Source organism: Lynx canadensis, chromosome D2, assembly GCF_007474595.2.
Source record: "Lynx canadensis isolate LIC74 chromosome D2, mLynCan4.pri.v2, whole genome shotgun sequence".
Classification (NCBI taxonomy): domain Eukaryota; kingdom Metazoa; phylum Chordata; class Mammalia; order Carnivora; family Felidae; genus Lynx; species Lynx canadensis.
The window spans coordinates 10,851,638-11,139,995 of NC_044313.2; the positions used below are offsets into that span (position 1 = coordinate 10,851,638).

General features: G+C 45.4%; 1 protein-coding gene across 1 annotated transcript; it reads right to left on the reverse strand.

Moving 5' to 3' along the window:
* Nucleotides 1–67,384: 67,384 nt before the first annotated feature.
* PLPP4 (phospholipid phosphatase 4) lies at nucleotides 67,385–194,760 on the reverse strand. Its single transcript, XM_030334804.1, has 7 exons — nucleotides 194,689–194,760; nucleotides 148,515–148,623; nucleotides 138,987–139,077; nucleotides 134,197–134,260; nucleotides 132,484–132,608; nucleotides 78,691–78,861; nucleotides 67,385–67,928 (listed from the first exon to the last, which is right to left on the reverse strand). Exons 1-7 carry the CDS (start codon nucleotides 194,742–194,744, stop codon nucleotides 67,729–67,731), a joined length of 816 nt encoding a protein of 271 aa, XP_030190664.1. The 5' UTR covers nucleotides 194,745–194,760; the 3' UTR covers nucleotides 67,385–67,728.
* Between the last annotated feature and the right edge of the window lie 93,598 nt (nucleotides 194,761–288,358).

The following is a 288,358-nucleotide window of genomic DNA, read 5'->3' on the forward strand; positions in this document are numbered from 1 at the left end:
CGATGGGAGCCAAATATATTCAGAAACCGGGACACCTGTGTGTGTCCAGATCTCTTCGCAGGATGCAGGGGGCAGATGTGCACACAGAATCCATAGAAGCTTCTTTCAGCCTTTGAGAGGCACTTGGGTCCAAGAGACAATGGAGTGGCTTACTCTACTGATCTTCAACCTCAAAGGCCCCAGCAAGAGCCGTTTCACCAAAGGGCATCTTCAAGGGCTCTCAACAAGCCTGCAGGAAGTCAGCTGCCCCCACCCCACCCGCATGCTGAGATTTGCCTGATTATAATTTTCGTCCTTTCATTTTTAAAGAAGTGTGTCCAATACATTAACCTGCCAGAGAGACAATGAGCACATTAAAGGCTATTAAAAAGCACAGCGATAAAGAAATCGTCTAGCTTTATTTAAATGCTTTCAAGCTTATTTGAACATAGAATCTTGTATGTGCTGTGTGTGTAAAACACCCTTTGATACCCCACCTCTAGAACACTATGATGTTCTGTCGAGGAGTGACAGCCAGAAGAGGGAGTCATCCATGTTCACACGAAAGCAGGGCTGGGCTCACTATTGGTCACTGCTTGCCTACTCCCCAGGTGTCATCCCGAGCATCACTGAGACACAGAATCCCATACAAGGTATAATCCTAGCCCTAAACTGGTGTCCAGAGTCTACCTGCTACAACCTGGGAATGTATAGATGAGAAAACCCCCAGAATGGGAAAGCAGGCTGATGGCTAAGGTTGACATCAAATTTGGTTCTCCTGAGTCTTATCCAAGTGTTACTCTGACTGTTCCATTTTATTCTTTCTCTCGCCTATCACCGACCTCTTATCCACCTTGTTCAGGAGACCAGAAGTCCTGGTAACACAGCCCCCATTTTCTGACCTCGCCAGACTCCATCTAACGCATTGCCTGAGGTGCACCTTGTCATTTCTCCTCCTGGACAGCTCCACTTCTCGTTCTGCTTCAGATTCTTCTTCCCAGTATAAGAGCACCACAGTGGCTCACATTTGGAACCAAGAGTCATCTGGGACCTGACCCACCCCTAGTTGCCACAAGATCATTTACTCATTGAGAAATATGTATTGAGCACCCCTACGTAGGGGACCTGTGCCAGGTGCTGAAAATGCAAAAGGTCGCTAGAGCAGATGTGGTCCCTGACCTTGTGGAGTCATCAGCCTGACACAGAGCATGGAATGTTCCACACGTCCCTCAGCTCCTCAAGGCCAGCCCATCACTAAGATGTGATCTCTCCTCCAAACCCCTAGTCCTCCTCCCAACATTTGTCAGGGCCCTCATTACATCAGATCAATGGTGGAAAGGACTTCTGTCCCTTTGCCTTAGCCTCACCCCTCCCCAAGCCATCCTTCACCTGCATGCACACTCTTACACTCTTATCTGAAGAGGTGTTTTGTTTTTTTTTTTAAGGACAGAGACAGAGTGTGTGAGTGGGGGAGACAGCAGAGAGAAAGAGAAAGAGAATCTTAAGCAGGCTCCATGCTCAGCATGGAGCTCAATGAGGGGCTCGTTCCCATGACCCTGGGATCATGACCTGAGCTGAAATCAGAGTCAGCTGCTCAAATGATCGAGCCACCCAGGCACACCCCCCCCAACTTTTTAAAAAATTTATATTTAGAGAGAGAGAGCAGTGCACACACAGGAGAGGCAGAGGCAGAGAGAGGGAATCCTAAGTAGGCTCTATGCTCAGTGTGGAGCCCAACGTGGGGCTTGATCTCATGACCTGAGCTGAAATCAAGAGTTGGATGCTCAACCACCTGAACCACCCAGACATCCCTATTGGAAGAAGCTTTTAAAGCAACATCCTCTCTCCCTGCTTCCTAAATGAAATCCATGCTGGTGCCCAGTGAATCTATTCTCCAGTCTCTGGCAAAGCCTCACATTTTCCATGTGTGGAGATAGCTCCACAAAGGAAGGACCTTTCCTTGATCAAGACAGAATGGCCCAGAATTAGAAGAAAATTTCCCATGGAGCTAGAGAGGCTGGATATACAATTTTAGTTTCCAAAATTTCTGCTACCAGCATTCAGTTTAAAGAAAAGTACTACATGGGCAGAGTTTCTATAAATACATTGTGTGTCCAGCAACCCCGGATATAGCCTCTCCCAACCTCTTGGTAAAAGACCATTGAAAGCACAAGTGAAAAATGAAAAAGTGTAACAAACATTTAAAGAAAATAGCAGTAAATCTACTATAAGTATATGAGAGAACATCCTGCTACTTACAAGACATAGAGATGGATGGATATCCACAATCTGAGCCAACATATGCTTTTGTGTTGCATTAAATGGAGAAAACTTATCAACCTTAAAAAGTATAGATATTTTATTTTCTGCTGCAAGTATCAAACTTTCTGCAATGATAGAAATGTTCTACAATCTGTGCTGTCCAGCACGCTAGGCACTGGCCACATGGAATTATGGAGTACTGGAGGTGTGCCTAGTGCAAGGGAGGGATGGAATTCTCAGTTTAATTTAAATAAAATTCAAATGTAACTTAATTCCATCACCACGTGCGGCCACTAATGAGGCTGCACAGATCTACACATATCAGAAAGTCGGGGTCCTCCCTCTCCTGTGCAGACATTCCTTTGGGGGTAGTCAAGCATGGGCCCCTTTCCTGCCCTCAGCCTCAACACTCCTTACTTATGAGCAAAGAATTAAATAAAACTTCCAATAATAATAATAACAACAACAACAGGGCACAAAGTGGTAGGACAGGAAGAGACAGGAAGTGTTTATATCCTCTCCACACCTGAAAAACAAATAACCCAGTGAAGAAATGGGCAGAAAACATGAATAGACACTTCTCTAAAGAAGACATCCGGATGGCCAACAGGCACATGAAAAGATGCTCAACGTCGCTCCTCATCAGGGAAATACAAATCAAAACCACACTCAGATATCACCTCACGCCAGTCAGAGTGGCCAAAATGAACAAATCAGGAGACTACAGATGCTGGAGAGGATGTGGAGAAACGGGAACCCTCTTGCACTGTTGGTGGGAATGCAAATTGGTGCAGCCACTCTGGAAAACAGTGTGGAGGTTCCTCAAAAAATTAAAAATAGACCTACCCTATGACCCAGCAATAGCACTGCTAGGAATTTACCCAAGGGATACAGGAGTACTGATGCACAGGGGCACTTGTACCCCAATGTTTACAGCAGCACTCTCAACAATAGCCAAATTATGGAAAGAGCCTAAATGTCCATCAACTGATGAATGGATAAAGAAATTGTGGTTTATATACACAATTGAGTACTACGTGGCAATGAGAAAGAATGAAATCTGGCCCTTTGTAGCAATGTGGACGGAACTGGAGAGTGTGATGCTAAGTGAAATAAGCCATACAGAGAAAGCCATACAGGATCTTATGTGGATCCTGAGAAACTTAACAGGAACCCATGGGGGAGGGGAAGGGAAAAAAAAAGAGAGAGAGGTTAGAGTGGGAGAGAGCCAAAGCATAAGAGACTCTTAAAAAATGAAAACAAGGGGCGCCTGGGTGGCGCAGTCGGTTAAGCGTCCGACTTCAGCCAGGTCACAATCTCGCGGTCCGTGAGTTCGAGCCCCGAGTCGGGCTCTGGGCTGATGGCTCAGAGCATGGAGCCTGTTTCCGATTCTGTGTCTCCCTCTCTCTCTGCCCCTCCCCCGTTCATGCTCTGTCTCTCTCTGTCCCAAAATAAATAAAAAACATTGAAAAAAAAATTAAAAAAAAAAATGAAAACAAACTGAGGGCTGATGGGGGGTGGGAGGGAGGGCAGGGTGGGTGATGGGTATTGAAGAGGGCATCTTTTGGGATGAGTACTGGGTGTTGTATGGAAACCAATTTGACAATAAATTTCATATATTTAAAAAATTAAAAAATAAAATAAATAAAAAAAAATTTTAAAAAGGAAGTGTTTATATCCTGAGAATTTTTTCTCTCTTGGGTAAAGCAGCAGTTGGTCAGAGACTGAGGCCCTGGTAGCAAGGTCTATGGAAAACTCTAGTTTTTCATGCCTTCTGTGTAAAGGGATAGAAAGTAAGTTATCAGAAAGGGAGGGATGAATAGGGGAAGCTTATTTTTTTAGGGAAGTGAAGCTATCCTGTATGATATCATCATGGCAGACAAAAGTCATCGTACATTTGTCCAACCCCACAGAATGCACAACACCAAGAGTGACCCCTAATGTAAACTGTGGTCTTTGGGTAATGATGTGTCAGTGTAGGTTCATCAGTTATAACAAACATACCATCCCACGAGGGAATGTTGATAATAAGGGAGGCAGTGCACCTGGGTAGTGGAAGGTCTACGGGGAATCTTTGTATGTTCCTCTCAATTTCGCTGTGAACCTAAAACCGCTCTCAAAATTAAGTCGGTTTTTTTTTTTTTTTAATTCTACAGGCATCTAAAACAGGAAAACAAACTAAACTAGATGCCTGCAGATTATCAACAAATGATTAAAAACTGGGGCTCCTGGGTGGCGCAGTCGGTTAAGCGTCCGACTTCAGCCAGGTCACAATCTCGCGGTCCGTGAGTTCGAGCCCCGAGTCGGGCTCTGGGCTGATGGCTCGGAGCATGGAGCCTGTTTCCGATTCTGTGTCTCCCTCTCTCTCTGCCCCTCCCCCGTTCATGCTCTGTCTCTCTCTGTCCCAAAAACAAATAAACGTTGAAAAAAAAAATTAAAAAAAAAAAAACTACGCTGGCATGTGTTTTGTCCTCTACAATGCTAAAGAATGAAGGAATAACAAAAAAGAAATACAAACAAAAGACTGTTTCCAAGGATTTTCTGCACAAGTTGCTGTTTATGTGGAAAACTAAGAGGAAGACATACCACAAAGTCAAGAACTAAGAAAATACAGCTCGGGGCATCTGGCTAATTCTGTCAGTAGAGCGTGTGACTCTCGATCTCAGCGTTGTAGGTTTGAGGCCTACATTAGGTGTAGAGGGAACTTAAAGATAAAATCTTTAAAAAAAAAGAGAAAGAGAAAGAAAATACATCTTAATTTTTTTTTGATAAAAAAAAAACTTGATGGACGGCAGTTTAAAGCAAGAATGAAAAGTACTTAGTATGGGGAAATCCTGGAATAAAAGTGCCTGCATGGAGTCCTAACATTAATTAAAGAGTTCAAAGCTTTATTACACATGAAATTTTCAAATATAATCATTGAAAAGAAATACAAAACAAAAATTGCATGTAACGTAGGTACCCAACCACAACATACGTTAATGGACAACAGGAAGTAGGAAGAAAGATATGGTTAAAAAAAAAAAAAAGAAAAGAAAAGAAAAAAGAAAAAACATGATAACTTCTCCTTCTAAAGCAAGAAGGAACAAAAAGGTCACTCATATCTTTGGTAATAAGAAAACCATAGCTTAAAAATGGCTTTTACAAACTTGATGGTTGCCACCAATACAATTAAAATCAGAGGGTATCCCTTCCTGATGACTGCAGTTGATCAAAGAAACTATGTCCATTTTTTTCCCCCATGCCACTGTTTTCTTCTGAAGTTTTCTTCTGTCTGTTTTCCTCCAATAGAATATAAGCTCCCTGACAAGACTGAACTTGTTTTATTCACTGCGTAGCCATGGCACTGATAGAACCAAACAAATACCTGTTTATGTTGTAAGTCATAAAAATTTATGTAGGCAAACATGTTGTTTTCTCTCTTGATTGCTTCCAATGCTTTAATTCTTACTCTTTCTAAACCCCCAGAACTGAAGTCATTAAGGTTTTATTCCAGGGTTTTTAGGATTTCAATTTTTAAAGATATTGTTCATTAATCTACAAAGAATGTATTCTGTAGTTACAGTAAGAGGTTAAGGTTGTCCAACACCACTTGCTAATCATTCCTTCCTCACTGCTTTGAGATGTGTTTTTCTCTCTCTCTCTTTTCTCTCTTTCTTTTTGGTCATACAACACATTTTATATATTAGGGCCTTTTCCTCGGCTGTCTGTTCTATTTCATTGCTCTGTTGGTTGATTTTTATAGCACAGCCAGTTTTAATGTTTATGTATTTAGGTATAGGTTACTTGCAGGAGGGACAAAGCCTAATCTGTTCCATTTTTATTTATGACGTTAAATAGAACATAGCAGTGTTTATTTGCAGTGAAAAATTGGAGGCAATATAAATAAGCAACAATAGAGGAATGGTTAACAAAGATACATTCATATAGGGAATGACTGTGCGTTCAACCAATCAGGCTAATGGCTACAGCTACACTAATATCCAGGCCTATGAACACACTTAATGTTAACATCATCGCTTCGCCTGATTTGGAAATAGCGCAGCCCATAGAACAGTGTTCTCCCTCCCCATGCCAGCTGCCGCCCTGAGAGGGCCCTGTGATACATTTACGAATCAAGTTTCTGAAGAATTCTTAGTGACTTTGAAGAATGATTAAGTAAAACATGATTAAGTAAAAATAAAATTAAGATAGAAAATGGGAATTCCAACAGGAGTTTTAAAATCTCTGTCCTCAAGTTTTAAAGGCCAAATGGAGAATAGAGCAAAATGGTAAAAGGTTCGCATGGTAATACAAATGACATTCCTTTGGACTTTTCTGTCCTTTCCAAATTTTCTTCCAGAAATTATATTTGCACATGAATAATTTTAAATCCACCTTGTTAAAACTGCATGGAGAAGAGATCGGAGCATACTTGGGGGTGGAGGCAAGCTAGGCTGGAGCCCAAGAGGTGCAATATAGTTCAGGGTGCTGATGTGGCCATGCTAGCCTGGCCCCAGGTCAGCCCTGGAGCAAAGTTCTCAGTCCCCGGGCTGCACGCCCCCTGGCTTGCCAGGCACTCACCTCATGGATCCTCTCCAGAGGGGCTCTCAGCCACACTCACCTCCCGGCCTCACGGTCTTCTGCCTCAGCCCATCGTGGGACAGATGTGCGCCATGCGCCATATAGAACTGCCCGTTGGTGTTCCCCTGAATAGACTCTGAGGGCAAGGTTGTGTTGATGCTCTCGTTTGACTGCTGTCCCTGCCACAGTTAGGGGTCACAGCTTGTCCAGGAGGACTTGATCACGTGTCCTCGCTTACTGAGCCTTTTAATCCATAAAACCCACCATAGATGGGAGAGAGACGGGAAGATGAAGGAACTATTGGTCTTAGGATCTTTTTGAACTGTTTTCTGTGATTTGAGAAAACAGCTGGGGGAATGAATAATCCCAAAGTCATACCTTTTTAGTCCCTAGTGTTTCCCTTCATGGGCAATTGTTTGGATTTTTTTTCTTTTTAATAGGCATTTGGCCTGCTGGTTTCCATCATCTTTGTGGAGACTGTTATGTACAGTCACATCTCCATAGTGTGTGGGCTCCGTGCTTCATGGACAGAGGAGGGTCACGCCTACACGGGAAACTTCCCATCTTCATGGAAGTGATAAAATACAGGATTGGTGATGTGTAAGACTCAGCCAATCTGTCCCAGGGATAGGACACCACCAAGCATGTCTAAGGGTGTGATTTCATCCAACCCTCACATGGGCCCTCTGAGGCATCATTTTGCAGATGGGGAAATCAAGAACCCAAGAGTTTTAAATATGTTGGTCATTAGAGGACTGGTAAATAGCACAGCTAGATTGTCTGATTCCTCTTTCCATGATTAAACTGTAATCTGGGCAGTGTGTAGCTATCTCTGGATTAAATTTGTTAGTGGTCACAAGTTCCCAGAATGAATGTACCCCCAAGGAAATTGGTCCATATTTTCAAGACCCTGGTATCTGAGTTGGCTGTAGAGAGGTTATAAGCACGGCCCATCAGAGCCTAGGTGCTAAGAAAGGAACTTCCAAACGGGCAGTTTGCAAACAAACAAACAAACAAATCTGAATCTAAGTTGAGTTCTTTGCAAGGGTCCTTGCTAAAATCAAACATAATTACAGGCCAATTTTATCTACAGAATTGTAAACGTCATGAAGCCAAGAGACTAAGGATGAAACCTAAACCAAATAAGAATACGAGATACGATGTGTTATGAAGAATTTTAAAAGAGGAAAATAAAATAGGTACCTAGCATATCTCACGGGCAGATGATGGGAAGACACTGGCAGTGGGATTTTTTTTCTTAAAAACAAATTACCTTGCCAGTAGACCTATAGAATACCTTAAGCAGTTTTAGTATTTTGCATTTCTACCAATCCTGACATATAAATACAAATAATGCATCTCAGTCCTTTTAAGTTAGTATCCATAGTTACTCATGAACAGTAAATACATTGAGGAGTCAAACGGGGCTGAATATTACACTGTTTCATGTTTATTCAGGCTTGTTTAATATCAAACCAATCAAAGCTAATGGCTGTAGCAAAATCAACATGCATGCGCACGAATGTATTTAAAATAAACACCACATCCCTCGACTGTAAACAGCACTGACCACAGACTAATGCGCTCATGCCCACCTGGCTGCCATCCCGTGATGCAGACAGAGCGCAGCTCCAAGGTCGGGTCGGCAAGTGGCCAGCCTTGGGCCTGCCCTTCAGCCCCTCTGTTCACATCAGTAGAAAGGAAAGGACCAGAGCTGTCCTACCGATCTCCCCTTTTGCACGGGGAAGGCCCCGTGGGGCCAGAGGCCATGCCTGTGTGCTCACCACTGTGTACCACACACCAGCCTTCATGCCTGCACATCAGAGAGCTCAGTAAACAGCTGGTAGTGATTCCATGCGATCAAGTCCAGGAATTACCTTGAGAAATGGTAAAGCATTTATTCAGACCCTCGGGACAACAATAGTCATTACTATGTATGTGAATGAGCCTAGAGGCCAGGAATTAGGGGATTTACAGCTATTATTTCATTTAATACAACAATCCTCCGAGCCGGGTGTTACATTATCATCCAGGTTTTACAGAGGAGGTGACTGACGTGGCTCAGAGCGCAAGGCTGGCAGGCGGCGCCCCCGAAACCTGAGCCCAGAGGTGGGCAGCGCTCGTGCCTGTATGCCTGTGCACCCAGCTCTCCTCCTCTCCGCGCCTAGCTTTCCAGGGATTTTTCCAAGGTCTGTACATCAGGTTTCCCAGAACTGGCTACTCAGTCATTCATTTATTTAAGTAACATTGATGGTCTCACAGAGAGAGAAAGGTGCTGGGCACTGTGGGAGAGCAAAGACTCCTAATACACAGTCTTTGCCCCCGAGACACTTACAGTGTAGGTAGAGAAAATAAGCCACTCGGAGATCAGGAATAAACAATACCTTGGTGGTTAATAACCGTGCGTGATGATGGATGCCATAGGCTCCATTATAACTTCCTCCTCAGGTACAGACACACGTCATGACATACAGAGAAGAGAATGGTCATGCAAGTCGGGTCATCTGGGAAGTTTCCAGAAGGAACATGGATCCAAGCTGGCCCTTGTTCTTTAATCAAGGTGTAAACTTGCATTTGAAGGTGGGAGTGGAGGACTTAGGAGGATAGGAAAGGGGTGTTGTGCTATGTGGGGAAGACTGATGTCCAGGAGCTAGGGGCAAGTGTGATCTTGGGCAAACTCTAACTCCTCTCTCTTCATCTAAGGAACTGAGAGAGGGATTACGTCTGTCTCTTGAGTTGTGAAAGGGATTAAATGAGATATCCAACATATGCAAACTAATGAGCTCTGTGCCCGCTACAGTAATAACTCCATCAATGGGAGTGACACCAATTAACAGTATCACTTTTCCACACTTGGAGAGACAGAGAAAAAAAGATTACATTTGTGCTGAGCCAAATTCTCCAACGGAAAAAGCTTTAAATCTGGGGAGGGGCGGAAATGAAGGGGAAAACTCCCTGCAGTTTCCATTTTCTTGCTAAAAAAAGAAATTATGTTTATTAAGTATGCAAAACAAATAGGAAAATTAGAATTTAAAATGCTGACTTCAGCTCTTTCCAAGGCCAAGAGTAAAACCTGCAGTGCTTTTTACATCATTTTAAACATCATTTGCTGTAGGGGCACCTCGGTGGCTGGGTTGTTGGGCATCCAACTTCAGTTCTAGTCATGATCTCACGTTTCGTGGGCTCAAGCCCCACGTCAGGCTCTGTGCTGACAGCTCAGAGCCTGAAGCCAGCTTCGGATTCTGTGTCTCCCTCTCTCTGCCCCTCCCTTTTTCGTGCTCTGTCTCTCTCTGTCTCTCAAAAATAAATAAACGTTAAAAAAAAAAGTTGATAGTTTAAATATCATTTGTCGTAGAAAACAAATGGGTAACTTTTCTTAAATCAAAGCTTTGTTCAAGCATCTTGTGTAAAAAGAGGTGGCTTTAGGGAACCATAATCATCATCTTCTGTTACTGAAAAGCTGTCACACAGAAGGGGAAGAAGGTTTGTTTCTCTTGTCCCAAGGAACAGAAATTAGACCAATTTTTTAAGTTTTAAGGAGACAGATTGGACTTAGTATTTTTTTAAATAAAAGGAACAAACTGAAGACAGACAGATGGGAAAGTACCCCTCCCAACTTTCTAGCAATTTCAGACAAATTGCCGGCTGCCACCATAGACAATAAAATGTCCTCAAAGGACCTGATTGACCAGCTGCCAAGAATGCTGCTCATCTGGCCTGCCTGGCCCATCCGTTCTCCAACGACAGCCAGACTGACCTCTCAAAATGGAAATCAGAGGATGTATACACACTTAAAACATTTTAATCCAGTGTTTCACAAGCTCATGTTCACATTAGAACTGACCACCTTTTAAAATCCTGATTCCCAGGCGGTACCCCAGACCAATTAGAATCCACCTCTGGGGACAGGGCCCAGGACTCAGCATTTTTAGAACTTGCCAGGTACACCGATGTGCACCAAGGTTGACACTCAATACCATCGTTGGGTCAAGACCTTCAAGGAAGAGCCCCTACGCGCCTTCCAGCTTCCTCTCCACTCCTACTCTCCCTCTCTCTACTCACCGTCCAGCAACATCAGCTTTCATTCTGTCTCTCAGTTACCATCTCCCCTCTCTTCACCAGACACTGCGGCTGCCTCTGTCGGGAACATCCTTCCCTCCCCATTCCACCACCTTTTAACTAGTGCTCAGTCCTCAGACCTTATGTTTGGAAGGTCTTTCTTTTCTTCTTCTTTTTTAAATTTTTTAAATGTTTATTTATTTTTGAGAGAGAGAGACAGAGCACGAGCAGAGGAGGGCAGAGAGAGAGAGAGAGAGAGAGAGAGAGGGAGACACAGAATCCAAAGCAGGCTCCAGGCTCCGAGCTGTCAGCACAGAGCCTGTTGTGGGGATTGAATCCATGAACCATGAGATCATGACCTGAGCCGAAGTCTGATGCTTAACCGACTGAGCCACCCAGGTGCCCCAAGAAGGTCTTTTTAGTTCTCCCACCATAGACTGGACACCACCACCACCACCACCCCCCCCCCCCCCCCCGCCCTGCCGCTTCCCACCTATTATCTGGTCTTAAAGCTCAGAAAGGTTTGATCTCAGAGTACAAGTCATGGTCATTGTTATGAACCTTATTTGTGTAAGGACGTGATTAGTGATTGAGTCCTCCATCACCATGGAGGCTTCTGAGAGGGGTGGGGGCAGCCAAACGTGGTTTGTTCCCCCTGAGTCTCCAGGACCTCGTACAGTGCCTGGCATACGGTAGGTTGGGTGAATGATTGCTGGGATATAATTTCTGCATAGCTCAGAAGGACATGATTTTTCTTGTCCAATTCTAGATTCAGGCATCTTTAGTTCTAGTGGTTCTACCCTGGCACCCTGATGCAGCAATTCTCCTGGCTCGCTAGTCTGGGCGCCTCCACTTACCCCGAGCTGCCAGAGGGTTTATAAGCGCAGCCTCTGGAGAGTCAGACCAAGCTGGGTCTTAGTCAGGACTTGGCTAGCACTTAGTAAATAGTGATTATACACCAGCCGCTTATTTTCTCTGAATTCCCTTCCTCACATGTAGAAGGAAATTAATACTCATTTCCTAAAGTCGTTGTGAGGTTCAACTGAATTGCTTCAGTGTAGTGCTGAGCACTGATAGGTGTAAATATTCACAATGCTGCTGGGAGGAACTATTATTTTCATGTTCTTCCCTGGCTCAAAGGCTCTCCTCTGGAATGCTGGACTAAAACTAACTCAGCTGCGGAAGCTTCTCATCCTTTTATCTTTGCCTCCCCTCATCTTGCAGGGTACATCCAAATATACTGAACCAGGGGTTTAGAGGCTGCTCTGCGTAAAGATTCCTTTCTCAACACTGATCCTTCCATCTGGAGCACCCTTCCACTACCTTTCTGCCCCTCAAACTCCTCAGCTCAGAGTCAGTGTCTTAGTGAAGCCTCCTGTTTTCCCCTAGGAGGGACCCTTCTCCTACATTCTTTCTGAACTGAGGCACCAGCCACCCTTAGCGATGGTCACACTGAATTCTTGTTTTAGCGATTCTGTTTAACCCACTGCATGGCAAGATCCCTGAGGCCAGGAATCATCTCTATCCCCAGACCTTTATGAAATCTTATACTCCAGGTACCTGATTAGTATGTGTTGATATAGTTAATGCTCCTGATCTCGGGAGCCAGGAAACAGAGATGCAGATGGTTCTAGAGAAAGCCATTTACCAACCTGATGTGTTATCATCCTTTCTGGAAAGGGCATCCCAGCACCTGTAGGTGCTATGAAGAAGGCACTGGCACCCGCTGGGGCTCAGGACCCCCCCTCCCCCCCACCAACCCGGCACAGGTGTGCTCCAGCTCAGACTAAGATTGGGGTAGGAAGGCTGTGGCTCGGAAGAGTTCTGGACTCCTGAAAGATCAGTGCAAAGCTCTCAGTCCCGGAGAAATCGCACAAAACCTGTGCCTTTCTAGTGCATGGTCAACAGAGCACATCCAATCCTTGCTGGTGAATCACCAAGGCAAACCCAGAGGGAGTAATTAGATTCCTTCCCTGACATCACTTTTAAAATATCTCCCGTTGCAAATAATCAAATGCTGCTTGGTTTTAGAGACAGGTCTAAAAGGCACTTTGAGAGAAGAACAGTAATTTTCAAACTTTGTCACTCGCACACCTGCTCAGGGGAAGGTTGCGTAAAACCCGCCCCAACATTTACGAACAAAAAAGAATTGGCGTTTGGCTAAGACCCTAAGTCTGTGGGGCCGGAGCTTCTCCTGTGCCCACCTCCTGATGGGGTCAGAGAAGGCCATGTTGGAAGAGCGCTAACGAGCACAGTTTGATGGTTTGTTATTGTTTAGTTGTTCTAAAAGGATAATTTCCATGTGTTAAATCTGCATACAGATTTCAGTGATGTTACCATTAAGATTCATTATGGTTCAGTAATGGAACCAGCTTAGGGATGAAAATATACCTGCTCTAAAGCAATAATCATCATCTCCATATATTATATTATCAGGGCAGAGAGGACCTGCCAGATTGCCATAATTTGAAAAAAGAGCCCAAACATGCATTTGTATTCCCTCTGGTACTTACTGTGCTGGGAAGGCAGGCCCGAGGGCCTCTCCGGGGGGGGGGGGGGGGGGTGAATTCCATCTAACGTCATAGCCGACCCAAGCACGTTCCAAAACCTTGGCCTTTTCATCCCTGCGCAGGCGCGGGTCTTGGCAAATCGGAGGAAGCCCGGTTTGGTGTAGCCCAGCGGTTTTCAAGCTAGAGGTTACCTCAGAATCACCAGGAAGCCTTGTTAGAACAAGATTGTTACAGCCACCACCAGAGTTTCTGAGTTGGTGGGGAGAGTAGCGCTAGGAATTTGCATTTCTAGCAAGTTCTCAGGTGAGGACAATGCCTCACAATCTTCCCAGGTGATCCTGAAGCTGCTATTCCAGGGCTCGAAGAACCACAGTGTGGCTGGTACCGCTCAGCTGTCTGTGCATGAGAATTACCTGGGGGTCTTTACTTTAAAGACCGGTAAGCCTGAGCTCCATCCCTGTGCCTGATTTAATTGGGGCTGAAGCACAGTGAGTTTAAATTTAAATAGATCAGGAGCTGGTGACCGCTGTATTTTACAGGGCAGTTCTAAGGAAAACTGAGTGCATTTACTCGTTGGTCTTTTTTCACTGGGCTGAGCTCTGTTTACGAGAGGGATATGCATCAAGTAAAATGCCCTGCTCTCTAGAAGCTTACACTTTTTAGTAGAAATCTGTTGAATGACAGTAAATCTCTACATTTCACAGACCAAAAAAAAAAAAAAAAAAAAAAAAAAAGCGTGTGCTGTGGCAGCACAGAGATAACAGCAAGTTCAAGTCAAACCTCAGTTTTTCATATTACTCAGAGTAACTTTAGAGAACTGCTTATGGTTAAGATTTCCAGAGATGTTGCTTGGGACATGATTAGCGTAATCTTATCATTTCCCCCATACTTGAAAATGTCCTCCTTTTCAATTTTTCCAAATAATTTTCTCTTCCATAAGTAATATAAGGCAGGTATGGCACCTGTTTTGCTCTCCATACATATCGGATGCTCAAAAAATACTTATTGACTCAATAAATGAGTCTATGAGTCATCAAACCTGGTTTGCTGCCTGTTTTTCATATGGTCCAATGGCAAAGAATGGTTGTTACATTTGTAAACGGTTGGGGAAAAGGAAATATCTTATGACATGTGAAAACTAAGTGAAATTTATTTTAAAAAATTTTTAAATGTTTATTCTGAGAAAGAGAGCATGAGTGGGGGAGGGGCAGAGAGCGAGACAGGGAGAGAGAGAATCCCAAGGAGGCTCTGTGCCATCAGCAGAGAGCCCAACACGGGACTCGAGCTCATGAACCGTGAGACCATGACCTGAGCCAAAACCAAGAGCCAGACACTCAACCGACTGAGCCACCCAGGTGCCCCCAAACTACGTGAAATTTAAATATCGATGTCCATAAGTAAAGTTTTATTGAAACACCGTCATCCTCAATTGGTTAGAATTGCCTGGGGCTGCCTCCACACTACGTGGGTAAAGTTGACACCCTAGAGCAAAACCTAAAATATTTATTATCTAGCCCTTGACAGAAAAAGTCTGCAGATCCCTGAACTAGCACCTATTTTTTTCCCAGGAGAAACTTGTTTGTGTTTCACATTTTCGAAGAAATTAAAAATTTTAAGAAGCTGCTTCTGAGTTGTGGCCAGAGAAAACTGCATTCCACACCCAAATATACACAGCTGGGATTTGGTGGGGGGAAAAAAGCAAAAGCTTTAATGGAGTTATTAAAGTTGCAGCATAGGAAATAAAATTCTCCACGGAAATTCTTTTTAAGCTCATGAAACTTGAGGAAAACAAAGAATTTAAGACCCTGTTTATTATTTGATTTCATAAAAATGCCTGGCGTGAAAGCAATTACCCATTCTAAATGCTTCAGCAGAGAAAACATTCACTTACTCCTCCCAGATTTGGGGAAAGGCAGAAATTAGCTCGTAGTGTCATAAATCTTTGAGAGATCTGAACAAGCATCTTCTGAACGTTTTCAGACTTAACGAGAGCTCGACTTCAGCCCTGAAGAAATGAATCGGGAAACAGTTTCATCTTTTGTAAATCTCGGTTTCCATCTGGACTCTTTCTTGCAGGGGGGGAAGTAAACATCGTCCTTTCAGAGAGCAGACAAGATCTTAATTGCCTGTTTGACCCTTCACAGCTTTTCCCCAGGAGCAGAATTTAGTGCATCCTGTTTGGATATTGATAGCATACTCATGAATATTCCTTGTAATATAAAATGAGGGGAGCTACTTTAACACAGCTGAGTAATTGCAGTCTCTCTTTGGAGACAGAGAGCAAGTTGTATTACCAATCTGCATCCCCAAAATGGCACTACAACCTTTAAAGCTATGTCAATAAAGATGGTGCCAAATAATTAAATAAAGCCACTTATCATACAAATCAAGATAGAAATGGAACCCTTGTCATTTCATATTTTTTTAAAAAGGCTGCAGCGTAGTGAGGGCAGCATGATCTAACATTCCAAGCTAGCTTGAGATGGGGTCCACTTGGACTCCTTGTGTCCTACCCCAGATTATCGACAGGGTGTTGGAGAACAGCTTCGGGTATGTTCTTTCGTTTCTATTTCCTTTGGGCAGGGCCTATCATACGATTTGCAAAATCTTCCTAGGAGCGGAAAGGTGGTCCAGAGACAAACAACGTTTAAGGCAAAGGAGCAAGAATTGGAGAAGTCAGCTGAAGTCACATGTGATAAATTTGCTGCAAACTGTTGTCAGAACCAGATGGAGAAAGACACTGGCTTATTCAGATGTGATAGAACCATATAGGGATCATCAGAAACTGATGCGAGGTGTCACAGCACGGTGCTTCAGAGCCTGTGCTCTGGAACTAGATGAATTTGGGGCAGAATTTTCGTTCCGCCTCTGACCCATTGTTTAATCTTGGGCAAGTAACTTGACCTCATCCATGATATTGGGCCAATGATACTATCTATCCCTGAGGGAAGATGGGAATTATAAAAGTTGATGCTTATAGCTGCTTGACGGTGAGCTCATTCCATATAATTTTTACATGGCACTCCACAAACATGTCTGACAACCAGGATAATTCTGGCAACGCAGTTGCCATCCGAGGCCAGTGCTGGATGCAATTTGGTGGATGAGCTGGTGTTATCTGGAAAGCAGAGACCACTTCAAAACCCTAAAACATCAGAAATGCAGAACTGGGGAATAAATTGGGGAAAGGGTTTCCAAATAAAATCACTGTAGATTTATAACTCTAAAAGTAAATACTTGTAGCAGCCTATTCCTAGGGAGGAGAAAGGCGTTGCAGCATTCGACCAGGGACAAAGCGTTCTAAATCTAGAAAGCCAATAAACGCAGTGCTGTCATAGGCATCTTGGAGGTACAAGAGATATAGGCGTGTGGCTGGGGAGAGCGGAGGAGGAATAAAGCCCTGTACTGTCAACAGCTAAACTGCTTGGGACAGAGAGGAGATGAGCAAAAGAAGCTCTCCAGAGAAGTGTTCTAACTGCCCTGTTGCTGAGGCCCTGGTTTAAATGGGTAGCTCAGAATGGCTCTTGGGACCATCTACTGCCTTCGTTCTTCCTGCAAATATCCCCAATGGACATTCACTTATTTTTGTTCTTGGTTCTCTTCTTTAAAAATTTCCATTTGGCCACACGTAGGACAATATTCTAAATATTTGAAGAAATGAGAAATGGAATTTTCATTTTGACCAAGGAATAACAACCTATAGAGATTACAGAGGAGACGATAAAAACCAGTGAAAAGTCAGCTTTCTGCTCTATTGCCATGTGTATTTTTCCTTTCTGCCTCTTAGGGAGCTACGGAAAATGTACTCCAGGAGCAAGGGAAGACCCTAGATGCTAAGCCGTCTGGCTCCTTGTCTTGCTGACTCACAGAATCAAATCAACCCTTTGCGTCCTGCTCCCTTTGATTAGGTCTTGCACCATGGGGGGTAGGGCAGGGGAGCAGGACCACTCTTCGATATAGCAATAGGGGCCTGAGTACGCATGACGGGATGAGCCATCTCTGTGTCGCCTTTCCTTTCCTCAGTTATGACTCAAGTTTTATGCTTCCTGTTTGTCTTCAGCTCTCTCTTTGGGCCAGTGATCTTGTCACGTTGTCAACATTATGACGCAACGGCAAGATTTCCCCCTGGTCCTTGTGCTAGCTTAAGAAAAAGGCTCTGAGCATCCTTTTCTTGGGAAAGTTTGACACCCGTGGAGTGTGAGGGGCAGGGTGGGGGCCAGGAAATCTCAGTCATTTACTAAACACCCACAAACTCACTGAGCTGGAAATGGCCCAGTTTAGAGAAATAGTCAGGCTTATCCACATCCAAATGGAGACCACCAGACTGTAGAAGAGAGACTGAGAGTAGCCAAAGGTCAAATTATTTCTGACTGTCAAGTTCATCCAAAGACTACATGCACCAGAAAGATGGGGGCAGGGGGTTGGCACTTTGGGACCTGTATGATAATGAGCGTTGCAGAGAGGCACCCACATAGCTGAGGTTTGTTCTCCACTTACACAACCTCAGCATACTTGCAGTTTGAAGATGATGGATGTGTTCAATACCTTGATGGTGGTGATGGTGTCCCAAGTGTTTCCATGTGTAAAATTTTACCGAATCGAAACCACTTTAAATATGTGCAATGTATTGCATATCAATTACATACCGATAATTTATCATTTTTTTCATCAAAAAATAATAATTGTGTAATTATGTTCAGTGTGTGTCTCTTCCAGAGACAAAAGCTTGTAGGTGGGGCCTGGGGGGATCTAGTTCATTGCTGTACCTGCAGCATCAAGTACAGTGCCCGGAACACAATAGGCATGCAATAAATATTTGTTGAATATACTAATGGGTGGACTAGTGAAGGCAAAGATTTGATCTTATTACATCTTTTTAAAAATTTTTTATTTACTTATTTATTTTGAGAGAGTGAGAGTGTGTGTATGAGTGGGGGAGGGGCAGAGAGAAAGGAAGACAGAGAATCCAAGCAGGCTCTAGGCTGTCAGCATGGAGCCCGGACATGGGGCTCGATCCCACAAACTGTGAGATCATGACCTGAGCCGGATTCAAGAGCCAGTTATTTAACCAAGTGAATCACCCAGGAGCCCCGATCTTATCACATCTTCTATTGTCAAGTCAAAGTGCTTAGTCCTAATGATTTGTAAAGAACCCAGTTGGCTATTCTCACCTTGGTACTAAAAGATAAGCATTTCCACAGCTCATGACATAATACCTTAGAGGTTTGCCACCAGGGATGCTGATTTAAAAATAATGCTTGTTTCGGGGGCGCCTGGGTGACTCAGTCGGTTGGGCGTCTGACTTTGGCTCAGGTCGTGATCTCACAGTTCATGAGTTCGAGCCCCATGTGGGGCTCTGTGCTGACAGCTCAGAGTCTGGAGCCTGCTTCAGATTCCGTGTCTCCCTCTCCCTCTGCCCCTCTCCCACCTGCGCCCTCTCTCTCTCTCTCTCTCAAAATAAATAAACATTAAAAAATTTTTTAATTAAAAAATAAAAAATAAATGCTTGTTTCTGATTCTGATGATAACCTACTTATCACAGACAGTTTGGGAATAGTAGAGGAACAGTTTTTGAACTAATGTGTCCTTGTTTATTTTCCTGAAAGTCTCCTCTCTATAACAAACATGGGAAACCCTGATGCACACAATCCACTTATTCACATATCTGCTGATTTCATCATTGCCTCCCGCTCCCCAGAGCCCTTGGACACCTCTTTCATACTGCATGAGAGTCCTCCTTAGGGAGAGTTGTATTTATCTGACACCCTCATCATATGAGACACTTACTCTGTCTTGTTTAGACTAGAAAGAGCCAAGTTACTGAAGAACTTGGTGAGGTGAAAAATCTGTCTTGTTTTTGTTGTACAGTTTCTAAACGTTTACAAAACACAAACTATACCCTTATACGAGGTTGCACATGTTAGTTGCACGACGATTGTGTCAGTGTGAACTCCTAAGTCCCCCACACCCCAAAGGCGTATTTTATCCTGGGAGGCCAGAGAAACCTGGCCAAGAGTGCAGTTGACTGACTAGTGTCTTACAGGGAGTCTAAAGGTCACCTACTTCTGATTCCTAGAGCTTAGAGGATGGTGGCCTTTGATTAGTCATTGGATAACGCCACCATGTGGGGAATATTTATACCTTACTTTTTCCTCAATTCAATAGCTATTCATTGAACACCTGTTTTGAAGGGCTTTACTAGATGTTGTAGGGTATGTATGGGGTGAGCAGCAGATGCATTTGCTCTCAGAGAGCTCACCGTTGAGCAAGACAGCAAGTAAGCGAAAGGCACCATTCGCTATCAAGTGAGAGAGTAGAAATTCTCAACCAGGAAGCTTCCGAATTACCTAAATCTCTTAAAAATACACAGATGCCTATCCTTGATCTGGATGCTTATCTTAGATCTACTAGACCCAAATCTTTGGTGAAGGTCACTGATGGCCTCAGTGAAAACCCTCAGGCACATAAATCTGACTCCAATTCGGTAAGTAATACGGCTGGGCATTTGACATCACAGGTTTTTAACTGGAATAAAGTACACATAACATAAGCTTCACCATCTGAACCGGTTTTAAGGGTGTAGTTGGAGGCATTAAGTACATTCACAGAGCTGCACACCCACCAACTACCAGCCATCCACAGGACTCTTCGTCTTGCGGAACTGAAACTCCGTGCCCCCTGAACAATAACTCCCCACTTCCCCCCCTCCAAAGCCCCCGGCAGCCACCATTCAGCTTTCTGTCACTATGAATTAGACTCCTCTAGGCGCCTCATACATCTTGGTCAATCCAGCCCACTATAACAAAAATACCACAGACGGAGTGGCTTCTCGACAACGGAAATTTAACGCTCAAATTTCTGGAGGCTGCAAGTCTGAGATTACAGTGCCAGTATGATCAGGTTCTGGTGCAGGCCTTCTTCCTGGTTGCTGACCGATTCTCACCGTCAGTCCGCATGGTGGAAAGAGAGCTAGGGCACCTGGGTGGCTCAGGTGGTTAAGGGTCTGACTTCGGCTCGGATCATGATCTCACGGTTCACGAGTTCCAGCCCCACGTTGGGCTCTGTGCTGATAGCTCGGAGCCTGGAACCTGCTTCGGATTCTGTGTTTCCTTCTCTCTCTCAAAAATAAACATTAAAAAGAAAAGAAAGAGAACGAGCTAGCTCTCTGACCTCTTTTTATAAAGATGCTGGTCCACCATCAGGATCTAATATTAACCCCCAAAGCCCCTGCTCAGATACCATCACATTGGGGTTAGGGTTTCAAGATATAAATTTTGGGTGTATACCAACATTCGGTCTATAACGTCCCGTAAGTCGGATCTCATGGTTTTAAGTGCCACATTTATTGTGATTTTGGTTTTAAAAAATTCCTTTAAAAAGCAGGACAGTACAAAAACATTTAAAAGGGGGGGGGGGCGGGGGCTCAGTTGGTTAAGCATCTGACTTCGGCTCAGGTCATGATCTCGCCTTTCCTGAGATCCGGAGCCATGTCAGGCTCTGTGTTGACAGCTCAGAGCCTGGAGCCTATTTCAGAATCTGTGTCTTCCTCTTTCTCTGCCCCTCCCCCACTCACAATTTTTCTCTCTCTCTAAATAAATAAATATTTTTTAAAAATTAAAAAAAAAAAGCGGTACAGTACATTTCTGCCTAGAGAAGATCACACCCAGCTACATGTTGAAGAAAACAACCACCCTGACATTATGTCACTGAGGTCCTGGGGCGGAGGAATATGTTTCTAGGGAAAGCATGACACCCAGATTACCACCAAAGTCCTATATCCCAAAGACGTTAAAGAGAGGAAAAGTAGCTCAAGTAATTACGAAGATGACCTTTCCCGGAGAATGAATTGTGAGGAATTTGAATACAAATATTGTTTTAAGTACCAGTTCTCATTTCTCAGTTGCATTACTAAAACTTGGACGGAGTAAGTTAAAGCATCCTTAAGTTTTCTTTTTATGTTAGATCATGTCAGATTCACTGTTGACTTTGATCATTATAGAAATTGTAGTTTAAATATTCTTTAAAAGACTAAAAACAAGATGTACAACTTTCATTCACACTAAAAACTAAAGGCAGGCCACAATGAATATGCTAAAAAATAAAACCAAGGACAAGCAAGAAGTAAAACCAGATAGAGCTCCCCATCCAAAAATATCCCCAAAAGTATAGAACAAGAGATAACAGAATGAAGACCAAACATGCAAAAATTACCTCAGTAACTGTAAATGATTTAAGTTCACCTTCACCTGTGAAAAAACAAGAACAAATGATAAAAAATCTGGCTGAGCCCATGTGCCAAACACCTTCCTCCCTCGCTCTTCCTTCCCAAGTAAAATAATGGAGGACAGTAAAGTTCAGGGTGCAGGGGAGGCTTGGAAATGGAGGGAATGAAGGGAAATGGAGAAGGTTGGGAGTCTCCAGAGACCCCCCATGCGGCTGGTGACCCTACCTGAGGAGCCTTGAGATTGCTGAGAAATCCTACACCACGCAGGGCAATCTCCCCTATGAAGACCAAAGGCCTCCTAGAGCCTCATAAATTCTGGAGATAGTACAGATTAAAAAACAATAATCTGATGCAGAGAGAGAGGGTCTCTTGTGCACTGCTGGTGGGAACGCAAACTGGTGCAGCCACTCTGGAAAACAGCATGGAGGTTCCTCAAAAAACTAAAAATAGAACCACCCTGTGACCCAGCAATGGCACTACTAGGCATTGATCCACGGGATACAGGTGTGCTCTTTCGAAGGGACATATGCACCCCCATGTTTATAGCAGCACTATCAACAACAGCCACAGTATGGAAAGAGCCCGAATGTCCATCGATGGATGAATGGATAAGGAAGATGTGGTATATATCTACATGTATGTGTATATATATATATATATATATATATATATATATATATACACACACACACACACATACAATGGAGTATTACTTGGCAATCAAAAAGAATGAAATCTTGCCATTTGCAACTACGTGGATGGAACTAGAGGGTATTATGCTAAGTGAAATTAGTCAGTCAGAGAAAGACAAAAATCATATGACTTCACTCATATGAGGACTTTAAGAGACAAAACAGATGAACATAAGGGAAGGGAAGCAATATAAAAACAGGGAGGGGGACAAAACAGAAGAGACTCATAAATATGGAGAACAAACTGAGCGTTACTGGAGGGGTTGCGGGAGGGGGGATGGGCTAAATGGGTCAGGGGCACTAAGGAATCTACTCCTGAAATCATTGTTGCACTATATGCTAACTAACTTGGATGTAAATTTTTTTAAAAGCAAAACAAAACAAAACAAAACAGTAATCCGATGATGTATGATTTGAGAATGCAGAAACAGAGTGTGCAGGCACCTCAGCCGGAGGTTTGTGAATTAGGGTTGGATGAAGAGGCCTGACCGTAAACTTAAAAGCAATCAGAGAAGGTGCAGGTGAATGTGAGCAAATGTGTTTTTTTGTGGGTGCATGTGAACAATTGTGACCAACCGTAGTGTAATAAGGTTCTGGCATCCAGAGTGTATATTCTGTGTTCAGATTCCCTAGATTCCAGGCACATACAAGTTTTGGGGGGGGGTCCCCAAACTCCCATAATGTTTGAGCATTGTTTAAGAAAAAGAGAAGAGGGGCGCCTGGGTGGCTCAGTCAGTTGAGCACCTGACTCTTGATTTCAGCTCAGGTCATGATTCCAGCGTTGTCGGATTGAGCCCCACATCAGGCTCTGTGCTGAGCGTGAAGCCTGTTTGGGATTCTCTCTCTCTCTCTCTCTCTCTCTCTCTCTCTCTCTCTCTCTGCCCCTCCCCTGCTTGTGCTCTGTCTCTCTCTCTCTCTCTTAAATAAAAAGGAAGAAAAGAAGGAAGGAAGGAAGGAAGGAAGGAAGGAAGGAAGGAAGGAAGGAAGGAAGGAAGGAAAATATGATTATAAAGTTTATTTGGAATGGGAAAAGGAATTACAGCAAATTTTAAATTTGATGAATACCACAGTCTCAATATCCAGAAAAATAGCATGGTAATTTTATTATCTACCTTACATTGCTACTTTTTTTCTTTTTTGCTACTTACTCTCTAATTTCCTTTTTATGTGACAATGGTTTTGTAACACTTTCTACACAGTAAATAGAGAAACAGACCTTTGGTCTCATACAATTTATTAACTTTTTTTAATTTGCTGATAGCAGAAACATTTCTGTTTTTCCAATGTTTATTTTTGGGAGAAAGAGAGAGAGAGACAGCATGTGAGGGGTGGTAGGGGCAGAGAGAGAGGGAGACACAGAATCGGAAGCAGGCTCCAGGCTCTGAGCTATCAGCACAGAGTCCAATGTGGGGCTTGAACCCAGGGACGACAAGATCATGACCTGAGCCAAAGTTAGCCACTTAACACACTGAGCCACCCAGATGCCCTGATAACAGAAACATTTTTTTTAGCTTTACAACCTAGTGGTAATATCATGCAATTTTTAGGATTGTTGGTAAATTTGGGCCAATTCCATCATATTCTTTATATATATATATATATATATATATATATATATATGTGTGTGTGTGTGTGTGTGTGTGTATATATATACATACATACATATATACACACACGTACATATATATATATACATATATATGTATATATATATATATATGAGACGTAACATTCGGCGACGAATTTTCCATAGACCAGCCTTATAGCTTCATGCGCTTCTTAGGTGATTCTGGTGTGAATTACCAGATACAATCTGTCATGATTTCAGGTGAGTTGACACAATCAATGGTAAGAGCATTCCTAGAAGCATTCTTACATCCGGAAGGCAAATAATAATTTAACTCTATGCAGCGGTGACTGCAAACCACACACACACACACACACACACACACACACACACAAATCCCACTAACTAAACCAAACATTACTCAATTCACCGTGCCCATAACCAGACCCCAACCATGCCCACAGCCACTCCAACATCAGACCAGTAAGGGTGAATGGTGTTGGGTGGGAAGCTGGAATGGAGAGAGACTGTGGTCTTAACTGATTGCAAATAGCACATGTTACTTTTGCAAGTTTTATTTTTTTAAAAAAAATGTATGAACACATGAATATATATTCCAGAGCTTTAGAAGTAGTATATGCAAGAGAGGTGCAAGAGAGGGGCCCTGAAGCTTAAGGTTCGTTAGCTTTATGGTAAATCCACTTCTGCCTACCTTCAAATCGTGTCTTTGCCATTTACTGGGGCCTTAGACAAACTGCTTACCCTCTTGGTCACCTCAACTGTAAAATGGGGAGAAAACACAGCTGCTTTCGCTACAAGACCGAGCTGAGTAGCTCGACTGCTCAGTAGCTTGACTGAGAGACGCTGTGGTCTGCAAAACCTAAAATGTTTACTGTCTGGCCCTTGACAGAAAATCTTTGCGGACCCCTGCCTGTTAGATTTCAGTAAGAGGGGCTCATTACCAAGTTTGGACTCTGTGCCTGAGAGACTATACTTTTCATCTCATTTCGTCCCCACAAGCCTGCAAAGCAGGTGTGTTGTTTCTACTCAGTAGAGAAGCAAACTAAGATTCAGGGAGAGGCAGGGACTTGCCCAAGGTTCCACAGACAGTGAGTAGATTCACCTCAAGTCTCCAAGAGTCCAGATTATAGCGACCTCTCCATCAGGCCAAGCTGCCACTGGAGTGGGTCGTGTAATGCCCGGGGCCATAGCTGGGAGGGGTGGGAAGAAGAAAACAGCTCCCTCCCTCTGTGTAGCCGGGTTCAAGTCTCCCTCGTGGCCAGTAATGGAAAGCTCCTGGCTGGGCTGGCTCGGCCTCCCCTGCAAGTGTTGCCTGCTTCCCCATTAGCAGCCTTGATCGTTATAAACACATTGTTTTATTTAAAGCAAGGTTTCAAACTGTGCGCTGGTAGGAATCGAAATTCAAGTATAAAGAGTTTGATTACGAGTGTTTCTCAGATGATTTCAGTATTGAAGCAGTCGTATGGTTCTAACAGTTATATTTTGAAAAAAGCAAAAGTAGTTGGTTTCTTCTGTCAGCCTGGGCTCCTTCGCAGCCCCTAAGAGGAAAAAGATCCCCCGTAAAAAAAGAGCCACATTTTGGCGACCAGAAGGCCATCACCATGAGCAGCTCGGGAAGGAAGCCTTTCAGGGCCTGCTCCCAGAGAGAAATGCTCTACTGCCCCTAAGCCAACAGGACAACCCCAGCTCCTCAGACCCCCAGTACCTTCTCGGGCTAAGGAATCCCTCCACCCAGGGAGGGATGGCCCTTCCTTCCCTCTTTCCTCCAACCTTCTGTGGCCAGTTTAGAATCCAAGATGACCCCAGTAAATTGCGGACTGTGCAGCCACGCTCTCGTCACCAGTCATCCTTTGCTGTAATTTTTAAGGGGAGTCCCTGTAGGGAAGGTCAACCATGGGCAGAGGACAGGTGGACAGACCCCAAATCGTTTAACCCACCCCCAACTGTCAGATGACCCAAGAACAGCAGCCCAGAAGGGTCTTCTCTGCGGCATGAGAGGTGTGGATGCCATTTCCTTTTTTTCTATTGGTGGGGGGATGTTTGGGGCACCGCCTGAGGGGTGTGGGGGTTGGCTACAGACAGATGACATCTGTGGTTCAGTCTGGTTGTCAGTGGTAGGTTCTTTATAGATTCAAAAGCTTTGTAGTTTCACATTGATTGGGTTGATTTTCTATGCTAACAACGTAGAGGTAACTGCTGCAAGAGAATGCATGATAACCAGTGGTGACAAGTTCGATTCCAGGTGACCAGGATCTCAAAATTATCCCCCTGGAGTCTGGTGGCTCGGGGAGGAATGGGACCCAGACCTCACCTGGATGGCGAAATTCCTCGTGCAAGGAAGCTACTAGAGTTCCACCAGGCCCCTTGCAAGATGCAAAGCCCCACAGTTCTTGAGCACAGAAGGGGGACTTGGCCATGTTCTCCCTCCAAAGGAGTTCCCACTGAGCTGGGGCCCTCAGACAGGACTGGGTGGGGACAGGCCAGCCCTCCATCCACTTCCTCCCTTCCTTAAAGGGCCAGAACAGAAAGTGGCTACGGCATCTGCCACCAGCCCAGGAGAGAAATAACACATCTCTATTAGGATGGTCAGGGTCACGGCAGGCCTGAAGCGACTCTCAGCCTACTGCCTCGCTGATTAGTTTCAAATATGGGTGTCTAGAAATGTGGTGCTGGGATCCAGAAGCAGATTTAAAAAATGCATTGCAGAAACTTAAGAAAGCTGTGGCTGAAATCATCTTCGTTGCACACTGCTGTTTTGGGTGAGGGTTTTACAAAGCCAACTTCCTAACAGTGTTCCTCCGTCCCTACGGTAATTTATAACCTGTGTCTGACTCTCTAATGCTGTGCTCCCTCCCACACCTTCCCTCCACTGCTCCCCTCTTTCCAACCTCTGCCTCTTTGTCACTATTTGTTCATGAAATGACACCAAGGTAATAAAAAAACATTCCTGCAATCTTCCTCCCGGGCAGACCCATGAAGTGTCAAGGGCTCTGGATGAGTACCAGAAAACCTGAATTCTGAGCCCTGTGACCTTGAGCAATTCACTTAACCTTTCGGGAATCCAATTCACTTGCATTAATATGGGAGTGGATTATCTCTAAGATCACTTGCAGCCCCCAAATCTATGGCCTTAAGTAGGAAATGTCGACAAACAATAATGGTAGGGGAAACTGAAATTTCTTCCTGTGGAAGCACTGAATGGAGCATTTGGGTATCAAGGATCGCTTAAGGAGGAAATACTAGCCCACCAAGGCATCCCTGAGCCGTGTGAATTATATCCCGATAGTCTCCAAGGACAAATTCACACTACCATTCACCACCAATACAATTGAACCCACTCAGGAATGTGCAAAGCTACAAGGGTAAACTAATTTTGATAGAAAACAGGAAGTTAGATGCTACATGCCCTCCGACCTGAAAAATGAAACAGATCCGGTTGCGAATTAACTCATTATTACTAATTATGGGTGTGGGGGGGGGGAGCTAAAGAGTCTTGCTTCTAAGATATTATAGTAATTATAATAAAATAGTATAATGGTGCCTCATTTCCTGATGAAGGCATGCATGGAAAGCCAATTAGTTCAGACTGATTTCTCCAGGGCTCTGTCGCACTCAGCTTCCTCCCGCCTGGGTCCACCATTCTACGTGTTGGAGATGAGGCTGTCATGTCTGCAGGTTTATGGAGAAGAATGGCCCTACCCCACATGCCCACGGACCACTGGAACAGCAAGGCACGGGCTTCTCATTGATAAATGGTGGTTGCGGAGGCTTATATAAAGTTTATGCAATGACTGTTACACTTGAAGAATCGAATGTCATGATAGACGGCAAAGAGCTTTCGGTCCTGAACTGTAGGGTAGAGTTGTTTGTCATTATCTGGGGCCGTCCAGTTCAAGCTCCTCATCAGCTCAGAGCCCTTCTCACAGATGAAGAAACTAAAGCCCACGGAGGGGACCGATGTGCCTGAAGTCACCAGGAGGAGAATGGCAGAGTCTCGCCTGGAAGCCGAGGCCTAGCGGGGCGGGGGGGGGGGGGGGGTGTGGAGTGGGATGGGGTGGGGCAGACTAAGCTCTTTCCCCATGTGAATCATGTAAGGACCATAGAGGGCGATTTATCTTTTCATCAGCTTGAACATTTTGGCTTCAAAGAATCTTAAAATGCTTTATTTGTGGTCTCGAGTGTGTTTTGGAAGCTACAATTAAATTCTAACAATTAAAACAAGTTTGAAAATTAAAGTAGCAATCTGCCAGGAATTCCATGGAATGGGGCGTTCAGGCTAATGGAAGCGTATGGCAATTTTTATCTTATTTTTTTTTAATTTTTTCAATGTGTATTTATTTTTGAGAGGCAGAGACAGAGTGTGAGTGGGGGAGGGGCAGAGAGAGAGGGAGACACAGAATCCGAAGCAGGTTCCAGGCTCCAAGCTGTCAGCACAGAGCCCGATGCGGGGCTTGAACCCACGAACCGTGAGATCATGATCTGAGCCAAGGTCAGACACTTAACCGACTGAGCCACCCAGGCGCCCCGGCAATTTTTATCTTATGATTAAAAGCTACCATTTTGGAGTAGCTCTTTCACGCCAGGAGCTGGAACAGACTTCTCACAAGCACTATCTTCCCATGATGCTCACACAGGCCCTCCGGAGAGTTAGCGTTCCCAGCCCAGCCCCTCAGACTACAGCCTTGCTCTCCCCCCGCTTTCCAGGATGGCCCCTGGTATGGGCTGGGGCGCTGCCCACCACAGTGGCTTCTTCCCTGGATGATGTCAGTGAACAGAGGAAGGACACTAATATGAGGCAAACCACTGGCTCTGTCCCTACTCTGAGGCAAAATGATACAAACAGGAAGCCCAGTGGGGCTGGGTCATTCTGAGGGCAGGACCCTTAAGACAGTCCCTGAGTTGCTTCCCCCAGATGCATCCCCATCTGGAGCTGGGCGATGGCCTTTGTTGCGTGGAGCCGTGGAGCCCGTTGGTCTCACTATTCTTCTTCCCAGGGAATATGCACCCCTACCCCATTCCTGCTTTTGTGTTACGTTGTTCTAATTGTTTTCTTTTTTTTTTCTTTAAAAAAAATTTTTTTAACGTTTATTTATCTTTGAGACAGAGAGAAACAGAGCATGAACAGGAGAGGGGCAGAGAGAGAGGGAAACACAGAATCTGAAACAGGCTCCAGGCTCTGAGCTGTCAGCACAGAGCCCGACGCGGGGCTCGAACCCACGGACCGTGAGATCATGACCTGAGCCGAAGTCGGACGCTTAACCGACCAAGCCACCCAGGCGCCCCTTGGTTTCTTTTCATTGTAAGCAAAGAATCCAAGCTGTGTATCACTGTACTGTTACAGAGGAATCCTTTGTTTTGTTTTTAAATATCAACTTTGATAATCACCTGCTAAAATCTACACCATCCACATCGCCGCCTTCTTATGCACAATAATGAATACATCAAGATACTGTATTAGTTAGTGAGAGAATGTGGGGTGCCTCCAAATGAATGTAGAAGGCATGGTAAGTTAAGACGACTCTTTGCTGAGCCCAAGACAGAGTGGAAGATAGTCTAAGGGAGGGGGCATTTGATTCTGTTTTTCTTTTCTGCTAAATCTCTAACATGAAACTGTACGCTTTGCCTCAGTCCCCTGGATCTCATGGAGAACCCTGGACTCCCTGCCTTAAAGTCCTAGGCAGACCTTCCCCTAGCACCCACACTCTCTCCCCTATCACCCTGTTAGCGTCGTTCTCCGGCTAGTGCCGAGAATGGTCTGCTTCCTCCCATCCATGTGGCCTCCATTACTATGTACTTCTCATCTGGGTCTCCAGCCTCATTTATCTGTAACCCAGGAGCCTGGCCTGGGCCCGGGAGGTGGGGGGAGGGCGGGTGGGGGGAGGGGCAGGGGGAGAAGCACATGGCTTATACGAGGCCATTGTAGTGTTGTGGGGTGTGGCAGGGAGTTTGAGTAACAGACAAGAGGAAAGTTAGGGAGGGTCCCTGAGTCTCCTGTACCACCCCTAGTGTCACTGGCCCCTGCATGGCGCTCAGTCCGTCCCGATTTACCCAGGAGTCTCTGTGGACAGCTAAGTCCATTCACTTCCTGGACTTTATACCGTTTCCCCCACCAGGACTCTAGAAGCTGAGCTGTCTGTCCCAGGGCTACACAGCATTTGATACTCTCCTGCACACTTGTGTCCCTTGTCTCTCGCATATTCCTCTGGCTGGGCTGAAATGTAACTTTTGAATCTGAAAAGAAGGACTGGTTCCTTGCTCTCCAGAATTCCTTTGGTGGCTTTGACTGCTTAATAGTACCTGCGACTGCCTCCACACATACTCCTTCCACATGAGAGGCGTCCACGGGGGCTCGCACCTGCTCCAGACCTTTGGCGAGCACCCGGGCCATGTGTCAGATACTGGACTAAGTAGTGAAGGCACAGCGTTTGGCAAAACACAGCCCCTGACCTCAAGAACTCCAAGGCCAGGACAGAAGCTTGGCAAGTGAAGAGATCCTTGCTTCACTGTGGACCAAGTGCCATAGGAGCGAGGCATGTCACACAGGCTTCAGAGAGGCAGAGGGGGCTCCCTCCTTTCCTACTGACCTGCTAAGAGGAGAGCTACAACCCACCACTGATTTCTAGCGCTGTTCTGGGTTCACACGAAATGCAGACAAGGCCTCAGCTCTCTGCCATTATGACTAATTGGTCGATACATATGTATCAGTCACATCAACATCAACATCACTGGCTCTCCCTCCGAGAAGAACCATGTGACGAGAGGCCTCATTTAGCTGATGGGAACATGAGCCTGGCTTTCATTACGAAGCATCCCCGGCCGCTCGGAAGGAATCGTGGGACCCGGTGAGGAATTGATGCGATGAACACTATTAATTGATTCATTTTCCAACCGCTTCATTGGTTCCCTTTCAATGCCCGAGGCTAATACTGAGTGCCTGCGAGTTGGTGGTATTCTCTGGTCCCTCCAGGCAGCTCACAGGGAGACGCCGGTCACACCAGCTTCGTCAGTGAATCCACAGTGTGAGTGTGGAAGTGATTGTGTGCTCTCTGCCTAAAATCACAAGCACATGGGACAGCGAGGCAGGGCCCCACGATGGTCCTGAGCAGATGATACCGAGTTTCAACCTTCTCTGACTTCTCTTCTCTGTACTAAAGTTCGTAAGAGTCCTGGCTTCCACAATACTTCTGCTTTAGTTTTTCGCCCCTAACAATGGACCTCTGTCTGCTTGCCATCTCTCTCTTCGAGCTCCCCTCCCCCAGATCTTTGTGAAACTCTGGGTGTAAGGTCAGCTTCCCCCAGTGAAATGCAAGCTGCACAAGGGAGGGGTCTGCTTTGCTCTTCTCTCCTCCCCACCCCCCACCTCCTGTGTCCCCAGCGCTGCAGAGGTGTGGTGCGTAAGAGGCACAGACCAGATGGTGGCATGAAAGAACCTTCTCCACTTTTCAACGTGAACTCTCAGTTCTGTGGGGACAACTCTAGCCTCAAGCTCTCTCCTACACAAAGTCCCGCATCTCAGGCACCGGCCTGCATTTCCTTCTGTTGTCTGCCCACACTCAACATGATTGCAATAAAGTCATTTGCTTTCTCTCTACACCAGCATCCCTGCCACATCTATGTTCCTGTTTCTGACAGCAATGCCACCATTCACCCGACCAAGTGGGGCCACCTCCTCTCCTTCCTTCCTTCCTTCCTTCCTTCCTTCCTTTCCTCCTTTCCTTCCTTCCTTTATTCCTTTCCTTCCTTCCTTTCCTTCCTTCATTTCCTTTCCTTTCCCTTCCTTCCTTTCCTTTCCTTCCTTCTTTTCCTTCCTTCTATCCTTTCCTTTCCTTCCTTCATTTCCTTTCCTTTCCCTTCCTTCCTTTCCTTTCCTTCCTTCCTTTCCTTCCTTCCTTTCTTTCTTCCTTCCTCCTTCCTTCTGTGGACCTTCTTCCTTCTTCTTGTCACTGAGCTGCTTCCTTCTTCACTGAACAAGGCCACCTTCCTTCTCTGGTTCACCCAGATCCCACGGTCTGACTCAGAATCCCATCCCCTCAGATGTACCCTATGATGACAGTCCCCTAAGTGGCTCATCACTTTCCTAATCCACGGACACTCTTCCTCCAGATGATGTTCCCCAAATACTGTGTTCATCTGCTGCCTCTCTAACCTGATCAAAGCTCATCAACTGCCCCGACTGCCTACTGTTTTGAACCTTGGCATTCAGGGACCTTCATGGTCACCCCTTAACCATGTTCAGTCTCACCTCCAGTGATTCCCAAGAAAGCACCTTCCTTCAATCTAGCATTGTCTCCTGAGCCTGTCTTACATCTTCCCCCTTCTGGACTCGTGCCCTCTCTCCCCATTGCCTTGGGAGTCTCTGCTCAACTCCCTTCAGTGAAATCTCACCCAGACTTCAAGGTCAGCTCAGATCACACCTCCTCTAAAAAGCTTTCCTTTCCCAGACCACAACTCCCTCCCCCTCATCTGCGTTCCTATAGCTGTGTCCTCTGCACCATTGACTTGATTTTAGCATACACCTGCTTCGGATCATTAGCAATTCTGTCATGCATTTATCTCCCCAGCTAGCTTGTAAACCACTTTTGAACAGAGCTCATGGCTCATGTTTTCTTATATTCCCTACAGCGGTTAAGCTCCTTGCTTCCCAAATCCAGGTCTTGCACAGAGTGGGAACTCAGTGGATACTGATTGATTTTCAAGGAAGATAAGACTGAAATAAATGAACATCCGGACAGGAACCAAACTATGCATATTTAGGGAATGGTGTTTCTTTAGATGTTTCCTTAGGGTATTTTTTTTTTTTCTTTTGTAAAGAGAGAGCAAGAGCAGGGGAGGGGCAGAGAGAGAGAGGGAGAGAGAGAGGATCCCAGTCAGTGCAGAGCCTGCTGCTGGGCTCGACCTCACGAACCACAAGATCATGACGTGGGCCAAAATCTAGAGTCGGGCACTTAACCGACTGAGCTGCCCAGGCGCCCCTCCCTTAGGGTATTTTTCAAGCATTTTTCCCTCAGTAAAATTAGATACTTTGAACAGCACCAACATCCCATATTAGATGTGAAATACACGAGCTTACCTTTGGACTTATTTCACTGTTACTAATTTCCATAAGAAGGAAAATTAAAGAACCCATTATATTCCAGCGATGAAAGTAGGTCATCTAGAAATCAATCTTAATTTTCCATATTCAAATCTCCTCATTTCAGAAATAACATGGTAGATTTAGTCATAATGAAGGGCTCACCACGTAGCTCTTTTGCAGTGTTTGTGTTTTAAATCAACACAAAGGTGTTATTCATTTTGTTCTGATTCAAATGGATCAAACTACATCAGCTTTGGCCTTTTGGGAACTGTCTCCAATGTGGTTCTTGACTCTTCCAGCCCTGATTTGGTCCTCCTCCACTTCCTCCCTCTTCTCGACTGAATGCGTGTGTCCCCCCCTCAAAATTCGTATGTAGAAGCTTAATCCCCGAGGTTATTGTTTTAGGAAGTCAGCTTTGGGGAGGGGATTGGGTCGATACGGGTGGAGCCACACAAATGGGATTAATGCTCTCACAGGAAGAAGCATGACAGTGTGTTTGCTCTCTCCACTCTCCGCCACCCAGGACACAGACAGACAGACAGCCAGACAGCCATCTGCAAACCAGAAAGCAGGCCTTCGTCAGACACCAGATCTCCCAGCACCTTGATACCCTGATCTTGCATCAGGCTGATACCCAGCCTCCAGAACTGTGAGCAATAAATACTTGTTTTTAAAGCCACCCAATCTATGGTCTATTTGCTACAGCAGCCTGAACTAAGACACTGCCCCTGCCCCAAGCCTGTCCCCAAGCCTGGCTCATCCTGTGCCATCCATCTTCTGACAAATGCAGTTTCCTAAGTCTGATCCCAGAGCTCTAATAATCTCTTGAGATGGGGCCCAGGAACACGTATGTCAAAAATGTTCCCGTGGTGACTCTGATGAGAAATCAGCTTTGGGAATCTCGATCTTCACACACAAGAAGCCTCAGTGGCCTGTAAGTGGCCTATAAGGGCTCCGTTGCCCTCTTCCCCCCAGTAAAGCCTGACGGGGACCACTCCACTCTGTCCCTAAAAGCGTAGCACCGGGGGCGCCTGGGGGGCGCCTCTGGCTTCAGCTCAGGTCATGGTCTCACGGTGCGTGAGTTCGAGCCCCGTGTTGGGTTCCGTGCTGACAGCTCGGAGCCTGGAGCCTGCTTCGGATTCTGTGCCTCCCTCTCTCTCTCTGCCCCTCCCCTGCTCGCGCTCCCTCTCATTCTCTCTCAAAAATAAACGTTAAAAAAACTAAAAAGTATAGCACCAAATGTATGCTGGACATGCAGAGCGAATGGGGGCACCATGTCTGGGACCAAAGAGCTTGGAGTCTGACCAGAGAGACCAACCAGAAGACCCAAGATGAGATTTACGACTTTTAATGTCTCTCCCACAGACAGATCACTAGAAAGCAGCTCTTAGTCAGACATCGGGTCAGAGTTACCTTTTTGAAAAGCTGACTCTTCAACTGAGGTTGTGTATTGTATTGTGTTGAATTTTTTGTTCGTTTTCCTCAAGGCAAACACAGTCACACAGTGTAGAGAGTCAAAGTGTTTTCAATTTGTGGAAAGCCGTGGATCCCTCTTTTTCCCCACCACCTCTTGTTCATCGGAAGGCAGCCACATCTACCTGCTTTAGCTCTGAGTATTTTTATTTTTCTTTCCATGTCTTTATTTGTTTATTTTTAATTTTTGTAATGTTTATTTATTTTTGAGAGAGAGAATGAGTGGGGGAGGAGCAGAGAGAGAGAGAGAGAGAGACAGAGAGAGAGAGGCAGACACACAGACACAGAATCCGAAGCAGGCTCCAGGCTCCGGGCTGTCAGCACAGAGTCAGGGCGTGGGGCTCAAACTCCCAAACCGTGAGATCATGACCTCAGCTGAAGTCAGACACTTAACCGACTGAGCCACCCAGGCACCCCTTTACCTCCATGTCTTTAAATACTGTGCTTGAGGGGCGCCTGGGTGGCTCAGTCGGTTGAACGGCAGACTCCTGATTTCGGCTCAGGTCACGATCCCACGGTTTGTGGATTTGAGCCCGGCGTCGGGCTCTGCACTAGCAGCACAGAGCCTGCTTGGGATTCTCCCTCCCTCCCTCCCTCCCTCCCTCTCTCTGTCCCTCCCCCTGCTCAAACTCTCTTTCTCTCTCTCTCAAAATAAATAAACAAACACGTTTTAAAAATAAAATAAACACCATGCTTGAGTTGCTATCTTTTGATTTTTCAGCTTCAGGCTTTTTAAAATTCATTTTGTCCTATAGCCCCCCCCCCAGCCCCACCACCCCCAAAAAAAGATTTTATAGTTTTATTTCCCAGGTGTGCTCCCCACGTCTCCCAGCCTCCCAGAGGAGTTTCATTGTGGTTTCTATTGGATCAGTCAACACTACCATTTTATAACATAGCTAACTCGTAACTTTGTGTTTTTCCTAGACTTGAGTTGTCCTTTTCTTTTTAAAAAGTCTACATGGTACACTATGTTCTTATCACTAATTTAAGACCAAACTGACAAACAATTGTCTAAACACCCTTCCCAAGGAGTCCAAATGCATTCAGAACTTTGTCAAGTTTCTCTGCCTAAGGACGCTCTCTCCCAGAGCATTCAGCTGTGCTCCAGGCTGAGCCGGTGGCCCTGTGTGCCCGGCACCCAGCTGTCACCCAGCTGTACACACCTGCACCCGCAGGGCTTTCTTCACCCCCCTTCCTTCACTGAGAGCTGCTTTCTGTATGGCATGTCTTCCTCTTGTCTGATGCGTGGCCCCATTTTGTGAGAGCACATTCTCTGACACCTTCCTTGAAAAGGTTCCTAAACACTGTGCACGTCTGGAAATGTCTTTCTTCTGGCATGATGCTTGACTGATTGTTTAGCAGGTGTTTTCATTTGGGCTTCCCCAGAAGCAAATCCTGAGATAAGTTAGTGAGTGCAAGTAATTTATTTGGGAGATGATCCCAGGAGGCGCCCCGAAGAGAACGGAGAATTGAGACAAGGAAAGGAAGGATGCCTGTACAGGCATTAAGAATCAGGTTACCGTTGTGGGCAACTGGGTTTCTGTCCTGCCGGGATCGCAGGAGACTACGCAGAGCACGCCTAAGAGGTGTCCCGCCTGAGGGGCAAGAAAGCCCATCCCCAGCTAGGGGCTGCTCCTGGGGCACAGTAAGCACTGGCCAAGGTCACGGAGACAGTCAACAAGGGAATTTTAAGAAGGCCAACGCTGCTGCCTGCCCCCAGACTCCCCCTCCTCTGCCTCAGTATCTGCATGTACCTCACGAAAACTACTTCTCGACCATCCCATCTGCAGGAGCCCCCCGTGAGCCTGCAAAGAGGTCGCCCCCTCCGGGATGACCCATTCAGAAATCGGCCTCTGCCAACGCAGCCACACAGCCTCTATGGTGCCAGTTACCTCAATGCCTGCGGACGTGTGTGTGTCTCAGACCAGCCAGTGGCCTCGACGTGCGGCCCCAGGACTAGAAGCACAGCAGCCCCTGGGGAACATTAGAAGAGCAAGAGATCAGACCCACTCCACGTCCACTGAATGGAAAGCTCCGGAAGTGGAGCCCAGCGGTGTGTGTTTTCACAGCCAGCCCTGCAGGCGATTCTGTTGCCCGCAGAAGCGAGAGCACCACCGGTGTGAAGTCCCGGGAAGACGGGGAGCGCACGTGTCCTTCCACACTCCAGGCGTCCGTACATTTGTACAATTGAATCTCATGAGTGAGTGGAAGGGATTAAGTATTAACCAGAACTCGGAGAGAATAAGCCGCAGACCCCATACGCCTGCAAGCCAAGTAGGGAGGTGGATGTTGAGGTGCGTCTGTGGGGACGAGGATGTCGAGAGGCACTGGAGGGGCAACGAGGAGAGAAGGCCAAGGCCAAGAACACACCTGGCCTGTTAACAACCTAGCCTGTGATGTCCCAGAACACCTGTCTGATTTCGGTTTGACCGTGTTAATAAAGCATGACACAGAATGGAAAGGAGAGTGAAAAAGAATTATGCAACATGCATTTTCTATTTCCTCCCTGCTATTTTAGGAAGAAAGAACATGTGCGTGTTTGGGCTAGAATAGGCATACGAAGACGAGGCCGCCACGCACACATCTGGGCTCCCCAGCAGCTGCTGTCGGTGGAGTTGCCCCCCGCTGCCCCCCAGTTGGAGGCTGGCCATGACGGCCTCCAGCCCCGGTCTCCCACGCAGTCTGCATGCAGAGGGCGACCAGCGCTCTGATCCATCACCATGTGCCCTTAATGTCTTTCAGCCGCCCACGGGGACATATATTATTGATGGCCCTGGGCAGGCAGCAGATTGAGCCAGACAAGGGAGGAGTGAGAACGGGGCAAAGTTCCCATAAAGCGACGCAGGCTTGCAAAAGATAGACTGAGATATCTGCTATAGTAACAGAAGGAGCAGTGATAACTCCGCCCCTTCCCGGTGCGTTTCAGTTCCCACCTGGCAGACGCCCCCTCCGAAGCGAGGAACACACAGCCCATCGTTCCTTCACGGCAATACTGCTAAGAGAGAGGAATAATAGTGGTAATTATAATAGCTACAATTCAGTGAGCGCATACGAAACACCAGGTGTGGTGCTGGGCCTTGTACAGACCCTGCCTCAGGTCACCTCTGCAAAGTCACAACTTTGTTTTTGGTTGAAGACTCTCGTCAAAGTCACAGGAACAGAAAGTGGAAAACTCTCCCCCCCCCCCCCCCCGATTTAATGATGAAACCACAGCGAGCTATTTCCCAAGCATTTGCTATTTGGGGAAGGACACGGGGTACAGTTAGAGACCTCGGGCTCTGGAGCTCGGCCTCAAATGCTGGCTCTGCCTCTCACCCCCTCTGCACCCTGCTTTTCTGATCGGTAAAGTTGGATACCCCATATAAAAATTGTGAGGATTAAGTGAGTAATCGTAGTAAACGTAGAAAGCCCTCAATGAAGAGCAACTCTCATTACGTGCGCTTGAAATCTCGCATTCACGTAATATCCTTTTAATCTTGAAACAATTCTATGAAGTAGGTAATTTATCATCTCCATTTTGCTGATAAAGAAACAGGTTTAGCTAGGGAGCAAGGCTAAATACCATGTTCAAGGACACAGAAATGGAAGGAGCCAGAGAGGGGATGTGAACTCAGGCCTTCGGACCTACAAGCCCACGTTCCTAATTAAGCTTTTCCCACCTCACCTCACTATCTGCCATATAAAGAACCTTATGCACAATCAAAAACAAAAAAACAAAAACGAAAGCAAATTTACCTACTTTCAGAAAGTATAGTTCTGCGTTAGTTCAGGTCCTTTGATAATCAGATACCAAAACAGGATTAGTTGTGTAGGAGATTCTTTGGGGGAAATGCCTAGAGAGAAAATAGGGATATAGCCAGAGGAAGCTGGGAGGGCCCTGAGGTAGCTATGCATGTCCCAGGTGTGGAGGAGAAAGGGCCGAAGGAGCAGGGGAGGGAGAGTCTTAGTCCGCAGAGCCATTCTAAGAAAGGTTTGCCAAGGCCCCTGGGGAGACCAAGTCCTCCCGCCAGAGGACGAAGTGCCTTCCAGGAACGGCCTTCCTTAGAATTCCCACCAAGCTCAGGCACCTGCCAAGAGCGCTGAGTGGAAAGCATGATGCAAACAGGGAGACGGTCTTCAGCTGGGACCACTGCCAATTACGCTCCTCCTTGCAGTTGGTGATCTAAGAGGTGCATTTGCATGGCCGGCATCATTATCAGTTGAAAGCGAGGAGATCTGGCAAAATATTCCGTGGGAAGGCCCTGAGCTCCATCTAAGCAATGTTTTGATGCCACACTTGATGAAGTAAGAAGTCAATTCCCTCATGAGAGGAATGCCTCTTCTTCCAGGCAGCCTTCCCAGGAGACAGGTCAAGGCAGGTGCTGAGGAGTCTCCCCCCACCCAAGGGCCGTCAGCTCTGCTCTGCAATTGTTCATCTCTTCCTGTGTCAGCCTCACCGTCTTCTCGGACTTCAAACACCTGAATACTCCCCCTTCTCTGAACTTTTGTCCTTTATGACGATACCAGATTTATTTTAGCTTTTAAGAAAAATATCCTGGTTTCTCAAGGTAGCCTAAATTATCTAGAGGGGTTTGTCAGATTCCTTGAGGGGGGTGAGGGAGCGGTTCACCAAAGAAGTTAAGTATCAGGTGCCTTGTGAAGTCACTGAATATTTTATTTTTCAGTGGATGGACCTATTATTTCTATCCATTCCCTCTCTCCGTTCTCAACCTTTCTCATACCTTCAGGCAGTACGGCTGCTCCAAAGTACAGTTGGGGAAGGAAGGAAGGACATCAAATGGATATATCTGAGTGGGAGATTGATTCTGCTTGCTGTAGCCTCTGCTGGTTACAGAAAACCCTAAGACAGAAGCATAAATTGATTTCCAATGCCGGTCTCTAATAACTCAAGCTCATTACCCTAAGTTTTACTTAGTGCCTAAATTGTTATTTTGCGTGGCCTTGAACCTGGATCAGGGTTGCAAAACAGTACAAACAGCACTTTATTACCTACCATTTGTCACTTATGTCATAAAAACTTCTTGATCCAGTTCTTGTGTGTGTGTGTGTGTGTTTTAAGTGTATTTATCTATCTATTTATTTATTTATTTATCTATTTGGGCAGGGATGGGGGGAGGGCAGAGAGAGGTGGACAGAGAGAATCAAATCCCAAGCAGGCTCCACACTGTCAGTACAGAGCCCGACCTGGGACTGGAACCCACAAACCCTTAGACCTGAGCTGAAATCAAGAGTCGGATACTTAACCAACCGAGCCACCCAGGCGCCCCTCTTGTGTGTTTTTTGAATACAAGTTTCATGATTTCACAGAATACGCCTCTGTTGTCAATTACTTGGTGGATATTTGACACAAACGGAGTTGCGGCTTGCGGCTTGCGAACTTGTAGTGATGGTAGGAGGTCTCCTCATTTAGACTGTGCCCACTTAGGGAAGGGACTACTACATTTGTGTGACTTCCAACAGTGAGCATAGTCACTGTTATGTTTATGTTATTATTATGCTAATAATTTTTTGTTGGAATGCAACATACCTCTTTCAGGCACTGAGGCCTGTGGTTTACAGAAAGTCACAAAACTCGTCTTCATGGAGGTCACCTGTGTAGATGACAAAGAGAGACCAATAATCCAATAGTTTCAATTAAGGGTGGTATGTGCCACCAGAGAAGTACCCATGGGTGCTAACGGCATGAAGGGTGATGGGGGGACTGCAGAGGGGTTCCCTGGAATGGGCCGCCCTTGAGCTGAACACAAAGGACAAGTGGAAGAAGTGATTGTCCTCTGTCTCTTTAGCCTTCCCTAGGCTTTTTAATACCATTTTGTGAGACATAAATAATGTCCCTCCTTCCTCATCCACTCTTTCTCATTAATCCATTTAATCAGCCTAGAGAGCAATGGTCTGAAATGCTCTAGCTCTTGGGGAAATGTGTGTAGGGAGTAATTCATAGTACCATTATAATCACAAAATCTTGGGACGACCCGAATGTCCTTTTGACAGGCAACAATTAAAAAATAATGACAGATTCATTAATCCATTTAGTCATTCCTCCAGCGAACATTGAATGAGTGTCCACATGTCAAGCCAGGTGCTAAGTGCTAGAGATACGACACGGAACAAAACGGAAGTTCCTGCTGGCAGATGACTTATACTATCTGGCTTTTTCTCATCGTTAGGCGTATCTTTCTACATCCTAAGTACAATCTGGTTCTTCAATCTCTTTCAAGTCAAGACCCATTGGAGCAAAACAAGTGAAGAGTCGACTTGATTTCCATTTTAGAATCGAAAGTTCTACTTCCTCCATCTTTTCATTTATGTAAACTGTGATTTCAATAATAAAACACCACACATGGCTATTCTTCAGTATCTCTTGAGGGTCAATAACCCTTCAATTACTATTTAAGCTAAAGAATTAATAAAGATTAAAAAGACATTCTTCCCTTGTGTTTTTGTATAGAATGAATACTCAAACTGTAGACTCCATTTTAGGTTAATTTATAGTTGAATTCACAGTGGAAAACCTAAGTATTCATTTTAATTTTTTTTAAGTTTATCCATTTTGAAAGAGAGAGAGAGTGAGCAGGGGAGGGGAAGAGAGAGGGAGAGAGAGAGAATCCTAAGCAGGCTCATCACTGTCGTGCTGAGCCCAAGGCGGGGCTCCAGCCCACGAATCGTGGTCCACCTAGACGGCCCTAAGTATTAATGTTAAAATGATCTTTGTAATTCTTTAAAAATTTTTTTTTCAACGTTTATTTATTTTTGGGACAGAGAGAGACAGAGCATGAACGGGGGAGCGGCAGAGAGAGAGGGAGACACAGAATCGGAAACAGGCTCCAGGCTCTGAGCCATCAGCCCAGAGCCTGACGCGGGGCTCGAACTCCCGGACCGCGAGATCGTGACCTGGCTGAAGTCGGACGCTTAACCGACTGCGCCACCCAGGCGCCCCTGATCTTTGTAATTCTAACCTGCAATTTGGCAAGGGGCTTCTAGAAGTTTAGAAAGATACAAGAAGGGCGGGGCCCCTGGGTGGCGCAGCCGGTTAAGTGTCCCATCTTGATTTCAGCTCAGGTCATGATCTCACAGGTGTGACATCAGGCCCTGTGATGAGCCCAGTGTCTGCTTGGTGCTGAGTGTGGAGCCTGCTTGGGATTCTGTCTCTCCCTCTCCCTCTGCACCTCCCACATTTGCGCTCGCTTTCTCTCTCTCTCAAAAAATAAATAATAAATACATAAATAAATAAATAAATAAATAAGTAAGTAAGTAAAACAAGAAGGAAAGAACTGAACGAGATATCCTTGGGGGCGATAAAACTCAGGTTTCTCTTTGGTTTCCCCAATGAAAATGTAGCCTTCTTTCCAGAAAGAGAGGTTCAAACACATTGTTCAGAAATAGCTGCTAAAGTTACTCCTGATTTAAACTTTTGCTACCGCCTCTTGAATAAGTACTTATTTTGTTTATGCAATGTCTGATGATTGATATGGCTAATATCTGAACAAGGGTTTCCCAACCTCGGCACTGCTGATCTCCGGGGCTGGGTAGTTCTTTGTTGTGGCGCTGTCCTGTCCATTGTAGGATGTTGAGAAGCCCTGGCCTCTACCCACTGGATGCCAGTGGCGCCCCCACTGCTCTCTCACCCCATCCTTCCACCGGGACAACAGAAAATAACTCCAGATATTGCCAAATGTCCCCTGGGGGAGGAGGACCAAACTGCTCTTGGTTGAGAACCGTTGTTCTGGCCAAAGACTATGACTATTGTCCCCTTGTTCTTTGCAACTGTATATCCTGCTGGTATTTGGAAAACGAGACTGCCATGTATGGATGGACGGGTCCTTCACTGCATGAGAGCACCCGGCCAAAGGTGTAGGAGAACTAAACTCCAGTTCTCGCTCTGCTTGCCAAGCCAAAAAACCTACAGGAGGCCTGTCCTGGAGAAAGACACCACTTTAGAACTCACTTGCGGGTGACTTGTGGGCTAGCTTCTGTTAGCAGAATGAAAAAATGATAAGCAGACATTATCATAAAAAATGGTAATGTCAGACGTTAAATTCATCTAGCCCAACTCCTTCAGGCTTACAGATTGGAAAACTGAGGTTTTCCATGGAATTCTGGAAGGATGACTGTGAGAAAATCCATCAGTTTCTAACTTCAACAGAAAACCTGAGATGTGAAGGGAGAAGTTAATGCTCTTCGGGGAACCTGACCATCAGATGGAAATATCTAACACGTATTTGGAGAAGAGTCCTTCCATGAGCAGAGGAAGGAAGCAAAAGCCAAATTGCAAGCAGGTGTAAGATAAAGAAGTGAGACCCTTCATACGAAAGACATGGACTGAGCAGGGAGAATGGCATGTACTTGACCGGGCAGGAAATGCCCCTGGAGAAGAAAGAGCTGAAGCTGACTGCTCGGCTCAGTTCAATCCAAAGCCAGTGTCTGACACACCCATGTGGCCATTGGGACTGATGCCCGGCCCATATTGGTACAGAGCACAAGCACAGCAAAGCCTAGTCCTGAGCAAAAATGTTGCTCACAGTGGAGACCCTCTGGGGCAGAAGCAGAAAGCCCTCCTAGGGGAAAGGGCAGGCTGTCCAGGAGGAGAGAGAGTATTCTGAAAAGCTACTGTTTCAGTCTTCCTTCTTTCTATAAGAAATGTATGGCTGGGGCACCTGGATGGCTCAGTTGGTTGGGCGTCAGACTCTTGATATTGGCTCCGTTCACGGTCTCAAGGTTTGTGAGTTTGGGCCCTGCATTGGGCTCTGTGCTGCTGGCATGGAGCCTGCTTGGGATTCTGTCTCTCCCTCGCTCTGCCCTCCCCCACCCTACCTCCTGCTGTCTCCCTGAGACTCTCTCCCTTAAAGTAAATAAAGTTAAAAAAAAAAAAAAAAACCATGGCTACATATGACACTCTTCTTCCCCTGGATGATCCACACACCCAGGGGAGTAAGATAAGTTGTATTTTGCCACTGTCTGCCCCAACCCGCCTGCCGGACTGGCCAGATGGAACACATCCCTTCCCAAGACAAGCAGGACTCTGGGTCTCCGAGCCCAGTGACATCCTGGAACCTAACCACGTGGGTAACTGTCCAAAGCACATGCTGTTCTCCTCGCCCTTGCAGGTCAGCTTTGCCTTGTTTAAGGGCTCAGCCCCTCTCACGTTCCCCAGCCAGAATCCTGACCAAATCTATGACAGGTTTAACAGAAGCTGCGGCAAAGCTCAGAAGCACAAGCTCCGAAACCACCACTGACACATCGCTCCTCCTCCCTGGGCTTCTGGCTGCAACCCCTTGGCAGTTTTCCTCCAATCCTCCCTCCCAGGGACCTCACAGTTTCAGTGGTTCCTGTCTTTCCTATGGGCAGTATTCAAACATTTAGGAAGCAGTTATAATGCACCAATTAATTAGAACAGGTGCCTGGAGGTCCCCTGCTGGGTCAGGTGTTAATTTGCTCCTGGCGGATTCACATGGAGGTGCTGGGTCCCGGGGACAGGGACCACTCCCACAGGTACAGGAGTATTTCAGTGTTACAGCCCTGGTGAGGTCTTACCAGGGGATAACAGTCCCGAATCTCCCCCCTCCTCCTTCCAGGGAGTACAATTTGACTCTGCCTGCCTCCTACAAACTCACAGAGGCATCTGTAGCTTTCCAAAGGACCCTGAAGGGCATTTCAAGCTCTAGACATCCACCCTCTTCGGGAAGTGATGGGGTCTAGAGATAACCCACAACACTATACCCTTGCAGATTTCCTTTCCACAGAACGCCAGCTGTGACACCTTTTTGGGAAGAGCCTCATAATATACCCCGAGCTGCTGACTCCCCTATTCTGCTGCCAAACTTCACAGACATTTCTGCGGGGTCTGACTCTATAACAATCCATAAGGCACTAACTACGGCTATAATTAAAGTGTAAAAATCAATCCAGCAGTAGCACGCAGCTCGGAGGGGATGCATCTCCTGCGATGTCCCCGGTGGGCCATAACCCTCCTCTGGCTGCCGTGGCATGTGGCAGAGGGCATTATGTCAGCAGCATGAAGCCCGGAGTGCACCTCTGGCTGTTACTTCCACGGCAGGGGCTTGGGAATTAGTCATTATGCTGCAGTGACAATGGCAGGGAAAAACAGCCCCCCGGGCAAGTGTTGTTAGGTGAGAGACTCAGGCTGGAACTCTGCAGTGAGGGTGTGAGATTTGGTGCCAGGAAGGGACCAGCCAGGCTGAGGGGGGCGACTGAGCAGAGAGGGTGGGAGATCTGGGACCAGGAGAATGAAGGAAGAAAGGGAGCCAGGCCAAAGGGGAGGCAGAACCCCCCAACACTTTACTGGGGTTTTCATTGGGTAGAGACTGCCAATTAGATGCATTAATTTAATGAAATCTGCTTGGCATTTAAACGTACTACATATCTACTTAACACACGCGTGTGTTTATGTAGATTATTCTACAATGTGAATTTCATTTTCAGTGACTCTTGTTATCCTCATAAAATTCTAGAATTAAAAGGCGTCTTGGCTATTGTTACCGTCAAGTGACAGACTGGATCTGCATTCGGCAGAAGTCTCTGCAGCCTGGCCTGGAAACCACACGCCCTACATCGATTTCGCTTTTGTGTGGGTTCAATGGTGTCTCACCCCCCTCAGCCCCCAAGGGTGTCCACCCGGAACCTATGATGTGACCTTATTTAGGAAAAAAAGTCTTTTTGAAGTGATTAATGGAAGGATCTCAAGATGCGACCATCTTGGATCAGGGTGAATCATAAATCCAATAACAAGTATCCCAATAAGAGAAGCGAAAAGGAGAAAACACACAGAGAGGATGATATGAAGACAGAAACAGAGAGGAGAGTGGTACATCTGGATTGCCAGTGGCCACCAGAAGCCAGGACAGGGCATGGAATGAATTCTCCTCCAGAACCAACGCTACCAACACCTTAATTTTAGACTTCTGATCTCCAGACTCTGAAAGAGAAAATTCCTGTGGTTTCAAGCACCCAGTTTATGGAAATTTGTTTTGGCAACCACAGGAACTACTATATGTTGTAACTGGTGACGTGGTTTGGGGGATGGCATCAACTGCTAGTTTGGGGGTCAGAATAACTTGGATTTGGATCTGAGTCATGCCTCTGCCAGTTTTCCTTGTACAACCTTAGACAAATAATTTCTTAATGTTCCCTTCTGTGCAACGGGGATGGTACGTAATATTTACTTCACAATGTTGTAAAAATGAAATGAGATACAGTGGCAGAGCACCTCGCACATAGTTAAGTACTGGGTAAATTTCAGGTTATTATCATGACCTATTATTAGAAGTTAGTTGAGCACCTAAGCTAATAACTAGTTAAGGGGAAGATGGGAACAGACACGAGTTACTTACAAGTAGGCATTCCAGAAAGAGACAATGGCTCCCCTTCTGAAAAGAAGTAGGGATACAGAATATTTGGAAGAAGTACTAAAGAGAGACCATTAGCAGTATCTGAAAAGAGGAGAGAGGAGAAGAGAGGAGTAGGCTGGGAAAGACATGAGGGGAGGACTGGTTTTAAAATAAAAGAAGTATTGCTATTTTGGAAGCTGAATGGGGGGTGTGGCTCTGTGTTTGGAAGGAGGATGGAAATGGAGACACTATTATTCTAAAGAGAGGGAAAGAGGCTGTAATTATAAAGGGGATGTACATGTCTCACATGCTGAGTAATTAAATGAACATGCTTTAGGGAAGCAATGGAAAGGAGCCCAGGGAAGGGTGAATTTCCTCATCACGATGCCTTCAAGTAACAGAATGGGCACCTGCCCATCCCCTGAGCTGGAAGAGATGACAGGTCACAGATTTCTAGGCCACAGCCCAGAATGAGGGAAACAGCACTGCCTGGGAGTCATGTTGGGCATGACTGTACCCAAATGGTACATGTACCCAAATGGGTACAGAACATGTCCATGGGGTCTCATCAAGACTGAGCTAGTCCTGGAAGTGTGGTTTTGACAGCAGAGAGGATGGAGTATGTTCTAATGTTTTAGAAGCTCATACTCTCTTTGCCATGGCCCCACTTCACTTCACATGACCTGTTTGAGCCCTGCAAGCCAGACAGAACAAATGTAGATGGTACCTAGCAAAGGGTGATGTAATATATTCTTGCCCTCTCTCCCTGCAAGTCCCAGTGCTAAAAATGCACCACTCATTGAGGGAGTTGATTGCTAGTGTCATTCGAACCTTCTTTATCCCTATTTCTTTGGTTTTGTCTACTGGTTCTATGAATTACTGAGACAGGAGTGCGAAAATCTCTATTGACAACTGTGGGCCAGTCTATTTCTCCATTCAGTTCTATGAGTTTTTGCCTAATGCATTTTTGAAATTTTGTTACCAGGTGTATACATATTTAAGATCTAAATATCTTCCTGAAAAATCAACCTTTTCATCGTTAGTCTGTTTAATATGAATACTCCAACTTCCTTACAATTATTGTTTGCTTTATATATATATGTGTATATATATACATATATATATAAAGATATATCCTTTAGTTTGAACTTATCTGCCTTTATATTTAAAGAGAATTTCTTATAGACAGCATATAATTGAGTCTTATTTTTTTCATCCACTCTGACAATCTCTACTGTTTAATTGGAGTATTTATAACATTTACATTTAATGTAAGTATAGATATGGTTGGGTTTAAATCTACATCTTGCTTTGTCTTCTATTTGTCCAATATGGTGTTTGGTCCTTGTTTCTGGTTTTCTATTAATTGAGTATTTTTAGCATTCATTTTTTTTTAATCTCCTCTATTAGCTTATCAGCTCTATCTCTTTAAGTCATTGCTCGAAGATTTAAAATATGTATTTTTAATTCACTGCAGGCTACCCACATAGCATCACAAAACTTCAAGAATAACCTAAGAGCTATGTACTCCCAATCCTCTAACCCCTGTTTGTTTTATGTGCTATTATTGTATCGTATTTTTCTCCCACACGTGTTATAAAGCCCATAGTAAATAATAGTTTTGCTTTAAACAAAAGTAACTCAAAATGAGTCACAGATTTAAATGTAAAATTTAAACCCAGAACTTTTAAAAGAAAACATGAGGGAAAATTTTTGCCACCTTAGAGAAGAGCAAAGATTTGTTAAAACACAAAATGTACCTATTAAAGGACAAAAATTAATAAATGCACTTTATTAAAATTAAAAACATCTATTCTTAGTAGACATTGTTAAGGAAATGAAAAGGAAAACCACAGACTGGGAGAGATAAAATGCAACACGTTGATATGAAAGAGGACACATAACTAAAATAGATAAAGAACTCCTACAACCCAAGACAAATAACACAATTTAAAATGGGCAAAATATTGAAAACATGAACACGTTTCACACACACAAATACATGCATGCACACACACATATACACACAAGAACGGCCAATAAGTACACAAGAAAGTGCTCAGCGTCAACTGTCATAGAAATGAGGTACAAATTAACATCACAACCATGTGAAAATACACAGCCACTAGAATGGCTAATATTTAAAAAGACCGACAATATTAAATGCTGCTGAGGGTCTGAATTCGTCCATAGAAACACAGAGTTAAGAAACTAAGTCTTTGAGTATTTTTGTCTTTCGTCTAATTTTTTCTTCTCATAATTAGCAACTGCTTTTATTCCTGTCAGATTCTTTGACTATGCAGCTACTCCTGTTTATCCACCATCTGATGTGCTCGACATCTAATTAACTAAATATTTACAAGAAATTTTCAGAGGCCAGCTGACAGCCACTGTCTGGGAAGAGCCAAAGGGTGAGCTTGCTTGAATGGGATACGGAAAAGCTGCTTAACCGTGACACAGGAGAATAACAGACACTAGATGAATTCCTTCCGGGGGGGGTGATGTGCCCATTTCCTTTCCAATTTCTCTGGGCTTTGTAAATTGTCTCCCATCACTACTCCTCCATCCCCACCCCTACAGTGACCTCAAAGCCAGTGGATGAGAATTCACCTCGTGAATACTCGCCACCCCCAGAAGGTGAAAGTTGGGAAATGTAGAAGTGAGACTCTGTTGCAATGGTACTTTGGTTTTCTCTCTTATTCCTTGGGAATTATGCCAGCTTTCTTTTCTTTAACAGGTGCATTAAAAAGTGACCCAACATTTAACTATGATTTACCAATAGCTACCTAGCACAGCCTGGGGAAGGTGGCAGCCATCGTGTCCTTAGAATATAGGGTGCCAAGAACAGGTGGGAGAAGGAAATTTTTTCCAGCTGGACTTCTAAGTAGTAGTTCAGGAACTTAGATTTTGCTTAGCTTCATAAAAAAACTGCAGGGCTATGAAGTAGCTCCAAATGTTATTACGCCTTATGTCCTGGAGTGTAAGTGGCTTCTGCCGTGCCTCTTACTCATGTCACTGTGTGGGTGGCAGTGTTCTGGCCAACAATGACCGTGCACAGTTTGGGACTGAGCGACGTTTATAACCATCTCACTAGGTTCTGGAGAGTTCTCCAGAGCTGACAGCACAGGGCTAATTAGAAAGGCAACTCAAGTTATTTACCAGATAACGAGGGGGTAATGCCTGTGATTTAACTTTTACCTACTAATGTTCCCTGTGGGGTTTTTGAAGAGAAGTAATCACCTCCTCATTACTGCAAAGTGTGACTTGGTGTGTTTTTTTCCTGCTGCCATAGTTGTCTCCTCCTCTGGGCTCTCCGGGAGCTCAGGAGTTATTGCTCCCGAATGGCTTGAGCTCCTTTGAGGTGTTCCATTAAGATCACCATTTAGATTTCCAACAGTCAAACGTGAAACAACAGACTCTCGGTAGTCAGTCTAACATTTTCCCTAATGCATGAATTTCCTTGTCAACACACAAGGAAATTATGTGTCTGGTCTCTGCTTTGCACATCTCCGGATAGGGCGCTCACTACCTCCCTGGAAGCCCATTTCTTCACGACGAGAGTTCTTAAAATTGAACTGAAGTCGCTCTCCTACTTTACTGGCTCTAATTCTTCCTTCCTCCGTTCAAGAAAACGAGTCTACTCTGATCTCCAAATGATGGCTTCTGTGTCACACTCGGCTCCTGCCCCTTCAACACTGCCCAAATGCTGTCAACCGCCAGTGTCCTCCCCTCCAGCCAGTGATACTGCAATAGAATTCTGACCGTCTCTGTTTCTTTTTCTTTTTCCTTCTTTTTCTGCTTTTCGATTTTACCTTCATTCTCCCTTCCTTCCTCTCCTCCTTTTCCCTTTCTTCCTTCCTCCCTTTGTTGCTTTTTATCAAAAAAACAAAAAAACAAAAAACAAACATGCAATCAAAGCACTGTCCAGAAACACAATCACATACGTGCCTCCCCTATTCCCCACAGTCCCTGTCGAAGTACTACACTCAGATCTGCTCCGAATAAGGGCAGCTCTCTTACTCCATAAAAACAGAATTTGGGGTCCTATTTACCCAAGGACTCATGGTGAAAAGTTTGCTTCAGCATCGTATTTTTTCCCAGAATGTCAGTATCTGCTGGACTCAGACCTCAGCTTTTCATTACACTACACATCATCTGACCACAAAGGGGCCTGAGAGTCAAGACACTTACTTGGTTCAATTCAGACGACAAACTTCCTAGTCTAATGTAGCAACTGACACAAGAAAACGTATTTCTTGAACATGAGGGCCTCCGATCAGCTTCCACATGATCACACAACATGAAGACACAACCTCTGAGCGCCCACCAAACTCAGTGACCCCCTTGCCCACTAAATTGTGGTGATTCTCTTTCCATAAGCATCAATTGAGATTCTAGAACCGCGCCCCCCCACCCACCACCTGCCTGAAGAGGGATATGTCATTCACGAAAGGAGGGGACCGTTACAACCCTTGTGAAGCAATATTATTGTTAATTGTAAAAATAATTTACATACGGTATTTGTGTTCCATTGTTGCTTGTGATATTGACGGTGTGCCATCTGGCTTTCTTCTCATTTCTATGGGAAAACAACCACAAAGACCGCATTTTCTCCTCAGATCCCGCCAAAGTAAGAATGGATTTTAAATGTGTATTTATCTGTTTATAATCATACATTTGGAGAGATTGGACAGCCCGGATCCCTGCATTTTCCAAAATGACATATTGGGTATCAGTGACAGGGTGAAATTGTGGCTCGGAGCCATCAGACGGATATGGCATTTGCCGCCCAGCTACATGTACACAGTCAGGCCGATGAAGGCAGGCGGGGGAATTCAAACCAGCAGGCTGCGGTGTTTTGCGTTCAGCCCGTCACCCGAGACAGAAAACCAGTGGGCTGACGCTGGAGAAAGTTGAATAATACAACGTTCCACTCCACGGGTTCCAAGCGTCAGCTGGACGACGGGGGGCCACGGTGGTTCCAGGGCTGGAGGACAGCAAGCGAAGGGATGGGGAGCAAAAGACACTCGTCAAAGAACACGCAGGGCCCGGGCAGACTCCCACTCGAGAGAAAGGAAACCAGCAGAGCATGGCTTGTCTTCTAGGGCCTGGACGCACTGTTACTTGGCACTTGCTGAAAGCAGTGTCCATTTTTGGTCGCGGGAAATGCAAAAGGAAACTCAACCTGGCGACAGAGGAAAAGGGAATCCACTGGTTCAAGTAACTGAAAAGACAGGGGTCTCTGGCACAAATGGGGGGGGGGGGCGCCGGTGACGTCATCTGTTTCATTCCCTCCATTTGGGGGCTGTGATTTCCTCTGTGTGGGCTCCACCTACAAGCAGATGCGTCTCCTCTGCTGGTAAGACAGCCGCAGCCGCCATTCGAGGTTCCCATGCCAGCCTCTCAGCTACGCCCAGCAAGAAACGGCTTCCTTTTCCATGGTTCCCACACGAGTCCTGCAATGGAGGCTCAGCGGCTCTGATTGGCCCACCCCTCAACCAATCACTAAGGGCAGAGGGATTTGATATGCTGATTGGACAGACTAGGTCACATGCTCCCCCTTGGCTTCTGAGCGTTTACAGCTTGGACGGAGGGAAGCGTGGCTAGTTCCCCCCCCCCCCCCCCCCCCCCCCCCCCCCGCCAGCGCCTCCCAAAGTTAAACGTTATCAGGCAGAAAGCGTGGAGGATGTAAACAAAAGTGGATAACCACATCGAAGTAACAAAATTGGTAGAACGCGTTGGGGCAGAGTTTATGGATGGCAAGGGACTGCTATGTATAACACTAAATGGTGGCCGTCATCCCCAAAGAACCTACACGTTGTGGGGATTCTGTAACCAGTCAGGGTTCTGCTCCTTCCAGCCATCATTTTGATCACTGCCATTGTCAAAGTACTGCAGCTCCCAACCTGGTCTTGTCTGAAGATAAAAGCATAAGATTTTCCAGGATGGAAATGAATTTGGCCCCATCAGCAGTCAGAGGTTTCGAGGACTGATCATGTTTAAAAATATATAGCGATTGCCTTTATTCTTGGCAGCTTGTTAAGTTTTCATGTTTTCTTTGCTGACTTACTAGTGAAACCACTGTTACAGCTTATTATTTAATGAAGTAATTTTCTAATGTGAACTTACAAACGTCGTGGATGCTTCTGTTATCTTTTTAGAAGTGCCAAGAATCATCATTTCTAATTTGTTGGTTATGTTGATGCCTCTCCCGAGTGTCCGATTGCCCTTAATACTAGAGAACTGAGAGAGATTGTTCTGAAAGTCACAGAGAGCAGACAAGAGCCTTCTGGCTGGTGGATTCATTTAAGAGGCCAAGAGGCAATGTCTTCTCTCTAGAATCGGTTAGTCATTCCTACTGACTCATAGTAATTCCCTCTCTGAGCAGAAGTTCCCTTGAGGCAAGTCCCCACCATATGGCTGTTTCAACTGATAGAAGAATTCAGTGATGTTCATACAGCAAAGAGGTCCTGTGACTCCCAGGCAGCAAATCAGAGACCAGTCTTGGCCATGGCATAACCCTAGCTGGCACCACCAAGGGTGTCATTTTAACTTCCATACTCTTCTTGCTGACTACCCACTCCACTCCTAATCTAGCCACTCATTCTGCAAATGCTGGACCAAAGATATCAGGACACGAGTGAGTAAGAAAGAACATGAAAAACAAGGCAGTGGGGGGAGGTCGCCTGGGTGGCTCAGTCAGTTGAATGTCCGACTCTTGATTTTGGCTCAGGTCATGATCCCAGGGTCATGGGATCAGGCCCCGAGTCAGGATCCGAGTACGGTGTAGAGCTTGCTTGGGATTCTCTTTCTCTCTCTCTCTTTCCCTCTGCCCTTCTCCTCTGCTCATGTATGTGTGCTCTCTTTCTCTAAACACACACACACACACACACACATACACACACACACACAAGAACATCCAGTCTTCTCTGATCATATTCCTATGCTTTCACTCATTGTCTCACATGAGCCTGAAGGAAATCAAAATGTCACCCTAAAATATGATACTTTGGCATAAAAACTATTTTGGGCTGAAGACTATTAAGAAACAAAATCTAACCAAGTAAATGTGAAGACCTAATTGGTTTCATTCATCGATTCATGAATCGGGCAGCATCCCATCTAGCAAGTAAGGGGAGCTCTGAGGAGTTGTACAAAATGGAAGGTTTTTATAGGAAGAAGAATAGGGAAAGGAGTTAGTAGCAAAAGACATGAAAGGATTGCTTCAGGCAAGGTCACCTTCCCTTAGGGGTAAGGGCAGGGGGTCTTAAGAAGTGGATCACCTCACCTTCCACTGGGAGGTGGACAGAACCCATGTGACAGATTACCTCATTGGTGCCGACCAGAAAATTCCAGATTGATTGGCTTAAAATTCTACTGGAGAGGTTGAAACTGCAATTAAGTCTTGGTTTGCTGTCCTGGGGGCGAGTGACAACACCTTGGGCCTGTAGCTTTCTTTTTAACAAAGCAGGTACAAAACCAAAACAAAACAACAACCAAAAAAACATCTCTGCCCTCCCTCATTTGCCTAAAAGCAGGACATACATTTACAAAGTGTCTATCCCCCTTTCTCTGTCAGGAAGGGAGAAAACTTTAGACCCTTATCCATGTGGAGACAGTACCAACCAGAGGAATCTACCTTAAAAACTTTATTAGCTAAGCTTTATCTAACATTAGTTTTCAATTTATTGACCTTCCCACAGTTTGCTTCCCTTGGAAACCTAAAATTGCTTTCCTTTGTCCTGTCATTTCTCTACAAATTTACTGTTTGTCGAAGGTGCTACGGATGCCTGAACTCAAAGTCATCTCTTTGAGCTACTCATCTCTGGATACTCCCAAGTGCGATGCGTGTAATACACATGTTAAGAAACGTGTTATTCCCTTCTTAGTCTGTATTTTGTTACAGACGCCAGCTGAGAACCTAGAAGGGCAGAAGGGAAAGATATTTCCCCTCCCCTACAAGCTTGATAATCCCTTTGAGAGTTAAACAGGGCAGGGGTGAAGTCGAGCCTTGTCAAGGCTCACACCGCCATCTTGGATCCACTACCTACTAATGCTTGAGGAATCCATCTCAGAGGGATTGTAGAGATTGAAAGTCTGCTCTGCAGGTTCCCATCAGTCAAAATCATTTGCAGATTCAGGGTAGCTACCACCCTGCCCTCACTGTTTTGTATAGCTCTGTCTCACATTCTAGGCCTATTTGAAGTCATTGTTCCTTATCCCTCCCAGGGAACCAAAATGTAAGGTAGCCAAAGGGCCCTCGAATATGCCCATGCCAACAGAGACCCAGAGTTTATGCAAGTGAAAGACTTTGTTAAGACACCAGCCACCCTTTAGCAAATTTTCTTCTGTGCAGTAATGAACCAACTTCTTTGCTTCAATGTCTCTCTTTTCTTTTATTCATCTTTTTCTTTTCTTCATCACTCAGTCTTTGGGATGATTTTCATTACCTGTTGGACAGCTCGGTGTTCCAAAGGAGGAAAGATGTGTTCGTGAACTGTGCACACAACCCAGCCCCGCCCTATCTGCTCCCTGACATGACTTGGATTGTCAGTGGGTCTTCTGTGAACCCCAGATTGTTCTCTTTAAGAGTTAAGCCACTGCATCATTAGTCCAGTTTGCAATTGTGGCTTTTACCCACTGTTAATTAAAGGTGGAAAAGAGACTAAGCCCTATGTCCTGGGATTCAGAGGACAGAACTTCAGAAATCATCTAGTTCAAAGCTTCATGGTTGAAGCTAGTAGTTCCTTTCTCCAAGATTAGTCAGTAAGAAATAGAAAAAATAAGAGCCAGTATGTCTCGGGTACTTGTCAGCGGCCAAGCACATTTTCTACATACTTTACACGCATTGTTTACTTAATTCTCAGAGTAACCCTCTCTGGTGAATATGGTCATGCCTGCCATTTTCTTTTTTTTTTTTTTTTATAGCAACCCATTACCTTTACTAAACTGTGATTAATCTTTTTTTTTCAATATATGAAATTTATTGTCAAATTGGTTTCCATACAACACCCAGTGCTCATCCCAAAAGGTGCCCTCCTCAATACCCATCACCCACCCCCCCTCCCTCCCACCCCCCATCAACCCTCAGTTTGTTCTCAGTTTTTAAGAGTCTCTTATGCTTTGGCTCTCTCCCCCTCTAACCTCTTTTTTTCCTTCCCCTCCCCCATGGGTTTCTGTTAAGTTTCTCAGGATCCACATAAGAGTGAAAACATATGGTATCTGTCTTTCTCTGTATGGCTTATTTCACTTAGCATCACACTCTCCAGTTCCATCGACGTTGCTACAAAGGGCCATATTTCATTCTTTCTCATTGCCATGTAGTACTCCATTGTGTATATAAACCACAATTTCTTTATCCATTCATCAGTTGATGGACATTTAGGCTCTTTCCATAATTTGGCTATTGTTGAGAGTGCCGCTATAAACATTGGGGTACAAGTGCCCCTATGCATCAGTACTCCTGTATCCCTTGGGTAAATTCCTAGCAGTGCTATTGCTGGGTCATAGGGTAGGTCTATTTTTAATTTTCTGAGGAACCTCCACACTGCTTTCCAGAGCGGCTGCACCAATGTGCATTCCCACCAACAGTGCAAGAGGGTTCCCGCTTCTCCACATCCTCTCCAGCATCTATAGTCTCCTGATTTGTTCATTTTGGCCACTTTGACTATGCCTGCCATTTTCAGACGAACAAACTGAGAGAAGGAGAATCCAGGGAACTTGCCCAGGGCCGTATGGGAGACCTGGGATATAAATGTGGGTCTCAGTCTGTGTTTGAGCTAAGATCTCAATCATTCTAGAGCTGTCACTCTTACCCACCTACTCAGCTATACTTTTCCAGGACTAACACACAGATGAGGAGTAAGGGACAGTACTCTGAGGAGCAAAACAATTACCGACCTGCCCAATGCCACTGAGCACACACCTTCCATCATAGTCTGGCTAAGACTTGGAAATTACAAACTTAAGTGGGCAAGGCATGTCAAGTTACTTTATTTTCTTTAAATCGAATTAATTGTGACTCTGAGTGCCCACCCCAATCCTGCTGGCCTGGCTCAGTGAACTGGGGGCCTGTCCCTACCCAGCACTGTGGAAGAGCTCTGGGGTCTTATGTGGAGAACATTCGAGGTGGGGGCCTCATGGTTGCCCCTGTAGCTGCCAACCCACTTACAGCCCAAACCCACGTTGTTATTCAGAAGCAGAAATTCTGCTGATTCTTGCCACTCTTGTACCCCTCAATCTTTATTGAAGTGAAGGGCTCCAAGCCATGGGGGTCCCTCCTCTGCAGGGCAGACCACCCAACTAAACCTCTGCTTCCCTCCCACATCTCCCAGAAGGTCCTTTTCCCCTCCTTGAGACCATCATGGTTCACAGCTGCCTCCCCAGTATGAGCACCATGAGCGCAGGAATGTTTGTTCTGTGTGCTGATGTCTCCTCAGTACCTAAGTCAGAGCTTGGCATGCAGATTTGTGCTCCTTGGGCCCCTCCAGAAGGCCCTTCCTGCCTCTCTGCACCCCCACACTATGCGGCACCATCCCCACAGTGACTTCAGGCTCTCAAGAAAAGCAGGTTCGCCCAGCAGGCCTTGAAGAGACAGGAAGCCAGAGAACGGGGCAGCCAAGCCGCTCATTCTTTCTAGTTCTTCGGCAGCAAAGACAGAAGCCACACTAATCTCAATAAATCACCCTACCCTTCGTGGGCCAGCCAACAAGCATCCAGCACTATTTACCCATCTTCTAGCTGTCGAAAAAAAAAGACACAAGTGTGAAGGTCATTGTACAGATTTCAAAGGCCTTTCTTACTGAAACGGCAAAGTTTGAGAGGCTCCTCTCTCCAGCCCCGGGATAATGAGCGCGTGCGCACACTTAAAGGGATTTTTCTTCCCCTCAGCGCTCTCTTGTTGCACACCACAGTGCAGCTTTCAGTGTGGGGAGGCTGGTGAAGTTCTCTGCAACCTGCCCAGCTCAGCACCTGCGGGCGGGTATCGCGACTAGAGAGAGACACGTCAGGAGGCAGAGACACGCTGGCAGAAGGGGAGAGATAGCAGACGGAGCAGAGACATCACAGACACACAGCGATGCACAGAGACCCCAAAAAAGACACTTCGGAAGGACACAGAGACAGAAAAGAAACCGCGAAAAAGGAAACAGCAAGAGTTAGAACACCCCAGTGCTGAACCGCAAATTAGATGTCCTGTCATTCCCCAAAGTGAACTAACTTTGCATGAAAGCAGTCGCTATGCCACTGAGGCAGCTTAGAAAAAATAATTTCACTTAATCGACTGTCTTACTGCAGCCCTGCTTCAAGGCTCAGCCACTTAAAGAAGGAATATCTTTGCTATCGGCTGCTTGTCCTCATTGCCCAGGTGCTGAGCGGAAAGCAGATCTGTGGTCGCCTGGCACGAGGGACAGGAGGAGGGCATGGGGCACAGAGGCACAGGAAGAAACTTCTAGAATGCGGAAACTTTTATGTCTTGATTGTGGTGGTTATATAACGGTTTACAGGGGTCAAAATTCACAACCCCTTGACATGTGGAATGGGTGAAGTTTATTCTACATAAATAATGCCTTAATAAAAAGGACTGCCTGTGCCCACACACTCACACACGCACCCCCACACACACAGGTGCGCGCTTGGCTCCTGAACGGAACATGGGCTGGGGACAGAGGGGAAGGATGACTAGGGATGTCACAGTGCTTTAGGAGAGAGAAGGTGGCAGCTTGCGGTAAGGTGACAATAGCACAGGGGGGAGGAGTGGATGTGGGGTGTATTTTGCAGGTGGGTCCAAGGGGAGCGGATCTGATGAAGGGAACCCGAGGAGACAGACCGGGAGGGGCGATGTCTGGGAGTCTGGCTTAGGCAGACGAGCCGATAGTGGTCACACAGTATAAGTACACAGCACTGCCTGCGAAATATCAACCCCAAACCAAACATCATTTCTTTTTCTTTTTCTTAATGTTTATTTATTTTTGAAGGAGAGAGGGAGGGAGACAGAGCACGAGCAGGGGAGGGAAAGAGAGAGAGAGGGAGGCACAACATCCGAAGCAGGCTCCAGGCTCTGAGCTGTCAGCACAGAGCCCGACGCGGGGCCCGAACTCACGAAACGCGAGATCATGACCTGAGCCGAAGTCGGACGCTTAACCGACTGAGCCACCCAGGCGGCACCCCAGACATCACCATTTCTGAGACCCTTCCCTCCCTGGGTGGAAGACACCCCAAGAAGAGCTCCACACACTATTGTCTTCTCCATTCTGTCCATGAGGGAGAAAGGAGACAGAAGCAGGGGTTTGGCCGGGGCGGGGGGGGGGGGCACCCGAGGACTGCTCCCAGGTGCGTGTCCACTGCACCGTGTACTTCGGGAGCTCCGGGCTAACCCCTAGCCATCGGCAATCAGAGGAAAAAGAAACCATCCACACTCACCCACAGCCCTGGGCCCAGATAACCTGAGGACCCGGAGAAAGGGAACAGTGGCCCCTGTCCCTGTATACCCCTGTCATGCCACAACCTACGGCTGAACCTGAGATCAGTCTCGGGCTCTGTCTTCACCTGAAGCCAGGGGGCTGGGAGGCCTCGAACCCCCAGTGCCTCTCCGGTCCGGATGCGCCGAACCATTTCCCCACACCAGGTGCTCAGCCTACCTGCTGAGAACACACAGGCTGCCCGTGGGGGTCACTGGTCCTTCGGGACATGCGCCTCTGCCCCAAGGGACCATCAGAGAGGAGCCCTGAGTGTGAGGCTGCAGCACAGCACCCCAGCCCGAGCGTATGGTTAGGACCCAGGAAATCTGGATTCAAGGCTGTAAGCTGAGGCTGGAAATGGTGGAGTGGAGCCCAGAACGGGGGGCCCCTCAGTCCCCCAGGACAGGATTTCAGCCCCTTCCCTGGGGGGATGACTGGGGTGGATGCCCAGATACCGTTTTTCCTTCCAGCAGGGTCTTGAGCCCTGGGCCACCAACTGGGGAGTCCCCGATACCCAGCTGTGCTCCAAGGGGAGAGAGGTAGCGCCTGGTGGGCTGGGAGCCCTTGGGCCAGGGCCAATCAGCCGTAGCCTGGAACGCTCTCTCCTGACTCCCGCATCCCAGCTGTTTTTCCTCCCAGCGCCCCCCCTTCTCCCCAAATCTCCATCCCTAGTGATTTCCCAACTTCCCTTTCCCCTACATATCACTGTCCTAGAAAGAATACGTCCTTCTGCTTCTGGAACACAAATCTACTGACGAGGCTCTGATGGACTGCAAAACGTGAAGAAGGAGAGGCGATGAAGGAAGGGAGCTGTCTGCTGTTGCTATTCGGTTTCATCCACTCAGTTAACACTACCTGAGCCTGTCCCCTGTGCCAGGTGCCTTCCAGAGCAGGGGACACAGAGGAGTCAAGCAGAGGCTGTGCACGGCCTGTACTAAGGCTGCTCCCGGGACGCACCGCAGCTGGGCAGCTGTGCTTACCCTGCTCCCTCCCGAACCTCCACGACCATGAGAGCGAAGTCCCAGACCAGCCACCGTGGGAGGAGGCGGGAGAGGGGGAGACAGCGCAGGAAGGTGGAGCTCAGCCGTCATTTGAAAGCTCACCACTCAGACAGAAGACAGCTTCGGCTTTCTGTGCTCCCTTGGGTGCCTGCATGGCAGCAGCTGACGAGGGCCCGGGAAAGGCTTGCGAATTCACCGGCCAGCCGGGGAGAAGGACAGGCAGATCTGCCGCAGGCCACAGTGGGTGTAGGGATGAAACGTGCAGGCTCTGGGGCAGGCTGCTGGGCTCCCGTCCTCACTGCTGTGTGACACATCCGAGTGTCTGAACTTCTCTATGCCTCCCGTTCCTCACCAGCCCCCGGAGAGTGGGGACAGTGCCTCTCCCACAAAGCTGTTGCACCTGTGACTGGGGGAACGCGGCGGCAGGGGACGGGGCAGCGCTGGACACAGGGGTGTGCGGCTGTCGCCGGCTGGACGGCCTTTCCTGAGTGCAGAGTTTAGGCTGGACAAGGCCCCCAACTTCTATGCTGAGGAATCCCGGCTCAGCTCTCTGGGCTGGTGAGACCCGGAACCTGCTTCCTCCCCTCCCTCTGGTCATCCGCCCGCGGCTGGCCCTCTCTGGAAGTACATTTGGCAAACTTGGAGGCTTCCGGGGAAAGAATGCACTTGCCAGCCCAGCCCTTGGGGCCTCCCGGGGCCTCCAGACCATCTCTGCTTTCTCTGCTCCTCCCGGAATCTGAGGGGTCTGGGCCCCAGGGGCCTGGCCCTTCCTCCTGACACTGAGGGGGGAGACAACAAACCCCCACCAGAGATACAAGCCTGCACTTGCTCCCACAGATCCGCAGGAAGCCGCCACACAGGCCTGGACGCCAGTGTCTTCCTTTTGCAAGCTGTGTGACCCTGGGCGGATGGCTTGCCTTCTCTGATCCCTAGTTTGTTCATCTATAAAATAGAAATTGTACGACTGACCCCATTATCCATTATACAGTCTTTAAAATCATGGCACTGGGTTCTTCAAACGAAGGTAATATTCTAGGAAGCAATTTCTGGGCAAGGAGAGTTTGGGGTATAGAACTCATCTATCAAAGCTCTTTTTTTTAAATTATTTTTTAATGTTCATTTACCTTTGAGAGAGAGAGAGAGAAAGAGGCATGAGTGGGGGAGGGGCAGAGAGAGAGGGAGACACAGAATCCAAAGCAGGCTCCAGGCCCTGAGCTGTCAGCACAGAGCCCGATGCGGGTCTCGAACTCACGGACTGTGAGATCATGACCTGAGTTGAAGTCGGATGCCCAACCGACTGAGCCACCCAGGCACCCCTGTGTGTTTAATTTTTAAAGCAGTGACAGTAACTGTCCCGTGTCCCTGTTGCCCAGCCACACGTCTTCTTCCCTTGCTGGAGGAACTCCTGTCGTCCTTTTGTTGTGTATCTTCCCAGAGATCTTCCCTTCATGTGCAAGTGTATACAGATATGTGTATATGTAGTTCAGGTTAAAAAAAAGTACATATTTTTGCATAGGTTATCCTATGTGTGGTTCAAGATTTAAAACAAATAGAGTGGCTTTCCTTGAAGAGTCTCCTCTCGCTTCTGTTCCCAGCTACCTGCTTTCCCTCCTCAAAGATCGCTGATGTTAAGTGTCTTTGGTATTCTTTTTTTTTTTTAATGTTTATTATTTTTGAGAGAGAGAGAGAGAGAGAGTGCAAGTGGGGGAGGGGCAGAGAGAGGGAGACACAGAATCTGAAACAGGCTCCAGGCTCTGAGCTGTCAGCACACAGCCCGACGCGGGGCTTGAACTCACAAACCTCAAGATCATGACCTGAGCCGAAGTCGGACGCTTCACCGACTGAGCCACCCAGGCGCCTCATCAAAGCTTTTTATTAAAGTTTGTTTTGAGAGAGAGAGAGAGAGAGAAAGCAAATGCGCACAAGTGAGGGAGGGGCAGACAGCGGAAGAGGGAGAATCCCAAGCGGGCTCTGCCTGGTCAGTGCAGACCCCAACTCGGGGCTCAATCCCACAAACCATGAGATCGTGACCTGAGATGAAATCAAGAGTCAGACGCTCAAGCAACTGAGCCACCCAGGGGCGTCTCATCTATCAAAGATTTTAAGTGAAAATGGTCAACATGTGAGAAAGGCTTCTGATGCAATTTTTCGGGAAAATCCACTCCCGTGGGACATCCTGTCCTCCACATCACAATGCCGGATGACATGAACAAAAGCAGCTGACATTACTGAGTACCTACTATGTACCAAGCCCTGGGCTCAGTAAGCACTCTCTGTACACGCTCTCCTCACAAAAACCCCATCTTACACAGGAGGACACGGAGTCTTCAAAGGGGTCTGTGACCTGTTCAAGGAGGTGCTCAAGCTAGATCTGAAGCCAAGCACAGCCCAGAGCCGACTCTTACCTGCCACGTGCGTGGAACTCAATACAGTGTTGAGACAGCACCTGTTCATCAAGTCGGCCTCATAAGGCACGCCTTGCTTTGGTTTCAGTTTCCCCTCTGAGCTGTCGGCCATGAGCCAGAAGTTCAAGTGTCCTGCTTGGGTCCAGGGGGCAGATGCAGGGTCACAAGGCAGGCCAGGGTGACCAACCAAAGATCAGAATGTTCTGTAAAGTCTGCCTCAGGCAGTGGCAGGCCCAGGTGAGGCATACGAAAATGTCACACCTGCAGACAATCTCCAGTGTGAGTGTGTGTGTGCGTGTGTGTGTGGTGGGGGCGCCCAAATGCACCGTAAAGGGGGTCTGACTCTTATTTTAAAATAAGCCTGGGCTGGCCATCTCACAAAACTCCCCTTTCACTGAGGCCAGCGCTGCCCTCTCTGCGGACACATCACCCTCTATAGCTCCAGGTTACCCTCTGCACCTGGTACCTGACACACAGGTACAAGCACCATTTGTCTCCATGCGCACTAGATTCTGGTTCACATTCCACAAGCCTTAAGAAGCTCCTGAGTCTCTGAGCCTTTTCATGGCTTTTTCTGATTCCACACTTTTTTTCCCCCAATAATTCCACCAGCTTTGCCAGTTCCACTGCTTCCTCTTCCTTGGGTAGTAGGAGGTCCTCCTGGCCCCTTCTGATTCCTCTCCCTTCTCGGGGGGCCCCACAAGCCTCTCACCCCCTACCACCCGGTGCTGCCTTGGCCACAGTCAGGCCCCCCTCTCCCACTGCAGCAACATCTGGCTTATTGCGAGCACCTCTCTGAGATATTAATTCTTATAAAAGTCAACAGTGAAATTTACTGTAATATTAATTCTAACTTCTTAGAGTGAGGATCTGGGCTCCCCTAAGAGGATAAACTATATCACTGCCTTCTGGTGGCAGCAATTAGTGGAGGGATCATAAGTCCGGGCTTTAATAGTAGATTATCATCACAGTGTTCCGGGAGAAACTCTCCTTATTTGCATTAGAATGATCCTATAGTCTTCAGGGAGTTCTGTAGTCCCAGAGTGCTTGCTCAGACACCCCAGGATTTCTGCAGTAACTACAACTGTCATGGCCCCACATCTTACCTTCTTGATTACCAAGCAGTCCTACAAGGTCCTACAAGGTCGCGGTTGTCCTCACTTTGCAGATACAGACAATGAGGCTCATGGGGAGGAACCCATTTGCTCAAGGGCTGCCTGGCCCCGTTCTGTGTGTTTCCCACTCTCCCTGCAGCACCCTGAGGAGTGAGCGTCTGTTGATGACTAAGCACAAGTATGTGGACAAAAGCAGGTGTCCAGCATCACAGCGTGCAAGGCACCCAAGACCACCTGAGACGGTGGTCTGTTATCAGCCTGGGGAATGTTCTAGGGCAGATCGAGAGAAGATGCTGCACCAGAGTAGCAGGGCCATCGCCAGGGCTCACCCACCACACAGCATTCATCGTCTGAAGGTGTCACTCGCATTGTCCCAGGGAGCACTACTATTCCTGATTATCGGCAGAAATCCATTGGCAGACAGTCATGGTAGCATGGCAGGAAGAACTGGAAATAAAAAATGTCTCCGAGAATGAAAATGGGTCAGTTCCTTTAGTGCAGGACTTCTCAGAGCCTTTAGTATGTTATTGTGTATTTTGGATCTCTAAGAGGGGAGTTTAGAATATGCTAACCACCTGCATTGTACTGGACTATAGTATACTGTATTATACTGTATTACATTATACTTTACCATATTGTATCATACCGTACTATATTATACTATGTACTACATTGCATTACACTATACTGCACACGGTATATTACATTGTACTATACCTAACTATATCATATTGTATCGTACTTTACTACATTGTATCATACTGTACTGCATTACACTGTATTATACTATACTATACATATCCAGTATGTATAGTATAATACATAGTACATGGTACTACACTATATAGCGTATATTACATTGTGCTGCGCTACACGGTCTTGTCCTGTATTGCACGACACTGTATTATACTGTACTCTATTGCATTATCGTATCATATTGTATTTTTGCAAAGCCAGACAAGTTCTGGGAAAGTCTCCTTGGGAAACACTGGTATAAGCTCATCTCTCCTCTTTTTCTCCCCTCACAAAAGAATTTCCCCTGAAATCCCAGTACTAAATCTCTACTCCCCAGATAGCAGCACTGGTGCAAACCACACTGACTTTTAACCTTAATTAAGATGGATTCCTTTGCACTAGGATGGTTATAGTCACAGGCGGCAAGGTCATTTTCAAGTATGTTAATAGTTCTGCTTGACAAAAGCAGGGTCACCATGTCCCCAAGCAAGAGGCATGCTGGGAAGAGCTAGCCCCTGCCCATCAAAGTTCTGAAGGCAAAAATACACACATTCAAGGGAAAGGAGACTCCCCAGAGAAGCACCATTATCTTTAAAAATTCATGGTAAATTTTACACTGAAATTAGCAATTCACTTTTTAAAACTGAGGAAGCTGGGGGCTTTTGTTTTGTTTTAAACTGGGGACTGAGAGCAAGATCAAAGCACCCCATCAGTCCTTCCTTGTCTTAGCTGCTGTGCTGGGTACTTTGTTCGATGTGGTCACCGGAGTTTAGAACCACTGGCCACTAGAGACTTGGGGGAACATTCCAGTTGAGATTACTACCTGCCAGGAAGTCTCTGAAATTTCCGGCTGGGGTTTGCATGATGGACGGGCTCACCTTTGAAGAATGCAGTTTTGAAAGTAGGGAGTGGAATTTGAAGCCTGGTGTCATCCATACAATGTCTGTAAAGTCCTTGTAAATTGTCCCTCCAATTCTGGAGAGTAGTGAGGTGATGAAAAGTTCTTCAGAAGCAGTTTTGGTCATAAGTACCAGAAAGCAACCCTAGTGGAAAAAAAAAGTGTGTTTCCCAGCACCCCAGAGGCTGAAAATGCTGCTTACTCTCCCTCCCAAGCCCCCCTTACTTCCAGGGGTTGCCATGTGACATAGTTCTAGCCAAGGTGGGCAAAGAGAATTCTTCAGGGGTACTGGGAAACACTTACTTCCTTATAAAGAGAGACTCCCGGAGTGCATTTACCTCGTCACACGATTGGATTCCTTTACTCCTGCATTCCAGCATGATTCAATGAAGATGTGATTCCTGGGGATACAGCAGCCACCTTGTGATCATGAGGGGGGTATCGCCGACATCCTGAAGATGGTGGAGCAGGAGGATGGAAAGGGCTGGAGGCCTTTGAGACCACCTGCCTCCCAATTTCTTATTATCTATAATATTAATAAACCCTCTTTGGTCAACTTGCTTTCAACTGGGTATTTTATTATTTGCATCTTAAAGGATCTCAGCAGACATAGCTATGTGATGTAAAATCAAGCATTTTTAGATAAGAAGGCAGATTCCGAACTTCTCTTGAAAAATCAGAAGATCCGGCACTGGGCTCGCCTTCCTACCTGGCAGCAACCTGGAACTAAAGAGACCCTGCCACCTTCTACCTGGGGTGGGTGCTCTTCAGCTGGGCTCGGCTTCCTCCCCTGCCTCCCTCCTGCCCTGCTCACTCCATTCCCTCCCCTGTTGCCTCCAGGTGTCTGACCTTGTGCCTGCTGATCTCTAATTGGACTCTGAGCAGGTTCACTAGGGAAGGAAGGAAGGTCTCACAGACCACGGCCGCCAGGAGGGGTTCTGACTGCTTGCACTGTGTGCGACCTGCTTTGCCAGAGCGCCTGCATTGGTAACCCCTCACATCCAGAAGGGGCCAGGGGCACGCAGAAGTGCCTTCATTCGCGGCCACTTCGTTAGTGCCTCATGGTGTTATTTCTCCTTCATGTTAATAGAGCATGAAATTAAAACGTGTGGATCCACAAAAACACCCGCCTTTTGTGAACGTACGCGGTTCCTTATGGCTTCTAAGAATCCCGCCACAGCTTCACATCACTACGTCCTTTGTAACTTTATAATTTCATGAAAGCTTTTACGTGGCCTGGGGTAGGACTTTCCCTTCAATTACCAGCATTAACAGTGCTCTGTTCTTTGTCACTTTTCAGAATCCTTCCATTTATCTGTAAATGTAAGTTATTTACATTAAATTTCCATTTCATGGCCCAGCATTTGAAGCCATCAGTAATAACGTGTAACTCTCACTTTTGTCCCGCCTGCTAAGCAGAGCTCTGGTAACTACAGAATCAAAGAAGTGTATGAACCGTAACTTTTTTTTTTTTTTAAATAACATCAAAGGATCCTTCCCTTGCATTGTTATTCGTGACTATATTTTTGAAAATTGTAAACACTTAGTTGAATCAGATTATTTGATTTCCTAATTTTACATGAATTTTAGCCCCAGATTTTAAATCATGTCATATAGATTGCTATGGTTTAGCTTCTAAAGTATATCGCATGTGTTTTCTGAGTTGCTTGTGAGTGTAGCTGCTGTGGTTTTTAGAAATCAAGAGTCTGGCTGTGGATGAAAGGCGACTCAAGCCTTCCCTCCCCCCACCCCACCTCACGACGGGAGGGTCACCCCACGGCTCTGTGCTGACCCCAATTTGGAAGGACCGCAGCTGGAGAGGGCTGCACAGGGGCTCATTTGTGAAAGGTCTTCACAAGGGGGGATGTGCACCCGGGGGCTGAGCTCACAGTATAGACAGCTAATCGAAAGCATCCTGATGGTTCTAACTGGCACACTCAGCCCAGAGCTGCTCGGGTGATAATTTGTACAGCCACTCGAGTCTCGGCAGAGGCAGTCTGTCACTGCAACTGCTGCAAAGTGTCAGTCTTTAGTCATCAAAGATGCACCCCTTTGCAGCAGGCCCAGGAACCGGGAGAACCGCGGGGTGCGTCTGAGCAGAACCGAATGGAGGGAAGGCTCACTGCTTTGAAAAGAACAAACTGGCCAAGGAGCAGCACGGTCGGCCCTCGGATGGCCAAGGTCCTCGGCTGGCTGAGCTAAAACAGGGCATTCTTGACTCTGTTCCGGTGCTTTCTACCGGAGCCCTGTCATGTGGAAATGCCACCTGCCAGACAGGAGGGGGGAACAGGCTGCTGTTTAAAGACCTTCTGGCAGAGTCCTGCCATGCTCGGGTCCTCAAGGGGAAAGGTCCTACCCTGAAGCTGCTTCTCACTGCCAGAGGTCACCCGGCCATCCCCTGGAAAGGATCTTGTGCTCGCCAGCCCTCAGACAACTGCAGCGACCCCCTCTCCATACTGGCGCTCAGGCATCTCTGTTTTCACTGTACGGGGCGAAGTCACTTGTGTGAAGCCGTTCACCTCATTTCCTTCTAAATCCAATGGTTTAAGAACCCTGGAGGGGCGCCCGGGTGGCTCAGTCCTTTAAGCATCCAACTCCGGCTCAGGTCATGATCTCATGATTCGTGAGTTCGAGCCCCACACCAGGCTCTGCACTGAGGGCGTGGAGCCTGCTTGGGATTCTCTCTCTCTCCCTCTCTCTGCTCCTTGCTTGCTTGCTCTCTCTCTCTCTCTCTCAAAAATACATAAATAAACTTAAAAAAAAATAAAAGAAGAAGAAGAACCCTGGAAAGACTAAGACAGGAGCCCTAAGCTTCAGCTCCATTTCAGAGACGTCTGCTATGATAGGCTGACCTTTCAGAAAGTTTCCAAGTTCAGCACCTGGAATGACCTATAGCCAGAGCTGGCCTTGGACCAGCTGCCCACGCTGGCCTCAGTTGTGAAACACACCACGTCTTTGAATGACTTTTGCCGCCCTGGACAGCTGACACCACGTCTTCCAGCTTGGAGGCTTTATTACGTTTCACGACCATGAAAACACAGGGCGGTGGCTATTACAGCAAACACTGAGGACAAAGGAATGGACCGAGTTGCACCCACCCTCCCCTGGCAGCCTCCTTCCCCACGTCTCTCAGACACTGTCCCTGCGTCCTTCCTTTGCAAACTCAAGAAAGTTGAAAGGAGACATCGAAAGTAGCAGGAATGCCATCGGCCAGATGGAAGCAGAGGGATAACTTTGAGGAACAGTTGATGAAAAACACACTACAGAAAACCTCTCCTACTGCGTTGTGATGCCGGCGTGGAAGAGTGTGCCCTGGGCTCAGCGTCCATCCTCCCGAGACCGCAGTCATACGGGGCCTTCGGTGATGCCCTCCAGAGGCATGCTGGGCGCGCTGTCCCCTGTGGGCCGCTCATCTTTCTTCAGCGACGTCGGGACTCGGAGGCTGACGTACGGTTTGTGACAAGCTGTGTTGGCCAGAGGGGGGTAGTGCTGTCTGTAGCAAATGTACGCAAAAATGAGGCCAATGACTCCACCCACAAACGAATCTAGGCAGAAAGAGCAAAACGGGAGACACGTGTTACGATTCATTCGTATGTGGCCAGTTACGTTTTCCAGAAAGCGCTTTTCCCACCTGCTGCGGTGACTGGTTTGCTTGCCGGACCCCCTGAAAGACCACAAGAAAGAGAAATCATGCTAGAGGTACAGACCTTGGTGGCCTCTCCAGATCTTTTCACGTCTAGAACTTAAAGATCCCTTTAAAATGTTCACTTGATTCCTCCCGATGTCTTTAATATGCGTTTGAGCACCGCACGAACTCAGATTTGCGTTCTCGAATTTCAAAACCAATTCTAGATTCTGGAAGGAGTCCAGCCACCTCTATAGGATCTAGATGCCTGTGATTTCTGGTTCTTCTGCAAGTTTCCACTAGAGACCTGCAGTATCGCTGGCGGGTTACAGAAACTCGTTGAGCAGGCAGTCTCTGCCTCGTGGTAAGTGATTTTCCAGGGAAGAAATGAACCTTCTGAGTCACAAAGTGAAGAAAATATTTTATGACACACCAGGATCACCGACTCAACAGATCTCTGATGTGAGAATCCCAATCCCCCTAACATCTCGTCAAGTTGAGGGGCTTAGGGGGACAGAGGAGGCAAAAAAAACCCACAAAAAACCATCTACAGGCAGAACAGGTACCTACACCATGGGGGCAGCCCCCTTGCTAAGAAGGCATTCAGCTGGGGGTGTCTGGGTGGCTCAGTCAGTGAAGCGTCCCACTTCGGCTCTGGTCATGATCTCCTGGTTCATGAGTTCGAGCCCCACGTCGGGCTCTGTGCTGACCAGCTCGGAACCTGGAGGCTGCTTGGGTGCCTCACTCTCTCTCTGCCCCTCCCCTGCTCGCATTGTCTCTCTCTCTCCGAAAATAAACGTTAGAATTTTTTTAAAAATGAAAAAAAAAGAAGGCATTCAGCCGATGCCCCACAGCGACCCCATGAATGCAGCCCACCCCAACAACCCTCATTTGGTGTGTGTATGCATGTGCGTTGGCACTTTAAACTGCGTCTATCGATTATTCTTGCCAAAAAGACCCCAGACCCTTCGGGAGGCTGCTGCCTGGGGGTTTCCACTTCCACGTTTATCATCTTGTTGGACTGCACACACCTCCTATAGGCAGACAGCATCGTGAATTCCTGAGTGGGGTCACAAGGCATAATTAACGGAATTAAATCAAGTTCCTCAAAAGGAGAAGCTCTTCACATTGCCTGTGACCGGCAGCCTCTAAAAATGTGCCAGGACTCAAGGGCTCAAGGTCGGAGAGTTGGCACTATTGTTTTGTGTTTCCTCTAACCCCAGGGAAGAGCCCCTCGGGGGCATTATTTTTATCAGGGTCTGAAATGACCCAGGACATCTGCATTTGAGCCTCTGACTACTGAACGGACCAAATAACAAAACCCACAGATAATGTCATTTGGCTTTCCATTTTCCGGGGCGCCGCATCCCCCTGGGTACACCACTGTCCACAGGACATCGAATCGTTCTGAGTATGGGTTCCCTAGGCTGACGGCAAGGCAAGTGGCAAGTCCCGGCCATGCTGTCTTCCCATTTCGTTGAAAGAGCGGACAGGGGTATCACAGGTCCGCCAGAGTCATTAGAAAAAATAAGGGCAACGCAAGGTCTAGGCAAGCCGCCTTCTCAGCCAAGCCATCTGGGGCTTTATTACAAAGGTGGAGGACAAGGGCCAAAAAAGGACTTACTTTATGAGGGAGACGGCCATCAAGTGCCTCGAGTGGGCTATTGGTATTTTGATGAAATCAACACTCACGTCCTGTAGGGCATGTGCTGACAGAAAAGCAGGCAGCGGACAAACAGGCCTTTATTAAGGGAAAAACCACTTGGGGTGGATTTTACCCTAGCTATGGTAGCATGGGACCAGAGGGTTCAAAAGGGGAATACATGGGTCTCCGTGTCCCTGAAGTACGAAATACTGGAGTCTCTTTACTCAGCATCAATGTCATGTGTATGTGCTGCACGGGTATCAGGGGTCGGGCATGACGTCCGGTCCAGGGCACGAGGTTGAGTAAAATGTACACATCCACAGTCCTAAGGGGCCGGATGGACACTAAACAGTGACAGCCTTATCAGTGAGCTGCCGCTGTGCCATATGACATGAAGGAGAAGTGAGGGTCTGTGAGATCGCCCAGTGGAGGAGCCTGGGCTGGTCTGGACCGGGGGAGTCTCACCAAGGACATGGCCCACGGGCCGGCCGTGCAGGATAAGCAGGCGTGACCCGGGGGGAAGTGGGCAGTGGAGACAGGGAGGGCACCTGCAGTCTTCCAGGCAGAGGAAAGAAGGAAGGGGCTTGGCAAATTTGGGTACCTGAGAGAAGGATTATCTTTTACCTGGTGGTGTCTTCGTAATCCTGCAGGACATACGACCATGAGGTATTCCAACTTCAGAAAAAAAAAAAAAAAAAAGGCAGGAAGGTGTCTGGGGGGTGGCTCAGTTGGTTAAGTGACTGACTCTTGATCTTGGCTCAGGTCATGATCTCACGGTTTGTGAGTTCGAGCCCTGTGTCCAGCTCCATGCTCACAGCATGGAGCCTGCTTGGGATTCTCTCTCTCCCTCTCTCTGCCCCTCTCAGCTCACACTTGCTCTCTCAAAATAAATAAATAAACGTAAAAAGAATAAGGGGCGCCTGGGTGGCTCAGTCGGTTAAGCGTCCGACTTCAGCTCAGGCCATGATCTCACGGTTCATGGGTTCGAGCCCCATGTCGGGCCCTGTGCTGACAGCTCGGAGCCTGGAGCCTGTTTCAGATTCTGTCTCCCTCTCTCTCTGCCCCTCCCCCACTGGTGCTCTGTCTCTCTCACAAAAATAAATATTAAAAAAAACTAAGCTGACCATGAGGTATTCATGTACCCTCAGGTAATACGGACACTCACCATGGAGCAGGGACCCCACGGGCTTTCTGGGCTGCCACGTGTGCATACTTCTTAACCCATACCCACCACCCAGTATTGACTTCCCCTTGACAACCTCCCTCATCTTCGTTTCCAAGGGCCCAGCAGTTCTTAGTAAATGTTTGGTGAATGGACATGTGCTGAACAGCACTGACAAGACGCACTAGAGAATCGACACGACCAGCCACAAAAAGCCACATATACTGTGATTCTACGAATGCGCAATGCCCAGAATAAGGAAGTCCATTGAAAAAAAAGGAAGATTAGTGGTTGCCAGGAGCTGGGGTAGGGGTTTCTTTTTGGGGTGAAGAAAATTTCCTGGAATTAGATAGTGGTGATGGCTGCACAACTCTGAACATACTAAAAATCACTTTAAAGGGAATGAACTACAAGTTATGAATTATACGTCAACAAAACTCTTTACAAAGTCGGGGGAGGGAAGCAACACCAGATGGGCTCCAACGGTGGTAGAAATCAGGCAACCTGGATTTGATTCCCACTCATAAAATGGGCCCCCACCCCCTTCTCATGAGGTCAAAGGACAGGACAGGCTCTCTCTGGGTCTGGCAAATGGAAGGGCCAGGACATCCTGGCCGTGCTCACTTGGTCTGGCACAAATAAGCAGAAAGGCTTCTGAAGATGCACTGTCAAGCCCCCTGGGGGAGCAAACACATCTCTCTGTTGCCATGGCAACATCCAAGCTCGCTAAGCTGGCCTCACTCGGGCCCTTGTATGCCTTGGGCTGTATGACCCAGGATACCAGGGTAAAAATTAGCTCTGACAAACTCAACAAGCCCACATGACGATTTCTGCCATTCCGCCACAATGGACTTGTAGAATGAAGTTTCCCGTTTTTGTGACTTTGAGTCTCTAAGAAAGAACTTTCAGAGCACAGAGGATGCGTGTTCCATCCGGTATGCTGGCAGCCGCGGTGTGGTCTCCCTCAGTACCACACCTCCCGTGGGGGACATGCCCAGCACACAGGCACAAGAGGCCGGATGAATGAATGAGTGAATGTTTAAGGTGTAATTGTTTGGTTCATTTTTAAAGGAAAAGAACTTGCAGAGGAAAGGTTAATTTTAATAAAACCAGTGTGAAGAAAAACATGATACTGGTAAGAAAGGAACATGATTTAGTTAAAATCATTCATTCATTCATTCATTCATTCATTCAACACATTTACTGGACACTGTTATGAGCTGAATTGGTGGCTCCCCACCCTGAAGAAAAAAAAAAAAGATATGTTGAAGTCCTCATTGCAGTTTTCAGAATGTGACTTTATTTGGATACAGAGTCTGTGTAGGGGTCATCAAGTTAAAAGGAGATCATGAGGGTGGGCTCTAACCTAATATGACTGGTGTTCTGGTAAAAGGGTAAATTTGGGCACAAAGACAGACACAGAAGGGAAGAGAGTGTGAAGAAACACAAGGAAAACACTGGGGGCACAGATTAGAATTATGCTGCCGTAAGCCAAGGTGCATCTGGGGCTATCAGAAGCTGGAAGAGGGGAAGGATCTTACCCTACTGGTCTCAACGGGAGTGTGGCCCTTCTCACACCTTGATTTTGGACTTCTAGCCTCCAGAGAGAACTGTGAGACACTTTCTACTGTTCTAAGCCACTCAGTTTATGGCACTTTGTTACAAGAGTCCTAGGAAACTAACACAAGTACCCACCATGTGCCATGCCAACGAAAGAGACAAAAATCTCTGCCCACATGGAGATTAGACTCCAGTGCAGAGTTCACAAACTAGGGCAACTATTTAGTTATATATTGTCTATAGCTGCTTCCACACTGCTACAGCCAAATCCAGGAGCTGGGACAGAGAGTGTATGGCCTACTTAAAGCCTAAGATATTTACTATCTGACCCTTTACAGAACAAGTCTGCAGACTTCTGTTCTAGTGGATAAGGACAGACAATAATCAATACATAATAAACTACTTAGTTCATCAGGCAGTGATAAATGAGCAAGATGAGAGCGCTAGGAAGCTCGGAGGAAGGGCTGCCAAATCACCAGAGTGACCATCACAAGACGTCCTCAGCCAGAATGTAATGCTTGAGTCAAGGTCAGGAGGGGGAAGGGAACAAGCCACATCTACAGAGGAAGTTAGATTCTAGAAATATTTTGAATACAGAGCCCACGAGAGAAACCAGAGACAATGAGAGAAAGCAGAGGGGGGAAGAATTCCTTGGAGTGAAGTAAAGCAAGGTTATCAGTGAGCCTTTCTGAGCAGCCACCATCCATCTTCCCTGGGACCTGAGCAACAGGGGAAGGCCAGGGCTAACCTGGAGGCCCTGACTCACGCTCCCTTTGGCCTGGCCCAAACACTGTCCAGTGGGTTCTGATGGGAGGGAGCAGGGTGACTTGGGGCTGCAGACTGCCCACCCCTCCTACGGGGCAGCTAGGGTAGGAAGACAGAGATGGGCAGACTCATAAGCCATTGAGGATTGGAGGCTCCCAGACCCCGACCAACGTTCGGCAGCTGATGAGGAGTGTAAACGCAGACCCCACTACAGAGGGCAGCCGACCGTGGAGGGAAAAGGAGCTGAGATCAGTTCACTACAGACCAAGGATATCCATGGGAGAGTATCAGTGCTTCTGTCCTATGGAAGGCTGGTGGGGTTCTGGTAGGAATAGTAATATAGTTCCAAGGGGTCCTTTTCAAGTCACTTTGCTCAGAGACTGCTTCTGACAGCCCAAGGAAACAAATGGTTAAGAGCATGTATCCCTCAACTATGTGTATGTGGGGGATAGGGGGCAGAGGTAGCAGCCTCTGCCTCACTTTTTAGTGTGACACCTGAATAGTCCAGCAAAGTGCCCCCCACCTCCCAACCACCTCATCTTCACATCTAATAATCCCAAGTCTGGTAACTACACAAAAATTCATTTCAAATCACAGACGCTTCACAGCGCAGTAAGGGAAATGTCGTGAAGGCAGTGGCAGCCATCTTGAAAACTTCAGCCCGCTCAAATATGGCATCTGTGACTGACAAGGATGCTTTCTAACTTGGGCTGGTTGGGAATGAAGGACCCTTTCTCCCCTGGAAACCCATTTTCCTGTATTTCATTCAGAGGGAGATGCTCTTTCTTAGAATGAAATTTAATTTCTAGAATAGTATAGTTAACACCATACAAGTAAGCAGGGCTGCTGAGAATGACATTACAACTAAAGAAACCAGTGTCAGTTGGAAGGTTACCCCCAAAGGTGGAGTCACGTAAGAAAAGCCTGGATCCAGATACAGGAATTTGAGGGCAGCATATTATGCCCATTCACATAACAAACTATAATTCCTGCCACTCCCAGCTGTAATATTTCACTGACTAGAAAACGTGAACACACAACACTATGAGTTGAGGCAGAAGGAAGTTCAGTAGGATGCTCTTCTCCTTCTTTATATTTCTTTCCACATATATTTTTCTTAGCATGGGAATTCCATACATTTTAACTCTTGAAAACACATGACTAATCACAAAGGTAAACCTCTTTACGAGGTGCTGGGTTTTATAGTTAGCATCACCCACAAAACTCTAGCTTCCAGTTGACCCGGAAGCCAGCATGTCACAAAACATGGAGAACTTCAGCCACACACAGAATTGCTACCCATCTAGCTGGTTTTATTTCTGAAAAAGTCCTGCTAAATGTTTCACGTGCCCCTTCCTGCCATGGCCTGTGTCCTCCATTTTCTTCACTTAATAAAACAATAGGCTGGTATATTTAGAGTGCAGCTGGGAAGACGGAAAAGACAAGAAGGGTGTTGACAACAGAAAACAACGATGATGAAAAGAGTAAGGCATTTGGGATTATGAGCTATATTGGATAAGAATATGTAATTGAGTAACTGGACGTACTTCTCCATTAGGCACGGTTGTATAAATCAAAATTGAAACGGACTCGTAAAAATCTCATAATACTAATGTTGTTAACTAAAGTCTATAATGAGAGAAATTCATGTTTTGCTGATGCCTATGGGGCTCCATGTGAATTCTCATCATAATGGACGGCCCCTGCCCATGGTCACTGGGCAGGCTCAGTCTGTGAAGAAAAACAACAACCTATTTATCTCCATCAGGAATCCTGCCTCAAACAGCCACCCCCACACTGTCTATCCCTTCTCCAAGCTGGAAACCTTGGAGGCCTCCTTGATTACTCCCTTAATAAGTGAGTGTTTACTGAATAAAATTTCCCACTCATTGAACACTGCTACTTTATTTTTTAGAGAGACAGAGCGGGGAGAGAGAGTGTGTGTGTGAGAGGAGGAGAAAGACAGAGGGAGGGAGGGAGGGAGGAAGGGAGGGAGAGAGAGAGAGAGAGAGAATGGATCTTAAGCAGGCTCCACTCTCAGCATGGAGCCTGAGTTGGATGCTCACCTGACTGAGTCATGCAGGCACCTTGAACACTACTGCTTCTTAACATATAATAAGGGGGAAAAAGGGCGGGCTGAGGTACACTGTAGATCAGGGGTTCTCGACCTCAGCAACAGCCATCTGGGGCTGGATAGGTCTTTGTTGTGAGGAAGACGTGATCTTGTACATTGTAAGATGTTTAGTAGCATCCCTGGCCTCTCCCCACTAGGTGCCAGGAGCAATCACCATTACCACCACCCCCAGCTGTACAAACCAAAAAGAAACTTCCACACATTGCTAAGTGTTCCCTGGGAGGTACAGTAGTCACCCCTCTGTTGAGACCACTGGTGTAGAGAGTGACAGATGGCCTCATAAAGGGGAATTCAGGTAAAATGAACCGGACTTGTTTCAGAGCCCATTAAAGAATCCAAGGAAGGGCACAGTCCTCTCCTGGCTAATTCTAGGGGTAGAAGTTGAACAGATGATGGCACAGGTGAACTGGTACTTGACCCACAGCAATGACCTGTACCAATGGACATCGATGTACCATGTACATTCAGTTTTGCCTGAATGTCATGGAGGTCTACCGTGACAGGTTGCTTTGCCCCTCAGGTGTGGCCCTAAACGTCGTGGAATGTAAATTCTATTGCTTCACTTGCCCATCAACCCACAGAGCATTAATATCCTCCTTCTACTGCTCCAAGTTCCTCTGTGTGCCAGGTGGATGAGATGGGTCTGAAGCCCTGATGCCAGCAGGCCTTTGATGCACCAGCTGCGTCATGAGTCCACCACTGTGACAAAGCCTAGGACTGTGAGTCTTCATCCTTCCATGACGCGCCAGCCATACCAAGGTCATGAGGACCAAAACTATTTCAGAGAGGCCAACCTCACGTCTTCGGGTTTCAGGACAAGATTGCTACATGAAGGCTCTTCCTGCCTTCCAAGAGGAAGCAGCGGTCTATTCCATTGTGAAACCCTTAATCGTTTCTCAAATCCAAAGTGACTGAATAAATGTGCAAGCCAAGGATTCATAGCTTACAAATAGACCACGTTCCCTTCCAAGCACAACCAGGCCTGACCCTGCTTAGCTTCCGAGATCAGACGAGATCGGGCACATTCCAAAGGATATAAAAATGCTGACTCAAAGGGGCACACGCACCCCAATGTTTATAGCAGCACTATCAACAATAGCCAAATTATGGAATGAGCCCAAATGGCCATTAACTGATGAATGGATAAAGAAAATGCAGTGTGTGTGTGTGTGTGTGTGTGTGTGTGTGTGTGTATACATACACATACACACAATGGAATACTACTCAGTGATGAAAAAGAATGAAATCTTGCCATTTACAACAACGTGGATGGAACTAGCATGTATTATGCTAATGAGTCAGTCCGAGAAAGATAAATATCATTTGTGGGATTTAAGAAACATGCCAGATGAACATAGGGGAAGAAAAGGAAAAATAAGAAAAACAGAGAGGGAGGCAAGCCATTAGAGACTCTTAAATACAGAGAACAAACAGCATTGCTGGAAGGGTGTTGGCTGGGGGGATGGGCTAAATGGGTGATGGCCATTAAGGAGGGCACTTGTTGGGGTGAGCACTGGGTGTTACATGGTAAGTGATGAATCACTAAATTCTACTCCTGAAACCATTATTATGCTATATGTTAACTAACTTGGATTTAAATTTTAAAAGAAATAGACCATGTTCCAAAAATACATCTGCCTCTAAATCACTTGTTTGGGCAACACAACATATCCTTCTTTAGAAACAATGCACTAAGAGACAACAATACCAATTTGCATTTGTGTAATATGTTTTCACTTACAAAGTACATTCAGATCCATTATTTCATTCAGTCTGTGAAACAGCCTGTGAAATATTTGGGGGTTATTGTTTCCAAGTTCAGAAGAAGAAACTTCAGTTTGCAAGGGATATAAATGAAAAGCAGTCCATAAGACACCATCCAGGCCATGATGTTCTTGACCCACAAGGACCCTGGGGAAATGCCCTCATCATCTGGACAGCAATGATTCTGTTGGAAAATATTCCCGGGCGCTGTGGGCATGCCCTTCTGCTGTTGACTCAGCGACTCTCTCTCTCTGTTTCCCTTCCATGATGTAGCTTTGTGCTATCCAGAACTTCATCCAAGTCATCGATAAAAGTAGACCACAAGGGAGGGCGCAGGACCCAGCATTATGGCTTCTAGTGGCTTCCCCATCAGGAGGGCCTCAAGACCCTGAACTGCACTTGATGCATCTACCTGTCCAGACCATGCATCAGCCTCTGTTTCCCCTACACTCTTCACTCCCAGCTCCAAGCTGCTGCTAGAGGCTCATGAAGCCCAGAGTGCGAGCTCTAGGAGGGTGGTGGGTGGAGCTGAGGTTGGGGAAGGAGCAAGAGAATCCAGAGAAGATGTCCATTTAGGAGCCCCCCTCACCTCTGGCCTCATCTGCCGCCTCAGGGCCACTGGAATGAATAGCTAGGATGAGGTGAGGAGGGCACAGAACCACAGGCAGCAGAGACAGAAAAGGAGGAGGAGGGGAACCGCCTGGTGGCAGCAGGAACCAGGCAAGAAGAGGAGGGACAAGCCCCAGGCGGATCGTGGAAAGCCATACGGATGGGGAATCTGGTTTGGGGCACATATAATTCAGTTTGCTTAAAGCTGACACACTGGCGCTCCTCCCCAAAGCTCCTCAGACTTCATCAGAAACAACAGACTTGCACGCTAACGCAGACTCCTGGCCACCACTCCAGACCTACCCCCCGGAGTCGGCCTCCCGACTCAGGGTGGCCTGCTCCAGGTGATGTGAGAATTGCCTGGCAGGAAACACGGCCCTAGATCCTGCGCTCCTGGCCACCCCACGTCCTCTGGACATCACCTCTGTGTCTGCTCCCTGTTTGCTGTGGCAGGTGCGGGCTGTGAGCTGCAGCTTATCTGTAGGAGGAGACGGCGTGGTTTAGTCTTATTCCAGTCCCTCACTTGTTTTGTGTTATTTTCACTCTTCTCGGGTATCTCAGGAGTCACACGTATAGGTAAGCTTCACCACAGCCTTGGAGCAGCTGCTCAGAACGTGGCTGGCACGGATGCCCGGGCTGGACACGTCTTTTGGAAGTGTCTCTGTGGTGAGAAATATGTCCTTGCGTGACAGATGTGAGATGTGACGGGGGCCCCAAATCACCTGGCACTTAAGTCTGCAGGCTGAGGCAAGTGATCCGGCAGGGAAATCACACTTGGGTCTGAGGCCACGGGTCTGCCGTCCCGGCAGGACCTGAGCACGGAGGAGATGGCGGGGCTCCGAGTCTACACCCAGCAAGGGCAGTGTGAAGGTCAGAGCTCCCTTGAACAGGCGTGTTTTCTTTAAAACTGCAGCTCCTGTTATTTCAGCCTCCTCTGGTCTGATGGTGGGAGCTTGGCTCTCCCTGAATAGGTGCCTTGCTACACCCATCCCTGCAGGACGGTGTCAGACAACCATGGGGACGGGCCCCGGGCAGGGACTCACCTTGCCAGTGATGCTTGTAGTCACACATGCGGGACAGGGCAATCATCATGGCGCAGTACAGGGGCAAGATGGCGGCACAGAGCCGCCAGCTCTTCCCCCGCCCGCTCTCAGTGAAGCAGTGCAGCTTGCCAGCCAAGTAGAACGTCGTGAAGCCAAGGCCAGAAAAGGCAACTGCCAAAGAGAAACAGCAGGTGTTACTCCAGCAGGCGGTAACGGTGGCAGGGACGCGGCACACACCGGGCATCCTATCTACCATCTTGCGCGCCCCAGGGCCAAGGCATGCTGGCACCAGGCACCATCTAGGCAATCTGTGCTCTTGCTAGAACCACGCTGGTATGAAACTTTTAACAATCACAGTGGCTTTCCAGGCTTGTGTGTGATCAAAATCTTTTCCTTTTCTTTTTTTCTTTTCTCTTTCTTTCTTTCTTTCTTTCTTTCTTTCTTTCTTTCTTTCTTTCTTTCTCTTCCTCTCACTCAACAATGATTTAATGGGCATCTACTGTGTGCTAGATGAGCACTACTCTAGGTGGGGGAACAACAAAGCGCATCAGATCCTTTCTCCGTGTCAAGGGGCTCACGGTCTGGTTGAAAGACATAGCCATGTTAAGAGAGAATTTTAATATAATGCGTTGAGTTCCATAAGGAAAACATGTGCATGGAACACAAGACCGTGATGGCTGCTTAGATCGGAAGGGTGAGGAAAAGGAAGGGATTTGGGGCTTGGTGGCGTTCACGGAGATGGAGCTGCGTGGGATGAGTCTGATGGAGAAGACGGCGATGAGAAATGCCTTGTTTTCGTCTAGAAATTAGGGTTATTGATACTTAGAATTGCAAAGACCACTCCTGACTATGCCAAGTCCATGGTCAAAAGCGTGGAGGTCGGGTGTAGCATATATAATCCCCAAACTTTTCATCCAGTCAGGTTTAAAACACAGTTGGAACTCAGTGAGGTTTAGAGGGGGTCTTCTGTGGGTTTACAAGAATGGCCCTCACCCCCTGGCTGTTCATGGAGTCACCTGAAAAACTTAGGAAGCTTTACAAAATACTGGTGGCCAGGTCTTGCTGCCAGATATCCTGTTGGTGATGGTCTACTGGTCTGGAGCATGTGTATGAGTGTGAGTGTGCAAGAGTGCATGTGTAGGTGGGAGTGTATGCATATATATGAGTGTGTACGTATAGGTGCTGTGTGTGAGGATGTATGTACGTATGTGTGTATGTATTAGTGTGTGCGTGTATGTGAATCGTGTGAATATGTGAGTGTGTATAAGTGTGTGAGTGTATACAAACGTGTATGTGTATATGTACGAGGGTGTATGTGTGCATGTGTGCAACTGTGTGTGTGTGTGTTGGGTAAGTGTGTGCATGTCAGTAGGGGTATATGTGTATATTATGAGTGTGTGTGTATGTATGTGTGTATATGTGAATGTGAGTGTGTATGTATGTATACGTATGAGTATGTGTGTGAGTAAACGTGAGTGTGGGAGTGTGTACGTGCATACTCCCCAAGTCATTCTAACGTCAGCCAGGATTGTGCTTAGGGCACTATCGTGGAAGCCGCAGCCCCTGCCTTCTCCAGACACCAGCCTAATCAAAACGTTCCTCTTGCTGGGACAATGTTCCTGGGGGGCAGAGCTCCTTGATAACTAGCCCACCCAGGGACTTGGTAAAACCGGGACTTGCGAACACTCCAGATGCCAGGATGCCGGTGACTTTGAGAGACTGCCTGAAGCCCGAGCAGAAGCCTCAGCATCCCTGAGTTTGTTACGGATGCAGAACGTCAGGCCTGCCCAGACCCGCTGACCCAGACTCTGCGTTTTGTAAGGTCCGTAAGTGACCTACGTGTACCCTCAAGTCTGAGAAGGCCTGGCCTGAAACACAGTCATCCTCTTTATATCACATCTCTAAGAGTCATACAAGAATATGGAGTGTTCTAGAAGATATTCTAGTCAAGTTATTCATAATTATAGAAAAGGAGAAGGTGATGAACACAGAAGCACAGATAAGCAAACCGAGATACCTCCACTCAGTGGACTACGATGCACCCAGGAAATCACGGCCCTAATACAGCACCACAGACGACACTTATGGTACATTAAATGACAAAAGCAGGACCTCAAATTGTAGGTTCAAGATAATCACGTAAAAATAAATGAACGGCAAATTATCTCTGATAATAATGCGTCTTCTTAAAAGGGATCCCCCAGGTACGAACGCAAGCCTATGCCAAAGCAAAATGTTTTCAACCAAATTAAAGAAGGGAAGAGGGTCCCCCCCCCCCGCTTTTAAACATAATATTAAATCAGGTTTATCTCAGGAATAAAAATGAAGCACTTAAACATTTCTGAATAATGATTAGCACTTAAATAAACAACAAAGCAGTGCCAACACATACTGAATATTCTGTTTGAAATAATACATAAGGGGCTTCATTGTCCAGGCCTGTTCTACATTTTTGCTAGGGTGGAAGGTTTTTAAGTAATCCATGGGCATTCCCAGGTGGCCCCATTTGGCTACCATCCTCGCAAGCACAATGGGTTCTTAATTTCCTGTCCTTGCCCACACTGCTGTTTCTTCTATTCATTTATACTCTCCCCTGAGGTCCCAGAGTAGGAGGGAGATGCTGGACAGTTGTCTCTGGTGGGTACTGGCCTCATCCTGAATTCTTACAGGCGAGTAATGGACTTCATTCAAACCAACAGTGTAGCAAGTCTATCTGGCTGATTACACTGAGCACGGGAGCCTAAAAGAACTGCCCTGGGGCTGTGTGAAGTTATGGACGAAAGTCTCCAAGATTTCAATCAGAGAGGCAGCTCTACGTGCTGCCAAACTGGCATCTCTTGGGAAAAGAAACAGAAAACAAAAAAGTCAACGAGTACGGGGGGAATGATAAGCAGGAGTTTGTATGTGTCGCCATAAAAAAAATTGGTTTGGAGACTTTACGACGGACATGTCCCAGCTCAGGCAGCCAATGCCTTGAGGCACAAGATGGGCAAGGGAAGGGGCTGCTGAAAACCCTCCAAGGTCAAGAACTGGGGTGGGTGGCTCTAGGCCAGACCCTCAGCCTACACTGGATCACCTCCCTGTCGCCCAGGAACTCAAATTTGGCCAACTTCAGCAGTGGTGGGCTGGGACCCAGTCTTCGGCAGGCAGGTAAAATGACCTCTGTCCCACGTCATGGGACTCGTGCTACAGCCCTCGGGAGTGCTGGAGTGTCTGCTTCTCTGAAAAGGAACAGCAATTCCAAGGCATATCTTTAAAGGCTGGCTCCACAGTCTAGATCCTTGGCCACCCAGCAGCCTCTGCTCTTCTTCCACACATCCTACTGGGCCTTTGGGCAGTATTTTTTTTTTTTAATTAAAAAAAATTTTTTTAACGTTTATTTATTTTTGAGAAACAGAGAGACAGAGTGCAAGTGAGGGAGGGGCACAGAGAGAGGGAGACACAGAATCCAAAGCAGGCTCCAGGCTCTGAGCTGCCAGCACAGAGCCTGACGCGGGGCTTGACCTCATGAACTGTGAGATCATGACCTGAGTCGATGTTGGACGCTTAACCGATTGAGCCACCCAGGCGCCCCCGGGCAGTATTTTTAAAGCAGCGCTGTGTGCCATTGCTTTGCTAGGTGACATGAGAGGCTCCAATTTCATGCTAAACCTTATGCTTGTCGCTTTCTCAGTGACATTTATACAGCGGTTGAGCCAGCAGAACATCCTCTGGCAGAGAGCTTCTGGGGCTCCGCCTTGCGGCCAGGGAAGCCCATCTGAACCACGGACACTATGGCCACTTTGCATTCCTGCTTTTCCAAAAGCTGTCTGAATAAGAACCAGGTTCTGCGAAATCACACTGAACTCATGTGATCCCACATTTTGTTCTGCTACTGTCTCCTGTGAGGCTGGGGGTTTGTGATGAGAATGTAATCTTCTGGGAGCCTTCCAGCCCTGAGATCCTGGGGCTCCCCAAGGCTCAGATTCAATTTGACTGGGAGAAAAACAAAACAGGGAAGTTTTTAAAGAAATGCTTTCCAAGGCTAGCCAAGCAACCAACACCCTATTCTCTCAAAGAAACGTGCACTTTTGAGACACTGCAGGGCTGGACAGCCTTTCGTGCTCATGTGGAACAGGTGACACCCTGTGCATTCTGTCTGCCCTTCCCCTTGGACATCGCCCCCATTTCTAGCATGATTAAGGAATGGAGCTAAGAACAGAGCTTTCAAGCCTGTGGACATTTCAGAAGATGACGATCATAGAATAGGGTAAATGCATTCATATTTTGCTAACATTATGGACAACAGAAATATGATCAGAACACTCCCAAGCCAGTGGGCAAGGGGATACTGAGACTCTACCTGTCCTTGGGGGCTCTGAATTGATTCACTTTGCAAAGTCTGAAACACACACACACACACACACACACACACACACACACACACACACACAGCAATCTATGGGATAGAGCATACACCCCTTGCTTTCAGAGCCCGTGGCGGGTTTTCTTAGCTGGAAATAGTCGATTGTAAATATTTGTATGTTGATCTGGCTGTGAAAAGCAAAGATGTTCTTGGAGCCTCTAAACTAGGAAGCAGATGAAAGAGGATGATTTCCCGACCCTGTTTCTGGCACTTACAATGCTCGCTTGGCTGTGGTCAATGAGAGGCGATAAGCAAAGCATCACAATACAAGCTGCCCGTCCAGGACGTGACGCGAGGCACATCCCCTGAACAGGGCTCTCTGCCTGCCTGGTGATTCTGAAAAGGAATCACTGATTCTTCTCCCAGGCTACACAGGTGAATTGCCATAGGTTTATGAGTCTCCCTTTGCAAAGAAAGTTCTATTTATTTAGCTAGCTTAGATGAAATAATGTGGCTTGCCTTTCCTCCCCACTTGACTTTTAAACCAAGTGGAAGACCTTTGAACCCCAATGATTGCAAGAAATAAAACTGGCACCCAAAAAAAAAAAGAAAAATCTTTCAAAATAAATGAGATAAGAAGCAAGGGGACAGATCCTGCTTTTCATGTTGTGCTTTCCATTTGTGCCCTTTTTAATAAATTTCTCCCAAACTGATCATTCCTGGCACCAAAAATGGAATTGCACCCTGATGAGGTCATCTGTACAAATTTTCCATTTTATGATGCTCAAAGTGTTAGTATTTTCTTCTTCTTCAAGAGAGAAGGGCAAGACCAGGTGGCTGAATAAATCTTAATACTGAAAGGTGCTCTGAGGGGAATGCATCCCTACAAGACCATCTCTACAAGACCATCCAAAAGCAGCACGTGGGAACAAACCTGCACACTCCTTACAAGCAGGACAGTGCAGCTGGCAGAGATCTGGGTTCTCACCGTGGCTCTGCCATTAACTGAATACACGAGCCTGGGCAAGTCACTTTCCCTCTCTGGGCCTCGGTTTGCTCTGTAAAATGAGAGACTGAACCACAGGGGCCACCAGGTCAGAGAGGAAACATGAGTAAAGTAGTTGGATATTAGAGGTGACTTTGTGCAGCAGAAAACCTTCCTGGTCTGTCTTTTATTATTCCACTGTTGCTAGATACTCAGATAAGAAACACTTCACTCTCTGAAAAAATCAACGGCTCATTGTGATGGTGAATGCCAACTAACACCTGGCCTCACTATTGAGCGACAATTGGGAGTGGGGAGGACTGGAGAAAACGGGAGAACACCTGCCTGTTTAGAGATGCAGCCTTCCCTGTACAGCAGCCGGTGTCTGCCACGTAGAGACGTGGGCTCTGTGTTCCTAGAAGTTTCGATCTTCTAGCACAGGAGGGAAATCCCGAAGTTGACGGTAAATGTCTCCATTTTAAAATATGAACAATTCATCAAAAATTACGACGGTGCAGACCAAGCGAGCCTGGTGGGTGGGCCAACAGAGCAGGGTCCACAGACTACAGGTCTGATGGCTCACCTGACCGCTGCCTTCCAGCACCAGCAGTCTACTGTTAAATGACCCTCTAAGCCTGAGCTGAAAATTACAAGTCAACTTGTCCCTGCTCCCCACACCACAGCAAAGAAGCACTTGAGTTTGTGATGATTTTTGTTTATTTTTTTTAACGTTTATTTATTTTTGAGACAGGGAGAGATAGAGCATGAATGGGGGAGGGTCAGAGAGAGAGGGAGACAAAGAATCTGAAACAGGCTCCAGGCTCTGAGCTGTCAGCACAGAGCCTGATGCGGGGCTTGAACTCACGGACCCTGAGATCATGACCTGAGCCAAAGTCGGACATTTAACTGACTGAGCCACCCAGGCGCCCCGCGATGATTTTCGTTTAAACCAACAGCAACACCATTTTAAGCTAGGCAGGGGATTTGGGGACTAGACAATCCATTCAACAGCAGGGACTACAGACAGTCCCCGACTTACAATGGTTCAACTTATATTTTTTTGATTTGATAATGGTGGGAAAGAGATATGCATTCAGTAGAAACCGTACTTTGATTTTTCAATGTTGTCCTTTCCCCATGTTTGTGACATGCGATACGATCTTCCCTTGTGATGCTCAGCCGCCCGGTCAGCCCCGCGCTCCCCAGAGCAAGCAACCGGCACACGGCCATCCTGTTCTTCACTTTCAGTGCAGTGTTCAACAAATCCCGGGAGATATTCAACACTTGATTACAAAATACGCTTTGTGTTAGATGATTTTGTCCAGCTGTAGACTAATATAAGTGTTCTGAGCACATTCAAGGGGAGTGGAGCGGGGGGGGTGGGGTCTAGGCTAAGCTATGAGGTTTTAGTAGGTCAGGTGCATTCAGTGCATTTTCAACCTAATGGTATTTTCAACTTACCACGGGTTTATCGCGACATAACCCCATCAGAAGTTAAGGAAAGGCTGTATTGTGTGCTGTTGAAGAGTGCGGGCTTTTGAGGCAAACCCATGTGGTGTTCAGCTCTGCCACTTAACTCCCATAGAAGCTCACCTCTTGGGGTCTCCGGTTCCTTATTTGTGCAATAGGATTTGCAGCACTTGACTTACAAAGTGATCTTGCAAGTCAGTTAACGAGGAACTGTAAAATGCTTAGTGTAGCACCTGCCACCAAGCGATCTCCTGCCTAAGCCTGCTGGCTACAGCAGCAGCTGCTGTGCATTGCCTTGCACAGGAATGGTCCATTCTGCAAGAGAAGCCTTCCCCAAGTCTACTTTGTCATCTGCAGCTCTTTAGTTATATAACTGCATGCTTGCTTGGAGAGAATTCTGGGGCTAGGTATTCAGGCTGTTACAATTCTGCAGCCTCCAAGGCTCTCAGCGGAGATAAAATGATCTTAGCTGGTAAAATGAACAAACCTGAAGACTCAGTGAGATGAGTCAGTGGATATATCTTTCTGATCCCACTTTGAGGAATGCCTGAAGCTCTCAGATGAGAGGATCGGAGAGCCAGGAGGCCATGCCCCCGTGCCAAGTGACCCATCATGTAGCTTTTCTCCTAGGATTCCACAGTAACAAGCTTCACTGTGTTCGAACCTACTCTAATGTCCCTGTGGCCCCAAATCCCTTAATGTGACTAGTTTCTCATTCATAGTTTCAATTTCATAGTTTCTCAATTTACAGTTCAGCCTAGCCAAGATGCCTGCTCTGTTTTCTATTTTAGGACAAGTGAGATTCATTAATATTCTAAGCTACTGGTTAAGAGATTTTACTTAAAAAAAAGAAGAAAGATCACTACAAATCTTTGTGAGAATGTGGATCCACAGGGCATCTGTAGCCTAAAACCATTCCGCAGAGTTTAAGGAATGACAGCTATTTATTTCGCCTGAAATTATTGGCAGATGATCATTCGCGTCTGATTTAACAACCCAACCAGAGTTACAATTTCAAGGGTCAATTTTGATGAAAACCACAGAAGAGACTCAGTACACACTGTGATTTTTAAAACAGCCTGCCTCTCCCCAGTTCAGGAGCAACTGAGATTACTCTGCTCTGATGCAGGAGGCAACAAAAAAGTCTATTTTTGCTGGAAGAAAGAGAACTCTCAAAATCCCTGAAATCTTTTGAATCTTACATCAATCAACGGTTCTTCTAAAATTTCTTTTAAGAACAAGAGTTCGTCATGACAAATATAATTCAACAGAGCCTCAAAAGTATCAATTAGCTCGGGGCGCCTGGGTGGCGCAGTCGGTTAAGCGTCCGACTTCAGCCAGGTCACGATCTCGCGGTCCGGGAGTTCAAGCCCCGCGTCAGGCTCTGGGCTGATGGCTCAGAGCCTGGAGCCTGTTTCCGATTCTGTGTCCCTCTCTCTCTGCCCCTCCCCCGTTCATGCTCTGTCTCTCTCTGTCCCAAAAATGAAATAAACGTTGAAAAAAAAAAATTAAAAAAAAAAAGTATCAATTAGCTCAACTAGATGACTTAAGTGAAAAGACTTAGGTCCTGATTTATCTTAGGAAGCATCTATACATAAGTGCTTTGCTTTGCTTTTATAACCCGGTAGACATAGATCCCACTAGACTATGACCTCCATGAGGGCAGGACTTACAATACCTTCTTCACCCTCATATCTGTATACTCTTACAAACTGACTGGCCCCAATAGACATATGCTGAATGAAGAAAGGACTGAGCCCAAAGGTATGTTATTGCCATCCACTCCTTCATTAACTCTCTCAACGCATATTTATTAATGGCCTCTCGGATCCAGGGACTTTGCTGGACCATAGCGATAGGAAGATGCATAAGACCCCGTTCTTGCCCTGGAGAAGTTTTATTTCTGAGAGGAAAACTGGGAAAAACAAGGGAAGCTCCAAGGAGGAAACAGAACTGGAGCCTGGAGGACAGACAGAAGGAAGGGGCTGTAAAAACCACTTCAGTTACCTGGAATCCAGGGCTTAAAGTCATTCAACCCTGTGGTAGAACTGTCTGTGACTAGGCATGATCACAGTGCCTGTCAGCCTCAGACAGAATTGCTTACTCTCGCACCATCAGCCTTAAGACTTAACAAGAATTAGTGCGCTGATGAGAAACTGAAAGCTGTCTGTTAGACCACAGGAGACTGGGTAGACCCTAACCACCTTGCGGAAGGTAGGCTGAGCCTGGGACTGTTGAAGCCAACACCACTGGACTGCTCCAGAGGGATGGAGAAAACCATCTGGACCCACTGTAGGGAGCCAGGTGGCCAAGCGGACCTGAGACTCCAGAAATATGAAATTAACTGAGAACCTATAGCAGATCAGAGATGGAGTTAGGATCTAATAAACGCAGGTGAGAAGTGCTCTGTAGCACAGCCGGGTGGACCCAGATGGGCATCCTGACCCCACCACCTCCTATGTGTGTGATCTAGGGCAAGGTGCCTAACTTCTAAAACTCAGGCTTGCCATCTAGAAAATGGACATGCCAGCAGCTGTCCAATAGAGTGATTGGGAGAACCAATGACAGAGTGTCCATGATACGTTGGGCAAAGTGCCCGGCGTGCATTAGGCTGTCGATGATGGTCTGATCCCTTTTACCCTCCCTCTCCTTTCCTACTTAACGCTCTTCTCAAAATGCTGCTGCCTCCCCCCAAAGTGAATCTGAAAGTGTGGAGGAGGAAACGAAACAGACACACGTGCAAAGATAAAAAGATGCAAACTCAGTGGTTCCACGAACACGATGGTGTCTGATCCATTGCCATTACATGCCCCACACCAAGAATAGCGCCAGACAAGTCACGGGTGCTCAATAAATACACGTGAATGAACAAATTAATGAAAGGAAGAAACGGTGGTGTTATGGAAGCTAGACCAGATGATGTATATTCTCGGGGGCGCTATGGGAACGCAATGATGAGCATCCCTTTTCTGCCTAGCTAACTCCTACTCGCTCATGTCTCAGTTTAAATGTCACTTCCTCAGAGGCCCTCCCTAGCCCCACCAGCAGGTGTAACAGGCTCTTACTGTACCTTGTACCTGTCCTTCATAACACTTAACCCAATACGCTTATTCTTGTGACTGTTTAGCATCTATCTCCCTTCTACTAGATCCTAAGCTTTATGGGGACAGAGGCTGTGTTCCCCACACCTGCACTCACCAGATGTTCAACAAATGTGCATAGTGAATGAATGGCTGAAGATCTGATAAGCAGGGAAGGTTTCACAAAGAAGGGAGGGATGCACCCACTGACAGAAGGGGTAGAGTCAGGCACTGGCTCAGAATAACATATGGGGTGGAGATGAGCTGGGGTGTTCATTCTTGCCACATCCCACCCTCCAGACATATCCACAGTTAGCACCCCCCCCCTCAAAACACACGTACGCCTGCACACACGCATGAGCGCACATGCACACTTCCTACAAGGTTCATCCTACAAGAGTGGCCCCAGAATCCTCCTGGGATCTTCGGAATAGAAGCCCCTCTCTTCCCCAGGGACTGACACCCAGCCCCCAGATATCCGGGCTGGATTCCAGGGAACACCGGGAGATGCTCGCAGAGTTCTCAGATGAGGTGAAGCTATAGAAAGGGAAGCAACATGAGATTCCAAGGGCCTGAAGGACGGACAGGCAGAGTGGTGTCTCCATAAACTAGAAAAGAAGGAAAGGGGAAATAGTGCGGACTTGAGCAGGCACTAGGAACGTTCTATCAGAAGGACAGCAAGACGCTCAGACGTGGGATGCCTCCATCTGCCAGGTACTGCACTAGAAGCGTTCAGTATCTGGCCTCACCTCATCCCCAGAACAACACAGAGGCATAGGTAATAGGCCCATTTCATGGATGAGAAATGGAGGCTCAGCTAGGTCGAAATATTTACTGAAGGTTAAGGCAGCCCCTAGAAACAGTGAATTATTTCTAAATAGAGCAAGAAACCACAGAGTTTCTTAGCATAATTGCGGTCATGGCACTGTTAACTGCCTATTTGTGTTTCACTCCCCTGTAGGCATGTACCTTTCAGGGTCACCACGGAAGCCCTAGGACCCAGCATGCCGCCTGGTGAGAAAAGTAACCAATACATAGTAACTGAACGAATATGTAAATGGTAGAGACCATTTATTCACTTCACAAATGTGACTGGACTCTATTAGGTACTCTGGCAACAGGCCAAGGTCCTTGGGGACGGAAAAACATCATGGCCATGAAAGGTCATGCCCGCCATCCCCTACTTCTAAGCAGGGTGATACTCAAGCTTCCTGAGCCAGACAAGATTTCCATCTCACGGTAGAAATGAGTGTGCAGCTTTGTTTGAGGCTGAGCGATGGGGAAAAGGAAAAGGAATCACAAAGCTCATAATTAGTCTGTAAAGCAAATGTCAGAGGCAGGAAAGGCAAACAGAAAAGACAGACTGTAAGCTCCTTGCAAAACCCCTGTCTGCATCTTCAAATAGGATTCTGTTCTGGAAAAAAAAAAAAAAGAAGGAAAGAAAGAAAAAGAAAGAGAAAGAAAGAAAGAAAGAAAGAAAGAAAGAAAGAAAGAAAGAAAGAAAGAAAGAAAGAAAGAAAAAGAATCAACAGCTAACTCAGGCACAATGTGCAAAAAAAATACAGAGGGAGCTCCTAAGAAACTGGCTTTGGGGGAGGAAGGTGATGGTTCTTCAGTCAGTCCCTGGAGACAAGATCCTGGGAACAGGGAAAGCATCCGCAGAGGAGGATTAAGGATTTTTTAAGTGACAGAAGCCACTCTGGCTCCCCCACCCCCCACCCCACGCTGCTTGATGACCAAGTCTTGTTAGGAATCATAAATGCTACTCCTCGCCCTAGAGAGAGCTATGAGGAGTTACCACGATGGAAGTGGTTTGCCTACCAGAGCATCCTAATCTCCAGAAGGTCTAAATCGCCAAGACAACTTTTGCTTTTTTCAGTCGTGATTATATACGCCACAATGATCTGAAACATGAATATGAAAATACTCCCTCAAAAGGGAGAAATCACTTCTTGCCATAATACCATTAGGGAAGCTGATAAAAACATGGGCCAGATGAAGATGAAGATAACATTTTAATGAGAAATCATTTTACTTTCCCTCCCAAGGCCTTGGCAGCACAGAGATTTGAGGGTGAAATTTCAGCAGTAACGTGCATGGTTTGACAAGCAACTAAGTAGGCAGTGGCCATGAATATGCCCAGTGCGTCCATCTGACCAGCCTCTCTGTGGGGTGCACGGGCTTCAGGGGAAGCCTCTGAAGTCTGAATGATGGCTACCGCCCAGCCTCGCTCTAAGGAAGTGACCTTCTACGAGTTGTTATACCACCTGCATATGATTTGTTAGGGAAAAACAACCCTCCTAACCTGCCCCCACCACTAGCTCTGACTGGGGAGCTCAGTCCACACAGGAGGACAACGTGTGAGACAAAAGAAAATGTACACATTGGTCTCTGCCTCTGGTTCCGAGCACATAGCCCCTAAAGCCCTTGTAAATTCCTAAGTGATAAGTACCAAGAGTGTCTTCTGTTCTATTGAGGCAACTCTGGGCGGGCTCCTGGATGGGGGCTGGTCACCAGAAAGACCAAGCCATGATTAGAACCTTGGGATTTTCAGCCCCATCTCACATTCTCCAGGGACGCTGGAAACAGAGTCAATGATCGATCATGCCTATGTAATGAAGCCTCCACAAAAATCCCCAAAGTCCAAGGTTCAGGGAGCTTCCAGGTTGGTGATCGTACCAGGAGGATGACCCCAACTCCATGGAGACAGAAGCTCCTGGGCACTGGGCGCTCCAGACCTTGCCTCATCTCTTCATCTGGCTGTTCGTCTGTAACCTCTATCATATCCTTTAATAAACTGGTAAATGTTCAGTGTTTCCTTGAGTTCTGTGAGCCACTCTAGCAAATCAATCAAAGCCGAGGAGCAGACCATGGGACCCTCAGATTCGTGGCCAATCGGCCAGGAGCATAGCGACAACCTGGATTAGTGACTGGCATCTGAAGTTGGGTGGGGACAGTTTTGTGAGACCGAGCCCTTAACCCACGGGATCAGAGGCAATCTGCAGGTAGAGTGTCAGAACTGACTTAAATTGGAGCCCCCTGGCAGAGAACTGCTTGGCTGGGGAAGACCCCCCCCACATCTGGTACCAGCAGTGCTGTAAGCATGACAGCAGAGCAAGAAGAGTGGGGACGCAAGGGGAAAGACCTGGGTTTTGTACACAGCACAGGCCCAAATGGGCTCCGCGTTAAGATCTGCAGGCCCCGAGGTGTTTGGCTCAAATGCTGCCCCGCAGAGTGGCCATGATGGGTGCTGACCACGACCAACTGAATCTTCTCAGCCCTGCAGGAGAGGGGCGAGGGGAAGGCACATGGACCTCATGTGACATCCTGTGCCCGGCGAGGGTGTTGTTCTGGTTACTAAAGAACACTGCAGCCCCTCCCAGACTCAGGGCTGAAGAAGTGACTGGGTACCGGAGGAGATGGCTTCCCAAGCTTCCCTCATGTCCTGGTTTCCCTGACAACAAGCCTCCATCACGACCCATGCTAATTTCTCACTTACACCCCTAAGGAAACTGACCATAAATATGGCAAGAGCTTCATTTATTTGATGTATGGAAAGGCTGTCCCCCTGTTGCTGGCCCCATCCAAATCAAAAAGATTTGTTTATGTTCATACAAGAATTGTGGGTTCTTTTTTTTATTATTATTAAGCTAAAAGGGCCATTTAAATTCGGGAAAGCAAAAATGCTGATTTTTCATCTCCTGTGACCTTAGCAGACACTGCTAACTGATCAAGGGACTCTATCAAGAAGCCAGCTTGGGGCTCAGGATCTTCCTGAAGACACCTGTCCAAGTACCAACTCGCCCCATGCAACAAATTGAAATCCAGTAGCTGGCTTCTTTTAAGTGATTTAATCCAAGACAGCACAAAATAGAACTAAAATAGAACTCTCCCAGGTGTTACCAGGGCAGAGTGGTGTCCCCCACAGTGGTCTTTCCCATTTGTCAAATGGGGACAACAAGATCTGCCTCACCTGAGTCTCAAAACCACGAGTTTTGCAAAAGTACCTCATAAACAGAAATTCCATGTACAAATGAAAAGGAGAATTAGAAATGCTGAGGAAACAGATGAGAAAACTCGCAGCTGGCCTCGGACCCAGATCTGTCTGCTTCTCAGCCCGACTTCGGTCTCCTTTACCGATACAGAAATAGCTAACACTTCCCAAGTCCAGGATTTTATTTCAGCAGTGTGGCAGACTATATATCCTGACTGAAAGAACTCCATGTTGAATGAAATACAAGGACAAGGCAACAATCTTTTAAACCTATCACCGAGTTGACTCAAAGAGAAGAATTAATGAAAGCAAGGTTCCCCCAAATGCCAGGAAAGCCCGGGTCTTAGATACAAGATACGTTAGATACAGTAAAGCCAGCCTGTGTCCTGAATGTGTTCACAGAAACCTGCAGACCTCGAGCCTCTGCTCTGATGTTGCCATGAGGCACAGGGGTGAAGGGACATGGTCTCAGGCTTATGTGAGGTAGAGAACATAACAGCAGCCTCCTGGATGAACCTTAGATCTCAAAGGCCTAAGAGTAAATAAGGAGGAAAACAGTAAGACTTCCCTGTCTTCATCTTTGTGCCGTGTGGAGAGATCTCACAACTCTAACACCTCTCTCACAGATCTCTGCTGCCTAATTCATGCTCCTCATATGGTCCCCACAAAACCTGAAGTGGAGAATTGATTCTGGATGGCCCCGGAGCAGGTAGGGCTCTTTGGCAAAATTCGTCCTCAACCCAGACATGAAAATATTCCCCAAAATAAAGTTCTAGGAAAAATTAAAAGCCCAGACTAAGGAAGCTCTAAACACAAAAGATTTCAGGGCCTCTGGAGGAAAAGGTGACTCATAACAACTTCAGATAATAATACGGCAGAGAATATAAAATAATTATTTGCGATGTGTTTAAGGAAATTATAGGGAGGCATGAAAATAAGGACAAAGAACACGCACCACAAAAAATAATGAAGCAGATTTCTTAAGACCAAATAGAATTCTATAAATAAAAAAATAGGGTAATTGAACTTAAAAGCTCAATAGATTAAATACACATGTGAGACAACACTGAATAGAGAATCCATAAATTGGAAGACAGATTCAAAACTTTTCCAAAGCGCCATTAGAAGAAGGCAGGTAAAATATGGAGAGGTCACATGATGTGGCTAATCGGTGAGAAAGTCTAACTGGAGTTCCAGAGTGGAGAAGAAGACAATAGAGCAAAAGGGAGGAGAGATATTCAACCAGATAATGGCTGGAGTATCTCAGAATGGTGACAGGCACAAGCCTGAGAATCTCACACAAGATACGTGAAAGGAAACCCATGCCAACACACAGAATAATAAAACTTTGTGACACAGAAGAAAAGCAAGAGGCTAGAAGCACCCAGAAAGGAAAAACAATACTAACACAGAAGCAGCAGTAAGCCTTATAACCGACTTCAAAAATGCCAGAGGCACCGCAGCGAGATAACAGCAAAATGGTGCCTTCAGAGTTCCGAGAGACAGGAACTGTCAACTTAGAATTCCACTGTTGGTAAAGCCATCTTCCGAGAACGAGATCAAACGAAGAAACTTTAGAAAAATAAAAAATAGGGCATTTACCAAAAAAGAATATCAGAGGACATTTAAAGGTTCTCATTGAGGCAGAAGGTGGGCAGGCTGAGACAGAAAATCGACGGTGAGCAGAGGTGCTGGTATGCACAGGGGTTACACGTGCACAGGTTGTACATGGGTGACACATGCATGGGTTGGTGGTTCTGTTGGGGGAGAGAGAAAAGGAATCAAGCTAGAGTGAAGAGCAAAGATCTACCAGATAAATGAGAATCCATTTATCAGAGGGAAAACATTCAGGGTCTTCACATTGAATGTTGAGAACAGAAACACACCTGGGTGGCTCAGTTGGTTGAGCATCCGACTCTTGATTTCAGCTCGGGTCATGATCTCATGGTTTGTGAGATCAAGCCCCACATCTGGCTCTGGTCTGACAGAGTGGAGCCTACTTGGGATTCTCTCTCCCTCTCTCTCTCTGCCCCCCTCCTGCTCATGCTCTCTCTCTCTCTCAAAATAAATAAATAAACATTAAAAAAAATAATAAAAATAAACGTTCAGATGGGAAAAACAAAGATATTAAATAACTTGAGACTGTGTTCACTGTGTGTGCTAAACTAGAGATCTGATAGACCTTCTAAACAAAAAAGAGGAAAATAATGAAAAATCATAACAAAAAATCATGCAGGAAGGGAGGAGAAAACAGTACATAATGAATGATAAAAATAAACCCTCACATATGAGTAATGGCAACAACTGTAATTAAAATTAGCTCCGGCTAAAAGTTCAAGAAATACATACATAAAACACAGAGCACAGAGAATAGAAAAAGATATAAGTAGCAAATATTAACCAATAGAAAGCTGGTTTTAGTAGTAAAATCAGATATTCTTTATTGTAAAAACAGCGTTAGAAATAAAAATGGTCATGACTTATTTATAAAGGTAGTAGAAGATACATTAGGAAGTATGATAATTCTAAACTGTGTTTACACATCACTTCAAAATTATATGAATCAAAAATGAACAAAGTTACAAAGGCCATGGAACTATGTCATCTACATAAGGGTGAAACACTTTAACACACATTTTCATAATTGATAAATTAAGCATAAACAGGAAATGGTTAAATATATTAAGATTTGGACAGCACAACAAGTTTGGTCTAATGGACATATGTACAGCTTTATGTCCTGCAATTTTAAAATTTACATCCTTTTGAAGCTATGTGAAATATTTAGGAAAACAGGCCATATGCTAAGCCATAAAGCTAGCCTCAAGATCAAAAGAGTGGTAATTTTCAGATCACATTATCTGACCACCATGCAATTACACTATAAATCATTTAAAAAGTATAACAAGAAAAATATCCTATGTTTAGGATTTCTTCTTTTTTTAAAGACTCTTCTAATCAATTTAGAGGAGTCACAGGAAAAAAAAAAGAAAATTAGAAAATTTTCAAAAGTAAATTTAACGAAAACATATGCATTTAAACTTACAGAATGCAGCTCAAAGCCACATTTGTGGGGAAAATTTACAGCTCAAATTGTTCCAGTTAGAAAAAGAAGAAAGAATAGCATTATTGAGCAATGCATTTAAATTCGCTCAATAAGTTTAAAAAAAGAGAACAGAATAAATTCAAGGTTGAAAGAGGGAAATAATAAAGATAGCAACAGAAATAAGGTAAAACAAATACACACCACAGAGGCTTCCAGCAAAAGAGGGCATATTGAAAAGAGTAACAGATTAAGCTCTGGCAAGATAAACAAAAAAATTCAGGACAGAGGGAGAGAGAAGGTGCCTATAAACAATAAAAAACTGAGTAATGCAGATATTAAATTGAGAACAAATGGATATTACAAAATACTTTATATCAATACATTTGAAAGTTTACCTAAAAGAACTAAGCTCTAAAAATAAATACAAATTACCAAAAATACCTCAAGAAAAAAAATTAAAACACAAGAGCTTTGTAACTTTAAATTCATTCAGTATTTTAAATTCTAAGACCAAATATTTTATAGGCATACCTGCCAGACATCCCAAAAGGAGATACACCATCTTACACAGACTCTTTACAAAGGATTAAAAATGAGGCAACACTCATCGTATGAAGCTTAACTTTGTTATTTCAATCTTCTATATTTTCCCACTTATGTTTGATCTGTCAGTCACTGAAATAAATAATGTTTCCAACCATTTTGGTGGATTATGTAGGTCTTGTGTTTCTTTTGTGTACTTCTGTCTGACTTTGATAAGTGATTACAAAACCAGTGACTACAAAAATGAGAATTATTGGCCAACATCACTCAAAAAATATTGATAAATATCTTAAACAGGATACTATTAATGAAATCTAGCATTAAGTAAAAAGGGGGAAAACAGCTTAACCAAAGTGAGTTAATTACAGGAATTAACACCCGTTTCATATTTTAATAATTAAGGACTATAAATCACTACATTAACACAGTAGAGGGGAAAAACTCCAACTCGTAGATGCACCAAATTCATTCTTAGAAACTAGAAATAAAAGGAACCTGATTTTAAAAATGTCTACCCAAAACATCATGTTTAATGGGAAAATGTTTAAAACATCCCCTTTATATCAGTAACAAGGCATGGATGCCTCTATCCCACTTCTAGAACATTGTATGGGAGGTCCTAGCTTGTGAAGTAAGGGAAGGAAATAAAAACTTTTAAGAATTGGAAAGGAAAAAACAAAACTGTCATCATTTGTATGTAATAGAATTTTCTTTGTAGAAAACCCAAAATAATTTACAGATAAGTAATCAGAATTACTAAGGAGTTTAGGAAAATTTCTGCATTAAAAAAATTAATATACCATAATATACCAAAGTCAATTATATTCCTGGATACCAGAAAACAATCTGACAGAAAATATAATTTAAAAATAGAATTTATAGTTATAACATGAATATAAAGTATCTAAAATTAATGTGCTGAATAACGTGGAAATTCTTTAAATATAGAAGTATAAAGCTACTAAAAGACATTAAGACCTAAACAGACAACTATACCGTGCACTTGGATAGGAAGATATTATGTCTCCCCAAACTGAACCATAGATTCAATAAAATGTCAATCAAAATGTCAATTAGGATTTTCATGCAACTTGACCAGCTGATTCTAAAATACATATGGAAGAGCAAAGGGCTGAGAATAGACAAAACATTACTGAAGAACAAGGTCAGAGATGTGGTAGGCGACCATCTAATTCTAGTGATAAAAGAATTATGTTCCCCAACACCCTTGAAACTAGGTGTGGTCATGTGACTAGTTCTGCCAATGAAATGTGAGAACTGACTTGTGTCACTTCTAAGCATTTAAAGATGATGTGTGATTCTTCATACTCTCTTCTCCCTCCAGGGAAGCACATGTTGAGATGACCCAACAGAGCCCCCAAGGGACTACAATTATACATGTAACATAAGCAAGACACAACTTTTTTAAAAAGGTTTTAAGCCACTGAAAGATAGCCCAGTCTAGCCTGGCTAACATGGGGATTTGCTCTACTTAATCTCAAGTTATTATTAAGCTATAATGATTAGAACACTCCAGCATTGCTATAGGAACAAACAAATAGATCCATTTGCTTATCAAATAGATCAGAATAGAGAGAGCCAAGGAGAAGACCCATCCTTGTGTGGACAGGAAATATGGCAGAGGTCATGTTACAGATCAGTATAAGTCAATAAATAGTGCTGGGAAAGATGGATATCCATTTGGAAAAAAAAAAAAATTGGGCATCTACTGTATAGCATATACCATACCCAGAAATCAAGTCCAGATACATTACAGACCTAAAAGAGACAATGACATTTTAGAGCAATTAGAAGGTAACACAGCCTTGAGGTTGGGAGACATATTTTTATAGACACCAAAAGTACTAACCATAAAGAAAGGACTGATGAAACTGACTGCATTTATTAATGAGAATTTGGTTCACCCAAATACACAATAAATCCTGCATTGGATACTGGCTTGACAACAGCTGTAAGAGGAACATTGGGAAAATCTGGAGATGGTTTGTATACATCATGTGATGAAAATTTACTCAAATGGAAAGGTGGAAATTATTGACTGAATTTTCAGTTTGATCACACACACAGAGTCACATACACAAACTCAGACTCTCACGCTCACACACACAAATCGTCCAACCCAGAAGAATATGCACTAAGGTGTTCATGCTGGTGACTTCTGGGCAGTAGGAAGTAACACTTCTATAAGGATAAAACAGTTATTAAAATAAATGAATGAATAAATAAGAGAATGAATACACAAATTCAATGTGGGAGGCAAAACCAAACAAACATAAAGATAATGAAAAAGACAAGCGCCAAGAGGAAAATGTCTGCTGCATAAATAGCCAACAAGGAACTAATATCCAGAATATTTTTTTTAAAAAATCTGTAAGTAAGCAAAATTAAAACAGGCAACCTAACCGAATACGCAAAAGACACAACGGTAATGTCCTATAAAGCGGAAACCTAAACTCCGTTAAACTCATGAGAACAAGGTCCAGCTCAGTAGTCATCAGGAAGACACAGACCATAGCTGAGGCTGCCATTGCACCCTCCAGACCAGCAAAAACTAAATCCCGATGACCCCAAGTGCCAGCAAGGCTGTAGGCAATAGGAACCCTCGTAACTTGCTGGTGAGACCGTGTAAGAACAGTTGGGCATTATTTCTTAAAGTTGAAAATAAGCAAATGCCCAGAACTCTTACTGCCAGGAAACACATCTGAGAATTATTTTTGCAATAATCACACCAGAAGTCCATAGCAACACTCTTCATAACTGGTACAAGTTGGAGATGACCCAAGTGTCCATTCACAGAATGATTGTTTTTAAAACTGGTATATTCATGCCTTGGAATATTATGCAGCAATAAAAATGAATGAATTTCTGCCATATACGTTAATAAACAGATCTCAAAAACAATGGTAAGCAAAAGTATCGAATGACAAAAATATACTCAGTATGACTGGATATGAGCCATTTATGTAAAGTACAAAAATAGGCAAAACCAGGGGCGCCTGGATGGCTCAGTTGGTTACGTGTCTGACTTCAGCTCAGATCATGATCTCACGGTTCATGAGTCGGAGCCCTGTGTCGGGCTCTGTGCTGACAGCTCGGAGTCTGGAGCCTGCTTTGGATTCTATGTCTCCCTCTCTCTATGCCCCTCCCCTGCTCTCTCTCTCTCTCTCTCTCAAAAATAAAAAATTTAAAAAATTTTAAAAATAGGCAAAACTTACCAATATTTTGTTTAGGTGTGTGTGTGTGTGTGTGTGTGTGTGTGTGTGTAAGACTACTCAGAAAAGCAAATAACTTATTTTTAAAAATTCAAGGGATGCCCGGGTGGCTCAGTAGGTTGAGCATCTGACTTTGGCTCAGGTCATGATCTCGCAGTCTGTGAGTTCAAGCCCCACATCGGGCTCTGTACTGACAGCTCAGAGCCTGGAGCCTGCTTCAGATTCTGTGTCTCCCTCTCTCTCTGCCCCTCCCCCGCTCATGCTCTGTCTCTCTCTGTCAAAAACAAATAAACATTTAAAAAAATTAAAAAGAAAATTCAAGATAATGCAGGCACCTGGGTAGCTCAGTCAGTTAAGTGTCTGACTTCAGCTCAGGTCAGGGTCTCGCAGTTCGTGAATCTGAGCCCATGTCAGGCTCCGTGATGATAGCTCGGAACCTGCAGCCTGCTTCAGATGCTGTGTCTCCCTCTCTCTCTGCTCTTCCCCTGCTCCTGCTCTGACTCTTTCTCAAAAATAAGGATTAAAAAAATAATTTAAAAAATTTAAAATAAAATAAAAACTCAAGAGAGAACAGTGGAAGAGAGAACAGTCACCATGGAAGGTTATTGAGGATTTCTAAGAGTATATTTACATTCTAATTTATCTTGATCCAAGTAGTGGGTACATGAGGGTCTGTTTTCTGTTATTATTTAATATTATTATTTAACTATTATTTAATACTATTATTAATACTATTATTTAACTATTCCTACTACTGTTATAACTATTACCATTCTTTACTTTAATAATATTATTATGTAAACCATACAGATATGTTTTATATGTGATTTTGTACATATATTTCACTGTTAACTAATTGTCCCTATTAAAAAAAAAAAGCAGTAAGAAAATGATATAGTCCAGGAGCAAGTGCAGATTAGATAGAGACAGTCACCAAGCTGTTTGCCCTGCCTATATCAGGGACTATTCAGCCATTCATTCGGTCATCGAGCAAGTCAGGCCCCTTAAATAAAAGAACACCAAGTTCAAGTCCCCCAGCCCTGGTCTTCTTTCATCGTAAAGGTTGACTGTAAAAGCTCCATGATCCCAGGGCAGGCAGTGTGCACATTGGGGCTACGCACGCCAGCTTCAGCAACACACTAATGAACACAAAGCACCGGCTTTGGTTTCAGGAGACGCTAAGAATCATAATTACGGAGACTTTAAAGTGCATTTTTATGACGACAGTAATCTGCTTAACCAGAGAACAGAAGCAATGCTCCTGAAGAAAAAACAACAAAGGAAGCCTACCCAAACATCACCTTATTATTCAAGTACAATGAACTCCAACTAATACTTAATTACAAGAGGCGTTTGGAAGCTGCTAGTAAATAAGACATGGCATTCTTCGGAGGCACTTGATTGATTTCTCAGATTATAAAATTCAAGCCACTGAGAATTCTGAAAACACTGATTTAACCAGGGCGCACTCAAAGCTTGTAATGAGAATAAATACAGAATAAATGAAACTGGCCAGGTTGACTGTTACAGATTTTACACTAGGATGTTTTTCAAGCTTCATTGCTACTTTATTTTTCTGATGTAACTATTTCTTAAGGGTGAAACACCTCATCCCTTTTCTTCCTGTTCATTGCACACAACTTGCAATCCTGTGTCATTTGTCATGTTTTGTGTGATTTGCACAGGCTAAGAAATATCAGGACTTGGATTGTTTCTTTTCTTTAAAAATTATTAGCAATGAAGCATGCCCCACAAACATGAACATAAAATACTTTTGTTACAAAGTTTTCAGAAGGAAATAGCTACTCTGTGCATACATGATCAAACTGGAGTTTTCTTCACTAGCATCTTAAACGAAATAGAAGACAGGCAGATATTGATGCAAAGTAACACCTAAGTGCCTGGGTTTAAATACTAGTTTCACTATTTACTAGTTGTGTGACCTTGGACAAGATACTTAAACCCTCTGGGTCTCACCTGCAAAATACGATTTATAAGAATATCTACCTCATAGACTGTTTCTGAGGATTAAACAAGACAATGCATTTACAAGACAATTTGGTGCATTCCCAGAATATAGTAAATACTCAATAAATGTTAGCTGTACATAGTCAGTAGAAAGCTTCTATGCTTTTGTTCAATATACTCCACAGGAGACCGAACTTGCCCTGTGTCCCTTCTGTTGTGAATCGCAAGCTTAAATGTTATGCCCATGTCCACACCACTTGACATCCTACCCATGAAATTTGAACACAACCTGTACCTACAAACAGATGCCTGGGCCAGAAATAATTTAACTGTTCTGTTCCCACTGTGATTTCCAACATGAGAAAGAGAACAATTACTCCCCAGGACACTGAGAGCCTTTCCTCATGAGATCAAAAATTACTTCCAGGAATCGATGCAAAAACATGGAAAACAAAAGAGGTGCCAGAAGCCTGAGGACAAGAAAATATCTTAATTAAAAAAAAAATTTAAGAGAAAATTGGAATTTTGGAAATTAAAGACCGAAACATCTGCTGTCAGTCTCTGAGAATATTCATGGAATGGAGGGTGATCTCCTAACAGCGCTCACCATTTTCCTAAGGCAGGGAAGAGAGGGAGTTAGTCACACAAGCCACTAGTCTGCAAAAATAATAGATCAAGGGGATACCCACGCCTACAGTTTTGGTCTCAGAGTACATACAGCCAGTTATCCTCCTGGAAGAATCCCTCCTTTACGGTCTTGACTTCCTTACCCGACTGAGTTCCTTGAGGACAGATGCTGTCTCATTCACCTCTGCAGCCTCAACACACAATTTAGTGCCTGGAACTTAAGAAGTAACCTGACATAAATGGTAGTTAGGTGAATGAATGATACGTCATCCTCCTCAAGGTCACCACCGAAAGTGATAGACATAAGACCCAAATTACATTCATTCATTCATTCATTCATTCCTTCATTCATTCATTCCTTCATTCAAACAGGCTTGAAGCCAGTCAGACCTCCCAGGTCCCATGCTTTCTGCCTCGCACAAGAACACTCTCGGGGAGTCTCAATTTTACTAAGGCATTTGCCAAAACCTCACCTGAGAATTTTAACAGACTGAGCAAGAGACTGGGGGGTGGGGGGGGGGAGGTGTGGGGTGCTATTTTCGTAAATGACAAAAAAGCCAGGTTTTCCTTTTTTTCTCTAGAGGCAAAAATAAGGGCTTTGCTATTTAGGGTCTGCTTGTTTTGGTGTTTTGCGTTTATTACTCCCTCGCTGGCACTATTCTCCATTCCCTTCCAACCCTACTTCCCAAATTTGGCACTCAGTTTAACCAACAGCCTCTGAGAAATTATCAGCACTCCTAAAATTTCCTAAAGCAAGTTTGGGGGCAGGCAAGGAGTCATATGCCGCCCAGAGTGGGAGGCCAGAACCTGCTGCCACACAGATCCACGGGTGAACAGGTGCTGGGAACACAGAGAGGAGTGGCCAAGTCTGGAGAGCAGTTCAAGCCATGGCACTGGGCCTCTCTGACCTGCCCCTCTACCTCTCTGTGATTCTCGAGGGGTTTCAGGCCCCCATGGGCATCAGGAGGCCCCAGGCCCATGGAACCCAGCTTACTCTCAGGACAGGCAATCTCACGGACAGCAAACAGTTACTTAAAGTGAATCTATTTAAAAGAGAAAGCAACTCTTTACATTAAATACTGCAAAAAATCTTTCATTGAGATGCCAGGTCAAAAAATTAAACTAAAACTTGTGAAACTTTATTTTATCTTGTATTTTACACAATATGGGTTACAATGGCAATGAAGCTAATTTCTAGAACAAAGAATAAATCAAGTTTTGATGTTTTTTTTAATTTAATTAATTTTTTTTTTGAGAGAGAGAAAGAGAGCATGAGTGAGGGAGGGGCAGAGAGAGAGAGGGAGACACAGGATCTGAAGCAGGATCCAGGCTCTGAGCTGTCAGCACAGAGCCTGACGCAGGGCTTGAACCCACAAACTGTAAGATGGTGACCTGAGCTGAAGTTGAACACTTAACTGACTGAGCCATCAGGCGCCCCAACTGTTTTTGACATAACGTAAACATAAGGGGGTGAGGCAACACTGGACATTTTGCCTTCAAAATCACTAGGATCCTTCTTTCTTTATATATAAATACAGAAATATCAGTGGTCTTCATCATTTTTCAATTACATTTCATAATCCTTTGATCCTCAAATCAGTCTCTTCTGAAGCAAGTCCACTGGCCTCATCCTAGTGGGTTTGCTTCTTTTTAATTGTAACACTGGCCTAAGTCTTTGGTCCAGCAGTTCTGCAACATCACTTTCACTGACTTCATGAAATCCTGAATCTTTGTCAAGATGTCAAAGATTTTCCGTTGGTCACCACGTGGGCGTTGTACCATCATGTCAAAAACCCCAATAACCAGTGAGACCTGGGCAAGGGTGGCAGGGAAGCCCCAGAAGCAGGCATAGATGTTGGAGAGCAGATCACCTGCAAAGGCGGTTGATTCTTACTGTATATTTCCTTTCATGGCTTGTTGACTCTACCTTCCCCATGAAATCTCAGCACTGCAGAGGATGAGATAACAATTATCTGGATGTTGAGAGCGCTGATGTCTGCGCCCTTCCCAAATGCAGCGCGCTCCGTCTATGCTGTACCAAATACCAGAAGAGGATTTGGGGGCAGGGGTCCCAGCTTTTTCCTGCACTGATTCCATCAGCTCTAGTCCTTGTCACTCAGCTCCTTGAAGAGATCTGGAAATCAGCATAGCTGATATTCCTTGCCAATCACTGACGCAAGCCAATGGCTTTGGGGAAATGAGGCCCAGAGGTGGAAGCTTGTTTTTGTTCTGAAGTGCCAAAGTAGGTCATGGATTCAGTCAGTTCAGTTAAGAAAGAAAAAGAAAGAAAGAAAAAAAAAAAAAAAAAGAGGCAGAGAAGCAGTAGCAGCTACTTGTCAATTCAGTCAAATGGTTCATCTGGTCTACCAGCCAGACCGCTTTCCTGGGGATGAGCGTAGGTATGTGCATGCAGAATACAGGAAATGATAAAGTTCCTGAGTCTTCCCAAGACACTCTTTGATGGTCATTGGTGACAGAATAAAAATGCAAAATGTCAAACCCTGCGATCAAATCAGATTCCAACTTTCTACTCAGAGGAGAGACAATGACGTATTGCCCTGATTTTAACTTCAATGTTTCATCTATTAAATACAGACGCCACAATTCAGTGAAAGGTCACCTAACCGTGGGCAGCTAAATGTCTGAATTTAAAGAAAAATGACTTTATTCCCTATGACAATACAAGTGTTTGTCAATGAACAACAATCTGGCCCCGATTTAGAAAAATGTGTGGACTTCCCAAGACACACACATGCACACACACACACAATTACTTTAAATAACGATCACCAACACCACCTGGGGTTATAAGGTTGAGAGTTTTATTATGAAGCTATTCAACAAATAGTTATTTAGTTCCTGCTACATGCTTGACTAGGTATTATGCTCAGCTTGGGGGAACAATGAGACCGACTTGGTTCTTGGTCTTATGGATCTAGAGATAAAAATAATTATAAACTGTGAACGTGTAAGAAAAGGAATAGGCTTTTGAAAGAGAGTGATTGATGGGGCCAGGTGGGCACCATTTTATATAAATCTGAAAGACAAGAAAGAACTACATACACAAAGAGCATTGGGAAGAGTGTCCACAGTAGGGAATAGCAGTGGAGCCCCAAAAGACAGAGAGCTGGATACAATCAGGAGTGTCAGGTCAGCATGGCTGGAGTAGATCATGGCTTGAGAGGAAGCTAGAGGATTAGGCAAGGGCCAGATTTTTATAGGGTTTTGTGGAACACGGTTATTCTAAGAGTTTGACTTTTATCCCAAGACTTTTAAAGAGAAGTACAATCAAAAATCAATTGGCTACTAAGTGAATGGCCGGGAGATAAGCCAAAGTAGAAGAAGGAAGACAGTAAGAGCCCACTGGTCTAAATCACTGTATCAGTGGACAACACTGAACTCAGGGTACCCTATTACTTCCCAAGGTCATTTCAAATGCCACTTAAATGCAATCACAATTTAGAGCCTGCTTGCTTTTCAAGTTACAACAAGTGCGATGTGATGTCTTCATCAATTACCAAGCTGTTCTGAAATATCCTTGAGATTCACTCATACGTGGACGGTACCTCTTACGTTTCTGAGAATTTTTGCTTTTGGTCTAGCTTTTCTTTTATTGAGATAAAACTTACACACGGTGAAATGCACAAATCTTAAATCCTGAAAAACACAGATACTCATGTAAGGAAAATCTCCCAAAAGATTTTACAACCATTTCTAGTCAGTTCTTCCCCAGTCTGTGATACCCCGCTCAGAACAAACCACTCTGATTTCTACTCCACAGACTAGTTGTAACTGTTCTGGAACTTCACATAAACAGGATACTGCGCACAGTACATACTCCTCTGTGTGTGGCTTCCTCATCTCAATATAGTGTTTCTGAAATCCATATATGGTGATCAGTGATTTATTCCTGTCCATTGCTGTCTCTCCTCCTACGGTAAACACTTGTATTGTTTCTAGTTTGGGCTGATTAGGAAATGAAACTGCTACAATACTTTGTGTCTGTCCTTTCTTGGACGTGTGTTATTTCTCTTGGGTAAACACATCAGAATGGACCTGCTGAGTCACAGGGTAAGTATATGATTAATTTTATAAAAAAAAACTGACCACCAGTTTACAAAGTGGTTATACCAATTTCCACCAGCAATATATGAGAGTTCTTCTTGCACCTTCAACATCGACATTTGGTGCTATCATTCTTTCTAAACTTAACTATTAGCTCATCGCTATGAAGTGGTATCTCGTGGTTTTAATTTACATTTCCCTAATAAGCAATAATTGAGCACCTCTTCATGTGTTTACTGACCATTCACACACCTTTCTTTATGCAGTCTCTGTTCAAGCCTTTTGCTTGTGTTTTTATTAGGTTATCTTTTTATTATTGATCTGTAGGAACTCTTCATATATTGTGGATATAGGCATACAAATCCTTTGTAAGATATATGAACTCCAAGCGTTTTCTATCAGTCTATGACTTGCCTTTTTCTTTTCATAATGACATATTCTGAAGAATGAAACTTCTAAATTTTGGTGAAGTTCAAGTTATTATTTTTATTATTGGTGCTTTTGTGTTCCTTCTAAGAAATTTTTGACAATCCCAAAGTACCAATATATATTCCTCTACATTACATTCTAGGTGATTTGCAGATTTAACTTTTAGTAGATGATTCACTTTAATTTTTACATACTGTATGAGGTAGGAGTCAAGGTTAATTTATTTTTCATACTTTATTCAGGCTTTCTAGTACCACTGATTTTAATCTTTTCTTACACCACTGAATTACCTTAGCACCTTGACCATATATGTGTGGGTCTATTTCTTGGCTCTATTCTGCTCTATTAATCTATTTATCTATCCTTAAGCCATACTAGCTTGATCACTGTAGTGTTATATGAAGTCTTGAAGTCAAGTTCTGTCAGTACTTCAAATTTTTATCTTCTTCAAAATGATTTTGTTATTTTAGGCCCTTTGAATTTTCCCATAAATTTTATAATCAACTTTCAATCCCTACCAAAAAAAAATTTATATAGGATTGTTTTGAATCTATGGTTCTATTTAAGAAAAACCAACATACACGTTTTTCTCCTTCTTCTTCTTCTTCTTGTTCTTGTTTTTTAGTTTATTTATTTGAGAGAGTGTGTGTGCACAAGTGGGGGAGGGGCACAGAGAGAGGGAGACAGAGACTCCCAAGAAGGCTCCACACTGTCAGCACAGAGCCCGATATGGGGCTCGAACTCATCAACTGTGAGATCGTGACCTGAGCCGAAACTAAGAGTTGGATGCTTAACCAGCTGACCCACCCAGGCACCCCTAGGTTTTTCAGTTTTTGTTGTTTATTCTTACGTATTCATAAGTTGATGCTACTGTAAATGGTATTTTTAAAATTTGTACTTTCTAATTGTTTCTTGCTATTATATAGAAATAACGTTGAATTTTATATTGGCCTTGTACCTAGGATTTTCAAAATTGCTTATTAATCTGACTATATTTTGTAGATTGTCTAAGATTTTCAAAATAATCGTGTCATCTACAAATAAAAATAACTTCACTTGTTGTCTTTTGTTTGTTTGTTTAATTGCACTGACTAAAACCACCATACAACTTTTAATAGATACAGTGAAAATGGACAACCTTGTATGATATTCACAATCTAAAGGGGAAAGTATTAAATCTTTCGCCATTAGGTATGAAGTTAGCAGTAGGTTTTTCATAGACGTCTTTTATCAAACTGAAGAAGTGCCATTTTATTCCCAGTTTAATAAGAGATTTTATCATGAATGAGTGTTGTTTTTCTACATCTACTGACATGATAATATGATTTTCCCCAACATTTTGTTAATTTGGGAAATTGTAATGATTGATTTTTAACTTTTCAATTAACTTTGCATTCCTGAGATAAATTCCAATTCCTCTGTATGTATTTCTGGACTCAACTTGCTAAATTATTAAAGGATTTTGTGTCTATATTTATGACAGATATTGGCCTGTAATTTTTCTTCTCTGTAATATCTTTCCAAATGTTGTTATCAGGATTATTCTATAACCTTATCTGTATAGTCTTACAGAATTTGTTGGGAAGTGTTCCCTTCTCTTTTATATTTAAAAAAAATTTTTTTAATGTTTATTTACTTTTGAGAGAGAGAGAGAAAGAGACAGAGCATGAGCAGGGGAAGGGCAGAGACAGAGGGGGACACAGAATCCAAAGCAGGCTCCAGGCTCTGAGCTGTCTGCACAGAGCCAGATATGGGTCTCAAACTCACAAACGGTGAGATCATGACCTGAGCCAAAGTCGGACGTTCAACTGACTGAGCCACCCAGGCAGGCACCCTTTTATATTTTTGAAAGTTTTATTTATTTAAGTTTTGTTTATTTATTTAAAATAAATTTAAGTAAGTTTATTTTATTGAAAGTTTTATTGAAATAATTTATTTAAAAATTACTTGAGTTTTATTTACTTATTTAAGATTATTTTACTTTACCAGTGAAACCATCTGAGCCTAGCAATTTCTTTCTACAAAAGTTTTTAATTACAAATTATATTTCTACTCCATCGATATCCGTTCTGGTGAGCAGTGGTTTGCAAGGAATTTGACCATTCCACATCCATTGTTGAATTGTTGGCATGAAACTTTTCACAAATGCCCTTATTATAGTCTTTTTGATGTACTTAGGATACTTAAGAGAAGCTCTGCTTTCCTCCCTGGTATTGGTAATCTATGTGTTCTCTCTATTTTCCCTTGATCAGTCTTGCTAGGAGTTTATCAATTCTATTAATCTTAAGAACTAACAACAAGGGCAAATCCAGTGGAATTGGAAGTCCTTTACCTTAAAGTTTTGGTATTCCAAACAACTGTTGCCATGAAAATCAATCCCCCAAATCTAATGCCAATCATTTTGGTCCATATGCAGTCATTATCCTTAAGAAATTCACCGGCATGTGACTAAACCGAATGAAAAAATATTAGTACAATTTGAAAGTTCAGTGATATAATCCTCACAATAATGTGAAATAGCATTATATCTATTTCAAAGATGAGAAAACCAAAGCTTAGAGAAATGAGCAACTACCAAAGTCACACAAGCTAAATTATGGATTCACACTCATGTCCTTCGGATTCCAACACCTGTGTAATTTCCACTCAACCAGTAAGTTTCCATGAGTAAATGATTCAGGATCATGTTACCAGGACCTGAACAGCCTGGCTTTGGAAAGGTATAGAACCTCCATGAAACTACGCTAAGTGCAGCTGGAAAAAGGAACATGAAAAGAAAAGATGTCCCTCAGTTTTTTCACATGGCCAAGAAGGGTCACACTGTACTGAGTAAAATGCCATTGTTGATGGAAATTACAGAAAGCAACACTTCGGCCAAGTCTGAATGATTGTGGCTCTTTTTTGACTTTTTGATAATCAATCATTCTTCTACTGGGTTTCTTCCTCCATTTTACCAATTATTTTCTTAAATACAATTTTCAACTTTCACTTCAAACCTTATGATTGATGAAAATGGGAAATGTCACTTGCAAGTATATGACATGCTATGTTTGATCAAAATAATGCCATCTCTGCTTATTTAATAACAGGCCCTCATAGAGTTATGCTTTGCCTTCTAATTTCTAGACATTTCTTCAAAAGGCATTTATTTCCTCTTAGTTAAAAAATACTAGGGAGTAACTATAAACACTCATTTCAGTACTTGTTCTTATTGAGCACTTTATTTTAGAAAAGAGAGAAAAATAATTTTCCTTTCCATTATCTTTGCTCAACACTCCTAAGGATTTTTTTTAAAAAGCAAATTATTTCAGGAACATCCATTTTAGGAAAAAAGAACAGACTTCCTAGCATCCCTGAACTCTAGTAAGAAACTGGACAGGGGCGCCTGGGTGGCTCAGTCGGTTAAGCATCTGACTTCAGCTCAGGTCAGGTCGTGATGTCACAGTTTGTGAGTTTGAGTCCCACGTCAGGCTCTGTGCTGATGGCTCAGAACCTGAAGCCTGCTTCGGATTTTGTGTTTCCTCCTCGCTCTGCTCTCCCCCATTCATGCTCTGTCTCTCAACAATAAATACACGTTAAAAAAAATTAAAAAATAAAAAAGAACTGAACATACATGGTAGACCTATTCCTTGTGAACTTCTGCTATTCATTTCACCTGTTATTCAATGCATAGAATCAACTATTCCAGGCTAAAAACAATCAGAGAACTGTGCTTTTGTATTCTCCTTTACGTCTCAATTTACTGTGGACAACAGTGTCCTTGTGCACTCTCTGGCCTTAGCCATCCAACCACACTGCCAGGAGGAACAAGGTAAATGATATGGAGAAGGGAATGAGGGTCTTTGTCGCCACAGGTGGCTTACAGGAAGAGTTGGGAAAATGAGTCCAGCCTCGAAAGATGGGTAGGTAGGGCGTATATTCACTTTCTCGATACTATTCTGTGCCAGGTAGGGGTGGGGGTGGGGGGAGGCAGCTATAGCAAAGAGCCAGGAAGGCATTTCGGGAAGAAGACAGTGAGCCATAGGCTAGGGCAGTGATTGTGGGGGCTTGAGGCTGCTTGCTTTGAAGGGTATGTGCTGGAGACGAGAGAAACGTGCTCTTCCCAAAGGGGGTAGGAGAGTGTGGTGGTGAATTCTATGTGTCAACTTGATCGGATCACAGGGTGCCCGGATATTTGGCTAAAAATTATTTCTGGGTGTGTCTGGTTTCTGATTTAGCATTTGCATTGGCGGGGTGCTCTCTGCAGTGTCAGTGGGCACCATCTAATCTGAGGGTCTGAACAGAATAAAAGAGAAAGCAAGAGGGGATTCGCCTTCTCTCCGCCTGACAGCTTGAGCGAAGACACCAGTTCGCTCCTTCACTTGGACAAGGACACACACCATCAGTCCTCCTAGTCTCTGGCCTCCCAACTCAGACTAGATTTTACATCGCCAGCTTTCGTGGACCTGCAGTTTGTAGACAGCAGAACGGGACCCCTCAGACACCATGATCACGTAAGCCAGTTCTCATTATATACACACACTGGTTCTGTTTCTCTGGAAAACCCTGACTAATACAGAGAGGAAGCTCAAATTGGTTCAAGCATGGTTTAGGAAAATCCCCAGATTAGAATTCTCCAAGGAATTATTACAGAAATTGGTGAGTGATTACGAGTGATATAGGTCCCCATGTTCCCAAGGCAGTGCCACCATGCCACCATGAGGAGCATTTAGGGCTTCTAGAGCCACCATGGGTGAGGGAACGGAAGAGGAAGCCCATACAGGGCTTCTGGAGGTTGGGGGAGGGGCAGCATCCAGGCTGATATTTGGAGGAAGGAGTTAAATGAAACGCTGGAGGACAAGCCAAGCCTTCATCCAGCCCACCTTTGTGCCACACTGCCATTTCCAGGGCAGAGGGAGGGAAAGAGACGACATCCGGGGACCCGCTCCTGGGTCTCATGGGCCTCGCAGGCTCTGGCCCTCCCACTGGAGCTTGGTAGGGGACCACAGGCTGACCACACAGGCAGGGCACCCTGTGACAGGCAGCTGTGAGGGTGCCAGGGTCAGCTGGGCTCTGCCCTCTTCCGCCTCACCATCTACAGGCAAGGACAGTGCTGCTTGAACAGGAGGGCTCTAAAATGGTGCTGAAGACGGGGACTCCAGTTTCCCGGGTGTCCCTGGAGCCTCGCGGCTTCTACGACTCTGTGACATTACTCACTCAGCTTGTGACAGGCAGTCCTTGGTGCTGGTGGGGCCCCCTCGGCCCCTCCTCACAGCTCCCCAGCAAGGGGGCCCAGCCCTCCCGCCCACAGCCACACTGGTCCAGTGTCCGGGGGACATTGCCTGTGGCAGCCTCTCTTAAGACACAGCACACGGGGGGCGCCTGGGTGGCGCAGTCGGTTAAGTGTCCGACTTCAGCCAGGTCACGATCTCGCGGTCCGGGAGTTCGAGCCCCGTGTCAGGCTCTGGGCTGATGGCTCAGAGCCTGGAGCCTGTTTCCGATTCTGTGTCTCCCTCTCTCTCTGCCCCTCCCCCGTTCATGCTCTGTCTCTCTCTGTCCCAAAAATAAATAAACGTTGAAAAAAAAAAAAAGACACAGCACACGGACTGCCTCTAGAGGAAGAAAAACTCCATCCCAGTGAGTGTTGCCAACGCGTGGGAGAATTTTTGACAACTTTGGAAAACAAGGTTGTCATTTACCAACAATCAGGCGTTTAATTGTTCCACGTGCCCAGGACAAGAAGGAAGCGTCCTTGAGAGTCACGCGACAGTGGGTTTTGTGGTTGTTGTCACGGGAAAGCTTCTACCGGTTAACTTCTCCCAGCAACTGAGGAATGAGTGCGTGTGCCAGATGGGGGAAAGGAACTGAGCATACTTTTAGAAAAATCACTTTTTGCAGAGGTTTACACGGCCCCCTACGTTGGCCACAGCCCTTCACCAGCACCTTCTTTGCTGGGGCAGGCAACCAGCTCCTCGGGGAAGGGCTCACGGCCACCATGTCCCACTGCTCCAAATCCTGCCTCACAAACACTGAGGGAGGCCCAGTAAACCGTGGTTCCCAAGTTGCCTCTAAGTTTTGAGGACAACCATCCTAGCTGTACGCGGAGGCTTCCTTTGCGTCTCCAGGAACTACCTTGATAAATGATGTTACTCACTTAGGGAACTGACTGTTAATTCTGTTCTTGGGCTTTAGCCATAGCCAGTGAGCAAACACGATGGAAGAACAGCAGATAATGACTTTGAACTCCACTGTCTAAGGTCAGGCTATGACTCTGGCAGTTTGTGTCTGGGCCCACGCCGGCCAACACACAGACAGACCTCACTCCGGGTATCCCCACCTCAGTGACCTTGCTAGGTGTGGGTACAACTGTCAACCGACGTTCTTGGCCATGAACCTCCAGCAGACCTCCCGACCTCTAAGCCTGAGGCTGGAGGCAAGGGCACCATGCTGTGCCATGTCCGGAAGCCCCGCCCAGGGGAGGCTCTCTGAAGCACACAATGGTGTTCGAGAATAATCTAAAAATGGCACGCTGTGACTCTTAAATGCAAAGCAGGACCGTGCTGAGAGAAGTATCTTTTCAATGTTTGAGTTTTGCTTTGAAAAATTATAAGACGCTGAGTTTCTGAAGCACAGGTATCTGTGCTTAGAATCAAATTAATACTGTGGGTGTAAATGTGAGAACCAACACAAAAGGAATATGTTGACTGAATTTATCCCACAACCCTCTCGGCAAAACGCATGGCATGAAGGAAATCATTCATAATGTAATCATCAAACACGTACCTTTAGATAGGGAAATAAACTTCAGTGACACATTTGCAGCCTGCTGTCATGCTGCCTTAGACACAAACGCGTTCAAATGGATACCTATTGTAGGCACAGGAGATTTTGTTTCTTCCTTGTTCTCTCATCTGTCAAAGGGGACAGAGACCAGACTTCGTCTGATCTTCCCCAGAGTCAGAGTTCAAGGCAGAATGGCAATAAATGATCTCATTTCCCCCTCCCCCACTGTCCTGACACCTTGAAAGGTAGGGATTGGGACTCTGTTTACAGATAAGTAAACTGAGGCACACCGTCATGAAGCGACCTGTCCAAGATTGCATCCCTGAAGTGATGGGGCCAGGCCAAAGTCAGGTCTGAGTCTGAAAATAATTCTTCTCTCTCTACATAGTCAACACATAAATGGCAGACACAAAATTATTTATTTATGTAGAGCAAGCTAATGATGACAAAGGCAAATGTATCATTTTTAGTCCCAGGCTAGGTCTTAAAATGACATTCTTTTGGCACCAACAATACATACTTCTGAACATATGAAGAAAAAAGAAATAAATGAATGCTCATGGGATTTTGAGCCGCAATCCAAAAGTCACAAAAAGATCTATGTGTCCCGGCCCTCTTCTCCATCACCCGCTGGCCGATGTCTCCCTCCTCCACGTGTGCTGTGATGAGGGACGGGTAGGCATAGCGTCCTTCGGGTCAGAAATGCTCCCGGCCCCTCTTCTCCAGTCTTGCCCCACCATTCCTTTAGAATGAACTGTCTCACATGCTTCTGATTATGTAAGAGACACCACTTTAATTACTAGGTATTATATATTTTTCCTGGTAGCATATGTCAGGGTTGTAATGGCTATTTGTTTCATGTCCATTGCCGTCCATCAGGGCTACCGAGAACGGCTGTTGAGGACACTCGTGGCCCCAGGGTGCCCAGCCGACAAGGGAGGGCGGCTCTCTGTTCACTATGCCCTGTACCATGTGCTGCACTTGCTGGAAGAGATACCTTCTCCTAACTGGCACAGATCCTCCGTGGCCTTGCAGCGGCCCTGCCCTGTGAACTCTGCTGGGACAGGCATTGTGTCTGTCTTATCCACCACCGCCTCTTCCCGCACCACGCACAAAAGCCTGGCACGCAGTAGGCACGCGATCAAAGTGTGTGGAATAAATGACTGAATTTCTAAAGAAATGAGCGAGTGAAAACTTTTTAAAGCATTTAGAGAATCCCGGAAGTTTTGCCTGCAATGTGATGACAAAGTCCCAATTGTGAGCTATATGGCGGCATCTCACTTGTCATAGCAGGTACGACAGCAGGAGGAGACAACGCCCAGGGTCACAGAACCAAGCCACATGGAGAAACAGGGAGAAACAGGGAGAAAAAGACAGCTGTTCGTAGGGCTTCCCTGCTCTAGCCAGAGTCAGCAAGTGCCAGTCACTTTTCTCGTCCAAAAGGAAGTAATTTTGAAAGGATTTAATAAATGGAATCTGGTTTTATTTGTAAGGTGTGGTAAATATCCAGGCCAAAATATTCTAACATTTGACCAAAAGGCCATATTAGTAAAGGACAAAAATATGATCCGTACTTTTTACAAGGTTACTAATCACCATGGGATCCGGAGGGGCTCAGGTGGAGGTTCTCAAGAACACTGCCTCTTTCTTTCCTTCCTTCTCCCCTTCCTTCTCTCCTTCCTTCCTCCTTCCCTTCCCTTCCCTTCCCTTCCCTTCCCTTCCCTTCCCTTCCCTTCTTCCTTCCTTCCTTCCTTCCTTCCTTCCTTCCTTCCTTCCTTCCTTCCTTCCTTCCTTCCTTCCTTCCTTCCTAACAAAATCTTACAGAGCTCCTCATAACCTAGAAAACCAAGGGAGATAATCCTATGGAAGAGAACAAGCTGTGGCCCGAAACTGAATCCATTTACTGGTAGAAATGAACATAAAGAGGCTTCCCAAAAACTTTTAACCTCTGAATGCCTGCTTATTAAAAAAGACTCATGAATGTCAAAGCTCCAGAAGCTAGCTTGTCTCCCGCACTCCCCGTGCAACAGACACTCAAGTCCCCAGGCCCCACTCAGGCCTCCAGGCACAAGGGATCCTAACTCAAGGTGTCGTCTTGGTCTTTCCAGGCATTGACAAAGCACCGACTAAGAGCCTGGCACCATGCAAGGTGCTTCCCCACCTGTATGCCTTTCAATTCTCACAAGAACTTCTCTGCTTGGGATTTTAAACCCTCTTACAAAACTGAAGACTTCACGGCAGAACCACAGAGCTTCCTAAGTCAGAGTAAGCGATGAGACCCTAGCCCAACCAGATCCCTTCATGTTCTAAGAGTCAAAGGGAAGACTGAGAAGTCAAGCGTTTGCTGCTAGACTTCCCTGAGAGGGAGCAGGACAGCTGAGCATGTTACCCTAACAGCTCGGGCCTCTCTTTCTTACTCTAAATAAAGGAAGGTGGGGGTTGTTTTCGGAACTGAGCATCAATGGTTAATTTGGGGTCCCGATCACACAGTTATAGCCTAAACATAGCTTCAGTTAAAGTCTTTTCTCAGTTAACAAATTTGTTCAAGAAACATTCGGGGCACCTCTAATAAGCCATTCACTATGATGGGCACCAGAAATACACCAGTGCTGGAGATAGTCAAGGTCCCTGCCCTAAGGAGGAGAAGCAGACAAAAACAAGTAAACAACCAGAACGATTATAGACGCAACTAAGTACTACAACCAAAAATAGTGGCAGGGGCATGTGGGGTGTTCAGGATGGCTGCTTTAATAAGGCCACATAGAGGCTGAAACTCAAGGAATTAGTAGGAGTTAGCCAGGGTAAGGTCTCAGTTCCAGTTCCCTCAGGATGAGACCCTGAGATAGATTCAACTGCAAATAGTTTATTAGGAAAATGATTCCAGAAAATCCAGTGGGGAGGTGAGACAGAGATAGGAAGGAAGCCAGTGAGGCCCAATATCCAGTTATCATTGTCAGAGGCAAGAGACCAACCCCACTAGGGCTTGTAAAATACACTTCTCAGACACGTTCTACATAAGCAGCAAGGGAGCTGGGATATTTATACACCAGCCCCATTAGTTTCTGGCTGAGAGCTGCTCCAGGGGACACACACGCGTCCATTCTCTGCACGCCCAGGTGCCAAGCGCACAAAGAGAAGTGGGGGCTGGTGGCTGGAACTGGATTGGTACACGTGACACAGTGGGTGCTGAAGGAGGACAGGCAGGCTCCTGACAGCCCCTGAGAAGAGAGAGCAGGGCACGTGCAAAGGCCAAGGAAGGAAATAACATCTCATGTTGAGGGAGCTGTCAAAAGTTAGGCTCTGAAGTCACATGATCTGGGTCTAAATGCCAGCTCCGTGACATGCTGGCTGTGTGGTGTTGGAGCCAATAATTATCCCCCTCAGCCTCAGTTTCCTCATCTGGACAAGAGGACTAATAACAGTACTGACCTCACAGGTATGTTGTGGGGATTCAATGGGATAAGTCCTTGGAAGCCGTTAACACAGTCCCTGCCCCATTTCCCATTTTGAATCAATGATAGTTGTCTGCAGTGTCATCACAAGGACAGAGTGGCTGGAACGCAGGAAGCACGGTTGGGTCAGGGAGCAGGACACGAGGCTGAAGAGGCAGCAGGGGCGAGAGCATATGCAAGCGTCTGAAGACTATCTCGAAGGGGCTGGATTAACCTTAAGGTACACTGGAAGCCACTGAAGGGTTTTAAGCTGTAGAGTGTCCTGACATCACCATTCTAGAATGCCATACTCTTCAAAGGCTTGAAATGTCTTTTCTACTTCCATATCCCCAGAGCTGAATCCACTGCTGGCATAGAAGGAAGGTGCTATTTAGCACTAATTAGCAGACTCCAGAGACTGATGGGAGCAAAGAAACGCTGGTCTGAATCATCCAAAGATTGCACAGATTTGGCTGTAGAATGATCTGCTTCATTTTCCTTCGGCAGACTTAACTTCCTAATTAAGTTGGCTCCCGCTAACATTCAAATGACTTTGCATTTCCCAAGTAGATGCCAAGAGAGGTGGGAGAGGCGGCCGCCCGACTCACCGGGAGACATCAGGAAGCAAGCCCGGAATGAAATGTTTGCTGTGGAGACCCCCGTGGGAATAACGTATGTACTTCTAGGAGTTCTACCCAAAAAGGAAAAGAAAATACACGGGTACTAAGGATATGCATGCTAGATATGAATCTGAGAAAATACAAAGAAAAAGGCCAGTGGCTCTGAACCCATAAAGGCAATGTTTCTATGGCAGGGCCCCATCTGAAGATGGGTCATCACTGAGGACTGGGACAGTTTTCAGAGAAGGGGACTGGGGAGCAGTGTTGGCTCATGACTGATGGGTTGATTCTTTCTTTCCTTTTTTCTTTCCCTTTCCCTTTGTGTCTTTCCATTCATACATACACATCCCAAAAGATGTTCATTACAGACCACATGCAATAATCTGAATTTGTAGTTTTGGAACACATCTACCATCTTGAATGATCTCTGGGCCCATATTTGGAAGACTGTGTCAAAAGCCCATCGTTGGATACAGAGGTAAAAGGAACCCACACAAAATAGGTGTCTAGCCAACAATTCCTTTGCAATTTAAATCCATTCCATCACAAACAGTGCAGAAGATCTCGGTTATAAACTTTTTTTCACGGTTGATGGACCCAAGAGCCTTGTATCCACAAGAAGTCATTGCATGATATAGGAAGAGGTAAAATGAGGAACAGAGGACATTTCCTAATGATAAAAAAAGTTGAAATATCAAGAATACACAGCAATCATAAATGTGTATGTGCCTATAAACAAACCTTCAAAATACGTGAAACAAAACTAAAAGGAGAAAGAGACAAAAGTCATAGTTGAATGCCATCAAGCCCTACTCATAGTCATGACAGAACATTAAGACAAAAATTAAAAAAGCAAAGATCAACAATTTCTGAATGACAGCATCTTAACTTCATGGACACATATGGAATGCCACGCCCAACAAATACATAATTACATTTTCAGGTGTACGTGGAAGGTCCACTAAGATAAAGTATTCACTAGGCAACAAACAAATCCCAACACATTTCAAAATACTGAACATGCTGTTCTCTGTTCACAATAAAACTAAGTTAAAAATTCAAAATATTAAGATAGCTAGAAAAGCCATTTGGAAAGTGAAACAATTCACTTCTAAATAGGAAAGTCAAAGACAGAATCAAAGATCAAAGAAGAAATAACAAGGGAAGTTGGAAAATATTTTGAACATAATAGGAATAAAAGTACAATATACCAAACAGCTAATACAGGGCTTAAGGGAAAGTTATTGCTATAAATGCTACATGAGCAAGCAAAAAGGTCTTTTAAAAAAACCTATGATATAAATTTCCAACTTAGAAAACTAGAAAATTATGAGCAAATTAAACAAAACTCAAAAATAAGAAAATAAGATATTTGTCTTTCTCTGACTCATCTATTGAATTAAAAAAACACAGCAGATGAACACAGGGGAAGGTAAGGAAAAGTAAGATAAAAACAGAGAGGGAGGCAAACCATACTCTTATGTACTCTTAAGTACAGAGAACAGACTGAGGGTTGCTGGAAGGGAGGGAGGAGGGGGGGATGGGATAAGTGGGTGATGGGCATTAAGGAGGGCACTTTTAGGAATAGGCACTGGGCGTCATATGTAAGAGATGAATCACTGGGTTCTACTCCTGAAACCAAGACTACAATGTATGTTAACTAACTTGAATTTAAATTTAAATAGATAGATAGATAGATAGATAGACAGACAGACAGACAGACAGATAGAGGCTCCTGGGTGGCTCTGTTGGTCAAGCATCTGACTTTGGCTCAGGTCATGTTCTCATGGTTCGTGGGTTCAAGCCCCGTATCAGGCTCTGTGCTGACAGCTCAGAGCCTGGAGCTTGCTTGGGATTCCGTGTCTCCCTCTCTCTCTGCTCCCCATCCCACCCCCCGCTCATGCTCTGTCTCTCAAAAATTAATAATAAATGTCAAAAAAAAATTTAGATAAATAAATAAATAAAAGGTATCCTAAAAAATAAGGAAACAATACAAAGAAGAGCCAAAATCAATGGTATAGAAAAAATATAGAGAGAAAAGAAATAAACATGAAAGTTGTTTTTCTTGAAAAGATTAGTAAAACTGATAAACCCCAAGTAAAAATAATTTAAAAAAAAGTACAGAAAATACAAATAACTATAACAGAAATGGAAGAGGCACTATTACCACTGATCTTACAGATATCACAAAGTCCATAGAATAGTACAAACAACTTTATACTAATACATCCAACAACCTAGAAGAAATGTACAAATTCCTTAAAAATACAATTCATCAAAACGGACATAAGGTAATTCTACTCCTAGGATGGCAATGTGACCCTAGGAGCTATGTGGACCCACTCCAAAGCAAAACTAGGAAAAATTATTTAAAAAAAAAAAAAACTTTTTTAAGTCTCTGGATGGTCCTTAGAGCATACAAAAAATGCACATTTCAATCCCTGTCAAAATAACATCATCATTCTTCACAGAGCTAGAACAAACAATCCTAAAAGATGTATGGAACCAGAAAATACCCAGAATAGCCAAAGCAATCCTGAAAAACAAAACCAAAGCTTTTGAGGTATTACAATCCTGGTCTTCAAGATGTATTACAAAGCTGTAATCAACAAGACAGCATGGTACTGGCACAAAAACAGACACTCAGATCAATGGAATAGGGTAGAGAACCCAGAAATGGACCCACAAACGTATGGCCAACTAATCTTCGACAAAGCAGGAAAGAATATCCAATGGAATAAAGACAGTCTCTTCACAAGTGGTGCTGGGAAAACTGGACTGTGACATGCTGAAGAATGAAACTGGACCACTTTCTTATATCATACACAAAAATAAATTCAAAATGGATGGAAGACCTAAATGTGAGACAGGAAACCATCACATCCTACAGGAGAACACAGGCAGCAACCTCTTCGACCCAGGCCGCAGCAGATTCTTACTTGACATGGCTCTAGACGTAAGGGAAATAAAAGCAGAAATGAACTATTGGGATCTCATCCAGATAAAAAGCTTCTGCACACTGAAGGAAACAATCAACAAAACTAAAAGGTAACCGATGGAATGGGAGAAGATATTTGCAAATGATATATTGGATAAAAGGTTAGTATCCAAAACCTATAAACATCTTACCAAACTCAACACCCAAAAAAACAAATGATCCAGTAAAGAAATGGGCAGAAGACATGAATAGACACTTTTCCAAAGAAAAAAGCCACATCCAGATGGCTAATAGACACATGAAAAGATGCTCAACATCACCCATCATCAGAGAAACGCAAATCAGAACCACAAGGAGGTATCACTTCACACCTGTCAGAATGGCTCACGTTAACAACTCAGGCAACAACAGATGTTGGCGAGGATGCAGAGAAAGGGGAACCCTTTTGCACGGTTGCTGGGAATGCAAACTGGTGCAGCCACTCTGGAAAACAGTATGGAGGTTCCTCAAAAAATTAAAAATAGAACTACTCTACAACCCAGCAATTGCACTACTAGGTATTTATCCAAAGGATACAGGACTGTTGATTCAAAGGGGCACATGCATCCCAATGTTTACAGCAGCACTATCAACAATAGCCAAAGTATGGAAAGAACCCAAATGCCCATTGACGGATGAATGGATAAAGAAGATGTGGCATATAGATAGATATAGATATAGATATAGATATAGATATAGATATAGATACAGATATATAGATATAGACAGATATAATGGAGTATTACTCAACAATCAAAAAGCATGAAATCTTGCCACCTGCAACTACATGGATGGAACTTGAGGGTATTATGCTAAGTGAAATTAGTCAGAGACAGACAGATATAGGACTTCACTCATATGTGGAATTTAAGATACAGAACAGATGAACATAAGGGAAGGGAAGCAAAAATAATATAAACATAGGGAGGGGACAATACGTAAGAGACTCTTAAATACAGAGAACAAGTTGAGGGTTGCTGGAAGGGTTGGGGGGTGGGCTAAATGGGTAAAGGGCATTAAGGAAGACACTTGTTGGGATGAACACTGGGTGTTATACATAGGGGATGAAACATTGGAATCTACTCTCGAAATCATTATTGCATTATATGCTAACTAACTTGGATATAAACTTAAAAATAAATAAATACATAAATAAATAAATAAAATTTTTTAACATGAAAAAAATGCACTAAAACTCAGTACGAACAGTAAGAATCTGTGGCATTTGAACCTGACCCATTCCTTCCTTCCTCAATCACAGCCTACTATGATGATGCTCCATCCCAGGTGGATATAGCCCCAACACAGGGCCCCCTCCTCCTCTTCCTCTTCCTCTTCCTCTTCCTCTTCCTAGTCAAGGGCATTGGGACCCTCTTGGGAGGGGCAGGCTGTCAGCATTTCTCAACCCCCCAAGAGGACCAGAGGCTACTATGGTCCCCTCCCTCTAGCACCCAAGTCCTGGGATACGGGTGTCATTTGAGAGAGAACCTACCACTGTCCCTGGCCCCAGCTGCAGAGACCTGTAATCACCAAAACAACCTCGGGAAAAATAAAACAAAGATGAAGAACTCAAACCGCCTGACTTCAATACCTACCAGAAAACTACAGCCATCAATACAGTGAGGTTCTGGCATCAGGATAGGCACAGAGATTAATGACCAGTATACAAAGCGCAGAAATAGACCCACACTTACACAGTGTATTAGTTTTCACAAAGGTACCAAGGCTATTGGATGATAAATGGAAAGTCTTCTCAATAAATGGTGCTGGAAAAAATGAATATCAATACAGAAGAACCTGACCTTCAAACTCTACCTTGCACAGTGAACAAAAGTCAATTTGAGAAAAGCCTAGATATAAAACAAAAACCACAGGGTTTTTGAAAAAAAACATACGAAGGTATCTTCGCAACTGGAGGGTGAGAAAAGATTTTTTTTTAATGTTTATTTATTTTCGTAGGAGAGAGACAGAGCATGAGTGGGGGAAGAGCAGAGAGAGAGGGAGACACAGAATCTGAAGCAGACTCCAGGCTCTGAGCTGTCAGACAGAGTCTGACAGAGTCTGATGTGGGGCTCGAACTCACAAACTGTGAGATCATGACCTGAGCTGCAGTGGGACGCTTAACCAACTGAGCCACCCAGGCGCACCCCCCCCCCCTTTTTGTTTTTGAGAAAAGATTTCTTAAACGGGACACAGAAAGCAATAATGATGAAAGAAAAAAAAATGGCAAATTAGACTTAATCAAAATTAAAAACTGTTGCTTACCAAAAGACACCGTTATGAATATAAAGTGGGAAGCCAGTGATGGAAGAAAATATTCACAAGACATTTCTTTCACAAAGGCTTGTGAAGAGAATAGGAGGAAGCTTCACCAACTAATCAAAAACAGACCAAAAAAACCCCAAAATTTTTAGTGGCCGAAGGACTTTGTTCAGACCCTGCACCAAGGAAGACATGTGAAGAGCCAATAGGTAAATGCAAGTATACACGGCATCATTAGTCATCAGGGAGATGTAAATTACAGGTACAATGAGATACTACCGCACATGTGCCAACACGCTTCAACTGCAAGAGCCTGATGACACCCAAATGTTGGTGAAGATCAAGGAGCACTTGTGATTTTCACACACCACCCGTGGGAATGCGAACTGACACAAGTGTTCGGCAAAAATATTTGGCGGTTTCTTCCAATGTTAAATACATACCACGCTTTTACCCCCCAACGTCACTCACAGCTATTTAACCAAGATAAACGGCATTCTGGCACATCAATGCTCCCAGTGGCTTTTATTAACAACTGAAAACACTGGCAACGATCTGTTTAGCAAAGAGAGAACGGATAAATGATTTGGGGAATATCCATGACAATGGAATACAGAGAGGGAGGCAAACCGTAAGACACTCTTAAATCTGAGGACAAACTGAGGGTTGACGGGGGATGGGGGTGGGAAGGGGTGATGGGCACTGAGGAGGGCAGTTGTTGGGATGAGCGCTGAGTGTCATCTGTAAGTGATGAGTCACTGGAATCTACTCCTGAAGCCAAGACTACACTATGTTAGCTGACGAGATAAAACTAAAGAATCTGAACAAAAACAAAAGCAAAAAACCTGAACAGCGGCTCTCCTGAGGCACTGAAGACTGACTCGGGGACATAATGCACCTTCTGGGGTTAAGGAGATACTCTATATTGTGACAGGAACATGGGTGACATAGTATGTGCATGTATCGGAACTGAATGACGACGATTTATGTGTTCTGATACAAATTTTACCTTAAAATACCAAAATAATTTTTTAAAAAGCACTGTCAGTACTGAATGGTGGTAGGAAATGGGCAGAGAAACATAAGAAGCAAGAAGGGCAAGGTGTTGTACCTGGGCCACGGGTATTCAGTAGGTTCCTGGTTTGGGTTATAGGTCTGAAACTTTTTATAATAAACAGTTGAAAAAGAAAGAAGGAAAAAGGCGTTAGTCTCATATATAACCTTTAACCTTACCCTGGTGTTTTCTTCACAGAAAGCAAATAGTGAGTTGAGTTTTTGAGGGAGAGTATTTTATATTAATTAAACAGTATCCATTTTATTTATTTTTTTAAGAAGTTTATTTATTTATCTTGAGGGAGAGAGAAAGAACAGGAAGGGGAAGGGCAGAGAAAGAGGAGAGAGCGAGAATCCCAAGCAGGCTCTGCACTGTCAGTACGGAGCCCGGTGTGGGGCTCGAACTCATGAGCCATGAGATCATGACCTGAGCCAAAGCTGGACACTGAACCGACTGAGTCATCCAGGTGCCCCGAACTGTATCAATTTTAAATATATCCTATTTGAGAGGGGCGCCTGGGTGGCTCAGCTGGTTAAGCATCTGACTCAGTTTCAGCTCAGGTCACGATCTCACGGTTTTGTGGGTTCGAGCTTCTCATCGGGCTCTGCGCTGACAGTGTGGAGCCTGCTTAGGATTCTCTCTCTCTCCCTCTCTCTTTGCACCTCCCCTGCTCATGCTCGCTTGCTCTCTCTCTCTCTCTCTCTCAAAATAAATAAATAAACTTTATCAATCAATCAATCAATCAATCAATCCTATTTGGTCAGACCGGGAACTTGGAGAGTGGATGAATTTAACACACGAGTGATCAACTTCTTCCACACATCTGCCTAATTACCCTAAACAGGGCTGCTCGGCCTGGACACAGTTGACATCTGGGGCAAGATAGCTCTGTGTTGCGGGGCTGTCCCGTGCCCTGCAGGCTGTTCACGGCAGCATCGGTGACCTCTATGTACTAGATGCTAGTAGTCCGCCCCCCGATTTGTGACAACCGAAACTTCCTTCGAGACATTGCTAACTGTCCCCCAGGAGGCAAAACTGTCCAGTTGAGAACTACCACCCCAAAACATGCATCCTCAAACAGGACAGCATCACCCGCCCCCCCACCAAGGGGAATGAAAACTGGTTCTTGGGGAGATGAAAAAGTCTTAGGTATTATAATTGCTTGTGGCCCTGCAAAGGGTCACAGTACACACACACACAGATACAGTATATTGTTGGCATTAAAATTTCACAGTAGAAAGGCGCAATTATGGGGGGGGATGTCTGAGACAAGGAGGGGTGATTGTGAAAGATGAAGAGGTGCCCTCCTATGAAGAGGTCTAGGATTCTGCTTAAAGCAAGCATTCCCTCCCCACATTTGGCAACCCCAGAGCAAGGCTCTCCAATGTGCAGGGGAGTCTTCGTTTGCTTGAGAAAGATGTGGCAAAATAACCACAGTTGCTTCCCAGAACCTCGCAAATTGTCTTTGAAGCTTGAGATGGAGGATGATACAGATTTAGGAGAAAAGCTGTAAGGGGCTCTTGCCAAATCTGATGCCGTCCCTCTAGACACTAGTGAGACTGGACGTTTTCCTCTAAGTTCTAGAAACCACACTAATTGAGCTGACCCCAGACAAATGACCACCAGTGTGCCCTGGCTGAACCAATGACCTCAGCAGCCGAAACTGCCATTTTATAGCATTTTTTTAAGTTCATTTATTCATCTTGAGAGAGAGCGCGAGAAAGAGAGAGCAAGCGGGGTAGGAGCAGAGAGAGGGAGACAGAGAATCCCAAGCAGACTCCACACTGTCAGCACAGAGCCCAATACGGGGCTTGAACCCACGAACCGTGAGATCGTGACCTGAGCCCAAATCAGGACTCAGACGCCTAACTGACTGAGCCACCCAATAGCATTTTTTACCAGAAGAAGGTAGTACGTTTCAAGTTGCTCATCTACCAAAACCCATTCAGCAAAACCCCCGGACAGCAATTTCAATTAACTCAATGATGCGAAAGGACCAAACCTTACAATTTCCTGTTTTCATTTTCCTGTTTCTTTACACAAAAGCTTGCCTAACATTTAACAACCAGCTGGTTTATAATACTGAATATTCATGCTGGACAGGGTCACACCTGGCCAGTTAGTATACATGGGATCTTGTGACCAGTTCTCAATCTGTAGTTAAAACTCATTTAGATTTGTTCAGTGAAAGCAAACTCCCAGACATTCAGCCTTACAAAGACCCTTCAACAGGTGCATGCCATGCTCAAGGACTTGTCAGCAGACGAACATTGAGGCTGAGCAAGAACCTTCGAACATGGGATACCTCTGCAGCTAAGGTATTAGAGCATTATAGTGGTTGTTTCTGATTTTAAAATGATAGCAGAAGGATAGAACAACAGTGCAATGGCTAATTTCATGTGTCATCATGGATAGGCCAGGGGGCCCAGCTGCTCTGTCAACCTCAGTCTAGATGTTACTGTCAAGATATTTGTAGATGTGATGACCATTTACCATCTTTAAGTCAAGGAGCTCACCCTCCCCAATGTGGCTGGGCCTCGCCCAATCAGTTGAAGGCTTTAAGAGCAAAGACTGAAGTTTCCCAAATAAAATCCTACCTCAAGACTGAAACATGGAAATCCTGCTTGACTTTCCAGGCTGCTGGCTTGCTCTGCCCTTTTTAAACTCAAGACTGCAACGTCACCCGATACCTGAGCTTCTAACCTGCGGGCTGGCCCTACAAATTTCAGGCTGGCCAGACCCACACCCATGCAAACCAGTTCGTTAAAATAACTGCTCTCTCTCTCTACACACACACACACACACACACACACACACACACTGCTGGTTCTGTTTCTCTGGAGAACCATGACTAATGAAAACAGGAACATAGATTCTACCTTAAATGGAGCTAGTCCATTTAAGTCCACACCGTATGCCAATGAAAAAGCAGGTGGCAGAAAGAATACCTCTCAGAGCCAGGAAAGACAAGTCTACGGCCTGCAGAGGGCGGTGCTGATGAGAAGCCGCTCACCCACCAACAAGAGCCTGCAAAGCTCTGAACTGGAGGCCCCAGGTACTACAAGAGGCAGGGGGAAGGCACAGGATGGACACAGGGAACAGGTGGAAAGACCTTATTAAGAGCAGTTAACGTCTCCACCCCAACCTACAAACCAGAAAGGAAACATCACGTCCCTGACTCTTGAAGAAGATAGAAAGTTCAATTATTTGAGGCTCTGCACTTAGGAAAAGCAGGCAAGTAGAGAACAGGGCCAAACAACCAGGCTGAGAACCAGGGGGTTAAGGGGATGTCTGCAAGGTCACCTGTAAGAACCCAAGCCCCTCAGCCTGGCACCCAGAACGCCAGGCTCAGGTACACCCGGCGAGAGCCAGAGGCGCCTCCCTGGGAAATGGAAGAGCTCAAAGTAAAGGCCAGAAGCCAGCACTCAGAATCAACCAGTGAAAACCCAGCTCGCTCCCCAGTCATCCTTCAGTGAAGACTAATTAAAGAGGTCTGCCCAGTTAGCTTAGTGTTTCCACCTTAAATAAGAATCCCAGTAAGGTACATCATGTGAGACTTCAGATGGCCAGACACGGAGAAAGGATTCTAAGAGGTTCCAGACAGGGAAAGAAAAACAAAACCAAGGAAGGGAAGACTACGAGGCTTGTCTCAAACGCACTGTAAACCAGAATCCTGCGCAGAAGTGATTTTCTACCTAGAATTCCGCACCCAGCTAAAGAGTTGGATAAAGGCACTTCTGGTATAAATATCTCAAAATGTGCAGCTCCGATGTCTTCTGCTGGGAAATGATAGGAACAGGTGCTTTTCCTCCCAGAGTTCTCCCTGTCCCCGGCTTGGAATTTCCAGCTCCCCAATTCCACAGCACCATGGCAATGCACCTGGTATGTGTTCTTGCCCTAAAGAAGACACCACCACATCTGACCATCCTGTACCCTCCCCAGGAGCTAACCCAGTACCTACAAAACAGTCAGTGCTCAAGAAGAATCTGTTAGATCACCATCAGCCAAATACACCTTTTGAGTCTTGTCTGTCATGTAAAGAACTGTATCCCATGAGCACCGATTATTCTATAAATGCCCCCTTTAAAAAATGTAATAGTTGGTTAAAAACTGAAACATCTGTGTGCACAATTACAGTGCCCTGGTCTTGCTTTAGTAATTTTTTTTTTTTAATTTAAGTTTCTTAGAGCAGTTTTAGGTTCACAGCAAAATGAAGAAGGTACACAGAGACTTCTCACAGGACCCCCACCCCCACACACGCACAGGCCCCCTCACTATCAACATCCCCCATCATCTGTTCCAACTGATGGACCTACATGGACAAATCACCCGAAGTCCACAGTTCACATTAGGGGTCACTCTTGCTGTTGTGCGTTCTATGAGTTTTGACAAATGCACAATGATACATATCCACTATTCAAGTATCATAGAGAGTAGTTTCACTGTCCCCAAACTCCTCTATTCTCTCCCTATTTATCCCCGTCCAACCCCAGCCCTCATGGTAATGCTTTTTCATACTATTTGTTTGGAGAATAAGCAACAGGTTTTCAGTTTTCTGGGCCATGTCTCCCTTGCAACTGTACGAGTCAGCCATTAGAATGTGAAGACCTCCATAGACAATATATAAACAAATGGGCATCCCTGCGTTCCAATAAAACTTTATTTACAAAAACAAGCAGGCACTGGATTTGGCCCACGGGCTGTTGTTTGCTGACAGCCTGACAACCATGTCACTTGATAGATTCTCACCATTTTTACAAGAACGAAGTTTCTTAATAGCTCCACGTGGCATTAATAATTTACTTCTATTTTCTGTCTGAAACCTAACCCTGAAACCATACCCGGTCAGAAGCAGAGACTGCAGTGAAAGACAATTCCCTTTTCAGAATATCCCTGCTTTGAAGCTCCCTTGCCTTTCTCTGCTTTAAATCCCAAATTTCTGGTAACTCTGGAGGGAACACTTGCTCTTTGAAACTGTGATCTCTGTTTTGCCCAGAAGGGTGGCCCGGGCTGCCTTACGGAACGAGTCCCATACGAAGGCTGCCATGGGGCATGCTGTTTGCCAGCCAAGCACTTCAGTGGAGCACTGACTTGTTTATGGTAACTTGGGAACAAGATCTTTTATTTCCAAAAGAAACCGTTTGCTCTTATGTTTGAAGAAAACCAACTCTCCTGCAGGATGATATGTGGACATCGACCACCTTCTAGTCACTGATTATCTATAAACAGAGCAGAAGCAAAGCCACGGTTACCTAGCCTGGAAAATTCATCTCAGGAGATCCCATGCTCCAGAACGCCTGTGTCTACTCACTCCAGTGCAACCTACAAAGTTGATTTTACTGAAGGGAGAAGGAGTGTGTGTGTCACAACTGGGGTCCACTAACGTCACCCCACTGAGGCCCAGCACCTCCTCTGAAAACCAAGAGTCATGCCAACCACGAGGCTTCCTGTTAGCCACAGTAAGAAATCCAAAGAACAGCACTGATGGTTTTTCTAAGTGGATGTGGCAGTACCCTGTAAGGCAATCACTGACCTGTCACAACAAAGAAAGAGAGCAGATAAAAATACTATCATCAACGCCTAGACACAGGGTAGGATTCTGTGTCTGCCAAGTAGTAAAAACCTGTAACTTTTCAAGTAGTGTCTTAAGCAAAAGATAGTAACAGCCTCTGTCAAAAAGCTGGTCTCCCACAGATGCGACATCAGCCATGCATTTGACAGGGCACCTGGCGGACAGCTCTGTCAGCAAATGCATCTGATAGGGAAGGTGTGCTTCTAAAACGAGCACTTTTGTGGGGCCTGGCCCTCACTCTCGAGGACCAGCGGTCTTCTGGGTTGATTTCTTCACACCCAGAGCTATTTCCTTCCCAAGGTCAAATGCAACACGGGATACTAAATTGTGCCGCTGTCCTTGGTCAACCATCGGAAAGAAAGCCAGGGTTCAGGTTTTCCCACAGGGGTTCACTTCTTTCTGCTTTTAGCATTGGAAGCCCCTTAAAGCTCAGCACCAAGTCTTTGGGAGGACAGAACATGCCCTAAAACAATAGAGAACTCGAGTGACACTACAGGGACAGAGATGGAGAGCAGACAGGGGTCAAGCCCAGGTGCATGCTGTTCCGGGGCCCTGTACACAGTGGCTGGCATCAGAATGCCAGATGATGAGCAGACGGTAACCGTGCGGTGGGGCATTCCTCCACTGGCACCACAAGTCCTCCAAAACAGACGCTCACTTAAAATGAGACTTCAGAGGGAGCGCCTGGGAGGCTCAGTCAGTGAAGCGCCTGACTTCGGCTCAGGTCATGATCTCACCGTTCGTGAGTTCGAGCCCCACGTTGGGCTCTGTGCTAACAGCTTGGAGCCTGGAGCCTGCTTCACATTCTGTGTCTCCCTCTCTCTCTGCCCCTCCCCAACTCATGCTCTGTCTCTCTGTCTCTCTCTCTGTGTCTCTCTCTCTCTCAAATAAACATAAAAAAAAAATGAGACTTCAGAAGGACAAATAAACTCAGAGCGGGAAGTGATTACAAATGGATGTTTTGCCTTAAGTAGCCTCAGAGAAGCTCGGGCCCTCCACCTTCATGCACCGCGGGGCCCTCGCTATGGGCATTCTAGGGAAGCACACTCGGTAAGCGTTTTCCCTCAATCTCCCCCGAGACTCTAGAGCCAAACCCCTTCCATTAACTGGTAAGTGTTCAGTCTCAGCCTCTGTATTCTTTTCCCAGGGCTGCCCTTACCGATGACCACCAGCCTGATGGCTAACGACAACAGCAATGTGTTCTCTCACGTTCTGGAGCCCAAAAGCCTGAAATCCAGGTGTGGCAGGGTCATGCTCCCCATGAAGCCTCCGGGAGAGGATCCTCCCTTGCCTTCTCCAGCATTTGGTGGCTCCAGGTGGCTCCCTGTGTCACTCTGATCTCTGCCCTCAACTTTACGTGGCCTTCTCACCTGTGTCTCTGTGTCTCAAATATTCCTCTGTCTTTCTCTAATGGGAACATTTGTCATTGGACTTAGGGCCACCCTAAATGCAGGATGAGCCCATCTCCAGATCCTTAATTACCTCTGCTAAGACTATTTTCCAAATAAGGTCATGTTCACAGGTTCTGTGGGCTAAGACTTGGACATATCTTCTGGGGGAACATTATTCAACCCACTATAGTCTCCAACAAACCAGACAAGAGTACGAGTTATTTGTTTAAATGAACATGGAGGGCATCTGAGTGGCTCAGTCGGTGAAGCATCTGACTTCGGCTCAGGTCATGATCTCGTGGTTCCTGAGTTCATGTTCCCCATTGGATGAGCTCAAGCCCCACTTTTGGTGAGCCCCTCTTCTCTCTATCTCTCTCTCTCTCTCTCTCTCTCCCTCTCCCTCTCTCTGACTCTCTGTCCCTCACTCATTTACGCCAAATACATAAATAAATACAAACATACATACATACATACATACATGCATACATCTTCATTGTGTTTAAACACTGAAAGCCCTGAGACACTATGGAGTCAGAGGCTGGCATGAAGGTCAATGAAGGGTTCTTGAACAAGTTACTGAGTCTGTCTGAGCTTCACTGTCCTCATGCGTAAAATGGGGATAACCCGACCTGGGGTGGGGGGGCCACTGTACAGGTTAACAGCAACTCACTTAGAGTGTCTGGAACCCCAATATCTTGTTGACAGGGCTCTCGCCTCTAAGGGCTCTGAGCAAAATGTCCACAAGCACCTCAGGATAGTTACTCCTTGATCCAGCCACTATCAGGGAGAAGTACTCAGTCTTAAGTACTTAGAGAAAACAGGAAAGATTAAGGTAACAGACCTGCCAAAGGCATGTAACGTCAGACCTGTAAGGAATCGAGGACTTCGGGTCACAAGAGTGGCCTCTCTCAAGTGGTCACCGGTGGCCACAGTGCTTCTCCAATGATCCCAGGATCACCAACCTAAATACACAGCATGCCACTGCCTCTGGACTCCCCGGGACACGAGCTGTGTCTTATTTACCTTTGTGTCCCCCATACCTGGCACAGTGCCTGGCATTTAGTCATTCCGTAAACACTGCCGGAATGAGCCCGGGTATTCTGGAACCTCAGCTCTGGCTACAAACAATAATACGGATGAGTACCGTTGATTTAACGCACGTACTGAGTACTTCACGTATACGTTGAGTGGATTCAATAAGATAACACACCTACACATTTTGTCATGGTGGCTGCTCCAGAAATGACAGCGATCATCATTACTTATTTTAACTCTCGCTCCAATCATGGAAGCATTATCATCCCCATTTTACACAGCGGGAACTGAGGCAGGGGAGGGTCAGTCACAGAGCTAATACCTGACTGAACCAGGGTTTGTCACACTTCAAAGACCTATGTGCTCTGCACTACACCGCCCTGCACCTGATTCGTATTACTTAGCGTTGGCTTTAAGGCTGGTCCCAGCTTGCATATCTATAACCAGACTATATATTGGGGTGTGTGTGTGTGTGTGTGTGTGTGTGTGTTTATGTATTTGTATATGTGTATATATGGGCTATAGATTGGTACACACACAATACTGTCACCGAAAGAATGAGCTAGATAAGAACACAGAGCTGAAAAGCTTAAGGTCCCAGAGAACGTGATAAATTCCCTTGCACTGTCAGGCTCCTGAATCGCACTGCCAAAGGGTAAAGTGTCACATGTCACACTCTGCTGAGCTCATAAAAGCAACACATACAATGTCTTGTAAACTCTAGAGCCTCATCCACAGGCTTATTACTTGCTGGCAAATTCTTGTTTCTAAGCCTACAGGGAAGAAGAATGAACTGTGCTCAACATTCATGTCCCAGCACTTTCCTCTCGACCGAAAATCTCAAGGCAAGTGGTCAGGAAACACGACCCGGAATTAAAGAGGGTCCCAGCCACCGTGAACTTACAGGAGGAATGGATGCTGGGGAAGCTTTTGCGGCCCTCGGACACCAGGTCGGGGTCACCCGTGCAGTGCATTTCCGAGTTCATCACTCCATCTGGAAAGCAGCGGTAAAAGAAATCGGGGCGAGGTCTACAAAAGACACCATGGACATTTTCAATATAAAATGCTGCCATCACAAATGAACCCCAAGCTGACCCCCACCACTCCCTGCTGCCCCCAGCTCCTCCTGTCACTGACACCAGAGCTCCCCATGGACCATGGGGGTCTTGGGAGAAGCTCAGGCTTCAGGGTCAGAAAGCTCTGAGTTGGAACTCCCGCTTGGCCACTTACTAGTTTTCTGACCTTGGGAAGGCTGTGTAGCCTCTCCCAGCCTCAGTTTCCACATCTGTAAAAGGGGGGGGATCGATACCCACCCAGAGGTGAGGTCGTGAGGTTTAGAGGAGATGACTAGATAGGAGGCCCTAAGCACAGTGCCAGAGAAATAGAAGGTGGTTCCTGCCTCCATCCACAGCTCCCATTCAGAGGCTGCTCTCAGGACCCCAGACTCCAGGTTTCTCACGTCCCTACATCTTGAACTTGGATGGCCAATTGCCCCTCGTTGAATAGCAGGCTTCACCTAACCTCACTGAGAGGGAGGACCCGACAACTCGGCTCCATGATGCACAGCTCATGGCCATCCAGGCTGGCCTCTCTGGCCCACATCAAGGGAGGCAGACCTCACAGGAAGTGGGCGGAAGCTGGCCCCCTGAGGTCAAGCCACCTGTCGCAGACACAGCCAGCATTGACTGAGCCCTTCCTGGGGACCAGGCACAGTGCTGGGCACTGCACGAGCATCATAACGTATGATTCTTATGCCATTCCCGGGACTTCCTTCATCTTACAGTTGCAAAAATGAAGGTTTAGAAAGGTAATACTCCTGCCCAAGGTCACATACAACCAGTAAGTGGCAAAAGCAAGCAATTGGATTCTTGCACCAACACACTTCACCCCATGTTTTTTTGTCTCCCTCAGGTGAGGATTTTTACACAGATGGGTGATAGCCAATCATTTCCCATTAATTCAACTAATATTTGCTGAAGGCCAGCCATGGGCAAGGCTCTGCTAGTTCTATAAACGCTAGGGCCCTTTTCTGCCCATATTGGGTCACGCTGACTTCCTGATCTTCCCAGCTCTCGGATCTAGGCCCAATAATAGTCTATCAATATCTATAACCTATCAATAATCAGAATCAATAATCTATCAGAGCTGCTGGCGTACTCTCTCTCCCCTTATCGGCTAATGTTCTCCAAATGTAGTTATTCACCTACTGAACCAGAACCTTAGAGCAGACAAGGCCTGGGAACCAGCATTTTATTGGGGCCTCACAGCAACTCTAAACAGAAAGTTGGAAGAATACCCCAGCCCCAGGTGATGCATGGCCCAATCTGTATCCACCTTCTGCCCTCTTGCTACCTGGCCAGCACCCTCCACCAGGTAGATAATCAGTAAATGCTGAGGTTCTGAGAGGGGAGCTAACCTGTCCACGGCCAACAGCTAGTCAAGGCTGAAGTCAGGCCTCAAATTCAGGTCTTTCGACCTTTCACCTCTATGGAGACCAGCTCACTGCTGGAGCAGTCAACAGAGAGGCAAGATAAATGGAGAAGAGGAATCGCTTCCCATGTGCCAATCCACAGATGACCTTGAGAGTCTAAGCCCTTTGTTTCTTTTTGCAACTTACCTTCCCACTATCAACTTAATAGTGTTTGTGCAGACTCCATTCAAAGCAAGAGCCAAGGATACTGCTACAAAACAAAACCAACAGACAGAAAAATAATGAGCTGGTTCCCAATCACAATCATCATCCTCATCATCGTCAACATCATCATCAACATCATCATCAACATCACTGTTCCGTGATAATACTATTCGATTTATGACCATAGAAATATGAACCAATACTTTAAAAAAACAGAGGTAAGTCTGCATGGCTAGAGTAAAATATAATTAAGACAAGACTCCGGAGAGTGACTCATAAAATGCCAAGCCCCTATGACATGAAATTTATCTCTCCTCCCTGACTTTTTAATATTTTTAATATTGGAAAGGAACACATCCATTATGTTCTGGCCTGATAGGAACAGATTTAATATTACAGCATATAGAATTCCTCTTAGTGGTAGCAAGAAACTAACATTTTTCTTTCTTTCTGGCAATCTTCTCAAACATAATTCTAATCACAGCATCTGCTGGTATCCGTCTTCGGAGCAGGACATTCCCACTTGGCGATTATCTCTTTGTTGACTCTTCACCTGCTGACAGCTGTCCATTCGTTATCAAACAAATCACTTTCTGAGAAGGTAAACAGTCCCAACACGTCACTGGGTTTTGAGAAGGTTGGCCAGGTGGTACTTTTTTGCCATCTAAGGCAGTAGGAACTTCTGGAGTACATTATTTAAAAATATACAGCATGGAAACTTTCTCTAAGTGGCTTGGAAGGATTTTGCTGGCTGAAGTACAGATCATCCAAAGGGAGAGAGCTTTCCCTGCAAGGACCTCCCAGGTCTCTCCCATATTTATCAAGACCTCACAAAAGGCAAGTCAACATAATGGAAGGTCAAATACCATGCATAAGCGATAAAAACCTATTGACGCCCCCATTCCATTGTTTTGTTGAATAATAAAACATATAAGCTACCGTTTCCCTTTGGCAAATATTAACTGTTCAATAGTAGCTGAGATTTATGGAAGAAAATAGCAGTGGCGGGACATTTCCAGGAAGGGACTGCCTGGACCAGTTCATGGTCATCAAGGGAGACAAATGTGTTCTACAAGCAGAAAGTACTATGGAATGGCTGACACAGTCACTGAGGGCACCGGCCACAGAGATTGATACAAAACCTGTCTGCTTTTAACAAGTCATGGGAAGCAGAGAGAATGGGAGGGACCGGTTCAAATGAATACTTTTGTCAAAGGGAAACAAATTACCTAAGAGCGAGACATGCAACAACTGGCCATATCTGAGTGTGGCAGCAAAGGATGGATGGGCCACCAGTGTGAAGAGCAGAGCAAGAGTCACAGCCCCGCACTGCCATTAACACACCAAGCAGGCAACTGGGATGTATAAATCGGAACCGAGCGTGGGGGAATTCAGAGAGATCCCGCTGATTACATCCTGTACACACAGACCCTTCCTTCTGAAATGCTGGCTTCCCTCCTCTCTGGCCACCTCAGAACACTGCTGAGAGGTCTCCTTTGCCGAGAGGAGGGAAAATGCCCTGAGCTATCTTCACTGATGTATTCTCCCCAGAGCTACAACAATTCACAGGCTGTGGGATCACCCTGCAGGACTGGGATCTTTTCCTGCTAGAGCTGGTTTGGCAGACTCACTGTTGGGTTTTCCCAGCTGGGTCAGACTCCTTCTTATTCGGGTCCTAGCATGGCCTCAGCACCGAGGAGGTCTCCGGAAACAAGCATTGCTAGCTGATCTCCCAACGCCCTTAGGGAATTTCATAGACCGCTACATGGATCCAGAACGCCATACATGTCCCCAGCCTCAGCACCGGCTGGGTTTATTGTAACACAGGGCGGTTCTTTGAAAAGTTTCAAGTAGCTGAACTAGAAAACGTGTAGATGCGATGTAACCACCAACAGCTGGCAACTTCACTCTCTGATCTAAAAGCCTGAAGGAGACAGAAGACAATCGGGCTCCTAACTGGTGCTATTTAGGGTGAAAGTCATCCCAGCATTCTGGATGTAAACTGAACTGATTATTTTTGTCTGAATAGTACAACCCCTGGGGGACCAATATGGGGGCCTCTCACTGATACCAGAGGGTAGGCTGGGCCCAGATCAGATGCACGAAAGGCTGGCTGAGCAGGAAATGAATGGCCCCGATCAGGGATGTTTGTTGACTAACAATAACCCAGTGGGTCTGTTTCATAAGGGCTGTGTTTACAACATCCCACAGCACAGTGGGTTTGAGAGATTACGCAAACTAAACCAAAGACAAACCAGACTATGTCCGATAAAGAAATTCAAAGTGAAGTGTCCAGTGAGTTAGCCTCCGAGAGGCCTGTATTGAGAACAATACTGCTTATGTGCATCCCAAAGGATTAGAGGGCTTTTGCTGTTACTTTGCTTGTTGGGAATTCAGCACTGTGGTATTTCCATAACAGGGGTCTCTGTTATACCAATCGGCCGTTCTGCAGCCAAACCCCTAAAAGCCGGATGCTGCATGGGGGCAACCCTCACCCATCTTGTTCCACGGCACACGCACAAAGGTGGCCACTGTGGACATGCGGCTAAAGGAAGGACTTGGGATTCAGGTCTGCTAAAGAAGGGACCTGAACACTAAACCACTCTCACTGAGAAAGTCCTGAACTCCAGATAACACTGGAAACACTACACGTGATTTTCTGTCCTTGGTTTTGAAAGATTACTCTTCCAGCCCCCTACTTCCAAGGCTTCCTAAAAGAAGTTATTAAAAAAAAAAAAAACAAAAACCACCTGTGTACAACTGGAGGCTCTTTATCATTTTTACAGGGCAAGCTCTCATTTATTTAGGCAAACAGAACATCCAATAACTCCACCTTGTGTGTTAACATATAGGGGGCAGGATATGGTGTGCAATTTCTAAATGTCACTCTAAGGGAGATTTAGCAGAAAATGAAAAGGTCTAGAGAAGTAACTTACTGCCATAACAACACACAACTCCAAAAGCTGGCAGTAAATTATAACCATAACCATGAGAGACAGGTCTTACCCACAGTCATATTACCTTGGGACTCGGTTCCAGGGGAGCAACTAGAATAAAAAGTAAGGCAAAGGATTGCCAGGTCAACTGAGACGACTCCCAGTAGGACGTTTCAGGGACCATGGGAATATTTATCCAAACACTGACTATGCCCTCCTTGGAAAAACTGACCTTTCTGCCACATCAGCTGAGGGGACTGAGATCATGTGACTGCCAAATTCCCAAACCACAGATAAGCAGCCGGGTAAACACTTGACCTGAGATAGGGCACCTATAGGCTGGCCAGGGACTCATGACTTTTGTGTCCGGGTATGAAAAATGGGCTGAGCCAGAGGGTCTGCCCAGGAAGTCTGGTCCATTAGATGCAGAGGTACTTGGAGGTGGGCATTGGAGGTGACAGTCCTATGGGTGTGGGGCGGGAGCGCCTACCGCTGCAAGCTCGAACCCCATAGAAATCAAAAGTATGGGGCAGCAGAAATGATGGGCCCACTGGAGGATTAGGCAGGACACCTGAGAAGTAGAGGGAAGGCACATTACAGAGAGAAGCATGTCTCTATCCCCGTCCCGATGGCCCGGCTCCCTATTCTAGTTCCCATACTGCTCCTCTGTCCCTTTTCCCCCTATTCGTGGCTATCTGTGAGATTGCTGATATAACCCTGTAACTAAACCCCTAATTTATGTGAGCTAATTGGAGAGAGATTCTGTTCTGTTCAATTAGAGCCTAACCCAAGCCCGGTTATGTAAGAAATGTTCCCTGTCCTGTGTCAGAGCACAAAGCCCCTTAACTGTTCTGCCTAGCCAAGATTTTGCCCTTACGCTCATTCTTGTACCAAAAATAGAGAAGACCATGTTTTGCTACCTTTTCATTTCCTCAAAGCCTAATAATTTACAAACATACCCTCAGAGGGGCAATATCTCATTTTTCCAGATATATTATCTAACTGAATAATAAAGTCCATACAACACATCAAAAACACAGTTTATGTAAGAGTTTGGATAGCTTTTATGAGGTGTCAAAAAAAAAAAAACATAATTCAGTTTTCCTAAGGATCAGAAAGCTGAAAACCTGGCTATTGGGTATTATTTGGGTTACTCAGCAAGCCAATTACCTTTGCTTTCTCTTAATATTGTCATTTACTCAGTCCTTTAACTAATATGCAGATCATAAAAATGGGTTTAATCTTAAAAATGTCAAACTTGCGTCACATGCAGATACAGCTTAGCTTGGGGAGAATTTGTTACAACGGTCTTATAATCGATGGCAAAGACTACAACACTCTCTATACAATAAAAATTGCTTAATTTTAGAAATGTCCCCAAAAAGATGAGTTATAGAGTTTATTTCCGAATTCTGTTATATTTTACATCTGCTTTTGCCCATTTGTGCCTCCAGCCAATGGTGACAGATCAAGAAATCTGTGCCTGATTTCTGAATTGCCTGTAATTTATTAGTCACAAATGTGGGATTTGGCAGTCAATAGTGACAGTTTCAGATCATCTTTGCCTTACCACTAAGAGCTACCCTGATCTGGGATGTACAGACGGACATTCACATTCAGCACAATGGACAGCAGCCAGGCTGCCACTGAAGGTAAGGTGTTTTTTACCATCTGCGAATTGGCTCTTCTTAGGGCTAAAAGTTTACCTTCTCTTGTTTCTCCCAAGTTTAATTTGACCAAGAGAAAAATCAGCTGAGTTCAACAGAGATTTTTTAAATCTACTTATCTAATTAAGTTCAGCCCCATCCCCTAGAGCAAGAACTGTGAATACTCTACCTAAGAAGGCTTCCTTAATTTCAGTCTTGTCTGTTCGCCGGATAATTTTCACCACACAAATAACAGCCAGGGGTGTGAGGAAAGAAATTGCCTGGAAAAAATAACAAATAATCCCTTATGAGGACAGCAGTTTGCTATCAGAGGGCTGATTGATAATTAGTTCAAGTTAGTTTCATTTAGACTCACTAGTTGAATGATGTTACTGAACTCCTGACCTCAAAGAAGGAGGATTTATATCTATACTTAGAGACTCTGACGACTTAAAAAAAATTGGAGGTCTGATTGTGGGTTATAATTGATTTGCAATTGCTGGGAGCCACCTTTAAAGTGGTGGCTTTTTAGTTTTTTTTTTTAAGTTTTTTAAAATGTTTATTTCTGAGAGAGAGAGAGGGAGGGAGACACAGAGTGTGAGCAGGGGAGGGGCAGAGAGGGAGACACAGAATCTGAAGCAGACTCCAGGCTCTGAGCTGTCAGCACGGAGCCCAATTTGGGGCTCGAACCCACGAGCTGAGAGACTGTGACCTGAGCCGAAGTTGGACACCCAACTGACTGAGCCACCCAGGCGCCCCAGAGTGGTGGCTTTTTAAACAGGAAAGAATAGCCTATAATGATGACTCATCTTTGCCAGAGGACCCCCTCACATCCTCCACTGCAGAAAGAACCTTTGGCCTCCCATCCCCATCTCTCTGGCAACACACTGGACTTGCTTAGAGTCAATCGATTCAGTTTCTTTGATGTTCTTTTACTAAATTTCATTTCCTCCACAAAGCAGAGTTTAATACTTTTGCTTACCGTCTCCCTTCCTTTCTTCCATCTCCTCCCCTCCCTTGGCCCAAAGCACACAGAAAAGTACAATAAGTGTTTAATGAAGCAAGCTGGTGGGATTCAGATGCAAGCAACATTGATTACAGAGCGCTCTATGAGGCAGGAACTATGTTTGGGTAGCATCAGGCACCGGTGTCTCTTAAATCCTCATGATGACTCTGTGACTATACTTTGCCAGGCTTGGGGACTAAATGATGTGCCCAAGGACATACAGCTGGTGAGTAGCAAGGCCAGGCTTTGGAGACCAGGTTTTCTGCCTGCCATATCTAGCCTTTATTCAGCATTCTACAATTAGTAAGTTGTTTTCAACATTCCAACAACCAGGAGAACAGTATTGAAGTTACTTCCTTACTGATTATAACATCTCAGGAAAACAATATCAGAAGGGACTAATTATCTCACAAATTCACAACTGACCTAATACACAGTGGTAGGAAGGGTGGGGTTTGGTGACTATTGACCGATAGTGCTCACACCTTTGGAAATCTCCACCTGTAATGCAATGCCACTTTTTGGAAAGGGACTTTCTAATGGGGATAGGCTTGGCTAGAAGACACTTTTCTTTTATAAAAAGAATTCACCCAAATGAACACAGTCTTTCAAAACGACTGGAGATGCTCTACACACTTGCTGCAACTAGACTGCAAGAGCTCAGCACATCCTGGGGCCTCCTCTCTGGGAACCGTCTTCAGAGGCAGCTCATGAGACGTGAGAAAACCCCTCCCCTTGCTGGCTGGTTTCTTTCCCAATTACAATGGCAGTAACCAGCTGGATGGGCCTCCTTATCAGCTGTGGTCCTGAATGACTTAGCTGTTTAAACACCACATCAGCAAGTCCTATCACCATGGAAGGTATTCAGAAGAATGTGGCACCAGTCTAAGGGCAGCTGTATAAGAGGAGATTCAGAACTAAAGCAGAGAAGCAGAAGATTTCCCCAAGGGCGACTGGAAAAGGCAATGCTCACTTGTGCATTAATACCTCCAGCGACATCTGTGAAAGTTCCCAGGGGTGCCTGGGTGGCTCTCACACTTGAATAGCAGTCGGGTTCATTACAAAGCTGAGTCCCTCAAGTAGCCTTACAAGACCCGTCTGGGAATCTACATTTTGTACCAGATGTCTCAAATGATACTGATGCTGGTGAGTCAGAGGTTTGACTCGCGCATTTAGTGTTTCAAGAGTGATGATGGAAGCCCCTGCTTACTTAAGTCCAAAGTTACAGTCAAGGTCCAAGAAGTCCTTAGCTCCCTGTTTCCTCTCACATCAGACACGCAGACGAGGCCACACACTCCCCAATAGGGAAAAGCAGCTCACTCAACAGTGAATGGCGCACAGTGACCCCACTGATACTCAAACCTTAAATACCAGAATAGCGCAGGACTGGAGACGACGTTACAAGGCAATCCCGGATGGAATACTCTAAGGTAAGACTGACATAAAACCCCAGAAAAGATACGAGTTGGCAAGACCTTGCCTACCTCAGAGGCTGCCTACAGGAGATCCTGAGCTGGAGTGTACCAACCAAGAGGAGACAGGGACACCACAGGGGAGACCGAAAGCTCCAGGCCCATGAGCAGGAGTCGGAGAAGGCATCAGGACCGCCCAGTGGCTCCAGGCTCGCAGCCTGATGGCAAGGGGATCTCCCTGAGCACCGCTTCCTGTCTCAGCTCCCCTACTTCCAACAGAGCCCGACCCCCAACTCTGATGGCCCAACCAGAGCCATCACTTAATTTCACCCCTTCTACAACTTTCCTACGTAGATGCACATTGGTCTGTTTTCTAGAACCACCAAGAAACTACTTCCTAGGCCTATGCTAGTCACCCAGGAGGGCGAGGGCTCCCCAGCTCATGAGCTTCACATGAGGGAATGCATCAGAGGAAGAACCACAGCACCCATCATCCAGGCGGCCACAGAAATGTCTGTGCCTGGGGGTGTAGCCATCTTTCCTTCCTCCCCTCATCCTAATGACACTTGGGCTCCGATCCCACTTCTTCTTCCTGGAAACGTATCTGCCATATCCTTGGACAGCACAGTCTTCAAGTCAGCATAGCCAGAGACATATTTACATGTGTCATCTCTCCCCCTTTTTACCAAGATTTTCCAACTAAAAGGTAGATTTAAGAGATTAGCCCCAGAAGCCAACCCATTAGGAAAACAACTTCCTTCTGGGCGGAAGCACCCCCGAACTGAGTACGAGGAGTGGACACAAGAATGGGTACCCCCTTTCACCCAACAAACCAGACTGAATGGAATCCAGGGCGCACCCCTTCCACCGCTCCTGCAAAAGCCTTTAAAGGCGGCTGCTCTGCTGCCTGAGCCCTTGGAGACAAAGACACACAGACAGGAAGTGGGGGTGACCACTTCTACTTCCAAACAGATGTGGACATGTAGGACAAAGAGGCAGGCAAAATTTCCCCTGCTATTGTTTTCCCTTAGGTTAACTTTTCCAAGCTTTGAATGTTTTTTAAATCCTGGGAATGAGCCCAGTGGAAAGACAGTGAATGCTGAGTGCTTATTAAGAGGGACCGGAGAGAGACCAGAACGATGAATTCCAGCCAACCACTACTGCAGGACGCGGAAAACAGACTGAACCCTTCTCCATGCTTGAGTTTCCCTCACTAGTTACGAGAACAGAGGGCTGCCCCGCGTACGGACGTAAGTGTGATAAACAGCACTAACGTGCTCTGAAAACTTAATTAGGACCATGGTAAGTTCTGGGCATTTCATGCAAATTAACATATTAACACACGTTTACTTTATGGATAGGAAACTAAGGCACAGAGAGGTTAAGCAACCTGCTGAAAGGCACACAGCTACTGAGTGGTGAAGTAGAGATTTATACCCAGACTGTTTTTATATCAAGCTCTGGGATTTTAGCCATGGTGTTATAGCAGTTCTCACCTTAGAAGTAAGAAGCATTAATAAAACATGGTAAATGCCTTTTCTCTGGAGTTGGAGGGGGAAGTAAGGGGGCTCACATCCAGGAACATGGGCAAGTCACAGAAATGTTAGGGACAGCTGTCATGGATTCAGCACCTACTATGTGTGATGGGCTTCCCTCACATTTGTCTAATCTTCTAACTACTCTCCTGGGGGAAACATCCTCCTCACACAGCTAACAAAACCGAGAAAGAAATGAATTCTCAAAGGCACACACCCGGTGGGCCTAGAAACCCCAACCTGCACTTCCGTGCTGCCTGGGCTGGAGTCTTGAATCGCAGCGATCACCTTGGTCCAAATGCCTCATCTTACAGGTGAGGAAACTGAGGCTGAGATCATTCTTGCATTAAAGAATGGCTTTGTAAGCTACTAATTAACTGTAGCGCACAGAACCCAAATATCAAGATAATATATCTCAGTCATCAGGCAGGGTCCAGTTTGTGGCTGGTTTTGCCTGGTGCTATTATACAGGCTGAGAAACACAATGTGCAGAACAGACTCCGATTAAGGAGAGCTGGGTTCAAGCTCCAGCTCTGACGCTTACCAGCTCTGTGGCCATGATCAAGTCACTCAACCCCTTCACCTTTGGATCTCAGTTTTCTCATCTCTAACATGGGTGCAACAACACCATCCATAATAAATACTGCTACTGGTATTTAAATTCACCAGCAGTTATTGGATGCTTCCTCTGTACCACACACTAAACAAAGCACTGGAAGTCTATCACCCCACTTGATGCTCTCAACACTGTAGGAGGCGGAGAAGAGTGTTATCAAAGGCCCTTTATACAAGTAAGGAAACTGAGGCACTGAGAGGGTAGGTGATTCTTCCAAGTCACATAGCTAGAAAGGGGATCTGAGGCAATCCAGTCTGGAATGTACAGAGAAGCCCGACCCAGAGAATCCAGCAGTTAGCATCCAGCATCTACTGGATGCTACGATGTCATTATTTCCCCAGGGAAAAGTGTTAACAAATGACCCAAACCAGTAAAGGAGTACCAGGATCCTGTGACCACACTACTGGGAACAAAGCGGTTTGAAGCTCCCGCCCCCTATGCCCTGAGTCTGAGCAGTGCCGGGAGGAAGTCGGGAACAGGGAAGAGCCTAATGCATCCAGGCAACCTGCCATTGCCTACACGACCAGCGACCAGAGTCTCCACCGGGGACCGGCCTTGTGCGTCCACCAATGAAACCAACACAGGAAGTACTGTCAGTTCCTGGCCACTGCTGCTCCAGAAGGTGGGTCACCTGCGCCACTGATACAAGACACGGTACTTCCAGGATGCTTCTGGAAAATGACAAAGCAGGGCCAGTGTGTCTGACGTGGGAGGGGCACAAGTATACCGAGAACTTTTAACAACGAAAGGGCTCAAACTCTGATGTCAGGATGTTAACCAGAGAAGAGCCTGTCACCGGAGTTCATTCATATCAGACAAACAACAGGCCCGGAGTGCCTTAATTTCTGGCACTTGACAGATGTGCTGAAAAGTGCTTATAGAGACAAGCCAGGACATGCAGTGCAGACACCTGGAAAGGGCCTTGCTGTGGGTAAGAAATTACAGCCCATCACGGAGAAAAGAGCTGTCTACGACTTTTGCAAAGAGTCTAAAAATTAAACTGTCTATCATGAGCCAGCTTTGTCTCTTTTCCTTCCCTCCTCCCCCCAAAATTAACTTTCTGTCTTCCCTAGAAGCATTCTATACTAGAATAGGAAACACTGTTATCGAATCAACACGGTATCAGTAATATTTTACAGAAGTAAATCTTCTGGACTCACTGTGGCCAGGGCAGAAAGAACAAGGGCAAAGGACAGGTGTTGGGTAGGGTTTGTTTGTTTGTTTGTTTAAGCCAAGTAAAGCAACTGGGGGACACCAATCATCCCATCAACTCACTACCTGAGCTTACCCATCAAGAGCTTTCCTGGGTCCATCCAAGTCATGTTCATGTCTGTGTCCCTGGGCCCTGTTCACTGGGCCCACATGGCCCCTGCTTTCTTGTGTCTGTGCCTTGACACACCAGCTCTTCTGCATGCGATCGGCTTCTCAACACCTTTCCACATCACCTGAGCCCCAAAGGAGACATCACAGTTGAATGGGTCCATGAGGGTCTAGCCTCTGGCAGCTGGCATTCAAATCGGGGTCTAGCAACTGGTGGTTGTATAACCTTGGACAAGTTGCTGAATCTCATTGCAGTTGCCATTTTCTCCATTGAAATGATGGGATTCCAAAAGTGATGACCTCAACAGATTGTGACAGGGATTATCTCAGATGCCACTGTAAAGTGGTGAGTACAACTCCTGTATTCCAGAGATGTTACTTGTTGTTGTTACTGCCATGATGATGATGACGATGATGATGGTGGTGGTGGTGATGGTGATGATGGCGATGAGAAAGCTCCCTGCAAGTTTACCCAAGCCTCTAGCCCTTTCTAGATTCTATTTTTTTTAGAGTACCATCTCCACCAGAAGCCTGTAGGACCCCTATATACAGGATATACCCCCCAGATCTGATTTGACTTCCCATCACCTGAAGCTCCTATGGCTTTTCTTACCCACAGCAGGCTGGAAATGTTCCTTGAATCTACAAAGACACAACTACTAAGACAGAAACAAAGAGTATACTAAAAAGCAAAAAACAACACAAACTAAGTCTTCCTACAGCAAAAAGCAGGTTTTCAAAGATGCTATGATAAACCCCACACACTCAGGAGGGAACCATGATGACTTTGGAATAAGGAAGCAGCTTTCCATAAAGACAGCTAAAAGTTTGGGAACTTCCCAGAAATGTTAATTCAAGACTCAGTATATGTGAAAAGAATTCTCAGCCTGTCTCTCTGGTCAACAGGAACCCAGAGTCATCAAGGGATACAAACTCTCAGAATCAAACAATCCAACCACACCCAACTTCCATGTAGAAGTTCCATCGTCACCTTAGCTGAAAGTGCCAAAGACAGAGAAAATGAGAGGGGCTTCCTGGTGATGTTATCACCATTGACTCTGTACTTAACTCAATCCCTTACCATTTTAATACTGTTTTTGTGACCTCTGACCAAGTGGCTCCTCTAAAACATACATGCATGTGCGCACACACACACACACACACACACACACACCGCTCCAGAGGCACTAATTTCCCAATCAAAAGACATGTGGTTTATTACAAGCTGTCTTTAAATAACACTTTGGTTAGGAAGTTAAAAAGTTTGCCTTTAGATTAAAACACTCCAACCAAGGGGCACCTGGGTGGCTCAGTTGGGTAAGTGTCTGACCGACTCTTGATTTCAGTTCAGGTCATGACCTCACAATTCATGAGATCGAGCCCCAACAGTCTCCATGCTGGGCATGAAGCCTGCTTTAGATATTCTCTCTCTCTCTCTCTCTCTCTCTCTCTCTCTCTCTCTCTCTCTCTCTCTCCTGCCCCTCCTCCACTCACACACATGCACATGCACTCTCTCTCAAAAACAAAACAAAACAAAAAACCCATTCCAACCATAAGTAAAACAGACCCCAAGATTTTTTTTTATGTATTAAACAATAAAACTTGAGCCTTCTAAAGAAACCAACTTTGTTTTAAAAAACATTGAAGGGGCGCCTGGGTGGCGCAGTCGGTTAAGCGTCCGACTTCAGCCAGGTCACGATCTCACGGTCCGGGAGTTCGAGCCCCGCGTCAGGCTCTGGGCTGATGGCTCAGAGCCTGGAGCCTGTTTCCGATTCTGTGTCTCCCTCTCTCTCTGCCCCTCCCCCATTCATGCTCTGTCTCTCTCTGTCCCAAAAATAAAATAAACGTTGAAAAAAAAAAAAAAAACATTGAAAATATATATTTTATTACGGTCTTCCATAAACACCTGAAGGTTTTAATGGATCAAAGCAAACAGATGATATTTTATATTAAACTCTTAATAAAATCCAGGAGAAAAAAAAATCTGATTTATGTGGTGACAAAATATTTTTCCTCTGTCTGTTACGTGTATTATAAATGTATCTGCTGCTTTCCTCGTGTTATTATGGAGCCTGCATTAAATCTTGTGACCAAATGAATGAAATACATCAACTACCACTAACAAAACAAAAGGTTGAACTTATCTCCTTAGGAGATTCGAGGGTAGGAATCGGGATCTGAGGCTGAATACACTTCTATTCTCTGAGACTCACAGCACTGAATAACTCCTTTACTGCCTCCTATCCACCTCTGCCAACATGCAAATGTACCCCCTCCTACGTGTGTCTGCAGCCAGGGTATTTGTGGCATTTGTATCTAGACTTCAAAACAATCCATTGTTCACAAATCTAGGACACAGCCACAAATTTCTCACAATATCCCATACGAGCATTCATCTCCAAATTGTGTCTTACAGCACGTAAAATGTGAAATCTTTGAAGAGTGGGGATAAGTGATAAGAGCTTCTCCCTTTCAAAACCATGGCATAAACTAGCCAGACACACACTAGTTCCTTTATTTCTAGGGTTTATGGAAGATTTGAGTTAGAGCAGAAATGGAAAAAGTCTGATTTTAATACTCAAGTGTTAGGTAAAGCCTGAACTCTTCAATTCCCCCCTGAAATTTACAATAATCCAGTTTAGTTTCCGGTGGAAAAGCAATTATTAAAAGGCAAATAAAATAAGATTTCAAAGCTCTTGTAATGTGCTGGGCATTTCGGGATGTTTGCAGACAAAGATCTTTCTAATCACGAATTAACAAGATTTCTTTCATAAAATCAGAGGGATTTCTTTCAAGATGCAAAAATATTCTTCATGTGCTCTATGAAATCTTTAGAACAACCATGTAAGTTTCCAGAGGCACAAGACACAATGGCTGGTCAACAGGAATAGCCTTCAAGCTAGAAGACTAGCTCAACTAAAAATTACATTACCGTTCCATAACAAGGAGGAGCTTAAATATTTCCTCTGCTACAGAAAGGCCTGATGGCAATTCCCCAGGAGGCCATTAGCATCAGCAAGGAGTCTTGGACACTCAGCTCCCAACCTACATGGCAGCCTCAGGGATGAGCCTGGGCTCAGAGCAGGCTGCTTGGATCTCAATCCTGGCTCTACCACTCACTTGCTGTGTGGATTTGGGCAAGTTCCCTCCTTTCTCTAGAATGTAATTCTGCATCTGCAAATGTGAACAAGACTGACATCTTTCTCACTGTAATGTTGGGTGGGATCAAATGAGATAATCCTTTCTTAAGCTCTCAGCACAGTGCCTGGCACATAGGAAGTGAAATGTAAAAGGCTTCAATAGCCACGGAGCAGGGTGAAGAGGTAAAAATAATCCTGCTATCTCCACCAGCTATTTGGATGCTGGCCCATTTGTTGTAGAAGTAGAAAGGCACAAAACACTATCTGGGGATTGAGTCATATGAGGTATCGCATCAGAAGTCAACTGACCTGCTAGAACCAGAAGAGTGGTTGACAGAGCTATCTATATAGGACCTGAGTTTGGCAAAACAGAGGTTTATTCCAGAAGGAGATGGAGCAGGAAAATCCATTTCTGGTCTTATTTTACCGTAAGTATTTGGAAACAACTCGGCACAGCTCACGTAAGCCAGTCCCTCCTCTTTCCACGGTGTCAGGCAATTACTGGTTCCATATGGCCAAGCAGCGCCCGTCATGATCTGGAATGGAGTTTTAATGCCATGGGCTGCTCACCTCCTCTTTCTCTGAGACTGCTCACTGTCTTCAGCAGGGGTTGGCAAAGCAGAAATGGAAACCCATTTGGTTCATACTTGGGAGACGGGTCAAATCAGCCATGAAATCGCGGTACTTACGAACATGAGGCGGGTAGGTATGTTGTCCGATTGCACCAAAGGATTTTTGTAGAGCCAGATCTCTTCTGGCTGGATGACTCTCTGGAATGGGTCCAAAAACTCTGTGAAACTGAAACAAAACAAAGAAAGATGTGTGAGCGCTCTCGTCTGTTGCCTGTATTTCCCGAGAAGGCCACTCCTTCACGCCCTCGGTGGAGAAACCAGCCTCTGGGGAAGGAGAAGGGATGACAGGGTAAAATGGATTGAAAGAATTACCAAGACATGGTAGACACTGTACAACTTTCTGCCGCCGAGGACCAATTCTGGGCATAAAAGAATGGTTGTAAAGACCCTAGGAAGTTGGGGCTCCAAAGTGAACTGAAAGCCGAAGGGCAGAATGGGGGCTCGGAGTGCGGCGAGGCCAGGCCGGCAGCCGGCTCTGGGGAGGAAGTAGGCTGGAGAAGGAACAAAGGTTGAAGAGCCACTGGGGCAGCACCAGGGGGAAAACGTCGGGTTCTTCCCTCCCCTCCCTTACCCCGGACGGCGTGCTGACACCTCGCCACCAGTAGGGGGCAGAGTGAGCAAGAAAAGCTTCCGAGAGAAGACAGAAGGTTGGGCAGGAGGAAAGCAGAGAGAAAGGCAGGCAGGGAGGGAAAGCGGGGGGCAGTGAGGTGCATCCTGGGGCTGCTGCCAGGAAACCAGACCGCTTCCCCTCCTCACCTTGTCAGCCTCCCAAACCCTCCCACACCCTGGGAACCCACAACACCCAGGCGGACGGAACCCAGTCACCACCGAGAGAAAGATGGGGAGCAAGGGGGCTGAGTCCGCGGGGATATGGTTTGCTTTGTCAGCTCGCGGCCATCAGGCCACCTCCGGACCCTCCGGACCTCGTTCTGTACCTGGTGAACTCAGTTCAGGATGGGGGTCCGACAGAGCCAGGCTGAGGCTGACTGTCTTTTCTGACCTAGTCTCAGAGTCTTGTGGTGTTATCTTGTTACACAAGAGTCTGAAAGTCAAGCCCGGGTTCCAGACAGGGGACTGGACTCCACCTCTTGGCAGGGATGTGACAAGGTCCCGTCAGAAAGAAGCCAGTAAGATGACACAGGTGGCTTTAAAATAACAACCTGCCACCCACGGGCCGTCAGCAGTGTTAATGTGCCCACAGCCCCGCTCTCAGAGGCCCCAGAACCTTGATCCCCATTTCTTCCCCATGCAGCCGGCACCGTCCCTTGTCACCTCGTTTGTCCCCCACGTGTTACAACCATCATGGCGATTTTTTAAAGCCTGCAATCAGCCTTTTGCACAATTCCACACCCCACCCTGAGGAGCTGCAGCCAGAACACATCTATCAAGCAAATTATATTCCCTGGGAGCAGCAGAGCCTAGAGAGATAGATGTCCCTTCTCCAGCCACGCTCCAGCCACCGGTGCCTGCCCCTGAGATTCCAGACTGCAAGGCAGCTACGCAGAGGACCGTGGGTCTCAGAGGGCAAACGGGGGCAGAGGTGGGCGTGAGGCAGAACGGGCAGGTCTGGAGACAAGACAGGGTGTTTCCAAGAAAGGGCGGCCCAGGCCCGGAAACCCCCTTCCATGAGCTCCCTGTAGGTGGTTTGGGAGCCAGGAAGTGGAAACCCGGTTTCTGCTGAGGAGGCCAAGCGCGACCTCCAATTACCCGCTCACCAGGGCTCACTAGGCACTGGGACCCCCCCCCCCCCCCCAGTGGCACTAGATCAGTGCTTCCCCAACATTAATGTGGCCAGGATCCACTTTGGGGTCTTGTGCTGACAGGAACAACCAGTCTTGGGTGGGGCCAGAGAGTTGGCATCCCCAGCAAGCTTCCCGGTGGTGCCACGCTGCCCGCCTGTCAATCAAACCGCGATTCGCAAGGGGCCGAGGCACCGGCATCAAAGGGAGGGAGCCGATTAACAACGCAGAGTCCCGGAGCCTCACCCAGATCTACTGAATCAGAATCTTCATTTTCAGCAAGAGCCCCAGGGGATTCATGTTAGCACTAAGGGTGGACACACAGGCTCCCGGGGACGGAAAGCCGGTGCTTCCCAGCTTCAGCCATTTGGGAACCAAGGGGCACCTGGGGGGCCCAGCTGGTTAAGCGTCTGACTCCGGGTGTCACCACAGGTCATGATCTCACGGTTCATGGGTTCGAGCCCTGCGTCCAGCCTCCATACTAACCATTAGGAGCCTGCTTGGGATTCTCTCCCTCCCTCTCTCTCTGCCCCTCCCCTGTCTCTCTCTCTCTCTCTCATTCAAAATATGTAACGATTAAAAAAAAAAAAAAGAACCAAGTTGGCCAAGTTTTGCCTTATCCCCCCTTCCTCCCCTACTGTGACTTTCCTTGAGACTTGGTAAACTAAAAGCCTAGAAGAAACTTCATGTCAATGCTTAATTACAAAGTCAACATTCCCTCTGTCAACAGCCGGTAAATGTCAACATAAACACAATGAAAACAAAAGACCGCTATTAAATTCTTTGGTGCCGCTGCCTGAGAGGAGCCCACCCTCCCTGTGAAGGCCCAGAGAGCCTCTGTCCATGGCCTTGGTCTGTCCGTCCCCTGCAAGGCGGGGAAAGACGGAAGGGGAAACGGGGAGGGGGGTGAGCGACCCTCTCCATGACTGCGGAGTTGGGGGCTCTCACCCGTGTGTAACCTAAGCGCACATCACACAGCCCCTAAAATCATCTCTAAGCACTGCTGCTGTCGTGGAAGCGGGTCAAAACGTTTTGATGCAGAAAGGATAGAGTTCCCACTAAAGGCAACCTCGCTTTTCTTTTGTGAAAACTGCACCTGCCCAGAGCCAGGTGACTTGGCTTGCTGTTGGATCTAGATCCGAGATAGGCTTCTTTAATTTCTCTGCTGCTCGAATCGCACAACTGTCTCAACCTAACCATATACCAATTTCTTCCTCGCAAAGGAGGAAGAGTGTTCTTGTTTTCTCCCTAAGTTTTCTGACGGTGCGGTTTGAAGAACTTGGAAAACATACACAATGAAAATTCAGAGACATTATTCTAACTCTATGCTGAGCAATTCTCTTTTTAATTCATGCATAAATCCTCCTGAGGCTGGGTTCCTATCCATACTCTCTTTCTCCGTCTCTGTCTCTCTGTCTCATGGCCAGTCCTGTTTTCACAGCCCAGCCTGACTCTTAAGCAGCATACAGTATCTGCTTATATAGGAAGGGTGCAGTAGGGGAGAGGCAGTGGACCACCATCATCTTTGCCTCCTGCTTATTCATTCAACAATCACGTACTGAGTGCATGCGATGTGCCAGGCACTGTCCTATGAACCCTGGGGAATAAAACACATGTGGTCCCCCTCTTGCGGAGATTACAGTCAAGGGACCGTGAAGTGCCAACTGACTGGAGAATGAGACGTCAAGGTCTTCAGTTACAGGTGTCAGAGCTGTCTACACAGATCGCCAGCCCACTCTGCTTTCAGGAGATGTCGGGTTAGGAGTGTTTCAGTAGGTGGACCCATGAGATGGCCTCTAATCTAGGGCTGCTTATGAGGATCCTAACCCCCTGGAAATGTCACAGGGTGTGGAACTATCACTGTCCACATGCTGAATGGGGCAACATTCAGAATTAGGAACCCAGAAGAATGGCCCATCTTGACATCACACTAGCAAGGAATAGTGAAGCCTCTGTCCCCCATGCTGCTTCTAACTCAAAGCCAAGTTCTCAAAGCTCCGCTATCTCCCCCCTTTAATCATATCACATACGTAGATGGCATAGCTTTTTCAAAACAGGTTAACACTTCAGTCACATACTAGACACAGATTTCTACCTCCTTTTCCCACAACCAAAAATAACACAAGATTGTACTGAAATATGAACCTAACCAGACCATTAAACTTGGTTCAAATCCCTGCTTTGGCATTTGCCAGCTGAAGGGCTTGAGAAAAGTCACTTAACCTCTCTGAGACTTTGTATCTTTCCCCCCACCCCACCCCCAGGATGGCTACACCTTCCAGGGCAGTAATAATACTGCTATCATCAGCAGTAAGAAAAGTTAGGGTCTGGCAAGTGTCTAGGGCACTGAAGGCCTCCACTGATGTTCCTCCAGTGTGAACATCAACACTGCTGAGGACACAATGTGGGTCTGAGAAGGACTCCCCACCCCCATTCTCCCCAACCTTGGGGCAGGGAGGTTGCATGATGGGGGAAGAGGGTCAGACAGACAACAATGACAACTGTCACTCATCATCTGACCATTCTGTGAGCGACAATGGCCCAGGAAGTCCCTTTTGAACCTTGCAGTGTGATAAAGAAGTTTTCCAGGCAACAGCAAAAAGTAAAGCCTGTTCCTTAACTGAACTATTGACTTGCCCCACGGGTGGGCGTCTCCCATGAGAGAGGGAAAACACTTACAAATGGGCACTGGATGTGGTCAGTAGACGGGCAAGTCGCTCCAGGCCCGGCAGGGAGGAGGTGTCTCAGACTTACTGTTAGTCCTAGGACAAAGGGTGGGATGAGGCCACGGACAGAATGTACTGATGAATTATCTCTGTGAGCCAGCAAGCCCGTGACCTGTCTCTGAACATACAGCCTTCTCCTGAGTTCGGTGGTTGGCCATCCCAAAGACAAGAGTAACAAATTTCATAATAACTGGTTACCACATTTGGAGCCATCTTGTGCAATGCCCTTGACCTGGTGCTTTCCAACATTATTTCATTTAATTTTCATAAGAGCCTATGAGATAGAAATTGCTGTTATTCCCATTTTATAGACGAGAACACTGAGGCTACAAGACAAAGGGTCTCTTGCCTAAGTCGTCACAGTTCTATGTGCCTTGGAATGTCCACTAATGCACGTCCTCCTCAGCACATAGTCTGGAACTTTAAGGAAAGAACATGCAAATACACACACACACACACACACACACACACACTGCCCACCAGTGTAGTGGCAACTGCAATTATTTGAATAAGAGACACAATTTTCCACAATTAGAAATATAGCCTTGCTCTTGGGAAATGCAACATGTTGATCTCAGTTCTCAGTGTGAAGGCTGAAATCAGATTCTTGCAGAGGGCAGTCGGATGTTTGTTGTGAAGGAGGGAAGGGAAGAAACAATGCACAGAGAAGGAGGTGGCAAGAGAAGTAAAGACCCCAAGAAGTTGCCCCCAGCATCCCCCTCCTCCCCGCCCCCCAGAGAAGCAGGTGCCGTGCAGCAAAGCTGTCGGCCGCTCACCTGCACTGTATCCAGGAGACCAGCCCTGGACCAGATGAGGAACGGCTCCCATGGCCCCCACCCCATCCTGGGGATGGCCCCTCTTCTCTGCAGCAAGCTTCACAAAGGATGGGAAGGCAGGCTTAGCGAGGGTGGCCGCCCCCCGGGGGCCGAGGCACAGGCACAGACGGGCTCCACTCCTCCTCCCCCGGTTCCAGCCCTCATGCCCTCCCAACTCTGTGGGCACTGACTCCGGAGGGACAGCCTGGGTTGGATTTGCACTCACCCTCACTGACTGCGTGACCTTGGGCAAGACGCTTCCCTTCCTGGGCCTTGATTTCCTCATCTGCAAACTGCCGATGATGACACCTACACACCTCCGTCAGAGGGCTGGTGTGAATATTAAGGTGATGGTGTGAAGTTCTTAGAAGGGCAACTGCGAATAGCACGCATTCTTACGTGTGTTACCGCGCTGCAGCCGAAAGCCTCAAATTACAGCCTAACGCTGGGTCCTGCCCTCACGTCTGAAACCACACGGGCTTCGACCAGCCTGACCACAAGCTCCCTTCCCTGCTCTGCCCCCTCAGGGGAGGTCCCCCGGCCAAACAACCCTCTTTATCAAGGGGCCAGGTGAAATTATTGCTTATTATCCCTGAGTATGGGGTTTCGGTCCCCTACCAGCCCACAAACAGGCCGATCACATCCTCCTGTAGGAACCAGGGCCACCCCTCCCTCTTGGAACTACACAGCCTGCCTCCCACAGGCCCTGCTGGCTGGCAGTCTCCTCCTCCCCTGCTGTGCGCATATGTGACTAATAAACTTCCATCCATCTCTCTGTCCCAACCTCCATGTATGGCCACCCCCGTGGCCCCTAGGGAAGGAATCCCTCCTCACCAAGGGTGTGAAGATAGGACGATCAGAGCATGTACTCCTTGGCCAGGCCCTCTGTACACGATGGGGCAGGACAGGGGTGGAAACGTCTGGACCGAGCCTGGAGAGGTCTTCGATCTATCCAGCTCCAGGAAGGAAGAGAAAGGACCAGGGGTGGGCAGTGTGGATAAAACAAAGCTGCCGACCCAAAGACTACCTGCTCACACTGGCTCTTCTTCAGCATTTAGAAAAACGGCCCTGGGGGTGCCTGGGTGGCTCAGTCGGTTAAGCGTCTGACTTCAGCTCAGGTCACGATCTCCCGGTTCTTGGGTTCAAGCCCCACATCGGGCTCCGGGCTGACAGCTCGGAGCCTGGAGCCTGCTTCGGATTCTGTGCCTCCCTCTCTTTCTGTCCCTCCCCTGCTCATGCTCTGTCTCTCTCTGTCTCTCAAAAATAAATAAAACGTTAACAAAAAATTTAAAAAAAGAAAAAGAACAGCCCCAATCTGCCTCCCCTATACCTGTGGTCACCAATACCGGGACCACAGACACACATGGACCTCTGACACACGCTCCATGAAGTACACGACACCTCCAACCACGGATGGATCCGTGGATGTTTGGTCTTCCCAAACATGTATACTCTGAACTTAATCAAGCCTTTGGATCCAACTTCTAGCTTATAGGAAACACAGGGGCAGAGGAACAAGTCAAATGCCCTCCAGCAATGAATTAGACAAGTCTAGGAATAAAGCTAGATGGAATGTTCCAGATTACAAGACTCTGAAGAGACAAGACAACCAAATGTAACATGCATTTGACTGGATCTTGGGTCAAAAAAATTAAAAAGCCATTAAAAAGAAACTTTGAGGATGACCGGGGCAGTACAGGGACTGGAACGGACTAGATATCAGGTGATAATAAGGTACTAATTTCCTTCAGTGTGGTAAGAACATGGATATGTAGAAGAATGCCTTATTTTTTGGAGAAGCATTTAGGGAGCTTAGGATAATCACCAGCGATTTACTCTCAAATAGTTCAGAAAATTATACATAAAGCATATAAATACAGAAATAAAGCAAATAAGATAAAATGTTAATTGCTAAATCTAGGCGGAGTATACGGGGGAATCATTTTGCTGTTTCTACTTTTCCGCACATTTGAAAATGTCCAGGATGAGATGCTGGTATAGAGAGGTCCAGGAGCAGGAGCCCCTAAAGTGGGGGAACTAGGACAGAAGGTAATGTTGGCCGTGAAAGTAAATGTTGGCAGCCACAGCTGTGGAGTTGAAAAGGCTATGTTCTACCCTTGCCACTTACAAGCTGTGTGACCCTGGGCAAGTTACGCCTCCTCTCTGAGCCCTGGTTGCCTTGTCCACGAGTGGAGATAACCACACAAACTACCTTCAGGGCCGTGGTGAGGAATGGATGGGGAGGAAACGCGGAATGGACTCAGCACAGAGCAGGCTGTGCGACGCTCAGTAGATGCCCCCTCCCCATCAGGCAGCTCCTGCAGCCAACGGCATATTCAAACCACCGCACAGAAAAAGCAGGACACACCCAAACATGCCTGCAGTGGGGCGGGGGCGTACCCGGAAGCATATTTCGCAGCAGCACCACGTTCAAAATCATGTGCATCAGCCCAAAAGTCCAAACATTTAATCCAACAATTTCTGAACATCTCTACAGAGGATGCCTTCCCTTGGAAGTCAACGGAAGCCTGAAAACATTTCACTGTCTGAATTCAAACAGAAAATCCTGGTCTACAGACACGCGGGCTGCAAAAGCCAATGCATCAGGTCCAGCTAGGACTACGTGACCGGGGGCAAGCTGGCGAAGTCCCCTTCCCATCTGTAAAACAGGCAGCACCCCTGCTGAAATGTAGTGAGAATCTGAGTTCAGTCAGGGTCCATCAGAAGCACCCAACAACTGCCATTAATACTACTACTCACTGAAAAACCACAAATTAAAAAAAAAAAATTCCTAAGAATATGCATCCCACAAAACAACGTGGGGACCTTATCTAGATCCTGATTCAAAGAAATTAGGTGTTCATTTGATTGGGGGTTACAAGTGGTGTTGTGCTCTTGGCGGGGGCTGGTTCAGTTTTTTGTTTCATTGTTTTTGTTTTTCTTAAGTTCTCATCGGTTCAAGTTTTTGAAGTATTGGCATATGAAATGATGTTATGACTGGGCTTTGCTTTAAAATACTCCATCAATAGGGGCGCCTGGGTGGCTCAGTTGGTTAAGCACCCAACTCTTGATTTTGTCTCAGATCACAATCTCATGGTTTGTGAGTTCGAGCCCTGCATTGGGCTCCACACTAATGGCGTGGAGCCTGCTTGGGATTCTCTCTCTCCCCCTCTCTCTGCCCCTCTCCACTTGTATGCTCGCTTGCTCTCTCTCTCTCTCTCAAAATAAGTAAATAGGGGCACCTGGGTGGCTGAGTCGGTTAAGCATCCAACTTGGCTCAGGTCATGATCTCACAGTTTGTGAGTTCAAGCCTCGCGTCGGTCTCTGTGCTGACAGCTCAGAGCGTGGAGCCTGTTTCGGATTCTGTGTCTCCCTCTCTCTCTGCCCCTCCTCCACTTGCACTCTGTGTCTCTCAAAAAGGAATAAATGTAAGTAAGTAAATGTAAGTAAATAAATAAATAAATAAATAAATTGTAAGGAAAAATACTCCACCAATAAAGGGGGAGAGGGGACCAGATGAAATCAAAGTCCTGATAACTGGTGGAGGGTTTGTGACAATTTCCACAACACGAAGTTCGTTTGTTTGTTTTTTTTAAAATGATTTTGCTCACTGGCCAGAAAGATACTCCAAAATTAAGTGTTTTCTCAACCAAAGCAACTGATGCTCTTGGAAAGTATTATTTCAGTCAAGTGTACAGACAGAAAGAGGAATGAATAAAAGTCAGCAAGAAGAAAGGAGACAAGGGAAGAGGTCAGCTGACTCACAGAAGGAGTTCCCTTCCAAAACCTGCACACCTAGACCTATCTGAAGACCCTCAGGTCAAGACCCCAAGGTCGCCTCAGAGCCTGAGGCGATGAGGAGTCCTCTCCCGGGCTCAGATGTTGCCCAGACCGGACGCCTCGGAAAGCAAGTGCTTCATAACTAAGGCGGTGACATGTGGGTGACAGTGAGCCGTGGGGGACGGGTGACTATGGGCAGAGCCAGGCAGCTGAGACTAAGGCTCTGAGAAACCTATGGAATCTGCCTCCCACTGGCTGTCGGGCCTCCCAGAGCTCAGAGCCTAGGCCCAGACTCAGAAAAGCTCTCCCAGCAGGGTCGGCAATGCAGAGCCCTCTGGGCCAGACACATCTCCCAGCAGAAAACGTTGCAGGGACCACCAGACTGTCTCTGAGCCACAAGCAAACAAAAACCACTCCAAAGGGAAAAAAAAAAAAATGTAGTGAAAGGGGACGAGGGAGGAAAGTTCGTATCTCTTTGCTAACAGACCTCAGTCTCCAATTAATCTTTGGCTCTAGAATGCCCAGGGAACCATTCATTCCTGGATTAAATAAGTCTTTAGGAATTTAGCCACAGCTGAAAGCACTCTGGAACATTCTACGTACCCGCACCTGGAATATGTGGTATGTGGCCACACCAGGCCACATAAAGACCCCAGAATACACCACCGAGCAGAGTCCTGGGGCAGCACAGAATGCCACTCAATGCTTAGGACAAAACACAATGAAGACAGAACTTAATTTGAAGGGGTTTCTGAGCTATAATTTTAATTAAAACGCATCAGCCAGAGAGAGCACTTGTTCCCAACTGGGGCCTTCAAGTGTCTTCGAGATCTTGCTCCCTTACAGCCTCATCTGAATTTCCCCGGTGGCAGTTAGCAGGGGACCAGCTAGCAACAGGCCCTTCTTCCCTGAGTCCTTGGCAGATATCAGCAAAGCCCTGACCTGAATGAACCCCCTGATCATTTTCTCCATGACTTATTTTTCCATGTTCTAGAATGATCTTCAGTTGGGCTGGGAGGCAGATTCCTGAGACTGCACAGCCACAGATCAGAAGGCCCAGGGCCAGGGACGGCCATGATCAGACAAGAGGCTGATGGGCAGGGGCCAGGTCAGGGTTGAGAGCACGGGGATGTGAGACAAGATGCTGGGGTACATCTCCCCTCGGCATGAAAACCTGCTCAGCAGCCAAGGTCTGGAGGAGGCAGAAGTTTCCCCCCTTCTACCCTAAGGAATGGCCAGGCCTGTGGTTTTCAAGCAGATCAAGAACCCTCATTTTTGCCCCCAAAGTTTTTTGCTGTCGGCATCACCTGCACTACAAGCCCTCAACCCCCTAATGCAAAGTCAAGTTGGGACACAGTCCCGTGGACCCGGGTTAGGCCGTGCGTAACTGCAGGCTCCCTGGGCCGGTTTCCGTGGCCCCAGTGACAGCCAGCTCCCGAGTGAAGGACCCAGCAATGGCTGCCTGTTGGTACGACTAGGCTCTGTGGCTGGGATCCATCTGCTGACTTGAAATCTTCCTAGGAAAAGAATCGGAAAAGAATCACGGCCGCAAAGACACAGTGATGATCTCGAGGCTGAATGTAAGGGCCACAACCAAACACCAGCTCCAAATGGGCACCAGCGACTTTTGTCTGCTTTCAATCGGAGCCGTAGCCCCAGGGCTTAGAGCAGTGCCTGGCATGAAGTAAGTGCTCAATAAATACCTACTGCACCAAGACTAAACAAATCCACAGCCGCTATTTCAACAAAGATAGGATCTTCTGCCACATGGAATCTTCAGTCGGCGGCTGGCAGCTGGCCGCCCTTGGACTGAAAGCAGCTTCTTGCTACTACATTTGCTTTGGGCTGCTCGGTGTTTTTTGTTTTTTGGCTGTTTTTTTTTCTTTTTTTTTTTTTTTTTTTTTTTTTTTAATGTATAATTCATGGCCAATGTTTAAAAACCAGGAGCTCTTACTGCACAATCTGCATCTCTGGCTTCCGTTGAAGAATTTGGTCTGGAAACCTCAGGCCCACATCCCGCCAGGGCAGCAAACTGATGAAGGAGCGAAGAAAGGGCCACCCGCCTGGGAGGGCCAAGTCCTGCCTCGGGTCCGGCCACACCCGTTGTGTTTGTGAATCCCCCCGCTAGACCGTGCAATATGACACATGCTCTTCTCTGTGGCTGCTGCAGCCTGGCTGCTGGCTGGCCCAGGAGTGGGGGGCACTTAACAGTCTCCAGGACCCCCCCAGTCTACGAGGCCAGCACCCCCAGTGGACAAGTGCACCTCTCTCTTCTCAGGGAGCATGGCTTTGCAGACGGCTCGTCTGCTGCCTGGTTTGTTAGGATGCATCGGCCCACAGCACTTGGGTGCTCCCCTCCAGCAGCACTGGCAGCACCTACCCACCCCTGCAAACCTTGCTCTCAACTCTGTCCCAAGTGACAAGAGACCCCCCCAGCCCTGAGACACTGCTGAGAACTGGGTTTGATGCGTCCCCGGTCATCTAAATGGCTCCTTAGTAACACAGTAAATGTGTTACTGTGTTACACATCTTCAGAGACATCCAGAAGGAAGAGAAGGGGAGAGGAAGAGAAGTGGGGAGAGAGGAAGCAGAGTGAGGGAAGATGGGTCAGCTGATTGCTTTCTGAGTGCTTCCTATAGGCCAGGAGCCTGCTAGGCACATGTTACAGCTTTCCTCAATCACTCCTCACAACGAAAAGGTAGGCATTGCCGTCCCCAATGTCCAGGGAGGGAAACTGAGGCTCAGAGGTCAGAAGGTGTTGTGTTTTTGTTTTTGTTTTTGTTTTTGTTTTTGACCTGCCCAAATTCATTCAGCAGGACAAACAGCAAAACTGAAGCTCAAACCCAGGTCTTCTAACCATAACCCTGGGCTATTTCCACAGCCCCCGTTTCTGGAAGGGTGGGCAAGGGTACACTGAAGTGACAGCAAAACCACGGGTGGGCTGCAGACAACTCCACTCGGTACAGGCAGCGGTGGGAGGATCCGGGGTCTGCCCAGGTAGTACAGGGATGCAGGCTGGTGCTGGACAGCAGCTCACTGGACCAGAGTCAGCTAGTGGCCACTGATTACCTTGTGACCACAGGAAAATCGCTCCTTCAGTGTTGTTGCTTCTTGATCAGTATAATGCAAATTCATTCACTGTCTCATTCATTCATCTGCCATAGAGCAAGGCAGTAAAATGACCTTGGCCCAATCACTTTACTTCGGCGTGCCTGTTTCTCATCTGTAATAGGATTACTATCCATGAGATAACTGGCACATAGTAAGCAAGCCTGATAAATGCTCAGTTTTACTCCTCATTCATTCATTCATGCAATCATGTGTTCAACAAGCACTGACATCCCCTATGAGTAGGTTTTGTCACCCTACTCAAAAGGGGCTAGTGTTGATCCTGGGCTCCTAGGGCACCGTCTTCCTGCTCTCTGATCCCTCTCCTTGCTCACTTTGTCTTTCTTAAGCTCCTCTCCCTCCCTCCAGACCCTTCATAAATAATGTGGGGGGGTGCCTGGGTGGCTCAGTCGGTTGAGCGTCCGACATCGGCTCAGGTCATGATCTCACGGTTCGTGAGTTCAAGCCCCACGTCGGGCTCTGTGCTGACAGCTCAGAGCCTGGAGCCTGTTTCAGATTCTGTGTCTCCCTCTCTCTCTCTGCCCCTTCCCCCTTCATGCTCTGTCTCTCTCTGTCTCTCAAAAATGAATAAACATTAAAAAAAACTTTTTTTTTTTTTTTTTAAATAATGTTGGCCCAAGAGCCCATCCTAGGACTGGGGCTGAAACGGTGGGGACCACATTGTGTTCTCAGGGCCCCATCAGCCCAACTTCTGGCCTTTCCAAATTGACATCTCCACCCCACCCTAATACCTACATGCCCGTGTTCATTTCAAGCATTATTCACCATACGCATGATACAGGAACAACCCTAAGTGTCCATCAGTGGATGAATGGATAACAAAGAGGTGCTGTATACATACAATGGAATATTATTCAGCCGTAAGAAAGAAGGACATCTGCCATTTGTGACAATATGGATAGACCTTGAGGACATTCTGCTAAATGAAGTCAGACAGAAAGAGACAGATACTGTATGATCTCACTTCTATGTGGAATCTAAACGAGCAAACTCATAGAAACAAAGACTAGAATGGTGGCCAGCATGGGCTGCAGGTGGAAAGTAGGAGAAATGGGGCGATAGTGGTCAAAGTGTAGCAACTTCCAGCTATAAGATGAGTAAGGTCTAGAGACCGAATGTATATATGGCACGGTGACTACAGTTAGTAACACTGTATCATACACTTGAAGTTTTCCAAAACAGACCTTCAATGTTCTTACCACAAAAAAAATATATTAACTCTGTGACACGCTGCAGGTGTTAGCTGATGCTACAGTGATAATCATTTCTCAGTATATAAGTGCATCAGATCAACATATTATATACCTTAAATTTACACAATGTTTTTTTTTAATTTTTTTTTCAACGTTTATTTATTTTTGGGACAGAGAGAGACAGAGCATGAACGGGAGAGGGGCAGAGAGAGAGGGAGACACAGAATCGGAAACAGGCTCCAGGCTCTGAGCCATCAGCCCAGAGCCCGACGCGGGGCTCGAACTCACGGACCGTGAGATCGTGACCCGGCTGAAGTCGGACGCTTAACCGACTGCGCCACCCAGGCGCCCCTTAATTTTTTTTAACGTTTATTTATTTTTGAAACAGAGAGACAGAGCATGAACGGGGGAGGGTCAGAGAGAGAGGAAGACACAGAATCCGAAACAGGCTCCAGGCTCTGAGCTGTCAGCACGGAGCCCGACGCAGGGCTCGAGCCCACAAACTGCGAGATCAACTGAGCCGAAGTCAGATGCCTAACTGACTGAGCCACCCAGGCGCCCCTAAATTTACACAATGTTATATGTCAGTTATGTCCCAATAGAGCTGGGGGAAAAAAAAAAATACAACTGGGTATAAAGATCAAGTAATACTGGTAAAAGGAGGCTAACAGGACGCTGCTAAAGAAGTCAATTGTTGCTTCTCTGCCTTAAATGATTCCCCAGTCCTTTAACTTGTGATTTTATAAGTGGCATCGCGTCTCCAAATGAATCCGTAGCCAGTGCGACTGGCAACATTACCAATCAGAATGACCCCCTTGCAGAATACTAAAGGTGCCTCTCAATCGCCATCTACACAATCAGCAGCAGGGATGGTACCTTCTCCCCTGTAGACACAATACCTTTGTTTAAAAACGTAACAGTGAACCCCCCTGGCTGTCTCTAAAATATAACAAAGCAGAAGCAGAAGGGTTATACTTGCCACCCTCAACCTGTCAGGCAGCCAGCTGGACTTATCAGAGAGGCTTCCCCCGATTCTGCAGTCATTACGGGAAGGTCTTAATTGGCTTTCGCGATTTTGCACAGCACTGCGAATTTGGATAATCGAGTTTGGAAAAAAAGTGTAATCAAGCTGATTTATCCACAATTATCTCCCCCTATTATCCTCCTTGTTACCCCATTCTGCAATTACTTGCATGGAAAATTTTTATGTAATAGAGACATGCAGGCAAAGGCAGCGGAATCCCTGAATCCCGCAGTGAGCGAGGGGCTCAGCTCTTCCCAAGGACCCTGGGTGCCTCCAGGAGGCGGCCCCAGGCAGGCTGACCTCAAGGCAGGTAGTGTAAATGAGGCGCTAATGCCCAAAGAGCCTCTGCTCCAAAGCTAGTGTTCCTTGAACCCTAACTTGGAAACTCACACTTACCACCCTCTGAGAGAGGACTGGCTCCCTGTCAGGTCAACCAGTGGACGGGGCTGACCACCACCAGGCGCATTCCAAAGCAAGTCCAAATACAACAGTGGAAAACGCAGCCATTGACGGTTGCTACCGGCTCTGACATTTGAATAGCGACCCCCCTCCCTATATCAATAGTAATTTGAAACAATATTGTACCATCTGGCATTCTCGAGCCACATGTTGTTCTGGACACTCTCCATGCACCACGTACCTCTTCTACTTCACAAACCCTACGGAGTATTACTGGCATTACGACCATTTTACAGATGGTCGAACTGAGGCCCTCAGAGGCCGCATAGTAACAGCGTAGCCAGATCCCAGAGCCTTCCGAGCCTGTGCTCTGTGCTCATACTCACTAAGGGGTCCCGGCTCAACAAGGGGCAGGTGGAGACAGGTTTATCTTCAAATCGAAGGATCAGCTGATCTTTTACAGGGGAATTTGGGAAGAAACAGGAAAACTTTAAAGAAACGGAAAGGAAGCCACCCACAGATGCAGGCTGGTGGGGCCGTCTTGATTTAAGGCCATTGGCAGTGTCTGTAGGAAAGTCCACGGGTGGGGGTCCTGGTCTCAACTGGGCCACCACGTGCCTCATGACTTTGCAGATGGCACCTGTGTCTCAGACCCTCAGTTTCTCCATTTGTAAAATGCGTGGGTGGCCCCTACGCAATACCGGTGACTTGTAGGGTTTGAAGGGCTTCTAATGTGAGAACAGAGCAGAGCCAAGAATGCCCTGGGACCGCGCTTCTCAATCCTAGCTGCACAGTACGCTCACTCGAGACACTTTTAAAAATATCACTGCCCTTGCCCTGCCCCGGACCAAACAAGTGTGGATCCCTGGGCGTCCCGGGTGCGGTACTCCTGCTGTGGGGCCAACAGGACACTTCTCTTTCCGCTTCTGTTCTTTTCTCTTTTATGTGGATTTTCCCTTTGATTTGTGTCTTTACCTCTCTTATTCCTTTCCCTGATGAATCAAAAGTGGTCCTTTTTAAAATGCGACAAGGAACCCATAGCGCCTGGCATCGAAAAACATGTGCTTGTTTTGTGTTCTGCCCACGAGTCCTACTTCACAGGGACTCCCCTCCGAAGGCCTCGCCAGTTGCGGGCAAGGCCGGTGGCCAGCACTCCGTGTCTGTGCCGCCTGGCCTCGGCCCGAGATTAGCCTGGGCTGGCCGCAGGTCCCTCAGCCTCGGACGCCACTCCCAATGGGCAGCATGAAGAACCATTTGGATTTGGAAAGAGGGAGACGATACCACTCCAGCCCCGAACTTGGAGGCACCAGTCCTGAGCAGGTGCAAAGAGTTTAATACATGTCCGTTGAGGCTGAAGCGGTGCCACATGCAGGGATCCAGCCAGAGTGAACAAGGCACAGCCCGTGTCCCAGGGAGCCCAGCGTGGCTGGTGGGAAGGAGGCGGGGAGAGGGGGAGGCACAAGCCTAAAAACCAGCTGTATTAGTTCCCTATTGCTGTCGTAACAAACGGCTAGTGGCTTTAGCAACACTAGTTCCAGAGGTCAAAGGTCTGATGCACATTTCACTGGGCTCAGATCAAAGTGCAGCAAAGCTACCTTCCCTTCTAGAAGCTCCGGGAGAGAATCCGTCCTTGCCTTTTCCAGCTTCTAGAGGTGTCCCTCATTCTTTGACTCGTGACCCCCTTCAACTTCACAGCCGGCAAGAGTAAGTCTGGATCCGTCCACCCTGCATCTCTCTGGCCCCCTCTCCTGCCTCCCCTTCCTCCACTTTCAGAGCGAGTCCAAAGACTCCCGTGATTCCACTGATCCCACCCAGATAATCCGGGATAACCTCCCCGGTGAGCAACCTTAGTTACCTCTGGGGCCTTAAACCCCCTCGCGACACAAGGCAACACGTCCACAGATCCCAGGGATCCGGATGCGGACGTCCCTGCGGGACATCGTTCTGCCGCACGCTGACCGCTTACGGTGACTGGCCGTGAGGACACGCCGTTAGGTGAAGGGACAATCCTGCGCTCTCCTGTGTTGTGGCTGTTGGTGGTGTTTACATGCAAACATACACTGGACAAAAAGGCGGGAAGAAAATCCCCAAAACGTTAACACTGGTTGTATCTGCTCAGTCACATTTGTACACCTTCCCACGGACGCTTAGCACCACACAGGGACCGCTGAGGAGCCCGCCAGGCCGGAAGCGGCATGAACAGAGTCTGTCCTTCTCCCTCCATCCCTGGCTCACAGTGGTGACCATGGTGGACACGGACAGAGGACTCCCAGGTGTGCTAGCACATTCTAAGTGCTTTACACACGTTAACTCGGTCCTCGCGAGGCTCCACGGAGGTCAGTGTTATTTTAAGCTCCACTGTTTGCACCGGAGCGAGCTCCTCCAGGCCACCTCACTCAAAGCCACCCCAGGGACCCTGGAAAGGTCACAGGCACTTTCATCCTCCTCGGCCGATGAAGACCCGCACCGACTCCGTATCCTGAACTCAAACAGCAATTTCTCATTTATCTCGCTTCTGACCTCAATGAAGATGAGGCAGAAGCCTGGCAGGGAGGACCCCCCCCTCCTGCCCCAGGAAAGAGGGGAGCAGGGCTCTGTTCCCGGTCAGCGCCAGTGGACCCCTCTGTAGGCTGGAGGCAGGGGTGCAGGGCACCAGGACAGTGAGGATGGAGACAGGGACAGGGACACGGACGGGGGTGATCACCAGCCCAGCCCAGTGGGAGCGTGAGGACTTCGGAGTCACGTGGATCTGCACTAGAATATAACCTGCGTCTTGGAGCTGTGATCCCTGGAGGTGCCACGCACCCAGCCTGGGTCTCCCTCGGGGACCAGGGTCTCTGAGCAGTGAGAACTGGAGGAGGTGAGCAGCTCGACCCAGGGCCTGGAATCCACCGCCCGGCCACTCGCATCGCTACCGTATGTGACTCTCTCACTCTACCCCAGCCACACTGGCTCCCCCGAGGGGCCCTGAGCTCACCAAGCGTGCCTCCACACCGGGCATTTTGTCCTTGCCATTCTCTCCACCCGGAATGTTCCTCCCAGACACCTGCAAGGTTCGCTCTTCTCTTGTTTCAGGCCTCTGCTCAAATAGCATCTTTTCAGGCAGGTGTTCTCGAATTATTTCCCCATAAAATAGCAAAACCTCATTCCAAACCAGCCCTTCCTCTCCTTCTCGGCCACATCTTTTCCTACTGGGCGTCACCACCAACAGACTATATTTTTATTTGTGTGCTTCTCTATAGCCTCTCTCACCAGACTGGTGGACCAGCTTGATGGGGGCAGGGACTTTATCCATTTTGTCACTGCTGTGTCTCCGGGGTCCTGAGCTGTGCCTGAAGCCTAAAAGGGGTTCAAAAGAACTTGTTGAGGAATGGATGCTCCCTTCACATAATTTGTGGGGAAAAAACCCACACAATCATTTAGTGATATCCCCTCCCTCCAACAAATGGTCTGTAATCCTATTTCTGGCTGCAGGAGAGAGTTGTAGAAAATGAGTTAGGGGTCGTCACTCACACACACGCACACACACACACACACACACACACACGCACACACCAGGCACACCAGACAACTGGGAAGGCCAACCACAGCCAGAATGACCAAGGGCAGAGAGGCCTGGATACAGACCCCACCCCAGGCCGCGTGAGGCTGGGAGAGTTTGACGATTTGATTCTGTCCCTTCCCCCCTCCCCGCCTCTGACATCCATGAGGCAGGAAAGATCCAGCACCTCCACGTGTGGAAATTTAAAGTCAGTTGGTTTTCACAGAAGTGCTCAGCTCACCTGGGCGACAGATTTCTAACAGCCTCAAGTGCAGGCAACACAGCTGAGACCCTGAAGGCAGATGGGGACATCAGCCATCTCCTGTCAAGGGGGCCCCTGGGTCAAGTGCTTTACAGAACTGGAGACTAATGCTACGTTCCACAGCTGAGGTTCAGAGAGGTTAAGTGATCAGATGGCGGCCTCACAGCCAATAAGTGGCAGCAGGGACTCGAACCCGGGGCTGTCTGACTTCCAGCCTGTGAAGGCCTCCCACCACCCCACACCACCTCCAGGCCTGAAGAGGACCCGTCTCTGCGTGTTCACACAGACGACCTTGGCCTCTTTGCTGTCCTGGGAGAAGAGGAGACTCCACCACCAGAGTCCCCAGGGCCATACACAGACGCACCGACGGGTCAGCTGCCGACCCGCAAACAGACACAGGAGGCAGAAAGAGCTTCTCCAAGGCAGGCACAAAGTCCCCGGCCACTGAATTCCTACCCTACAGACCCTGGAAGAGCTGTCACTAAACCCCAAGACAGCAGAATCGTAGCATCGGTGGCCTTTAGAGGAGGAACAGACTTTAGTGATCAGCTGCTCACTAGCTGACTTAGAAGAAGAGTTCAGTGTCCTGATGTGTCCAAGGGAGACAACAGGAGCACGGAACCCCACCGGATGGGGGAGGGAGGGAGAGGAGGGGCTGTTACATAAAGTGCCTGGCATCCAGGGAGAGCCCTAGGCAGGGTCAGCCCTGGCTGTTGTTTCACTAGCTTTCAACTCCTCCCCCTCCATTTAAAAATCCTCTCTGGGGGGACCTGGGTCGGTTAAGTGTCTCACTCTTGACTTCAGCTCACGTCATGATCTCACGGTTCCTGAGTCCAAGCTCTGCATCGGGCTCCGTGCTGACAGTACAGAGCCTGCTCGGGATTCTGTCTCCCTCTCTGTCTCTGCCCCTCCCCTGCTTGCTATCTCTCTCAAAAATAAATTTTAAAAAATATACTTAAAAAAAAAATCCTCTCCAGAATTCAGCTGTCACGGTTAAGCGGTGATTCCCGCCAAGCAAGCAGTCCGAATGTGGTCAGAAAGTTCCACTTGGTTTAAAGCTCTTTCGTTCAAGGAACTGCATTGTCTTCTTCCTGACATCCCCGGGGCTGCCCTGGAGCCCCCCTCCCGGGACGGTCCACACCCGGGACGGTCCACACCTGGGCATGGTCTGGCTGAGCATCCACAACTGAGTCACCTGCTCCCCACAGCCCAGGGTCTGCAAGCCTGTCACTGCCTGGCGGCAAGAAGGTATAAGACCCAATGGTATGGAGTCCTGAGCCCTGCCCCATCCTCTGAGAGTGCTCATACCACCAGGCAGGGCATCCACTGGGCATGTGTCGTGTGCCAGTCACCGTGTTACTGCTCAGGGTGGGGCACCTATTAAGGCAGACACAGGCCCTGTGAGTCTTGGGTCCAAAGCAGAAGACGGATGATCAGACAACAGCCACACAGTGTGGCGAGCACCGTGATGGGGGAGAAGGGCTGCTGGCCAGCTCGCAGGCTCAGGAGAAGCTTCCCAGAGAAAGCAAGAGCTCAGTTAGGGTCTGGAAATCAGTCCAGGTTGGGAGAGGGGCACTGGAAGACGTGCTCCAGGAAAGAAGGGCTATGAAGCAATTTACCATCCTCTAGATCTGGAGGTCCTACTGTGATCAATAGCATATAAGGCATAATTAATTTTAAAAAGCATATAAGGCGTAATTAATTTTAAAAAGCATATAAGGCGTAATTAATTTTAAAAAGCATATAAGGCGTAATTAATTTTAAAAAATAGCCTCGAGGAAGCCCACAGGCCTTACTTGGTTTCTTGCACACAAACTGCCTCCAAGGCAGGCCTCGGCCAGCGCTGGCAGCTGCTGGCTGGCTCTGCCTAAGTGAGCTGCAAGACTTCACATGTAATCCTGTTAGGGTTTACCTTGTTAGTCTCAGACCCATCATTCCTGCCAAGATTTTTATGAATCTTGATTCTATTATCCTACATATTAGACTTCCATCCCCGTTTTGTGTCATGCACAAATTTGATAAGCCTACTGTCTATGTCTTTATCCAAGTTGCTGATAAAACCTTGGACAGAGGAGGTCAGATTCAGAGTCCTGAGGCATGGCCCTTGGCATCATCCCCCAGCTGTGCCCCAGATGCACGGCCACTGCCAGTATTCTCTGCGTGAGCTACTCGTTCAGCCTCTGACTGCTACGGCAGCCTGATGACATAGTCTTCAGCTGTACTCAAGGGGACACTAACTCAGTAATAAGAATTGTAATACCTTGCTCATCCAGAACTCAACTATCAACATCACCCCTCTATAAGAACCAGTCAGCAATTTAAAAAGCCTCTAGGCATGTAGCACACTCAAGCACTAAAACACAGGACAGCTACTCAGACCCTCAAGTAAAACCTATTCACTCTGAATTTACACACCTTCTACTAAGGTGACTATCTCCTTTCAAGGCCAGCTGCAAACTGTAGTAGAAACACAACTTGCTTTAAGTAAACACACCGTCTATGGCCTCTTACATACAAAGAAAAGCATTTAAACTATGAGAAACAAACCACAATACTTAAAACCCCCAGTCAGTGCATGGGAAAGATGCCTTCCTTACACCTCAGTACACCAAAAGGAATCACAGGACCACCTGAGGGCCACTGATTGCCAGCAGTAAGTTAAATCATGTTTGTCATTCTTTGTTTTAGAATAAAAGTAACAATTTTTAGAGAGGTGCCTGGGTGGCTCAGTCGGTTAAGTGCCTGACTTTTCAAAAAATTTTTTTGATGTTTGTTTAGTTTTGAGAGAGAGAGAGAGCGCGCAGAAGAGGGACAGAGAGAGAGAGAGACACAGAATCCAAAGCAGGCTCCAGGCTCCAACCATCAGCACAGAGCCCGACGCAGGCTTTGAACTCATGGACCACAAGATCATGACCTGAGCCTAAGTCAAAGCGTCTGACTCTTGATCTCAGCTCAGGTCATGATCTCACAGTTCATGGGATAGAGCCCTGCATCGGGCTCTGCATTCACAGTGTGGAGCCTGCTTGGGATTCTCTCTCTCTCTCTCTCTCTCTCTCTCTCTCTGCCCTTCCCCTGTTTGCCCTTCTCTATCTCTCAAAACAAATACATTTAAAAAAATAGTTTAGAATAATGGTAACAAGTTTTTTTTAATGCATAATACAAGTTATTAGCAGTGTGGGTAAGCATTTATTCACTCAGTAAACTTGTCCTGCACACCAAGATGCACAAGCAGGGTTGAAATGGAATTCTGGAAAGGCTCTGCCCAACAGCAGTGACCCCAACAGGCAAGGTTCCTGCACTTACAGAGCTTACAACCTGCTGAGTGGGGACAGACAATAAAGACGCCAATAAATAATAGACAGCATCAGTTCAGATTAAAATAAATACTATTAAAGGGGTACCTGGGTGGCTCAATCAGTTAAATGTCTGACTTTGGCTCAGTTGTGATCTCATGGTTCATGAGTTCAAGCCCCACATCAGGCTCTGTGCTAACAGCACAGAGCCTGGAACCTATTTAGGATTCTGTGTGTCCCTCTCTCTCTGCCCCTTCTCCACTTGTTCGTTCTCTCTCTCTCCCTCTCTCTCTCTCTCTCTCTCGTCTCAAAAATAAACATTAAAAAATTATAAAATAAATATTATTCAAAAACTATTCAAATAAGGGGGATAAGTAATGCAGCATGGTGGGGCATGAAACATTGAACAAAATCCTCAGTAAAGGTTTCTTCACCAAGGGATATTTGAGCAGAAAGGATAATAAGAACCAGCCAAATCAGGCACTGTACAGAAAGTACAACCTTTCTGCTATTAGGAGGAAGTAGAAGGGGAAAAAATGCTTTGTCCCAGAAATCCCTCATCCAGGAATTAAGTCTAAGAATATAATCAGAGATATTCATGGCAACACATGAGCCAGAATGTTCAACACAATGTTGTTTACATCAGCTAAAACCCAGAGATGCCCTGCTAATGTCCAACACCAGCAAGCTGACTGCATCTAAGTATTTGCCTTCATTTAATGTACTGTAGCTGTAGAAAAGGAAAAATTATTTCCCATCTACCCTTCTGAGTTCTTAACTGTATCCCTATAATAAAAGACAGATTCAGAGAAACAAATAAGAGTTTATTAACAGGTGTACCACATGGTTACATGGGAACTACCCAAGGAAAAATGAGTAACTCAAAGCAGTGGCTTAGAACTCCAGCTTATACAGCATCCCCAGTAAAGGATAATAAATCTGTGAAGGAATGACAGGACAAAGGAAGAGTTTTAGCACTTCCAAGGGTAGCTAACTGTGGGAAGGTCAAATATGAGAGGAAACTAATGGCACATAAAGGCTAGTCAGTGAAGTTTGTTATTGCAAATTACTCCAGTGCCATCTCCAGGCTGATAGGGTCCAAAGTTGTCTCCATTGACCAATTTCTGTCCTTCCTGGTACAGAAGGGAGGAGGGACAACTTGAAAATTTGTGCTCCACTTTTAGGCAAAGCGGAGGAAGGCAGGGAGCCTTCCTCATCTGCCTCCTCTTGACTGCTGTCAGCTCAAATCATCCTTATGCCAAAGTGGCACATTTTGGGGTGGTGTATTCTGCCAACCTTCACAACTTTTACAAAAACATATTGGGGATGAATATTTATTGTCATAGGGAGAATATTGAGGGTGTTATGCCAAGTGGAAAAGGCATGCTACAAAACTGCCTTTCAGACAAGGCATAGCTTTTGTGTAGAAAAGTACTGAAGAAAAAAAATAAAAGAACACAGACCAAAACATTAACTGCGGTTTTCTCTGGCTAGTAGGACCATAAATAATTTCACTTTCTTTCCCATTTTTCTCTCTGTATTGTGCAAGTTTCCTACCCTGAGCCTACAATTGTTTTATAATTTGAAAACATTGATTTTTTAAAATGAAAAAAAAAACTTCTGGGGTGCCTGGGTGGCTCAGTCGGTTGAGCATCCGACTTCGACTCAGGTCACGATCTCACTGTTCGTGAGTTCAAGCCCCGCGTTGGGCTCTGTGCTGACAGCTCAGAGCCTGGAGCCTGCTTCGGGTTCTGTGCCTCCCCTTCTCTCTGCTCCTCCCCTGTTTGCACTCTGTCTCTCTCTCTCTCTCAAAAATAAATAAACATTAAATTTTTTTTTAAAGAAAGAACTTCTAACAAAGATAACTTTCTTAAAAAGCTGTGGTTCTCAAAGAGGTACGCTTCAGCTCAGAGGTAGTAATCAGAGGGTCTGTGCCTTGGGAAGTAGGCCTGACCCCACTGAGGACCCGTCACAAGAAGGTTGTGGACAGCCAGCTGTGGGCATGGGCCCTGAAGAAGATGGAGACCTGGCAGACCATGGTGTGTGTCTCAACATTTAATCAAACACACACGTGGCCACACTAATCACACTGTCACCTTTGCCACCTCCCTGCTCAGTGCTACCCTGCACAGCCTCTAAATGCCAGAGCCCAATGGGAGAAGGTCAGGAGTCACCCTTCCTGGGGAGCTGACAGAGCCACGAACCCACATGGTATCTCAATATCATGCCTGGACTTTTCCTCATTGCATTTCTTCCTGGGGAGGAGAAGTTGTCCAACTTGAGTGACCCATGGCTTCCCTGACTTCTCCTCTGAGCTTCTCTGTACATCTAAAGGGCAAGCCTTGACCTCATCTTCCTGTCTGTAGGCCCAGGATATGCCAACTGGAAGAGGTCCTTCCTCTAGTAGGCAGACTGTCATCCGAAGTCACCTCACTACAGCTACGTCTTTTGCTCACTATTTCCTGAGCACCTACTATGTGCTAGCCACATCAGCAGTGGGAGGGAGAGTGGTGAACACAAAAGTCAAAGCCCTCCTCTCACGATGCTTGTAGTGGAGCAAGGCAAATGCCAAAATTATACCTGCACTCATTTGTATCTCACATGGATTTGTTCTTAGGATTTGACTCCGTTCACTGTGAAACTGAACACAGTTCACTCCAGAGTGAGACCTGCTTTCCGATTTCCCGTGAGCAGGGGCTCATGATTTCCAACACAGCCAGCAGAAAAACCCAGAGTGGTTTTCAAAACACCTCAGAAACAAACAAACAAACAAAAAATCACAATGGAAACACTTCCTTCTGGAGCACAACCTTCACAAAGTTCTGTTCTTTTTTTCTTTTTTTTTTTTTTCCAAACTTAAACTAATTAAATTTAATCCAAAAAGTATTCAACCTGCCTTTAGATTCTCTGAGAAGGGAAAAAGAAAACCCTCAGGCAGTAATTCTAAGTGCTGACAAAGCAGTAGGGAAATTTTTTAAAACACTGCTCTCCTGGATTAATTCAAAGCAGGCAGCTCACGTTCTTGAGAGGAAAAGGAAAACCATGATTCGCATTTCAGGCATAAAGTACACAGATAATTAATCAAGCTTCATCCAAGGCTCTTGATGCTTTTTATGTTGGCTATTCCTAAAGCTGCACTGCTTTCCAATACTGCCTGCTAACATCCAGAGAAAGGTTCCACTTGTTCAAGAAAGAAACAAGGATTATGGTAAATGAAGACAGGTTTACCTTATAAACACATGGTTCTCACAGGCAAGATGGGGTAAAGATGGGGCCAAAAGAAGGGTAGGGAAAGTTCTAGATGAACACCAACCATTTTGATGACGATGGCTTTTATTTATGGAGAGCTCCCTGCATGCCAGGCATCACCCTGCTAGCATTTATTCTCTGACAGTTTCCAACAGGTACGATTTTTCTCCCTACTTTGCAGATTCATAAACTGAGGAAGGAGAGGTTGAAGTAATTCAAGCGGAGGTCGAGCAGCATCTGATGCCAGGGGGTCTGGGGCTCCAGATCCTGGGATCCTCTAGGCACTAGGCTCAACTGCCCCTGACCATGGGTTTGTTATGACCAAGATCCACTGCAGGCACGGTGCACAGGAGGCCAGAGGGTGGGCAGCTGGGGACAAAGAGATCACCCCCACCCAACCCCAGCAAGACAGCAATGGGAACAGAGAGCTATGGAGCCAGGCAGGCCTGGACCCCCGTTCTACCTCTGCCACCTATAGAAATGACCACAGACAGGTCACTGTCCCCTCCCTGCACTTCCTCTCCCAAAAAGTGAGAAAGTTAACAGCATTCACTTCATGCTGGTGTCATAAGGACCAGACGAGTTCATTGCACACAAAGCATAAGAAACTCACCTGCATGCACAGTGCGAATTTAGGATTGCTATTCCTGAATTTCCGTAAAGTAACAAAACTGCCTTTCTTTTAAATATCCTATATCGGACCATTCCACTGTTTTACAAAGAGAACCCTCCAGGTCATCTGAAATGGTGATGTGGAACAATAACAGGTAGACTATATTTTGCAAAACTCATTTGACAATGAAAAATGTGGTCAGTGAAATTATTAGACTATGCTGTTCTCAGGCTACCCCTGTTGAATTTCTTTTTTTTTTTTTTTTTTTGCAAAGGTAAATACACTCTCTGATGTTGAAGAATACAGTTCTTAATACATCCATTAATGAGGTCACACTCAGCATGAATATTCTGATTTCAGGCATCAATTTTTACTTTTTAGATTTTCTTAAGATGAATTAAATGGGCTTATAATAATCATAATTTTTTTTAAAAAAGAATCTCACCTGGCACAGAGGAAGCATTCAAAAGGAAAGAAGCTATTCCTGCAAAATCAATTCAAAAGGCAGGCCCCGGGGCTGGAGACCCAGAAGCAAGGTCTGCACAAAGGAGGGCACAGCTCGCCCCAGGCAAAGCTGCTCCCCGACGTCCTCCACTCAGTTTTGTGTCCCACCTCTGGGTGCTGTGGCTCTTACCACCGAAACCCCAACCCCACTGGGCCCCCGAACCCCTGGCAAGCCCTCCTGCTCTGCCAGTCCTCCATGCCAAGAAGACTGGCCCCATGGCATCCCGATCTCCAAGGACCCTGCTCTCTGCCGCTGACGCGACTCTGGCTAGTGAGGCGGGCTTGTGGCATTCAGTTCTTGTTCCCGGCCCAGCTCAGCATCTCACACAATGGGACATCGTCAATGCACTGCCAATGCTCCTGAAGGCGTAGAGGTGATTCCTGCACCATCTTCAGGGAGGGGAGTGGAGTCTCCACCCCCAAGTCATCTACTTCTGCTCCCAGGACAAGGGAATGGGACCAAGGAAAATGACGTGTCACCATCCGCAAATATTCTGTCCCAAATGCAGGTATTCTCAGTGTGACAAGGGCTGCCCTCCAGTTTTCAAAGCTGGGCTTTACAAAGAAAACCCCTCCAGAAACACCCACCCCTGAACTTCAGGTCCATCCCTCTTCCTGATACTTAAAACAAGGTCCACAGGCAACCGCAGGTCAAAGAGACCACGAGGAGAGGACAGCGCTCGAAGGCAGGACTCACCTGTCACCTCACATGCTCTGGGCCTGTGGACGCGTCTCTCCTACACGTGGTGCAGAAGTGTGGCAAATACATGTAGGAGAACTGTCAGGACTTCTTTTTGAAAAGCTTTACTGAGATCTAATTGACACTGTGTATGTTTAAGGTGTGTGATGTATTGGTGTGATGCACTTAAATACTACAAAGGGATTACTGCCACAGTGTTAGTTAGCACCTCCATCATGGCGCTCAACCACCATTGCTTTTTTGTGATGAGCAGATTTAAGATTTACTCTCTTTGTAAGGTGCCCGGGTGGCTCTATTGGTTAAGCGTCTGACTCTTGATTTTGGCTCAGCTCATGATCTTGCAGTTTGTTGAGTTCAAGCCCGGCATCAGGCTCTGAGCTGACAGCAAGGAGCCTGCCTGGGATTCTCTCTCCCTCTCTCTCTGCCCCTCCCCTGCTCATGTACTCGCTCTCTCTCTCTCTCTCAAAACAAATAAATAAAAACATATTTACTCTCTTCGCAACTTTCAGATACATAACACAGTACTGTTAATTACAGTCACTATGCCGTCCATTAGATTTCTAGAATTTATTCCTCTGATACCTGGACGTTGGTGAGGAAAAGGAGGAGACGTTGGGATTTCCTTTTGAGCAAGAGTTTGTTTTGATAAAAAGCAGCTCTCCTCACTAGCTGCCCTACAGAGGCTGTCTAGAAACAGAGCTGCATTCAAATGATCCCAACAGGATTTTGAAAGGACGAGCCCTAACGTGCAGAACTGACGCCTCAAGAGGAGCAAAGGAAGTCACCTGCTACAGCAGCCTGTGGGGCCCGGAGTTAAGAGACGGAGGTTCTAGACTCAGCTCTGCCCCTGAACAACAAGGAAGATCTCAGTAAGGACCTCTGGGAAACAAGGCAGAGGGTGATGGATGAGACAACGCCTAGAGCCAGGTCAGGCCAGACACTGGGTATAATATAATTCACTCGGCGGTGCCTTCCAATAAAATGTCAACATTCCATTTGCTCGTCGTGTGTCTATCCCCTTCATGTCCATGATTTCGCAGAGGTTGTCAGGGTCATTTCATTATCAGGAAGCCTCACTACCAGTCCCTCCTCTTCCCCACCCCCACCCAAATCTGCTCTGAATTGTTCCAACTCATAAAATACTCAATTTAAATGTTTCACGGAAAGCATTTCATCTTGCTTATTAACAGTGTGACACTGGGCACACTCTTTAACCTCTCTAAGCCTTGGTTTTCTCATCCAAAAACATGAAAAATTATAAAATTCTTATCTCACAGGAGCAAAGTGCCTGGCATATAGTAAGTGGTCAATAAATATGAATTATCATCACTAACATCATCATCATCTTCGTCATCGTCAAACCACCACAGTTTGCTACTTCCAGCAAACAGTAAAAGGATCTTTTGTGTTAGGAAAAAAATCAAAGCAAATATCAAAGCATCTGTGTTTCACACGATTTTCCGTGAGTAAGCTGTTCATATGTTTAAAGTCCAATTTAATATGTTCTCATTCCATGGCTGAAAATCTTTGCACTGGTCCACAAAACTGAATTAAAGCACAACACATTCAGGAACCAAGTATTTCCGTCATTAAATAAAAAGATAAGCAGGGACCTTCTATATAACACTGTCATCAATATCACGTACATTCATTCAGGGCTGATATGCTCAGACAAGGTAACAGAGAAAAGCAAATTCTGAGCCAAGTCTTAGAAAATAGGTAGGATTTTAGATACATAAAGGAGAGGTCACTTGAATGATGACTCCAAAAGCCATAAAAATATTCACAGGTAAAAGTAAGAATCAGTGGATTTTTAAAACATAATTTTATATACTAAAAAACATAAACATTGTGTCCAAGAAAAAATTGAAAAATCTATTTAAAGAGATGTCTAATTCAAGATGGCTGATGCAACCCATTCACTTTGTCTCTCTTCCCTCTCAAAAAACACAACTGAAAAGAAAGAAAACATTAAGAAATCCATAGCCAGGTTTTAGAGCCTCCAGGAGTGTCCATCAGTAAAGCAGAATAGCGGGGGAGAAAAACTATGGAAAAGAGAAAGCAAGTGGAAATAAAATACTGGATAATACAACACACATGAAACCTCCCTGAAAAAAGAGTTTAGCCAGAGCAGGGAAACCCAAAATTCTGTGTACAAATTCCCTTCAAATTACTGGGTAACTCAGACATTGCAATGTGCAGGACGGGACTCCAAGGATCCCATTGGAAAGTAACAGCCACAGTCTAAAAGTAAAACAGGAAATTCCAGCAGCTAGCCAGTGCCAGGAGATAGAGTTTGGAGTTGAAGTTCTTCCAAGTTAGCCTTTCTACTGAAACCTCAGAAGAGCCAAATTATAGTAATAAAAAGCACCTCCTAGAACTAAAGGATGTACCCTAGGATCAAAGGCAAAACCAAGATAGACTTATACAAACATAGCCTAGAACGAAGATTCTAAGGATGAAGGCGACCCAGCAATAAATTAACTTCATGCAAGAACAAACCTCAACACTCTCTGGCAGACAATAATGATCTATCGTCTCCATAATGTATGATTCATAAGCTCCAATATGCAATAAAAAATTACTACACATACAAAAGAAGCAGTAAAATGTGACCCATAATCATCAGGGAAAAAAAAAATCAGAACCATAGATCACCTTGATGTTACAATTAGCAGAAAAGGACTTTCTGTTATAAATACATTAAAAGATTATAGGGAAAGAAGAATAGAATGAACAAGTGGAAAACATCAGCAAAGAAACTAAAACTCTAAAAAAGAATCAAATGGAAATTCTAAAATGGAAAAAAATGAACTGAAATAAAGCATTTATTGCGTGGGCTTAGCAGCAGAATAGACATAGTAGAAAATAAAGAATTGGTGAATTTGAAGATAAACCAATAGAAACTACCTTAAATTGAGCCACAGGGAAGAAAGAAATAACAAAAATAAAATAGAACACAGCATTCCAAGACTTGTGGAATAATATAAAACTGTCTAATAAGGGTGCTTGAGTGGCTCAGTCAGTTAAGTATCAGAATTCAGTTCAGGTCATGATCTTGTGGTTTGTGGGTTCGAACCCTGCATCCGGCTCTGTGCTGACAGCTCAGAGCCTGAAGCCTGTTTCAGATTCTGTGTCTCCCTCTCTCTCTGCCCCTCCCCCGCTCACACTCTGTCTCTCTCTGTCAAAAATAAACATTACAAAAAGTTTTAATAAAAATAAATAAAATAAAACTAATATCTGTGTGAATGAAAAACCAAAAGAAACAGAGAGAGAAAATGGGGCAGAAAAAATATTAATGTCTTATTAATATTTAACTGATGAAAGACATCAAACCATAGCTCTGAGAATCTCCATGAACCCAAGCAGGAAATGTACAATGAGACCAACCTAGACACATCATACTCAAACTGCAAAAGACCAAAGGTGAAGAGAATTCTTAAAAGCAGCCAGAGGGGAAAACACATGACATTCAGGAAAGCAACAATAACAAAGACAGCTGACTTCTCATCAGAAAGAATGGAATCTGCAATTCAAAGCCATCTCTAAATAGCTGAAAGAAAACTGTTAACCTAGAATTCTACATCCAACAAAAGTATCTTTCAAAAATAAAGATAATCCCAATAGAACAAAGTCCAAGAGAACCTATTTCTAGCAAATCTGCCCTGCAAGAAAAGCTTAAAGGGGGGCACCTGGGTGGCTCCATCGGTTAGGCATCTGACTTCGGCTCAGGTTATGATCTCACAGTTTGTGAGTTCAAGCCCCGTGTCGGGCTCTGTGCTGACAGCTCACAGCCTGGAACCTGCATCAGATTCTGTGTCTCCCTCTCTCTGTATCCCTCCTCCATTCATTCGCTCACTCTCTCTCTCTCTCAAAAATAAGTAAATGTTAAAAAATCAAAAAAAAGAAAAAAGAAAAGCTAAAGGAAGTTATTCAGGATGAAGGCATATAATCCTAAAGGAAAACACTAAATCTGAAAGAAATAACAAAGAACATTGGAAATGCTAAGTATGTAGGTAAATACTTTCAATGTAATTTCTATAAAGGTATATGGACTGTTTAAGACAAAAACAAATGTTTTATGTGATTCATACATAGAAGTGAAATCTATGACAGTATTTTAAAGGCATAAGGGAAGAAATGAAAGTATGCTGTCATAATGTTTTTATGCTGTATTTTATGCTGTATTTGAAATCTGTTTGAAATATTGACTTAATGGTGACAAGTAAAAAAATGCATATTGTAATCTCTAGAGAAACTACTAAAATTTTTGAAGAGGTGTAGCTAAAACTACAATAAAGGAGATAAAATGGCATATTAACAAATGTTAATTTAAAAATTTTTTTTTTCAACGTTTATTTATTTTTGGGACAGAGAGAGACAGAGCATGAACGGGGGAGGGGCAGAGAGAGAGGGAGACACAGAATCAGAAACAGGCTCCAGGCTCTGAGCCATCAGCCCAGAGCCTGACGCGGGGCTCGAACTCACGGACCGTGAGATCGTGACCTGGCTGAAGTCGGACGCTTAACCGACTGCGCCACCCAGGCGCCCCAACAAATGTTAATTTAAAAGAAAAGAGAGGTGTCTGAGTGGTTCAGTCTGTTAAACGTCCAATTTCAGTTCAGGTGATGATCTTGCAGTTCCTGGGTTCGAGCCCTGCGTTGGGCTCTGTGCTGACAGCTCAGAGCCTGGAGTCTGCTTCTGATTCTGTGTCTCCCTCTCTCTCTGCCCCTCCCCAACTCACACACTGTCTCTCTCTCTCTCTCTCTCTCTCTCTCTCAACAATAAATAAACATTTAAAAAATTTTAAAGAAAAGAGAAAAAAGGAACAAATAACAGGACAAATAAAAAACAAATAAGATGGTAGACTTAAACTCAACCACATCAATAATTGCATTAAATGTAAATGGCTTAACCACTTGAAATAAATGGCAGAGATTGGCCATACTGGATAAAATTAAAAGGTACAACTAAATGATGTTTATAAGACACATACATTAAACATAAAATACAGGTAGGTTGAAAGTAGAAGGATGGAAAATATATTCTATGCAGGCATTACCCTCAAAAAAGATAATGTAGCTAGCTATATCTTGTATTAGATAAAGTGTACTTCAAGATAAGGAATATTAACACAAAGATGAAAACTTCTTAATGATAAAAGGTTTATCAGAGGGAGATAAAATTTAAGAACACTAATCTGAAATGCAGACATAGGAATTCTGACCTCCAAATCACTAAAGGAAAAAAAGAAGGGTGGCAAAGAAACCTTGAGCTATTCAGCTAAACGCAAGAAATTACGGGGTAAAAAAGCAAAATGAAGCACCACAAAAATAAAACAGAGAATAAGCTGGCAGTAGTATGACAAAATATTAGTTACTTCCTCCAAAAATGTAAGTGCTTTAATTACCATAGTTTGAGAGATAGCATATCTTCACATTAAAAAGACCAAGTTAGGGGCACATGGCTGGCTCAGTTGGTACAGCATACTACTCTTAATCTCAGGGTCATGAGTTTGAACCTCATGTTGTGGGTAGAGATTACTTTTTTTTAAAAAAGACCAAATTATAAAGAATGAATTTTTTTATAGTAAGAATATAGTAAGAATAAATGGCCAATCTCTGCCATTTATTTCAAATATAAGTAAAGATTTGAATAGTATAGTCAGCTTGCTTTAATATATTTAGAGCTTTATACCTATCAAACACAAACTATTCATTACGTTCAAGCTATATAAATTTACAAAAAATTGACCACATATGTGGCCACACAGAAAATCAGAACAAGTTATGAAACACAAAAACCGCACAAGCTGCTCTCTCTGATCTCAATACAATGAAATTACTGCATCATTATCCATTATTATTAGTAGTATCCACTATTATCCATATCATTATTAAGACCAGGGAACTAAAGCACAGAGAGATAAAGCAACTTCCAAGTTCACACAGATAGTAACAGAAGATTAGTGCTTTGAACTCAGGCATCCTGACTCTGGAGCTTGCAGTCTTAACCTCCATGCTATGTTTGTTCCCAGAGGTAAGGGGCCATATACCTTAGAATTGAAATTGCAACAAGATTCACTTGCAATTCCATGGACATATGGGAATTTGTAACTGGTAATGGTATCACGGAGAAGACAATGTCTACTCCACAACTGAAAACTATACAGAAACAGAAATTTAAATCCTCTACCTCACTCCATACATAAAAATAAATTTCTGATACGTTAAAGAATTAAAATTAAAGAACAAAGCATAAAATACTAGACAATACAGAACGTTTCTATTTTAGATGAAAGAGGACTTTCTAAATAGGACAGAAAGTGAATAGCTCTGAAACCATAAAGGGAAAGACTGATAGATTTAACTACACAAAAATTAAAATGTGCGCATAATAGAAACAGCAAAGAAATTTAACAGTCAACCACAGACACAGAGAAGATAGCTGCAACATATGAAAGAAAAGATTCATATCTTTAAGGCATAAAGCACTCCTACACTTCAGTAAGATGAAGCATGGATTAAGGGAAATGATATTTCACTAAAGAAATACAAATTGGCCAGCAGACATATGAAAAGATGCTCAACATCACTCACCGTCAGGGAAATGTAAATCAAAACCACAATGAGGTATCACCTCACACCTGTCAGAATAGCTAAACTCAAAAACACAAGAAATGAGTGTTGGCAAGGATGTGGAGGAAAAGGAACCCTTGTGCACTGTTGGTGGGAATGCAAACTGGTGCAGCCACTGTGAATAGACTGAAGGTTCCTTAAAAAGTTAAAAACAGATCCAGTAATTGCACTACTGGGTATCTACCCAAAAAAATATAAAAACACTAACTTAAAAGGGATACATGTACCCGTTTATAGCAACATTATTTACAAAAGCCACATTATGGAAGCAACCCAGGTGTCAATCAATAGATGAACTGGATAAAAAAGATGTGTGTGTGTGTGTATGTGTGTTTATATATGTGTGTGTATATATATACATACACAATGGAATATTATTCAACCATAAAAAGAATGAAGTCTCGCCATTTGCAACGATGTGGATGGAACTAGAGAGTATAATGCTAAGTGAAATAAGTCAGAGAATGACAAATACCATATGATTTCACATACATGTGGAATTTAAGAAACAAAACAAACAAGCAAAGGAAAAAGAGAGAGAGACAAACTGAGAAACAGATGTTTAACTATAGAGAGCAAACAGATGGTCACCAGAGGGAAGATGAGTGGGGGATGGGTGAAATGGGTGATGGGGATTAAGAAGTGCACTTGTCCTGATAAGTAACTGGGTGATATACGTAATTGTTGAATCGCTATACTGTATACCTGCAACTAATATAACACTACATATTAACCATAATGGAATTAAAATTAAAACTTAATTAAAATTTTTTTAACATTTCTTTAGTCTTGAGAGACAGAGAGAGAGAGAGAGAGACAGAGCATGAACAGGAGAGGGGCAGACAGAGAGGGAGACACAGAATCTGAAGCAGGCTCCAGGCTCTGAGCTGTCAGCACAGAGCCAATTGTGGGACTTGAACACATGAACTGTGAGACCATAACGTGAGCCAAAGTCGGATGCTTAACCAACTGAGCCACCCAGGCACCCCAAAATTAAAACCTAATTTTAAAAAGGAAATAAAAACTGCCAATACACAATGAAAAGATACAAATGTAATATTCTGTCCTACGGTACAAATATAAAACATTACCAACACCCAGCATTGGCAAGGATGTCGAAAAACAGAATGTAAACATGGACAGCCTTACTTTAACAGGTGCACTACAGTGTAAGCACAATTGCAATGTTGTCTGTTGTACTGAGACATGAAAACACCCTAAAATTCCCTGAGTAGGTTAATATGATGAAATACCCACAGCCAATAAAAAGAATCAAGTAGATCTAAGTTAAGTAAAAAAAAAAAAATTTTGTCAGAGTGTCTCAGTTTTTATTAAACTTTTATTTTATTTTATATTTACCTATATTTTTATTATGTGTAAATACATAATATATTCAAAATGTATATTTTATGTACACACACACACACACACAAACTACAACTGAGCACAACATAGATGAATCTCAGAAACGTGCCAGGCAACATAGTCCCACAAAAGAGTACACATTGTTTAAAAGTTTGACTTTAAAAAGTGAAGGGAATGAACGGGCAGAGAGGTGAAGCAGTCCTGAGAGAGGTAAGCCATCCTTACCCTTCTCTGTTGTTTCAATTTTTCCAACTATTTCATAATCTTAAAAAAATTTTTTTTAATGTTTACTTATTATTGAAAGACAGGGAGAGACAGAGCATGAGCATGGGCGGGGCAGAGAGAGGTGGGTACACAGAATTCGAACCAGGCTCCAGGTTCTGAGCTGTCAGCACAGAGCCCGACACGGGGCTCAAACTCACGAACCGAGAGATCATGACCTGAGCTGAAGTCGGACGCTCAACCGACTGAGCCACCCAGGTGCCCCTAACTATTTCATAATCTTAAAGAAAATGTTTAAGTGAAGAGAAACATTCATTCCCATTACATACATGCTCTTCTGTGTAAAATCCTTTCTAATATTTGCCCAAATCAAACATGCTGCCCACAGTTTAACTCTGACATCTATTTTTGGAGAGTCCTTTTTCCCTTTAACTACTACATCATAAAATGTTACCATGTTTCTTCCCAATTTTCAAAATTATCGTTTTAATAGACAATTTATCGTGTCCATAATTTATCAAACTATTCTTCCAGTGTTGACCATTTGACTTTTATTTTAGTTTTATTTGACAAATACATTTGCTTTTATGGAACACAGCAGTGAATATCTTATACATGAGGATATTTTTGCATCTCTACATCAGTGCCTCAACATATTTTTCTAACACTTCTAAGTCAAAGGACAGGAATAATTTCAGGTCTGTCTATGCACTGAAATACCACTCTTCAAAAGGCTTATGTCCAGGGTGCCTGGGGGGCTCAGTGGGTTAAGCGGCCAACTTCGGCTCAGGTCACCATCTCATGGGTGGGTTCAAGCCCTGTGTCGGGCTCTGTGCTGACAGCTCAGAGCCTGGAACCTGCTTCAGATTCTGTGTTTCCTTCTCTCCCTGCCCCTCCCTCACTCATGCTCTGTCTCTATCAAAAATGAATACACGTTAAAAAAAATTTTTTTAAAGGCTTATGTCCATTTACATTTCCACCTGCAGCCTCAGATCACATCTGTTTCACCACAACCTTGCACATCTGGGTGTTAATCTTTACCTTCTGGTTTTCCTTTCAATATTTTAGTTGATATTAAATATAGAAAGGTTGATTTTTGACACATTCCCGCTACAGATATGTCTAAAGCAATCACAAAAAGATCACACAGCCCCATCTAAGAATATTTCATTAGGTTCTTCCCCTCCCCATAACAGGAAACTTCTACATTGATTTTTCTGATTCTATATGAAGGTAATAAATGTTTACTGTAAAATAATGTAGGCAATAAATAGCATGAAGAAAAAAGCAAATATTATATAATTCCATCGGCTAAAATAACCACTGTTACAATTTTGTTGTATATCTTTATAGCGATTTTCCTTATAGATATCAACACAAACTGATTTCATTACATTACCCTATGAAAGTAGCATCGCGCACACTTACATAACCTACTTTTTACCACTTCACAATTTATGGGTATCTTCCGCAAGTCAACAAATAGTCGTCTATGTTACTAATTTCAATGGCTCCACATTCTTTGGTCCCAGCACAATAAAAAGTGTGTGCTGATCTATATGCAATGTCATTTTGCTGCTTTCAGATGGATATTTTGCCTTTCTATGGAAATCACAGATTTATAAAGGTGCGTTCGCTATTTGTATTACTAGTTCCCTGTTAGTTCTGCTGCCCACTCTTCTCTTTAAGAGCTCTGCTCTTTTCTCATTGATTGGCAAGAGCTTTCTGTATATGAGGAGTGTTAACTCCTTACTGTGTAAATCAGGACAATAATATCACCTCTTGCGGCGGGGGGGGGGGGGGGGGGGGGGGGGGGGTGGCAAGGGACTTGCAAAGATGGAATCATCTAAGGTGTGACAAGTGCCTAGAACAAAGTTGATCTACAGTACATGTTAAAGCTCGTCTCCTTTCCTCCCTCTGTAACCAAAGTGGAGATACAGGTCAATGAAAAGATACTGACACGTACACAGGTATTGGTCAATTCATTTTGTCAGTGATTTCTTGGATGATTATTCAGAATGCTTCCCCCAGACTTCTGAAATCCTAGTTCAAGGCGCAGCTCTCCTGTGGTGCTAAGAGCTGCATTCTTCTTCTTATTATTACGCTGTGATATTAGGGGGGTTTTTCACTCACCTTCATCTCCACCTGCCCACAGGAAGCATGATGGAGCCAGGGACACAGAGTGGCTTTACCACTATGTACCAGCTTTGTAGCTGGCACCTGTTACACATCATTTCATCCTTACAGCCAGCCCCCTGGCAGGTGTTATTTCTTATCCCCACTTCACAGATGAGCAAGCTAGGGCACACCCTTGCAATCAGCAGTCAGAAAATAATTCCAAAGCCCCTGCACTGACTACGGTGGCCAGGCTGCCTGCCTGCCTGCCTGCCTGTAGAGTGGGGACCCAGCTCGTGGCTTCTTCAGGGCATTCAGGGCCACCACGGGCTTTCACAAAGTAACTGCTCAACAGATGGAGATTAAAGCAGCACACATCCCTAATTCAGAAGCGGAGCTAGACGAAGAAAGGCCAAATCCTTCTTTAAAAACCTCAAGTGAATAACAACCTAGCATTTCCACTCCTAGGTATATACCCAACAGAAATTACAAATATGTTCACGAAAAAAAAGAAAGGAAGAAAGAAAGAAGACAGACAGACAATAACAGCATTAGCCCAAATCAACAAATAACCCCAATATCCATAAACAGCAAAATGAGTAAAGCAAGAGGTAAGTCATGCCATGAAAGCTCTATGGCAATAAGAATTAACAAACTACAACTAAGTACAACATGGATAAATCTCAAAAACACGCTGAGCAAAGCAGCCGTATGAAAAAGTACCTGCTGTATGATTCCATTTATATGGAGCTCAGAACTGAACCCTGGGGGCGGGGGAAATGGGGCTTGGTGGGCAGAGGGTATTCTGGGAAGCTGTGCAATTATAAATCATGCATTTGTTTCCTTGTGTATTTTATTTTTAGGTTGAATTCAATGAAATTCTTGCTTTTGTAGGTCAAAACAGTCAAATATCAGCCACTGCATATGGTTCGAACTAACACTTTCATAAAAATGTTTTTAAAACCCTTCGGAAAAGGAGAAAAGAAATGTCTCCCAGTGACTGGCAGACTGCCTACTTTTCTGAAAACCAACCTAAATGCTCCTCCTACGGATTCTGACCCTGTTTCTTGCTCCTTTGTCTGCAGTGGAGACCGAATCACAACTAGTCTCTCACCTTTGTAGGACAGTTTTTCAGTCACATATTGAAAGCTGGTGATGCGACCATCCCTGGGCTCAAGACTCCCAGATTCTCTGTGCCTCCTGCTCGTCCATCCCGGGACATCTCCAAGTCCCTCTACACCTTTGTGCCTTTGGTTAATGATGGCACCGGCGGGTATGGTTCTGTGTCAGTCCACCTCCGCACTGTAAACCGGTGCTTCTGATTCACCCACAGGTTATATTTACTAAAGAAACAAGTATTACTATGATGATTTTCATATTTAAGAACACTATCATAGGAAAATAGAGGGAGGTATGGTGCTTTTATGAGCCTTGTGTGGGTCATAAACGGCATCATCTTTATAACTGAGATAACTTTGTCTACAAGTTATGAAACTAATGATCTCCTTTTCGTCGTGTTATAAGCATTTATCTCCCTGTGGCAGAACATCATCAATTCTCAGAATTCTGGGTTCAGCAGACTCACTTTACAGTGGCAAATAATATTTCAAGCAGAAGGCTGCTCCATTTACCAGATGACAAGGCAGAAGCCTCCCCAGGGAGGGAAGAGATGCTCACCGCACTCCACCCACCCCGACTGGGGGTGGACAGGGCCCCGGGAGGGTGTCTGATAGAAAACTCCCTGCGCAGGGCTTCGGACACTGGGTGTCGGAAGAAAATGATAGGAATGCAGCATTTTCCTTTCACATGGTCCAATGCAGTTATGCTAATGCCCCTTCGGATTTGATGTCCTAAAATCACTGTTGTAAACGGCCAGCAATGTAAGTCACATATGAGAAACGACAGTACTGGGACCACCCGTCCATTAGACAGCGAGCCAGCCACGCTGCTCTATGGGGGTACGGCTCACTGAATGAGCTCATTCATGAGCTCAAGTTACATACTTGCCTCACGGGGACTAAAAGGAATCATGCGAAATGTATTTAAAGAAGTTTACTAGTTTATAGAAATCCCGTAGTAAATCATTTGTGATCAGAGTATTGTTAGCTACCTATAGCGTTTCTATTTAGCGTACATTATGGATTCATCTTAACAAAAGGACAATGGTAATAACATTTCCATTTACTGAGCACCCATGATGAGCTGAATACTCTCTCATTTAATACTCCCAAGCCTTACGTTCATGGGTACTGCTATTTTTTCTGTGGAACAGAGGGAGAAACAAGGATCTAAGCTGGATAAATACTTTCCCCAAAGGCTCATGCAACTAATAAGTGTCAAAATCTGGATTCAAGCCTCAGCAACCAATGCCAAAGGCCATGGTCCTGACCACTGTGCTACACTGCTATTCTCAGACACCAACTATACGTAATAGAGATTCATAAGAGTGGGGAGAAGGCATCTCATTTTTGTTCCATGTACTGTAGGTGCTTAAAGCACCTTATCTCCTAGGGCGCCTGGGTGGCTCAGTCGGTTAAGCGTCCAACTTCGACTCAGGTCATGATCTCATGATCTCACAGTTTGTGGATTCCAGCCCCGCATCAGCCTCTGTGCTGACAGCTCGGAACCTGGGGCCTGCTTCAGATTCTTTGTCTCTCTCCCTGTCCCTCCCCCGCTCACACACTCTCTCAAAAATAAATGAGTAAACATTAAAAAAAAAAATTTTTTAAAGACAGGGGTTATAAAAAAAAAAAAGCATCTTATCTACTAACATCCAATGAGGTAAGTATTGTTCTTCTTTCCCACAAGAAGAAATCGAGGTTCGGAGATTTTAGGCAACTTGCTGGTTAGTGGCAGAGCTAAAATCCAAACATAGACCTGTCTAGCTCCAAAGTCCATAGTCTTTCATCATACCACTTTGCCTCAAATGACTTTGTTTCTAGAGAGCAAGCAAAATTATTCCAAGTGTATTAGCCAGATGGAACAGACTTGTGCTTCAGTAGCTAATCAATCCCTAAAATCGCCATTAACGCAAAAAGTTTCCTTCTGGCCCACAAAGTCCACTGCCAATGCTATGACTCTCCAGGGAAGCTGTCTCTCTGCTTACGTGGAGAAGTTCTGCCGTCTCAACACACAGCTGCATGCTCGTCCCCAACAGAGGAGGACAATGACAGGCCACTAAAGGCCACTAAGTTTACGCTGCCCCAACCGGAGCTCACCACCTGTCAAACACCCACGTTCCATATGGCCCCACCTGATGGCAGGAGTTGGGGAAGGGTAGTCTGTGCAGCCGGAAAAGAACCAGAGGAGACCCTCCAGCACAAGAAGGCGTAGGCTGCACGTCAGTAGTCCCCAAATGTGGTGGACAGAAGGCGCACCTGTTGAAAATGCAGATTCCCAGGGCTCCCTTCCATATGTTGATTCAGTGAAGTCTGAGCTGGGCCCCAGGAAAGTCTGATGCACGTGGTCGGCAAACCTTTAAGGAAGCCTCATTCTGCACTGAGGCAGATCGCCCTGGGGTCTATGTGACCATCAGAAATGGCCATCAGAAATCGATCGCAATCTGGTGAGCACTCAAGAGGCACAGACCGCGCTGGTGGCAAGGCCTGGCTGGGAATATAGACAAAGCAAAGAAGACGATGACACAGTGCCGGCCCCCACAATCCAACAGCTGGCAGTATGGAGCCAGCCACGGAGACAGCTGACCGCAACCCAGGCCCCCAGAGCGCACACACCGTGGGGCACAGCAGCTGGGTACTGTCACTTACAAACGTAAACAGGGCCTACGTGCCCGAGGGAGCTGTCATTTTCCACCACCAGGCAAGTGTCTTACCATGATGCTTTTTTGTTTCAAATCTCCCGGGGCTCCCCAGTTACTGCTTATAAAGGAATGTCCATGCTTCCCAGCAGGGCACTGAGACCACCCACATTGCTGTCCCAGACTCACTTCCTGCCCCTCCTACCAGCCACCTCCAGACCCACACTCTATGCTGAGGCCACGCCCAGAGACCTGATCCCCATCCAAAATGTGCCTCCAGACCTCTAGGCCTTTGCTCCAGGCCACTCTGTCCACAGGAATGTCCTCGGGCCTGCTGCTGGATACTCAAGACTCAGGTGAGGTGCCAGTTCTGGGCAGCCTTCCCTGGCACCTGTCCCCACCTTCCCATCCCTCCCGGGGCTAATTAACCCCTCCTCAGTAAACTGAGCGCTTTGCTCCAACTACCACAACTGTCCTTGGCCTCGAGCCCCGGACAGGACTCTTCAGGGTAATACTGCAAGATACGTTAGTTTCCGTCACTACTCCAAAAATCCTACCTGACAGCTAGTGCCCTCAGGCAAATCACCTGGACCAGCAAAGGTGCCAAGTTTCCCTGTGTCTGTTTGGAATGATACCAACCAGAGTGCACCAACGAAGGGGAAGGAAAAGAACTCGTACAGTGCTGGCCCCTAGAAGGTGCCAAATAAGCATCTGTCACCTGGATGGATGATAAAAACGTTGGGAGGAAAAACTTCCAAAGCAAGCGATTACACTGGGGAAAATCACTAGTGGTCCACTGTGTGCTTGCTCGGCCAACCTGTGAGCTCCCAGGGGCCCCCCCCCCCCAGCCTTCTTCAAACACCCTCCCCACCCCCCCCTCCCCGCACCCAGTACAGGTCTCCTGCACAGGAAGTGCTCCAAGAAAGACACAGGATTGATCTGAATTGAGGCAAATGTCATCCACTCGCTGAGCAACCCACAGCTCCCAGAGGGACATCCCAGACAGGGGGCCACTCAGAGCGGGTAGTGGAGAGAGGGACTGAGGACCCCAGGGAACCTGGGCTCACAGGTGAAACAGGTAGATCGCCTTCCCCCTCCACCGGCATTTCTGATTGTTGTCTTATTTCCAGAGCCCTTTCTGCAGCGCTATAAAGAAAGGGTTTTCCGGATCAACTGATGTCCTGGAGGCAAGGGCCAAAAGGTGCAAGAGAGAGTATACACACCCTCCAGTTCTTTAATCTACCAATTAGGTTCTGACCTGCAAGTTTCTCTCCCCACACCTCACCCTCTGGGCTCCAGAGACTAAGGGAGACGCTGCAAAGTCTGTAACATATCCTAATCCCGTCTCTTAGGGCATGGGACCCATAACTACCACCCCATGCCCTTTGAAATGTCATCCTAAGAGTCTGCTCTGAGAACCAGAGTGACGCCTCTTCCCACACATCATTCTACGCCATTCATTTGCTTCTCCGGAGACAATAGGTCACGGTAAGGGGATCGCTTCTAGGATGCAGTCACTTTTGCTCTAGTTTCCAAAGTCTGGTGCCAGACACATTCTATCTCAGCGGCTGATGGCTGTGGGACGTGGGGTTCAGCTGCCTGTTCAGATCCAGATTATACCTCCTGCTACCTGAGTGTCCTCAGGCCAGCTACTTACCCTGTCTAAATCTTGGTTTCTTTGTTTGAATGTCTTATGCACAGTAAACCCTTGAGAGCCGCTCACCGGCTGTTATTCTTCCTGAAGCAGTATAGCGAGGTGACTGAGAGTCCAGATGACGCAGAAGGACCATCTAGATTTGGATCTCAGGGCTTCCCATATTCGCTCTGTGACTTGGGCGGTTCCTTAACCTGTCTTTGCTTCGGCCTCTTCATGCGTGAACACAAATGCCAACATACCCGCTTCGTGGAGTGTGTGTAAGGGTTAAATCTGTGTGATCATCTTCATTACTGCCTGGCACGTAATAAACCTTCAATAAATGGCACTTACTGTACTGGTGACAGCAGTAAAAGTGGAGGTAATATACTACCAACAGTGTAACACTGGCTGCGAGGCTGTTGACTGACCACCTTGTATCCACACTGCGTTTGCTCACCGAGGTCCGGTGCTGGCTTTGCAGGTACACACAAGCTCACAGAATCTGCGGAGCCTTGGGTGGCAGGAAAATGGAGGAAGCCCACTGAAGCTCCTCCTCTCTGCTCTGCCCACACTCCATAAGTAAGAGCAAAGGGGCCTCCGGGCAAGCTTCAGAGCACTAAATGCAGCCTCAAAGCCACACATTGTACTTTGATTTTTCCTAAACACTGGGCTCCTCTAACCATTTCATTCCCTGTTCGGTTAAGCTTTCTGTGGCAGCCCTGATTTGTGTTACTCGTTACTAATTTTCTTCCCGGTGGTTTGAACTTCTTGGTCAGGGCTGCCCAAAGGACATTGCACATCTCTTGGATGGTCTACGGGGGGTGCCTGGAGGGCATGCTCTTGGGATCCTGAATCGCCAAACCTCAGCACTAAACCTGGCCTAGAGACAGAGAAGTGGTTCCCTAAGTAGAAAGGAAAAGCATATAACCCTACAACCTCAAGGTCCAAAACTGCATTTCATTAGCACTCACTTCAAGTCTACAGGAGCATGTGGGCCTCAGGCAGTGGGGTCTTGCTCTCACTCAGAGAAAATATAATCACAGAACAGGTGCATCTACAGGTGACGTCCTCCCAGAGGCACAAGTTTGCAAAGAAGCAAGGTGTCTCCCCTCCCCCCAAAAAGATTATTCTCTTATCCTGAGAAATAGTGTACATACAACGAGCAGAAGCAGGTGATGACTTTTATCAGCTACACTGGACCCAGCTGCAGAGAAAGTGGATGCAGCTTGCCCAGAAGGATTTTCTCAACCCACTCTGCTACGGAGACCACCACCTTCATGAGCACAGGTGGGTACAAACCACTGAAATCTTGCCATCAGACCAGCGCTGGAGAAAGGAAGAACAAACCTTCCCCTAAAATCCAGCCTCTGTTATCCCACCAGAAGCTTATCTAAGAAAACAAAGGGTCATCTGTATCTATGTGCGCCTAGCCTGTCCTTCCGGAAGTCGTTATCTCTGCCTGATGATAAAGCATCTGAACATCCAAGATTCCCACCCAGGCAGTCTCACACCGATACCAAAGCTGGTCTTTGCAGGTAAAAGAGCCACAAGTTGGATCCACTGTACTGGTTCCAACTGACAGAAAATCAGGGAATCACCCCAAAACACCATCAGTGCCCAAATGTTTCCCTTTGAGTAACGGCATATCCCCCATTAATTAATACAAAGGGGAACTTTGGAGAAAAGAATATAAAACTGCCTGATTTTTACATAACGTTCCTTGAGGAAGCAAAAAAGCACATAAAGCAGTAATTATCACATTTTCAAAGCCACTGCACAGAGTGTCATATATCTGTAAACATCTCATAAATGTTTTGGGGGCTATTTGAAATCTGAAAACAATATAAATATTTGCATACCGTTGGACCCTTTCATTATCTGACAATTTCCAGCAACAATCAAACCAGGCAGCCTACCAGCCTACCTCACTTTATTTCAGCATTACGCACACTCACATTTACCAAACAAACGTCTGGTAAATCCTGTGCACTGAACACTATTTTATCATTTCTATCATATAATAATATAATGGAACTAGCCTATCTGCCAATCAGATCTGGCCCCATCTGATCACACAGCCATCTCTACTTTTAATATATGTTCCAAAGGTAGAAAGATGGAGTAAGAGAAGGGAAAAGTGTTTTTTTGTTTTTCCAAATGCATCAAAACCCAACTGAAGTTCTTCTAATTCCTTCTTCGCACTGAATAACAGCAGTGTTTAGTCAGAAGCTGGGAGAGGGGGCTTGCCTGCATCTGGGGGAACTCATCACCCTTTATGATGGTGTGAATCAATACTCTGGATGAATTTAATCCCTAGTAAAGAAAAACATGCAAGAAAGGGTCTTTCTTTCCATGTGTATACCCTGGGCTGCACGAAACAGAAGTCAACTCACAGCCTCCCACCTGCCATCAATGACTCCAGGCTGGGGCAGAAATCCAGAGAGGGGCCTCCTGTTTGGAATGTCTGCATGCATGGGCTTTTCAAAAGAACCTGGCAAGTCCAGAAAGTTCATGCAACTTTAATATTTCAAATGTGTCAGAAAACAGTCATGGGCGGAGGGGCAAAGAGAACCTGACAAGCTAACGTAGGGTCAAGTGCAGGTGCAGTCGCCTGCCTGGCAAGAGATCATAGGGGGCTGTGGAGTGGGTCTGAGCTGGTGTTAAAGGCTCGGATCTGAAAGGCAGAGACGGCGACAGCTCTCTGCTGCTTGGGCCTCGGGGGCCGGCGGGTAGCGGGTCCCTGAGGCGCCCTGGGGTTCAGACATCTCTAAAAGAGCCTGCGCCCGGAGCCCCCTCCTCTTTCCAAGATCGCTTTTTCCAGGTACCAGCCGCTCGGAGCCACCAGAGGCATTTCGCTGCTATCCCCATTAGCGCCCGCCCGCACCCTAAGCGGACAAGGGCTCCGCACTGAGCTCGGGGCGTACGGATCCCGTACCTCGGGCTGCGGTCCCCGACTTCCCCAGCCTCCGCAGCAACAGTTTTCTAGCCAGAGAAGTACCGCAAACGTCTCCTGGGGGAAACGCTCACCTGAACCCCGGTCGCCAAAGCCAGGGCCAGGGCCACGGAAGGAGATCCAGCCTGGCCCTGCGCACGGCGATGGGAGATGGGCCAGGAGGAAGGACTGCAAACGTCGGGCTCAGAAGATCGCACAGAAAGAGAAACTTCCCGAGTGCGCGAGCGAGGTTGCGCTCCCGCTTCCAGGGGTGCAACCTGAGTCCCCGGGCAGCTGGTGCGCAGCCGGCGACAAGCGCAGGCGAGGGGGCCCGAGCGGCGGCCGGTCCCGCTCCCTGGCGCGATGGGGGTGGCGGGAGCGAGTCTTCGTCCGGCGTACGTGGGTCCCTCCGCGCCCAGGGTCCCTGGAAGGGGACCAGGACGGTCCCGTAGGACACATCCCGGGCACTGGGCGGGGAGGAGACCTCGAATCCAGGCCCCGAAGGGACGCGGTGGCGCAAACAAAGTTGGGGCGCAGACACGCTCGGTCCGTGGGTCCCCGCGTCCGCGCGCCCCCGCCCGCGGCGCACCACTACTTACACGAACACTCCGAAGAGCAGGGCCCGGACCCCGATCTCGATGGCCAGCTCCCGCATGGTGCGGTCCGGAGAAGCTCCCGGGGCGGCGGCGGGCGGCGGTGGCGGCGGATGGTGCTCTCGGCGGCTCCCGCAGCTCGACCGGCGCCGGCTCGCCAGACCCGGGGCGGCGAGGGAGGCGCGCTACAGGCCGCGGGCGGGGGCGGGAGGCGGGCGCCGGGCGGGGCGGGCGGGCGCTGGGGAGTGGCTCGCCCGAACCTCCCCGCCGCGGGGCCCGGGGGCTCGCGGACGCCGCGCCCGCCGCTCCCCGCCCCGCGGCCCCGCGCCGAGCCGGGGGCGCCCTGGGGACTCCCCGCGCCCTGGCGCCGAGCGCCGCCTCCGCGCCTGCCCGGGCGAGGGGAGGGGAAGCCCGGGGAAGCCCCGCCGCCGCTGGCCCGCCGCCGCCTCCCCTCGCGCTCCCCGGCTCCCCCGCCAGTGGGCGGCCCCTGCGCTCGGCTCCCGGGGCAGCGCGCTCGCTGGGTCTCCGCCTGCGGCTGCTCTGCGGCTCCGGGCTCGGCCTCCGACTCCCGCTGGCCGGCCTCGGGCTCCCGGCGCACGCACGCACGTGGGCAGGTGGCGGAGACGCGCCGGGGGATTCTCAGGCCCAGGCAGCCCCGACAACCTCTGCTCCTGCGGAGCCCCGCACCCTCCCTCCCGCTTTTTTGCTCTCCCTACCCCTTGCCAACCTGAAATTCTTCCCTTTATTGTCTATAAAGTTGCCCCCGCCCCCTTCCCACCACCCACCCCGAGAGCCCTAGTAGGCTTCGTTTTGCGCTCAGGAACCGCCAGCCAGCCAGGCTCCGGAGTCCTGGCACACGGACTGAGGGCAAAGGTGAGCCTGGCTCTTCACCCACCCACCAGCGCCAGGCAGCCCCTGGGGTGGGCTTCCTCCGACCCCCACCCTCAGCAGCTTTGGGGCTGCAGCGCTGTGAAAAGCGAAAAGGACAGGCCCTTGGGGTCAGCCATGAGCCCCTGGGGCAGTAAGACCAGGAGTGTCATCCTTAGGGTTCACAGTCAAAGGCCAGACCTTCACCACTGGCTGCTGGCCTGGGGGTCATGACCTCAAGCCAGAGCCCAGAGGGGATTTGGCTTTGCTTTTCCCATCCCCTGTCAGGACTGCGAGTATTTCCTTTAGCTTTATTAACTTAAGCCAAATGGACATTCAAGATACAAAGCTCACACTAACCATTAGTTTGTCCCTGGGGAGACCAGATCTCGTGGGTTTTAGGAGAGATCCAGCCAGGATTTTATGAGTATGAGAAATGGATTAGAGGGTAGTCCCTGGGAATGAGGAACCATATCTCAATTTTGGACAAAGGGGGAGTAGGTGGAGAGAAGAGCTTTGGAGGAGGGCTTTGGCACCAGCAAAGGACAAACAGACCCTGCCTCCAAGGGGACACATGACAGACCCGAGATACCTAAGCCCAGACATCTCAGGGTCTAGGGACAGAGAGGCAGACAGAGGAAGAACAATCCTAGCTCTGTGTGGAAGAGGCTTCACATCAAAACCACAGGCAGTGGGGTGCCTGGGTGACTCAGTCAACGGTTAAGCATCTGACTCTTGATTTTGGCTCAGGTCACGATCTCACAGTTTTGAGATCGAGCCCCATGCCAGCACAGAGCCTGCCTGAGACACTCTCTCTCTCTCTCTCTCTCCATCTCTCTCTCTCTCTCTCTCTGTCTCAAAATAAATAAAAATAAATTTTTAAAAAACCCACAGAGGAATCAAATTCCTCTGATTTGCCCATCTCTGTACACCCAATGCCTGGCACACTGTGCTTGATGAGTTTTTGGCAAATTAATGAATGGACTATGTATCTCAGTTGGTATGTGGGGTGTCAGGTGTGGTGGAAAGGGAAGAACTTGGGGGAAAGAGGTATGGTTCTGTCTCCTCTGTGTCTTGGGCCTTGAACACAACTGGATTCACGCAGGTTGGCCAAGTGGTATAGGAGATCCTATAGTCAACCCAATGAATTCTAATGACCCAGATCTGAGACTGGCAGGTGGCCATATTCCAGGAAGGGACACTAACAAGAGCCCATGTTATTAAAATATCCCTTGTTGGGGCGCCTGGGTGGCTCAGTCGGTTAAGCGTCCGACTTCGGCTCAGGTCACGATCTCACGGTCCGTGAGTTCGAGCCCCGCGTCGGGCTCTGGGCTGATGGCTCAGAGCCTGGAGCCTGCTTCCGATTCTGTGTCTCCCTCTCTCTCTGCCCCTCCCCCGTTCATGCTTGGTCTCTCTCTGTCTCAAAAATAAATAAACGTTAAAAAATTTTAAAAAGAATAAATAAATAAAATAAAAAAATAAAACATCCCTTGTTATAAGCACCATCTGAGTGCAGCCTGTGCAAAGCCGTGCGCTAGGTGTTAGGATTCATAACCTGGATAATTATGGGAAGGATGGGGAGCCAAAGAGTCGTGAAGAAACATCAAGAAGCCATGCAAAGCAGTCTTAGTAAGTCCAAAGCAGTGCTTCGGAAAACTGGATCAGTCAGAGGTCAGAAGTTCGAGTCATTCCTTTGGTCTGGGATGGCCGGGGACTAGCCTTGTAGAGGACAGTTGGTTCTTGTAAGGCACAGTAGGAAGACACAAAGGGAGGAAATTCTGGGTGAAGGTAAGAGGGTAGATGCAGAAGGTTGGAAGAGGTTTGGAGGGCACAGTCGGTCCACCTTCCTGGAAGAGCAAAACCAAGCGTAGGTTCGTGGCAGAGAACTAGTTCTCACATCCCTGCCCACCAGAGTCGGTTACCAAGATTACAGAATTAGAACCTTTGTGCCACAATGTGTTTATCATTTTTGCTTGTATTAGAGATGCCTTGGGAGGGAGTTTGAAAGGGCATGTGATCTCATTGCTGTAGTCATTAAGAAGTGACTCTGAAACACATCTAAAGAGCTGCCCAGTTCAACTTCCTGTCTGATTGCCTGAATCTATTCTCTTGGTTCTTCTTCTCTCTGTTCTGTCTGCACTGTATTGGCTTCAGTCTCAGGTTCCTGGTAGTTGCAAGTTGGCTGCAAGAATCCCAGCTTTGCAGGCTCTCAGAGTCAAATCTGGCGGGAACGACCTTGATCTCGATCCCAGAGCTCCCAGCCAAAATGTCATTGAATGTCAGTGGCACTGCCGGACATGAATCCATCACTGTGGCCAGGGAATCCTGATGGACTGACTGTCTCAAGCCTGGGTCACATGCTTGATCCCTAAGCAGGGAATGAAACCTTCACCCAAAGCCCCACAAATAGGGGCTGATACTTTGGAGTAGGGAAATTGTTTGATGTGTAGCAAACAAACAAGGGCCAGGACACCCCCAGGCAGACTGAAGACAACTGGCATGTACCCCACCCCCCACCACCGAATTCTTGTCTACGCGCGCAAGGTCTTTCAACCAGTGAATGAGTTCTGCTGGGCGCTCCCTGGTAAGACAGCACCGCTTTGTCAACACAAATTTGCAAGACTTTAAACAAAGCTGTGATGTCACCCAAGGCTTGCCCTTTGCTATCCAGGCTCTTCCCCTCTTCCTTCTTTACTCCGGTCAGCAAGCCTGTCATCTGCCCTAATGATGTCCCTTTTCATTTACCAGATTTGGCTTCCAGGGAAAGCTCTAGCCTTCTTTACTGTATAAACCTGGATCAGGATATTTTGTGGGCTCTCTCTCATGGAAGAGTTTCTAATTTAAGGGAGGTCACTCTTGAAGGGCAGGCGGGTTCTCTTCCCAGTGAAAGGGGACTGAAGAGGACATTCTTGGTGTCCCAAATCCCACAGAGCAGACAGCCACTTCCACGGGTGTGGAGGTGGTTGGCTCCAGAGGCAGTGCAGCTGTAAACACGTGCCAAATAACAGAGCTCTCCAGAAGTGCCGTATTGCTACCCCAGCAGATAAATGAATTGACGAGGGAGTGAAGAAATAAAAGCAGGGTAGATAAAGCACTCCAGCCAGATCACCCAGGTGTCCAACTCCTGTGGAATGTGACGCGTTCCCCAGGGAAGGAATGAGGGGTCAGAGCTTCAGCAAGCTCAGAGACTTGGGCAGTCGCTAGAGTCTCACCCAGTCATCAGAAATGACATAAACGTGTCCATCCCTTGTGGAGACATATTGAGCACCATAGCTGTAATGCGCGAGACTGATCTTTGAAAACTCACATCAGAATGTAAACACTCAAATGACTGCAGCTTCCCCCAGTGCTTCTGTGGTTGCACACATTTTCCAAGTGCCACTCTGGGAAAATCTCTCATATTTTATGCCAAGCTTATGAGCATGCCAAGAAAGTCTCCGTCATCCCTCCATAATCATGCCTCTGCTGTTGGATATTTTTTTGATCCTCAGACAGCATTGTACAGTATGGTGATCCCATATTGACCAGACTTTCAGCTATTTCCGAAAACCAAAGCCACCTTTGGAGAACGGAACTTTGCAACGATTTCTTATAATCTCATTTCCAAAAGTTACACGTTGTATCTCAATGACACCCATCTAAGTGCTCTAAGAGCGTCACCTGGCAACAGGCGGCCAGCATGGTGACCCTTAACCTCCGAGACCCACACATTCAGGCTTTCCACCGTGATTGCCTGGTACAAACTTGCTGATGTGCCTAAAACACCAAAATCCAAGAGAAATTTCAAGAGAGGTCATCAAGTTCAGCCTTGTCCATGAATGTCTTCCTAAATAGTTAATAAGTATCTGTCTTCTTGAACACCTCCAGGGATGTGGAACTCACTGCTCATTCCATTTTTGGAGAGATTTGTTGTTGTTGTTGTTGTTGTTGTTGTTGTTTAAGGAGAAACAGGTTTGTCTGTAGCCTATATCCCTAGGTCCAAGTTGTGTTTTATGGGCCACAGAGTATATTTAATGCCTATTCTTCTACATTATAACAGTCCTTTAGTTATTCTGTGACTGGAAAGAAATGGAGACATGGAGACGGAGTGGGATGAGGGAGGGAAAGAGAGAGACAGAAAGAGAGAGAAGCTTCTCTTTTCCCAACTAAGCATTCTCGGTTCTTTCACCTTTTCAAGTTGTAGTATTTATAAGACCTTTGAGGATATATCACTATAGATAACACACTGAAGTACATTAAGCCAAATTCTACCCAATAAAAAACAACTTTCCTGATTCTGGGAAACGTATAAAGTACATTGAACATGATTTAACCCCTTCATGTCTTTAGACTAGCTGTTATTCCATCCAAGGAGGAAAACGTATGAATTTATGACATTTTCAGGAAAATAAAAATGTTCTTTTACTTCTTAGAAGAGGATTTAAGCTAGGAACTTTCTTTTCCCTGCGGGACTTTGTCTATTATGTTCAAATTCATCATGTGAAAAGTCAGAATATCGCTACCTTTACTTCATCCAAAGAGAAATCTTTGTGCGGGGGCCACCAGCAGGATTCTCACTGGCGTAGATGCTGTGGCACAAGTGAGAATCCCGGAATATTCGTGCAAGAAAACAAATTGAAGATGAAGAAACCTATGTACTCAGTGCATAGCTGCTGCTTCTCTCTTGCTCATCAGAAGTCCAGGGCCTTGCCAAGACCCCAGGAGTCAGGGGCAGGGCCAGGGGCAGGACCAGAACTCAAGTCCCTGACTCACAGTCCTGTGCCCTTCTGATGACACCTGCCTGCATCCTGGATGAAATCATATTGTGGTTTTGATTTCCGGTTTTTTGATGGCTTTTTTGTTTTGTTTTAAGTGGAAGACCAAAGAAAAACAACAGGCCACATACATCTCTTCATGTATGTCTGGGCCATTCTGCCACCTTCTTTTGTAAAGTACCTGTGCGTGTCTGTTGCCTATTTTTAAACTTGGGTTCTTCCTTTTGATTATTGATTTGAAGCAATTTTTAATATAGGCTGAATATTAGTCCCTCGTTAGTTATACCTGTTACAAGTATCTTCTCTCCATCTGTGCCTAAACTGTGCATTTTCTTAGCAGTACCTTTCGAAGAGTGCACATTATTAGTTTTGACAGAGACCCGCTTATCAATTTCCTCTTTTATGGTTATTCCTTTTGTACCCAAAGAAATCTTTGCCTATTCCACATCTGTGAAGATTTTCTCCTACGTTCTCCTCCAGAAGCTTTATAATACTGCCTTTTATATTTAGATCTATATTCTATCTCAAATTAATTTTTGCACGTGCCAAGGAGCAGGGGCTGAGGTTCTTTTTCCCCTTAGGCTATCTGGTTGCTCCAGCACTGTTTGTACAGAATCCTATCTTTGCGCATTGAATTGCCTTGGCAGCTTTGTCAAGAACTGATGGTTTGTGTGGGCCCCCCCTTTTCATTTTCATTTTCTCCATGTCTTCTATCTCCTTGGGGTCTTTGCTCTGTGCTAGCCAAGCCCAAGGGACGTGTGCAAATGCTCATAGCAGATTGATTCACAATAACCCAACACTGAGAACAACCCAAATGTTCATTAACAGGAGAATGGATAAATCGTGGCATGTTCACGTGAGGGAATATTCATGATTCAATAAAAAGGAAGGGGCTACTGATCTATGCAAACACACGAGTAAGTCTCAAAAGCATAATTTTGAGCAGAAGAAACCAGACACAAGAGAGAGAGCATACCATAGGATTCCGTTTATATGAGCTTCTAGAATAGGTGGTTCTATTCTCCACCTGGTGGTTACCTCTGGGTAGAGGCAAGAAAGAGGCACAAGGGAACTTTCTGAGGTATTACAAACATTCTATACTCAACCGAAATGCTGGACACGTGGGTGCACACAACGGCCAGTATCCATCCAACTGTATGCTTTAAGTCCGTGTACTTATTTAATCGTGGGTACGTTACAGCCCAGTTGTTTTGCTTTGTTTTGTTTTGTTTTGTTTTAAGTGGAAGACCAAAGAAAAACAACAGGCCACAGGATGTGGAGGAAATTCTCCGTGGGAACCCTCAAGCAAACCATGCCAACCCCTTCATTTGTCCAAGTGTGCTGCCTGCCATGGGGTCAGACGCACTCAGCAAACCCCGCAAAGGTTGTGTCTCGAAGATCCAAACGGAAATGTCACTTCTAGGAAATCTCTGGAAGCTGCTCAAATGCTCCTTGCAAGGAGGCACTCAGATAACAGTAAAAGTTGTTTCCTCCCCACCGCTGATCGGATTGGACCAGTGAGCTCACTACTCCCCCGGCATTCTTTGGGGAAAACTCCTCATTTATTTTCAAGCTCTTAGCCCCCAGAGCCGGAAATCCTCGTCCTGGTATCTTCCCGTGCTGGCCGCCTTTCTACCTTCAGAGGAGGGCACGGACAGCACAGCTCCACCACCGTCTTCTCCGGTCCGGGGAATCCACCTGTCCACCTCATTGGTCCTTTTCCCACAACGCCACCTCTGCTTTGTCACTGCTGCAGAAATATGCGCCAATGGAAAGAAAAATGTTCTCTAAACACCCAGGTGCTCCAGGTCATTTACTATCCTGGGAAGGGAGTCAGTCGCAGGGCTCACTCCGCAAGGGCCAGCGGAAGAGGTGCCTGCACGGGATGACGGGGAGGCAGGCAGGGCCTCTGACCCTTATCAGCCCTTGCTGAGGGCTGTCATTTCAGGTTCCAGCTTAATTCGTGCAGCAATGAAGTTTTTTCCTCTTCAAAGATCCCCTTTGGAAGAGCAAAGTCTCCCAGGTGAACTCACACATTAGGCTATTTGTGAACAAAGATGTCTTCTTTTTCATCTGTCAGTCTGCTATTTACAGCACACTGCCCCTGCCCCTTACACCGACTCCTTTGATCCTCAGCATGAGCTTATGGGGAACAGAATGTTTTGGGGTTGTTGTTGTTATTGTTGTTGTTATATCCACCCTTCTTTTTTGGGAAGATAAAGCTCAGACAGTTCCATGGCTCACCCAGACCATCTAGATGGTAAGGCACAGAGTAGAAGCAAAGGGCCTCTTCCAATTAAAGTCCAGTGCCCTTCCTGGCATGACACGCCCCTGGCCTGCCCTCTCCAGGGATTGATTGACCGCTAGGAGAGCAGACGTGGAACCCAGGACCCGTGCCTGGGGAAGGGAGGAAGGGTGCCCGGGGTGGAGTATTGGGGCATGAGTAGTAGGGGTTGATGATAGGAAGGAAGGGGCGATGAAGCCCACCTCACCTTCACCTTCCCCACAGGTTAGCATATCTGTTCTCAGAGAACTTTGCATACGCCAGGTACTCAGAACATGCTTGTAGCTGAAACTACATCAAGTCTTCAAGGTCAGCAGGTGCATCAATTATGATTCCTCTAACAGCAATTGGTAGAAAACCCCACTCAAGTTGACCTGGATGATGGTATCCAGAGGGGAATTCTGGAATCAGGCTCAGCTTGATCAAGAACTCAAACAACGTATGAAGCCTCGATGTCTTTGGCACTAGCACTCAATGCTACATTTCTATTGCTTTCATGCTCAGATTCTTCTTCGTGTGCAAATTGACTGATAGCTCCAACTTACAGCCTCTCAGTTTCACATTCAACAGAGATAAAAGAGAAAGTGTGTGTGTGTGTGTGTGTGTGTGTGTGCGCGCGCAATTCAATAGCTCCTGTAAAAATCCTGACATTTGCTCTGATCAGACCAGTATAGGTCATGTGACCATTGTGGCTGAGGATTCGGGGTATAATTATGCTGACTGGGATCACTCTGGGTCATAGACCCATCTCTCAAACCAAGAGGATTGAGAATGGAAAAGGATTAATGCCCTAAACTAAAGTCAGTTACTTTGGGTGCACAGATATTGGGAAGACAAATACCATATGCCCACCACACAAGATGCCAGCCACATGGATCTCACTAGAAGATAATCACTATTACTAAGGGACCGTTTTTTACATTTGCTGCTATGTCCCCTTGAAAAATACCTGGCCCAGAGTAGCTACTCAGTAAATATTAGTATTTGTCGTATGAACAAATGAGTGAATGAAACGTTAAGCATTGGGGGAATCTGCTAACAATGGTATTACGTGATTTTGTCTTGCTCGTCTCTTCCTTCATCCAAACAAGATTTTAGGAAAGAGTTGGGTCCACAACTACATCCAGCAGCTATACCTGTCTCACCTGTCTCAAAGCCCATTTGCCACTTGAGCTTAAAGGAGACAACACGTTATTGTCTAGCATGGTATAGGTGACATTGATGAGTTTTACAAGTTAGCATATGTATATATATACATATATATACATATACATACATATATATGTATGCATATTGCATTTTGGAACTTAGCTTCTAAAAACAGTCTTCCCGCTCTTCATTCTCCCTCAAAGAGATTAGAAGAGTCTACTGCAGGTGGATAATGTGTTTGGAACAGCGATGGATAAACATAGGCCATGACCCAGTGGCCCCAGACAACTCTCTGCCTGTGACCACAGCACAGGCATCAGGATTTCCAGAGCTATTGCCCTATATATGTACAGTCTTTTCAGACATGGAACATAAAACTATCTCCGTCCTGAGAACAAAGGTTGCCTTATCTGCCTTTCTACTAACTTCTCCAGATGTGACTCCCAAAGCTATAAAGTTCCCTAATAATGCTGGGATTTTAGTGGGTACGTGAAACTCCCACAAATTGTTTGCAAAGTGTGGGGTATATGTTTATTTTTCTATAAGGGTACATAATTTTTACCTGACTCTCAGAAAGCTGGCATCTCACCATTACACAGATCCTGAGGATTAAGTTGAAATGGAGGAAAGCAGAAGTAAGATTTGGGCAAATCAGGCACCACTGCCATTGTATGATGTCCCGAGGCAAGCTTTGGCTACTACCACTGACACTTGGACTCCCCAGTTACATGGGCCACTACCTTCCTGGTTTTACTTAAGGCAGCTTGATTGGGATTTTTTTCTGTCATTGAGACCTGACTGAATCCTTATATGTAATATGTCAATCACAGGGTGTTTACCAAATATCTGCCACGTGCCAAACACCATTGAGGGATATGTGGGGGACACAGAAGGTATAGAGGCTACGAGGGTTTAGTTAGGAAAGCAAGATCACCCCTCACAAAGCAAGAAGCTGATGACTAAAGTGCTGCATTAAATGGTACACACTGGGGAAAATAGTTGAAAGTGGCCATTCTGTCTGTCCACCCCCCAGCCATAGAATAAAATTCCATTCCAGAATGACTCCATCCCTCCTTGGCCTCTAGTGATCATGTGCACGACCAGGAGTTGTCAGCACACGACAGTAGGAGAGAGTGGTGTCGCCGGGACAAAGCTGGCCCCTTCCCATTTTACCTGAACCTCATCTCCTCATTCAATTCACAGGTCTGTTGTATAACTTTCCAGGACATGAGATGTTCTGACACTTGAGTAATAAGTGATATTCACAAGATGTTTTCCCCGTCTCTATGCAAAGGGTGCTAATGAAAATGGGTGCCATATCTCCCCTCTTCCCAACCTTTGTCCAAGTAGTAAGATGATAGTCCTCCCTCTCTTTTAAGTTAAATTACATCATTAGATATAAACACCAACAACTCTTTAATCTATGCAGGGAAAAGCAATATGGAGATGCCCACAACCCAGAAGGTTTTCTTTGATCTTGTCCTAGTAAGTTGAAGCAGGTCTATAAAGGTCCCAGCTGTCCCAGCAGGAAGGGTAGCCAAATATCACTGTAACCACCAAAGGTCATCTCTAAAGGAGGGCCCTTGGGGAATGGGTGGCCAGGTGAGCAGACCAGCCACTGGTCACTAACAGAAACACCTCACAGGGGGTGTACCTGCACCAGCAAAAACTGCCCTGTTGTTTTTATTGTAAACACTTACAGTTCCAAAGAACTATTGGTAATAGATAAAAAATAGAGGAAACTGGACCTCTGTGGGAGACAGACACTATACATCTGACACATGGAATGGTTTGTTTTTAAAAAATGGAAACATCATTGTACACAATTCTTTACCAGTATTTGCCAACGCCTACCAGCGTTATGTAGACAGAAAGACACTCTGTTCCCAGGAGAGAAAGTCCCTCACCTTAGCCTTTTGTCACCTGTGCCATTAGGAGCAGTTAATAAACTCATGGAGTGAAGGAGGAAGAGCATACCCTTTTGCAATTAGGCTCACTGGGGATGTAGTTTTGATGAAATCTTTGGAATGGGACAGACCTGGGTTTGAACCTCAGCTCTGCCCCTCCTTTGCTGTGTGACCTTGGGCAAGTGACCTAACCTGTCTGTGCTACGGCCTTTAGAAAATGGTGATGGTGGGGGCGCCTGGGTGGCTCGGTCGGTTAAGCGTCCGACTTCGGCTCGGGTCATGACCTCACAGTTTATGAGTTCAAGCCCCGCATTGGGCTCTGTGCTGACAGCTTAGAGCCTGAAGCCTACTTTGGATTCTGTGTCTCCCTCTCTCTCTCTGACCCTCTCCCACTCATACTCTGTCTCTGTCTCTGTCTGTCTCTCTCTCAAGAATAAACATTTTAAAAAATTCAAAAAAAAAAAAAAAAGAAAAAGAAAATGGTGATGGTAATTATAGCCGCCTCATGGAGCATTTGGGGGGCCCAGTGAGATGAACCATGTGGGTGCTGAGTGGCGTGGATGGCACGTGGCCTCTGGGAAAATCTGCAGGTATTGCAGACTGAAGGTCGGGGAGGGGCTGCGTGCCGGAATGTGGGGGGTTGAAACCTGGCTCTGCTTCAGGGGCTGTAGTCAAATGGGTATTGTTTCCAAATATGTTTTAACCACTTCAAAAGCCGTAATAAAGAAGAACATACACCTGCCTGGGTGACATACTAAATCTTAACACATCTAAGACTGCCAGTGCGCGAACGGGTACAGGCACATAAGCTCATTTTTGTGCAAACTTTAGGGGAAAAAAACCCTATCTCCCATCTCTGCATAGGCCTGACCCTCGCGTGAAGGTAGCCGCGATTAGGAGTACTGCCCTCCGTGCTGGTCGTTTTACAGATTCTGGGCTCTGTACATTCCTTTGCATCAAATGCACAAGCGAGGACACCACTGTTGGCCCAGTGCATGCCCTTGTCACTTTGAAGCAGTCTGCTGTGCAGCGACAGGTGAACGTATGGGCCTTCACACCACACAAACTGGGCAGCCGTCCCATCGAGAGAACACTGGGTGCTGGTGGTAGGTTTCTATTTTTCCAAAAGCTTCTATGGCTTCTTGCTTGACTAAGATTTCTGCGATGGAAGTGGTGCTGGTCCTAAAGCTTGGGAGCTTCCAGGGTGACACCTGAAACTGGCCCCTATACACAGAGGGCTGGGAGAGACAGAAGGAAGAGGCAGGCCACTCCAGGTTGATGGGTGGCAGGTGTAATGAACAAAGGAACTTACATACGGGCTTGTCTTGGCTGCAGGAAGATGAGCAGATCTCCAGACCTGCCCGTCAGGATCTTAAGAGTTTATATAGAGGCCTGAACTGGGTTCAGGCACATATGCTGTTTCTCTCAAGGCTGTGTTCTTGAGAATGGATCCCGCTGTGAGGATGGCAGTCAGATCGTGCATTCCAAGGACAGGCGAGGGGGTGAGGAGCCTTCTAGGTCCAGCTCTTGGGAGAGCCTGAGGTCACGTCCTCTCGACGACCTTCCCCAACAAGTGGTTGTTAGCTCTTGGTAATGACTCAGTTCTGAAAACAAGTACTGCCCATCTCATGCTTCTGGAAGTTTAACTGAAGAATATGTACTGCGATTGCACAGTGAGATCTTCAAATTAACTATGTACCTGTGTGAAAATAGAATTTTGTCTTTTCCATGCAATCCGAACAACACAGGGTGAAAATGGGAAGCTGAGAGGAACACGAGGCAGCACCTACTGGTCGTAATGCTTGGTCTGGGGTCCTCCAGAGGCCAACCCAAGACAAGGGTCTGAGGACTTGTAGTTTATTTAGGAAGTGATCCCAGGAGGCCCTGCAGGAGAAGTGAGGACATGGGACAGAACGGGAAGGACAGCCAATACAAGGGTGTCATCAAGCAGGTGACATTGTGGACAGTCCCACTGGGGAACAAGGAGAGCCCATCTCAGTCACCCCCACCCCAACCGCAGCTGGGAGCCGGGGTTCTACTGTCTGTCAGTTGTTGAGCATCACTCCTGGGACACCGAGGGGATGCTTCTGGGAACTTCTGGCCTTCTCTGAGCTCCAGCCAAGCAGGGGGCGATGACCAGAGAAAGCCCTCAGCACGAAGTTGCAGGTGTCTGCAGCTGGAAGGTGGGAGATGGTTATATAAGACGTGATGGGTATGCAGGGGTGTGGGCGGGACCGGGACGGTACCTGCTCCCCACCTCCTCCACTGATTTTAATAACAGTTCTGGGTGCCACACACTTTGCCCACGACACCTCGTGTGATCGTCACACCAGCCTCATCCCCATTTTACAGATGAAAAAACCGGCTCCAAGAGGTTGAATGACTAGCCCCATGAGGCCGTCCAATGGACCATAGATAGACCCCGCACCTGAACCCAGAGCTACCAGACTTCAAGTCTCTGCCCTTGTTGCTTCACCAAATGTCAGTCTTCTTCATTCTCATGTCCAAGGCTAACTAACCGGTTACTCTGTTTTTTTAATCCCGTGGCAGATTAGACAAAGAAAATGCCAGAGATACGCAGCAGCCACGTGTCCACGCTCAGGGACGGCAGGTGCAACCTCTCTGTGGCACCGCTCCGCCTACTGAGGAAGGCCCAACAAAGATAATGGCACAAAGCTTACACTGTGCTCAGCGCTTCCTCTTTTCAAAGGAACATAAGCATGTAATGTGGTTTCCGAAAGACTTCCAACAAGCTTCGTGAGCGATGTCCAGGTTTGCTCTCTGGAAGAGTCTATTTCAATGATCTGGATTATCCACGCCCTGGCAGAGCTGGGGAAACGAGGTCTTAGGTTGCTCTCGTTCCGGAAGCTCTAAGTCAGCTGGATGAGCGGAACCCATACAAAGCAATGTCTGGGGGGCTGAGGCGATCCTTTTGGGAGGAAGGCTCTTTTGGCCTCTTGGATTAGCCAAGCCCCACGCCAGGCAGAGGGCTGCATGGATAGGCCTTCAGCATCTCAGCTGCAGAGACAGGCTGCTTTTAGGGAGAGGCTGCAAGATGAGATTGAATCAAGGCAAGAGAAGGTACCTCCTTTTATCTTCAAAGCCCTTTTCAAAACCTGAATTCCAAAACAGCCCAGCCTCCTGGGAAGTGCTGTCTAGGGGGGGCTTTTGTCTGTGTGTTTAAAGGGAAGAATGAGGCCCAGGCACCCTAAGGGGCCAAAACCAGAAGGAAAATAATTTTTGAAAGCAGGTCCTCTGGGCTGACCACCCACCACTGCTCCAGAGAGTTCTACAACTTTGAAAACCTGCCCTTCAAAGGGGATAGGTTGACGACCATTCCCTTCCATCACAGCCTTGAAAACAGGAGGCACAGAATGCTATGGTTCCCATCCGATTTCTTGCTCCTTCAGATTAATTAGCATTTGGGAGGGGAAAATCCCTACCTGTTGCTCAGAAACAAGTCCCACCTCTGTGATGCAGGTCAAGCTACCTAGTGACTCTCATCTCTAAAACATTATAAATCTGTCAGACAGCAAGCAGCGTATGCCTCCCTCTTGCACTTCATATAAAATTTCCCAGAAGTTGTCTTCCACTCCGCCATGGTTTCGCTGTGAGTATATACCGTAAGCAAAGAAATGCAACACACAGACAAGGAGTGACATTTAATGCAAAAGAGTGATGCCCACCCTATTATGGTCTCCACCCCCATTATTATTATTTTCTGTGGTTTCAAGTCATGTGATGGATTCTTTTTCTCACGTGCTAGAATTTTTAGGTATCATTCAATTGAAAAAAACATCACCATTGACATGATTTGTTAACTGTCTCCTTGTGGGGGAGAAGGTGTGAGTTTCTAACATGATGGACTTCATGAGAAGATGTGGCCTCAAGAAAAATTATGAAGAGCTTGGCTCGGGATGCTGGAAGTTTAGCCATGTGCTCAGCCCATCTCCTGCCAAGTGTCTCTCAAACAACAGACAGTCCCTTGCCAGCTCTGGATATCAGACCACACTTAGTAGAGGGAGGTGGAAGAGGGTCATTGCTTTTTATTATTCAAATCCCCTGCTATCTGGGAATAGCCCTGTGCTTAACTCGTTGAAACTACACTGTATATAATCATTGTGTCAGGTAACATCTTCTTTCATTGAGATATAAGTGTCCGTAAACTTAAGTGTAGAAGCATATGGAAATTGTCGTGTGCTTACCTCATTGAAATGACACTATATATGATCCATCTTGCAAGTAAAATCTTCTTTCGTTAAGATATACGTATTTATAAACATATGTGTAGAAAGAATTGGGACAGCCCTGTGCTTAACTCATTAAAACTACATTAAGTATAAAAAACTAAAAACAAAAAAATAAAATCCACTGCCGGAAGACTTTACATCTTCCGGAGCAGCACTATTTGCAATAACCAAAAGGTGAAGGGAACCAAGTGTCCACACAGGGATGAATGGATAGAACACGCACCATGGGGTATTACGCAGCCTTCAAAAGAAGGAAATACACACACCACAGCATGGATGGACCTTGAGGGCACAAAGCTACCTGAAATAAGCCAACACAAAAGGATAAGTGTTATCTGATTCCACTCAGATGAGTGAATGAATGGTGGTTGCCAGAGGGGTGCCTGGGTGGCTCAGTCGTTAAGTGGCTGACTTCAGATCATGATCTCATAGCTTGTGAGTTCAAGCCCTGTGTGGGGCTCTGTGCTGGCAGCTCAGAGCCTGGAGCCTGCTTAGGATTCTGTGTCTCCCTCTGTCTCTGCCCCTCCCCTGCTTGTGCTCTGTCCCTCTATCAAAAATAAATAAGCATAAAAAATTTTTTTTAAATAATAAGGAATGGTGGTTTCCAGGGACTTAGGGGTGAGGGAAAGGAAGTCAGTGTTTAATGGGTGTGGAGTTTCAGTTTGGGGAGATGAAAAGGTTCTGGAGCGGATAATGTGATGGTTGTACAACAGTGTGAATATACTCAATGCCACAAAACAGTACACTTAAATAGAATCTAAGTAGTAAATTTTGTGTAATTTAAATTTTACCACAGTAAAAAAAAAAAAAAAAAAAATCCCCTGCGGGAACAACTTCCTGTCTTAATGCCTTTACATCAGCCAAAGAACCAAGCACAACAATGATTCACAGCATCTCCCAAAACTCATCTTGTTTATCTTTCAGATTCTTATTTGCACTCATTTGCATTCTAATTTGCATACTCACCTCCTCTTTTCTGTGGCCCACAGGTGTCCTTCTTGGCCACTGACTTTTTCTAAGTTGGAAACACCACAGAGCAGACTTTGCACTAGATGTAAGAAGTTAGAGGGGGAAATCAAAACGAAAACTGGGTCATGATATTCCAACACTGTAGGCTTCCTAATTGAAAAATTTGGCATAGAAACTCATTGGGTTGAACTTTTTAATACTGAATAGTAAAAGCTCTGATTTTTCTTAGTGAAAGATTTTAGGCACATGTAACTTTCTGCTAATAACCAAAGAGCAATTTAATTGAATTCAATTTAATTGAACAGGCCAATCAGACAAAGGTACAATGTTTTGGAGCTCTCTACACACGATACATTCATTCTTTGTTTTGATGTCATCACTCTTATCTGTTTGCAGCGTTTTTTCACTTTCTTCCTTTCAAAGGGGTCTTTTGTGCCAGCAAAGAATTACACAGAAGATTCTAAAACAATAAAAACAAAGGAATAGCTCCCTTTTAAAAAGAGACAGAAGCAAGATTTTCGAAAGTGTGTTCCATGAAGTACCTATATCAGAATCACTAATACGCTTATTAAAGATGCAAATGCCCTACACGATCAGAATTTCTAGGAAAGCTGGCCCTGGATCTGCTTTTTTTTTTTTTTTTTTTTTTTTTTTTTTTTTTTTTTAATTAAACAAGCCCCCTCAATAACTGGATAACTCAATAACTCAGTCAGGGAAGGCCTGACTGAGGCAAGATGGTGGACAAGACGAAGTTCATTTTTGGTCAGTAGGGTCACATGTCAAAAGGCTCTCTAAGTGACAAGTGAACATGCCCCTACTCCCCACTTCCAGTGCTCTTAGACACTCCCATTGGTTGGCTTTGAGGGGCACAGCAGATCACTGCTCCCTCAGGACCCTTCGTTAATGAGGACAAAACAGTAATGGCCAACCTCATGCTGGCATCTGCCCTCCTTCAGCTTCTCTGACCTCACCACCGTGGGGGCTGCCCTGACCAAAGTGTCTGCCAATTCACCCCTCATTCAACCAGAATCCCCATCCCAGGTCCACCAGAGTGGCCAGCCTAGGCTAGACAAATGGATCTTCATCTTGGGTGCTAAATATCAACCATTGTTTGTGGATATCTTGATGGCTGTGGCCAGGGAAAAGCTGAGTCAGGGACCTGCCTTCATGGATTTCTAGTGTCTGACATGGGCTGAGAGGGGCCGGACAGCCTTGAGTTTCCAGTATGTGGTCTCTGTCTTTAAATTGCTTTAAGATAATGCTTTTCATGCCTCAATGAATTATTTACCGATTTAGTTATTTACAAGTACTTATGTAGCACTTCTGTGTTCAAGACAATCTTCTAAGTGCTTTATGAATATTAACCCATTTCATCCTTATAGCAACACTGAAGCCAAGACTATTTTTATCCTCATTTAAAACTGAGACAGCTGAAGCACAGAGAGGTTCAGAACTTTGCCCACAGTTACACAGTTGGTAAATGGCAGTGCCCATTCAGGCCAACGCAGTCTATGCTCATAATTTCTCCTAAGCTATTTAAATAGGGTACGTATGAGTTAATGGCAAAATAAAGGACATCAGTAAAAACTGTGTATTAACTTCTGGTTACTACTGCCTGTCCTCAGGCTTAACTCTCTCTTTGCTGCAACAGGAGATTAAGGAAGATTTTTTGAAAGTGTTCAAGGGAAATAGCACAAAACTGAAGCTTTCTCACTGACATCACTAGAACTGAGAGATTGTAAAAGGAGTAACCTTCTTACTTTGTGGACCAATATCACTTAATGTCACAAAAGGAACAATCAGGGTTCCTCTTAGGAAACCAACCTGTTGGCACATTTTTGCTTTGTGCTTAGCACACCTAGGCTAGGCATACCAGAGGACAATTTGTTTTCTCACCGTTTTAAACCTCTTCTTGATAACCATGTGTGTTATGAATTCACTGAAAAGACCTTACTTTTTTTTGTACAAAAGGACATCTTGGCCCTAGTCACATGATTGGAAAATCTCTATGAGTCGGAGCTAAATTGACAAAGTCTTCATGGTTGAATTTTCCAGTCAACGCACAGTCATGGGTTGATATTGCTGTAGGATGTGGTTCTCAACCTGTGGTCTCTGGACCAGCAGGCACAGCTGAGGACTTGCAAGAAACGCAAATTTTCTGGCCCACTCCAGATCTACTGAATCTAAAACTGTGGACTAGGGCCCAGTATTCTGTGCTTTAACAAGCACTCCAAATTCTAGAAAATTACTTTCTAGAATAGCTGGGTACAGCATACACCACAGTAAAAACTGTATGTCCATTCCATGCCATCAGTTAGACTGACTTCCAAGATTCTTTCTGGGATCAAATCCTGGCTTTGCCATTTACTGCCTATGGGGCCTTGGGCAAGTCACTGAATCTCTTGAAATCTGTTTTCTCATCTGCAAAATGGGAATACAAAGACTAATTTATAGGGTGTTGCCTGGACTAAACAGTGAAAGCACATTTAGAACATTGACAGTCCCTAGACCATGATGAATGCTCGGGATATGTCTCTGCTGGTATTATTATTGCCACTGTTTTTATGGATACAATAGCATTTGGTCAGCAGTATTTAAAAGGGAAAGGATTGTGTCCTAGGTAGGAATTCTAAGACAGAAAGAGGTATTCCAAGTCTGCAGGCCAGGGGGTACTTAGGCAAAGGTTGTAGACCAAGCCCATCATGCTCACAATGTGTTCCTGCCTGCCCACTGCCCAAACTCGTCCTCGCACAGACCTACTGTTATCCTAGAACACCCCCATCCCTGGCTCTGAAGATCCCTAGAATGTAGAGATGACCCCCTCAGTAGATACTTCCAGCCAGATCCTTCTCCAACCAAGGAAATCTTTGAAGAGAGTCAGTGGGGAAGGCCATGGGGGAGCAAGGAGAATGGTTCGGACAGGACAGGGCTGAGGAAGGATTCCCAGGCAGATCCCAGCGCTCCCTCCAACCCCACCACTCCCCAAGCTCCTCACCTCTGCCCTTCCATAGCACCTTGACCTGACCTTTAAAATATGCTACTCTCCTGCTGCGAGACACACGCCTTTCTCTTATATCCTTCTACACAGGCTGGAATTTTCCAACCAAAATTGTACTAAAACCAAAGGAGAGAGAAGGTGGGAGAAACAGGAAAATAAGTTTGATGGAATCAGAGAAACAAATACAAACCCGCAAAACCCAGCTCAATAACAGTTCAAGAAGCACCTGCTAATTGATTTCTTTTTTCCATTAAAATGGAATCACAGGGCCATCTAAAGATAAATGTCAGGGTGCGTGGGTGACTCAGTCTGTCAAGCGACTGACTTCAGCTCGGGTCATGATCTCGTGGCTCGTGAGTTCAAGCCCTGCATCAGGCTCTGTTCTGACAGCTCAGAGCCTGGAGCCTACTTTGGATTCTGTACAAACATCATCAGCCAAAGGGAGCCCAAGTTCATGGGCAGGGTCTTTTCCTATGTCATCTGAATTTCTGATCCAAACCACCATTTCTTTATTTTTCTTCCCACTTGCTCCTTTGGGCTAAGTCAACCAGTGGCAAGTCAAGTCAGGACTCTTTGCACAGAGGTAACTTGAACCACATCAGAAGGATGAGAAAGATCCATCAAATAAAGGATGATCACAATTAAACCATGACTGAGGACTCTTCTGGGAACTGCTGAATGCCACATCCATCGCCTCCGTTAATCCTCACAACAAACTGACAGGCAATGTTAATAATAATAGCTATTGTTGTTGGGTGCTCCTGCGCCCCAAGTACTGTCCTACACACTATATATGTCTTCATGAATTTAATTCTTATTACAACTGTAGGGGCTACATATTACTTTGTCCATCATTCAGATGAGGGCTTTGAGATACAAAGAAATTAAGAATTGGGCCCAACACCACACAGAAGGAAATAGCAGAAGCTGGACATGACCCCTGGGACTCTGACTTAAAAATCCACCCTCCCAAGTACTGTGTTTCTGGGAAGAGGGAGCACAGAGGCCTGAAGATGAACAGCTATCCGGGGAGAGCCAGGGGGCAGGTGTTGGCTGGGAAAGTGTTGTGGTTTTAGGGTCAGGAAATGATTTCCATGAGACAAAAAGAGGCTAGAACCTGGAGACTGCAGCAGGTGCTGAAAAAGAAGTCTCAGTCTCAGCTGAGAAAAAAAGTGAGAAGTGAATAAAATGAGATGTTCTAAGGGGCTCCTGGGTGGCTCAGTCGGTTAAGCGTCGGACTTTGGCTCAGGTCATGATCTCACGGTTCGTGGGTTTGAGCCCTGAATCGGGCTCCGTGCTGACAGCTCAGAGCCTGGAGCCTGCTTCGGATTCTGTGTCTCCCTCTCTCTGCCCCTCCCCCACTCGTGCTCTCTCTCTCTCTCTCTCTCTCTCTCAAAAATAAATAAATGTTAAAAAAAAAGATCTTTTTTTAAATGCGGTATTCTATCCCCAGCTACATCAAGAGTTTTGGTTGCAAAGAACAGAAACCAAAGTTAGCTAACCTAATAAGCAATTCTTTAGATGGGTTTATAACACTGACAGGAAAGACAAAGGACCAGGCTCAAAAAAATAAAAAAAAAATTATAAGCAAGAACAAATGAGACCCAAGCATCGGAAAACATACTGTCACACCCAAAGGACAGTCTGGCTAATCACTGTCCTTGGACCCCTAACGGCTCCCTATCCCTGACTCAGCCGCCTCTGACTGTGAGTTACCTCAAAGTGTCCCTTCTTCAGTGTGTCAAAACTTCACATGGGGGTATCCGATTGGCTGAGTGCACGCCAGGGACAGAATCTTCTCTGCCAGCGTGATTCACACAAGGGTCTCCCTTCCCCTTCAAATCCACAACATCCGCAAGAGCTGCTGAGGCCAGCCTGAGCAAGTATACCCCACTGTGCCAGGTCGACAGAGGTCCTGAAGACTAGCTACCCTGGGTGCCCAAGAATAGAAACAACCAGCAAGGTGTCCAAAATAGAGGGGTACCAACAAGCCTCTTTCACGAGGTAGTTTAACTTCAGAAACATCGACTCTTGAATCACCAGGGAAATGGGAATGAAAACCACAGTGAGCCATCACCTTACATCTGTCAGAATGGCTCTTATCAAAACAACAAGAAATGACACACGTTGGCAAGGATGTGAAGGAAAGGGAACCCTCATGCACTGTTCATGGTAATGTCAATTGGTGCAACTACTGTGGAAAACAGAATGGAGGTTCCTCCAAATATTAACAATGGAAATGCTGGGATGCCTGGGTGGCTCAGCTGGTTAAGTGCCCGACTCTCGAATTCAGCTCAGGTCATGATCCTACAATCATGGGATCGAGTCCCAAATCAGACGCCACACTGACCATGGAGCCTGCTTGGGATTCTCTTTCTCCCCCCCCCTCTCTCTCTCTGTCGCTCTCTGTCTCTCTCTAAATAAAATAAAATAAAATAAGATAAAATAAAAATTTTAAATTGAAAATACGATACAACCCAGTAATTCTACCACTGGGTGTGTACCCAAAGAAAACAAAAATACGAATTCCAAAAGATATATTCACCCCTATATTTATTGCAGCATTATTTACAGTAGCCAAAATATGAAAGCAACCTAACTATCCATTTGCAAAAACATGGATGGACCTAAAGAGTATCATGCTATGTGAAATAAGTGATTGGTTTCACTTACATATGGAATGTAAAATACAAGCCAACAAGCAAACAAAAAAGTAGAAACAGACCCGTAAATATAGAGGACAAGCTGGTAGTTGCTGGAGCGGGGGGGGGGGGGGGGCAGGGAGAGAGGATGGGCCAAATGGGAGGTACAGGCTCCATTATGGAACACTTAGTCATGGAGATAAAAGGTAGAGTATAGAGAATATAGTCAGTGTGTTGCAGCATCCTATGGTAACAATTGGGAACTACACTTGGGGTATATAGAGTTGTTGAATCACTGTGTTGTACACCTGAAACTGATGGGACATCGTAAGTTAACGATACTTCAATTAAAAAAAAAAAGGCATCTCCTCTTGAAGCCTTTTTCCTTGGGGTCAGCGCCACCAGCCTTGTGTAAAAGCCCCCTCTATTCGGGAGGATTCTGAGACCTTGATGTCCCGGTCTCATCCAGATGACAAGGCCCTTTACTGTAAGTGATGGATGTCTTGGGGCTGATAGTGATGATTGGATGCTCTGGAGTCAGCGGGCTGGAACCCTCTCCACCTGGTGACTGCCTTGAGCCCAGCCCTCAGTGTGACCAACGCTCAGGGGAACCACGGCAGCAAAGTCTGCTCGAGAGAGAGGGAAGTTAATGAACTGTCTGCTGACCTGTCAACACAAGGAGTCCCCATGAACATAGGATGTTTTTTCCATCTGAGCAAAGGTTGGGTCTGCATCCAACTATCCCTGCCTATGCTTGTGCCGACCTGAAAATCTCACTGTGAACTCTAACGCGGTGAAGCACATTGTTAAGCTTTGAAAGTTCCTACTATATTGCAGATTCCCCTTCGTGCCTATTTCCAGCCTGACACTGGAGGATCGGACAGTGAATCATTAAGCAGGGCTCCAGCCACATGCCCCGGTTCCAAACAAATCCCGCAGCTGAAAGGAAGGCACTACCATGCACGTGGCCAAGATACAACAATTCCACCGTGAACGTGAACCCAACAGCTGATTGAGGGTACAACGAAAGGACACTTTTAGCGGGGAAATTTCATTTCAAAGGAAAAACTTCCAGAAAATTACAAATGCAATCATTTGACTTAATCATCTGCATTTGAATAGCTCTGCATGAGAAACACATTTAAACATTTATAAAATTAAGATGCTAAAATGAATGTTCAGCTATTACAGCAATGCTTATAATTGTCTGGCAACCGTGCATAATTGAATAGCAATTTTAAATGTTACTGGATGGGGCCCCACTCGGAGCCACTGTGTCAAAAAGGAAAACATGAAGGATTCATTGGAGGAAAAGTTTGTGGGCTGTGAGCCCTCTTGTGGCCACAAGGCACAGTACAGCCAAGGTCTTGACCACCCCTCCACTCCCACCCCCAAACCCCTCCCCATTCCCAGAGGAGGCGGAGTTGGGGGCCGGGCCCTGAGAACCAGGCCCGACTCCTTCACCAAGCTAGGACCCTCTGATTCTAAGGAAAATGCTGGGCAGTAAGTAAATGCTCTTCTCTCTTCTTAATCAAGGACATTAGGACAGAGCCCAAACCTTCCCACGCCCCCACTGTTACCTGGTAACAGCCCCTCACATTTGTGGAGCTTCAAGTTGCATTGATGGATGGTATCGTTTGGTCCGAAAGAAAGTGCCATCATTCCCATCTGCAAGATGCCGAAACTGAGGCTCCAGGAGACAATGTGACTCGCCCAGCGTCTTGCAATCTTCTGACCTGACGTTAAGCGTCTTCCCTGACGACCTTCCATAAAGCCACCCATCCACCCATACCAGCTACTGTCAAACACTCCAGCCTCTTGACCTCCGCTGCTCAAATGGAGGCACATCATCCTGGCCACATCCTGGTCACGTGGTTGCTGTGCATCCCCCGCACTGGAATGGAAACTGGCGGGTCTGTCTCTGTCCCCATCACCCGCGTGGGCCCCGGGCTTGGTGCTCAGTGAGTATGTCTGGAACCACGGGCGAGGAGGCCGTAAGGCACGTGACTGAGCCACAGCAGCACCGACCAGCTTCTCCACAGTCGCTGGAGAAGCACATTCTCTTCAGGGCTCATAGGCTTGGTGTGAGCTCCCGGGTCCCCCGCTCGGGCCAGCCTGCAGCCCCCTCGCGCTCCGTGCTCGTTTTGCCAACGAACTCATTTCTCCTCCATGATGCCGCGGTTGGGACTGGGAGCGCCCCCCTCCAGCCTGTCGCACAAGCAAAAACTCAGGATGCCGGCCTGAGGCCTCGGTGGTGAAACAGCCCCTTCGTCTGGGCCTCATCTAACAGACACCAGGCCCCGCTAATTCCACCCCCCGGGGCACCCCCCTGAACACACACCTGCTGCTCTCCGGCCCTGGCCACACCTCCCCGCTCAGGCCGGCCTCACGACTCCTCAGCAGCAGGGCAGAAGCCTGCCAGCTGTCCCTCCCAGGTCCAGGCTCCAGCCAGAGGTGCTTCCAAAATGGCAGAGACATGCCTGTCCCTGTCACTTAGAGCCCTCTGGGGGTTCCCTGTTGCTTTCAGGAGAAAGAGCAAAATGGCTAATATGACCCTTTGGGCAGCCTGTGTGATCTGGCCCCTGATATTTCTTTTTTTTTTTTTTTTAAGTCTATTTATTTATTTTGAGAGAGAGAAAAAGAGAGTGAGCAGGGGAGGGGCAGAGAGAGAGGGAGAGAGAACCCCAAGCAGGCTCTGTGCTGTCAGTGCAGAGCCAGATGCAGGGCTTGAACTCACAAGCCATGAGATCATGGCCTGAGCCAAAATCAAGAGTCAGACGCTTAACTCACTGAGCCACCCAGGTGCCTGTGGCCCCTGCTACTTCTCCATCCTCCTCTCCCACACCTGCTCTAGCCTTACAGACGTTCTTCCGGAGAACTCACCCATGCCAACCACCATACTAGACCCTTTCAGGGACACGATCTTATTAAACTCTCTCAACACCTCTCTGCAAGGGAGATATTACTATTCCCGTTTTTTCGCAATGAAGCAGGCTCAGAGAGGCAAAAGTGACTTGCCTGGGGTCCCAAGGCCTCCCGGTTTGAAATTCATTGTTGGGGCGCCTGGGTGGCGCAGTCGGTTGAGCTTCCGACTTCAGCCAGGTCAAGATCTCGCGGTCCGTGAGTTCGAGCCCCGCGTCGGGCTCTGGGCTGATGGCTCAGAGCCTGGAGCCTGTTTCCGATTCTGTGTCTCCCTCTCTCTGCCCCTCCCCCGTTCATGCTCTGTCTCTCTCTGTCCCAAAAATAAATAAACGTTGAAAAAAAAATTAAAAAAAAAAAAATTCATTGCTCCTTCTATCTCAGCCTCCTGCTCCCCACCCTTGACAACGTTTGCTAAGTACCTACTGTGTATAGGACACCATGCAAGATAGACTCCAGGGCACGCTCTCCCCTGAGCAAGTCATAAAGCATCCTTGTTGGCACATGGTTAGCAAGGTGCTTACTGGAGACTCCAGCACCTTGAATCCCCAGCATCTAGCATGCAGTAGGTGCTTAATAAACATTTGTTAAGTGATTGTTACTCAATCAAGACTACCTAACTGTTAAGTGAGTGATTGTTACTTAACCAAGAGAGTAGTGATGCTCTTGCCCCTACGCCATACCACTTCTCAGCAAGTAGAGTTGGTAGTGTTTCTGGAACCATCCATCTTGTAAAAGGTAAAGCCTAAGAAAATATGACCTCTGCTCTTCTTTTTCTCTGGTTCTTCAGACTCCTACAGGTCTAGAAAAGATTTTCTTTCCATCTCTCTATGTAAAACACTAATCCTGCTATCACGCAAGTCTCTGACCTTGTCGGCAAGTTCTATCACGATGCCGGTAAAAACTGTAATGAAGACGCTAGGCATAAGTCATTCACAGATTTTGTCCCAAGGTTGCCAATGACAGGGGCTTTGGGTGTGACCTTTGTTGGGGTTGGAATATAGACCTGAGCTCTTGCAAAACCCCAAGAAGGCAATGGCTGCAGAGCTGGGGATGCCGAGGCAGCCCCCAGTGGGAGGAACGTTCTAGGCAGCTAGAACATCCAGGTATAGGAGTTGTCGGTTTACGCTAGTTGCCATGGCAACCTTGCCCTTCAAATTTGGAAAGTTACATGCATAAGATCACCCTTTTCATGAAAACAAAAAACAAAACAAAAACAAAAACAAAACAAACAACAACAACAAAACCAGGCCAACTCAGCCCCCCAGGGGAGCATACTTTCCTTGGAGGACGTCTCTTGTAAAGCCAGCCACAAGATAAAAAGACTCTGAAGCCTGCTAAACATGAACAGGAAAATAGCAAAAACTACTTTCACCTGCACTAATTCAGGATTTATGACCCTCAGAAACCTTTGCCCTGGGACACAGCTGGTTCAAAAAACATATTTTGAATATATGAATAAAGAAAGGAATTTTTAAAAATAAAATCAACTTCTTTTATAGATATAATATAGATATAGATGTGTTTCATTGCACCATAAAAACGCCTAGAAAAATAAAACAGCTCTGAAGGTTGGATTTTCCAACGCACTGTAATTTATGATTAGAACATCAACACTGACTAGAGGGAAAGGCTTGGGATTTTGGCCTAGGCTCATATGCCACTAGTAAGCTTTTTTTTTTTTTTTCATTTGAGAATGGTCATGATGATAAATAAAACAGTCTATGCTTAAGAACAGGTTGTTTTTTTTTTTAACATTTATTTATTTTTGAGAGAGACAGAGCATGAGTGGGGGAGGGGCAGAAAGAAAGGGAGGCACAGAATCCAAAGCAGACTCCAGCCTCTGAGCTGTCAGCACAGGGCCTGATGCGGGGCTCGAACTCACAGACCGTGAGATCATGACCTGAGCGGAAGTCAGATGCTTAACTGGCTGACCCCCCCAGGTACCCCAAAAACTGTTTTGAGAAGCTGCAGTGGTAAACCAATGCTCGCGGTGTTTCTTTAACCCCATCCCACCAGACCCAGGTTTTTTACGTTTCTGCTCATTTGGACCCTATTTCTCTTTTACGTGGATATTAAATATGCCTATTCTGCTGCCTTAGGCAATCCCATCAAACCAGAGGGTCAGACCAGTGTGAAGTTTGTACAGTGGGTATGTTTATGGGCACTTGGCTGCACGTGGTTACGCGGGGGTGAACATGGCCTCAGGACACCTGTCACTGAGGGGAAAAGCCAGACCAGGCTAGCACAGTGAGCAAAAGCCTGGCCATTGACCTCTGGGTAAATGACTTCACTGTTGGAAATGGAAGGTTTCTTTGGAAACTCTTCCAGGCTTCCCTGGTTGAAATGTCCATTGTCACCTTTCCTGTATACCTGATCCGCAGAAATTCCTTCTTTCAGACAGCTCTTGGGTTTTTGGCAGGAATGACTGTACAGGGTGCCGTGTGTGATCTTCAAATCCCATCCAGACTAAGGTGCCCACTCACCTGTCTCACTCTCCAACAGGTAAGGATGTCAAAAATCATACTCACTTGCTTCATCTCCAGAAGGTGGAATGAACAAATGTGGGCAGATGGTACCTGAGAACAGAACAAAGCCTCTAACGCACTCATATCATCGCTTCCTTTCTTCACTCGTTCATTACTCATTTATTTATTCCATGAACGTGTTGAATACCTACACAATAGTATGCCATATACTAGGCACTGGAATACCATGGTCAACAGGCCCCAGACCTGACCTCTCACCTTTGCTCTCCATTATTCCATCATGCAGGTTCTGTTCTTACACCATCTTCCTGCCCCAGGACGTTTGCACTTACTGTTTCCTCTGCCTAAAAGGATCTTCCCCTGATTCTTTGTAGCGTTCATGCCTCCCCTTTCCTTCTGGCCTCAACTGACCAGTCACCTTTATAGAGAGGCTTCCCATGACCACACTATCTAAGAGGGATCTCCCCTCCCCAGTCCACCCTGCATTTATTTCCTTTATGGATAATGTGAAATTATTCTAATTTTTCGACAGTTCTTTGTCTCCTTCCCTGCTGGGTGCCCAGCACTTGCACACCGCCTGGCATATAATAAGACATAACAGAATGTATTTGTCACTCACTGTATACTGGTTGCCCTTTGGAGTGTTTTATGTGCACCTTCCCAATTAACCATCCCTATAGCCTATGAAGTGAGTACTAGTAGAGGCACAGAGAAAGCGTATAACTTGATCATACAGGTGGTAAGAGACAAGGTTGGTTTTCGAACCCAAGAAGTTTGATTCCAATGTCTGTTAATTCCAATGCTCTTAACCCCTACACTAGACCAGCACTCGATTTATCAATCAGCATTTTGAATGAATCAGTGAATAAAAATGTAAGAATGAATGAAGGAATCTAGGGTGGAATACAAACATTAAACGAATAATTATTTACCACCTCCATAAATACGAGGAAGCCTAGGCTATGGTGCAAGCATGTCATAGATCAAGACTCGTTTAGAGCATCGGCGAGACCCGCCTGAGAGAGAGACACTTATTTAAGAGACAGTGTGGAGGGAGGAGGGGAGTCAGTGGGAGAAGAAGGTTATGCATCAGATAATGTGTTGGCAACCCTGGAAACACAGAAGGCCGGCTGAACACAAGTGTCAGACCTCAGGTTCAGCATGATATCTCTTTATGAAGATGTGGAAAAACAGGCAGAGTAGATACCAAGGTAAGAGCGCAAATTAGTGTTTTCAAAGGCAATTTGCAGATTCCATGCTATCTGTAAACACCTTGCAGAACTTAAGATATACCCTCTTTTCAACCCAACGATTTCACTTTTAACTATCTTGCTTACCAATATACTTGCCCAGCTGTAAGAGGTATGTATATAAAACACGTAGCTCTGCAAATAGCCCAAAATTGGATAATAAAAAAACAAATATTAATCAATAGGAGAATGTGTTAAATACATTTGGTAGACCATGTTATGTGGAATATTCTGGAATAATTTTTTTAATGATTTTAATCAAGATGCAATGACCTATAAAGATCTACAAGACATAATGCCAAGTGAAAAAAAATTCCAGTAACACTTCACTGTGTCAAGAATGATCCTAGGGGCGCCTGGGTGGCTCTGTCAGTTAAGCCTCCAACTCTTGATTGCAGTTCAGGTCATGATCTCAAGGTTTGTGAGATCAAGCCCCACGTCGGGCTCTGCACTCACAGTGTAGACCCTGCTTGGGATTCTCTCTTTCCCTTTCTCTCTGCCCCTCACCCTCCTCAAGATAAATAAACAAATCCTTTAAAAATGATTCTATGTATATATTTAAAAAAAAAAGAGTGAAACAGAAGCTATGCATGTGTACACATAGTACACACACATATACACACACAAATATAAAATGCACGTTTTGAAAGGTTTGGGATGTTTTGAAAGAACATTCAGCTAATTCTTATTCATGATATCTTGGGACAAGGAATAGAAATACAATTCTGATATACCTTGCCGAAAACCCTACCAACCCCACAGCTCGATCTGGACCATCTTCCTAGAATTTCCAGCCTACCCTAATTTGCTTCCTCATTCACTCACGTCAGTGGTTCTCAGATTCTGACTCTCAGCTTACTCCTGACTCTGTATTTGGGCTTTATCCAAGGCTCAGGACGCCTGCCTGTGCATATCCATCATTCGACCTTGGACCTGCTTTCAACCAATCAATGTAGTTTGGCTTTCCTTCTCCACAGGCTTCTTCACTTCCTCATCGGGAAGTAAGGTAAAATGTCCTCCTCAACCCCTTGGTCTCAGAGCTGAAAAGAAACTCAGCATATCTATAGACCAGACAAGGGCATATTCATAGCATCACCTGGTGACAAGGTTACCGTCAAGCTTAATGCTGGAATTTCTCCTTATTCTGTTACGCACGCTGCATTGTCCATGTGGTTTTAGTTTTCTTTCCAAGATTCGAAAATAGATGAGCTCAACAGAGAAGAGGGCGAAATCACCTGTGGTTGGTTGAAATTTTAGTGGCATTAATAAAATAATTAACAAGGTACTTGGGCAAAGCCATGATTGCTTCTCAGGCTCACCCTTCCCTTGGTGCCCTGACCCCTGCCCTCCTCACCTGTCCCAGCAGCATCTGGGACTTACACCTGGAACTCTGAGCCCATCCCACATGGTCAGCGAGAAGAGAGGAAGAGAACAGGCTGGGAGTGAAGAGAGAAGCATTTCCCATTTCAGTTCAATAAGGTGATGAGAGCCATACCTGTGTTAAGCCCTGGAGGACGAAGCCAGTAAGACAGAGAATGTGCCTTCTTGGGGCTTCCAAGCCCATTTAGGAGATTGACCCAGGAACAAATAATCTCAGTACTGTTTGGTGAGTGATAAAAATTGTCATATGCACAGGGAAATAAATACAAAAATCAGGGGTCCTAGCTTAGCCAGAAGATTCTGGGAAGGCTTCCCGGAGGAGGCAGATGGATGAGTAAGGGTATCCGGGCAAAGCTATGGATGCCAAGGGTGAAGCATGAGTCAACGCATGGAGATGTGAAGCCAGCAGGTTGGCATCGCTTAAGCATTAGCGATAATCGATGTGGCCCTGGGAGCAGATGGCACAGGAGAGACAGGCAGGACCCAGCAACAGAGGCCCAGAGCACCACCTCACACTATTTCCACTGCATTCGAACTTGCCAACTGGCATTTCAGTGCCGACTCTCCAAAGCACTGAGTATTCTTTTAGCATCCTCCTGTTGCATTTAAATGGGTCAGGGGAGGGAGATGTCACGTTTGTTAAGTGTTGGTTAAAACTGTATTTGACCCTTGTGGACATTCTTCTCTAAAATAAAAGAGTCCGCTTTTAGAAAGTTCTAGGTAATGACTGCCAGGATGATTGCTTTTCAGGGGCAGCCTCCCGCATGCTGACACGGCTCTCAGTCCTAAGGAGGTACATGCAGAGCTTGGAGATGGTTCTACTGAATCTCGTGTTTGGAATGTGCTACTGCAGACGTGATTTGCCTCTCTCTTCAAATGAGAGAAAAACCAGATGTTCCTTGGTATTGGGATTTTGCAGGACAGCCTGGGTATCGGTGTGGCAGCGTTCTGACAGATACTGATATGATGGATGACTTTCCAACTTGCGTGGTAATTCTAAGTACAACACAGCCGGATTTGAAAAACCTGGTGATTCAGCACACTACTCGATACAAACAGGCATCCTCAAACACATTAGTGCGTTTTTCCATACAAAAAAAGAAGAAGAAGAAGAAAATAATCCATGGTTCTATTGCCCATAAGTTTACTCTTTTCTCTCAATTTACTTTGACTTTATTTTTTTTTAACTCAGTTTTATTATGTTATGGTCTACAACCAGTAAAGTTTATGCTGTGTTGGGTGTTATGGATCAGGGCATTTTGTAAGGCTGTGTAACCATCACCATGATTGAGATATAGAACATTTTCATCACCACGAAAAGTTCCCTCATGCCTTTTATGGGTCAATTTCCTCCATCTGGCAATCACCAACTCGATTCCTACCCCTACAGTTGTATTGCCTCAATTCTTAAGAAATAATGTAAGAATCAAGTCAGAAATTTCAAATATTACGGCAAAGTATGAGAGGAGAAATAAAGGATAACTTAAGAAATCTTTTCCTCTTTCTTTGTGAAGGTACTGGCCTTGGGAGGAAAAGTGAATGCCTATATATTTTTTCTGTCAGTTATTTTTATTTTACTGTGATTAGAAAATGTCATCTTATACTTTTGACCAAGAAGAATTTATTGAGATTTTCTCCATGAACTTTCATTCAGTCAATTTTTATAAACGTCAAAAAACTATTTGAAAATAAGGAGTAGTCTCCATCAGCTGATATGCCAATGTATATTAGGTTATAATTATTAATCTTATTCCTTATAATTTATTAATTCTGTTTTTATTAATAGTAACTAATTATAATTATATATTAATTATAACTTTTGGATCTTCTAATTTTTAACTTTTTTATTTTTTGAGAGGGGAGGATAAGCAGAGAGAGAGAGAGAGGGAAAGAGAGAATCCCAAGCAGGCTCTGCACTGTCAGAGTGGAGCCTGACATGGGGCTCGATCTCATGAACCATGAGACCATGACCTGAGCAGAAATCAAGAGTTGGAGGCTTAACCACCTGAGCCAGCCAGGTGCCCCTAGATCTTTTTTTAAATTAAATTTAATTAAATTTAATTTTTTTCATCATGGTAAGTATATTTTTAAATCCCCATCATCTATTTTCCCCATACCCCCACCCACCTCCTCTCCAGTAACCATCAGTTTGTTCTCTGTAGTTAAGAGTCTGTTTCTTGGTTTGCCTCTCTCTCTCTCTCTTTTTCCCTTTGTTTGTTTTGTTTCTTAAATTCCATACATGAGTGAAATCACATGGTATTTGTCTTTCTCTAACTGGTTTATTTCACTTAGCATTATACTTTCTAGCTCCATCCATGTTGTTGCTAATGGCAAAATTTCATTCTTTTTTATGGCCGAATAATATTCCATTCCATATATATGCCAACTCTTCCTTATCCATTCATCGGTTGATGGGTACTTGGGCTGCTTCCATAGTTTGGCTATTATAAATAGTGCTGCAATAAACATAGGGGTGCAGATATCCCCTTGAATTAGTGTTTTTGTATTTTGGGGGTAATTACCCAGTAGTGCAATTACTAAATCATAGGGTAGTTTTATTTTTAATTTTTTGAGGGAAGTTCACACTGTTTTCCACAGTGGCTGCACCAATTTGCATTCCCACTGACAGTGCAAGGGGGTTTCTTTTTCTCCACATCCCCGCCAACACTTGTTTCTTGAACTTTTTTATTTTTAGTCATTCTGACAGGTGTGAGGTGGTATCTCATTGTAGTTTTCATTTGCATTCCCTGATGATGAGTGATGTTTAGCATCTTTTCACGTCTGTTGGCCATCTGTATGTCGTCTTTGAAGAACTGTCTGTTCATGTCTTCTGCTCATTTTTTAATTGGATTATTTGGCTTTGGGATTTTGAGTTTGATAAGTTCATTATATATATTGGATACTAACCCTTTATCAGATATGTTAATTGCAAATATCTTCTCCCATTCGGTAGGTTGCCTTTTAGTTCTATTGATTGTTTCCTTTGCTTAATTATAATTTTCAAAACCTTTTTAATTCTTAGATTTTTTTTCCATATCTCCTGATCCTTCAACTAGGCTACTGTATCAAAAAGACCCCCAAATATACAATGACTCAAATGCAACGGAAGTTTTTTTCTCACTCTCATAAATTGTACTGGTCACAAGGTGATTCAAGGACCCAGCTCTTTCTACCTTAAGTCCTCTCCATCTCCCAAGGCCTCATCATTACCTTGGGGGAGGGAGGGGAGAGTGAGCTTCTTAAAAGTCTTGGCCCAGAAATGTGTTACATCACATTGGCTGAGACTGTCACATGGCCACATCTAGCTGCAACAGAAGCTGGGAAATGTAGTCCAGTTGTGTTCTTGGGAAGAAGAGAAGAACACAGATTCTGATGGACGTCGTGCAATCTCACACCCAATTCTGTGTGAATGAGTTAAAATCTCTCTCATGATTCTGTATATTTCTCACTGTAGTCCCTGCCCTTTATTCTTTACATAACTTGACACTTTGTCATTTGGTACATATATTAGTTTCCTATGGCTGATGTGACAAACGACCACAAACGTAAGCACTTAAACAACCCACGTATGGTATATTACATTTCTGGAAGTCAGAAGACTCACTGGGCTAGAATCAAAGAATTGGCAGGGCTGCATGTCTCCTGAAGGCTCCAGGAGAGAATCTGCTTCCTGGCCTTCCTCTTTTCAGAGGCTGCCACATTCCTTGGCTTGTGACCCTCTTCCATCTTCAAAGCCAGAAACTCCACCGCTCATTATATCCCATTTTCTGACTCTGCTGCCCCCCTCTTTCACTTAGGAGGTCTCTTGTAATTACTGGGCCTACCGGGATAATCCAGGATAACCTATCTCAAGATCCTTCACTTAAACACGCCTATAAAGTCCCTTTCGTCATGGCCACATTTTTACAGGTTCCAGGAATTGTCCATGGACGTCTTTGGGGGGACCATTACTCTGCCTGCCACGGAATCTGAAGATCCAGATGGGTGATCATTATGGTCCCATTGTGAATAATATCCTTTACAACAAAGTGCTACCTTTGCCTTGTTTTAATCCTTCGCTTTGAATTCAACCTCGTGTGACATTAGTACCATTTGCTAATCTTTGCTCAATATCTTTGTTCAGCCTTTTGCTTTTCACCTCATCAAATCATCTATTTTGGATGACTTCCATTTAATCATTTAAATTCTCGGGGCACCTGGGTGGCTCAGTCAGTTGAGCGGCCGACTTCGACTCAGGTCATGATCTCATGGTTCATGAATTCAAGCCCCACGTTGGGCTCTGTGCTGACAGCTTCGAGCCTGAAGCCTGCTTGGGATCCTGGGTCTCCCTCTCTCTGCCCCTCCCCCGCTCACACTCTGTCTTTCTGTCTCTCAAAAACAGATAAACGTTAAAAAAATTTTTAATAAAAAAAAAATAATAAAATTTGAATTCTTAAACAGCTGAGGCTGAGGCTTTCTTATTTTAGTGAATAAAAGCCCATTCACAGTATATAATAATGCTGGTATTATGTTTGCCTCCTTTTTGCTGCTGTCTGTCACAACACAGTTTGTTTCCCCAGCACTTCCCAAAACATGTTTTTTGGGCTCAGTTATCGTCCCAAAGGAATGCAGGTCCCAAAGGGCTGGGACCAGGTCTGGCCTGCTGACCCTCACATGACCCCAGTACTCTGCGCAACACCAGGTACAGAGACGTTTGTCAATGAACAACTGCATTGCCCTAAGTGAATGACCCAGGTCAGGTAAGGGGCCCCGCTCCCTCCCTGGGATTGCTTTTGGCAACTCTCCCATCTGCCCACCTACAGACCCCTGTGTCCAGAGTCAAGCTGATGGCTTCAGAGATTCAACACATCTTCCCCTTGCTGTCATCGGAAGACATTTCTCCCAAGGAACTCGAGTGATGGCCGTCTGCTCTCCACTCCTGGACCTCCCAATCTCCACACAGCCAGGGATTGCTGCCCAGGCAGCCAGGATAATTTTTACTCTCTCTAAGTGACCGCACTAAAACCTTTCAGAGAATCTGAAGACCACCACCTAAAAGCCCTTCCTCATGTAAATTTCCAGGGAAACTCAGAAACAAATGTAACAACATTTTAAAGAGATTTGGCATTTGCCGCCACATGAGGATACATAAAATGAATTAATTATTTAGCTGTTTTCTGTAAAGCAGCCCAGAAATACCTTTGAGACGTCGGTGTTTAATTCTGCTAAAGGATTAGCAGTCTGCCTAATTTCTCCCTTTCATATTTTACTAACTTTTTTCCCCCTGCTATGTTTACTCCATTAAAGTCCATAACAGCATAAAAGATGAAAGAATGCATTCAATTGTTTTAAAATGCTAATATTGAGAAGCCTGTGGCTGCTATTCAGGGTAATTTCTCCTTTAATTAGGATAAATTTCTGACCCCCCCCCCCCCCACCGCCCATGTAAATTGTTTGGTGTTCAGGTCGCAGCCTCGGTCACTTATGGGTTAATCTGATCAAGAGTAGTTTACATTGCAAACCTACAAAACCCATGTTTCTTGTACTGTTGGCAACAAGGAACCAGCTTGGGGTACATAAATCAAGCATTTACTCCTCTCTGAAAGGCAGAGCGTAGCAATCAGAAGGTAGTAGAAACCAGGAGTTGGTAAAAATTCCATGTTCACGGAAGCTATGAGGAAGCAGAAATGGTAGGGTAGACGGAAGTTTGTGGTAGAAAAATAGGCAGAAGGCATTGTTACCATGAGGGTTGAGCTCCAGGGAAAGGAGTGGCAAATGGCCCCCTTGAGTGAGGGATGTAATAATGAGGCCTCGAGAATGAAAATGTCTTCTTGGTCACCCGATGGGGCCCAGCTCTATCAGTGATTTGTCTAATTTGGGGAAGTTTACTTCCAATCATTCCCATTATTGGCGATAACCTGAATGTGTCTGGTCAAGCATAAAACCTGCTCCAGTGCCATTGGCTCCATGAGAAAATCAGGTAGCAGGTATGGCTGGCTCCGGGCAAACATACCAATACTGGGGAGAACAACTCAAATGCATGTGCGGCCAAGGGAGGGTCTGTCTCTGTCGGTAAAGAAAAGGCGTATTTCAAGGGTCATGTTGGGGAACAGTCGTCATCACACATACAAGTAGTGTCAGGCATGGGACGGGAAGGGCCGTTTGTGGGACCACGCAGACTTTACAAAGGCACGGTCCCACCTCCGGTGCTGCTGGGCGTAGAGTAGTGACCAAAACGGAGTCTCCGCCTTCCTGGAGTTTATGTTCTGGTGGGGTCATAGGGAATAAACCAGCACACAAATTATAAATGGCACTAATCAGATTGTGCTCACAATGGGGAGAAAAACACAAGGCAATTCACGAAGTGTGTGCTCATTTCCTGTTGTTGTTGTTGTTGTTGTTGTAATGAATGGACACAAACTTAGTGGCTGAAATAAACACAAATTTGTTCTCTTACATTGTGGGTGTGTGTGGGGCGGGGGGAGCAAAGAAGCCCTAAAATCAAAATGGTGGCAGGGCCGCATTCCTTCCAGAGGCTCTAGGGAAGAATCCGTTTCCTTGGTTCCTGATCTCATCCTCTGCAACATAGCATCCTCTCCTCTCCTCTCTCCTGGCTCCTGGCTCCTGCTTCTCCCACTCCTTTACCCTCTCCCTCATTCTGTTCTGTCCTTACCCTGATCTTCCTGCCTACTCTTCTAAGGATGACATTGTGACTACATTGACCCACCCAAACAATTCAGGATAATATCTCCATCTCAAGATCCATAATTTAATTACAAAGCTCTTGTTGCCCTGTGAGGTAAATATTCACCGTGTCTGAGGACTGGGATGTGCCACCTTTAGGGGACCATTGTTTCTGCTATCTCGGAGGGACGACCTTTCTGAGGAGGAAACACTTGAGCAGAGATTTGACTTCTGCAATGGAGTCAGCCACAGGAAGGTGGGGAGGTAGAGGCAGAAGCAGAGGGTCTGAGGCAGGAGTGAGTGTGGCATATTCAGGAGCAAAGACCTGTGGGGACAGAGCTTGGCTGAGGGGGGGCACAGGGAATGAGGCAGAGACAGGAGATGGAGGGGCCGTGGGGAGCTGGTTGGATTTTACTCAACATTTGATGGGCAACAGGATTTTAAGCAGGGGCATCCCATGATTTGCACTTGAAAGATCAAGATCCCCAGGGTGCCTGGGTGGCTCAGTCAGTTAAGCATCCAACTTCAGCTCAGGTCATGATCTTGTGGTTCACAAGTTCAAGCTCCATGTCGGGCTCTGTGCTGACAGCTCAGAGCCTGGAGCCTACTTCGGATTCTGTGTCTCCCTCTCTCTGTCCCTCCCCCACTCATGCTCTGTCTCTCTCTCTCTCTCTCTCTCTCTCTCTCTCTCAAAAATAAATCAAACATTAAAAAAATTTTTTTAAAAAAAAGAAAGATCAAGGTCCTTGGGATGCTCTGTGTAGAATAACCACATGGAGTAGCCGTGGAAACAGAGAAAGAAAGAGAGAGCTTTGTAAGAAATTATAGGTGCAAGGTGACCAGCGAAGAGGGTAAGGACCCAGTGGGTTTGGGATGTGGTTTGAAGACTAAGGAGACCCTGAGCAAAGATTCGGAAGCAAGCAGCTTACTTGAGGGGTGGATCCTAAGAAGCACAGTGCGGGTGTGGGAAAGTGAGACAGGAAAGGGAAGAAAGTCAGAGGGTGCATGCGTTAGCTGCTGTAGACGCTGGGGCTCCGTCCAGCTGGCGCCTCTAGGAATCGGAACTGCTTCACAAAGGGTGAGCTTTCTCCACTCAGTTTCATCCTCTATTGACTGAGGGCTCCTCAACCCTTCCAGAAGCCCCCAGACCCATGGGCAAAGTACCCCCTAGGGCAGAGGACCAGGCGGAGTTGGCATGAAAGAGAACTGTTCCCAGTGGCCTCCAGGATGGTCTAAGGGGAACGGGTGGGGACACCCAAGCACCTGTTACTCTCAGTTCTTTGCATCTTCCAGAAGGGATGGGGCTGGTGCCCAGGATAGGGAGGGGGCTGCCTTACAGAGTAACATGAACAGTGCCATTGTGACCGAGGAGGAAGAGAAGAGCACAGAGGAGTCAGATTGATAGACTGGGGAAGGTGGGCAGTTCCTGTCTATTTTCTCAGTGAAATAACAGAAGTCATCAGCTAAGAGAGTAGACAGGGTAAGATGTTGGAGGTCTGAGGAAAGCGCAGGTGTGACAAGAGTCGTGGAGAATCGTGGGAAGGTGTGTTTACTGAGAAAACAGCACAGGGTAGAGCAGTGTCAAGGATCCATTTTGAAACCAGAAACTGCCATCCTGGTTGGATACCTTCTTCCAGCCACGTTCAGGGGCTTGGGTTGTCAGCGACAGGCGCTCTGGTTTAATCAGGGCTGGAATATTGGCAAGTATGAGTGAAGAAGGGCAGAGTGGGGACCATAGAGTTAGGAGTTATGCTTTGGGGGCACCTGTGTGGCTTAGTTGGTTGACCATTAGACTCTTGATTTTGGCTCAGGCCATGATCCCAGGGTCGTGGGATTGAGCCCCATGTCGGGCTCTGCGCTGAGCATGGAACCTGCTTAAGATTCTCTCTCTCTCTCTCTCTCTCTCTCTCTCTCTCTCTCTCTCCCTCTCCCCTGCTAGCTCTCTCTCTCTCTCTTTCTTTCACTTTATATATCAAATTAAAACAAAAAAAGAGTTATGCTTTGGCATCAATCCACATTTTGTGGGTCTGAAATGTAAACACTTTTGGGTGCCCTCTTTAAGAAAAAGCTTACAGTATCACAAAAATAAATTTTTTTAAAGGTAAATATTTTTTAGAATGAGAAAATAAATTATAACAAATACATTTTAACATCACAAAATCCAGAAGAGTAACATGATTTGTTATTAATTAGCTGCCTGATACAATTTTGGATTACTTTCTTTCCTAATATATATACATATATACACATATATGTGTGTGTGTGTGTGTGTATATATATATATATATGTATATATATATTGCCTATTCATGTGACAGTAATTTTGTATATTTTCTATACAGAGAATAAAAGGATAATTCTGCCTTCCTTCTAACAAGGCTGATTGGTACTTGGTGTTTTTCTTATTGATAGTTGAGGAAATTAAACACTTAACTTCACACAGAGATACTATTTGTAATTTTTCATGGAGCTCCACAGGAGCGCATGTGAAAACTCAGGTGAATCTTTTGCTCTAATCCACCTACCCACCTCTCCATCTATCCATCCCCCATCCATCTGTCCTGCCATCCATCAAATCACCCACAAATCCAGCCACAGCCCCCATGCATCCAGCTGCCTGCCTACCCTTCCCCCATCCACCTGTCTGTCCATCCATCCGCCTACTACTCACCCAATTACCCCTCCATTTAAATCCTCAGTAAGCATCTGATAAATATAAGATGTGAAGCTTAGTGTTTCATTTAGACAACTGAAGCCTTTCCAAACTTTCTCATTTCCATCTCCATTTCTCATTATGAGGATGTATTTTATGCATGGAAATCCCTTGTCTCATTTATAATTTCATCTTCAAGACCACAATTCAAGCCATTTCTCTCCCCATAGAGGCCCCTTCTCCTCCACACTGTTTGCATTGCTTGTGCATGACTAATTAACTTCTCTAATCATAATAAGCCTCCCTCCGACACTGTCAGCATCGGGCAAGAGCACATCATAAGCGCTGTGGTGTTGTTTCCTAAAATTTAATAAGGAAACAATAGCTTGGGATTTATAATTTCTCCAACAGTGGAGACATTTGTCTGGGGAGAGATGGATAAATAAAATCCAGTTCAGTAGCTAATAGAAAAAAAATACATAAAGGAAAAGATTGTTGAAAATGTGTGCTGAGCATGTACTGACCCTAGAATAGTATTCAGAGAAAAGACAATAAGAGTTGACATTTATGAAGTTCTTACTAAGTGCCAGTTCTTCGCATGAATTACTTAATTTATCTTAATTATCATTGCACTAAAAGATAAATTTAGCTGTTACCCCATTTTGAAGATGGGGAAACTGAGGCATTGCTCAATGTGTGAAGCTGACATCTGCAGTGGGGCAGCCTGACTCTGGAGCCCCGGCCCCAACTCCACCCTCCTAGCCTTGGGTATGTGGGGGAAGCCACAGGGGTGAGACATAAGTGAAGACCAGATGGACAGTGGACATAACAAAGCCTGGAAGTCAAGGGCTCCAGGTGCTAGCTAGTCTGCTTCCAATCATTAGCTAGCTGTGTGACCTTGGGTAAGTTGTTTTTCCCTCTGATCCTCATAAAACAAGAAGACTGGATTGATGATCTCTCATGTCTGTTCCCTCCTCAAAGCCTGGGCTATCCACCCCGCTGACTATGGTGTTCGTTTATGGCATTAAGCTAAAGGTATTGCGGTTATTCAAGCAGCAGAATTAACCAGAGCAAGGACTACAGCTGGAAATATCAACATGCCAGCTATGAAACACAGTCTGGGCAATTCTGTGACTAGAGAGAGTCCCAGGGAAGATCCCAGCAATTGGAAACTGTAGCCCACAGCCCCTTGATGCCATTGCCCAATCTTCACACCCTGCAAGCATCCTTCCCGTGTACCAGCTTACACGGAGACACATAGCAAGCACCCAGTGCAGACAAGACCAGAGTCACTGACTCCTCTATTCAACAAACACATGCTGTATACCTACTGCGTGCCCCGCAGGGACTGGAGATGCAGATGATTAAAGCAGAGACAGGAGACAGATACCCAGACCCCCACTTAGAGAACCACAGGCACCCTGTACCGGGAGTATGCACAACAGGTTTTGAGGGCACAGACGGGGAGCCCTTAATCAATGTTCTCCCCGGTCCTGCTGGCTTTTTACATTTCCTCAAACTTGCCCTCCTCCTTCTTTGGGTTTTGATGTGTTCTGAAATTATCTTCGCTTCCTCTAAGGTTGACTGGCTCCTTCTCTTCCTCCAAGGGTCAAATTATAAGCCACCTCTTCAAAGAGGGCTTTTCTCCCTTACGTGGGAGTTGCTCTGTCATTTCCATCTTTCGTGTCCAGTTATCTTTATATAACCTACCACTGCTGAAATGATTGTGTTTGCTTATTTGCTTATTTTTCTGTCTTATATTCTCACTAAACTCTAAGATCCTAAATCTGCCGTGTCTACCATGGTATTTCCAGTGCCCCAGCAAGTGACTGTCACATAATTTCAAACATTTTATTTTTTGAATGAATAGACAGCTGGGGAGAGCAAGGAAGGCTTCGCAGAGAAGACATCAGAAGGAACAACAGGATCCCCAGGTATGCAAATTGATGACAGGGCTGTTCAGGAGATCAGCAGGTGCAAAGGCACCTGGGTAGGATCAAGAAGGGTGATCCCAGGACTGCTTGATGGGGAAGACTGCTCACTGCCTCAAGCCTGTGGATCTAAGCCTTAGAAGTGTCTGCTCTTCCATTTTTCTTTTTTGGGAAAATGTTGAGTCAGTGAGCAAACAAACCTGCTCAGTCTGAAGTAAAACAAGGCTAATAAAAACAAGGAAATGATGCAAATTACAGTTTACGAGATGCTTAAGGTGGAGGGAGCTTCACAGTTGACGAAACTGCACATGAAAATGAATCATGATTTGTCTCCAGCTTATTCTACTAAAACAAGGATATAGTGCATCTCTCTTGGTATAATTCCTAAAAGCACTGGCAGACAGTCATTATCATGTTAGTCTAAGTTATGCTCGCTAATAGGCTCATTGTGTCATTCTCATCCCAGATGAGATCAACTCCTGCATGGCTCTGGCAGGGAAGGCCAGGCTAGGTCTGGTTAGCAAGAGTGTCTGTCTGCCCTCCCATGTGGGGAATAAGCTCTGAAATTCCCTGAGCCTGCACTGATGGGTTAACAAGGCAAAAAGAATTACAAAGCCATAGGATGCTCACACGCAAGTTTGGGTAAACAAGATTAGGTAAATAAGTATAGAGAGGATGGGCCAGGCCCCAGGATCAAGAGGCTGGGGCCGAGGCCCTATACAAAGATATATGAGTAAACAAGATTAGGTATCCAGGGCGGTAACGCCCCCCAATTTAGTACTAAAGCAGAAATCTGCTTTCACAGGAAGGAAGGACCAAATTAGGTAAACAGGTAAATAGGGCTCTAGACTCTGCAGGGTGAAGTTGCCCAGAGCTGAGCTAATCAACAAAAGAGAAAGGTGCCTTGTTCACCCTGAGGTTACACACTCTTTCTCATCCCCTAGACCAGTTTAGATAAACAGAGGTGTTGCCTCAAGTCTGGTGTAAATAACCTTGTTCCTGGCCTCCCGGCTGTATTAACCCAAACCTCTAACCCCGCATATCTTCAAGACCACTTTTCCCTCGCGTTCACAGTTTCATTGTCTTTTTGTGCACGTCCATCACCATGTTTGTAAGCCTTCTGATCCTAATAAAAACAGAGCAATCACCCTTAATCGGGGCTCTTGTCTTCTCCCCGACATTAGCCATCTCTCGCATTTTTTAAAATCTTCTTAAACATTTTTATTTATTTTTGAGAGACGGAGAGAGACAGGGCACGAGCGGGGGAGGGACAGAGAGAGAGGGAGACACAGAATCTGAAGCAGGCTCCAGGCTCCGAGCTGTCAGCACAGAGCCCGACGTGGAGCTTGAACTTGTGAACCACAAGATCATGACCTGAGCTGAAGTTGGACACTCAACCGACTGAGCCACCCAGGCGCCCCCATCTCTCGCATTTTAATCCTGCGTCCTGCTTTCTTGCTAGACAAGAAAGAACTCTAGACCCAGAGTCTACAAGTCATCAAGTACCTTCTTCCCATCCCATCTTGGCTTCACTCATAAGGAGGGGATGACGCAAGTCTGAGTCTGCACTTGGGACATCCTCAGAGTCTTTGTTTTGTGTATCTTCCAGGATCCACTCAAATGTAGATCCTAGTCCATTCCCTCTGTGTTCCACAGTCACATGTGCTCAGGGCTTCTGGCTGTGAGAGAGAGGAGATTAACCAATGCTAAATGATAAGGATGGCATATTACGTCCAGATTGATTCCAAACCAGCTCATCACAGGGCTGGTGCCACAGTGTGCATCCCAGAGGGATTAATGATGATTAGATACTCTCCTTGTGGAGCAGAACTGGAGAAGTCGTAATTACTTGGTGTTTATGCCTCCTCAAATGAAACAAATGAGCATTTCCTTCCACACAGAAAAGCCTACGCATCTGAGCGTTATTAGCTGCATACTAGGTTTTCAGCAGATGCGAGCTCCATTATTAACCAACCTAATGGAAGCAGCCGTGGAACCACGGCTGGAGACTACACTAGGATCTTGCTGGAACTAACTTTATGGTGAGATTGTTCAGGGAAGCCACCACATCATATCCCAGAGATTTCTTTGTCATAAAACAGAAGCAAAATTATGCTGTGAAATATCCTTGGTTGAGGACAAGGAAGGCTTTCTGTTTAAGCAATGTTTTTCTTGCTAAACCCAGCTTTGAAATCTGAAAAACAACATGATTGTTTTCCCACCTGATTACACTTTAATTTTTTAAACTAGCAATGCTCCTTCAAGGGGGAGTTAAACTTTTGAATCAACTAGAAACTTCTCAGTAATGAGGTATTTCTTTACCACCCCATCCCATGGTTTTGGAGCGTTGTCTGTCTCCTGTCTCTTGGGACCAGTTGACAGTGTGAAAATGCTCGAAGGCTCTAGGGGACAACCATTCTACAGCTCTTTGATGCAAGTGACAACCATGTTCCTTGAATTCTAGGAAAATGTGGGATTTTTTTTCCTGTCCAGTTGTCATACACTTTAATAAACAACTCGTTGGCCCAAAGAGCTCAGGCCCAAGAAATTTGTTTTCACCAGGAAGCCAGGTAGGGGGATAGCAAGTCCCCACTCCATGGTCACAATCGTCACAGATTAGATGGAATAATGACTGTCCTTCACAGTGATACTATTGCAAACAGCTCCGTTGAGTCTCTAGAGAGTCCAAAGTGTGGACGCTTCCTCTAGGAAACTACTCTGCTAACATCAGTGATTTGCAGGCATTAAATATATACCAGTTATTGTTCAAAGACATAACCAGTTCCCTCTCCCCTACTCTCTTGGGCAAGCTACCTCACTACATGTTCGATGCCCTTTTTCTATTATTGAAACAACTATATAAAACAAAGGTGAATCGTTCTATAATTTGGCCTATAAAAACGAAATGGACCGGGTCTTCCATAAATTGGAGCCCCAGGCTAACAGGCTTTGCCCCTTCCAGGAAGTAACTGCAGTGATCAGCCTGCCGTGTGTCATGCCATCCTGGGGAGGACCAGGGGCGCACAAGCCAGTGGCTCTGCTGGCCTGTCTGCCACCCCAGGCTCAGGACTGCTCCCCAGGGGACTGGCCTGCAAGCTGGAGAAAGTGAGTACAAGGGAACTTCCGCCCCCTGCCTCCTTCCCTTGTGATTTTATAGTAATTTGAATAAAGACAATGCGTGTCCAGGGAAAGAACATTTCAGAGGATACAGACAAAGGTTTTAAATAAAAAAGGACCCCTCACTGTCCCCGCTGCTTCCTGTCCTCTGCAAAGATAACCACTATCAGCTTTTCTTGCATATCCTCTCGGTTAAAATATTAATGTAACTGCATGTATTTCCATGCTCTTTTAAAATATTTAACCAGGGTTACGTTCTCCATGTATGCTATTTCATATCACATAGATCTCTATTTTTTAAGTATATTATATTTTACTTTTTTGTGATAAGATATACATAAAGTTTACCCTTTTACATGCAGCTCAGTGACATTAAGTATATTCAAACCATCGCATGCATAACCATGTGCAACGTCAGCACTATTCATTTCCAGAACTTTCATCATTCCAAACTGAAACTTTACACTGTTAAATAACTCCTCCTTCTCCCTCCCACCAGGCCTTGGTAACCGCTATTCTACTTCCTGTCTCAACGAATTCGTCCATTTCAGTGACTTCATACCTGGGGATTCATAAACAATATTTATCCTTTTGCATCTGACTTATGTCACTTAGCATGTGTTCAGAGTTCATCTTTGCTATAGCATGTATCAGAATTTCATTCCTTTTTATGGCTGAGTAATATTCCATTGGGGGATATAGCACATTTTGTTTATTCATTCATCTCTTGAAGGACATTTGTGTTGCTTCCATCATTTGACTATTGGTGTAAAAGTACTGTTGAGTCCCTGCTTTTAATTATTTGAGGTGTATGGTTAGACGTAGAAGTGTTGGATCATATGGTAATTCTATGTTTAACTTTGTGAGGGTCCACCAGACCATTTTCCACAGCAGCTGCACTATTTTGCATTTCCACGAGGAATGTACAAGGGTTCCAATTTCCCCACATCCTCACCGACACCTGTCATTTTCCCTTTTTTAAAAAAAAAATCATTGCCATCCTAAGGAGTATGAAGTGGTATCTCATTATAATTTTGATCTGCATTTCCCTAATGATTAGTGACATTGAGTATCTGTTCATGTGTAGTGAGCATTCATATATCTTTGGAGGAATGTCTATCAAGACCTTGGCCCATTTTTTAATTGGGTTGTTTGTTCTTTTTTGTTGTTGAGTTGTATCTATTTTTAAGTAAGTTTTTAGTTGAAGTATTACATACATATAAATGCCAAAGTCATCAGTGTAGAGCTTGATGAATTTTCAAAGTGAACACATTCAACTAATCATCACCTATGCCAAGAAATGGACTCCATGTTTCACCCCAGTCATTACCCCCAACAAAGGTCATCCCTACCTGGACTTCTATCACTCATTTCACTCACTTTCCCTGACTTTGAGCTTCAGACACTTGGAATCATGTGCTGTGTACATGGCTTCTTTAACTTTTAACTTTTACTGTGTACTGGCTTCTTTATCTCAACATTGTGCTTGCAAGATTTACCTATATAGTTGCATAGAGCCACAGTTTGTTTTCGTTGCTGTATAGTATTCCAGCAATATGCCTATTCCACAATTTACTGACCTAGTCTACACTTTTTGGGTATTTACCTTGTTTCAGACTGGGCTATTATAAATGGAGCTGCTGGGGGCATTCTTAATGTCTTTTGTTGATTATATGATGCAAATCTATAGAGAATGCATGCAGGAGGAGACCTGCTAGGTTATATTGGTATGCATCTGCTCAGTCTCAGTAGATGCTGATAAATAATTTCAAAATTATAGAATTGTGTTTTCAATTCAAATCGTTAGTTTTAATTTAAAACATAAAAAAAGTTATGGCACCGAATTATACTCCATCCAGAACAGTTACCCCAGAATAGTCTCCCAATTAATTTTAGCAATCCATTGTATAGATGCACATAATAAAACTATCCAGTCTTCTACTGAAAAACATTAAGTTGAATATTAGAGTTCCCCAGAGAAACAGAACCAATAGGATCTATGCAGATATATAGAAAGAGACTTATTTTGAGGGTTTGCCTCATGCAATTATGGAGACTGAGAAGTCCCACCACCTGCTTTGCAAGCTGGAGGCCCGGGAAAGCTGGTGGCATGTTTTGCACTAACTCCTAAGGCCTGAGAGCCAGGACAGTCAATGGCACGAGTCCTGGTCTGAGTCTGAAGGCTCAGTGACCAGAAGCGCCAATGTCTGAGGGCAGGAGATGGATGTCCCAGGTTAAGCGGAGAGTAAACCCACCTTTCCCCGGTCTTGTGGTTCCATTCAGGCTCTCACCAGACCGGATGTGGCCCATCCACTTTGGTGAGATCTGTCTTTACTCAGTCTACCAATTAAAATGTGATTCTTTTCTGGAAACACCCTCACAGACATACCCAGAAACAGTGTTTTACCAGCTCTCTGGGCATCCCTTGGTCTAGTCATGTTGACCCCTAAAATTAGCCATCACAAGTTGTTTCCAGTTTTTTTTTCTTCTATTTTCTCCATTACAAACTGCTACAGTGAGCATCCTTGCACATATCAATTGGCAAATTTTTGCGAACATGATTGTGGGGTAGATTTGTAGCAGGGCAGGAACTTACCTACGCTGTATAGGACCCTGTGTGGGCATTAAGCATTTTGATAGACATTATCAGATTATTCTCCCGAGAGGCTGCAAACGTTTTCATTGCCATCAACATTCTGAGGCCGACTGCCACCCACCACCTCCCTCCCCTGTCCCCAACACTTTAATTTAATTTCTCTCCAATTCAATGCATGAACAATGGCCTCTCTTTGTTGCTCTGATTTGCATTCTTTAATTATGGAGTGAGGTTCTCACTTTCATTTTTAAACTGTCACTGAGTCAGTGACAGGAGGCGGCAGCTTAAACCCAAAGGCAGGACGAGAGCTTCCTCTCTCCACCAGCAGCCTCCCCGTGCAAGGCACATGGCAAAGCCCATTCGAATTTAGTTGTCACAGGGACCAACCCTCAGGCTATAAAGTCTCAGAAGCTTCCAGAGTGCGTCATAAGTTCTGCTCCTGCCATTATAATTCTTCTCCATGCACCAGGAGCGAGTTTGGGGTTCAGGGGAGCATCGTCTCTCCCAGCCTCGCTCCTGAGGGCGCTTCATGTCATCTGCTGAGGCAGAAGGTGATCTGACCCCACTGCCTTCAGCAGCATGTTTGTGAGGACTTGCCTGAGTTGGGGAAGGTCCTCACTGCCTCCTTTGACAGAGAAAGTATGAGTTTGAATCCTCCCTGCGGTTGGGCCCACACCTCTGTGAGACTCTAAGGCTGAGGCCCAGCCTGGCTGGTTTTCAGGAAGCCCTCCTGTGGCACCATAACAAATCACCTCACCCGGGAGCTTCGCACAACAGAAAGTTACCCTCTCACAGTTCTGGAGGCCAGACGTACAGAACCAAGGTGTAGGTGGGGGCAGACTGTCTCAAGGGCTCTGGGGAGGATCCGTCCTTTCCAGGCCTTTCTCACAACTCCTGTCACCGGAGACCCTTGGCACTCCTTGGTTTGCAGCGGCTGCATAGCAGAGATCTCTGCCCCCATGGTTGTCACACGGCGCCCTCCCTGTGTGTGTGTGTGTCCAAATTCCCCTCTGGGGACACCCGTCACGCTGGATTAAGATACACACTGATGGGCGCATCTTAACTTGATCACATCTACAAAGACCCTACTTCCAAATGAGACCATAATGACAGGTACAGGGTGTTAGGGTGTTTGGGGAACACAATTCAACCTCTAAGAGCTGCCTAAAATCTGGAAAATCTAATGTCTTGCCTCTCCAACCCACTCTTCCCCTTGCCACCTGAGTCGTTTTTTTAAATTACAGGCACTGTTCTTCTCCCCTTTTTAGGAACCTGTCGCAGCTATAGCCACCCGCAGAATCAGATCCAAACTCCTTAGCATAGGAAGGCCTCCACTCTCTGGCCCTTTCTAACTTCTGCCTCCTCTCTCACTCCTTCCCCCTCCACATGCCTTGCACTCCAGCAGCCCCCCACCCTCCCCAAACGTACCCTGCACTCTGATTCCTGTGCCCAAAATGTCCTTCCCTCATCTGCTCTACATCCTGAACTCTTATTCATCCCATAAGCCCCCAAACAAGTGCTGCCGCCTCCAGGAAGCCTGCCCCAATCCTCCCTGTAAGTGAATCCCTTCTCCTCTGTCATCCAGGACCTACTGCCTACCTCACCTCATTCTGCTTATGGCCAGGTCTTGATATGTGTGTCTTCCCTGCCAGATCATTTCTTTCTTTTTGAACGTTTATTCATTTTTGAGAGACGGTGCAAGCGAGGGAGCGGCAGAGAGAGGGAGACACAGAATCCGAAACAGGCTCCGGGCTCGAACCCACGAACCGTGAGATCATGACCTGAGCCAAAGTCATACGCTTAACAGACTGAGCCACTCTGGCGCCCCCAGATAATTTCTTTAAGCCAGGATGTAGTAGCACATGTAGGTCTCCCCTCTTCCCTCACCCCATGCCGAGGACAGATCCATATTCTATCTTTGTATCCCAAGGGCCAAGCATAGCACATTAGGTTCTTGGCAAGGAGTGTTTGTTCAGTCAATTACTTCCTTGACTGCTGAACCAGAATCAGGCTCATCGCTCACTGCTGGTCTGACTTAGTCCCAAGTTCAGATAAAGTTGCAAATGTTAGGCACCTAGCACAGCATCCTGCAAGGAATGGTGGCTGTTGTTAATATTATTTCTTACCAAATGGAGAGGGAACTTGACTTAGACCTGGTCTAGAGAAAATGCCATTTCTTTCAGAGACTGAATTGAGTTCCCCGAGGGGTATGAAAACATGGCAATGTAGCGATGCTGAGTGAGAAGTCTGAAAACTTATTTGTAGAGGTGACAGTGGCACAAAATTCAGAAGGAGGTCCTCCATATGTGGAGGTGAGCTACAGGTGCACAGGCCCAGAGAGTGCTGGGAGGAAGAACTCAGGGCTTTCCACGCCCTGCCTCCACCCCATCTCCTTTGCCTGCCTGGCTCTGTCCCAGTGTTACCCACCTCAGTGAATGGCTCCACCGTCCACCCTGCTTTGCAAGCCAGAACCTCAAGCGTCACCCCTAACCTCTCCATCACCTCCATTTCTAGATCCAAAACGACATCCTGTTGGTGTACATCCTCAACACATTCAAAGGCCCAGGCATTTCCACGACCATCTCTGTCCAATTGTCTGCCGTCTCTCCCCGGTTCCCTAACTTCTCTCCCATCCCCACTCCTAACCCCACGCTGTAGCCCAGAGGTGCTTCCAAAATGAAAATCAAGTCGTGAACAACACACACACCCATACATACATGAACACCCATTCATAAAACCTTTTAACAGTGGTTTGCCATTTGGCACTGGAATAAAAACAGAAATTCTTGGCAATGCCTACTTGGCCCGTGTGAGTGCCTCATCTTCGGACTCATCTTGACTTCTTCGCACCTCAGTCACTGCCACCCTGGCCTTCTCTCAATTCCTGGAACATGCATGCTCTCTCACCTCAGGGTGTTTACACTTTCAGCTCCATCCTTCTGGAATGTTCTTCTACCTCAACCAGGTTAGCCCATCCTCACCCTTCAGATTTCCATTCAACTACCCTTCTGGAGCAAAACCTTCCTCGCCCCTTCTGAATAGGTCTCCCACCCCACACATAGCAGATCTGAATTGGTTAGGTATCCGTCCAGTACCTCGAACCTCACGTCTCTCCTCTTCAGCACTTACTGTTGTTTGTGTCTTAGTGATTTACCGAGTATTTGATACAAGTTTCTCTCTTACTACACGATAGGCTCCATAGGGCAGGCACCAGGTTTCTTCTTCATTGCTGTGTTCTCATGACCTGGATCAGTGCCTGGTGAGTTACAGGTGCACAGTAAACATTTGTTGAGTGGATGAATCATGAATGGATGAACGCATGCCTTTGTGTTTGCCCATGTGCCCGCTTGATTGAAATTCCAGCGTCCGGCACCAAAGAGCATTTGTATTAGGGAATGTGTAAAGGAAAGTGTTACTGGTCACCCAGCCTTTCATAAAATCATCTCAGTAGGGCCACCGCTGCAGCTACAAGAAGAGCGGGTGATGAACTGCATGAACCTGCTGCCCAGTCAACACTAGTTCAAAACGCTCCCCAAGCAACTTACATAAAACCGTTCAGTGAAGTTATTTTGCGTTGATTTGTCCATTGGAACAAGTCAGGGATCTCTGCCAAGAATAATGATTTCCTTTTCAGCACAGGCAGTGATTCTTCTGAGAAAATTGCCCAGGAGGTTTGGCTGCCTCTGCAGGCTGAAGATGTCTACGAAATGGAAAAGGACCGATTTTTTCCCCTCATTCACTGTGCCAAATGGGCGTGTAGCTGTCCGGCTAAAATTACTTGCCCGCCTCAAGAAATTCAGGCAGAAGTAAAAAGAAGGCGGGGGCGGGAGTGAGATGAGAAGAACTCTGAGGCGTGATGGCCACTGTGTATGGCTTTCTCTTTGCACCCCGGGGTTCAGTGCAGACCCTCTAGGTATTCTCCTGTGTGGTCCTCACGGACACACTCCAGACGGGGGTGATGTCACTATCTCCTGTCACTGACGAAGGAACGAGTGGCTCAAAGAGGTTAAATGACTCAGCCAAAGTCCACATCTAGGAAATCAGAACCCAGCGTCTGAGACCCAGGTCGGTAGGACCCAAGCATCGTGTGCCATTATGGACCATAAATGAAATAAATCACGTACCTAGCATCCCAGCTCCTACCCTCCAGCCTCATTGGTCCTACAGCTAAACACAGTGAACCAAACCCACATCTGAATGCAAATTGTGTGGCTAGAAGGGTAGAGAATCTCACAACAGCCCTGCAGAGTACAGTACAGGGCATCAATAATGTCCCCACAGTCACATCATTAGTAAATTGCCATCTTGGTATTTGAACCCAGGATTCTGGCTTCAGACTGCTATGCATCTGACCCCTTCTCCTGTAGAACACTCCCCTCCTCTGCCAGTGGCCAGTATGCCTCTCCTCTCTCCCCAAGCAGAGGTTCCCTAAGAAAAAGGGATTAGAGAACCAAGACCCAGGCTGATGGAGAACCCGATGCCTGCTTTTCTGAAAGCCACCCAGGTGTCTTTGCATTCATGGCAGGCACTGACCACAACAATTATTCTGCTCTAGTTCCAGAGATGCTGAAAACATTGAAACATGAAGTCAGAAATCACTTAACAAAATAAAAACATTGCATTAACATCACAGGTCTGATTTTAACACTCTCTAGTCTGTTTATTTGGAAAGATCAGAAACCCTAACAGGATTCTTTTCCCTGTTCTCAGGGCGAGATTATCCCACCACACAAGCTGGGAGAGTCAACTGAAATCCCCACTGTTGAGAGGCTGAAAGAGACTTCCAGATTTCTAACAGGCTCCTCCTGCCTCAGAAGTTCTAGAAAGATGTCAAATTTCACTGGAGACGGCCAACAGTCCCCAGACACTTCAGAGCCCAAGGAAGCCTCAGGATGATGGTTTAAATTACATCTTCTGAGAAAGGAGAGTAGCCAAAATACAAGTGAGAAATCCCATCAGTGTTTCCCTGACAAAAGAGTTCTTGCATTATGACTTCAATTATTCTTCCAGCATTTCTGATTAAAATATAATCACTTTCACATGGGTCCACAGGAGATAGGACTCTGGAAAAGAAATGATTCCTTCTGCACAGAAATAAAAGAAATTATAGGATTTTAAAAGACACGGTATAAAGTTAGATATGTGGCATTTGGTCAGGACCCATCAACATGTAAAACCCTCATGCTCTCTGACACACTACACCCCCAAAACCTGCCCTGTGACCAGGAAGGAGGCACGTGAGGGTCCATTGCAGGAAACCCCATGAGGGTGGGCCTCTTGGTCTAGAACAGGCACTAACATTTACTAAATGCCTCAAAAATATTTATTGAATGATCAAATAAGTAGAGACAAGCCAAATACCAGTCAATAGGGTGTGGTTCGATGAGTTAGAGCAGAGCAAGACTTTGGAACAAAGGTCAGAGGTCAATTGTAAACATACACCACCATGTAAGGCATCCTTGTTATGTCACTGAGGGTAAAGTGGATGACTTGTATTATCACTTTTTGTTGTTTTTGTTGTTGTCAACATGGAAAGAACAAAAGTCCTAGAAATGTGTGTGTGTGTGTGTGTGTGCGCGCGCGTGTGCACGCGTGTTCATGGCCAAACTGGTAGCTGTGTTATACGTAAGGAGTTGGACTAGGAGAGAGGATTTATGGGATAGAAGACATCCATTATTTACTTTATATTTTTCTGTTTGGTTTGAATTTTCAGCAATCAATGTGTATTCATTTGTAATTTAAAAAGTATATCAACAATATCAAAAATAAAGGCTGCTGCCTGTTGTCTCATAAGCTGAGATCTCAGCTGTACAAGCTTCTAAGTTTCCAGTACGCTGCAATTCACTGGCATTGATCTGTCTCTCTGGCTCTCATGTGGTTCCGAGTTTGAATGTCAGCCAGGCTTGGCTATTGGCCACAGGACAAGGGTGGGGGGCAGGCAGGGGTCATGACGAAGGGGTTACAAAACACAAGGCTGGGGACACCTGGGTGGTTCAGTTGGTTGAGCGTCCGACTTTGGCTCAGGTCATGATCTCATGGTTCATGGGTTAGAGCCCTGCATCGGGCTATGTGCTGACAGCTTGCTCAGAGCCTGGAGCCTGCTTCGAATTCTGTGTTTCCTTCGCTCTCTGCCCTCCCCAACTTGGACTCTGTCTCTGTCTCTCAAAAAAATAAATAAATAAAAGTAAAACACACACACACACACACACACACACACACACAGAAGGCTGAGCCCTGGCCAATCCCTTTACATGAAACATCAGAAATCAAATTATTCACTGGACGTAACTGGAGAAAAGTCACGAAGGTTACTTGTCATTGGAGTTTTAAGAGGGAGCTCTGGGGTGAGCAGTGCCACCAACAGTTCCACAATCAACACCTTATACCCAGTGGATACGGGCTTACAGCATAAGCATTTACAGTAAGTGCTTGTTCACCGAGAAGTCCAAGAGCAGACTGTGGCAGGGGCTAAGAGGTGGGTCAGAGGTTGTTGTTGGTGGCTCTGCCAGACACCCTAAATCTCCTTCTTCCCCTTGTCTTTTTTTCCCATCTTCTCTAAAGGCCCCAAAGGGCTTCCTTCCCCCAGTCCGCAGGGTTAACACTGCTCTGTTCTGTTTCCTCCGGTGACATCCTCCAGCTCCAACCTGGCTCTTCTCTCCAGCCCAAGCCTGGCTCTGAAATAAAACACTAGCTCCCTGCTAAGCACTTACCACCTCCCTATTTACTTATTTGAAGAACTTTATTACCAGTTATGAGGGACATATAAGGGCTTACAAAAATATGCACCTAGAGGGATCACAGAAGCAGTAAGCAGCAGTTCTGTCTTCCGAAGCTATCAGAAACACCCTAAAATCTCGAACAAGAGCCCGCCCCTAAGGACTCCCAGGGTTGATACACGTCCGGATAAAATTTTCCATCTACATTTAAAATTTTTGCACGTATAATTTAGATTCATAAAATCACTGCAAGGTTTTTCTAAATTCACCAAAAAGAAAGCTAAACCAACACTGACAGTCCGATTAATCACATTCCAGCAATAATGTAAGGAACCCGAAAGAGCTGGAAAAAATGAATGGCACAAGGGGGGGGGGGGAAATGCCTGTACCTTTTTCCACCTAAAATTAAGTTAAAGTTTTCTAGAAAATAGTCCAGAAAATATTCTAATTAAATATTAATTGTACCACCCATTAGTGTATACTGGAGATACAGATCATTGGCGTCCTCTTAGAAACCCATAATTCAGGCTTTAATACTTAGAAATTACAGCAATAAGGAGACAGTAAGATTCTTATCCTGTTACTGCATAAAACTGAAACATCAAAGTCATGAACACATGGACCAAATGGTAACCAAATGGCAGATTCTATTTTGGACCAGTAGAGGAACCTAACATAAAGACAGCCCAGGATGACCTCTTGAGGTCACAGTTGGGGGAGGCAGCCTGAGGCCCTTCCTGTCTGAGTTCCCTACAAGCATCCACTGGGGTCCAGGCAGAGAGCAGAGCAATCCAGGAAGGGATGTAGGGTCAGGCTGTGGCCCCAAACCAGGGTTGGGGCAGAGAATGCAAGACAGGACGAGATCATGCAAGGTCCATGGTCTTACCACCTGGCGTCCTCTGAGGAGCAGATTCTGGGGAGTTGGGTATCTGTCCGACTTAACAAGATCTCAGATGGGAAGGGGTACCACAGGCTTCTGATGGCCTGCTTCCCTGCCCAAATTACCAAAGTTTCTTTGATTTGCAAGGATAGACCCACTCTAGCTCGTTGAGGGGGTGGGGTGGATGAAAGGACATTCTTGGAAAGATACTGGACTATCTCATGGTCAGTTAGATATCCGAGGAGCCTGAGGCTTTCTCTCTCCATTTCCACCATTAACATGACTTGGTTCCTGCAATACTGTAGTGCAATCCTGGGGCCAACCATCTGGAGTTAGACTCCACAGCTTAAGGGCTCAGTCTCCGGCAAGACTGCTTCTCCCTTCACAGACTAGCCACAGCCTGGGGGTGGGGGGGTCCCCAGGCCACATGCACTCCTGACCAACTGGCTACAAATCGAAACCCTCCTCAATCTTGCCACAGCAATAGCAAGAGTGTATTGATTATGTGAATTTCAGAAATTACGTTAAGTCCCCAACTTTAAAATTTAGGAAAGTGTGTATTAAGGAAACACTGGCTCAATTCAGAAACAGCCGCGGATGGTAGGTAAAGAGACTGGATATGTCAGAATGACTGAAACACGGTTGTATGATTTGATAAAATGGAAAACAGAAACGACACAGTGGCATTCTTCTGCCCAAGCCCACAATGGCAGACTCATATCATACGAGGATGGAGAAATCTCACCCCAGAGCTACTATCTAACGTCCGAACGTTCTTTGTGCTTTTGACTCATGTTAATCATTTATCCCACAGAAACTGCTCTGCATGGTGAGTTGATAAGGAAGCAATATTTCCCTTTTAGAAACAACTGGACAAAAATAATTGGAGGCTCAGAATCTCATTATGTGTGTGACACACTTCCTCTTTTCCATCTTGTCAAGTCCAACTAGAAAGAAAAGATTGATGCCCACAGAGTACCCCTGGGACCACTGGCTTGTCCAACATTGACTTCTATGATCCCCAACAGACTCAGGAAACAAATGAGCTTTGGGCAGCTTGGGTTTCAATATTATATTTACAGAAAGCTACCTACATTTCCCCTTCATTCTAATTTGGAGGAATAAATACAACGCCCTTTTTACAACCCCCATGATTTGTTGACTGGTCAAGAGGTTGGGAAAGGTAAGGAGCACGCCCTGGAGCGGGTAAAAGAAAGTCCTAGTTGCAATATGGGTGGAGGGAATGCACTGTTTCTAGTCTGGCTCAAGGCTGCATGATACAGTTGGCGAGATTTATCTTCAAACAGATAACAATCATCTCACCTTTTTCTTTTTGCAGACAGGCTGGCTCTAAGCTGTGCCCACACACAAAAAGCACAACATACAGGGAGAAAAGCAAAGCAGCTACAGAAAGCTGGAAGGCTGTGGCTTCTCCTCTTGGTCAGACCCTCAATGGGGCTGTTCCTTGACCAGGAGCTTTAGCTTTAATCAAAAGGACAGTTTCAGTGCAGTGACCGACAATCCACGGGCCACAGATCTCGGGGGGAAAGGAGTAATTTCAAAGACTGTGAACACACGTGGCAACAAGCACTGCCATTTTCATCTCTCTTTTGTTACCATAAAAAATAAAATGATGCCAGATTTATGCCTGTAGGTGCTGTGAAGACTAACTTGCTTTTAAAATATTCCTCAAATGACCCATAACATTTTGTCATATTATATATGTTCTCAATTAACAGATATTAAAAAGTACAACCACCATAGAGTGAAAATCTGTGCAAGTTTTTGCCATTAAAATAGGATGTTGCTCGGTCCCCTAAAAGCTGGGAATGGCTTGTCTAGTCTACTGGTTCCTGTTCCCAGTGAGGATGCTTTGCTCAAAGCCCTAAATGTTTCCTTAACTCAATCAGCCAGTGGAGAAGCCCATACATGGTGAACCACTGTGTGAACGCTCCGTGTTTACTGGGTCACCGGGATAAAAAGTATACTCAGGGGTACCTGGTTGGCTCAGTCAGTTCAACATCTGACTGTTGATTTTGGTGCCGGTCACGAGCTCATAGTTCGGGAATTCGAGCCCCGCGTTGGGCTCTGTGCTTATAGCATGGAGCCTGCTTGGGATTCTCTCCCTCTCCCCCTCTCTCTGCCCTGTCCCTACTCATGCTCGCTCTCTCTCTCTCTCAAAATAAATAAATAAACTTTTTTTTTTTTTTTTTTTTTTAAGTATACTCAGCGGGAGCCTGGGTGGCTCAGCTGGTTAAGTGTCCGACTTCAGCTCAGGTCATGATCTCACAGTCTGTGGGTCTGAGCCCCGCGTTGGGCTCTCTGCTGATGGCTCAAGCCTGGATCCTGCTTCAGGTTCTGTGTCTCCCTCTCCCTCTGCCCCTCCCCTGCTGGTGCTCTGTCTCTCTCTCTCAAAAATATATTAAAAAATTAAAAAAAAAAAAAGCATACTCAGAATAGACCACCTATAGATTCTCAAACTAAACAACTTTAAACAAGAATGGTTCTTAAATAGTAATAAGAGCCTCTTTGTGAAGCCTATTTTCCCAAGCAAAATGCCCACAGTAGTTCCCCAGGAAGGAATCAGGGATTAGCCATTCATTTCCAGAAGACATGTCCCAGTGCCTTTCTTGAGAGCACTGTCTTGTAGGAGAGCTAAGGGTGGGTGTTATCGACTGAATCATTGTCTCCCCCATCCCAGATTCTTATGTTAAATCCAAACACCCAATATGATAACATTAGGAGATGGGGCCTTGGGAAGGTGACTAGGTCACAAGGGTGAGTTCTTATGAGTAGAATTTTTTTTCTTAAAATAAGGACCCCAGGGAGCTTCCATGTGAGGACACAGTGAGAAGACGGTCATCTATGTACCAGGAAGTATGTCTTTACTAGACATCAATCCTGCTGGCAGCATGATGGTGGACCTCCCAGCCTCCAGAACTTTGAGAAACAAATGTTTGTTGTCTAAGCCCGCCATCTATGCTATTTTGTTGTAGCCGTCCAAACGGACTAAGACAACTGGGCTCTGCCCACAAGGAGTTTCCACCTGCTGGGAAAATGGAAGCCTACAAATGATGAGCGTCCACTGCATGTCCCACATGTGTATGTGATTAGCAGTTACCCAAAGAAGAAAGAGGCAAACTCCAAGAACGACAAATGATGTGCCCCATAAGCCAAAAAGCGGAGAGAGATCTGTAGCTTCAGGAGATCAAGGAAGATTGCCTGGAGAAAGCAACATTTGATCTGCTTTTTGGTTTTTTTTTTTTTTTAATGTTTATTTATTTTTGAGAGAGAGAGCGCGAGCAGGGTAGGGGCAGAAAGAGAGGCGGACAGAGGATCCAAAGCAGGCTCTGTGCAGATAGCGGACAGCCCGACGTGGGGTTCGAACTCACAAACCGCAAGATCATGACCTGAGCCGAAGTCGGCCGCTTCACCGACTGAGCCACCCACAGGCGCCCCCTGACCTGGTCTTTAAAGATTACTTCACGTTGCTGCTGATGGAAGAGAGGGTCGGATCTTCCGCAAAGCACAGCATTGAGACTTGCGATCTGTATGCACTTCACGGAAGCATTGACTTGCTGGAGTCCAAAGACAGGGGTGAATGCTAACGGTTTCCTTGTTTAACCCCTCAGTCAGTGTGGGCCACGTCCACCTAAGAGAGACAGAGGAGCCAAGGCCGGACAGGTGACCCCCAGCGTCCCGGCCTATGACTACAGTGAAGGGTCACAGGAAGGGCATCGGCCCAGGTGTCCCCGGCCCTTTTCCCATGTGTATAATGCAAGACTTCCGGCCCCTTGAGAAATGCGTGTGTACGTTCACACACATGCCCCCAGCGCCCATCCCCTGGCACCCCTACTTTGAAGACTCACCAGAGAGTCTTCACATAGGCTCACAACAGCTCTTGCCTTTTGTCCTGCAGGCCAGCGTCCACAGTGCTGACACTAACGCTGAAGTCAAAGGACACTCCGTTTTCCCAGTGCCGCCAGCCTCCTCCAGCCAGAGTGGGCTGCTCTTCCTTCTCTGAAGCCCTGCTGTACCCCGCGATGAGTGGAAAAGACGCCCCCATCCTCACACGGCGTCATGATTCCCACCCAAGGCCAGGCCATGGACGCCCCTCACCGCTCCCTTCCCTCCGCACAGGCTCTCTCTCTCCACGGGCCTCACAGGACAGGCCAGATCAGCACCACCAGTGTCAGAGACCCACCCCAGACCAGTCTCATCTTCTCCACACCACGCCTCCCCGCTCAGCTAAACACACCCTGGGAAATGGCCTCCTGGGGGTAGTTTGTCAGAAGGTGAGTTCCGGAGAAGTAACCCGGGGTCCTAAGCCTTCGGGGGAAGGAGTGGGAGATGTCTAGCCTCATCTTCTCAGTTCAGGTCAGTCAAGCCTTGGTCCTGAGGGATTCTTGCTCAGTAGGTTTGGGGGTGTGGCTGAGCACTGTTACTGGCATTTTCAAACGATGCCAAGGTATATCGAAAGCCAAGAACCACCACCTAGGTGTCCCCAACTGCCAGGAGGAAGTCAGCATATTTTATCATCTCAAACCCACTGGAAAAGAAAAAGTGCATAAATACTAAGAGTTGTTTTTAAACCAATGAGACGTTGGATTAAACTATTAAATGTGTGCTCAAGACCCAGTAGAGTTTGGGTCCCCAAAACACCTGATCTTTAGATGGTTTTGAACCTGGCCCAGGGCATGAGGAATCTGCACTTAACACCAGGGTGCTTGCCTAGGTTTCTGCATTGCTTTTCCCACGGCTTCAACCACAAAGAAGAACCCAGAAACGTAGACCCTGCCACAAAAGCCTTCAGCTGTGGGAACAGCGCTCCCATGACCAACATGGCAAAGATTGAACTGAAGTGTGAACCAGCAGACTGTTGTGGCTTTAGTGTACCCTCGGGGCAAGATTCTTCCTCCCTGCTGTTCATATTCCAGCCAAGGGGCCCATCAGCCTTCACAATGCTTCACCCTGCACACTATTATTTTCACATTGCTTCTGTAAGTGCGGTTGCCAACTTTCTGATAACATCCATCCACCTCCAGGAAGGTGGAAGAGATCTTCTTTAACAGGCTCTGTGAGAGCCTTCCTCAACATAGATGTTTTACAGACTCCTAGTCATGTTCAAAATGGAAGAGGAGAAACATAGCCCCATCTGGCCATCTCGCGTGCTTACATTTTTAAATATTTTACGAGAAATGATAATTTTAAAGTAGCACTCAGAAATCACTTTTTTACAAATCTTATAATCTTATTATTCAACTTTTTACAAATATGCCAACAAAGCACTACCTTGTTCCAAGTGGCTCAAAGAGCCATTAGAAGCAGATCTTGTTCTTTTAACCTTCCTGTAAGTATATTTCTATTGCGCTGAAATCTATGTTAATATCATAATGGCTCCATACTGCCAGCTAATGTGATGTATTATGAAGTATGAAGAGCTGAGTAATTTCCATATTATGGGACTCAAATCTATTCTTAATGGGCACCTAAATGTGTATTTATATATTACCTCATAATAAATCACAGAAATGACCCAGAAGTTTTTAAGCACATTATTTGAAAACTCCTAACAGCTCCAGAAACCTCAATAAATCTCACTGTACAAATTAATATGTAATGTTTCATTTGACTTACACAAGAAAAATGTATTTTAAAGGCCTACAAGCAAAAAAAAAAAAGTACATCTATGTATGTCACCTTTGAGTTCATTTATCAAGAGGAGAAAAGGAAAAAAAAAATGATGTGCCATATACCTGAAAAATCTGTTGATTTAACTCTACCTGTTATAAATGAAATGTTTTGTTTGTTTGTTTTGAAATGTTTATTTACTTATTTTGAAAGAGAGAGAAGGGCGTCTGGGTGGCTCAGTCGGTTGAGCATCGGACTTAGGCTTAGGTCATGATCTCACGGTCTGTGAGTTCAAGCCCCGCATCTGACTCTCTGCTGACAGCTCGGAGCCTGGAGCCTGCTTCGGATTCTGTGTCTCCCTCTCTCTCTGACCCTCCCCCGTTCATGCTCTGTCTCTGTCTCAAAAATAAATAAAACATTGAAAAAAGGTTTTTTTATAAAAGAGAGAGAGAGGAAGGGGAGGGGCAGAGAGAGAAGGAGAGTGAGAATCCCAAGCAGGCTCTGCACTGTCAGCACAGAGCCCAAGGCAGGGCTTGAACTCACAAACTGTGAGATCGTGACCTGAGCCAAAACCAAGAGTCAGATGCTCAACCGACTAGTCACCCAGATAGCCCTAAGTGAAATGTTTATACAAAAAAAGGACACTATGCTTTGAGGCGAAATTTTGAATTAATTTTCCAGATCATTTAAATTAAATTAATATCCATTTCAAATATTTAGATTATTAGAGCCAAGCTGAGATAGAATGGTTTGAATTCCTGATGTAATATAATCACCTCAAGTACCTTCTGAGTGTCTTTGTCAGTCTCTATTCTAGGATTGTTCTAGCTCTTGGCACAACCAGTGGTGGCCCTAAGGTTTTGGTGTTTTCTTAAGTCTCTATCCAAAAAGGTCTAGATTGATTTTTCTTCCATGCAAAGAACAAAACTAATTCTGTTGACTGAAAACTAGAAACTGCCCTATGGAAATTACACTGTAATGAACTGTAACTCATTAGTTGCACGTGGGCCTTTTTGGTGGCCTGGACTTCCATCCACCCTGTGGGCTCCTCCTTGGCCTGGGACGCTGGCATGCAAACTCTCTTCACCCCACATTCACACCGGTAGAGGAACCCCTACGTCGTGTCTGGATGGCTTCCACTGACCCTCCTGCTCTACCCTCCACCCTCCTCCACTCTGCACTATTTGCGAAAGGCTCTCATTGGACCCACCACTCCTCTACTTGATTCCCCATGACCAACACTGCCAGGAAGTAGAAGAAGGGAGGAAAGTGAAGTGGGGGGTACCTGTGTCCCTTGGCTCACTTTTGGTCTCTGCAGTTCGGGCAGCACCCTCTACCAAAGGTCACAGCTCCTGCTGGGAGATCCCCTCCTCTAGTTTAAGCTTCCCTCTAGGTCCCAGCAATTGCCGCCTCAAGCCAAAGGGTGATGGGAACATCCCCAGAGCCCTGAACCATCCCTTGGTGTTTCCTCTTATCCTCCCCACACTTTTATAAATAGCTACCTTGACTTGTTTTTCTAAGTTATCTTGTACATTTTTCAGCAGCAAAAACAAACTGCGTTTCCGATCTCTCTCTGTTTCTTGCCAGGGAAGAGCCTTTATACAAAAGGACACATTTTGGATTTTCCTCATTGTGAATTTTAACCCTCTTTTTGTATAATTTCTACAATAATTCATAAACATTTATTTTAACCTGCTTTTCTTTTACTTTTCAGGTCATTTTTTTTTATTCTTCACTTATTTGTCAAAATAAAGATTCTTGTGTAGTAAAAAATGGTGATGTAATTATATGATTATATATATAATTATAATTTTACGTGTTGACTTGATCAGGCCATGGGATATCCAGATATCTGATTTTTTTAATTAAATTTTATTTATTTATTTTGAGAGAGAGAGAAAGAGAGCATGAGCATGGGAAGGAAAGAGAGAGGGAGAGATAGAATCTGAAGCAGGCTCCATGCTGTCAGTGCAAAGCCTAACATGGGGCTCGAACTCATGAACTGTGTGATCATGACCTCAGCTGAAATCAAGACTCGGACACTCAATTGACTGAGACACCCAGGCATCCCTGTGATTTTTTTTTAAGTAAGCTCAAAACCCTATGTGGGGCTTGAACTCACAACCCCAAGATCAAGAGTCACGTGCTCTATTGACTGAGCCAGCCAGGTGCCCCTACCAAGATATCTGATTACATATTATTTTCGCTGTGTCTGTGAGAGGGTTTCCAGAAAAGATTTAGTGTTTGAATTAGTGGACTGAATAGGGCAGATGGTTCTCCTCAACGTTAGGTGTGCACCATTCAACCCATTGAGGGACTGGGGGAATTCATATATATATATATATATATATATATATATATATATATGTCTTTGTAGGTGTCATTAGGTAAGATGAGATCACACTGGATTAAGGTGTAAACTAATCCAATGACTAATATTGGATAAAAGAGAAAACACAGACACATGTAGAGAGAAGAGCCTATGTGAGGATGGGGGCAGAGGTTGGAATGATGCATCTACAGGCCAAGGAGAACAGAGGATTGCCAGCAACCACCAGAAACCAGGAAGAGGCAAGGAAGGATGCTTCCTTCAAAGCTTCAGAGGGAGCATGGCCCTGCCAACACCTTGACTTTGGACTTCGAGACACCAGAACTGTAAGAGAATACATCTCTGTTGTTTTAAGCAATCCAGTTTGGGTTCCTTTGTCCCCAAAGCCCTAGGACATGAATCTGGGGGTGAGTGCTCTCCCACCACACGAGCTTCTTGGCATCTCTTAGGACACAACACTCTCAGATTGTCAGTATTTTAGCCATTTTAGCATGTGTCCTGCCCCAATAACTGTGTTTTGATGGTGTGTCTTCTCCCCAAGAATCTTTCCATATATCTCTCTTCATTTCCAGTATCTCCTGCCTCCCTCCTCTCCACCCAAGACCCTTTCCCCAACTTCCTAGGGGAGGAAAAACAGAGTCTCTTGTAAGAGACTCATAAGAGTCCCATAAAAGAGAAACCAACACGCCCAGGTGGTGCCCACTGGCCCCCTAGTCCATGGATAGCAGATCATGTCAACTGTCACCACACAGGTCACATGTGCCTATGGCCACCATGTTCCCAACGTTTTAGTCAAGCAAAGACTGTGACACTTTAAGATGATATCCATTCTTCTCCCCAGTTGTCGCCTTTGCCCATTGAAGCAGGTTCTGTGTTTCATTGCTTCAAGGGAGAAACATGCTAGGGCAGAAAGCAACCAGCCTTAAACTTCTTGGCTTTTGCTTTCCAAATCCTGAGCCCACCACATGGGGCAGAGCTGGTGGAAGAGGCAGTGGGGCTCCAAGAAGCAGGATGGTTCAGGGAGGGTCTTCCCATTGAAGAAGAGACTTCCCTGCGATTGGAAGGAGAGCAGCAGGGATCTGACCCCCCCTTTCCCCATCCCCCGTGAGAGAGCCAGCAGGACCCAGAGAGGACCCCAAAGTGTATGGTCAGAGACATCAAGGGTCTCAGACCCCCCGCATCTCCATGCCCCAAGCACAGCACAGAACCACCTCTCATTCTGAAGTACGAGCTGCTCAGCAGAGGGACGGATGGTGGCTAGAGATCCTTTCCCTTTCCTGACTCTGGTCACAGCCCCCACAGGGTGTGGCAGGAATCACACAACGACTGAGAGAAGATTCCCCTTGTCTAGTAGTATGAGGAGGGAGACTTAGAGCTAAAAATTAGGTTTAGGGGCACCTGGGTGGCTCAGCCGCTAAGCCTCTGACTCTGGCTCAGGTCATGATCTCATGGTTCGTGAGTCTGAGTCCCACACTGGGTGAGCTCATGCCCCGCTTCAGGTGAGTTCGAACTCTGCTTCAGGTAAAAGACACAAGCCCCGCTCTGGGCAAGCCCTGCTTCTCTCTCTCTCCTTCTGGAAGAACCCCCTCCTGGGATTCTCTCTCTCTGCCCCTAGCTCACTTGCGCCCTGTCTCTCATAAATAAATGAATGAATGAATGAATGAATGAATAAATAAATAAATATTAGGTTTAAATTTTAAAAACTCCAGTGATACTTCTCGTACACCTGAGTTTATGGCCTAAGCACCACTAAGTCTCCCTGTCGGTTTCAGTGAAGACTGAGACGGTTGAAGGGCAGGTACTTTAATTTACAATTAAAGTCAAGGGAAGCTAACATTCCTTATTCCAAATTACGCACAACAGAAATACGGGCATATGCTTAACAGAAGACATCTTCTAGAATGTTCCCAGGAGCACTTCCCATAACAGCCCCAAATTGCAAACTTCCCAACGCCCATAGTTGGCAGAATGGATAAATAAACCACAGTATACGCACACAATGAGAATGAGTTTTCAACTACACACAACATGGATAAGCCTCACAGACAAAATGCCGAGTGAAAAAAGCCACAGGATTCCATTCACATAAACTATAAAAACAGGCAAACGCATCTAGGCAGTTAGAAATTAGGGGCATGGCTGGCCTTGGGGAGAGTTCTAATCTAGTGATTAGAACTGGGCATGAAGGGGCTTCTAGGAGGCCAATTAGAGTTTATGAGAATTCTCTCACCTGAGCACTTACGACCTGGCACTTTTCTGCACGTGTATTTCCCTTCACTACAAAAGAAACAAAAAAACAAAACAAACAAACAAAAATACAAGCTAAAGAAAGGAGAGAGTTTCAGACAAAGCAGGCAGAGACAGAGAAAGCTACACTGGGACAGATGGGGGCAGACAGGGACAGGCGGGGACAGTCCAGACAGACACCCTACCCTCTCCAAAAGCATGAGCTATGTGGCCATCATGGCAGTACTAAACACACTGGCTTGGGAGGGGGGATTGGAGGAAAGAGATAGGATGTTTGAAACTACAAGATCTGGGTTGATGTTCCGACTGTTTGTAGGAAAGGTTGGCACTTAACAGGCAACCCTCAAGTGCTGCCCGCCCTCCCCTCCCCATCACCTGCTGACTATGAACAATGGTGCTAAGGCTTCTGAATTTTATAATGAGCAGAGCTGTGCAAAGTCTCTTACGTACTCAGTGCATGAGGAGAGGATTTCTATAGCCAGAGACAAACATTTACATTGGCTTGTTGCTGAGTGTGGCAAAACAGATGGCCTGCAGTGTTTCTTGGGGGGATAATGCCATTCATCCATAAGTTATAGCAATTTAATGACTGTTATAAATGGCTAAATAACTTTTTCCAAAAACGATAATATCACTGGAATTGTGTAGAGGCATATGAAACTGTGCTCAGGATATTTCCTAAGAAAGCTGGGCTCTCATATGCCTTGCCTCACACTCCCGATGGACTAATCCGCATCCCATCCAACCCTAGGTGCAGCACAGATGACCTTCAGACTTGCTCACAAAGATCTTCACTGTGAGTTTTTTGGTGGCCTGAGAAATGTTATCTTAGCTGGGGACCTACAAGCCCCTGGAGGATAGGGCCATGGATTATCAATTGCTGGCGTTAATATACACCAAAAAAAGTATATATCTGGACACAACCCCCATGAGTCCGCAAGCATTTCCCCACTTGATTCATTATCCTCCCTTATATGAATGCATGTTCATCATCTGCATTACCAGGCCTCTAATGATGCCATGTCAGACCCAGATGTCATCTCATTATTTCTGACACTCACAGAACCCACAACAGTAAAAGCCAATTATAGGCTAGAGAAATCCCACAAGACCTTGCCTACTCTAACAGCTAATATGTTTCTGCATCATTATACTCAGAGACGGCCCCATACGATGGATGTCTGTGCATATCTGTCCTGGGCAGTGGGCCCTTCCATTCACAGGGGTAAAGAGATGGAGTTTGGAATAGCTGGCTGTTGGAATGTCCTGGCAAAAAGCCATGGGATTCGTTAGCAGCTTGACACCTGAGGTGCTGTCTTTTATTCTGACAGACACGAAGAATCAATTTCAGAGAGTGCTTCATTGACTGAGTCAACTTGGCTGAGCTGGGGCCATATTTAGAGATCCAGTAGAGGGTTAACCAGAGGAGAAACGTGCTGAAGATCTGCAAGGTAGAAGGGAAGCAGCAGCCATTGCTTCTGGAAGGTCGTCATGGTTAGGCAAGGTGAAAACATGCTGAAGACCTGGGGCTCTAGTGTGTTCCTGTTCTTCCCTCAAAACACGTCCAGCTGTCCTTCCTAAATGCCAGCCTACTAACCAGCAGGACATCCAGACCCACATCAAACGGAGAGGAAAGGCCTCCACAGACTTCATCCCCGCCCCTTGGCGGTCTCCTGCGAGCAGTGGGACCTGTGCGGAAGCTTCCCAGTTTGGGCAGCAAGCTCTGACTTTCTACCCGGCTTGTACTTCGGGACAGCTGGCGAATGACTTTTCTCTGACCTTCCAACTCTCCTTTCTGGATTCTCTTTCCAGCTCAAAGGACTGGCCTGGTCAGTAGGGTCAATAGAGGCACTCAGTGGGAATTCATTTCCTCATAAATGTTTATCCAGAATCCTCCGTGGACTGAGCACTAAGGATACAGAAGGAAATAGATAACCAGTCCCTGTCCCCCTGAGCCAGCACATCTAGGAAGAGGATATGTCGTTCACAGGAATTTACAATATCATAGGCACCAGGCTAAATGCTCTACATAAGGGATTTCATTTAATCCCCATAAAAAGAATTTTAAACCGTAGGTACTATTATTGCCTCCATTTAACCAACAGGGAAACTGAGTCTTAGTGAGGTTAAGAAACATGGATGCCACCAATTCCAGAAGGCATATTCTGACCCACTTTGCCATTGAGTCTCCTTGGGCAGGAAGATTCCCCCAAAAAACCCAGACAAGTTTCCAGTGCAGCAGGTACACACAGCAAGAATACGCCGGCCCCTGAGGAGCTTCTTGTCTCATGCCCAGAGCTCCTAAGTGACTTCAGTTGAAGGAAACACTAACCCTGGAACAATGCTATTCTGGCATCTGAAAAAGGCCTTACTGGAGGACAGTGGGCACAAGGGCAAGGCCAGCTGCTGGCCAGAGACACAGCTAAGCGGCAAGGCAGGCCCAGGCCCACGTAGGTGGTTGTTGTTTTATTAATACACAGGGATAATTAAGTTATCAATCAAGTTCAAAATACGTTACTTGATCTTTTCTGTGTTAATAAATAAATAAGTGGTAGAACGAGCCAGAGTCAATTCCAAGAAGAATACCCAACCGTTGATGTGGTTTTTCTCACAGATGATGGAGAAGAGAGGTGATTCCAGAGAACTCTCACTTTGCAAATCAGACATTTCATAATATGTGAATTTTCAGCAGTGAAGATATAGACTTTTGTCTATATCCAAAAAAATAAACAAATGAAGCCGCTAAGGCGGCCAGGAGTCTACACTGCAGTATTGGTTCAATTAAAAGGCGTCTTCACTGCAAACACCATTTGTTCAGAGGCAGCCCACTGGCCCAGACCTTGCCTTCCTCACTCTCTGCGCCCAACCTTTGCCTTTATATACATTCAGAGAAGAGAGCCATATTAGCAATTGCTCTGTGGTAATGAAGTCCAAGTTCACCTGTAATTGATCTTGTCTTATACCTCTTTCCCAATTCATATAAAGTCTGAACCATTAATCATTCCAGTAAAGCCCAGAAATACTGCGTATACTGATCGTCTGAATTTTATCACCTGCTGCTCAGGAAACAATGAGCTCAAAAAAACTTGATAGCATTTTCATTACAATTTAAGAATATCACTCACAACTTTTTTTGTGGTCCTGTCACAAAACAATATGTAAATACATATTATTCAAACCGATACACTAATGAAAAGGATGGATTTGAGTTTGCCAATATTCTTCTTGGATTGATTTTTACCTTTTTTGTCAAAGAAATGCAAAAACTGAACTGAAACTTTGCAAAGAGACAAGTTTTCTTCATTAACAATAGAGGCAGAAGCCTAGCTATTAAACTGGGCCCCGTAAGAATACTCTTTCTAAAGTCAGTAAGAAATCCCAATTCTTAGTGATTTCCAGTTTAATTGTATAGTTTGGAACAAAATAAAAACAGGTTTCAGGGGAGGCTGTGTGGCTCAGTCGGTTAAGTATGCAACTCTTGATTTTGGCTCAAGTCATAATCTCATGGTTCATGAGATCAAGCCCCACATCGGGCTCTTTGCTGACAGAACAGATCCTGCTTGGGATTCTCTCTCCCTCTCTCTCTGCCCCTCCTCTGCTTGTTCTATTTCTCTCTCTCCAAATAAATAAATAAACATTAAAAAAACAGGTTTCAATAGTAATTTCATCTTTTAGTGAATACAAGTATTCAAAAGGCACAAAACTATGGGTTGAGTCACATTGGACTCTTCGTGTCTTCCTACCCACCGGGTTTATGCATCTCTGCCCTCTGTCCTCAAATTCCTCACCCCATCAGTCCTGCTTAGCATCAACCCCCAGGTGGACTATCACTCTGGGAGGTATTATAGGACCTTCAACTCCCCTTTGATAGAATCAATCTGCAAATCTTCCCTAATCCAACAGCTTCACATGATTTGTGTACTCTGAACTTACATTGTTGACAGGTCCTTGCATCCAGGGTCTGTTACTACTGCCTTGGCTCCCGTGGCCAGCCTGGTGCCCAACCTAGACTCTACGCTTGATAGTCAGCACCAACAAACAAATATGAGGATGGTGATCCGGACTCAATGTCCAGCCTTGCCACAGTACCGACTCTTTCATGCTCAACAGTCATCAACTTCTCTGGAGCACTGTTTCCTCATCTATGACATGCAGAAAAATAAAGAATCACTACATTACAGGATTTAGAATTGCAGAAACATCCAAGGCTATAATACATAGGAAAGCAATTTGTAAGGGATAAACTAATAAACACGTTATGGGACTACTCAGTGCTCAACTGAGAGAAAGTTTGAGTTCTATCTGAAGGGAAGAAAAAGCATGGGTTTCCAATTTTAATTCTAAATCCTTTCCAATTTATTCAAGCCCAAGTAAAGAATCCACTTACATTTATTAACATATCTCTGCCATATGTGAATTTTGAATCTGTAAGATCCTGACTGCCTAGTCTGCACATTTCTCCCAGTTGGTCTCTCAGTGTATGTATGTATGCATACATATATATGTATATATAGATACATATATACACACACATATAAATATATATATATGGAAAGACATATATATGTGTATACACACATATATATATATATATGGAGAGAGAGACATATATACATGTATACATATACATATATATACATATATATGATATTTTATTGGAAAGCTAAGAATAAAAATAAAGATAGAAATTATGTTTTCTTCGGCAAGAAGATTCTCTTGTGAAATTGATGTAATCTGTTCTTTTTCTTATTCAGAACTTGCCTTGGGAAATAGTATTGAATATCCCTACAGAATTTGGGGGGTTCTTAATGCTTTTTTAAGTACTCTATACGTACAATGTGGGGCTTAAACTCACAACCCGGAGATCAAGAACTGCGCACTCTACCAATCGAGCCAGACAGATGACCCCTAACCCCACAGAATTTTTTAAGAGATCTACTTTGAGTCAATTTTCTAGGACATTTCACCCCATTTTCCAGTTTTCTCCTCTCCTTACCAACTTTCACCCAAAAAGCAACAAACATGCATTTGTACATTTAATTATCCCTGAAGTTCAGACTAATCCAGGCACTTTCCAACACAAAGGCTGAAATTCCAATAGCAACGACGAGTAAGCAGATGGGCTGTTTATGGGGAAGCACAGGAGAAAATGATGCAGCCTACTTTATACACCTTCTCCAGGCAAAATAACTCCAGGCCCTTTACCACATTATTAAAGTTATAAATTAATCAGCTTGAGGGCTTGGCAAAGAAATAACAAATACAGAGAGAGGGGGAGAGTCAGGGAGCGGATCAGATGAGGAGGAAGGTCCGCTGTCAGCAGAGGCGCTGATTTTGCACATGTGGCAGGATTCTCAACTACAGCCTCCTGCCACCTCCAACAGAACTCTCCTCCACGGATTTGTTCTAAAGTCTTCCTTCTGATGTCTGGTGATGGAGAGCAGCCGAAGCAGCATTCCGTAGGAGCACTGGAAGCCCCCTGGCTTGCATTAGGAAGGAAAGGTCTCTCTGTAGACCTCTGATTTCTATGCTGAACTCAGCCACGTTGCCATTTTGGACATGACACCACATTCTTTTGGTTACTGGTTATAACAACGCACCTCCCCAGTGTGAGAATTGTAAACTCAATGGAAATAATAGTAAGTGTACCCGGCAGGGGCTGTCGGCAAATGAAAATGATGTGGCCGATGAGGGCTCAACAAAGTGATATGTATTCTGTTCTTTGCAAATGCCAGGCACTTGAATATTTGCAGATTGAGCTACCTTGCTCTCCCTTTTTGAGTGAAATACATGAACCACTGGCTACAACTCTAAGTGATAGATAGTGCGGAATCTACCAATCTACGGATTATTCTTGGGATTAGCAGGCTGTCAATGCTCTGACCTGCCACTTAACAATGGCTATTTACATACTCAGTGCTTGACAATTTCTAGAACCCTTAAGAAATCTTCACGCATATAGGGAAAAGATTATAGTCCACACAATTTATATTTTAGCTGTTAAAATTTATTCCAACATTTCTGGAAAATATTATTAAAAACTGACCATTCACAAAGGTAAGAAAAACCCCTCTGCATACATTATAGCCAGGGTATTGGTATTTCCAGACCTAGCTCTGGGCCTTGAGCAAGTCACTTTTCCTACCCTTCTCCATAGGTAAAAGCTGAAGTTTGGTTAGATCTAGGGTTTAAATAAACTTCACTGCAAATCAATCAAAACTCAGTATTATATTAGAAAGGGTTGTGAGGCCGCATCCAAGCCTCATGAGAAAAAGTGCAGAGATTGATTAGCAATGTCTGAAATGAACCAAAGAAAATCCAATGGTGCAGGGGCACCCCCCGGGGGATGATTGATTGCTAAGACCTCTCCAGCATCTAAAATCCACGCAGAATATGAGCTCTGGCATGTCCTTTCACGTCACCCGCTCCAGAAAGCCAATCTAAGCACAGTCTCTCATGAAGCAAGGAAGGAGGGAGTGATGCTCACCAGATTGTCTCCAGTCACAAGGAGTTCAGAGAGAGAAAATCCAGAGATGGGGCCAAGAGAGAGCGACAGAGAGCCCTTGTAGAAGATCAGAACATGCCACCCCAAAATATGCTACTTTGGCATAAGGATTTTTTTTTGAGTTAAAGACCATTGAGAAACAGCAAATGTCAAAAAATCTCTCTGCTCTTCCTCATTCCATGATTTTGCACTTGCCTGGCTATGCACCCAGCAAAACAATTTCTTGGTGAGCCATACACTGATCAGTGTATGAAAGGAAAGATTCCTCCTGCATTTTGCCACCCTTGTAAAATAGCCACAGCAGTATAAATTATGGAAATTCCAGAGTAGGGCCCTCAAACTTTACCAGGGGAGCTTGATAACAATACAGGTTCCGGGGCGCCTGGGTGGCGCACTCGGTTAAGCGTCCGACTTCAGCCAGGTCACGATCTCGCAGTCCGGGAGTTCGAGCCCCGCGTCGGGCTCTGGGCTGATGGCTCAGAGCCTGGAGCCTGTTTCCGATTCTGTGCCTCCCTCTCTCTCTGCCCCTCCCCCGTTCATGCTCTGTCTCTCTCTGTCCCAAAAATAAATAAACGTTGAAAAAATTTAAAAAAAAATACAGATTCCTGGGTCCCGTCCCCAGAGACTCTGATTCAGTTTATCTGGGTAAATCTCAGGAATCTGCATTTTAAACCAGTTCTTCAGGTTCCTGGAAAGCAGGTCGTAGAGGGCACCACACCTGGGGGAAACCCCTCACTGGGTAATCCATCCTACTTCTGTAGAAAGTATTGCAATAGGCCCCCATCGATCCTGAAATGAGCCAAGAGTTCTTTCTGATTTGTATCTGGTGATATCCATCAAACATGTTAACGCCAACCACAAATTAACGACTTTTAAGCAATTTGTGTAGGTGGCTGCCCACATCATCGATCTTAATTCACAAACACTGATGACTGTCTACACGAGAGTAATAATGTATCCAACCTCACACATAAATCTTTCAAATGGAAGTTAAGTGGGTAGATGTAAGACTCTGGTGGGCATTACTCAATGTCCCAAGAGGTAGCATTAGGTTAACAGAACTGAAGCTGAAAAATCAATCAGACTATCAGGAGAGCGCCTGTCTTGCTCTGTTCAGAGCCACACCCAACTTGAAAGCCACTGCAGGGACTTGGAGTAGAAACCCTTCTCCTCTGGAAGGTGGGTGTGCCATGAACCTGGAGACCCTCTGGAGGGCTGTGGTCACTTGAAAAGGAGAGTGGAATTGGAAGAAAGCCAATCTCCACAACTCAGGCAAAGTGCTCACAGTCTGCCTCAAATGGTGGAAGTGACTTTGAAAGATAGAATCCAGACATTACAGAGGTCATGGGTTGTCTATCCAACACCCCTTCTTTGGGAGAACATCCTTTCTCTCCTGTTACATGATGACCTTGCGTGTTACACAGCCTCACTTCCTCGATAGTGATAGGGGTGGCTCAGATCTGCTTTCCCTGCCCACCGTGATTGGTCACAGAGATGGTCATGTGGCCCAAGCAGAACCAATCAGAGTCCTCCCATGATATTTTACATGCTTAAGACTGAGAAATAGAAAACTATGTAAGCTCAGAAATGTCACTGTGCAGTTTAGCTGCCAGGATGGCAAGAGCCATTCTGAGAACAAGCAACACAGAGGAAGGAGGGCTGGGAGATTCAAAAGTCCAAAGACCATTGTTTGAAAGCCCAGATCTATCCCTGAATTCTACATTACATAAGCCAATGCATAATTTTGTATATGTTTTTAATTGTTGTAAAAAACACATAATATAAAATTTACCATCTTGAATATTTTTAAGCGTACAGTTCACTGGTATTAAGTACATTCACACTGTTGTGCAACCATTACGACCACCATCTCTAGAACGGGAACTATACCCATAAAACGACTCCCCATCTCCTCCACGCAGACCCTGCAGCCACCATTCTACCTTCTATGATTCTGACTACTCTAGGTACCTCATGTAAGTGGAATAACAAAGTATTTGTCTTTTGTAACTGGCTTATTTCACTTAGCGTAATGTGCTCAAGGCTCATCCCTGTTGCAGTGTGTGTTGGCATTTCCTTTCTTTCCTTTCGAGGTTGGACCATATTCATATGATATGAATAGACTCATATCATTTTCTATTATTTGTATGTACCTCATTTTGCTTTTCTATTCTTCCATCAACGGACAATGGTGTTCCTTCACCTTTTGGCTCTTTTGAAAAATGCTGCTATGAACATGGACATACAAATATCTTTTTAAGCCCCTGATTTTAGGTATATACTCAGAAGTAGAATTGCTGGATCATATGGTATTTCTATTTTTAATTTTTTGAGGAATCACCACACTGTTTTCTTCAGGCTGTAACATTTTACATTTCTACCAACAATATTTGTTATTTCCTCCTTTTGACAGTCATCCTAACGAGTGTGCAGTGGTATCTCATTATGGTTTTGATTTTAATTTCCCTAGTGATTAATGATATGAACATCTAGTCATCATGTGCTTATTGACAATTTGTATATCTATTCAAGTTCTTGGCCCATTTTTTTGAGTTCTTTGATTTTTTATTGTTTTTGAGTCATGGGAGTTGCTTGTACATCATAGATATTAGCCCCTTATAAGATAAATGACTTGCATATATTTTCTCCCACTCCATAGGTTATCTTTCACTCAATTATGTCCTTTGATGCAGAGAAGTTTTTAATTCTGATGTAGTCCTATTTGTTCTTTTTTCTTTTGTTGCCTTTGCTGTGGTATGATATCCAAGAGCTCATTACCAAATCTAATGTCGTGAAGTTCTTCCCCTGTTTTCTTCTAAAAGTATTATAGTTTGAACTCTTAACTTTGATCCATTTGATTAATTTTTGCATTTGGTGTAAGACAAGGGCCCCATTTTATTCTTTTGCATGTGGATATATAGTTTTCTCAACACCATTTGTTGAAAAGACTTCCTTTCCCTTACTGAATGGTCTTGGCAACTTTGTTGAAAATCATTTGATCATATAAATGGGGTTGATTTCTGGACTTTCTATTTTATTGCATTGGTTTGTATGTATATCTCGGTGCCAGTGCCACACCATTTTGATTACTATAACTTTGTAATAAATCGGCTTTGTAAAAAAATTTTTTTAATTAGGATGTGTGAGACCTCCAACTTTGTTCTTTTTCAATACTGTTTTGACTATTTAAGTTCCCTTGAGATCATATGAATTTTAGAATAGATTTTTCTTTTTTTTTTTTAATTTTTTTTTTTCAACGTTTATTTATTTTTGGGACAGAGAGAGACAGAGCATGAATGGTGGAGGGGCAGAGAGAGAGGGAGACACAGAATCGGAAACAGGCTCCAGGCTCTGAGCCATCAGCCCAGAGCCCGACGCGGGGCTCAAACTCCCGGACCGCGAGATCGTGACCTGGCTGAAGTCGGACGCTTAACCGACTGCGCCACCCAGGCGCCCCAGATTTTTCTATTTCTGCAAGGAAAAAAAAAAATCCCACTACCATCAGGATTTCAATTGGAATTACACTGAATGTGTAGATGACCTGGGTTAATACTGACCTCTGAGCAATATTAAGTCTTTGCATCCATGAACATGGGATGTCTTTCCACTCATCTGTGTCTTCTTTGATTTCTTTCAGCAAAGTTTTATAGTTTTCAGTTGTACATCCTTCACCTCCTTGGTTAAGTTTATTCCTAAGTATCTTACTCTTTTTGATGGTATCGTAAATGGAATTGCTTTCTCCATTTTCTTTTAGGGCTGTTCATTGGTATTATATAGAAATGCAACGGATTTTAAAATGTGTTGATTTTGTATCTTGCAGCATTGCTGAATTTATTCGTTGTGACAGGTATGTGTGCATGTAGTCTTTAGGGTTTTCTACACATAAACTTATGTTGTCTGCAAACAGACAATTTTACTTCTTCCTGTCCAATCTGGATAGCTTTTATTTCTTTTTTTGATGAATATTTCTGGCTAGGACTTCTAGTACTATGTTGAACAGAAGTGGCAAATGCAGGGATCCTTGTCTTACTCCCGATCTTACAAGAAAAGCCGTCAGTCTTTCACAATTGAGTGTCATGTCCACTGTGAACTTTTCATACATGGCCTTTACTATGTTTAGCTGATTTACTTCTATTCCTAGTTAATGCATTCATTTTTTTTTAATTTTTTTTTCAACGTTTATTTATTTTTGGGACAGAGAGAGACAGAGCATGAACGGGGGAGGGGCAGAGAGAGGGAGACACAGAATCGGAAACAGGCTCCAGGCTCCGAGCCATCAGCCCAGAGCCCGACGCGGGGCTCAAACTCCCGGACCGCGAGATCGTGACCTGGCTGAAGTCGGACGCTTAACCGACTGCGCCACCCAGGCGCCCCAGTGCATTCATTTTTAACATGAGTAAGTTTTAGTTAGGTCCCTGTTACTTGCAATCAAAAGATTCTTCACTAAAACAAGCATATTGTAATGTCTACAAATACTTGGTCCTGGCAAAAGTGAGCACCTGTATGAGAGTGTAGCTCAAACACATCACAGAGTTATAGAGCCAGCCCCACCCAACACATGATAGAGTCGTTTCTGGGGTTGCAGAAACTGACTTCTTTGTAGTCTAGTGTGTTTTGGTTTCTTTACAGGTGGACAAGCACCCTACATGGACCATAGAATTTGCACAACTGTGTGCTAATACACCTTATACCCTCAAAGGAGGTAGAAATGGGTCAAGAAACTTGATCACAAAAGGCAGAGCATGTGAGTCCCAGAAAGGGGGAGGAAATCCAACCAGTACCCAACAACTAGAGGTTTGGGGCATCACTGTTTATAAATGAAAAGCCATGTGTGGTGTGACCACGTGTGACTCTCACCCTCAAAGTGCCAGAGGCAGAGATGAGTCCATGCTGCTTCTGAAGCCCCAGAAGCACATCCTACTTCACTGATCCCAAACACACAGAGCACTTGAGGGCCACATGGTTTTTAGATAACTAGTTTGGTTTATGGCCAACGAGAGGGTTAAGCTGAGGTGTGACTAAACTTGCCCCATTTGTCAGCACTTGGAGTTTGTGGGCACCATGCTGGCTGCTGATGACAATGACAGAGAAGATCAGAGACCAGCTGGCTCCAGGCTTTGGTGAACACAGCTGGCCACACACCGAATGGTAGTCAATTAACAACCTTGGGTTCCAGGTACTGAGCTTTTCAAAGCTCATTTGTCCCACTACCTCTAGAGGTACAACCTAAAACCTGGGATAAAAGAGTAGAGTGACATCTTTTACGCACAGAGTACTAGTTGTGCCGGTCATCCCTCTTGCTCCCCCTCGACGATCCCCTTGACTTCGGGGCGACTTGTTCTGTCCAGTCTCACAGTGATGGCACTGCCTCCCAGCAGCCCTCCCTCCTCTATGAATAAGTCGCCCCTCCAGGGTTGCTTGTACCCTCACTTAGCACCACTCTATTTTCCTGCACAACAGTCAGTTGTGCCATGATGTCTCTCCCAGTTGGTCTGCAGCTCCCAGGCAGCAGGGACCTCCTTTTACTTTTTGTTATGTTTATTTATTTATTTTTGAGAGAGTGTGGGTGGGAGAGGAGCAGAGAGAGGGAGACAGAGAATCTGAAGCAGGCTCTGCGCTGTAAGCTCTGCACAGAGCCCAACACAGAGCTCAAACCTATGAACCATGAGATCATGCCCTGAGCCAAAATCTGATGCTTAACTGACTGAGCCACCCAGGTGTCCTGGGGACCTCCTTTTAGTTACCTTTCTATCTATTCCATTCTATTCCCCAAAACCCTGCATAATGTTCACACATAGTAGGTACATGACACATGCATATTACATCGATATAAATGGAATCTATTAAACAGATAAGAGAATCACACACAAACTGCAGGATTGGGGCTTTTAGAGGCTGAGAAGGCTTAAACTAGGCAGCTGCAAACAGGTGGAGGAAGGAACTTGTCCAGAGAAGAGACCTCGCAGCCTGAGCACAAAGGGAGTGAAATAAAGCATGCTCTCTACCACAAAGGCGCTGGGTTTCCAGCAGAACTCATGCCCACCAGCGAAAGCCACTTGGAGATGGAGAGAGTGGGTTTTCCACTCAGTTTCACCCACATGCATCTCCAAGGAGAGCACGGGAGGCTGACTTCTAGATAATTACATGAACTCTGATCATTCAACTGGCTCTGCAAAATTGGATTCCAAGAGGAAAAAAGTTTAAAGGGAAACCTTATGTGTTAATATCCCAGGAAAATCACCCTAAACCAATATATTTCAGCTCAGCCTTAGAGTACTTTACTGACTCACAAGTAGAAAGGATTCTGAGGGGCACCTGGGTGGCTCAGTCGGTTGAGCATCCAACTTTAGCTCGGGTCATGATCTCGCAGTTGGCTAGTTCAAGCCCACATCGGGCCCTGTGCTAACAGCTCAGAGCCTGGAGCCTGCTTCGGATTCTGTGTGTGTGTGTGTGTGTGTGTGTGTGTGTGTGTGTGTCTCTCTCTCTCTCTCTACCCTCCCCCACTCATGCTCTGTCTCTGTCTCAAAAATAAATAAACATTAAAAAAAAAATTTTTTTTTTAAAAGAAAGGATTCTGAAACTCTGCTGGGCATCAGATCACCTCTGGAACTTGGGCAAATGCCTGGATTCTGATGCCTCTGTGCCGGCCAGCCTGGGAATCTGCATTAGTTTCTCTCTCCACCACTTCCTCCATCCCCCTGCCCCGGAATCTGCATTTTAACAAACACCCAGTGATTCCAATGCCTGTGGCCAGTGAAATTGGCTTCTGGAAGCACAGCTGCTGGAAGGGGGGTGTGCGGGGAACACTCTCAGGAACCCCCACCTGGGGCACAGCCCTGCTGCTCAGGCTGGTCCCTGCTGTGTTCTGCACTTTGAACCAAGCCAAGATGTGGGGGGGGGGGGGGCGGCGGCGACATTTCCCTTTGAAAATAGGAACACTTGATCCCTGCAGAGATGTGTACATGAGACTGTCCTCTTTCAGAGGTGGGCAGGAGAGTAAACCTTGCAGAGTGGGCCCAGAGAGCCGCGTGCACAGGCTTCACCTGCCTTGCCCTCAATTCCTTAAACCCAGGGATGAGCAAATGAGAGACAAATCACACGGGAGGCAAACATAGAACGGATTTTTCTTTCTTTCTTTTTTTTAATTAACACATTTTATATTTCAGGGGAATTAATTTTAAACATAACTGTCTCCACCTGGCAAATTTTCAGACCTGCTCAAGAAAGTAACTTACTATGGGAATTCTGCAGGCACACAATAAAAGCACAGTGGGGGCGCCTGGGTGGCTCAGTCAGTTAAGCATCCGACTTCGGCTCAGGTCATGATCTCACAGTCCTTGAGTTTGAGTCCCGCATCAGCCTCTGTGCTGACAGCTCGGAGCCTGGAGCCCACTTCAGATTCTGTGTCTCCCCCTCTCTCTGCCCCTCCCCTGCTGCTCATGCTCTGTCTCTCTCTGTCTCAAAAATAAATAAAAAAACATTTTAAAAAATTAAAAAATAAGTAAATAAAAATAAAAGCACAGTGGGAGAAGACAGGGGGCAGGTGGCTTTAGGGCGGGAGCAGAGCTGCCTGGTGATGACCCCGGTTTCCTAAGGTGGATATGGTTAGACTTTGACTTCCAATTTCTAATCTCATCCCACCGCCATGGCAAGCCCTGAGCATTGGGTAAATATCGAAGAGGTAACTCAGCAACACAGAGAACACTCGTAATCCCAAAACGAAAAATACATATACCCCCTCAGCTGAATGTTAAGAGATTTTCTAAACTATGCGGTGAGAAGTTGCTGTTGCCAAGTTGAAAAATAGTTGGAAAACCTTAAGAAGACGAGCTGTTTGGGTTTGAGATTGTTTTGCAGACCATGGAGACCAGGGAAGCTTTAATCATACTGAATGAAAATTAAGATTGCAGGGGCCATTTTTAGAGTGGTTCAGTACTTGGGCTTTGAATGCAGACAGATCTGAGTTTGAATCCACTTTTTCTTAAAATCCACTTTTTAGCTGTGTGGCCAGAGGCAAGGCACATAATCTTTCTGAAGCTCAGTGTCTTTATCTGTAAATGGGTTATAATAAATCTCAGCTATGAAGATTAAATGCAGTAATAGAGCCCCGGTGAGGAAAAGTTCGTTGATTTCTCTTTACTGATTTTTTTTAATGGTCTTTGAGGATTGGTGTAATGCAAGGACTTCTTGCCACCAAGCCAAGCCCCAAAGGCTACTTACTTGCTCCCACTGTCCCTGAGGCAACAGAAGGGGGACTTAAACTCAAGCACCCATATGTCTCAGCTGGACCTGTCATTCAGGATTGAGAGAAACAGAACAGGTGGGAGCAGCAGAGAGTTTAGGGACAACAGCTCTAGGGACAATAGCTCATGTCCTGGACCCCAGGGCCAGTAGGCATCAGGGGACGCTACCAAGGCTCGAATTGTGGGTGACCATTGGTTCTGGCTGCCCAGCTCTCCCTGTTCCAGGCCACACTCCAAGTAGGTTTCCTGATCCTTTGCCTATAAGTTCCTTTTCTAACAAAATTAACCAGGATTGCAATGTTTATAGCAGCACTATCAACAATAGCCAAATTATGTAAAGAGCCCAAATGTTCATCAACTGATGAATGGATAAAGAAGATGTGATACACACACACACGCACGCACACAAGCACCCAATGAAATACTACTCAGTGATGAAAAAGAATAAAATCTTGCCATTCACAAAAACACGGATGGAACTGGAGGGTATTATGCTAAGTGAAATAAGTCAGTCAGAAAAAGACATATACCATATGTTTTCACTCATATGTGGAATTTGAGAAACTTAACAGAAGCCCATAGGGGAAGGGAAGGAAAAATAAGTTACAAACAGGGAGGGGAGGCAAAACATAAGAGATTCTTAAATACAGAGCACTGAGGGTTGATGGGGGAGGGGAGGTGGGAAGGTGGGAGTGGGGAAAATGGGAGATGGGCACTCAGGAGAGCACTTATTGGGATGAGCACTGGGTATTGTAAGTAATGAATCATAGGAATTTACTCCTGAAGCCAAGACTATATATGTTAGCTAATGTGACAAGAAAGAAGAGAAAAGAAAAGAAAAGAAAAGAAAAGAAAAGAAAAGAAAAGAAAAGAAGGAAGGAAGGAAGGAAGGAAAAGAAAGAAAGAAAGAAAGAAAAGAAAGAAAAGAAAGAAAGAAAGAAAGAAAAAAAGAAAGGGAAGAAAGGGAAGGGAAGGGAAAGGAAGGGAAGGAAGGGAAGGGAACGAAAGGGAAGGAAGGAAGAAGGAAGGAAGGAAGGAAGGAAGGAAGGAAGGAAGGAAGGAAGGAAGGAAGGAAAATTAACCAGGGTTGGAAGAGCTGGAGATTAAGTGAATCAGTGCTCCATGATTGTACCAACCACACCTACATAATGCAATCTCCGTAGAAACCCTACCTGAAGGGATTTGGAGAGCATCTGGTTGGTTTATGCATCCATGAGCTGAAAGGGTGCCACACCCCAAACTCCATGGGGACAAAAGCTCCTGCACTTGGGACCCATCTGGACCTCACCCTCTGCACCTCTTCATTTGGCTTTTCATCTGTATCGTTTGTAATAGTCTCTGTAATAAACTGGTAACAGCAAATAAAAGTATTTCCCTGGGTTCTGTGAGCTGTTCTAGCGATTTATAGAACCTGAGTGGGGGAGGTGGTCATAGGAATGCCCAGTTTGTAGCCAAGTCAGACAGAAGTGTGTGTCACCTGGGGTCCCAGAATGTGCAGTCAGCATCTGAAGTAAGGGGCAATCTGGTGGGACTATGGTGACTGCAGTGCTCTGGGCAGTTAATGCCAGAATTGAATTAAATTTTAGGACACCCGGTTGGTGTCTCCATAGAATCTGGAGAACCGCTTGATGTGGAAAATCCACACATCTGCTGTCAGAAGTTCTGCGAGTGGAGAAACAGTTTTCATTTAATGCCTCACACCAGAGAATTCAAAACCCCTAGCAGAAGGCAGAAGTCCTGGCTTTCTATTTTCATTTGACCAGACCATATTTCTCTTAAGCACTGTGCACAGGAAGTTGGAGTTGCCTAAATGATATTACCATAAAAGTGGCTGCCCTATATTTCTATATCAGAAAGTAAACCTCAAGGGGATAAAAAAAAAATCCCAACTTCGGATCTCTGAAGAAAAAGTACAATATGGAATTTCATTGTGTTATCTCTGTCACTTTCCCTCTTAATAAAACCCTTCTTCAGAATTCCATCCATATTTTAATATTTCGGTTTAAATGAATTTAAAATGATTTAAATATGAATCCACTGAGGTCTTTGAAAATTCAGATTCAAATCAGGAAATGTGCAAGGAAGATTAAACCTATCTGGTATATAGAAGGCCACTTGAGATTGTGTCAACTGGGGTTTTCCAAAGAAACAGAACCAGTAGGACAGAAACAAATAGAATTTACAGAGAAATTTATTTTAAGGAATTGGCTCGTGTGCCTGTGGGACCTGGAAAGTCTGAAATTCATACGGCCAGCAGGCTGGAAACCCTGGAAGGAATTGGTGCTCAACTTTTGAGGCAAAATTTCTTCTCTGGGAAACCTCAATTTTTGCTCTTGAGACCTTCAACTGATTGGGTGCGGCCCACCCACACCATCAAGGGTAATCCTTTGCTTAACATCAACTAATTGTAGACATTAGCAACGTCTACAAAATTCCTTCATAGCAACACTTAGACTAGCATTTGGTTAAATAACTGGGTGCTATAGCCTAACCGAGTTGACCCATAAAATTAGCCATTATCACTTAGCAGAACTCAGCATTTCAAACCTTTCCCCCATGCCATAGTGCAGCCAAGTGAATTATTTGGCAAGCTACGTGCATCATAAAAATTAATTTGATTAATCACACTCTCCATTTCATTCATTTTGCCAACATACTTGTCACTTTATAACACACATATATATGAGTATATATACTTACAGATATGCACACATATATAAAATCTGACACAACATAACTTTCCAACGTGCCGGTGCCATAAGCCTTTTTTTTTTGCTCATTTCCTCCCCAAACTGGCTATATTTTAAGTGAACATTTTAAATTACTTTTTCTATGGATGATGCTTTTGGGTTCATCACATTTCCCTTTTTTGTTGTTGTTAAAATGATGATATTTAACTTGCATTTTCATTTCAAACCATTATGTAGTTATTGTTTAGAGCCCAGAAAACCAATCTGCTCTCTGCCTGTCCCTCAGACACCAGTGATTTTGCCATGTTGAGATGCACAAAGAGAAAAGCTACACACCATTTCACATCTGAGCTCTGACTATCGTGCAGGACATTTGATGGCCATTAACCTCTTGCTTAATTACTTTGGCAAATGTGGTTCAAAAACAACAACGATAACAACAACAAAAACTAGACAGGAAAATCCATGCCTGCTTCTCCACAATAAACACGGGCCAGACTGCAATTGTATGGTGCTAGTGAGATCCAAAGCACTGTGAGTCTTAATAATAATTTCTGGTAACGGAGGAGGGCTTGTTTTTAAGGTGAAAAAAAAAAAATCAGTAAGACTCCTTTTGCCTAGCCAATCCTCATCTGTTTGTTTTCTCCAGACTTTATGATGATCATTCTGTTGGGTATTCCTTAGCAAACCATAACCCAGAGTGATTTAATTAGCTTTAATAATAATGCTCACTGGTGCTTCATCCTTCTGGAAATTCATTGCAACATGAGTGCATAAATTGGCAAATGCCTGCCGTTGGGGATGCCTGGTTATAACTCTCACCTCTGGACTCTCATAAAAATCAAAGAAATAATCACGGCCTCTTCCATCTTGACTTTCCGATTGATTATTCTTCCTCACCCTCCCGCCTGCTGATGATAATGCTCTGTTTGGATCCAGCCAATATTCAACACGCTGACACTGTCTCAGAAACAAATGAACTTCCCTGGTTTTTCCAAACCATATTTCTTTCCTTTGAATTGGTATCTGCATAAGTCCTTTTCACCAACATAAAACGTTTGCTAGTGCAGACACAATGTAAATCTGTGTTTACCTGTGATTTGCCTTGAAGGAAACCATACAGTTTGCATGCCTCAGCTTTCCAGAATGAACTTGGAATGCTTTTGGCTTGGTCAGGGAATATTCCAGATAATTGAAGGTTTGTGGGTTTGTTTGTTTGTTTCAATGATTTGGAGTTTCTCTAATTACTTCCACTTGATCTGGACTAAAGCCTTTGTAAAAAGGCAATATTTAGAAAGATTTACCAATTTATGCAGTATTTATCCATGGTTTTAATGAATTAAACAACTGGAAGGTGAATTTAAAAACAGAACCTTTATAGGGGCGCCTGGGTGTCTCAGTCGGTTAAGTGTCTGACTTAGGCTCAGGTCATGATCTTGCAGTTGGTGAGTTCGAGCCCCGCATCGGGCTCTGTGCTGACAGCTCAGAGCCTGAAGCCTGCTTCAAATCCTGTGTCTCCCTCTCTCTCTGCCCCTTCCCTATTCACACTCTCTCTCTCTCTCAAAAATAAACATTAAAAAGATAAAAAATAAAAACAGAACCTTTATAAGTATATACCATCCTCACCAGGACAAACGGATTCCCTTATATTTTAAAATTGGTTACAGTTATCACTATGTTTAGTCCCTCCCATCCCAGAGATGCATAACTGAATCAGTAGAAGCAAAATTTCAGGAAGCTGAGTTTTAGGACAGACTCAAAAGATAACACAATTTCTAAATATTTTTTTCACAAAACGTTAACCCTCTCTCAAGTGGGCCAAAGCTCACATTTAAAATTTTTTCATTTCATTTCAGTAGCTAATGAGCTAGCCGCATTCCTGGAAACCTTTGAAATACATTAAAAAGTCCTTGATTTGTAGGTATGTGTGTAGACCATCTGAGCAGTGATTTACATTTTCTAGAATGATGTCCTCTTTAGTACTTGGGGACAAGACACAAAGATCCTGTTTACAAATAATAAGCTGCTGGTGGTCGACAGTTGATTTCATAGACATGACTCCGTGCCAACATTAGAGGTCACAACAGTTTTGCCCAGAGTTGACCAGTGAGAAGCAAAACTGGTAAAGGGGAGGCTCACAGAAGATTGAGTGACTGGAACTGACTTTTCCTTAGGGTGAAACACAGGGTTCTCAAATATCAGGTGGCCCATCTCCTCTTCAGAAAAAAACCAAAAATATCAAAGGTAAAGCAGAGCAAACATCATAAGAAATTGGGGAAGGAAGGAGGGGGGCGGGAAGAAGGGAAGAGAAGGGAGAAACCATCTTCTGTATGCTCACTGGAGGAAATCCAATTTATTTTTTGCAATTCTGAAAATAAAATCCAGGATAACATTAAGTAGGGGGAAAACATTTTTTAATAAAAGGAAATAAAGAAAGAAGAGCCAGCAGCCGCCTCAGGACAAGCAGCAGCTTCTCTAAGTCCCAGGCTTCGAGCATCCCAGCATCAAGCTGGAGCCTTGCTTTTCATCTCCAGGGATGAAGAAAAGAGAAGAGAAAACAAAAAGATGAAGATTATAAAGACACAAGTAAATGAGAGGGCTACCCCCGCGAGAATCAAATCAAATGAAAGGAAATCTTAAAGTTTCCAGAACACCAGCTACAAGTTTCTATTTCAAATAGGCTAAGATTACGATTTAAGGCATTTCTAGACAGCTCATCGGATGTATTTGAATGAAGTGTCAAAAGTTAGTAAAATTGGCCATTTGGTAATGCATGGCTGAATTAAGTTACAAAAATTGAAATTCTTTAAAAAGTCAAACCAGTTTGGGGCGCCTGGGTGGCGCAGTCGGTTAAGCATCCGACTTCAGCCAGGTCACAATCTCGCGGTCCGTGAGTTCGAGCCCCGCGTCGGGCTCTGTGCTGACGGCTCAGAGCCTGGAGCCTGTTTCCGATTCTGTGTCTCCCTCTCTCTCTGCCCCTCCCCCGTTCATGCTCTGTCTCTCTCTGTCCCAAAAATAAATAAACGTTGAAAAAAAAAAAATTAAAAAAAAAATAAAAAGTCAAACCAGTTTATCTGAGATTAGGGATCTATCCTTTCCACCACAACCCTCCCCCCTGCCCCCCCCCACATTAAACCTGGATTTAATCCCAATGCTTGGCTGTTCCACTCCCTTTGGGCTCCAGTCACGAGTGGAAAGGACTTGCCCAGATTAAGACCCAGGTTGTACTTATTTATTATTTATTTATTTATTATTTATTTTTTATTTATGTTTTTTATATTTATATTATATATATTTATTTATATTTTTTATTTATATTTTATTTATTATTATTATTTACCTACATACCGTGCACTGCCTAGTTTCAACCATATATCAGAGATGTCTTCCAGAAATAGAAAATCAAAACCAGCAAAGTCAGTCACCACAATAAACAATATAGGCACTGTTACTGGCCACTAACTGACCCAGGAGCTTTCCATTGGTCAAAGCGACACGTCCCTCTTTAACTTTCTTCCTTGAAGAACAACTTTTCAGATGATAATTTGTCTTCCCATTGGGCCTTCACCAAGAGAGAGAACATTCTGGCCACACAATTCAATTGCACGATCCCCCTTTCATGATAACACTCCTCAGTGTGAATGAGTAAAGACTTCTGCTTTTATAAATCAGCCTTTGTAGGCTTGGCCACTGGGAGCCATGCCAGAAGTCTCTGCACATCAGATTTCTCACACACACAGCTGATGCCCACTTTCTCCATCACGGCAAAAAGCAGTAAATGTCATCCCAAGAGCCCACCAATTAGCCTTCACCCCTGGGTGATAAACCGCCCTGGTATCGTTCTTTTATCCAGGGCTGGAGCCTCCACTTTCCACTGTCACGGAAAACTCAGTAACTCAATTATTGGACAAGCCAGGGAGCTTCGCTCCAGTTGTGCCAATAACAGAAAGTTCATCACACGACAGATCAGTGAGAGAATGGCCATGCCCAGAGGTAGGCCCATGTATTTGTCATCCCTTGACTCTGCGTATAGTGTTGAGCACTGGGTGTGTCCCAGGCAGTGTGTGTGTGTGTGTGTGTGTGTGTGTGTGTGTGTGTGTGATATTAATAAAGAAAATATAATCTACACCCTCACTGTGGCTTGTTCAACCTGACCCCTTGGCCTCCAGTGAAAAACACTTTCTAGTTCTTTAGTCGCCAAGCTGCCTCCAATTGCAAACAGGCATGGGGAGGGGGTGGGCAACAGAAACAGACGTTGAACAACAATGCTGACGATGCTGTGTTTCCGGGAACTGGCAGAAGCTATACAACTTCCAGGCTCCCGCCCATCCCGGTCAGAAATGTTATCTCTAAAGCTCGATCATTCTTTTTTTTTTAATATATGAAATTTATTGTCAAATTGGTTTCCATACAACACCCAGTGCTCATCCCATAAAATGCCCTCTTCAATACCCATCACCTACCCGCCCCACCCCCCATCAACCCTCAGTTTGTTCTCAGTTTTTAAGAGTCTCTTATGCTTTGTCTCTCTCCCACTCGATCACTCTAATATATGACACCAGAGGCAAAGTTGGATCTGAACAGCCTGCCGTGAGTAATGATCTTCAACCAGACGTGTGTCTGCTTTTAGTCCTCTGCTAAAGTTTCCTTATGAAGCAGTGAAATGTCTGAGGACTTCCCCCTTTGCTTTTAGAATTAAGTTTTAAATGGTCAGAAAGGAAGTCTTTGTCAGCACCGTTTATACTCTTGACCGCTTTGGTGGAAAGAGAAATGGTATCCAGAGGAGCACATTTCTCAAGCGAAACAGATCCAAAGGGAGAAGATAAAACTCAGGGATGAGAAGCTCCTTTTTGCCAGTTATCAGGACAGATTTGAAGCCTCTGCCCAAGCACAGCTTTTGCCAAGTGCAACAGTGCATCCCAGCTTGCCTCAGAGCTAATAGCCTAAGCCCCGTATTTCCAGTCCCACCTGAGTAAGCGAAAGTAATGAATGGTGATTATCATGGAGATATTATGCTTATCGTCCAGTCTCTTATTGTCTACAGCGCACCTGCTCCAAGAAGAACAGGTATTTAAAAAATCCTACATCTTGCTAGTAATCACAGGAATGCAAATTAACACTGAGATGTCATTTTTCACCTGTGAAAGTACAAATTTTTTAAATGCTCTTACCCAGGGGTTGACTAAGGTGTAGGGAAGCTGTTTCGCAGGGAATGTAAATTGGTACAGCTTTTTGTAAGATGTTGTGTCAGTATGCATTATAAACTTCAAACTTTGTATATGTGTGAGCTTGGGAATTTTTTTTGCTTGGTCCAGCTGAAAAAGCAGAAAAAAAAAAACCCATAATTCCTAACGAGTTGACCAATAAGGAGACTTATTTTCTCACAAGGCAAGTGTGGTGGTAGAAAGCCTCAGGGCTGGTCACTTGAGAAACCCCATGAGGTCATCATAGGCCCGGATCCTCACTGTCTTCCTGCTCTGCCCCCATCAGCTCATTGGCTCACTCTGGTCACGGTCAGACACAGGATGGCTCCAGCAGCACGTTTTCACACGCTAATAACCCAAAGCAGAAAACAAACAAAACTTCGATGTCTTTACAATGGAGGAAGTCAAGGGACGCCTGGGTGGCTCAGTTGGTTGAGCATCCGACTTCGGCTCAGGTCATGATCTTGCGGTTTGTGAGTTCAACCTCAGAGCTGGAGCCTGCTTCAGATTGTGTGTCTCCTTCTCTCTCTGCTCCTCCCCAGCTCATACTCCATCTCTTGTCTCTGTCTCTCTCTCAAAAATAAGTGTTAAAGAAATTAAAATGTAGGAAGTTTCTCCAGAAGCCTCCAGAAGCTCCTAGAAGACTGCCCCCCTCTACTCTCTTGTTGGCCTAATTCAGGAGTCATTGGACCACCAACAGCAGCACCTCAGAAATGGAATCTCTCAGCCCATCCTGGACCTACTGAATCAGAAATTCAGGGTGAGGATGATTCTGTTTCTCCAGATTGAGATCCACTGACCTAAGCCAACCAAGTGACAAGGGGAGGTAGAATTACCACTGTTGATCCATCTCTCGGGCTGGGCATCAAGCCACCTTCCCTGAGCACAAGGGTCTCACCTTGCTGACCTCTACGCACCTTCCCACTTGCGTGATGATCCCTAACTCACATCCAGTATCATTAGTATGTTTTCCAGCTGAGGGGCTAGAAAACCTAACTGAAGAGGTTTTTTAACATTGAGGAGAGTTTATTGATTCATTCATAACAAGGGTAACGCATGGGGTTAATTCAGATGCTTACCTTTCTAAACTGTTTATATTCCTCTCCTCCTTTCTCTGTGGGAGGGAGATTCTTTGCCAGTAATAAAATACATCCATAAATTCTTTGATACTCCTCCCTTCAAAAAGTGAAGCCTGATTCCCCTCCCCTGGAGTGTGGGCTGTACTCAGTGACGCACCTTTAACAAACAGAATGGGGTAGAAATGATGATGTAAAACTTTCAATACTGTGTCACAAAAGATACCGTGGCTTTCTCCTTGCTGTTTTTCTCTTGGGTCACTTGCTCTGGGGGAAGCGAGCTGCCATGTTGTGAATACCCCAGCACCCTAAGAAGAGGTCTCCACAGAACTGAGTTCTCCTGCCAGGAGGCTGACATTTTGACTACAGCCTGAAGATTCACGAGATACTTGGAAGTGAAACTATCCAGGCTAAGCTGCTCAGTAATTCCTGACCCACAGGAGCAATGAAGTAACGTTGTTTTTAAGACCAAAAAAAAAAAAAAAAATGTTGGGCTGACTTGTCATATACCTGATGCATAACTAGTAGAAACCACCAGAATAACGGCTTGGGCTTCTGGAGCTACTTGTTTTATTTTACAACCTTTTCTTCTTCCCAAGACATGTATGATTCCCCAACAGGGCTGGGCTGTTTTCTTTCTACACTTAGGGCCTGTTACTGATTCTGGTCCATTGTGAGGCAAACTTTCTCCTTGTTTGTGCTGATGATTTCTCACTGAGATGACCTGGCATCTCCCTCCCTCTGCATCTGATTCCCATGGCCTTGCCTTGCTCTTTGCCACTTTCCTATTTGCGTTCTAACAGGGATCTACTGGAAAGAAACTGCATCTCATCCCATAGCACTGACTCTAAGAGTAGAAATTTCCTGGGACTCCTGGGTGGCTCAGTCGGTTGAGCGTCCAACTTCGGCTCAGGTCATGATCTCGCATTTTGTGAGTTCGAGCCCCATGTTGGGCTCTATGCTGACAGCTCAGAGCCTGGAGCCTGCTTCCGATTCTGTGTCTCCTTCTCTCTCTCTCTGCCCCTCTGCCACTCGCATCTCTGTTTCTCTCTCTCAAAAATAAACGTTAAAATAAAAAATGCAGCTTCCTCAACCCCTTCCATGGTCCATTATCCAATTCTGAGGCACCCTAGTTTTTGAGAACTGCAACTCTTTTTTAATTGAGGTATGGTTTACCTACAATAAAATGTGCAGATGCTACGTGTTCTAGTCAGTAATTATTGACAGTTATGTACACCTGTGAAACCACCTCCTAAACAAGAATTAGCACATTTCTATCACCCCAGAAAATCCTCTCTTGCTCCTGTCCAAGCAATCCCACCCCCCCAAAAGCCAAGACTACTGCATTTCTATGATCATAGAGAATTTTTCCCAGAACTATTGCTTTTAGAAACATTAAGGCTAAAAAAAATTTCTTATCTGTCATTTGAGAGCTCTAAATAAGCCATTTTTGCCTGATGAGAGGAAGAGATTTCAATAGTCCATTTGAGGAGACTGTCCCATTTTCCTAGGAGAGCCAGCCAAAGGGACCTTTTAGCAATGCAAATACAGAGCCTTCTGAATTGGCGATGTGGCTGGAAATGTGATTGGAGGGGGAGGGAGGGTGCTGCACTGGGAGAGCGTTCCAGGTTTCTGTGCTGGAGGCAGAGCTGCGGCTCTTAGGCACTGTAGGGAAAAACGTGTCAAGGACGGTGGAGGGGTTGCCCTGGCATGTGCCTCGACCCCGAGCCTTTGGAAAGGGTCCAGCCCAGGGTTAGGGGTTGAGGGCCCCAAGTAGATGGGATTATTTTCATGAGAGACCTTCTGACAGTCTGCACTCAGACAAGCATCCTTAGCAAAGGTGGCTATTAAGAATGGTACTTTGTAGGCGCATGGGTGGCTCATTCAGTTGAGTGTCCAACTTCTGCTCAGGTCATGATCTCACGGTTCATGGGTTTGAGCCCCACATCAGGCTCTGTACTGACAGCTCAGAGCCCGGAGCCTGCTTCGGATTCTGTGTCTCTCTCTCTCTTTCTTCTTCTCCCCTACTTGCATTCTGTCTCTCTCAAATATAAACATTAAAAAATTTTTTTCTTTTTCTTTTAATTCTTAAAAGAATGGCACTTTCCCCATCAAGCTTCCTAACTAACCTACTACTGGCATTCACAGAAGATTTTGGTATATATATATATATATATATATATATATATATATCTGGCTCAACCACTGAATGAATTGTCTTATTAGTTCTCATAGCTGTGCAGTTAATTTGCCAGGGTTTTCTAAATACATATCTTCTGAAAATAAGAATACCTTTATTTTTTTCCTAATTGTTATAATGGGTTTTTTTTCTGCTTTATCACTTTTACTATTATTACATTGTTTTAATATTCTTTAGAATGAAGATATTGGTGTCGAATGTTTGACTAGGCTGAAAATTATAGATTTGGGAATAGAGCAGCTATCATTGGAGTAAACAGCAGAGGCCACATCAGTAGTTTGGGTGTGATGGGTGGTAACAGAGAAACAGAGAGTAGGGGCCTGAACAAATGTTGGACTGTGGTAAGAGAAGGCAAAGCCAATGTAGACCACAGCTCCTAATGCTGGTGGTTTCATTGACATTAAAACCATGAAAAGAGCTCTACTTGGACACAATCTTGATAAAAGAGAAGGAAATTAAATACACATCTTAGTTTATGACAGACTTGTGACTAAGGAGCCAAGACAAATTAGCAAATAGCTTTAGTTTCTACTTTATGGTGTGACCCTTCATCTACCAACAAGAACAACATATTTTAAGAATTAAAATTTGGGGCATCTGGGTGGCTCAGTTGGTCAAGTGTCCAGCTCTTGATTTTGGCTCAGGTCATGATCTCATAATTTGTGGGTTCAAACCCCACGTCAGCTCTGTGCTGACACCTCAGAACCTGGAGCGTGCTTCGGATTCTATGTCTCTGCCCCTCCCCTGCTCATGCTCTCTCTCTCTTTCTCAAAAATAAACATTAAAAAAATAAATAATTAGGAGGAGGAACCAAGATGGCAGAACAGCATGGAAGCTTTTTGTGTGTCTCGCGTCCATGAAGTACAGCCAGACCAACACTAAACCATCTGACACACCTAGAAAACCGATTGGAAGATTAACACAACAATCTGCACAACCTGAACCACAGAATTCAGCAGGTTCGCGACACGAAGAGCTGAACTTGGGGAGCAAGAAGCCCCAAAAGGTAGGTAACCCCTTTTGCCGGCAAGAGAGAACAGAGACTGGGGCGGGGGGGGGGGAGCATTTGGGAAAAGCACCCCTCACCAAAAGCAGCTGGAGAGAAAGTGGAAAATTGGAAACAGCCGCAGGGACTAAACTAAAAAGGGAGAAAGGAGAAGAGGGTTTAAATTCGATTAAGACTGTAAACAAGGAGAGTGAGTCTGCAACTCCGCAGCTCCATACCTGGCGGTGCTCTGGTGGGAAGGGCAATCCCCAGGAGCAGAGTGGAGTCTGGGAGGTTCTCAAGCCACACGGGGAAAAGCGGTTCCACTGCTGGAAGGACATTTGGTGGAGACAGTTGAAGCCACCTGGTCCCAGCAGACCCCAGAAAATGGCCACATTTGCTGGGGCTGAAACAAGATCCTTAAGGCTGAAGCCTGGTGCCAGATGTGTGTGGTGATTTTCCATAATTCCTGAAAAGCTGCTGCCACACTATCTCATGAACTTTTCTGGGGCAGGCGGCACCTGGCCACAGTCTTGGGGCACCGGCCGCAGAAGGGTCCAGCAAGCATTCCTGGGTGCAGCCAACATTCGGCCGTTGCTCATTTGGCCATTGCTGGGTGAGACCCTCCCGCAGGGGGCTGAGCGGGTCAAAGCCGCTGTCCTGCGGAAGTAAGGGGCCGGGGAAAACAGCCGCCTCTGAGACAAAACTCGGGAGAGAGGTACTGCCTGGGGCTTGGTCACGGACAGTGTAAAAGCAGGGAGTGAACGAGAGCTGAAGACAGAGGACCGGTGCACGATTGCTGATCCGGGGGAAGCGACTGGGTGGCTGGGTGACGCCATTTTTCACCACTCCCACGCATGCGCATACGCACCGAGGAGCACCGCAACAATCCACCCCAGTAGGCTAGCAGCGCCATCTAGGGGAGAGCGGAGCTGTTACACTGAGCCCTGCCCAACTGGGTCAACTTTGCTCCTCAAGAGCACAAACCTCACAAACCTTAATTTATGGACTATAAAGAGCTACATGGACTGACCTCTGGGGAAAACGAAGCAATTTCAGTCCTACTTCAATCTATTAGCAGGTTCATCTACTCAATTATTTTTTCTCTCTCTTTTTCCTTTTTCTCTTTTACAATTCTTTTCTTTTTCTTGAATACAGAAAGAGAAAAAACTCATTTTTATTTTCAATTTTTATTAAAAATATGTCTTTAATTTTTATTATATTTTTTACTTTTGTATAATTTTTTTCAAATTCTACTTTACTTCCATCATTTTATTTTAGTCTACTTCAGTGTACTCACCTTTTCAAATTTTCAAACAATTTCCCTTTTTTCTTTTTTCTCTTTTTCATTTCTTTTCCTTTTCTTAAATGCAGAAAGAGAAAAACATCATTTTTACTTTCAATTTATCTTAAAAATATTTTTATTTAATTTTATTACTATATTTTTTGCTTTTATGTAATTTTTTTCAAATTCTCCTACTCCCATCATTTTATTTCAGTCTACTACAGTGTATTCACTTTTTCAGATTTTCAAATGATTTTTTTGTCTTTTATTCTTTCTTTTTTTAATCTTTTTTCCCTTTTTCATTTTGTTTCTTTTTTCTTAAATACAGAAAATGAAAAAATTCATATTTTTTCTTTTTAATTTTTATCAAAAATATTTTTCTCTAACTTTTTCTACTGTATTCTCTGCTTTTGTGTATTTTAGTCTACTTTAGTGAGTTCATTTTTTCAAATTCTCAATTTCCTTTTTTTTCTCTCCCCCCCCTTTTTTTTGTTCCTCTAATCTGTCAAACCACTTTCTACACCCAGATCAAAACACACCTAGGATCTAGCATCATCTTTTCGATTTGTGTGTGTGTGTTTAATTTTTAATTTTAATTTAATTTCAATTTTTCTCCCTCATTAATTCCTTTTCTCCCTTCAAAATGACAAAACGAAGGAATTCACCCCAAAAGAAAGAGCACGAAGAAACGACAGCCAGGGATTTAACCAACACAGACACAAGCAAGATGTCTGAACCAGAATTTAGAATCATGATAATAAGAATACTTGCTGGAGTCGAAAATAGATTAGAATCCCTTTCTGCAGAGATAAATGAAGTAAAAAATAGCCAGAATGAAATTAAAAATGCTATAACTGAGCTGCAATC

Bases quoted from the DNA above. Each gene is read 5' to 3' on its own strand.
- PLPP4 (XM_030334804.1), bottom strand. From the start codon at position 194,744: ATGCGGGAGCTGGCCATCGAGATCGGGGTCCGGGCCCTGCTCTTCGGA. The intron at 78,862-132,483 runs GTAAGTTCACGG...TCTCTTTGGCAG, and splicing joins CCCCAGCATCCATTCCTCCT to TTGCCTTTTCTGGCCTTGGC. The intron at 67,929-78,690 runs GTGAGTCCCTGC...CTTTCTGCCTAG, and splicing joins CTACAAGCATCACTGGCAAG to ATTCGTTTGTGGGTGGAGTC.